The sequence below is a fragment of the Prionailurus bengalensis genome, chromosome C1, assembly GCF_016509475.1.
Source record: "Prionailurus bengalensis isolate Pbe53 chromosome C1, Fcat_Pben_1.1_paternal_pri, whole genome shotgun sequence".
NCBI classification, from domain to species: Eukaryota; Metazoa; Chordata; class Mammalia; order Carnivora; family Felidae; genus Prionailurus; species Prionailurus bengalensis.
In genome coordinates, this window is record NC_057345.1 from 17,941,147 (window position 1) to 18,195,750 (window position 254,604).

A 254,604-nucleotide genomic window follows, 5' to 3' on the forward strand; every position below is an offset into this window, starting at 1 on the left:
ACTGGAGCAGCTTCACGTTGCTGTCACGTGGGTTTCTGCACGGGCCACCCTGGGCCCGTGACTCCGAAGTCCTACTGTGATAGCCAGGCGGAAGTACATTCAGCCAATCAGAGTTAGCAACGGACGGGGCCTGGCCAGGTCATCCAATTAAAGACAGCAAAGTCCCGAGCTGTATTTATCCACCAGTCAGAACTCGGCAACGACCTAATCCCTCGCTGCTGTTCAATCAGAACTTGGCAAGGTTCAGATCGTCCGCTGTTAACTCTATGAGAACTCGGCAATGTCCCGATGCTGGGCAGAGGACTGAATGAGACCGTGGACCGGTGTCAGGCTGGTCAGTCACACGTACAAGAACTGTTGGTTTGACCTCCGCCCCAGCTGAGTTATTATGGTGAATTCAGAGAGCTCTTTAAAAGACTTACATATAGATCAGGGCGCCTGGGTGGTTCAGTTGGTTAAACATCCGACTTTGGCTCAGGTCATGATCTCATGGTTTGTGAGTTTGAGCTCCACGTTGGGCTCTGCGCTGACAGCTCAGAGCCCGGAGCCCGCTTTGGATTCTGTGTCTCCCTCTCTCTCTGCCCCTCCCCTGCTTGCGTTCCGTGTCTCTCTCTCTCAAAAATAAATAAACATTAAAAATAAAAAGACATATACCATACAAAAGAACAAATCATAATCAAATTTAAATCACAATTAATACCATAATCATTTATGTTGTTTATAACAAGTATTATGTGTTTTATTATTTTGTTAACAAAAACTATTTAACTTTTTTTTTTTTTTCAGAGAGAGAGTGCACAAGAGTGGGAGAGAGGCAGAGAGAGAGAGAGAGAGAGAGAGAGGGAAAATCACAAGCAGCTCAGCACAGAGCCCGACACAGGGCTTGATCCCACGACCCTGGGATCAGGGCCTGAGCTGAAATCAAGAGTTGGACGCTCAACCAACTGAGCCATCCAGGCACCCCATCAAAAACTATTTGTAAAGGGCCATGCTCCCCATGAGAAAATTGGACGTGGATGATTTCAAATGACAAAGGCTGGCGATGTCCCTCACGGATGACTTTTGCAGAGGCCCTCGCCAGCCAGGAACTGCCTCTGTCCCACGGGTGGCCTTTCCAGTACCTTCTCAATAAAAATGGCCTTGGCCGCTGGTGAATGAGCTAGCTGCCCACTGCCCACCAGTCAGTCCAGGGGACGCCTGGGTCTCCAGTCCAGAGCGGCACTGCCTCAAGGCCAGTCACCTGGAAGTAGGGGTCGGCCTGTCCAGAGTGGCCACCTCCTTCCCAGAACAGTTGGGGGTGATTCTCAGAGGAGAGGTACGCACAGCATGCTCCTGGCTAATGGACTCAGCATGCTTATCGCTGCCCAGATGAGACCTGGTTAATTACTGACCAGAGAATGGAGGTGACTGAATCCTCGGCCTCTAGACAGTCCAGGGGGTCTCGCAGCCTGGAGGACAGTTGCTTGGCCCCCGCGAAGAGGTGCATTCACCACTCCAGCGAGAGGGAGCTGACTCCATTCTCTGGGGTGTTCAGACCTTGGGGCGGAGGCCCTGGGGAGCCCCCAGGCTGTCTTCTGTGTGGCTAAGACAAGAAGCGGCACCTGCCCGTCTCAGTCGGCTTGATGTGTGATCCAGCTGCAGAGGCAGGGGCATTGAGTGCTTGGACGGCTACCAAAGGGCGGTGTGAGTGGCCGAGCCAAGGCTGTGCTCGCAAGGCTCCCTGGACAAGTCACTCTCCCTCTTTGACCTCAGTCAGATGAAGGTGCTGGAGGCTGTGACCGCCAGGGTCCCTCAGCCTGCTTTTCAGCCCCGCCCCCATTATCTGGCACTCCCCTGTTCCTTCCTCTGCGCCTCCACCAACACCCTCTCCCTCAACCAGACAAGCTCTGCCCTGACCCTGCTCCCTTCCCCCTCTCCCCAAAGCCCTCTCCACGTCCCTCCTCCTGGGCAAATGCGACCTGAGCTGCAAGATCTGACTAAATGCCCTTCTCCTCCCTGAAGCCCCTTCTGACTGCACCAGCCCTTACGAATCTCCCACTCTCTAATGGTTGCCACGTGTGCAACCGGAACCTCTGATCTTCTTCCAGGTTTCTGGAAGAATCACAGCAGCTAATACTAGATAGCACTGCCTATATGCCAGGCACTGGAGTAAACACGGTATGCATGTTAACTCATTGAATCCCCACAATTCTGCTTTTATTCCCAGTTTGCAGATGGGGAAGGTGAGTCCAGAGTGGTTAAAAAAAAAAAACCTGTGCACAGACAGTGTGTGTTGGGGCTGAGATATGAACCCAGGCAGTACTAGTACAGAGCTGTGCTGGGCAACAGGGTAGCCTCCAGCCCCGTGTGGCTACGAGCACTGAAAATACAGCTAGTCTGAACTAAGACGTGCCGTAAGCATTTAGTGCACACCGGGTTCTGAAGCCTCGGGGTGACCCACGGAATGTAAAATGTCACGTTAATATTTTTTGCATCGATTACATGGCGACATACTTTAGATAAAGAAAGTATATCATCGAAATTAATTTATTTCACTTCTTCTTTTTACTTCTTGATGTGGCTGCTTGAACATTTTAAATTATAATATGTAGCTCATATTATATTTCTATTGGACAGTGGTGTTCTAAAATCCACCCTCCTAAACACTGTGCTGAACTGCCTGTCTCTTGGATGAAGGAGGTGGTGATAGTGGGGACAGGAGTGGTGGAGGTGGTGATGTTGACATGTGGGATGGGATGGAGGTGATAATGGGGTGGTGATGGATGAAGCCATCTCACTGATAACATCTACTACTGGATTTTATTTTGTTTTTGTTTTTGTTTTTATTATTTGTTTTTGAGAGAGAGAGAGAGAGAGACAGAGCATGAGCAGGAGAGGGGCAGAGAGAGAGAGAGGGAGACACAGACTCGGAAGGAGGCTCCAGGATCTGAGCTGTCAGCGCAGAGTCCAATGCGGGGCTCGAACCCACGAACCGTGAGATCATGACCTGAACCAAAGTTGGATGCTTAACCGACTGAGCCACCCAGGCGCCCCTACTTTATTTAATTTTTAAAAATGCTTCTTCTCGGGGGGCCTGGGTGGCTCAGTCGGTTAAGCATCGACTCTTGGTTTCAGCTCAGGTCATGATCTCACCATTCATGGGTTCGAGCCCAGTGTTGGAGTCCACGCTGATGGCACGGGATCTGCTCGGGATTCTCGCTCTCCCTCTCTCTCTGCCCCTCCACCACTCATGAACTCGCGTTTGCTCTCTCTCTCTCAAAAAAAAAAAACTTTAAAAAAGCTTATTATTTAAGTATAGTTGACATACAATGTTATATTGGTTCCAGTTGTACAACATAGCGATTCAACAGTTCTACGTATTAGGCCGTGCTGACCACGTTGACGGTGATGTGCAGTTACCCTTGGTTACCATACAGTGTTATGACAACGCTGCCGGCTACATTCCCTCTACTATACTTTCCAGCTTCGTGATTGAATTATTTTACAGCTGGAAGTTTGTACCTCTCAATCCCCTTCTCCTATGTTTCCCGTCCCCTTACAACCCCCTCTCTTCTGGCAACCACCAGTTTGTTCTCTGTGTGTATGAGTCTGTGTCTATTTTTTTGTCTGCTATTTGTTGTGTTTTTTTAGATCGCACATGTAAGTAAAATCGTATGGAATTTCTTTTTTTCTGTCTGACTGATCTCACTTCGCATAGTATTCTCCAGGTCCGTCCAGTTGTCGCAAATGGCAAGATCTCATTCTTTTTTTATGGTTGAATGATATTCCATTGTGTGTGTGTGCGTATGTATGCGTGTGTGTGCATATATATGTGTATGTGTATATATATATATATATATATCACATCTTCTTTATCCATTAGTCTCTTTATTTTTGTTATTTTTTGAGAGAGAGAGTGCGTGAGCAGGGAGAGAGAGAGAGAGAGAGAGAGAGAGAGAGAGAATCTTAAGCAGACTCCACACCCAACATGGAGCTAGACGTGGGCCTTGATCTCACAACCATGAGATCATGACCTGAAATCGAGAGCTGGACACTTAACGTACTGAGCTACCCAGGCGCCCCATCCATTCATCTCTTGAAGGACACTGAGGCTATTTGTATGACTTGGCTGTTGTAAACAATGCTTCACTAAACATAGGGGTGCATATCTCTGTTTGAATTAGTGCTTTTGTTTTCTTTGGGCAAAAATACCCACGAGTGGAATTACTGGATCGTAGGGTATTTCTATGTTTAATTTTTTGAGGGACCTCCATACTGTTTTTCACAGTGGCCGCACCAATTTACATTCCCGGCATCAGCACACAAGGGTTCCCTTTCCTCCACATCCTAACACTTGTTACTTATCTTCTTGCCACCAGCCGTTCTGACGGGTGTTAAGTGATATCTTCTTGTGGTCTTGATTTTCATTTCCATGATGATGAGTGATGTTGAGCATCTTTTCATATGTTTGTTGGCCCTCTATATATCTTCTTTGGGAAAATGTCTCTTCAGGTCCTCTGCCCATTTTTAATCAGATTTTTTGTTTGTTTGTTTGTTTGTTTGTTTGTTTGTTGTTGAGTTATATAGGTTCTTTATATTTTTTGGAGATTAGCTCTTTATAAGCTAAGTTATTTGGAACTATCTCCCCCTGTTTAGTAGGTTGCCTTTTCGTGCTATTGATGATTTCCTTCTCTGTGCAAAAGCTTTTTGTTCTGGTGTAGTCCCGACAATTTATTGTTGCTTTTGTTTCCCTTGCTTGAGAAGACAGATCCATAAAGATGTTAACATCTAATATTTTTTTTTAATTTTTTTTAACATTTATTTATTTTTGAGACAGAGAGAGAGCATGAACAGGGGAGGGTTAGAGAAAGAGGGAGACACAGAATCTGAAACAGGCTCCAGGCTCTGAGCTGTCACCACAGAGCCCGATGTGGGGCTCGAACCCACAGACCGCGAGATCATGACCTGAGCCGAAGTCGGACGCTCAACCGACTGAGCCACCCAGGCGCCCCAACATCTAATATTTTAAAAGAAACATCGGTGTTTCTTCAAAATACATACCCATTGTAAGAGATAATTCAAACAGTACAGAGAAAGTGAAAATCTCCCTCTGTTCTTTTACTTCAGAGATTGCCACTGGTTTAATGGGTTATAGCCTTCCAGACCTTCCGTTAATACAGAAACATGAGGTATAAAAACTTAACGTGAGGCTATAAGCTTACAAATAGATGATTCGATATTTGATAGCATATATAGTGTCCTGTAACCTGTATTTTTTTTTTTTACCTAGCAATTTATTGTATCTATTTTCCTTCATCAGTATGGATAAATTTAAATCATTCTTTTTACCAGCTATGTAATATCTCATTGCATGGCTCCATCAGCGCTATTCAACAAAACCCCCTATGAGTGTCCATTGAGTTGTTTCTAATTTGTACTATTTTAAGCAGTGATGCAATGAACATGTACACTGATCAGTCCTAGAATTTTGTGCTAACCATCCTATGGAGTGATTTGTAAAAACACAGCTGCTTGATTGAGGTGTCTACATGTTTACTATTTTGCCTCAGGTTGCTAACGGACCCCTCAGAAATTACCCTCCTGAACACTGTATATGCAAGTTCCTGCTCCCATCTCAGCTCCATCCACTTTTGCTAGGATGCGTGCAGTAGTCTCTCAGCTGTCTTCCCACATTCACTCTGCTACCCCCAAATTTTCTTCTTATAATAGCCAGGGGCACCTTTTCAAAATACAAGTCGTTCCCCCCCCCCCCCCCACCTCCTCCCCAAAAAACCCTTTGAGGCCACATTGCCCCTCGGGTAGAGACAGAATCCTTCCCCTGCCCTATAGGGCCCCGTGGGATCTGGCCTCTGCCTACCTCGCCAGCTCTTTCTGTGCACATTCTCCCCTCAATTTCTGCAGCCACATCAGTTCTCTTAGAGTCCCCTGCATTCTCTGTTCTTTCTCACCTCAGGACCTTTGCATGAGCTATATATCCTCTACCTGGAATGCCCTTTCCAGCCCTCATCCCACCGATTTAACTCCTGCTTATTTTTCATCTTTCAGCCCAAATGGCACTTCCTCAAGGGACCCTGCCCTGACCTCCCCCCAGACTAGGCTCTCAGAGGACGCTACCCACCCCACAGGGCACCTCTCACTATTGATGAGTGCACATCTCTCTATGTGATTATCCTTCTCCTGGGGGGCAAGGGCTCCTCCCCGTGGCACCCCAGACTCCACACAATGCCTGGCTCTCAGACACTCGGTAAAGCGTTGTAGAATTTTTTTTTTATTTAACACATACTCGGTCATAAAATTCTGACCCGTACAATGTGTTCTTGTGTGACCCTCCCTGTGACCTTGCAAAGGAAGCGGGGCTTGGAGGATCACGATCCTTTCACAGAGGAGGAAATGGAGGAACGCATTGCTTTGTCTAAGATTACTGAGCAGGTAAAGGGCCAGGGTGTAGGATTCGAACCCAACTCTCCCACCGACACTTCTCACACCTGAACTCTTTCTTCCAGGACCCCAACCCTTGCTACTTGTCTTTTTGATAATAGCCATTCTGACGGGTGTAAAGTGATAACTCTATCACTTTATGCACTTTATGCAGAAAATTGCATCTTTACGCAGAAAATTATCATTTTTTTCTTTTGCATCGACTACTAAATCTTCTATCTGGACTTTTATGGTTCAGGCAAAGTTAGAGGTGGACAGAACCTTGCAGGTAAAGGTCAGGTGCCTCGTTTACACCGGACGGAACCAGGGTACAGTCTGCCCCCTGGAAAACACACTCAGTCACCTAGTGAACAAAGGTGCGCTGAGCATCAGCCGTGTGTTGGCCACTGTTCCTAGTTCTGAGGATGCAGCAAGGGAACAAGACAGACTCAGTCCTTGATCTCAAGCTGCTGATATTCTACAGGGGAAAGACAAGAAACACATCTGAGAATTTCAGAATATGATATGTTTTGTCAGGAAAAACAATTTCACCAAAAAAGGGACAGGGAGTGCTTATCCATGGTGGCCGTGGAGGGCATTTCTAAGGGGATGACATTTGAACTAAGACCTGAATGATGGGAAAGAGGGAGCCACGGGAAGTTCTGGGGGTGGGGGCAGAGCATTCCAGAAAGAGGAGACAATGCAGAAGGCCCAGGTGCCTTGTGCACAGCGAGCAAAGGTGAGAATAGGGGCTGGTGTGGAAGGAGAGGTGGGCAGCGACCGGTCCGACAGGATCTTGAGGTCATGGTGAGAAGAGGGGCTTTTAGCCCTGGTGTGATAGGAAGCCGGCTGGAAGGTCTGAGCAGGAGAGTCCTGCAGTCTGATGTACAGTCGTAAAATACCACTCCGACCACCACACGCAGACGGACGGTGGAAGCGTGGCTAGGACGACCGGTTAGAAGTGACTGGTCATGTGGACCAGGCTGCAGGGAGGTGAGAGAGAAGTGGTCAGATGGGGCATATCTTGACCCACAGGAGGTGCTGATGAATAGGAGGGGGGGGCATGAGAGAAACAGCGATCCAGGACGGCTCCTGGGTTTTGGATCTGAGCAACTTTTAATGGGCTGGGGACCCCGGGGGTGAGCCAGGACGGGGGGTGGGGAGTGGCGATCCGAATTAAGTCTGGGGGACATATTAAGTTTGAGATGTTAAGGAGACATACCAGTGGCCCAATGGAGTGGGCAGGTGGATTTATGAATCCAGCCTGGGGTGGGGGGCATCAGTGTAGAAATGGAACCAGGGAGGTCACCTGCCTCCCGTCTCCGGTGCTCTTTCTACCGTCTGTCTCTCTGCCTGCCCCTTTCTTGCTGTCTCAGCTCTCCTCCGGGAGGCAGGTAGCAGAGAGAGGCCTCTGGGGTGATGGAGAGCCCTGCCCTCTGCTTTCCCCGCCTACCCTGGCCCTGTTCCCTTGGCAAACAGCCCCAGGCCTCCTAGGCTGCTGTATTTCAGAAAAGCGTTCCAGTTTGGCAAAGCAAATATAGCCGAGGAGAAAGGCAACACCTTGCAAAATAGCACCAGGCCCCCAAAGGAGATTTTCTTGGTCTCGCCTTTAACTTTCTCAACTGGCCTCAAGCCAAGAATGTGTCCTGTATTTTCTTCCTTGGTCCCTCCCCACCGCCCACCCCCTCCCTGGTGTCTGCAGTTCCCAGAGTGTTAATCTCCCATCACAGGAGTGGGAGACCTCAGAAATGGCCTGGGGGTGCCCAGCTGGCCTGGGCCATCCTCCTCCCTCCCACCAAGCCCTGGGCTTCCAGTGGAAGGGTGGGAAAGAGTGTGGGCTCTGGAGAGGAACCGCCAGGATTGGAAGTCCTAGCGTGGCAGCTGTGTGACCTTAGGCGAGTCACTTCCCTCTCTGTGCCTCAGTCTCCTAGTCTGTAAAATGGGATGATGATAGTACTCCCTGACAGGTTTGTGGTGAGGAGAGGAGTTATTAATGTGTATAAGGCTTAGAAGGGTGCTTGGAAGTAGTAAGTGCCAATGGGTGATATTGATTATTATGATTTCCCTGCGCTTGGTCAAGATAAAGAACACAGGCCCCAGAGGGGCACTGCCTGAGTTCAAGTACCGGCTCCACGACTTACCACTTAACCCCTAGGTGCCCTGGGCTCCTCCTCTCTAGCAGAGGGCTGCCCTCACAAGCTGGTAGGGCTTGTGGACATGCGACAGGCGAAGCACTTACCGGTGCCCGGCACGGGGTCCTGCGTGCTCCGTGGATGCTGACTGGCAGGAAAGCAGCGCCCTTGCTTACCTGGGCTTCCCAAATCCGGCCCGGGCCTCTGACCTCCGCAGCCCAGGCTGAGATTCAACTCACGGGCAGACTCTTCCCGAAATCCCACCGTTACCGCCTCACTTCTTTGCCTTAACACTTTGCCACCATTAAAACACAGCTAGCGCACGAAAGGGTGAGACTTTGGTCTTCTGTCATGCGAAGACCTCAGTGTGAAGATAGTTGTCAGCTATTTTCCTGAGAGGGACGTGGGAAGGGAAACCTGCTCTCCCGTCATGCCTCTCCTCCGGGCTTAGACCCTCAGGCCCTCCCTTTGCCTGCTGAGAGGGGCTCGGGCTCCTCTCCCTGGCCTGCAAGCCCTGCCCAACCCACCTCTCACCATACACGTTCTGCGCGGCCCCGAGGCCAGTCTGGACTTCTTGGCCTTTCTGGCCCCAGTGCCTTTGCTCATTCTAGTCCCGTCACCAAAATCACATCCCTTTCCCCTGTCCCTGCTCACGCTGCTCTTCGCCTCTCTCAGATGGTCTACGTCAGGGTTTCTGAGCCTTGGCACTCCTAACATGGCGGGGGGGGGGGGAGGTTGCAGAATATTTCTTTGTTGTGGAGACGGTCCTGAGCACTGTAGGATGTTTCTCAGCATTGCCAGCTTCTCCTCACTAGAAGCCAGTTGCACCTCTCCAGGTGTGGCATCCCCAAATGTCTCTAGGCGTCACCAGATGTCCCCCGGGGTGTGGTGGGGTTGAGAACCACTGGTGTATAAGCAAGGAGCGGGGACTTGGCTGGGCCTGGGTTGGGTTCCCACCCTGGCTCTGCTCCCGCCGACTGGGGGGCGGGGCGAGAGCTACTTGAGCCTCAGTGTGCCCAGCTGCAGAGTGGGCACAAGAAAGTCTGTCCCACAGATGCCAGGTTATTTACTTATTGTTAACGTTCATTTCTTTATTTTGAGAGAGACGGAGGGAGAGGGCAACACGCGCGGGGGAGGGGCAGAGAGAGAGGGAGGCAGAGATACAAACTGTAGACCAGGGCTCCTGCAGCCTCAGCGCCCTGGTGCTGCCTGGCCCTCCCCTGGCCTAGCGGGCACCATCCACACAGGCCGCGTCCTCGGACGGAATTGTGGCCATGGCTGTGTCGCGGCCTTGACACGGGCAGAGGCCCCGCCTGGCACACCGGGGCCTCGGTGCCCACGTGGCTGGTGCCTCCGCACCTGTCACACTCCGGCTCTGGGGCCGTCGGGGGCGGGGCGCGGGCAGAGGCTCGCCCGACTCCCCACTTACAGCATCCTCCTCCCCCCTCCCCCCGCCCCAGGTACTCTCCGTGCCTTTAGCCCACTTTAATCTCTTCATGGGCTTTATCATGATCGAAACTATGTCCTTTATTTATTTACAACCTTGCCTATCCAGAGTTCTTCCCCAACCAGAATGGTCAGCTTCCTGGGAGAGGGGCCCTGTCCTGCCCACTGCCGCGGCCCCGGGGCCAAAGACAGGCATCCAGTAAGTGCTGGGTGAAGACGTGAGTCCAGCTGTAAAGTGTTGTCCATCTTGGACAGTCCAAACGTCATCTTGCTCCCCAAGTGGAAGCCACATTTCTCTTCTCTGGGCCTCCGAATTATCTGTATCTCTCTCCCTTCGCTGAGTTACTTGGTCCTTTGGCTCTGCTCCTTATGGAACGTAGCCCATTTTCCCAGATCCGCAGTGAGCTCCTGGAGGGAGTTGCTTATCCTCCCTGTTTATTTCTGTATTCCCTGCTTGTTTCTGTAATCTGCACAGAGCATGGGATTCCCTGCTTATTTCTGTATTCCCTGCTTATTTCTGTATTCTGCACAGAGCATGGCACAAAGAACCTCAGCATAAATACGGATAGGGACAGTGGGCACCCAAGGAGGCATGAGGAGGGCGCTGCCGTTTGCTGATTGTTTCAGAAGCTTGGCAGACAAATTTCATCTCCCCTGCTAGAGCAGATTAAAGATGGCTGCAAAGTCTTTGACATTCATCTCACATAAAGGCAGGGCTTAAGTCCCCTTAAACCATGGTGGGCCCATGACTGCTCTGACCAAGAGAACACAGCCGAAGGGATGTCCTTCCAGGTCCGGGGTCGGGCCCTGAGAGACTGGTAGCTTCTCCTCGCTGTCATGAGGAGCCTCGAGCTGCCCCGCGGACAGCGCTCACTGCCTTGGCTGGCGAAATCCGGCACGGAACCCCCGAGATGGTGTGGAGAGGGGACACAGCCTGGCTGAGCCCAGCCTCACAGCTGCCCCCACCAAGCTTCCAGGAGTGCGAGTGACGCTTCGGAGGAGCCCGGCTGCCAGCCGAATCAAGCAACCTCAGTCAGGCCATCTGGAGTCTAATTATTGCCCTGCTGACCTCTGCCTGAGTGCTTGGCCCACAAAAGCGTGAGACGTAATGAAATGTTTGTTTTGAATCACCAGCTTTGTGATAGGTTATCAGGACACATGTCAACTCAGTTGGAGGCAGCTGAACGAGCAGGAGTCTGAAGCTGTGACTGGTGGGGAAGCCTCTGTGATCAATTAGTGATGTCTGCCGGGGATGTGGGAGGGAAGACGCGGCTGCACTTTTCATATTCCCAGAAAATTGTGCCGGATACAGCAGGTCATGGTTTTATTTATTTAGTTCTCACGGGTAGGGCTTATCATTCCCATTTTATAAATGAGAAGACTGAGGAACACAGAGATTACAAAGCTTGCCCACGGTTGCTCAGCTAATGGGGGGCGGAATGGGTTCTGTGGCTCCAAAGCCCCCGCTTTCCCCACTGAACAAGGCGAGAACACAGTCGTTTCCCCACGGGCGAGCCTCCCCTGTGTCCGGATTGATTGCTGACCTGACCTCTTGCCCTGCCTTCCGCCCGCCAACCCTCCAGAGCTCACGACCAGGCCTTCACTCTGGGGCTGGAGACAGCTGGCACTAGGCCAGCCTCACCAGGGCCCCAGAACTGCTGGGTTTCCCCTTCTGTCATGGGAGGCTGGCGCTTAGGTATCGCTCAAGGGTGGAGCCAGGCAGGTTTGTAAAGAGCTTAACAAAATACCCGCTTCACGGCTCCAGGAGCCGGGCAAAGCCAAGCACTCCGTGCGAAGTTCTTAGAGAGCAGTTAGGCCAACCTTTCTCGGGGCGGGGGAGGGGAGGGGGCCGGAAGCCCGGGGTGGGAGACGGAGGACCACGGGCTGCCAGTTCAGGCCCAGCTCCACCCCTTCCTGGAAGTGTGATCTTGAACAAGTGACTTCCCCACTCTGACCCTCAGTTTTTTCTTCTGTCAGGGGAGGAATATTAGACCTCCCTTGGCATGATGATTTTGAAGATAAAAGGATTTAATGTCAGCGAATTCCTAGAACAATGCGTGGCACGCATTGGTGCCTATTAAATGTCCCTTGATGAATGAATGAAATGCTGGAGACCTCTTCACTATGCCGAGGTGCATTGGCAGGTCTGGATCCCACGCTGGCCGGCTCGCTCTCTGTGCTCACCGAGTAGGTGCCTGATATGGATTTGCTGAAAAAAATTCTTCTAAGTCCAGCTGAAGGTAGTCATTTGCAGATACAATAAAAAAAAAAAATTTGTAGAATACATTCCAAAGCGGACAGAATGCATTCAGGTGATGATAATACTTGCGTTCTTCAGACCCCATATCAGGCAGCCTTATCTGTGAACCAGGAAGTAAGCAAATTAAAAAAAAAAAAAAAGGCCTCCGAACACACGGAACAGGCGATATAAAGTTCATGCACCTATACTTACGACTTTTCTCCTGGAAGTACCCTCCGATCCTCACTTTTAACCTAGTCACTCTTGGTTTACAAACAAATCCGACAAGCATTACATGGTGATTTTAAAGCCCACCCCAGATTAGAAGAAGCCCTCGAAGACGGAGAAGAAGTGCGCGGGCAGAAATGATGCCAACGGGAAACTGGGCTTTGTAGCCATGAAGTAGGAATGATAACAAAATTCAGTAAAACCCCGTAATAGCACAAATTCTTGTAAACCAGGATTGGCAACTGGCCCCTGGTCCCCTGGAAGTTTTGACCAGCTAGCTACGCAGGCTGCTCTAACGTTGCAACGCCCAGTCTTGCATTATACGTGATTGGAATCTTTGGGCTCCGCTTCCAATGTTATGGCGGTTTTCTCGAGGCTTCTCAGTAAGCGCTCACTTACTGAGGACTTCATGTATGCCGGGTGTTTTATGTGCACTTGCTCATTTAATCCCCACAACCAGCCCATGAGATGGGTGTTATTACCCCCTTATTAGACAGGAGGGCTCCTCAGCCTTGGCACTGTTTACATTTGGGGACAGATCATTCTTGCGCATTGTAGCGCGCGAACAGTATCCCTGGCTCTTAAACCACTAGATGCCGGGGACACCCCCATCCCCCATGTTGTGACAGCCAAAGATGTCTCTGGCAAGATGTCTGTGCCAAACGCCCCTAGAACTGAATCACCCCCAGCTGAGGATCTCTGTTAGAGGCGTAGAAACTGAGACTCAGAGATGGTGAGGGTTGCCCGAAATCATAAACTCGGGAGCACGGAGCTGGGATTTGCTCCCAAGTCCGTGGGCCACCATAGCGTAAGCTCTGAGCTCCTAAAATGATGTCCAGGTTACCCCACAAAGATTGTTATAAGGCTCAAATGGGATTATATTCTGGAATAAAGGTCACACCTTGCTGTTCTTAAACCATTAGTGATCAAGCTGGGCCCCTTGGGGATGACCTTTGTTCTTGGGGACAAATTCCCCTGAACTGCACCCTTGGCCTCCCTGACCCTTTCCTCTTCTGCCTTTCCCTGAGGGTTTCCTCTAGGTTTCCTCTCCACAAGATGGAGGTAGCAAGGAATGGCCATATGTGGGACTCTTGTCCTCCATTTTTGATGGGCTCCTTGTTTCTTCAAAGAGTGATCTCCTAGGAGGAAACGACACTGTCCCTCCTTGCTCCCAATCTAGGTTTATAGGGTTGACACGTCAGCTGGTTGCCCTGTTGAGGACACAAGTCAAGGACGGCAGTTAGGTTGGATGGAACACAACAACCCCAATGAATTTGGGGGGCACCATGTTGAGAAGGATTCTGAGGTCATATCTGGGCTTAGTGGGGAAGAGGCTTGTGCTGGTTTGTGGGCACAAGCAGTAGGGGTGTCCTGAGCTACTTTCTGTCCCCGCCTTAGGGCTAGAGGGAGCTGGTTCTCCCAGGTAGGTCCTGGACCAGGAAGATGGGCTTTAGAAGACAGGCCTTTGACAAAGGGACCGAGTGTCTGTATTTCCCCCAGGCCTCGCTCCCTGTGATCTGGTTGTGGAGGAGTCTGGGTGTTCTAGGCGGAAGGTTCTCTTGGAGGGTGGAGAGGGCACTCTTTGCACACAGAGGCAGACAGGGAACTGGGCATTTCCTAAGCTCGCTGGATCCAGCACAGAGGGTGGGTGGCCTGTGACACAGAGAACTTAGCTGCCCGATGCCCTCTGTGCTTATGTTCCTCGTGTCCTCCCTGGCCGTAGTGGCATCTTGTTTAAAGGGTCTCGGCTGTGCTGTGGGGAACGAAGGTTAAAACCTCCAAGGCCACACTGGAAGCAGACCACCAAAGCGAGCACTGTGTGTCTCCCCAAGACGGGAGGGATCAGCAAGAGGCCCCCAAAGAGAAGGGGAATCTCGAAGGACAGGACTTGGGGCTGCCCCACTTTGCTGCCCAGCTTCGAGGATGTGGCTTTGGACGACAGATTCCTTATAAAACACCACCCTCCCCAAGGTTAGGGGCCAGTTCAGACCCAGGGATCTGGGAAGAATCTGAGACAATCTCTCAGTATTCAAAAGGACGGCCGCATACACATGTCCCAGCCTTTTGGTGAGCACTTAATTGCTCGTGGGTACGGGGATCACGGGCCCTGGATTTTCACAGCAGCTGCTTTCAAATCATCAGATCTTGTATTCCAGTCTGTGAGATGATAAAAGTCTCAAAACTGTCGAAAGCATGAACCTTTCGTGATGTGAATTCATTCATTCAATAAGTATTTATTGAGCACATCTGTGTGACCGGCATAGTATTAGGCAGAGTGGTGAGCAGAACGGACAAAAATCCCTGCCCTCGTGTAGGTGACGCTCTGGTGAGAGGGACAGACAATGACAAGCAAGAAAGTAAAGCGGAGGACACGTTACACCAGGCTAAGTGTGAAGAAGAAATAAAGTGGGGAAGAATACGGGGGAGGGAGAAGTAAAATTTTAAATAGGATGGCCAAGGGAGATGAGAAGGTGATCGTTGAGTACAATGCTGAAGGAAATGAGGCTGCTAGCCAAGGACAGTCAGGGAAGAACATTCCAGGCTGAGGAAACAGAAAGTGCAAAGGCCCTGAGGTGGGGGTGTGCCTGCCTATTCCCGGGAACATCCAGGAGCTGGACCGGTGAGTGAGGGGGAGAGGGGAAGGAAAGGGGGGCCAAGAGGTGACGGGCCCAGGCCATGTAGGGTCTACAGGGCTTGGTAAAGAATTTGAATTTTCCTTTGCGTCTAGAGGCTATGCCATACACAGTTAACAGTGGTTTTCTCTGCGGCATAGAATTTTAAGTAATTTGTCTTTACTTTTTTGTTGTATGTCTGTGTGTTTGCTTGTTAATACAATGAATATATATTGCTTTTAGAATAAGAAAAAGGCCAAATATCTTTTAAGTTTAAAAAAATGTATGCATTTTTGCTGTTTTGCATTCCCCCACCCTGTAATTTAAGGCAATTCTTTTTTTTTTTTTTAATTTTTTTTAACGTTTATTTATTTTTGAGACAGAGACAGAGCATGAACGGGGGAGGGGCAGAGAGAGGGAGACACAGAATCTGAAACAGGATCCAGGCTCTGAGCCGTCAGCCCAGAGCCTGACGCGGGGCTGGAACTCCCGGACCGCGAGATCGTGACCTGGCTGAAGTCCGACGCTCAACCGACTGCGCCACCCAGGCGCCCCTTAAGGCAATTCTTAAGCACATCACAAAACGAGATTGGATTTGTCTTTTGGAAGATCTTTCCTGTAAGTGAAAAGCACTTGAGATCTTTTATGGAATGAATTGGGTAAAAAAAATCATCGTGTTGAAAACACAAAGTAGAATATGCCGTCTTCCACTCCGATTATTGTAGGTACTCCCACTGTAAGGAGCACTGAGCAGGGTGCAGGATGCTGGTGACAGTGGGATACAGTGGCTAAGGGCATTACTGGAGGGTGACTGCCGGGTGCCATTGCCCCTTCCCACTCTGTCCCCAAGCTAGGTCTCTTAACCACCTGGGCTCAGCTTTCTCATCTATAAAAAGGAAATAATGATGATGCCAATGTGAGTGCGGGAAACAGAAGACATTCCAGGTACGTTGAACAAGAGAGATTTAACACGGGGAATTAGAACCTTACAGAATCACTGGAACCATATGAGCCCCTGGGAACCATATCCAGAACTGACCCCCTAGGGGAGCTACAACTCTGAGGTCACGCTCGAGATATACCCCTAACTGCCAGTCACGGGTCAGGAAGGCAGATTTAGAAGCCACCATCACGGGGCGCCTGGGTGGCTCAGTCAGTTAAGTGTCCGACTTCAGCTCAGGTCATGATCTTGCAGTTCATGAGTTTGAGCCCCACATCGGGCTCTGTGCTGACAGCTCAGAGCCTGGAGCCTGCCTCGGATTCTGTGTCTCTCTCTCTCTCTGTCTCTGTCTCTGTCTGTCTCTCAAAAATAAAAACATTTAAAAAAAAATTTAGAACTCACCATCGCAACTGCCTCTTGGCTACCTGTGTTTAAGGGGTACCGGAATCTGCTGCAGAAAAATGTCATTTCCTCACCTTTGCTGGGCAGCAGAAACAACTAAAAAGAGAAGAAAGGGGTTCTGCCCCTCCTCCGCCTACAAACACCTCATGAGAACATCTAATGGGCAGAATCTAATTCCTAGCCAGAACCCTAGGTGCAAGGGAGTCTGGGAAATGTAGTTTTTCGCTTTCTAACCTTCTCACCAAAGATGAGATAGTCTGAGTCCTCTGGGTGCAGATGTAGGGACAGAATTAAACATGCAAGGATCTTATTAGGGGAAGTGCCCGAGGCGGAGAAAAGGGGAAGGGAGCCCGGGGGGCGAGGCTGGGAGATTGCAAAGCAAGTCTGACTCCAGGTGAGGGAGAGATGGAGAGAAGGTTGGGGGGTAGGAGGGGGAGCATCTAAGAAAGTTTTGGCAAAGCCACCTGAGAATCCTTGAAGCAGAACTGATCAACAAAGGAGTTTCGGGCTCCAGGGACCAAGTCTGTGGTCGCATCCCAGTCTTTCAAGAAGCCGTCCCTTGGGGATGGATTTCAAAGCTCGGCTGCCAGGGGCCTTAGGGCAACAACACCTGCTAGAGAGTAGGCTCTCAGCAGATGTTGGAGCAGCTCGAAGGTCCATAAGCAAGGAGGCCCCTTCTGGGCGTCAAGATCCTCTCCACCCTCTGTGGGAGACCATGCTGGGTGTCCTGGAAACAAGTAATTATAGGATGACGAGGCGGAGAGGGTGTATGTTGGCTGCGTGTCCTTGTCGACAGGGAAGCCTCTCATGACACGGGTTCCGGGCCCCACCCTGGCAGTTGATGGAGCTGGTGGAAGGGGGGGCCTGGACATACATAAATTTATTTATTTATTTATTTTTTAATTTTTTTTCAACGTTTATTTTTGAGACAGAGAGAGACAGAGCATGAACGGGGGAGGGGCAGAGAGAGAGGGAGACACAGAATCCGAAACAGGCTCCAGGCTCTGAGCCATCAGCCCAGAGCCTGACGCGGGGCTCGAACTCACGGACCGCGAGATCGTGACCTGGCTGAAGTCGGAGCTTAACCGACTGCGCCACCCAGGCGCCCCTAGACATACATAAATTTAACAAGAGGCCTGTAGTTCTGAGACCACAGCTGCAGGTGTCGGGGGAAGGAGGGCTTAGGCTGGGTGGAGCCGCGGTGGGGCGGGGGGGGGGGGGGCAGGAAGACTTTGGAGGTCTTGAAGAACGAATAGGAGGTCAAAGCAAAGGAGCGGAGGACATTCTGAGTGCAGGGACCAATGCGTACAAAGGCCGAGTGGCTTCCGCGAAGATCTTGGCGTGGTCAGGTCAAGGATCTTTTTCTTTTCTTTTCTTGAACAGTTACTAGCGGCCGGGCTCAGTGCTAAGGGTTTAACAGGCTTTGCATCACTGAGCCCTCACAGCAACCCTAGGAGATCAGTGTTATTACCACTCCCATTTTGTAGGTGAGGCAACTGAGGCTCAGAGAGGCTGCCTGACTTTCCCCAGGCCACACAGCTATTTTAAGATGAAGTCAAGGTTGGGATCCATTTGTGGCCAGAGCCCTTGCCGTTGATGTTTCTGGGAGAAGAAGCTGAAGGAGCAGGTAGGGGTCTGGGAGGGACACGGGTGCACGTACGGCGTGACGTCTAGGAACACAGGCTGTGGGGTCGTCAGAGGTGGGTTCGGACCTCCTGCTGCTGGCTGTGTGGCTTTCGGCAAGTTAGCCTCTCTGTGCCTTGTTTTCTTCATCTGTAAAATGAGGTAATAATGCCTACCTTATGGTAGGCAGGGAGGTTAAATAAGTTAGGATTCGCAAGGCACCTAGCACCGTGCATAGTTGCAAACTGTTAGTAAATGGTGCAGACTCGTAGAGAGTGGGGAGCTAAGCGTTTTAAGCTGGACTGCAAATACCTCTAGGAGGCCCACTAGGGAGCAGAGCCCTAAATTAAACGAAAATGCCACTCAGACTTTGGGGCACTGGCTGGCAGTGGCCAGGAGGCTGCGGGGCAGCCGCGAATCCCCGAGGCAGCTGGCTTTGTGGTCATTTCAGAAGTCTCGCCACGTGGCCGGTCCCCCAGCGCCTGGTCCGCAGGCAGGGCCTCAAATTACTTTGGAAAAATCTCCGGAGGAGCCTCCTGGGCTGAGGTGAGGGAGAAAGCCATCGCACAGGGCCCGCTGACACAAGGGTGGGGCCGCGACTTTACAGAGACTCAGTTCCCTAAGCGTGAGGACAAACACGGCAATGTGACGTGTACTTATTTCTCGGGTGGTGGAATAATTGGGGATTCTTTCTTGCTCCTGCGTTTTTGCGTGCTTTCCACCCGGAGTATGCCCGGGTTTTCTACTTTTTTGAAAAAACAAAATAAACGTTATTTGAAAGGGAAAACATAGACCCCTCCCCCTGGGGAGGCTGACTCACAACTCCCCCCGCATCCAGTGAGAAGGCCACGTATCCCTCCCCTCCCTCCGTGGGAACAGGCCCTCGACACCCCCCTGCCTTCTCTGCAAGCCCACCATGGCTTGTGTGTTTGTTTAGGGTAGTGGTTCTCAAATTTCTTAGTCTTGGGGTCACTCGACACTCTTAAAAAATCATTGAGAGTTCTTGTAGGTTATATCTGTTGCTAATTTTCACATTAGAAATGAAACCTGAGGGGCGCCTGGGTGGCTCAGTCGGTTAAGCGTCCGACTTCGGCTCAGGTCACGATCTCGCGGTTCGTGGGTTCGAGCCCCGCGTGGGGCTCTGTGCTGACAGCTCCGAGCCTGGAGCCTGCTTCAGATCCTGTGTCTCTCTCTCTCTGTGTCCCTCCCCCGCTCATGCTCTGTCTCTCTTTCTCTCTCTCTCTCAAGAATAAATAAACATTAAAAAAAAAAAAAAGAAAGGAAACCTGAGAAATGTTAGTAATATCCATTTACTAATTCACTACAAGCAGTGATCGTCAGTCGGGGACAATTTTGCTTTCCAGAGGACACCTGGCAATGTCTGGAGACATTTTTCTTCATCCCAACTGGGGGTTAGAGGATGTGACTGGTGACTGGCGGGCAGAGGCCAGCAATGCTGCTAATATCCTTCAACACACAGGCCAGCCCCCACCACAGAGAATTACCTGGTCCAAAACGTCAATAGTGCCAGGGTTAAGAAACCCTGATTTAAAGTAAGGATAAAGAACTCACTACACACTGACATGAAAACATATTTTGATGTTTTATTTATTTTTTAATGTTTATTTATTTTTGAGGGAGAGAGAGAAAGCATGAGCAGGGGAGGGGCAGAGAGAGAGGGAGACACAGGATCCGAAGCAGGCTCCAGGCTCCGAGCTGTTAGCCCAGAGCCCGATGTGGGGCTCGAACCCACGAACCGCGAGATCATGACCTGAACCGAGATCAAGAGTCGGACGCTTAACTGACTGAGCCACCCAGGCGCCCCTTACAGTCCTCTTCAATGCCTGTTTTCTTGTGGCCACCACTGCGTTCAATCTGTTGCGATATCACAAGTCACGTGCTTTCTGGAACAGAGAATGCGTTTTGTTAGAGTACAAGAGTGAAAACGACAAAGAACATCTCAACACTAATTATGATCATTGCTTTGACCTGTGGGCCCCCCAAAGGGTCTCTGGGACCCCAAGGAATCCAGAGACCACCTTTAAAGAATGGCTGCTATTGGAAGACCCTTCCAGAAACTACTTCCAGAAACAACGGTTGTGTTCTGGGTGTGAACACATCTGGCCCTGCTGGCCCCGTGGGAGGGCAGTGGGGGGGGGGGAGGGGGGAGGAATTGGTGAAAAGCCAAATGTGTGTCCACACACACACACACACACACACACACAAGCTCCCTTCTCTTCACCTCTGCTTCTATCACTTGTCAGCCGCTAGAAAAACATGACAATTTCTAAGGACAGATCTCACGTTTCACCTCCGTGAGAAAACAACAGGCCAGACAAGTGGGAATAAAAAGAAAGAGGGGAAAGGGTGGGAGAGGCGGGCTTCCCTGGCTGTTCTGAGAGGGAGGAAGGGGTGCCCCCAGCTGCTTTGGGGTCCCAGCGGCTGGGGGGGGGGTGTGCAGACGGCCCACGCCTTGGTCTTGCCCATGAGCCCGGCCCTGGCAGCCGCAAGCGAGGTGCCCTGCCTTGTCTCTGAGTCACCCACCTGAGTTTCGAAGGGTGAGATAGGCTAATTTTTGGCAAGGAGAGAGGGAGCCCCAGCCTTTGGGGCCCAGGAGGGGTGAGCCAGGGTGTCACCTCTTTTCTCAAAAGGAGCCATGAATCCAGGTCAGGAAGCCTGCCACTCAGGAGGCCCGGCTCCCTGGGTCCCCTCTGGGCCAGCCCTTCAATGTGCCCACGCCCCTGAGGGGGTGGAGAGTTCAGCTGCCACTCTATGGAGGCTGAGGAAACAGGAGCACTGGAGGGCATTTATGGAGCACCTGCTGTGTGCGGCAGGCTCTGAGCTCATTCCTTCTAGTGCGTTTTGCATTTACCCTCACCACAGCCCGCGCGCTGGAAATCGTCATTATTCCCCTTCTATCCACGTGGACAGCAAGGCCCCAGGAAGAAATTACTTATCCGTGGTCCGGGGAGACTGGAGCCGGGATTGGATCTCGGTTTGTCGGGATCCACAGCCCAGACTCACAACGTTTTCTCCTGTAAATTGTTTTGCTGAGAGTCAGGCATTTACGGATGCACCGGGTCACGAGGGCCCACTCTGAGCCCCGTGCTGGGAGGGCCAGATACGGGCAGTGAAACACGCTTCCCGCCTTCCTCCCAGCTCTCTACTTGGTGGGAAGGGGCAGGGGAGGAGAGGGTTGAGCGAGGAAAACAGGTGATGCTACTGGGTTGTGTCCAGTGCTGTGGTGAGGTAAGCAGGGTGCCCGGGAGCCGAGGAGGCCCCTGACTCAGACTGGGGAGAGAGTGGGCAAGGCCGGCTTCCTGGAGGAGGTAACACATAAGCTAGAGACAAGCTGGAGGTCACCACGCAAGGACGAGAAAGAGCACCACAGTGGGGGAATGACACTTTAGTGGCACACCCTCAGCGACCCTGGAGATCTGGGATTTCTACCACCAGCCCCCCACCCTGTTTGTATTCTACTTCTGGGAGAGGATCGGCTGGGGCACTTACGGGGGAACGGCAGCAGTCCCTTCCCCTGTATGGAAGCTGGGGACAGTGGTGGCGGATGGGGACTCAGGGTGGCTCCAGGCCCAGTGGTGTGGGTGGGGAGGGGGCGGGGCAGGAGGTCCAGCTGCTCTTAGAAATAGGTATTTGCTGGGGCGCCTGGGTGGTGCAGTCGGTTAAGCGTCCGACTTCAGCCAGGTCACGATCTCACGGTCCGTGAGTTCGAGCCCCGCGTCGGGCTCTGGGTTGATGGCTCAGAGCCTGGAGCCTGTTTCCGATTCTGTGTCTCCCTCTCTCTCTGCCCCTCCCCCGTTCATGCTCTGTCTCTCTCTGTCCCAAAAAAGTAAATAAACGTTGAAAAAAAAATTTTTTTTAAAAAAAGAAATAGGTATTTGCATGCTGAGTACATTTTTCATGCTGGGCATAAACCTGGGCACCGGCCATAAAGTACCTCACTGGAGTTTTACAATCCTGTGAAATTCGGGGTGAATTTGTTTTATGTGAGAATCCTTTCACTGAAGGCCGTGCACAAATCCACACCCACAAGGTACAAGCCCAATCCTGACAAAGGGGTCTTGTGTGGCTGCGGCCGGCCCAGCAGAAGTGACCATTTCCTTGCTTGGCCTCCTGTGAAATGATTCGTGGTTCGTGAGTTCGAGCCCCAGGTCGGGCTCTGTGCTGACAGCTCAGAGCCTGGAGCCTGCTTCCGATTCTGTGTCTCCCCCTCTCTCTGTCCCTCCCCCCCCCCAAGAATAAATAAACGTTAAAAAAAATTTAATATGACTTTCTATCACACAACCTCCTCGCTGGTACCATCACTATGCACTTTGCAGACGAGGGAATGGGGACTCTGAGGAGTGAAGGCACCAGCTGGGGGGAAATAGTGGGGCTGGAATTGGAGCTCAGACAACTGGTTTCCAAACTCTTGGATCCTCACCCTGCTTCTCTGATGCCAGAAAAATCCGTGAATCTGGGAAGGTCCCCTCCTCCCTATCGCCCGTCTGAGCCTCCCCTAGCCTAACTCTGGATGGCTCTTTCAACCCTTTCTCTCCCACCAGGGGAGCACAGGGAGGGAGAGAGAATAAATCGTCTGGAGTGTGTGTTTAAGGTTTTCCCAAGTGACTCAGGGGCTGGGCCCTGAAAGAAGTCAGCCTGGCATGTCTGGGCAAGCCCCCTGTCCTGGTTCCCCCCCTTTCCCCAAACAAGGCGATGAGTGTGGGGCCACTTGGGGCCGAAAGGGGCTGTAAGGAGGGCGGGGTGACTGTTGCAGGGTTGGAATAAAAAGATCTTAAGACTGATCCCTGGGAGGGAAGTGATTTCTTCAAAATAACTTCAGAATAGGAAGTCCTGATAAACCCAAAGAAAAAAGCGTAAAACCCACGATCCCATCACTCAGGCACAAACACTGTTCGTGTTTGGGTGTGCTTCTTCCCAGTGCTTTGTGTATGCACCTATCTATATACATATTTATATTTCTAATAATAAATGTATTCATAATAACATTTTATTATTGCCAAAACAATGTGTCTTCACTGTAGAACATTTAGAGAGTACAAACGAAAAGAGAAGGAACTAAAGGGGCGCCTGGGTGGCTCAGTCAGTTAAGCGTCCGTCTTCGGCTCAGGTCACGATCTCGCGGTCCGTGAGTTCGAGCCCCGCGTCGGGCTCGGTGCTGACAGCTTGGAGCCTGGAGCCTGCTTCTGAGTCTGTGTCTCCCTCTCTCTCTCTGTCCCTCCCGGGCTCATGCTCTGTTGCTCTCTGCCTCAAAAATAAATACAAATTTTAAAAATTAAAAAAAAAAGGGAAGGAAGTGAAAAATGATGATCTCAGCTAGACTTCCTAGGTTTTTCTCCATTTTCTTGTGAATTGGGTTATAATGAATATATTAATATAAATCATCATGCTACCCCTGCCTGCTAGGGTTTTGGGCATGTAAGCGTTTCTCCAAACAAACAGAAGTTAAAGACAAAACAAAGGAGTGGATTTTAACCTCTTTTACATTTCAGACCTTCTTGAGGATCCGATAAGAGCTACAGACACACAAGAATGCACACGTAAACGCTTTCCTAAAATGTCAGGGGGTCCACAGGCTCCCTGAAGCCCCGGCATAGGAGCCATGGGCCCCAGTCTCCAACTCCTCTGTTCCTGAATTAGCAAGTGAGAAGGGCTTCTTATCCAGGGTCAAGAGGGAAAGTCACACCCAGTGCCCGGCTACCCCCCTCCCCTTTTTCACCTGAATATTTTTTTGGTGGGGGGGGAGTTCAGTTTAGTTGGCAGAGTAGGAAGGGGTTTCTACTGTTAGTATTTCATTCTTTGGGAAAGAAGCGTGTGAAAATAGTTAGTAGGTGTGGGAGGAGGGGGTGCGGAGGTGGGGAGCGGGCACCTGGGTGGCTCAGGTGATTAGGCGTCCTCCTCTTGGCTTCAGCTCAGATCATGATCTCGTGGTTCCTGAGTTCAAACCGCAAGTGGGGCTCTGTGCTGATGGCACAGAATCTGCTTGGGATTCTCTCTCGCAAAATAAATACACAAAAGTGAAAAAAAAAAAAGTTAATAAGCTTCCATTTCCCCTGCCAACGCAGAGAACGTAAACCTTCTCTGAGCCTCTGGGAACATACATATGTGTGTATTTACATGAATATCTTCCCTTGCTTAAAAAAAAGCCCTTATAGGGGCGCCTGGGTGGCGCAGTCGGTTAAGCGTCCGACTTCAGCCAGGTCACGATCTCGCGGTCCGTGAGTTCGAGCCCCGCGTCAGGCTCTGGGCTGATGGCTCAGAGCCTGGAGCCTGTTTCCAATTCTGTGTCTCCCTCTCTCTCTGCCCCTCCCCCATTCATGCTCTGTCTCTCTCTGTCCCAAAAATAAATAAACGTTAAAAAAAAAATTAAAAAAAAAAAAGCCCTTATATATACAGAATAGTCTCTATATCTGAGATTTATGTTTTCTATTAATTGAAACTAAATACAGGGGCACTTGGCTGGCTCAGCCGGTAGAGCACGAGACTGTTGACCTCGGGGTGGTGAGTTTGAGCCCCATGTTGCATATAGAGATTGCTTACAAGCAAAGACACTAAATATGGCTGTCTGGGGCTGGCTTGCTGACTTCCAACCATCGAAAGGGAAAATGCTCAGGAAATCAGGAGGGAAAATGACAATACAAGGAGAAAATCCAAGGGATGCTCGGGCAGCCTTCAAGGAGCGTGCATGGGGAGCCTGCAGCACAGCCCTCCACAATTCACTTCTCATTTGACCTTCTTTCTGACACCCTCTAGGGCGACTTCACTCTTGTTAGTGTTTCATACTTTTTCCTTACGGTGCTGGGTGGTACTTTCTTCAGCCCTTCCCTATAGGTAGACATCCAGGTTGTTTCTGATTTGCTGCAGTGGATAATCATTCTGATGTAATAATCAAGATGATATGTCTTTAACCTCAACCGTGTAAAACTTCTGTGCACATTAGCAAAAGGTGCCCATCCAGGTAGACGCGGGCCAGTAACAAGGTACTGACTTGGCTTGGCAAGTAGAGGGTATACCGATTCCAGCCCCACATGCCCCTCAGCCTGATGTCCTTGTGCAGTGAACAACCTACACATCTATGTATGGTCGTCTCACTTTGCACCTTATTTTTTCCCATGTAAGATGGATCTCTAAAAGTAAGACTGCTCAGATAAAGGGTGGGCATTTTAAAAACTTTTTTAAGTGTTTACTTTTGAGAGAGAGAGAGAGAGAGACAGAGTGTGAGTGGGGAGGGGGAGAGAGAGAGGGAGACACAGAATCCAAAGCAGGCTCCAGGCTCCGAGCTGTCAGTGCAGAGTCAGATGCGGGGCTCAAACTCACGAGCTGTGAGATCATGACCTGAGCTGAAGTCAGAGGCTTAACTGACTGAGCCACCCAGGCACCCCAAAGGGTGTGCATTTTTAACTGTAAAAGATTCTGCCAGATGTGTGTGTGTGTGTGTGTGTGTGTGCGCGCATGTGTGTGTGTGTGTGCATGTATGTATGCTTCCAAAATTGGGATATTTGTTATAACATATTTATATGCTATAACATGTTTATATAAACTATAACATATTTCAGTCCTAACATATTTTGACTGCCTTTCTTGTCACTACCAATTCTATGTTTTCACCTTGATTTTTTATTTTATTTTAAGTTTATTCATTCATTTAGAGAGAGAGAGAGTGGGGGAGGGGCAGAGAGAGAGACAAGGAGAGAGAATCCCAAGCAAGCTCCACACTGTCAATGCAGATTCCCACACGGGGCTCAAACCCACAAACCATGAGGTGATGACCCGAACGAAATCAAGAGTCAGATGCTTAACAGACCGAGCCACCCAGGCACCCCTGCACCCTGATTTTTTAAACAGCTTTTGGGGTATAACTGACATCCAATAAACTCTACATTTTAGCTTTAATTTTTTTTTTTTTTTTGCAACAGAAAAGGCTTATTAGAAAGTTCTCACCCTGGGGTGCCTGGGTGGCTCAGTCGTTTGGGCGTCCAATTCTTGATTTCAGTTCGGGTCGTGGTTCCTGGGAGTTGTGGGATCAATCCCTGCGTTGGGCTCTGTGCTGCGTGTGGAGCCTGCTGAGGATTCTCTCTCTGCCCCTCTCCCCCACTGGCACTCTCTCTCTCTCTCTCTCTCTCTCTCTCTCTCAAACAATAAATAAAGAAAAGAAAAAGAAAATTCTCACCCTGGACTGGTGAAACGTAAATTATACCTACTTAAATAATGTACAACTTCTTACAAATCTCGAGTCATTATGTTGTACACCTGAAATCAATACGTTACCCATCAATTACATCTCAATAAAAAATAGATAAACCCATAAACGGACTCATAAAAAATGTAAAACTTCATACGCTGTGACACATGGTTACACTGTTGAAACCATAACCAAAATCAAGAAGATAAGTACAACCAAAAATAAGTAAACAACAGTCAAAATAAAGAAGATAAAACATATCCGTCACACCCCAAAGCCCCTTCCTATCCCTTTGTGCACACGCCTCGATCCCCAGGCAACCACTGCTTTGCTTTTTTCACTGTAGATTAGTTTATGCTTCCTAGAATTGTAAAAAAAAAAAAGTGGAATTACACATACTGTCTTTTGTCTAACTTCTTTCACTCAGCAAAATTATTTTGAGATTCATCTATCATTTGTATTGCTAAGTAGTGTTTCGTTGTATGGGTGTACCAGGGTTGTGTATCCACTCACCTGCTGGTGTTGTTTTTTATTTCTTTAACATTTATTCATTTTTGAGAGACAGAGACAGAGCACGAGTGGGGGAGCGGCAGAGAGAGAAAGAGATACAGAATCCGAAGCAGGCTCTGGGCTCTGAGCTGTCAGCACAGAGCCCCACACGGCGCTCGAACCCATGAACCCCGAGATCATGACCTGAGTCGAAGCCGGATGCTTAACCGACGGAGCCACCCAGATGCCCCTCCACTCGTCTGTTAATGGACATTTGGATCGTTTCCTGTATGGAGCTATGACAAATAATACTGGTGTGAACATTCACGCGTAAACCTTTGTATGGATCTAGGCTTTCATTTTTCTTGGGTGAAAACCTAAGAGTGAAATGACTAGATAGCATGGCTGGTGTATGTTCAGCTTTTTAAGGACATGACAAACTGTTTTCCAGAGTGGTTGTACTATTTTACATTCCTACCAACAGTGTCCAAGAATTCTATTTGTTCCAAGTATTCATCAACATGATATCGCTGGGCTTTTTCATTTTTATACTTTATGCTGGACATTTTTTCACGTGCTTCCTTTCCATCTGTGCATCTTATTTGGTGAAGTGTCAATTTGAATCTTCTGCCCATTTGTAAATTGTGAAATTCTTATTATTGAGCGTTGAGTGCTTATAAATTCTCACAACATGGGCGCCTGGGTGGCGCAGTCGGTTAAGCGTCCGACTTCAGCCAGGTCACGATCTCGCAGTCCGTGAGTTCGAGCCCCGAGTCAGGCTCCGGGCTGATGGCTCGGAGCCTGGAGCCTGTTTCGGATTCTGTGTCTCCCTCTCTCTCTGCCCCTCCCCCGTTCATGCTCTGTCTCTCTCTGTCCCAAAAATAAATAAACGTTGAAAAAAAAAAAATTCTTACAACAAAAAGTTCCTTATCAGATTTGCAAACATTTTATTGCTTGTATTTTATTTTTTAATATCTTATCATTTTGGGTCTTATTTACTTTTGTTATATTTCCTTTATCCTATTATTCTTAACAATTTAATTTTTGTTGTTATTTGCAAACATTTTATTTACTTTTGTGGCTTGTCTTTTTCACTCTCTTGATGGTGTTTGTTGAAGAGCAGAAGTCTTTAAATTTTTTTTTTTTTCAAAGTTTATTTATTTTTGGGACAGAGAGAGACAGAGCATGAACGGGGGAGGGGCAGAGAGAGAGGGAGACACAGGATCGGAAACAGGCTCCAGGCTCTGAGCCGTCAGCCCAGAGCCTGACGCGGGGCTCGAACTCGCAGACCGCGAGATCGTGACCTGGCTGAAGTCGGATGCTTAACCGACTGCGCCACCCAGGCGCCCCCAGAAGTCTTTAATATTAATGTAATCCAATCAGTTTTTCCTGTATGGAATTTTGGTGCCTAAAATCTAAATCTAAAAATCTAAAAATCTAAATCTAAATCTAATCCAAGATTACAAAAGATTTTTTCTAATGTTTTCTTCAAGAAGGCTTACACTTAAAAAAAAAAATTTAATGTTTATTTTTGAGAGAGAGAGAGACATAGATTGTGAGTGAAGGAAGGGCAGAGAGAGAGGGAGACACAGAATCCGAAGCAGGCTCCAGGCTCCGAGCTGTCAGCACAGAGCATGACACGGGGCTCGAACCCATGAACCTCGAGATCATGACCTGAGCCGAAGTCAGTCGTTTAACCGATTGAACCACCCAGGCACCCCAAGAAGTCTTACAGGTTTAAATTTTACACTTAGGTCTACGATCCAAAGTGAATTAATTTTTTTTGTTTGATCTGTGATTGTGTTTTTAATTATCTTAAGCCTTATCATATAATCTACAAATTTGTGCTGATGATGTATCTCCTCTATTTTAATCCTTCTAACGAGTTGGCAGAAGCGCCGTTACCAATCACACGTACACGGTAATTCTACAACTGTGTTTTTGAATAGCTGTTTAGAAGACAATCCTGAATTACAACTTGTTCTTGGTAAAGAATTCACAAGCCAAGTTTGCTCCTTTACCTTGTCGCCCCGAATTTTAAAAGCATCTGACCTTATAGATTGTCTACAAAACGTGAGAAGTGTTATATCTGTAAGCCACACTAAAATGGCCTTCGTGAGGGGTGCCTGGGTGGCTCAGTCGGCTAAGCGTCTGACTTCGGCTCAGGTCATGACCTCACGGTTCATGGGTTCGAGCCCCGCGTGGGGCTCTGTGCTGACAGCTCAGAGCCTGGAGCCTGCTTCCAGATTCTGGAGCCCCACCCGCCCCGCCTCTTCCCCCTCTTGTGCTCTGTCTCTCAAAAGTAAATAAATGTTAAGAAAATTGTTTTCATGCCTTTCAGGAAGCAAAAGGCAACATTTTGGACGCAGAGAGTTTTCATTAAACTGGCATAGTTAAGGCCAAAAAGAGAAAGTGGACATTGCCAGCCTATCTTCACCCCTTGCCTTTCCCGGGCCAAGGAACATGACTTGAAACACAGCTGAATCTTGCTGTTACTAGGAGATGGTGAAGGGATTCCCTCAGTATTTAAGTACGTTGATATAACCAGTTATATAAATCGAAATATAAAACCGGGTTTAGAAATGGCATTTACCACCTCCGTGAAAAAGCTTCACATCACGAATTGTTTCCAATCGTATCTTCGGAAGGGGAGAAATGACAGCGCTTGCTGAACCAGAATTACTGTCAAAGTTCAGAAAGCTGATCGCACGCATTTAACCACAAGCCAATCTTATCACAATCAGGACCATCCAAAAGAAATGTCCGATCGGCCATTCGTCATCTGAGTTCTGGTGTACGAGATCAATTTAAGTACGGTACACGTAAAAAAAGTCAGGAGACATTTTTGTTTTGTATAAATAAGACCGTGGCCAACCATCACTCCTTAGTAGTTTTTGTGAAACAGGCTGTTAAGCCTGTGCTTTCCCCTGTCTTATTTTTTTTCATGTTTGTTTATTCTGAGAGAGAGAGAGAGAGAGAGAGAACGCACACAGGCGCTAGGACAAGTGGGGGAGGGGCAGAGGGAGAGGGAAAGAGAATCCCAACGCCAGGATGCGATGTGGGGTTCGATCTCATGAACCGTGAGATCATGACCTGAGCCAAAGTCAAGAGTGGGATGCTTAACCTGCTGAGCCTCCCAGGCGCCCCTCCCCTGTCTTCCTAATGCCGGTGAAGATCATTTTTGCTCCAAGGATGTACTTCTTGGGATTCTCCAAATACTCCATCAGTGTCTCCCCTCCCCAGGTGAGGCCTTTGTTCACGTTGACATCCACGGTAGAAAACCCAGGGACCTGACCTGCCTTTCGCCAAACAGACCGTCGAGATTTGGCCCAGTCTCCTGCTTGCTTCTCTTTGCTGCCGTATGGCATCAGGCACGCTTCTGACCAATAACCTTGCCCTTCTCAGCATCATTCGTGTTTAAAACACTCTTTCATGGTACAGGAAACAAAGGTGCCCGCTCGCAAGCCAGATGTCTGCTCTTTCCGACAGGAGTTAAGTTTTACACATACGGGGTGAGGTGTGGATGGAAGTTTTTTGGTTTTCTTTGTGTTTTTGCAAACGGTTATCCACTTGGATGCTGATGTTAATGGTGAAAGGTAACCATTGCCCAGCAAATCTCCTCCCCGCCCTTCCTGAAGACAAGTCCTACCTTAGATGATGTCTTTCCCACAGTGCTGCCTCCACTGAGGGCACTGAGTGAGCCCCTGTTGAATGACGAAATGAATCTGTCCCGCCTCAAGGAATCCCTGAATGTCAGAGCTGGGGCTGATCTCAGATTATCTAGTCCAGATGAGACCCCTTACCCCCATGTTACGGGGAGGAATACTCCAGCTTCGGGACAAGGAGTATTTGCCCAGAGCATAGGTGACAGAACCGCAGCTTAAACTCAGGGCCTCTGATCCTTTGTCCAGCGCACTTCCCAGAATACCACGCTGGCTCCTGTCCCCAAGACTGTTTGCCAGGAGCGACGCCATCTTGTGAAAGCCCCGACTGGGCGAACGTGTGTCAAACCCCTTTGGAAGGGCTACCACGTGCTGAGCGCCTGCCTTGTGCCACGGATTTGCACCCAACATTTCATTTCATGCTCACAGCAGCCTTTGCGAAGTTCATTATGGTCTCCATTCTACAGATCAGGAAACTGAGGCCCAGAGAGCTTAAGTGCTACAGGCTCATGGAGGAGAACGAGCTCTAATTCACGACCGCCAAACTCCAAAGCTTCCTTTTGTCTTAAATATTCCTTCCCTGGCCCCGCTGCCGTCCGAGGGACCCCGCAGATTGGTTCAGAACCCAAACTCGAGCTGGAAGCCTGGTTTGAACCCCACCTGGGACAAGTCAGCTGTCCTTCATGTGCCCGAGTTTCCTCATCTCTAAAACAGGAACCGTGACACTAACAATGCCTGGCTGTGAGATTAAAAGAGCTGACACGTGGACCAGCCCTCAGAACAGTGGCTGAGAGTAGCTAGCCCTCAATGAGTCTTGGTGGTTATCCTTCTGGGTCAGGGAAGCTGGGACAGTCTGACGGGAGCTCCCGCACACCTGCCCGTAGAAGGGCAGGGGGGCCTGTGGGCCGAGCCAAGGTGAGGCTGAGCAGAAATGAGAATGGGCCAAACAGATGCAACCAAGGCAAGAGGCCAGGAGGGTACCCGCCTGGCCCAGGCTCCACAAACAAGGATCAAGCCCTAGTCTGACCCCTTGCTGCTCTGTGGAACGTTCCAAAGGCGAGGAAAAATTACATGCCCAGACGCACTCACACTCACAGGTAGGTTCTCACAGATGGGGTGAGCTCGTGTGCGCACGTGAACTCACAGAACACTCACAACGTAAAGATGGGACTATGTGCTGTGGGGATCCCCTCTCGCCTGTTTTCTGAGAATGACGGAGAAGGTATTTGAAGGGGTTGGTTCAGGCCATCATGAAACTATAGCTTCAGGTTTAGGAGGGATCTCAGAGGCTGTGGTTCACTCTTACTCCCTTCCCTCTTCCCCATTCAGGGGAGACAAGACAGCAGCACTATGGGTAAACGCAGGCTTCAGAGATCACAGTCGTGGGTTGAAATCTGACCTATTCTGGCAGTTTTGCAGATAAGTCATGTGCTTTCTCACTGACCTCTGGGCCTTTGCACATGCTGATGTGGCTGCCTAAGCCCTCTCCCTCAACCTTTCATCAGACCAATGCCTCCTCCTTTCTTGGGACTCAGTTTAGACATCACCTCCTCTGGGAAGCCTTTTCTGACCACTGCCTACCCCCTTTTGCCCTGAGCTAAAGACCTTCAAAACTTTTTGGTTTTCGCCCAGCACATATACGTCATGCTGTCTTCAGACGATCTGTCTGTTGTCCGTCTCCCCCAGTAGACTGCGAGCTACTCAAGTGCAGAGATTATGGCTTCTGTGTTATGTCATTTCAGACAATTCATTTAACTTCCCCAAGCCTCGGTTTCTTTACTGGGGTGTTGTGTGGATTAAGTCGGATAACCAAACAAAATTCATACAAAGTCCATCATTCAGTGCTTGGCACGCAGTAGGTCGTCAAGAGATGGTTTAGATGATGATGATTGATGATGATAATGGCAACTGCATTTGTCAGACTTGCTACAACGAGTAAACTTGAGAAATTTCAGGGGGTTAGAACAATACAAGTTATTCTGCTTTGGGGAATATGCCCCAAAGAATCAAAAGCAGGAACTCTTTAACAGATATTTGTACACCAGCGTTTACAGCAGCGTTATTCACAACAGGCACAAAGCCGAAACAACCCAAACGTCCACCGACAGAAGAATGGATAAGCGTGATGTGGTGCATCCATACGATGGGGTACATGCGGCCTTAAAAAGGGAGGAGGGGCGCCTGGGTGGCTCAGTCGGTTGGGCGGCCGACTTCGGCTCAGGTCATGATCTCGCGGTCCGTGAGTTCGAGCCCCGCATCGGGCTCTGTGCTGACAGCTCGGAGCCTGGAGCCTGTTTCAGATTCTGTGTCTCCCTCTCTCTGGCCCTCCCCCGTTCATGCTCTGTCTCTCTCTGTCTCAAAAATAAATAAACGTTAAAAAAATTTAAAAAAAAAAAAAAAAAAAAAAGGGAGGAAATTCTGACATACGCCACCACATGAATGAACCTTGAAAACATTGTGCTAAGTGAAATAGCCCAGACACAAAAACACAAATGCCATCCGATTCCATTTGCATGAAGTACCCAGAGGAGTCAAATTCTCAGAGACAGAATGTAGCCTGGTGGTTGCAAGACTGGGGGAGCTGGAATGGCCAGTGATTATTTAAAGGGAACAGAGTTTCAGTTTTACAAGATGAAAAGAGTTCTGGGGACACAGGAATGATGGCGGTTGCACAATGGTGTGAGTGTACTTATTGCCACTGAACTGTAGGCTTAAAAATGGTTAAAATGTGGGGCGCCTGGGGGGCTCAGTCGGTTAAGCGTCCGGCTTCGGCTCAGGTCATGATCTCACGCCCCGAGTTCAAGCCCCGCATCATGCTCTGTGCTGACAGCTCAGAGCCTGGAGCCTGCTTCAGAATCCGTGTCTCCCTCTCTCTCTGACCCTCCCCCGTTCATGCTCTGTCTCCCTCTGTCTCAAAAATAAATAAACGTTAAAAAAAAATAAATTAAAATTTTAAAAAAATCTAAAAAAAGGTTAAAATGTGGGGCGCCTGGGGGGCTCGGTCGGTTGAGGGTCTGAATCTTGGTTTCGGCTCAGGTCATGATCTCACGGTTGGCGGGTCTGAGCCCCGCATTGGGCTCCGTGCTGACGGTGAGGAGCCTGCTTGCGTGCTCTCTCGCTCTCTCTCGCTCTTTCCCCAAAACAAATGAACATAAAAAGTAGTTAAAAGGCAAGTTTTGTATTATGCTTATTTTACCTTAATAAAATGTTAAAAAAAATAAAAGTTTTATCTTTATTCCAGTTTTAGCCAGTGAGGGTGCTCCTATTTGGGGGCTCTCCTCCACGCAGTGATTTAGGGATCCAGGCTTCCTCCTCCTTGTGCCTCTGTCATCGTCAGTGTGTGGGTCCCAGTGTCACCCTAGAATGGAGGTTGTAAGCTAACCCTGTGAACCAAACACAGCTAGCAGTCTGCTTTTGTATAGGCTTAAATCTAAGAATGGATTTACATTTCCAAAACACTGTGAAGAAGAAGAAGAGGAGGAGGGGAAGGGAAGAAGAAAAAAGAAGGAAGGAAACCAGGGGAGGGCGGGAAAAGGAGGAAGGAGGAAGAAGAATATGCAACAGAGACTGTATACGGCACGCAAAGCCTAAAATATTTATTATCTGGCCCTTTACCAAAAAAGCCTGCCAACCTTTGGCTTAGACACATTTCCCATTCCAGACAGCTAAGTGGTCCACATGGCTTCCGCCCACATCCTATTGGCTAGAACTGTCACATGGCCTTATCTGGCTGCAAGGGAGTCTGGGATATGTAGTCCAGCTGTGTGCTCAGAAGGAGAAGGAAATGAACTTGGTGTCACCCCCCAGAATCTCTGTTACCATGAAGACGATAGTCATGATGGTGATGAAGAACATTGGGGTTGTCTCTCTAACTGTTCCATCCCTCTCACAGCAGCGAGAATGTAGTCAGGGAAGTTTATCTCAGCCCAAATTAGTTCAAGACATTCCTGGTGACCCCCATCTCCAGTGACTGGTTCAGAAACCCAGGCTTAAGCCAAGCAGAGAACGGCATTCCTCTGGCAACAGTTATTGATTGCTTCCGGGATGGGGAAGTGACCCAAGTTGTCCTAGTCAGACCGAAAGGAAGAATTCTGTTTGGGAAGAGGTTTTCTCTCTTCCCCTAGTTGTGAAAAAGGGAGCGTGTAGCCAGAGGAAGCACAAAATTCAGAAGGCAGTCATCCTGAGGAGACTTAGGCGATGTCAACCTTGTCACCACAGCACAGAGAGAGAGAGAAAGAGAGAGAGAGAGAGAGGATCTGCTACAGAACCAGCCCCTCGTGTTCAGTTACGAGACCCACAAATAACCTACTTGAGGCCATATAGTAAGTGGCAGAGCCAGAATTTGAACTTAGGCAGCGTGATTGCAGAATCCACCCCCAGAACGACCACCCCACACCATCCTTGTGAACAAGCCCTCCTGGAGAACCCTATAGAAACAATAAAAAGGCATTAGAGAGGGGCGCCTGGGTGGCTCAGTTGGTTAGGCATCCGACTTCGGCTCAGGTCACGATCTCACATTTCGTGAGTTCGAGCCCCGCGTGGGGCTCTGTGCGGACAGCTCAGAGCCTGGAGCCTGCTTCGGATTCTGTGTCTCCCTCTCTCTCTCCCCCTCCCCAATGGTGCTCTGTCTGTTTCTGTCTTCCAAAAATAAATAAATGTTCAAAAAATTAAACATGTCCCCTCACAGTGCCTCTTGAAATCTGATGAAAGCCAGCGGTCACCCTCGCCACCAGAAAACTGTACCCTCTCGCTTTTGAAAATTCTGATACAGTTTCAGGGCATCTGTGAACCTCTTGAAACCGTCCCCATCCCAGGTGAAGAACCCCAGACTGACTGATTTAAAAAGAGAATTCAAACTCCAGGGGGCCAGAGAAAGCAACAGTAAACCCCAAAAGAGGAATGATCAAATGGAATTTCAGCCAACCACTTACATACGGTCAGAGGCTGGACTCTTACTGGGATGGGTTCCTGTTGGGAAGTGAGCTCCCCAGGGTCTGGGCCCAAATGAATGTGTCGTCTGTCCATACACTCCTCAGATGTTCGCAGGGCATCTGCTCCGTACTTGGCCTTGTGCTCAATTCTGGTTCAGAGATGAACCAGACACAGGCTGGCCCTTGAGGAGCATACAGGGCAATGGCAGAGATGATTACTTCAGGGTTAGTATTTAAACAAAGGCAATCAGAAAATACAGAGCAAGGCCCAACAATCCTTGCCTTGCTGGGGCTTTAACATATTTCCCTTACTGATGAGAATACGGTGACCGACAACAGCTAGAAGGGGCCTGCCAACCAATGATGAAGCTTGATCTTAACTCGGGAAAGGGCCAGAGTCATACTAGAGGCGTCTCCAGCTCCTAAGATGACTGGGGGATGGTATGGGGAAGAAGGAATTAAGAACCAGCAAGAATTTAAGGATGGAAACCTTTGCGTGTCCCTAGATAATGACCCCTCTTAATTGATTCTTTTTTTTTTTTTTTTTAACGTTTATTGCCCAGAGAGAAAGAGACAGAGCATGAGCGGGGGAGGGGCCGAGAAGGAGGGAGACACAGACTCGAAACAGGCTCCAGGCTCCACGCTGTCTGCACAGAGCCCGACGTAGGGCTCAAACTCACAAACCCTGAGATCATGACCCGAGCCAAGGCCGGACGCTCAACCGACTGAGCCACCCAGGCGCCCCGATACTGACCCCTCTTTGTAACAGGCCAAAGAAGGCAGGGCTCAGCCTCTCTCTTCCTCAACCACTGAAAGGTCCGTCTTACCCCATGAAAGGCCAGCTCTAGATCGAGGCCTGCAGAAAGATCCAGACACATTCAGCAACGGCATCAGAAACCCGGCGGATGTCAGCACAAGAAGGGAAACGCGTCAGGGATTCCCGTGCGCCTGCTCTGTGTCACCTAGGGCCACCCGTGAGCAGGCATGAGGATGAGTAAATGCCTGTGCCCTCTGTCTGCTTCACCGTCTCTCCTTATCATTGGAGCATCGTAGGCCCCCGGGGAACGGGATGGTGTCTGGGAAACTGAAGCAGCCACGGGTTCCAGCGCTGACGTGGTGGCTTCTTTAGTTTTGTGCCGTGCTGATCTGTGAGCATGTGATTTTCCACTTGAGAATTCATAACAACGTTCTCACTTAAACCTTATAACCCCGGGAGGTGGGTGGGGTAAGGTCACAGAGCTAGGACACTGAAGAACAGGAATTTGAAACCGAGTGGACTGACTCGGGGACCTGTGCTTCTAACCGTTATGACCCCCTGCCTCCTGCTGAGGGGGGGGAGAGAGAGAGAGAGAGAGAGAGAGAGAGACCGTCCCGGCACTCGGCGATGGCCAGAGTGGCATCATCCTAGCAGCCATCTGTTCCTTCCTTCCTGCTCCAGAGCTCCAGTGCGACTCCGTGAGGCCCACCCAGAGCACCCTCCCTTCATCCGTTTTGAGTCACAGGTCCTTTCTGCTTTGCATTATGTTTCTGTACGTGTGCTTCTTTCTCCAAGACAGCAGACGCTCTTTGTAGGACATGGGCCTCACGTGCATCGTCTGGATGTTTCCTCCTGGGGCCTAAGCCATGGCAGGCGTCAATAAAGTCCTGTCCAGGCTTCTAATTCAGGAGCGAAGAAAGTAATTTCCCCATCTTGGTCTCACGGCGGGTCATGCTGCCGGGCACACAAATACTGTCCCAGGGCCGTGGACGATGCCACTCGGGCCGGTGCCTCATAAATACGGGCACGAAGGGCAGACTCGAGTCCATCCGAGGAGGAAACGTCCCTGAGGAAGTGGCATGTTAAGGCAGGGATATGAGCCAGCCCGACCTGTGAGCTCCCACAGTCCAGAAGGTTCTAGGAAACGGCTCCTTGTGGGGTGCGTCCGGGGTCAGACCTGTGCACTGGGAAACCCGCAGCCCCGCCTCGGCGGATTGGAGCGGGGAGGCTGTTGGCACGAGGCTCTGCCCAATAGGAGAGCTCCGTGCCGGACGGTAACCCAATCAGAGCCTCCCGTGGCCACGCGGTGCACTCTGGGACCGGAAATTCACGATCCGGATTCTAGGCCTCCATCTTTGTTTCTGGGGGAAGAGGGGCAACCAGGTTGTGGAGAAGGCCCTGGCGTGCCTCGGATCTTCTTTGTTCATCTGGCGGAAGATCTCGGGATCTTCGGTTCCACAGCTGGGATAGAAGAGTTAGCGTTCCGTCTTTGATGTGCTTCCCTAGCCTGCTCTTAACCACAAGGCTGTAGTGCTTCCGTTGAGTGGTCCTGAAACCCATGCTGTCTTGCACAGCCTGCCAGCAGCCAGTATCAGCCATCATCGCTTGAGTAGTTTCCTCCTACCCCACCTCCCAGACTTAGAGGGGTAAAGTGGCTTGCTCAAAATGGCACCATTGAACTATCAGGACCCAGTTTTGAACCCAGCTCTGTGTGATTCCAAGATCTTTTTTTTTTTTTTAAAGTTTATTTGTTTTTTAGTAATCGCTACATCCAATGTGGGGCTCGAACTCATGACCCTAACCAAGAGTCTGCATGCTCTTTTGAGCCAGCAGGTGCCCCTGGTTCCCAGATCTCAGTAATTAGAGTTCCAAGTAAAAGTCAGCTTCTGACTGGAGTCTTGGGTTGTTGGCTGTTTCCTTCACTGCCTAGCAGTGTAGGAAGGGCATGCTGTCTGTGCGCTGAGGGTTTAGCATAGGGCTGAGCACACAGTAGGTCATATATATGTGCTGGCTGGTGAACGCATTTTCTCTCGACTCTGCTTCACCGCTTACTGCCCTGATGAGGTCACTCAGGAGACATCGCCACCCGTGCACGCATCCGTCAATTCGTCAAAAGGAGTGAGGAACAATAAATGATTGGTCAGCCTGTTGTTTCACTGGCAGACCTGTGGTGAGTTTCCCATCCTTCAAGGCTGGCAGCGTGGCACAGCCCATGGGAGAGAGGACTGGCTCAGAGGTCAGACTGGCACAGGCCAAAAAAGCAACACTAAACTAGGGGAACTACATCAGACTAACAAGCTTCTGCACAGCAAAGGAAGCAATCAACAAAATGAAAAGGCAACTTACAGATCGGGAGAAAATATTTGCAGACCAGATCTCTGACAAGGGATTAATATAAAGCATATATAAAGAGCTCATAAACACAGAACAAACTCAGATTTTAAATGGGCAAAGGAATCTAAGTAGACATTGATACAAAGGAGGCATACAGATGGCCAAAAAAATTAAAGGTGCTCAACATCACTGATCGTTGGAGAAAGGCAAATCAAAACCACAGTGAGTTTTGGTTAGGATGGCTATTATCAGAAAGATAAGAATAAGTTTTGCTGAGGATGTAGAGTAAAGAGAAACTTTGTACACTACTGGTGGGAATGTAAACAGGTTCACAGCCATTATGAAAAAACAATATGGAGGTTCCTTCACAAATTAAAAGGGGAACTACCACGTGAGGGTTAGATACACAAAGGAGAGGAAATCAGTACCGTGAAGGGCTGTCTGCCCTCCCATGTTCCTTGCGGCACGATTCACAATCGCCAAGATATGGAAATAACCTAAGCGTGGGTTGGCAGATAAATGAATCAAGTAATTGTCATATATACATATATATATGAATATTAATCAGCCTTTAAGAAGAGGGAAACCTGCCATTTATAACAGCACGGATGAACACGGAGGGCGTTATGCTAAGTGAAATAAGCCAGACACATAAAGAAAAATACTGCATGATCTCGCTCATATGTGGCATCTGAAAAAGCTGAATTCATAGGAGCGGAGAGTAGGACAGCAGTTAGTAGGGGTGGGGAGACGAGGGACATTGAGCGTTGCAGTTAGATAAGACAAGTTCTAGAGATCTCAGGGACAGCAAGGTGATTTATGCTTACTAATACGGTGTTGTATACTGGAAATTTGCTAAGAGTAGATCTCAGGTGCTCTCAGCACACACACCAAAATTACTATGGGAGGAGATGGATACGCTAATCAGGTTGACTGTAGTCGGCGTTTCACTGTGTATATAAACATATCATGCCATAGTACTTACATATACACAATTCTCATTGAAAGAATAAAATCAGACACCCCCCCCCCCAAAAAAAACAGACCAAGTTTCAAATCTTGGGTAATTTACTATCTATAAGACCATGTCTGGTTTCAGTTTCCTCCACTGTATGTAATAATTATCAACCTGACAAGCGCCCAACACGTCAACACGTTAGTTTCCAGATGCTTTCTGTTTGTGTGTTTGCTAACGCATAACCACTCGGGAAATTGATCCAAAAGAGAGATTCATTCCTGTGTCTCCTGACTCTGGATCTCTCCAAATAAATCAATCTCTCCTGTTCTCAATTGCCCCCCCCCCCCTCTCTCTGACACATGCACACGTACACTTTCTTTTTTAGTAAGCCAGACCTGGGTTCAAATCCTGCCCCCGCAACTTTTTTGTTTCCCCATCTTGGGCAAGGACTAACTGATATAACTGTATGTTAGACTCGATCATCGTTACAGCTCGGCTCCGTACTCTTCCTGACTCTGCTACCGGATGCATAACAAATTTATACATTTGTACGCAAGTTCGTACGCAAAGCAAAGCGTGTTGTTCCTCATCCTGGAGACTACCCCAGCCCCAGTAGCACCGGCACAGGCACATTTACTGAGTACCTCCTACGTGTCGGGGACTGTGTGGAAGCCCTCACGCCATCACCCCTCTGCTTCTCACAGAAATCCTGCGACTGGGTCACATCAGCCCCATTTGACAACCGACGGATGTGACCGCTGAGACTCAGAAGGTTGAAGTGATTCGATTAAAGTTACCCAATAAGGAAGAAGCGGCCCCAGTCTCCAACCCAGGTCTGTCTGCTTCTGGAGCTCGTGTTGGCTGACCCGTGTTGTGCCGCCCGGCCCTGCGAGCAGGTGTTCGGTAGCCGCGATGAATGGGTGGTGAGCTGTGCAGGGGAGTCAGGCGGCAGCCCGTGTGGCATGTGACCTGTCACCCGTGCCTACTTATGTCCAGTGGTATCTGAAGAGCCCTTTGTCTAGTCACACCGTCTTTCCTGAGGGCCCTGCAGTCAGGCGGCCTCCACGGGGTGGAGACCACATCCTCTGGCCCAACCTAGACCCCCAGTGGCGGCAGGGGCTTGCCACTGTGCCGGGCGCACGACCTTGTCAGCAGATGGATAGATGGGTTGGGTGACACAGAGGGCCCGTGAGACACGGCCCTTGTTGTGAAACTGCTCTTGGTTCCGGAGCAGGGAAGATTCCTTCCTGCCCACCTCCGGAGGGCTGGGCCGCCCGAGGGCCAAACACCCTCCTAGGAGTTGAGGAGGTTATGGGACGGATACGGGCGTGGTAGGTGGCCGTGAAATTTTCCAGTCCCTTCCCTTCTCCTGGTCCTGTGACTGTCTTCACAGCCAGCCTACCAAATGCTATGCGTTGGAGTTCCCAGCACGCTTTCACATACATGAGCCCATTCTTGGGTCCCTCAGCCATACCTCGCAGGGAGGTGTGGACAGAAGGCAGCTTGGCACGGTGACAGAACCCGGGTTGTCGTCAGATCTGGTTCAGACCCCAGTTCCACCACTCACTAACCTTTGACTTCAGGAACTGTCCTAAACGTCTCTGAATCTGGGCTTCCTCTGTCTATAAAATGGGGATAAGTGTAGTCCCTTCATCACAGGGGGTTGTGAGCATTAGATGACCTACGTCGGATTTGGAAGAACTCAAAAACTGAATTTTTAGAAGTTGCATATTCCCTATATAATTATCCTGTAGTCTGCTGTCCACTGGATAAATGGCTTACCCCAGGTCGCTCAGCTTGTGAGTGGCAGAGCTGGGCTCACTTTGGGACAGTACCAGTAAGTGCTTATTATATGTTCCAGCCAACTGGAATAGGTTGGCAAAAGGGATTCAGGCTGCCCTTCACTTCCCGTGTTCCTATCATGCTTCTTGGGGACAGGAGAGGGCACCGGGCTGGGGAGTAGTGCTCAGAGGCAGCAATGTGGGAGCGGGGCCGGATGGAAGGATATAGGGGGGCTCATGATGCGCCTTATCTTACCTCCTTTCCATCCCCCCCCATCTAAGGTCTCCTCCCTGCCGGTTCTCTACCTGTTGCTGTAACTTTCCAGCCTCTTGGTGATTTCCCAAGATTAACGTGCCACGCCTCAAATAAGCTGTTTGCCTAAATGATAGGATGCTCTTGGGTCATCCAATGAATGAATATTTATGAGGTCTCCACAAGGCAGACAACCCTGTAATCAGAGCTGGAGGGCGGAGGTGGTGGACGAAAAAGATCTGGGCCCGAAGGAGCTTCTGATACAGCAGTAGACCCAGGAAGCCGTACTGGGTGGATGTATTTCTGTCCCCTCCACCTACTTCCTGATGCACGCACACCGGGGTTCTTTTTAAATCCGTGTCAGTTCCTTTGTCAAACTCTGCACACGGTGGGTGGAGTTCGGCCTCTTTTAGTCCCCAAGGGCTGTCTGGCTGGGTGGGTTCAGGGAGCCAAGAGCAGACAGCTATTTAACATTCTCTGGAAGAGGGGCGAATGAATCACGGTTGTCTTGGGTGGTGAGTGCCAGCTGCCCTGTCTCTAATCTGTACCTGAGTGGGAGACTCTCGGAGAAGAGGACAGGGCGGCTTCCGTGTCCCTGCCCTCCGGCCCTGCCCCGAAGGCAGCTGCCTATCTGAAGGGCGGGCAAGATGTCTGGTAGAAGTCAGGATGCTTTTGACCTCATATGGAGCCTAGGGTTGCCTTTGCCCCAGGTTGTCCGCTCTATCGGATTTATGAAATGCGAAGGCCTGTTGGGCCCACTTTCTTTTTCTGCTGCCCTTAAAAAGAAATGAATCTTATTTTATTATTAGAAAGGTAATTAATACATGTCTAAACACTTTGGAAAATGGGGAGTGTCGAAAGAATTTTTTCAAACTGTGTTTAGACCTACCACCCCAAGACAACCGCAAATGTTGGTAGATTTTATTTAAGTCCTTTAAAAAGTCTCTTTGTAGATTTTATTATTATTATTATTATTTTCATTTATTGGAGCATAATTGACACACGACGTTACATTACTTTCAAGCAGACAACACAGTGACTCGACAGGTCTATATGTCATACGATGCTCACCACAAGCATAGCCGCCGTCCGTCACCATCCAATGCTATTCCAGCACCATTGACCATATTCCCCATATTCTTTCATCCAGGTGACTTATTCGCTCTGTAACTGGAAGTCTCCCATCTCCCACCCCCCTTCCCCCGTTTCCCCCCCTTCCCCCCCACCCCCGCCGGCAACCTGTATTTATGGGTCTGTTTCTGCTTTTTGTTTCTTCGTTTTGTTTTTTAGATTCCACATGTAAGGAAAATCATACCGTATTTGTCTCTCTGTCTGACTCGTGTCACTTAGCATCATACCCTCTAGGTCCATCCACGTGTCAAAGGGCAGGATCTCATTCTTTTGTATGGCTGAGTAATATTCCATTGTGTATAGATGCCACATCTTCTTTACCCTTTCATGTATCAGTGGACACTTAGGTTGCTTCTAAGTCGCTTCTAGGTTGTATCTTGGGCTATTATAAATATTGCTGCAATCAACGTGGGGAGCGTATATCTTTTTGAATTAGTGTCTTGTTTTCTTTGGGTAAATACCCAGTAATAGAATTACTGGATCCTGTGGTGTTTCTATTTTTAATTTTTTGAGGCGCCTCCAGACTGTCTTCCACAGTGGTGGCTGCACCCGTTTACATTCCCGCTGTAGTATATCATGTTAAAAATAATTTGCCATCATACTATGTGAAGTAAATAAGTCAACCACAAAAAGCAAATACCATACGATTCCCCTTCTATGAGGTTCCTAATGTAATCAAACTCATAGAAACAGAAAATAGAACAGTGGGATGCCAGGGGCTGGAGGGAGGGGAAACGGGGAGTTGTTCGATGGGCATGGAGTTTCAGTTGTGCAAGATGGAAAAGTCTAGAGATCTGGTGTACAACAATGTGCATACGGTTAACAATACTGCACGGTACACTTAAAATTGGTAGGAGGGTATGGGGCGCCTGGGTGGCTCACTCGGTTAAGCGTCCGACTTTAGCTCAGGTCACGATCTCGCGGTCTGTGAGTTCGAGCCCCGCGTCGGGCTGTGTGCTGACAGCTCAGAGCCTGGAGCCTGCTTCCGATTCTGTGTCTCTGTCTCTCTCTGCCCCTCCCCTGCTCATGCTCTGTCTCTCAAAAATGAAAAAACGGGGGCGCCTGGGTGGCGCAGTCAGTTAAGCGTCCGACTTCAGCCAGGTCACGATCTCGCGGTCCGTGAGTTCGAGCCCCGCATCAGGCTCTGGGCTGATGGCTCAGAGCCTGGAGCTTGTTTCCGATTCTGTGTCTCCCTCTCTCTCTGCCCCTCCCCGTTCATGCTCTGTCTCTCTCTGTCCCCAAAATAAATAAATGTTGAAAAAAAAAATGAAAAAACGTAAAAAAAAATTTTTTTTAATTGTCAAGAGGGTAAATTTATGCCATGTGGTTTGTTTTTTGGTTTTTTGGGGTTTTTTTTTTTTTTTGCCTCAATTAAAAAATATTCTCTTTTTACCTGGTTATTCTGCTGTTCATGCAGTTTTGTATCCTGCCATACTCACTTAACAATATAAAATATTAAAGGAAATCTAAACTCTTCATTACCATTAGTTTTAGTGGCTACATAATATTCACTAAGTAGAGACACCATGCTTTAATATTCCCCTTTTGGACATTTAGGTTGTTACTTTACTGAATAGACAAAGATAACTTGAGTGGTTTATACGTAAAGATTTTTTTTAATTGTTTCAGATTCCCTGGGCTAGCCTTCCTGAAGAGAAGGTGCAGGATCGAAGGATATAAACATTCCAAGGCTTGGGCGCCTGGGTGGCGCAGTCGGTTGAGCGTCCGACTTCAGCCAGGTCACGATCTCGCGGTCCGTGAGTTCGAGCCCCGCGTCAGGCTCTGGGCTGATGGCTCGGAGCCTGGAGCCTGTTTCCGATTCTGTGTCTCCCTTTCTCTCTGCCCCTCCCCTGTTCATGCTCTGTCTCTCTCTGTCCCCAAAATAAATAAAAAACGTTGAAAAAAAAAACATTCCAAGGCTTTTGATAGACGTTGCTAAATTGTTTTCCAGAAGGGTTGTATTAATTTCCACTCCTACTAGCAATGAATGAGGGTGACTGTTTCACCACACCCTCGGCAACACCGAGTGTTATCATTTTCTCAAATCTGGGCTGATTTAGTAGGCAAATATTTACATATTGTTTTAATTTTCATTCCTTTGATGGCTAACGAGAGGGAACATCCTTCCATATGTTTGTGAATCGTCCATTCCTCTCTCTAGCCTTTCCTTTCCTGCGTCCCTTTCGCTTTTGGAGTCTTCTGAGTTTGTCTTAGGAAGTTACCTAAGATCTCCTGGGACTGCACTTCTGATACACCCTGTAACCCCCGACCCGGCATGGCATGCTATGTGCCCCTTCCCTTTCCCAGCCCTGTCCCGCCCTGGAGTGGATGGACTTGCCCACCTCCCGCCCTTCTTCAAGGCCCAGTCAACACTCCGCTTTCAAAAGCTTACCTTGCTAGCTCCCATCTCTGTCTCTGTCCCTTTCCGCCGCTTCTGGCACGACCAGGTATTTCCCCATGAGGTTATGCTTATGTTTCCAGAATCATGCAGGGTAGGTGTCTACTGTCTCACTGTACCTTGCCTGCCCCCGGAGCGTGGGTCCCCCCCCTGCAAGAGCCTGCACCGAAGATGCACAAATAAATGCATGTTGAATGGACGTGGCGGAGACCCACCAGCTCTAAGACTCCCCCACTTTCTCTGGCCTCTGCCTGCGCCACAGCAGACCCACGCTTCCACTGTGGGAAAAGCCCGGTGGTTTGGTGACGGGCGGGCTTGAGTTTGAATCTTGGCTCCTCCGCTGGTTTAAAGAGACTACATCACCTGCATTGGCTGGGTCTCTGTTTTCTCAGAGGGCAAATGGGATCGTGGTTCTCATCTGGTGGTGGGAGGGTTAAATGAGATAATTTGAAACGAGGGTTTTAAACAGTGCTTGGGACAAACTAAACACACACACACACACACACACACACACACACGGAGCTATGACTATCTTCACCCTCAATTCGTGTCTCTCCCCTCCATCAGAAAACTTGATTTTTCTAAGATGCCTTCTGAATTAGTTTCCTTTGCCGCTGTGACAAATGACCACACGCGCAGCGTCTTAACACAACAGAAATGAATCCTCTTACAGTTCTGGCAAGCAGAAGCCCGAAACGGGTTTCACTGGGCCTCAGTCACGATGTCCGCAGGGAGCGAGGGCTCCCTCCAAGGCTCTAAGAGAGAATCTGCATCCTTCCCTTTTCTTGCTTTGGGAGGCTGCTGCTCTCCTGGCGGGTGGCCTCATCCTCCACGTCCAGAACGCACACTGTGACCTCTGCTCTGTGGTCACGTCTCTTCACGCATCTCTGACCTTTCTGCCAATCTTGTCTGAACCCTTGAGAATACCCTGAGGCCATCCAAATTACCTTCCCACCGCAACTTAGTCACAAGTGATGTTGCTCTATATTAACTTAAATTCAGTTCAACGAGCAACTCTGGAGCACCTGTCTTGAGCCAGACAGCGTGTAATATATCACACGATTTCTTGTAATTTGATGTAAAAGTCGTTCTTTGACCTTGGGCAAGTCATTTGACTTTTTCAACCTTAGTTTCCTTCAACGCAAAATGAGGAGGGGGCCACAGGGGGAAAAAAGTGAGAGCTACGAGCAAGCACTTTACAGAGGAGGAAATCCACGCGGGCAAGAAATGTATGGAAAGACGCGTCACCTCATTCATAATCAAGGAAATGCAAATCAAAACAACAATGACGACGTCTGCGTTTGTCTTTGCCTCTCCGAGTAGAGTTCGGCCTTTGAGATGATGTGGGCTCCAGGCTTTCCTCTCTTGGTTGGCCCTACGGACCTTGACCCAGTTGTGTGTTCCAGAAACTCTGCTGGTGGCTTTCTATCAGTCGTGCCCACATGATCTCAGAAAATGCCTGAGAGTTGAGATTGCATATTCATTTAAATTAAATCCTCCGAAATGTATGGAGGGGGTAGAGGGATAAAGTATTGGTAAGAAGATAGAGTCACTCCTGGCCAATCCTGCCTGTTTCCAAGAAAACCTTTGTTGTGAAGACAGGGACCCTGTGCTAACAGAACTGCCTTCTTCCTCTTCTTCTTCTTCTTCTTCTTCAAGATTTTTTTTTTTAAGTTTACCACCAATGGTTGGATCATGATCTGAGCCCAAATCAAGAGTCAGACGCTTAACAGACTGAGCCACCCAGGAGCCCCCGAACCGCCATTTTTATCTGCTCACTCATTTATCTCCATGAGGACGGGGACCTCAACCGTCTCGTTCACTGTATTGCCTGGTACCTAGTAAGTGGTCCAGAAACATTTGTCAAACTGAATGAATGAATTGCATCACTCTGGGTTTGGCTTTCTTATCTGGAAAGCGATAGAGCTGAGTTTAGTGATTGATTAATGGGTTGATTGATCGATACATCCATTCATTCAAAAAAAGTTGATTAAGCTCTTGTATGCCAGTCCCTCGCTAGGTGCCAGATGTATGATGTCGAACAAAACAGGTGACACTTCCCGCCGCCCTGGAGCTTCCATCTAATCACAGAGGCAGACATTCACTAATTTTACGCAATTAATTTTAAAGGTACGGTTGTGATAAATGTCCCCGAGGAAGACACACAGACTTCTATGAGAGCGTTTAATCGAGGGAGGCTAAACTTAAAAACTCCAACCACCGTGTCAGAACTGTTGATCCTCAGACATCTCTCCTTGTTTGATGGCCAACCAGATAGCGGGGCCCAGGGTCAAGAGCTCCAGACCGGCCGTAGCAGCTCATAATTCCGAGGTCACTCTCCAAAAACGCCGTCCCTTTTTCTGCTTTGCACTTTTGCCCAAGCTGTGCTCTCTGGCTGGGGTGCCCACACAGTTATCACCTGCAGTTTCTCTGTGGTACTGTTCTAGATTTGTTGCCTACAAGACGGGGCTCCAAAATCGCTCTCATCACGCATTCCAAAGAAATTCTACGTTTCTGGAAAAACACGCTTGGGCCTTTCTTTGTAAGAGTGCTTAATACCTTCTGCCTTGTGCAGCTGTGCAAATCCCAGTATGTTACTAGCTGTGAAAACTTGAGCAAGCATTTCATTCTGCAGGCCTGAGTTTCCTCGTCTCTGACATGGGGGGGGGAGGGAGATCAAACCTTTCTTGCAGTCTTGTACAAACTAAATGTGAAAATAAACAAGTATTTCGCAGCATCTGGAAAATAGTAAGGGTTAAGCACATGGTCGCTCTCCCCCACTAAGTCCCTTTATGATAGAACTTGATTTTTTTTTTTTTTTAGACAGAGAAGGAGAACATGATCAAGAATGGGGAAGGGGTGGGGTGCCTGGGTGGCTCAGTCAGTTAAGTGTCGGACTTCGGCTCAGGTCATGATCTCACAGTTTGTGGTTCAAGCCCCGCGTCGGGCTCCGTGCTGACAGCTCGGAGCCTGGAGCCTGCTTCGGATTCTGTGTCTCCCTCTCTCTCTGCCCCTCCCCTGCTCATGCTCTGTCTCTCTCTGTCTCAAAAATAAATAAAAACATTTTTTAAAAATTTAAAAAAAAAAAGAATGGAGGAGGGGCAGAGGGAGAGGGAGAGAGAGAATCCTAAGCCAGCTCTCCACTGTCAGTGCAGAGTCCAACTGGAGGCTCGAACTCACGAACCATGAGATCACGACCTGAGCCCAAACCAGGAGTCAGATGCTTAACCGACTGAACCACCCAGATGCTCCGACAGACTTTGATCTTAAGGGAAATGAAATAAGCAAGGATTGCACGTCGACTGCCTGCCAGCATTATGCTACCTACACATATTTCCTTACTCCTCACAACAGCCGGATCAAGTAGGTATTATAATTGCCCCCATCTTACAGATGAGGCTATCGAGGCTCAAGAGAAGGGAAGTGACTTACCCAAGGTCATGCAGCGATAATGGGCAGAGCTGGATCTGAGCCCAGACTATGTGCCTCCAGAGGTCACACTGACCCTGAGTAATTCAGCACAGGTTAGCAGGTCCCCTAGAAGCTACTCTCAAAGTGTATGGCTCTTGTCAGTTTACTTCTGTTTCCCTTATGAGCCTGTAAATTCCTGGAAGCAGGGTCTGTGTCTTACTCCTCTTTGTATCTCTGATACTCCCAACGCGTGCCTTGGAAACAGACATTTCCTGACGGACGAGCAGACGAGTGGATGGATGAGTGGCTAGACGGACCGACGGGTGGACAGATGGACAGGTGGATGAACCAATGAGCGGATGAACAAAAGAGTCCCCAGATGAAGGGCTTGCACCCCAAACATTCCTCTTGAATAGCTCCCTGCCCCCTCCCCCAGGGACAGCCCGGCTCAGAGCAGAAGACGGAGGGAGACAAGTGGGGGAAAAAATACACCCCACGTGACCACCAAGCCTCTTTCAAAGTGTCATCATGGTGGATACGACAGATTCCAGCCTCAATAGTCATGCCGGCCTGTTGGATGCCTCCACGGTGAGCAGACTTCCCAGATACCCATTAAGCATGGGACTAGAGCCTGATTCACGCTTCAGCCTTTCCTCCCCCTTTCCCTCCACCGGCACTCACTGTCCCACCCCAATTCTTGGCCATAAGGAGAGAGCCCCCCCCCCCCAACATCAGATTCTGTTACCAGAGCCACCAAAGCCCCGGAGAGGGAGAGAGGCCCTGAGGCTGGCTTTGGGCCAGGAAGTGGGTCAAAGGCCACCGCCTCATTATCAAAATAGTAGCGAACCCGTCATCACCGCACTGAGCTGATAACATCTCTGCCTCCCCACGGTAGATGGATATCATAGATATCCCGGGAGGAAGGGAGGGGACAGGGTGGCATGAATATCTCCAGCCTACGCTCACTTGGGAGGGATGAAGGAGATGATGCATTCAAAGCACTTCACGGGGATGTGGCCCATAGTATGCGCTCAATAAATGGAAGCCACGATCGTTCGTGCTACCGATAATCGTTAAAGATAATTCACTGCCATTGAGGAAGCACTTCGCTCTGGCTACCTCTGGAATGGTAGCCCATGGTTTTGATCTCGCGGCCATGGCACACCCCATGGGAAATGCCGTGTTTATTTGCAGGCATTTCGGCTGCGGTCCTCGAGTGTTCAGGCGTGAAGTCAGGGGCGCCAGCGAGTTTCTTCAAGCCACTTACACTTCCAGAGCCTCTGTTTCCCAAACGTAAAACGCCCTACCTGTGGATGAGTAAATGAGGGCTGGCATCCCTAAGCTTGGTGTCGAACGAGAATCCTGAGAATAAGGACACAAGTCCAAATCCCTGTATTTCCAGCAAACAACTCGGGCAGGTCTGACGCAGCGGACCCCAAAACTGCTTCGGGGAACATGGAGTTAAGATTTGTATACAAGGAGGGGCGCCTGGGTGGCTCAACCTTCGGCTCGGGTCATGATCTCATGGTTCGTGGGTTCGAGGCCCACGTCGGGCTCTGTGCTGACAGCTCGGAGCCTGGAACCTGCTTCGGATTCTGTGTCTCCCTCTGTCTGCCCCTCCCCTGCTCACACTCTGTCTCTCTCTCTCTCTCTCTCAGAAATAAAATAAACATTAAAAAAAAAGATTTGTAAACAAGCTTAGCAGTTCTTGGCAGTCGTAAGTGCTCGGTAAAGAACTTGCTGTTACCAGCGGCCTCTGAGCTGTCCCAGAGCTCTCCACTCCCCACCTCTTACATCTATCGACTTCCTTCAGAATTAAGTCTGAGCCCCTCCAGTGCTCGGCCACGTCTCCTGCTGCAACGCTGGTGCGGGCCACCTACGTTCCTGCGATTGGTTTTCTCTCTTCCACACGTGGATCCCCAGAGTCTAGTCCCCACCAAGCAGCCACGCGGATCCTGTTTCTCCAACAGTTAAATCGGATCATGACACTGAAAGCAAAATGCAAACTGCTCCCCGTGATCTGTAAGATCTGGCTCCTGCCTGTCTCTCCAAATAGAGCTTGATCTTTCACTCCGTGGCCAGCCACACTAGCCTCCTTTGCTGTTCCTAAAACAGACCAAACTTGTTTCCACCCCAGGACCTTTGCACCTGCTGTTTCCTCTACCTGGATCTAGTCCAAGGGTGGCCTGTGCTCATCACGAAGGCCCCAGTTCAAGGGTTACCGCCTCAAAGAAGGCTTTTATGACCCCTCTCAAATGTTGCCCCCCGACATATTGCATTGTGTTTTTCATAGCACGATCAGAAGTGAACGTTTTATTTTCGGCCTGAAAACTCCACTGAGGGGGAGACTTTGTCTCTTTTGTTCATTTCTGTATGTTCAGTGTCTAGAGAAAGTACCTAGAAAATATCTGTGGATACCATAAATATTTTGCTGAAAGAACGAAGTTATTATTACTGTTTGGTGAGCATATTAACATGTCTGTGGTAGGCGAAGGCAAAAGAGGGGTTTCAAAACAGAATGACATCTCCCTTTTCTAAAATTTTATTTCAAAACACACACACACACACACACACACACACACACACACCTAAATGAATATATACACATCTATAAGGGATTTATCAATTTTTTGTAAGCTTATTTATTAATTTATTTAATTTTAAGTAATCTCTACACCCAATGTGGGGCTCGAAATCATGACCCCGGGATCAGGAGTCGTGTGCTCTTTCAACTGAGCCAGCCAAGGGCCCCATGGGATACATCAAAATGTTGAGTTTTTTGTTTACAGTCAAACGCTTTTATTTTAAAATTAGAAATAACCTACAAGACACTTTCTATTTCGAAAAAAAAAATGTTAAAAACGTTTTTTAGGGGTGCCTGGGTAGCTCAGTCCATTAAGTGTCCAACTCTTGATTTCAGTTCAGGTCATAATCCCACGGTTGGTTCGTGAATTTGACCTCCGCGTCGGGCTCTGGCCTGCTTGGGATTCTCTTTCTCTATCCCTTTCTCTCTGCCCTTTCTGCTCTCTCAAAATAAATAAATGAACTTTAGGGGTGCCTGGGTGGCTCAGTCGGCTAAGCGTCCAACTTCCGCTCAGGTCATGATCTCACGGTACATGGGTTTGAGCCCCGCGTCGGGCTCTGTGCTGGCGGCTCAGAGCCTGGAGCCTGCTTCGGATTCTGTGTCTCCCTCTCTCTCTGCCCCTCTCCTGCTCATGCTCTGTCTCTCTCTCTCTCGGCCAAAAAATATTTACTTATAATAAATATTTATTTATTTTTGATAGAGAGAGAGCTAGCTGGGGAGGGGCAGAGGGGGAGAGAGAGAGAGAGAGAGAGAGAAAGAATCTTAAGCAGGCTGCACGCTCAGCATGGAGCTGGATGTGGGGTTCCATCCCATGATCCTGAGATCGTGACTTGAGCCGAAATCAAGAGTCAGACGCTTAACCGAATGAGCCACCCAGGCGCCCCAGTTCTAGTGACTTAAGACAATAATGGATGCACAGTGCTCCACAGGGCACATCCTTGGTGCTTAGTAAACTTTAGGCATCATCATCACCTCTGTGGTGCTAACAAAAGGGTAGGAAGAGTAGAGGTTCTCCGGGGTCATTGCGTCCAGATTCTGGGGCAAGTTTTCCCAATCTCAGTCTCCTCATCTGAGAAATGGAATCATAATAGTACCAAATGGGAGAAAGTATGTAACGCAATGTAGGGCACACTGCCCTACGGTTAAGCCCTCAGTGCTACACTCTCGAACGCCTGTTTACCGAGTGCCCGCTCGGTCCTGAGCACCTGTCCCCTGGGGGCAGGCGTTGGGCTGATTCTGTATCTGCGGGTCCTGATAAACCACCTGATCCCTGACTGTCAACGCTACTGTCCCCAGGAAAGCCAGCCGGGCGGGTGGAACGGCATCTGGCTCGGGGCTCGGGAATGAGCACATCTTGATGATCCCGCGTTTGGCAGACAAGTTTAGAAAGCCGAGGCCCACCTTCAGGGCAGGGCCTGGCCTACGGCCCAGAGGAAGCCCTCGGTCTTGCCGGCGCCCTGAGCGTTCCCTGCTCTGGGCCTCCACAGGGCTTTCTTCGTGCGGTGATGGCGCAGATAACTGCTTCTGGGCGGCACGTTAGCCGCCGAAGGGCTGCCCCCGACTTAGCAGCTGGGGAGGCTCTGCTGGGCTGAGCCAGCCGCTGCCTCACAGCCCTGGACACCCCCCACCCTGCCCTGGCCAGCCCCCACGACGCCAGTGCGCTGGCCCAGAAGGCCTGGGGAGAGAGGAACCAGAGCCACGGTGGGGCTGGGAAGCCCCAGATCCCCTGAGGTCTCCAGGCTAAGAGTTTCAAGTTTGTCTGTTCCTCACAGCAACTCTTCCAGGCAGGGATTATTAGCTCCGCTTTGTAGATCAGAAACCAGCTCCCGAGAGGTTGATAATGGGTGGCCCGAGGGTCCCCAGCCCAGCTCAACCCCTTCTGGCTGCCCAGCGTGAGCCCCCCGCAGGTGTGGCCAGAAGGCGACGAGTAACAGTGCTGAAGCCGCTGTTTGACGTCACTCAGCATTTAGCGAGCCCGGACTGTGATGGACTATGTGATGTGCGCGATGCGCATGCGTTGTCTCACTCGGTCCCAACCTCACGCCCTATTATTAGGCCTCTTGCAGACGAGCAAAACGGAGACCCGTGAAGTTTATTTGCCCAGAGCGCACAGCTGGTAAGCGGCAGAATCAGAGTCTGGACCCAAATTTCTCTGTCCCCCAAGCCAAGATCTTTCCTTTCCATTTCACACGCTCCTCTGTGTGGCATAGACCCCGGGAAAACGAGTTTCAGCGTCAGGGATGGTGGCGGCACTGGTTGAGGATGGGAGAGAGGGGTTCGGGGAAGAGGGGAAGAATGAAGGCCAGAGGAAGCAAGACAAATGGAGGAATCACTACCCTGTGTTGATTAAGGCAGGTTGGTAACATTGCAAGCCTTTTTAAAACTCTTTAAAGTACAGGGGCGCCTGGGCGGCTCAGTCAGTTAAGCATCTGACTTCCGCTCGGGTTGTGAGTTCGAGCCCCTGCATCAGGCTCTGTGCTGAGAGCTCGGCGCCTGGAGCCTGCTTCCCTCTGCCCCTGCCCCGCTTGTGGGCGCGCTCTCTCTTTCAAAGATAAATTAACATGACAAAAAAATTAAACGAAAACTCATTAAAGTGTAATATACCTGTAGTCAGAAAAAAGTAATAGACAAAGTGTACGAATCGTGAAGTTTCACACACCGAGCATTGCCATCAGCACCTCACTGAGGAAGCAGGACCTCTCTAGCGACCCCCTCGCGCCCCCTGCGCTGACCACTGTCCTGACTCCTCATCAGTGGGTCACGTCTGTTTTGTTTTGAATGAAATCACGCGCATTCTTCCGTGTCTGGTTTCTTTCGTGCAGCATCATGTTTGTGTCTAGCAACTGTATTCTTCAACATTTTCTTTGGAACATTTTCAAACATACGGCAAAGTTGAAAGACTTTTCCCAGGAACTCCCACAAATCTACCACCCAGGCCCTACTGTGAACATTTTATTACACTTGCTTTCCTTTCATATCAAGCCATCTCTCTATCCATTCATTACTATGTCTATTTTATTACGCATTTCAAAGTAAATTGCAGACATCGGTCCACTTCCCCTAAGTACGTCAGCTTGCATGTTATTAAGGGGTTTAATATTTGTTCACGTTGTCTGGTGCAAAATTCAGATACGACAGAATGCACACGTCTTAAGCACACGGTAAATTGTGATAAACGCGCGCACACGGGTCACCCCAAACCCTGTCGGGTTATAGAACATTCCCGTCACCCCCAAAACTTCCCTCGTGCCCGCTCCCAGTCAGTACTCCCTCACCCCGTGCCCGTGGGCGACTACTGCCCTGATCTTTTTCTTTTTTTTTTTTTAATTTTTTTTTTTCAACGTTTATTTATTTTGGGGACAGAGAGAGACAGAGCATGAACGGGGGAGGGGCAGAGAGAGAGAGGGAGACACAGAATCGGAAACAGGCTCCAGGCTCTGAGCCATCAGCCCAGAGCCCGACGCGGGGCTCGAACTCCCGGACCGCGAGATCGTGACCTGGCTGAAGTCGGACGCTTCACCGACTGCGCCACCCAGGCGCCCCTGCCCTGATATTTTTCTACGCTATATTAGTTTTGCCTGTTCTAGAACTTCACATAAATGGAATCATGCAACATTATACCCGTCTGTGTAAGGCGTCTTTCTCTCGGTGTAATGTTTTCGAGATTTATCCAGGTTGTTATACCTACTGGTAATTTGTTCTTTCTATACCACAGTTTATTTAACCCTTCTCCTAGTGATGGCCACCAGGGCTCCTTCTTCCGGAAAAGATGCTGTAAACACCCTTCTATAAGCCACTTTGTGCAAATATGCTTTTAATACTCTCGAGTAAGAGTACTGATAATACCTGCACTAAGGCGTGGAAGTCTCAAGTATTGGGTCACAGGGTAGGTATATGTTTTGTGTTACAGAAAACTGACGGGCTCTTTGCCAAAGTGGGTTTTATCAATTCATATTATCACCAACGATGAATGAGAGACCCAGTTCCTTCACAGCCTCGTCAACATTTGGTGTTGCCGTCTCTTCACTGCTTCTGGCAGGTACTTTGCATTTCCATGAAAAGGCATCCCTCCCTTCAGGTGGATACAGCTCCTTGCCCAGGCTCACAGCCTAGCAAGCAGAGTACACGCTCTCTTGTGCAGACCACAACCTGCCCAACTGTACACGGCAACCCTGCTTCAGGTCTTCCCGTCCAATGAGAACAATGAATAAGAGCCAACCGTTGGAGCGCCATCTTTATTTTAAAGAAAAATAGCATTCACAGTGATTGAGATTGGCCTCTGCAGTCAGTCCGGCTGGACTCACACCTCGGCCTCACCACACACCAGCCGGCTGATGATAGACAGATTACTTAACGTTTATAACTCGTTCTCTCTAACCTACTCACAGGGTTGTTGTGAAGATTAATGAGATGAGACACACGAGATGCTTAGCACAGGGCACCTGGGTGGTTCAGTCGGTTAAGCATCCGACTCTTGATTTCGGTTCAGGTCATGATCTCACGGTTGGTGAGTTCAAGCCCGCATCAGGCTCCGTGCTAATGGTACAGAACCCGCTTGGGATTCTCTCTCTCTCCCTCTCTCTGCCCTTCCCCTGCTTGTGTGCACTCTCTCTCTCAAAATAAATTTAAAAATTTGGGGGGGGGGTGTGGAATTTTCAATTAGCAACAATCGTGCCTCAGATAAACCTCATTGGCTACGACACTGCCACTGTGCAAAGCTTAAATTTAAAAATTAAGAAGAAAATATGCTCAGCACAGTGCCTGGCACCCAGGAAACACTAGCAAATGTTAGTTCTTTTGTTATTTTTATGTCCGATCAGAAAAGCTACGTCTGTGCTTATTGCAGAAAAGTTAGAAAGTAAGTAAAAGTAGAAAGAAGCTTGAAGTCATCACGACCTCGCCAGCAGCCAAAGATAACCAATATTAATACTTGGTGCATTTTTTTCTAGCACTTCTTCTATAGAATCTTTATTTATTTATTTATTTATTTATTTATTTATTTTCAACGTTTATTTATTTATTTTTGGGACAGAGAGAGACAGAGCATGAACGGGGGAGGGGCAGAGAGAGAGGGAGACACAGAATCGGAAACAGGCTCCAGGCTCCGAGCCATCAGCCCAGAGCCCGACGCGGGGCTCGAACTCACGGACCGCGAGATCGTGACCCGGCTGAAGTCGGACGCTTAACCGACTGCGCCACCCAGGCGCCCCTACAGAATCTTTTTCAACGCACAGTTGGCATCATACTCTATCCGCAGCGTCATATCCTCTTTCCTAGAATTGACTCTTCGTCATTAGCGCCTTCCCCCGTCCTCGCGGATTCTTCGAAGATTCTGCTCTGAAAGGCCGAGTGACGCTCCAGCAACAGTCGTGCCACATCTGGAACGTGTATCCACGTGCAAGGAGATGCAACAGTGGGTTCAGGAGCAACCACCCTTAGACAACAGCCTTCGTGTCCTTGACCACGTGTGGTGTTGCCTTAGGATGGTTTTAAAGCCGTCGGTAAACGTGGCCGGATTGGAGCCACGATGCAAAAACACCCTTTTGCCTATGTCCAAACATAGCAGGATGAGACGGTAAAAAGTTGCCAAGAAAGCAAGTGAGACAAGCCACGAATGCGAAAGAGAGCAAGCAAAAGCCCCTCCCTGGTCCCCTCTTCATCCCGCTGGTAAACAGCAGTCACTTTGATGTACATGCTTCTGGCCCTTTCTTCCATATGTACCTAACCACAGACATACTGATCCAGGGCTAGGCAGGGGTCCTGGAGCCTGCCCAAAGCTGGGTCCGGTCCTGACTGCCATGCGTGACCGCGTGGGACCCCGGGCAACTTACCTAGCCTTGCCACGTGCCCCGTTTTAGAAGGTCTCGGGCAGTTGTTTCTGCAGTGAGTTTTCTAATGTCTCCAGCACCTCCCCCCCCCCCCCCCCATCCTCCGTCAACCTCCGAACGGATACGGAAGATTGGGTGAAAGCCCATTCCTGAAGCCGGGTGGGGGTCCCCTTTGCCCTTTGGACCAGACATTCCTGCTGAGCCGCTTCTCGAAGGCCCCTGGACCACTGGCAAGGTTGGCACCCCTGATGCTTGAAGCAGGGAGACGTGGGCTCACCTGGGCAGAGGGGGGATTGCACAAGTTGCCTACACGGATGCCTCCCGCCTGGCTCCTCCATGCTCACCCAGGTGGGTGTGGCTACGTGGGGACAGGTGGGACCTCGGCCTCACTTACCACTTGGGGGCCCCAATCATGGTCATCCTGTCCCCGTCAGGGAGCATGGAGAATGCCATCTAACGCTTTCTCAAAAGTGACATCGCCTTCTCCAGCCCAGGGTGTTGTCAAGCTATGGCTGTGACCACGGGACAGGAGGGCATCTCACAGAACATTTAAAGAAATGTGGAACAGGCCGCAGTGAGTGAGCCCCGCCCCACTTAGGCCTTCCCCAGGAATTGTCAGGTGCGCCTTCTGTGTACACCGCCCCCCGCCCCCCTCACCCACCCCCTGCTTCTGTCTGTCACCTCTTGGAGCTGACCTCATTCAATCGCGTGGGGAAAATCAACTGTGTGATTAACGAAAATTGCAAGACACGCTCGGCTTTACCTGGAAACTCTCCAGAGAGCTGCTTCCTCCAGGAGCAGGGAACTGGGCCACATGTTCACTTTATTTACTTCCCTACACATATCTGGCCCACTTTGCACGGTGATTCATTTCAGGAGAGGTGGATCAGATAGGGCAGCACCCAACGCGGAACCCGGCTGGGAACGGATGCTTGAGTCCCAGAATTGCCTTCCCGGTAACCTCGGAAGCGGGCTCTCCTCTTTCCCACTCCCACTCGCCCTCTCTCCTACCTGACGAGGCTCCTCGCCAGAAATCCTGAGCCTTTTGCACATTTTGCCACAGGAAAAGGGGACTGGCCTTTCGGAGGGGCGGGTGACTCAGGTGGAGTCCCCAGGGAGACCCCGCGGGCTCGGAGTGCCACTGTGGAGCCCTAGCAGGTTGAGGACCTCCTGAGGACCCGGTTTCCTCGTCTGCAAAATAAGATGCTTCCTCTTGGGGTGCTACCAGTTTCAGCGAAATCACATTGTGGGTAAGCTTGCCTCTGGGCCTTCACACACGCTGTTCCTTCTTCCGGAGACACGGTTCTTGTCACTCCACCCCAGTCCCAGCCCCTCCGCCTGAGGGACACCAACTTTTGGGCATAGTTCACACGTTATTTCTTCACCCCCAGTCTAGCCTGCGCCCAGAAATACACAGTCTTTTGTGCTCTTCTTTCCGCCTCAGCTTAAGTACCTCTGGACTCTTTTTAACACCTGCCTCCTCGGCCCGGACGGGGAGCTTCACAGGGCAAGGCTGGGTCTGCGTGGCTCGACCCCCCCCCCCCCCCGTCCCCGGCTCCTCACACAGGTCTGACCCATCTCTGGCCCTCAGGAAACACCAACGTCCCTTTCAGAATCAGGAGGCGGCCGGCGGCTCTAAAGCCTCCCATGCCTACGTGGGAGGCCCTTAGACTTGGCATCTTGCAGATCAAGGCCGGGCCAAGGCCAAGGGGACTGTGGCAGAAGCCGTGACGTTCGCTGGGGTGCCTTGCAGCCCTGGGCCCGTGGCCGAGCTCCCCCTAGAACTCGGGGTTCAGTCAGTTCCCTGATTGTGCGGTCAGATTAGGGGCGGGCAGGCCCGGGCAGGCCTCCTCTGAAGCACAGGCCGCTGGGACGGGCAAACCCAGGGCCTCGCCCACGCTGCCCTGCACGCTGAGCGCACGCAGGCTGCTACACGCCCGGCGAGACGCGGCGGGCTGCTCGCCCCACACAGTCACAGCCTGTCTCCATTTTGAGGGCAAGGGAAGCCCCTGAGGTACAGTGTGGCCCCTTGAGCCCCCCACGCCAAAGACACACCGGGTAGACACGCACGCTGACAGATGCCCCTGTGCGCCCACCCTCCACTCAGAGAAAACTGGGGGGGCCGGGCCCAGCCCTCTGCTGTGGGTTTTCACGGGCCCAAACAGTCCTGGGTTTACGAGCTGAGGAGGGTGGTAATCCTGATAAGCATGGCCCCGTGCCACAGGAAGCTGCTCGTCTATGTGCCCTGGGGAGCTACATTGAGTGTGAGAATCATGCCAACGGTAGCCGCCACCGAGGCTGGCTTTTGTCAAAGGCTCGCCGTGTGCCAGGCACTGCGTTAGGCCCTTGGGACACAGCGAGGAGATGAGCCAGACCTCAGAAGTTCTGCCCTCTTGCAGCTGATGGCTGGAGAGGACAGACGATAAATGGGGTAAATGGCGTGGCTTCCAGCGGGTTGGAAGGCGGCCGGTGCTGTGGAAGGTGAAGAAAATAGGAAAGAAGTGTGGAGCTGGGCGGGGGATCTCTGAGCTGCTGCACGGCGGTGATCAGGAAAGGCCTCCCGGAGAAGGAGTCCGGGGATCATCTCCCGTCACTTTGTTAACAAGCTCTTGGAGTCATTACACTCTCCATCCCCATTTTATGGATGAAGGAACTGAGGCTCCGAGGGTCTCCCTGATATCCAGGCGCTAACCTGCCGTGAGACCCTGTCCCCTTGCCCCCTTGCGTGGTGGCCCCAGCCTGCCAGGCCCCTGCGGGACCCTGGGCTGTGCTCAGAACCCCACCTGCTGGGTTGGCCCAAAGAGAGCAGCTGCTGAGTGTCCCAGGGCCCGGCACTCCTGCCCGGCAGACCTGTTTGGGCTGGACAGCCCAGCCCCTGAAAAAGTTCTTTTGTGTTTTCTCAAAGGGCCTCACAGAGGGTTAAACGCCCTCACATTAGTGCTAATTTGGGGCTGACTGTCCTATTCAGCCAGTGACAAAGCCAGGTGTTTGCACAAGGGCCTGAGGAATGGGACCACACGCACTGCCAGGGGCACCGCTCTGTGCCCTCCGCCCCCTGCCCTCCCAGACACCTGTTTCTGTCCCAGTAAGTAACCGGAGCTCTGTTTCTGGCTCTGCCCCACATCTGCACCAGCCTTCGCCCAGCTCTCCCAGTGGAAGAGACCTCTGGGAAGGACTGGGAGCCCCACCTACAAAAGGGCCCAGGGACCTTGATTTGGCTGCAACCCCCTCATTGGCACGAACAAAAATGTTTGTAATAGGGGCGCCTGGGTGGCTCAGTCGGTTAAGCGGCCGACTTCGGCTCAGGTCATGATCTCGCGGTCCGTGAGTTCGAGCCCCGCGTCGGGTTCTGTGCCGACAGCTCAGAGCCTGGAGCCTGTTTCCGATTCTGTGTCTCCCTCTCTCTCTGCCCCTCCCCCGTTCATGCTCTGTCTCTCTCTGTCTCAAAAATAAATAAACGTTAAAAAAAAATTAAAAAAAATGTTTGTAATAATGAAAAATGAAGACACCGTAAATGACCATCTAAGGGAGAAATAGCTTAATAAATGAGAGAATACACCACAGATATTTAGAACGAGTGAGGCAGGTCTGTAGGGACCAAATCACAGAAAGTAGCACACAGCCTGCTGTTATATGAGAAAGGGAAATTGCACAATTAAATAGACAGTAGTCTCCCATGTAGGTTAATTGAAAAACAACCCAAAAGAGGGACACATGTCTTTGGATATGGTTGTAAACATATATATGAATCTGATTTAAGGATTTAGAAATCAGTTCACTTTGGTCAGAAAAATCATAAAACATTAAAAATTTTTTTTTAATTTTTTAACGTTTATTTTTGAGAGAGAGTAGGGGAGGGGCAGAGAGAGAGAGGGAGACCCAGAATCGGAAGCAGTCTCCAGGCTCCGAGCCGCCTGCACAGAGCCTGACGCGGGGCTCGAACTCACGAACTGTGAGATCGTGACCGGAGCCGAAGTCAAGACGCTCAACCGACCGAGCCACCCAGGCGCCCCTGAAATGTTTTTTTTTTTTTTTTAAGAGTCTGGAAACAAAACATCAAACTATGAACGGGGAGGGGTATGGATAGGGAAATAAAAGTGGACTTTCAATGTTTCATTGCATTTTCTTCTGAATTGTTAAAAAGTTTTTAAAGAATGAGACTACACGTATACATATGTATTTCTGTATGTATATGTCTCTCGGGGGCGGGGGGCTGGGGAGGGAAGCACGTTCAACAAAGAACTCCCATTTTGTTATATACAGTGGCTTCTCATCATTTGTGATAGTTCTGTTCTGAAGTCCCTACTGCTCCCAGGGGAAATACAGGCGAACATTCTTGCAAGCCTCTGATCACGTTTCATCAACTGATCAATCTGTAACCTTGTTTGGCATGTTTCTGTTTAAATGCACCTTATTTAATATAACTGCTGATTTATTCACATTGACCTCACAGCCTCTCTCTCCCTCTCTCTCTCTCTCCGCCCCTCCCCCACCCACGCATGTGCGCACCCTCTTTCTCTCTCAAAATAAATAAATAAAACTCAACAAAACAAACCAAACCCGAAACAAGAAGGTGGAGCGTCACCTTGTTTATCGTCAACTGGGAATGTGTGCGTTGGGGAGTTCGTATCCCACCCAACCCCCCCACCCCCCCTACTGGATGCGTGTCCAAAAACGACCACAAAGGTGCCTCGGGTGCTGACTTGGGGGTTGCGAATAAATCTTGGCAAGCTGGCTACTCCACACACACAGACTCTGCGAATAATGAGGGTCGACTGTCCGTTCTTCAGCCTTCTTCCCACCGCAAGCTCCGGGTACCCGTGTCAGGCCGCTGGGGGGGCTGCGTGACCTTGGCTATGTCAGTATCTGAGCTCGGTGTTCTCTCTGTACCAACGCGGTGCCTGACAACTTTTTGGTAGGTCTTCAAAATTCGAAAGACGACCACCGTTGTTACCGCCACCCCACGCCCCTGCGTCTGTGCCCTGCGGGGAGGGGGACGTTCACCTGAGGTTTGGAGAAGTTTGTCTGCCTCAGAGCACCGGGCTCACATCCTTGGCACGCACGCTCTTTGTCCCAACCTTCCCCTCCCTGGCTGTCCCGCCGAACCCAGACGACCATCTGAATGTCGAAAGTTGCAGTCACCTCCGGTGCGGCGGTGTGGCCCTGGGGCTCCGCTCGCTCCTTGGGATTCCCCCGAGACGCTCAGCCCAGGTCCCACTGGGTGATGGCTTAACGGTCCAGATACTCGGGCCCCGGGGCCAGAAGAGCCGCTCACCCTGGGCAGTCAGTACTCCCCGGGCTCAGCACGGGGCCCGGCAGAGATGGGCCTGTGATCGCCGAGCCGGGCAGAGACCGGCGCCCTGTGAACGCCGAGTGGAAGAAATAGGGACCGGGAGTGAACAGAACTTCCCACCACAAAACCCTCCCAGCACGAGCAGAAGGCAGTGAGCCCGTGGAGAATAGATCCAAAGTAGTGCTTGTCATCAGCGTGTGCTTCATAAGTGGTATCCAATGTTACTGATATTTTTGGCTCAATCTAGCGTTATCTCAAATCCTAAATGGCCCCCGATACATTTTGCACTCTAATAAAACTACGAATAAAAGGCCTGGGAGCAGAGCGGGGATTGCAATTTTTCATTTGAAGATTAAAACCGAGCCTGGGTGGCTCCGTGGGTTAGGCGTCAGGCTCGCCCTTTCAGCTCAGGTCACCATCTCACCGCTGATGAGATCGGGCCCCGCTTCTGGCTCTGCGCTGACCTCGTGGAGCCTGCTTGGGATTCTCTCTCTCCCTCTCTCCCTGCCCCTACCCCGTCCCCCCCCCAAAAAAATAAATAAATAAACATTCAAAAAGATTTATACAGGGGCGTCCGGGTGGCTCAGTTGGTTGAGCATCCGACTTCAGTTCAGGTCATGATCTTGCAGTTCATGAGTTTGAGCCCCACATACGGAAGCCTGCTTCAGATTCTGTGTCTCCCTCTCTCTCCCCCCCCCCCCCAAAAATAAATAAACGTTAGAAAATTTTAAAAAAGATTTATCCAAAAAAAAGAAACTTTTAATATTGAAGAGATTAAACACAGTAATGGGGAAAAAAGAAGGAAGCGGTGAACAGTTAGCGACCCTTATGTACTTGCGAAGAGGGACAGGAAAGGAGGAAGCAGAATGCCTGACAACTGAGTAACCAAACAATCCAGTGAAATGACACCTGAATCGGACGGAGACATCGGAGCCCTCCTCCTCTGACCACAGCTGGAAAGGGCAAGCAGTGAAATGAGCCAGGGGATATGTAACAGGCACTTGCACGACAGGTGCGATTTCGATGCGATCGGTTCTGTGCTGTGTCTTTTGAGTGTGTGAACCAATTTAAGCTCCACACCAGTCCTAGAAGTATTACTGACCCCATCTTACAGAGGAGCAGACTGAGGCTCCAAAGAAGCAAAGCAGATTGCCCAAGGTCACAGGGCCGGTTAGCAGGGCGATTGAACTTGAATCCACACGGCTGGCTCTAGACCCTGCCCTCCTAGCCACTACGGGCCACTGTCCCTCTGGGCTGTGGTTGTTCTTGTCCCTCAGAGGCACCTTCCAGGTGGTGGACATCCCATAGGGTGATGATAACACGAGGCTTGTCGGGACCACGCCCAGATTCTGCCGCCCAGATCACTGGGTCCGGACTCCCCTTGCTTGCCTCTTTCCCATTTCTGTGCCGCCTGTTCCAACAGACCTTTCCAGTCTTATCTCCTTCCCCTTCTTCCCCTTTCCACCGACTCGACTCCGACTCGGTGCCCCAGCCCAGCCCAGCTGCTCCCTGTTCTCCAGTCACACCCCGTGCATTCCTGTCTCCAGGCCTTTCCCGTTGCTGTTCCTTCCTCAGCCCAGAATGTGTTCTCCCACCCCTGTCCACTGGACTCCTCCCCACGTCCCAAGTCAAACTTTGGGGCCACCTTGCTCGCGAAGCCCTCCCTGGCTGTCCTGGGTGGAATGTGTCACACCTTGCCAGCCTCTCGATCGGCCCCAAAGCCTGTCTCCCACGGCCACAGCCCACCCTAAGAAATTCTCATTGACCGGCAGCCTGGGCCGCACGTTCGCACCCCTTCCCACCACAGATGTGGGGGTGCCGGAGAGCAGGGAGCTTTGCATAGCTCATGTCTCTGCAAAAGCCTCACCCGGCATTTGGCATGGTGAACAGAAGTATTTCCGGCCCTGCAGGTGCAATGAATATCTTGACGGCAAAAGTAGTGACAGTTTCAAAGTCATCTGTTCTATGGATCCGTGCTCTGTGATTTATCTGCCCCATGAGTCTCTGGGTGCCGTGAGGTCGTGTTGTCAGCCATTAGGCTGATGATAGCACGATGGTGTTCCCAACTCTTCAGTTCCAGGGCTCCTTGGGGCTCCCTCAACGTACACCATTTTTCATCACACCTTTACCACGCTGTTCCCTCCATCGGGAATGCTTTTCCCCGCCACAGTTGCTCAGAGAATCCAATCCTTGCAAACTGGGTTTACATGTCCCCTCCTCGGAGAAGCCTCGCCTGACCACTCAGCCCTCTCTTTTGTCCCCAGAGCTAACCATTTCTTTTGAGTTCCCGACACACTTCACACCTACCTGGGTGGCGGGTAAGCTTGCTGTGCACTACAGTCGATCTGGCTGTATGTCTGTCCCCTGATGGCTTTTTAAGGCCAGGGACATGTCATATCATCTCTGTGTCCTCAGGATCAAAGATAGTAATGTTCAAGCGTTTTTAGGTGTGGACCTCTCTCTCCAAAAGAAAATCTATGAGCATCTTGATATAAAACAGGTTCAAGGAAAACAGTGCCTGGGACCCTCCCTTGGAGCCCCTGAGCTTCTACAAAAGTCTGAAAGCCCCTGACTCAGCACCATGCTGGGAACAAGGTCACTGCTCAACAGATACTTTTTAAATGACTTGAAGAGCAAACCCCTTCGTGACCCAAGGAATGAATTCCTTGGAGGAGAATTTTGGACACCTTGATTGCAAGGAGGGGTGCACCACGCCTTTGGGTCAGGAGACAGGGGTTCAAGTCTGAGCCCGATTGCTGTCTGGCTGGCAGGGACCTCATCTCCCTGGACCTCATTTTTCTCATCCATAAAATGAGAATGGTAACACCTCAGCAGGGCTCTGGGTTTGTGATTATTCCCAGGGGCAGGACTGTCTAACCACCCCTTCCCCTGCCCATCATTCATGTCCACTGAAGTCCGGATGGTGGGCCAGTCTGGTATAAAGATGGGAGCATGGGCTTTGGCACTAGATCCCGGCTCTGACATCGGCTAGCACGGTGAGCCTCCGTTTGTGCATCTGCCAAATGGGGATAAAAATAGTAGCTCAGAGGGTAGCAGTAAGCACGTGGCCAGGTCCAGAATGTTCTACCCTCAGGCCTGAGGCCTCACTTTCTAGCCCTGCGACCTTGAGCAGGTTAGGTTACTTAACCTCTTGGAACCTCAGTTTCCCCATCTATACAAAGGGGCCCATAGTAATTGCTACATGGGAGCAACTGATACCACCCCCCATGGGGCTGTTGTCAGGATTAAATTAATTTATATCTAAAATGTGCTTAGCCCATGGGGCGCCTGGGTGGCTCAGTCGTTTGAGCGTCCGACTTCGGCTCAGGTCATGATCTCGCGGTCCATGAGTTCAAGCCCCACGTCGCGCTCTGTGCTGACAGCTCAGAGCCTGGAGCCTGTTTTGGATTCTGTGTCGCCCTCTCTCTGACCCTCCCCTGTTCATGCTCTGTCTCTCCCTGTCTCAAAAATAAATAAAACGTTAAAAAAAATTTTTTTTTAATAAATAAATAAATAAATAAATAAATAAAATGTGCTTAGCCCAGAGCCTGGTACGTGATAAGAGTTCGCTTGACAAGAGCTGATATTTAATATGAATTCAGTTCGAATTCAGCATGTTGCATATGAGCTTTGGGGGAAAACACACACACACAAAACCCAAAAAACAGAAGATGGGCAGAAACTCCAGGGCTTTGGATCTCCCTCTGTAACCTCCTGTGAAAGGGACAGAGGCAGCTTCTCTGGTAGGGTGGGGGTGCCCCACGGTGTGCTTCGGGGCGTGTCCTGCTGCCTGACTCAGAGAAAAGCACCCCCTCCCATCTGTCCCCCACCCGTCTCCCGCGGCACCCTGCGCCTGCCCATCCGTGTGGTGATCAGACCTGACCCTGGAGAGCTGCAAAGATCCTATCACTGCCCCAGGGCTAGGGGTGGCAGGAGCGGTTATAATTACGGGTTTCATCGAAATTGTGGCTATGATGAGCCCCGCTTTCCACGGCTCCTCTAAGAGCTCTGCCTGGGCCCTCCCCAACCCCTCCCACCTGGGTGCTACCAGAAGCCGGCACTCCCAGCCCAGGGAGCTAAGCACTGTATTCGAAGTATCTCATTTAATGCTCACAAAAGCTATTGTCTCTCCCCCTCCCCCCACCCCGTTTTACAGATGAGGAAACTGAGGCTCAGGGAGGCAAAGCGATTCGCCCCAAAGCAAGTGGCCAAGACAGGCTCCAAGGTGCTTCTGGCTCATGGCCCGTGATCTTAACCTCCACCCCAGCCTGCATCTGGAACAGTGCCAAAATCTGCTTGTAATCGTACAGTTTGGAAACTGGGCTCTAGAACCCAGCTGCCCTGGGTTTGAGTCTAGGCTGTGACGTTGTGTGATCCTGGGCGGTCACACCGCCTCTCTGAGCCTGGATTCCCCCCCGCTACCCCCCCCACCCCATCCCCCAGCTTGGATGTGAGAACTATGTGAGAAAACATAGGTATCTGGAAATGCCTGGAATAGAGAAGGGTCCGGTCAGGGTCAGATACCCTTCCTTCGCTGTTGTTAGTGCTAAGGTTTATTGATGAAGAGTCTGCATAGATACAGTCATCAGGGTGTGAAGAAACCTCTTGGTATTAGACGTGCCACATGTGACATCCCCAATTTTCTCCAGATTCTGAGTCATGAAAATGTGGATTGAGTCACGGGGTTTCCATTTTGCTTATATTAAGCCATCAAATTGTGGGATCTTTAACAGAATCTTTGGTGGAAAGCAAATGAAACAGATTCCTCCCCCGCCCCCCCATTTGCTGTGTGAGTGGACCCCAGTCAGTCAACGTCTCTGATCCCAGAGTGTCTCCCTCTAGCTGAATGTGTTGATCCTTTGCCTGGAGGCTTGTAGCAACCATGGTGCAGAGCCTGGAGCTCTGGGAGGGAAAGGGGTTTTAGAAGCCCTAGGTTGGGGCACCTGGGTGGCTCAGTCGGTTGAGCGTCCGACTTCAGCTCAGGTCACTATCTCGCGGTCTGTGAGTTTGAGCCCCGCATCGGGCTCTGGGCTGATGGCTCGGAGCCTGGAGCCTGTTTCCGATTCTGTGTCTCCCTCTCTCTCTGCCCCTCCCCTGTTCATGCTCTGTCTCTATCTGTCCCCAAAATAAATAAACGTTAAAAAAAAAAATTTTTTTTTTAAAAGAAGAAGCCCTAGGTAGTCCTGTCCCTTGTTTCCTGTTTCCTGTCCCTTGTTTCCTGTGATAAATGACTGAGAGACAAAGATGCCCAATAGGGAAAGGGAGGGGGTGTCATTTCCTGCTCTGGGAGCACCTCTCTAAGACACAGCTTGGAGTTCTAACCATCTCCGGTGACCCACTTCACTCTGTGGCCCAGAGCAAGTATCACTCTGGCTTTCAGTGACTGTGCCGTGATCACTTGTCTCAGACTTACTCACGTCTCCCGGCGAGGCAGGAAGGAAACACCGTGCCTGGCATTAGGCAATCCCGAGGACCGGGCAGGATTTCATTAACCCCAGAAATGAACCTTGGGTTCCCATCTGCCAGGTCCCACCCGCGCCGAGGCTGGGGCTTTATCCTAATTTACGAGCTTCTCCATTTTGCCTGTTATTATGTCCCTCTTATTCATGAGCAGGCTTAGGACATTCAGGATTTCCTTAATTAGCGTTTCCTCCTTCCTGAGCATTCTGTCTTAGGATCTTTATAGGTCATTTACGACCTCGCAAAGTTTGACATTGTCCCAGGCAACTCTGGTTTCTTCGCTGGGAAGGACAAGGGACAGGTTGAGAGAAATGGGCGGCTCATCTCAGTGGGCAGGTGGGAGCCGCTTCAGCTCAGGTCAAGGGCAGCCTCTTAATCGCCAAAGGCCGTAAGCTCACCACGTCCGGTCACTGGAGAACAGACACCATGCAGACAACCGGCCCGGAGCGGAGGTTTTGTACGTACGCTCTTTGAAAATCCAGAGGGCCAGAAACTGGTCTCCAAAGACAGCAAGTTCCTATCACCTTCCCCACTTTTTTTTTTTTTTTTTTTTTTTTGAGCTTCTGGGTTTTTTTTTTTTTTTTTCCGAGCTTCTAGTTCTGCGAGGTGCTTTCTCCCGAGGCCCTTTGCCCCCAGCCTCAAGCTCTCTCGGGCTGAGGTGGGCAGGGGAAGGGCCGGAGGTGAGATACAGTCCCAGTCGACACAAGCACCTTTCTATTCGTTCTGCCGTGTTGGACACACGGGCACGCTTAATAAAACAGGTGGCTGATCCGAAGTGCTGATTCGGCCACGCCCCCTCCCTTTCATCTTGGGCTGTGAGTGTTTTAACAGCCACGCTTAACAAGAAGAAATGGAATTTATCTCCTTAATAAGCCACCCTGAAGTCACTGGGCTTAATCATGTTCATCTCCCAGGAGGCTGCAGGGATCATTGCTGGTTTTAGTAATAATTCACCTAGTGTGCTGCACAACGATCCATATGGTCATTTAAAACAACAGCAACAAACTCGGGGCGCCTGGGTGGCTCAGTCGGTGAAGCGCCAGGCTTCGGCTCAGGTCGGGATCTCACAGTTCGCGGGTTTGAGCCCCGCGTCGGGCTCTGCGCTGACAGCTCGGAGCCTGGAGCCTGCCTCGGATTCTGTGGCTCCCTCTCTCTCTCTGCCCCTCTCCCCCCTCAAAAATAAATAAACGTTTGCGGCGCCTGGGTGGTGCAGTCGGTTAAGCGTCCGACTTCAGCCAGGTCACGATCTCGCGGTCCGTGAGTTCGAGCCCCGCGTCAGGCTCTGGGCTGATGGCTCGGAGCCTGGAGCCTGTTTCCGATTCTGTGTCTCCCTCTCTCTGCCCCTCCCCCGTTCATGCTCTGTCTCTCTCTGTCCCAAAAATAAATAAACGTTGAAAATAAATAAATAAATAAATAAACATTAAACGACAACAACACAGAAACCCCATTGATACGGGTCTTTTGAAAAAAGCAAGTTTATAAAACATAGCACCTTGTGTGCAATTGCAGTTTTGTTGGGGAACGTCCACTTGTGGACGGGAGAATAGTTTGGAAGGTTTAAAATATCAGCACTGGATGGTGAGGTAACGTGGTTTTTGAATTTTCGGGTATTTACTGCCTCTCGAGATTTTGATAAATTCCTTCCACAAACATACATTATACTCGAGAGTCAAGAAAAAAGTAACCCCCAGGATATTCCTCAAACTTGAGCTTGGCTCAAACAGTCTCGGGGACTCAGACCAAAAGAAAAATCTAGATGTCGTAACTAATTTCGGCTTTTATATCCCCTTCCTCAATTCAGGCCCACCTCCCCGCAAGGCCCAGGAGTTGAAGCTAGGGAGAAATGATCACTCGTCATTTGTGTTCGACTCAGCAGCACATTTTTCCCCCTCGTTCTGGCTTCTTCCCACAGTGAGAGCTGTCACAGAGGCACGCAGGGGTGGGAGCGGCTGTCTTTCCACAACCCTCAAATGTTTGGTTTCTCCCAGCCTGTGCTTTATCCTGAAGGCCGGGGGTTAGAACTACCGTTCACTTCTCTGAGGGAGGGGTGTTGAGAGGAATTTGCCGGTTCAACCTGGGTTGAGGCAACCAGACCTCGAGTGTGGAACCAGCCTCTTTCTCGCAGCCTTTCGGGGGGCAGTGTTCTCGGCAGAAGCCGGGACGGGCAAGGCCTCAGATAGGGGCTTCGGGTACTAACTCCTTTCAGCTTCCTTGAGAACAGCCTGATTCCCTCCCCGCCTGAAGTTAAGCCTGGAAAGTTCCATCCCCCTGATTGGAGGAAGAAGAGGGGTTTACAAAAACGCCCTGGAAGATGAGGAGGAGGGCAATAGGCCGTTTGGGAGTCAAACGACATTTGTGGCTGATGAAGGCTGATTCTGAACCCCAGGTGGTAGTTTCCCGTGGGACGGGGAGAAACGGCGAGTGGGCTGACTGCTGGGGCCTGCTCCTGCGATGGCTGTGCCTAGGCCTCCCTTCTGCCAGGCGTGGCTGGCGAGGAGCGCCTTCCCAGTGGCCCGGGCCTCCCTTGGGCCCGCTGCCCCGCAGCTGCCATTTCAGATGTGAGGCTGCAAGCTTCTGAGGGGGGGCCACCTCCCGGGAGATTACGCACCCCTGCGGGAAGGCTCCAGTGAGGAGGAAGGCCGGGCGAGAGGGGGTACCCAAATGAGTATCAGGTCCACGGTGGGCACTCAGTAAATGAATGAACCCCGGGAAACAGTGGCTAAGAATGTGGCCACCGGAGCTGGTGGATCTGGGTTCACACCGCGGTGCCGCCTTTAAGAGCTGTGTGTCCGACAGCAAAGGAGAACCGAATGCCCACTGCCTAGGACTTTTGAGGGGGATTAGCAGAGCACTGGGGCCTGCTAGTGCCACCGAGGACCTGGCTTTTAGACTTCATTTAATTTAATTAAACTTATATTTAAATCTGGAAACTGACTCAGCGTAAAATATTTTCCTATGAAGGACCACTTTGTTGTTTGGGTAGGACTGCATCACACTTTTCATGTATTTTTCTCTAACTAGCTGCTTTATTAAGATATAATTGACATACCATTAAATTCTCCATTTGAAAGTATACAACTCAGTGGCTGTTAGTGTATTCACAAGGTTAGGCGACCGTCACCACTAAATGCAGAACACTTCATCACCCCAGAAAGAAAGCTCATACCTGTTAGCAATCTCTCCACGTTCTCCCCTGCCCCCAGCCCCTGGCAACCATAATGTACCTTCTGTCTCTAGGAGTTTGCCCATTCCGGACATAGGGTATAAATGGAGTCATTTAATATATGTTCTTTTGATCCTGGCTTCTTTCACCGAGCATAGTTTCTCAAGGTTTCCTTCATCTTGCATTTACTCCTTTTTATGGCTGAATAATATGTAATATTCCTTTGAAAGTGTATGCCACCATTTGCGTATCTATTCATCAGTTCACAGATATTTGGGTTGTTTCCATGTTTTGGCTACGAGCCCCTGGAAACATAGCATTCAAATTGAGATGTGTGCTAAGTGTAAAGTCAATTCCAGATTTCAAAGACTTGTACAAGAAAAGAATATAAAATGCCTTGTTAACACTTTATTTGTATTGGCTGTATGTTGAAATCACACTTTTTTTTTTTTACATGTGTTGGATTAAATAAAACATATCCTTACAAAAAACTAGCCTGAAAACAAGACCGGGAAGGCGTGAGCCGCTGGGGGGTTGGGGGGTGGGGGTGGGCAGGGGCAGGGGTAGTTCAGGGCCTGAAATGCAGAACAGGTTGACTCAGCAGCCAGAGCAGACACTTTTGGTCACCCTTCCTTGGCACTGAGGGCAGCTGCAGGGAGGAAAATCCAGGCAGGAGTTGGGAGCAGACCCGCACGTAGAATTATGGACAAAAGGAGTAATTGCAGTGGCCGGTGACAACAGTGGCTTCTCCTGGCACCTGGCCTGGGTCGGGGCTGCAGAGATGCTCACACCCCCATAAGCTCCCCGGCTCCTCCCAATGGGAGAGGCCTCCTTACCCCTGGGCACCGGGCATCTGGCTCCTGAGTGGCCATCAGGAGCCTGGAGCCCCGGCTCTGCTCTGTCACCATCCTGCTGTATGTCCTTGGGCAAGTCCCTTCCACTCTGGGCCTTGTCAGGCGAGGGGATTGGCTTAGGGGATCTGGAGCGTTCTCCAGCTTTACTATTTAATATAACAATTTTAATATTAATATTTCCTATTCTAAATGAAAAAGTCCTGAGTCAAACAGATGGGAGATCAATCCCGGCTTTCTCCTTACGGGCTGTGTCACGTCTCTGCCCCATGTTTCTCCATCTATAAAATGGGGTAAATAATAAATAGTTACCTCACAGGGTCACCGTGTAGCTTAAATCAGATAATCATTGCTGAGGCTGAGTGCTTAACTAGGTACCAAGTACAGTCCTAAGTGCTTTGCACAGATGAGCATATTTAATCTTCCCACCAAACCCTCCAAGGCAGGTCTCATCAGTTCCTTTGCCAAGGGCACATAGTGACAGTGTTTCAGAGCAAGGGTTTTAAAGCCAGGACTTCCAGAGTTCTTTATGTCTCATGCTAACCCAGTGCCAGCACCCATCATAAACCCTCAGTAAGTGTTGGAAGGGAGAGGGAGGCAGAACCCCATGGTTGTTGATATACCTCGATGGAGACACTATTAAGCTCCCCACCAAACAGATAGGGACACCAGGCCCAAAAGGATGAAGTGATGTGTCCTGGGCCACCGCCAAAATGGTGACAGTGCGAAACCCAAGTATCCTGGCTCAGAGCTCCCTCCAGTCTTTGAAACAGGAGTGGATCTCATGCAAATCTGCTGGCAGATGAGTGGCCCCAACCCAGGCTGATCTCAGAACTTATCACTTGGCTGATTAACATCTGAATATCGGCGCGGTGCTTCTGGAAATGCCTTTGTCTTCCTCTGTGTAGAGTCCCTGAACTCATCTAGGTCGAATCCTTAGTTGCTAGGTCTCACATTTAATAAGAATTGTCTGCCCAGGGCACTTAAAAAGTCACTCTTGGCTTGAGACTCAGTTCGGATATTTCTTGAGTGTTTACTGTGGGTAGAACATGTATTAGGTGCCGGAGCTACAGGGAGATGAAGGGACTACCTCCCTGCCCTGCCCTCCGGGAGTTCCCAGTTGAATCAGACAGATAAAAGAAATTCCCTTGCTCAAGAATAATTGCTGAAAGATGGGCAAAAATGATAAAGGCCAGTGTTGGTGATGGTGTGGAGAAGGAATCACTCTTGTTCCCTGCTGGTGGGAAAGGAACTTGGTACCACCTTTCCGGAGAACAGTCGGTCACAGGGACTAAATGTCATAAAATTGTGCCTGCCCTTGAGATCCTCCAATCCTACCTCTTGAAACTGGCCCCAGGGAAATAGTTGTGGCTGGGCACAAAGATTTAGCTGTAGTTATGTTAATACAGCATTGATTATACTAACCTCAAACTGGATGTAACTCAAATGTCCCTCAGTGGGTGCCTGGTCAATGAGGCCAGGTCTTCCATACAAAGGTCTTCATAGAACATTTCATGCTGGAAAGAGGTTCACGTTGTTGCCTAATGGGAGAGAAACAGCAGGTAACAACAGTATCCGTGGAGTGATATCTTTTTTTTTTTTTTTTTGGTCAGGATACATATTTGCCACGATGAGAGCTAACATTTATTGAGTCAATTACAGGGATTATGTCAATCCTACAACATAGATCATTTCTTTAAAAAAAAAAACCTTCTAAATAAACTTTTTCATATCATAGATGCGGTCTTTATTTTCATTTTACAACTGGGGAAATGAGGTTCAGACAGTTTAGGAGACCAGGCCACCTGTGTATAGCTGGGATTAGAATCCAGCTCAGAGAGCCTGTGCATTTAACCTGGGGGCTGTGGCCTTCCTGTAGGCAGAGAAAAAGGTAGGGAAGAGCCACAGTAGTTCTCTTTGGATGAAAAATTTTCAGTTATTTATTTATTAAATGTATTGTGACTTAATTTAGTCTTCATTATATTTATCTGCATTTTCATTGTTTTTTTTTTTTTTTTCTCTCAATGAGCACGGTTATTTTTACTTCAGATAATACTAGCCTATTGACCCTACAAATCAAAAAGATCAAAAGCTTGAACTGTCAACAGGGTTTTTTCCCTGCCATGCCTTCCAACTGCCAGAGGGCTGTTTCAGGCTAAGGAGCAGGCACACCAAGGTCCAAACTCCTGCAAAGAGAGGAACCTCATCCCCAGCCAGCCCCCCTCACGCAGGATCCCAAAGGGCTAGGTTCCAGCCGAAGGGGTTCAGTCTACCCACCAGCCCCTGACCTCCAAGGCCTGGACCTCACCTGCAGTTCAAAGGTGGGCACTCTGGTCACGGTGGCCCCATTCCTCTTGATGTAAGGCTTCCAGCCACCTCATTTCAGAATGAACCAGGCAAGGAGAATCCCAAAGCAGGTGGCAAGGATTCTTAAGAAAACCAAGATTCATGTTTTTCCCAAATCAGTTAGCGATCCCCTAGTCACCACCCACCAACGGGTTAGTTCTTTTTACTCCCTGTGCTGGCTGGCTGCTGTAATAACTGTTCATGATTAAAACTGTCACAACGGCTCTTAGACGGCCATATCTTAGGTTTCCACCCTCTGAGGAAAGGGAGACGTTGAGAGCAAGCCAAAGAACTGTTGGGGGGGGGGGGGCGGGGAGGAGTGGGAGCGTGGGCGGAGGAGGAGGGCAGGGAGTTGTAACCATACCGAAAATAGCAAAACGGTAATAATAAACTTAACCAGCATTTACTGAGAACTTAGACATGCTGTGAGGTTTACATGCATGATCTCATTGAACCCTCCCTTAAAACACCAAGAGGTAGATCAGGCACTGTTACTACATGACCTCAAAGGTGGGAGAACCCAGGCGGAGTGATATTAAATAACTTGCCGGAGGTCATATCACGCAGCTGATAAATGATGCAGTTAGGATCCTAAACCCAAGACCTCCTCTTGCTAAGTAGCAGCTTCCTGGAGCTGTGGGAGCCCCAAACAGTCTTTACACCTCTCAGTGCACGCATGCGTGCGCACGCGTGCGGGCATGCACTTTGCAGTTTCAGGGAAACTGCTGCTTTCAAGTCTCTTGGCCAGAAAGAGCTCACATTTCTTCTGGATTTATGTGAGGCCAGTTTGGAAATAGGCCAGCTCGACGACTCTGAGATCAGGCACCCGGGTTTGTATCCTATTGCCAACACTACATGTTTCTGTGACCTTGGGCCTCAGTATCTCAGTGTAAAATGAAGATTGGTAATAATACATACACGCATGTACACAATCACATGCTGACCATAAGGTTTGGAAATATACTATTATTTTGCCTGGATTATAATGTAGCATAGCTAAACCGTTCACATTTGTTATTCTTTGTTATTCGTATTTGCCTGTTTTCAGACTTAATGGCTACTATGTATTTATCTCATGGGGGTTATATGTATGCGCCTGTGTATATGTACACACACAGATATAGATGTTTAAACACATGCATATATATTGAAATATGTGTGCAAGGAACTTAGCATACAGCCTGACATACAGCAGGGGCTTAATACGTGATGGCTCCTGTTATTTTTATTTTCAGAAATCTGGCCTCAACTGAATCTCACCAATGTTGATTCAGTGCTTGCTATGGGAGGGCCCTGGGGGGAAGCTCACCCCCAGTGGGGTAGGCAGACATCCTCATGAAGAATTCTCATGGGAGTCTACATAAGTGATGTGCTACCTATATGGACACAGTGCTTCGAGAAAACAATAGACAAAGGAGTGCATGATTGCCAGGGAGACTTAAGTGGTAAGATTTTTATTTTTAGGTTAAATGCGCAATACAGATAGGTGCACAGGTCTTAAATGTACAATTTGGTGAATTTTAATGGAAGTATACACTCGTGTAACCACCACCAGAATCAAGATGGAGAATATTTCTATTCTGCCCCCCCACCAAGCCCTTTTGTGCCCCTTCCAGTCACAAAGGCAACCACAGTTCTGTTTTTTCTACAGTAGCTTTGCCTGTTCTTGACCTTCATATAAATGGAATCATCTACAGTGTCCTCTTTTTAGGTCTGGCTTCTTCCATTTAACATGGGTGGCAGGTTCTAAGTTGAGCTTCAAAGCATTGCTAGGACTGAATAAGTAACAGTGGGGGCCAAGGAGGTAGCTTGAGAAAAGGTAAAAAGGGAGAAAGGTTAACATAGTATGCTTGGGGAATGGTAAGTGTGGCTAGAACAAGGGTTGGGTTCCCAATGGGGAATAGTGAGAAAGGGATGGAAAGGTAGGTTGGAGTTTTGTTTTGCAGGGTTTTAAATGCCAGGTCGAACAAAGTATGTGGACTTTATCCTGAAGGCAGTGGAGAGCCACCTAGGATTCCTGAACAGAAGATGAAATGTGGGTTTTGAGAAGAAACATAGATATCTATCTCCATAGCAGATAGCATAAAATGGAGTAGAAAGAGTCTGGGGCCAGGGGATGAGTCGTTGGATCGTTCATTCATGCATGCATGCATGCATGCATGCACATATGCGGGCCATTCATTCAGTCTCCCAACTTTTTGACCAGATAGACTGTTCATTCATTCACTCAAAAAGAATGTATCTGTGACTGGGGTCTGGTTTGACCATTCTCCATTACATTGCATCCCTGGCTTTGGTCCTTGGACTAGAAAACAAATAAAAATTTGATAAACCCTGTCTGTTGTTGTTTCAAATTCCACTCTCCCTTCTTCCACATTCTAGAAAATCCTTAATCTATTCTGGGCATCATCATCAAGTCTTAAGAAAATCGTCATCCCCATCAAGTATATTTTTCTTGAAGACCCTATTGGGCAGGCATCCCCTTATTTTGTGAGATTAGCCCCAAGAAACAGGAAAGGCTTAAATCAATGAAAGCAAGATTAACTGCTTTTGGTGGAAGGCTGGCATTAGAATTTCCCAAAGTGGGTTCTGCACTGGGCCACTGGTTCTATAGTTGTTGCAGGTATTTGGTAGGGATAGGGAAGATGATTACGTGGCCACCTCAGTTTGGGAAACCCTGGGTTGAAAAAGCAAACAAAACAGCTTTCCTGAGGTGCCTGGATGTCTCAGTTGATTAAATATCCAACTTCGGCTCAGGTCATGATCTCACGGTCTTTGAGTTCGAGCCCCACATCAGGCTCTGTGCTGACAGCTCAGGGCCTGGAGCCTGCTTCCGATTCTGTGTCTCCCTCTCTCTCTGCCCCTCCGCTGCTCATGCTCATGCTCTGTCTCTGTCTCTGTCTCAAAAAATGAATAAAACATTAAAAAAAAAAACAGATTTCCTAACTGTTGGACTTTTAGAGACTTGACTGTGCATTGCTAATTTTTAAGGGGGTCTGGTGAGCAGCTCTACCCGAATGGTTTGATCCCAGAACCTTTTCTTGGGCATTCTTGTATTGTCCAAAAACACATCTATGGGATTTCCTGACTTGACTTTAGAGAATTCAAAAGCAATTGAGATCCAGGAGAGGCATGGAGCAAACTGCCCAGGACAGTAAAGCCAGAGAGAGGAGAGCCAGGAGCTGTGAAGAAGAGGGTGCTACTTCCTCAGGAAGGGTGGGGTGGGGTGGGGGAAGGGAGTGGGCTTGAGCCTCACAAGGAAGTGGGAAGAAGAAAGAAGCTTCCCAGCTGGAAGAGGAAGTGGCTCAGGCTGGACTGGGGCCCGAAGAGGATAGGCATCATGCAGAATTCTATGGAAATGTTCTCTTCAAGACTGACTGCATCTGGATGCTGTTGCAGGACAGAAGGAAGAGGAGGAAAGAGTCCAAGGTTCCTGGCCACCGACTGGAACACAGGGTCCCCCATCACAATCTCTAGGGCTCTACCCACACCCACGGACAGAGGCCTGTGAAGCTGAGCTCCTCCCCTTCCTGTCCTGGCTCAGACACTGTCACAGGCCCTGGGCTGCAGCTGCCCCTGCTGTCAGGGGACCAGAGGATGATCAGGTGGCGCTTCCAGAAAACAGAGTCTGAGATTTCGTGAAAGATGGGCAGATCTATGTCTCATCACCACCTAGGTGGTGGCTTCAGGCAAGTTTGCACACGAAATTATGGCTGCCGCTGATGTTCTGGGGTAATTCTGGCCCCGGGTTCAAGTCCCAGCTCCACACCCTCCTTGAACAAATCACTTTACTTCTCTGGGCCTCAGTTTGCCCACCTGGAAAATGAAAAGCCTATTTTTTCCTAACAGTAAAATATTTTTTAAAAAAATAATAACATAATAGGTATAAAATATTTAGCACGCGTTGGGCACTAAGGGCTTTGTAAAAAGTGTGTCTGTTCCTTACCACCAATAAATTCCTCCAAAGCCCATTGTCTCTGCAAAGGGAAATTTGTGGCGTGTTAAAATGGTTAAGTGATGTTTTACTGTAGGGGGTAAAAACTGGTAGAACTAGTTGAAACCAATTGTTTTTTATTTTCTGTAAACCCCACCCATCTCATCCCCCTGGGGTCAAACAGGGCATAAGAATAACTCAGTGGGGCTCTGCTCTAATGGACACTCCTGCGGGGAAGGACTCTCATTCCCAGGGATGCTAGACGCCTCCTCTATCCCCAGCATTTGTCCCCTGCTGGGGGTGACTCAGACTGCTTGACAGGCGAGGGGTTGGGGGTGGGGGAGAAAGAAAGAAAAAGAAAAAGAAAAGAAAAAAGAAAACGTTCCATTTCCCTGGCGGGGCCTGTTTTATAACAGATCACTACATCCCCAGGCTCCAGGGGAAACATCCCTCCCTTACCATAAACTAATCCGTCCTGAGGAAGTGAAGACCGACTCCTGCCTGAGGCGTCCGTAAGAGCAAAATCCTGGGGTGTGATGTTTGAGGCTGGCCAGGTCATTGTGATGCAGGTTTTGCTTTCTGACCCCACACCTTCCCTGGGGCCTTGCTGGGGCCTTGCTGTGGCTCCTGAAAGCCTCGTGGGGTCTTGCAAACAGTTCTTGGGGTTGGGAAGGTTTAGCCTAGAGGCTGCTTGGATGCGGGGTACATAGGTGGGGGATCAGCTTTTGAAGATGGCACCAGGTCGCTGGTGTTTGTGAAACGTGATCCTGGCAGATAAGACATCTGGCACTAACGCTTTCTTCCGTTCTGTTTTCTCTCGGGGGCACCTTCAAAATCACAGATCACAAATCTTACCTAAAAGGAACCTGAATGACCTTCAAACCCAAACCTCTCATTTCACGGTTGAAGGGACTGGTTCAGAGAAGAGAGTTAACTTGCCTAAGGTCAACACAGCCAAGGAGAAGCAGAACTGGAACTCAAACCTTGACCTCCTGCCTCTTGGTCCTGTGCTCTCTCCCCCACTGGGTAACAACAGTACTGGTAGCAGCCGTGTTAAGTGCTTCACATGCATTTCATCCTCACAACCGTCTATGAAGTAGATACTGCTACTGCTGCCATTTTACAGACGGAAGAAACAGACCCGGACAAACAAGCTCAGGGTCACGGCCAACAAAACGCAGAACCAGGATTTGAACTCAGGTCTGGCTAGAAACCTGGAGCTCATGATCATTAACACTAAACTTAACTCTCAATACTCCAAACTACCTCCTGGGCTGCGGGGAGCCTGGAGAGTGGACCAGGGTGAAGCAAAAGGCTCCCAAACGTGTCACATCCAGGTGAGGCTAAGTATAAGCTGTCACTTATCCAAGGGTGACCGAATGAAATACTGTGGGACCCTATATTGGGTCATCAATCACTTCAGAGGCCACTAATAGTTTTGAAATATGGCCACACAGCCAAAGCCACTAGCTAGAGAGTCAGGTCCCTGTCACCTGCCTACGGAGACTCTTCTCCTCCTGGAGGTGTCCTCAGGGCCCTTTAATGGGTAATACTGGGGGGTGTCTGCTCATGACTGAGGAGGGTGTGAATGACAGAGCTCGTTGTGAAAGGGGAGGGGGCTGAGGCTGAAGCATCTCTCCAGGGACAGTTGTCAAGGCATGACTCAGATTTCGAAAGAGCCTGGGCAGAGAGAACACTCATGCTCACTTCCCCTCTGAGGATGAGGAATCTGGTGACTAACCTCCATCACCAGGCACATCTGCCCTGGGCTGCGTGCCCTGGTGGCTGGAGCCGAAGAAGAGACAAGACAAGGAACTCACTGTTTCACTGGGAGGCAAGATAAGCCATCTGTAATGACAGCAACAACAGCTGACATTACCAGGACTTAGAACACAAGAGTGGTGCTAAATGCTTTGCGTGTGTTCAATCATTTAAAACCCTACAAGGTAGGAGTTATGCCTACTTTGAAGATGAAGAAACGGAGGCTCCGAGAGATCAAAGAACTTGCCTAAGGTCCCACGGGTGGTAAACGGTAGAGCCAAGGTTTGAACTCAAGAAGGTTGGCTCCACAATCTATGATCTCAACTAGATGGTGCCCTACCGTGTGTTCATGTGTGTGCACGTGCATGTGTGCGGGGCAGACGCTCTGCAGTAGAATCCTGCGTCCCCTGGAGGGGGAGATTAGCACACTCTCACGGAGTCCCCCAACACGGGAGAACCTGACAATTCCAGCAGGAAACCGATTTTGCAGAAAGCCAGTTGTAGACAGAGGAAGGAGGCAAGGTTTTCCAGAGTAGAGGGGTTTGGTGAAGGTTCCCCCACCAAGCTTCCTGGTGGGCAGAAACATACCTTATTTGTTCCTCCCCCCGGCCCGTGGCACAAACGCTTGGCCAAAGCAGGTCCTCACTAAGCTTACTGAATAACTGCTTGCTGAGGCAACATCGGCTGGTGGTTCAAGGGCTTGAGCTTTAGAGCCAAATGTCCCAGGTTCGAATCCTAGCATGGTCACTCTAGGGCTGTAGGACACCATCAAGTTCCCTGGCCTTTCCACGCCTCAGTTTCCTTACCTAGAAGATAAGAGGTGGTGATTGTATCTAAACCTTTGGGCAGTTGTAAGGATTGAGTGAAACCGGTCAGGGAACGTGTTCATCACAGTCTGGCATATAGTTAAGTGCTCAAAAAATAAGAGCTACCATTATAATTTTTAATGATTCAATGAATCTTCACAGTTGTTTAAATGAATAATGCCCATATACAGACAGCAGGTCCTGAAGTGGAGGAGATTCCAGAACATCTGGAAAATGGAAGGTAGAGGTGATAAATAAATAAACCCAGCCCGGGAGGGAAAGCTGACCACAGCGTGACATGTGCCCAGGTAGTGCGGGCAGCCTGTCCAGAGCACAGGCTGAAACGGTGAGTAGGGGCCGGTGGAAGTAGTGAACTGAGGAGGACTTCTGAGCAGCTGCCCTCCTGAGGGAAGAGCCGGAAAGGCCCGATCTCGGTAAGAGACAGGGTTCGTAAGCACCTCCAGGCCACAAGAGGCCCCAGAAGCTCTTCCCCTTCTTCCTCCTCGCCGCTTGACCACCTGCCACCAAACTGAGGGCCCTAAAAATCTCCCAGCAGACCAGTCATGGATTCAGAAAAACCCGATGCTGAATGTCTGGGGTCCAAGGTCGAGTACTGAACCTGTGACCACATGGCCTCTGCCTTCCTGAGAAGGCGCGGGGCCCAGAAGGCCCATGCATGTCCCTCCCTCCCCACTTCTCCAGTGAGATCAGATCTAAATAAACACCAGGGGCAGGCTCTGAAGGCATACTGTAAAGAAATAGCAACAACGGACCTTACGGGTTCATTATGCCTACTTGGAACCTCTCTGAGCCTGGAGCAGGCCCCGCCCCACCTAGCCCTACCTCTCTCTCATCTAGGGACACTCCACTAACCCCAGACACTCACTCCTGTTCAGCACTGACACACCAGGACTCTGTGTCCAAGCCAGGTCTTGGACATTTTCCTTGTAGTTCCTCAAGGAAACCCTCATCTGAACCCGCAAGCCTCCAGTTGGATCCCTGCAGACAGATGAGAAGGGGAAATACATTTTTAGCTTTGTTGGCCATGGTGGCAGTGGGATTAATAGGTGTTTTTTTAGCGAGGCTCCCTTTTATTTGGAAGTGGGCAGTAACTTTTTTCTTTTTTAAGTTTCTTTGAGAGAGTGTGCAGGAGTGGGGGTGGGGCAGAGAGAGAGGATCCCAAGCAGGCTCTGTGCTGCCAGCAAGGAGCCCAACCTGGGGCTCGAACCCCAGCGATCCGTGAGATCATGACCGGAGCCAAAATCGGGAGTCAGACGCTTAACCGACTGAGCCACCCAGGCGCCCTGGCAGTACCTTGTTTAATGGTGGCCCTTTTTTTTTTTTAATTTAAAAAAAAATTTTTTTTTCAACGTTTATTTATTTTGGGGACAGAGAGAGACAGAGCATGAACGGGGGAGGGGCAGAGAGAGAGGGAGACACAGAATCGGAAACAGGCTCCAGGCTCCGAGCCATCAGCCCAGAGCCCGACGCGGGGCTCGAACTCACAGACCGCGAGATCGTGACCTGGCTGAAGTCGGACGCTTAACCGACTGCGCCACCCAGGCGCCCCAATGGTGGCCCTTTTAACATGCAGACTGATGATGGCAATGGGGATGGGTCGCTAAGGCCAGAGAACAGGTTCCTAGAAAGAGTGGGCCTCCGGGGCTGAGCCAGGAGGGTTCTGTTCTTTCCAGAGGGCCCTCTCCTCCTAGGATGGAGGCTGCCTTCCCTGGCTGCCTTTTGCTCTGGCCAGTTCCTGGCAACAGAGAGAGACTTTCCAAAGAGTCCTCTGGCTGCTTCTTCCTTCCCCGCTCAGGGACAAGCCTTCTCTGATTTGCTACTTTTTTAAAACCACAGTTTCCTTTTTCCTTCCTTTCTTTTTTTTTTTTTTTTAATGTTTTATTTTATTTGTGAGACAGAGAAGACAGAGTATGAGCAGGGGAGGGGCAGAGAGAGAGGGAGACACAGAATCTGAAACAGGCTCCAGGCTCTGAGCTGTCAGCACAGAGCTCGACACGGGGCTCAAACTCACAAACCGCGAGATCATGACCTGAGCCGCGGTCGGACGCTTAACCGAATGAGCTACCCAGGCCCCGCCACCCCCCGCCCCGCCTTTTTTTTTTTTTATTAGCAGAAGAAATACTGTCCATAAGTAAGCCGAAAGAATAAAATATAAATGACCCCTGATCCATTATCCATGATACTCTCTGGTGTGTATCTTTCCTGTTCTTTTTCTATTCATATAAATGGGTTTTTAAAACAGGAAGTGACTAATTTACTAAAAGTAGAATTTGAGGCTCAGAAGTAGAAAACAGACCCAGCTTCTAGACTCAGAAGCTTCCAGTAAGTTGGTGCATGAATGGGCCTCCCTCTTCTCCTTTGTAAAAGGGTAACAGCAGCTACCTCATAGGGTTGTCATGAGCATTAAATGAGATAGAACACTGAGCCCAGTGCCTTGCCTACAGTAAGGACTCTAACAATTGTGCTGTAAACTCAGTAAATAACTTTACAGGCCTCCTTTCAAACTGGCTCAGTGTGCAACTACATTCGGGTATCTTATTCGTCACTGAGCTTCTGTTGAAGGGTATGTATATTAACTCTAATTTTTCAGGATTATAAACGGTGCTCTGATGCATAACCTTGCAGATAACTCTTTGCACCACAGAGATTACTTCGCTTAGACTAAATTCTTATGAGTGAAACTGCTAGATCCAAAATGAGCTAAAATCTAAAGCCCACGTTTGGACTGATTCACATTCCCTCCAGCAAGGAGAGAGCCTGTTCCCTCACCCTTAACAACACTGGGGTTTGGCATTTTCTTTCATCTTTATCACTTGGTAAGTGAAACAAACAAACAAACAAACAAACAAACAAACAAACAACACTTGCCTGCTTGTTTTCCAGGTATTCAAACCTTCTCTTGGCTTTTTTAAAGGGACGCTTTGAGGACAGTTTTAGACCCCATAATGATTCTTCCCGTCCAAAGCACTGCCAGGAAGGAACACAGGTGGTGTTAGCAGCAGAACTGTGATAAAAACCTCGAGTACAGAACCGAAGAGGGTCTGGATGCTGCCCACCCCTCACCCCTCACAGGCACAACTTGCAGCTTCTTCCATGCTTTCAAATGAGGGCTGTATTCTCTGTGTAGGGCGTGTGGCCCGTTTCTCCACTAAAGTCCAGGGATGGGGTAGAAAAGAATTTTACGATGAAATGTTTACAGAGCTTCAGGCACATGTCCAGGATAGCACTTTGGGGACCCATCAGGCTCCATAATGGTATCCAGGATGATGCTTTATCCAAAACCTGAGGTTCCAATCCAAACTCCTTTCTTAAGTAGGGATGTTTTCTCCGAACATCAAGTTCAAATGGGGCCAAAAATCCAACCCCCCCCCCTTCACTACCTCCATCCTGATAAAGCCAGAGAGAAGCCAGAGATAAAGCATAGGAAACATATTCTAAACTGAAAAGAGCTTCACACATCGGGCTGTTAACAGAGGCTGAGTGCTGAGTGCTTGCTGTGAATTAAGCCGTGTACTGAGGCCAGAAATAGGTGGTGGCCAAGAACCCTAAGCTACATGCTCACCTATAGCCCCGCCTATCTTTTATTAGGTACCTACTATTAGCCACTGGCTTTCCATTGAGATCTTATTTAATTTAATCTTCAAATCAACCCCACTGAGGGATGATGGGGAAACTGAAACTTCCAGAAATGAGTCACTGGTCCAAAGGTATATGCTAATAAGAGGAAGTGTAGCGACTAGAAATTTGGAAGTCTTCCTTGGGGGTTGGAGATAGAAGGCAGCAGCCGGTTTTCCCAGGATGTCAATTAGCTTCTGTACATTGTACATGTTCATCCATTTTTCATTTGTTCAACACATTTATTGAACACTTATGTTGAGACCTGGGACAGGCGCCACAAAAGATTTATTTTTCTTTGTGTGGTTTCTGCACTGCAGGATCTTATAAATCCTTCCTACCTTACAAATCCTATCAACCAACCTATCTCTTTTTCTTCCTTTCTTCTCTCCTTCCCTTTTTCCTTCCACCACCCATTCATCCATCCAAGGCTTTATTCCAAGCACTCAGGATGCTGAAAGGACTGCTTCCAAGGCTTTAGGGTCAGGCAGACATTGGTCTGATTCCGTCACTAGTCAGACAGCCAGGTGACCCTAGAGGAGTTCCCTCACCTCTCAGAGCTGTTCCTCTTCTGCAAAGTGGGGATAATTATGACAACTACTTCACAGAACTCCGGGGAATGACATGACCTGCACATAAAGCACCTAGAACTGTGCCTGGCACGTTACAGGGACAATGGCACGTACTAAGGACAGTATCTCCTTTAACTTGCAGAGCAATCATTTCACCGAGGAGGAAACTCAGGTAACAAGGAAGTAAAGTGGCTTGTCCAAGGTCTTAGGCAGTTGACTCCAGAGTCGGTACCCTGTGGTAACTTGGCCAGTGCTCCAGGAGTCAAGTCCGTCTGGAGTGGATTATGTGACCCCATTTGACAGGCAGGAATGGGATAAAGCATCTAAAGCAAGTAGCACAGGGTGAGTGCTCAATTAATGATCATTTTAATGAAGTCAAGGTTAGAACTGATTCCTGAGCTCCCTGCTTCGAACCTGCAAGTTGGGCAGCCCCCATTTTCCATGCACACACTTCACAGGGAGGCTCCAAGCAAGGACTCCACATCTTTACTATCTTTATCTCCGCCTTTGCTCCAGGAAGAATGGGGGCAGAAGGACCACTTAGTTAATGGGCATTAAAACTGGGGTTTGGGGGTGCCTGAGTGGCAGCTAAGCATCTGATTCTTGATTTCAGCTCAGGTCATGATTTCACAGTTTGTGAGTTTGAGCCCCACGTCAGGCTCTGCGTTGCCTTGCTTGGGATTCTTGCTCTCTCCCTCTCTCTCTGTTTCTCTCCTGCTTGTACTCTCTCTCTCACTCTTTCAAAATAAATAAATAAACAGCAGCAACAACAACAAAAAACCCCTGGGGTTTTGCAGGGGTACCTGGCTGGCTCAGTCAGTAGGGTGTGTGGCCGTTGGTCTTGGGGTCATGAGTTTAAATCCCACATTGAGCACAGAGATTACTTAAAAAAAGAAAAATATTTATAAACAACAACAACAACAACCGGAGTTTGGTATAGTATTTCTAATTAAAAAGCAATGCAAGATCAGTGCAGAAACCTGGTAGGGAAGAGAAGATAGGGAAAAAATTAAAGTTCTGTCATTTTAGCACTCACAGAGAAGTATTGTTGACATTTGGGAATTTGTCCTTTCAATATTTTTATGTAGGTCAACAGATTTTCATTAAGTCTTGGATGCCCAGGAAGTCTTGATGTGTTAGAAAAAAAGGACTGTTCGCAGGGCCATCGTGTCCAACAGCGCAAGTCTTGTACCCTAAGATGGCACTGTGCTTGTGCAGTCCACAACCTCTGCAGACAAACAAAACAGCCCCTGCTCTTAGCATGTACTTAGCTCCATGGTCCTAACCTTTACCCCTCCCCAACACGTAAAAAGTGTCACACTCTTTCAGAGGTAAATCTGGAAAGGAGAAGGAGGGATTTCCAGAAGTAATCTAGAAAAGGAAACCTGGGTGATCTCGCATGCAACGCCTCCCTTTCCGTGATTCATTAATCTGGTCTCAGAGGCTCCGAGAGAAGAAATTTACCCAGCTGTAGAGCTAGGAAGTGGCCAGCGGCCAGGCAGAACTTGAACCCAGGGCAATCCCTAACTTAATCTAGTTCTACAAGAATGGAGGCAGAAAGATGTGGGTTCAGATTTCAGCTTTTACTTATCAGCTTTTCACTTTTGAGAACTCACTTAACTCCTCTCAGTTTCTTCACCTGTAAAATGAGGCAGCAGCTTCCCCATGAGGTTTACATGAGAATTAAATGAGAAAAAAAGGCTATCCTAACAGTTACTGAGTGCTCTGGGCCAGGCATTGCAGAATGCACTTCACGTGCATTATCTCATTGAATCCTCACAATGACCCTATTTCACAGGTGAGGAAACTGAGGCTCAAAAAGCTCAAGTCATTTGCCCAACATCACGTGGTTGGGCTGGGATTTGAACCCAGATCTGTCAGTCTCAGAGCAATACTGTTAGCTAACATAGGTAACTCTTAGCACAGGGCTTCCAACATACAAACGTGAAATAAACAGCAGGCACCATTATTTGCTTACACTGTTGTGAAAATAATTACTATGTCACATGTGACTGGTTGGTCTCTGTTTTCAACTTCTCGGCCAAGAAACCAAGAATTGGGCCAATCCATAGAGGAGGACAGATGCCAGCCCAGCTTAGCCCTGGGGCATGCCCAGGCTACACAGGAGGAGGAAAGGGGTGTGGGCAAAGCTTGGGTAGTGTCTCTCTCAAACCTTGGCATCTGTGATTCGTTTAATGAAGGGCTAGAACAGCCCACACCTCACAACTGGGAGGCATAGCTCTGCTGAGGGGTCTGGTAACCTTGTAAACTGGCTCATGGTGCCTGCGCCTACCTACCCTAGACCATTAGTCTATGGTCTCCATCCCACCCAGGGTGCCTTCCCATGTTGGGAGACATAGAACCCCTCTGCCCCATGATCTGGGCCTCTGCTGATCTCTGCAGATGGGTGTGTGTGATTAAAGAGGCAAAATCCAGAAGTAGAGAGAGAGGACCCATTTTAAAAAGTCCAGCGAGCACAGACACGCCGCCCGGAATCCCAGCCTCCATCTGAGCCCAGCCAACATGAGTCACCTCCACAGCCCTTTACCTGTGAGTTGCAACACAGCTGACAGAAACTCCCAGCCTTCCAGGAGGCGGCAGACCAGTGTGCCATCCCTTGGGCCGCAGTGAGCTTTGCAGTCACAGCTGGCACCAAATGGCTCTCCTGCCACCAATAACATCTGCAAAGTGGTTGGACACCGGCTCTGTTCTTGGATCAAATCCCAGCTCCAGCTCCACACTTCTAAGCTCTGCAGCTTGAGTAACTTACTCAGTCACTTGTACTTCAGTTTCCTCATCTCTAAAACAAGGACAATGAAAGCGCCCCTCTCACAGGGTCCCTATGAGGATTAAGCGAGACGATGCACGTAACGGCGGAGCACGATGTCTGATATGTGGTATACCGAGCACCTACCGTCCGCCAGACCCGTAGTAGGCACTGGAGGTTCAAAAGCGAACAGGCCAGACAAGGTCTTTACTCTAATGGAGTTCACATTCCAAAAAGGGGGGGGGGGGGGGATGAACAATAAACAATTAGAAAAATATAAAAAGGTTGTTAGAGCTTTGCAGAGAGCCAAATAAAGTGGTGTGATATAGTGACTGAATGTGACTTTAACAAGGGCAGCTGGGGGGCCTGGGGGGCTCAGTTGGTTGAGTGTCCGACTTTGGCGCAGGTCATGATCTTGCAGTTCGTGAGTTAGAGCCCCGCAAGGGGTTCTGTGCTGACAGTTCAGAGCCTGGAACCTGCTTCAGATTCTGTCTCCCTCTCTCTCTGCCCCTCCCCTGCCCGTGCTCTTTGTCTGTCTCAAAAATAAATGTTAAAAAAATTAAAAAACAAAAAACAACCCCCCCCCCCAATAACCCAGAAAAAACAAGGGCAACTGGGAAGGCCCACTCTGAGCTGATGACTTTATTAGCAACCACTATTACTATTTACTGTTATTCGTCAGGGTCCCCTTGGCTGCCACCAACACAGCCTCCAGTGAGAAACCAACCTCTGACATTTCTCAAACCCAGTACCCTTTCTCCACACGCCTGACCTCACCCTGAGAAGGCTCCTTCAGATTCTGACTTTACCCTGAAAACCTCCATCATATTGGCAGGAGGAGCTGAAACCACACCCTTCCCTGAGAGAGAAAGGAGTGGGCCAAGGCGAGGCTCCCAGGAAGACAGAGCAAAGAGATAATTTGCTAAAAGGGAAGAGGGGATGGGCAGAGAACAGAAAGAGAGAGGGAAAAAACAGATACCGAGATCTGTAGCTTAGATTTAATTTCAAATTAATCCTGGTGGAAGCTCTAAAAACAGCTCTAGCATTCTCCTAATTGTGTCTGTGGATCTTTCGGGTTTACCAACCTTGTTCCTCACAGAGCCAGCTCATGGCAATTATTCCACAATTACTTAGTCTGAGGAGTATCTGATTTCTCCTGTGTTTCCAATGAGGAAGAAAGCGCTTATTAGGCTCTGTGAAATGACCAGCTAGCTAAGGCTTCAGAGGTGGTGGACTTCAACTTTTCCATCCCCTTCTGTGCTGGCCAAAGGTATCTGGTTTGCTCATCTCTCATTCAGATCTGTATCACACCAAATAAAAGGCTGCTTCCCACCCTATCTCCACCACCACCCCCCCCCCCCACCACATGCACACACACTCCAATTGTAGACTCCTCAAGAACAGTGACCCTGTCTTCTTGGCCTCCGTCTCCTCAGAACCCAGAGTAAGGCCTGGCACACAACAGGTGCTCAGGAAATCATCTGTTGAATTGCGGCCACTGACTTCAGCTCTAAGGGACAGCCAGACTTGGAGATGACTGAAGATTCAGATCTGGGCTCTGACACTCAACTAGCTTTACCCCTGGGCAAGTCAATTTACCTCTCCCGCCTCCATTTCCTCACCTGTTAAGTGTGTTGGGAAGGAAGGGGGTGCTGTAATAATATCAGCCACGGTGGGTTACTGTGAGAATCAAAAGAACTCACTTGAATAACTGTAAGATTATTCAAAAATAACATACTGTTATCTTAAGGGGAAAGCTCTGAAAAACAAAGGGAATTTACACACAGGACTCCCCCCCCCCCCATACGGTGGGGGTGGGGCGGGGAGATCGGCTCTCTGAGAATTCCCCAGTGACTGAAGTATTTGATGCTGGGTAGAGGAAGGGGCAAAGGAATTGAGGGGATGTTCCCAAGTATCCAGGATACTAACTAGAAACAGAAATCGACCTTTGGCCAAGTATCTGTCTCTGTACTTTTCCTCTATCTTCTCTCCAACATTTTTTTCCCCTCCCTCTCTCCTCCCTCTTCTCCACCTCCCACCCCCTCACCTAGGAAGGAATTGGCCAGCTCCACCCAGCCGGCCCCCCTTGGCTCCGCCCCCAACGCGGCAGGCCAAGAGTTAACAGCTGCACCTGTTGAGGCATACCTGCTGTCGCCGGCACCTGTACCCATAGCCAATCAGCACCAGCGCTGCCGGGAACCTACCTGTCAGCAAAATCCCGACACTCAAACCTCAACATAAATCAAACACTTCCCTGGGCAGGGAATGTCTGTGTCAGGCAAGAATTAGAGACAAGCGGTCAGCAGAGCCTCAGTGCTGGTGCCCGTCTTCATCTTTGAGCTTGGGAGCCTGGGAGCAAGAAGATGTCGAATGAACTTGAGTGAGTAAACATTGGTGGATGCCTGGCGCTCTCTGAGCATGGAGGCTCCGTGGGGTTTCCAGAAGGGGGAAGCGCAGGGAGGCCGGCGCCAGGATTCACAGAGCAATTTGTAAGGGTAAATGAATGGGCTGACGATCTCACTTTGACGTGTTGAGGCAAGCCCCATCTCAAGCTAGAGTTGAGTGTTTCCCTGGGAAAATAGGTTTTTTTTCTCTCTCTCTCCATGCTGAGCAGTTTCGAGCCAGGTAGGGAAACACAGAGGACTGAAACCGCGAAGGCTGTCGGCACCACTTTCTAATACTCTTAAAGGGACTCAGAAATCAGCTCCAATCCCAACTAGGCTATCTTCTTGCCAAAAGGAACTTCTTTGAGGTAGTTCTAAGAGCAGTCTTAGGCGGAGAGCTGGATTTCTCTAAAGGGGCTTGTTTGTTGGGTTGGAACAGTCCCAAGTGGGAAGGTTACAGAGTGGTGTTTAAACATATGGGCTCTGTAGTCAGCCTGACCTAGGTTCAAATCCAGACTCTGCTCCTTATGGGGTATGTGATCTTGGACAAGTCATTCAACTCACCTGAGCCTCATTTACTTCATCCAGAAAATGGGCACAAGAATGTTTTGTAGGGTTCCTGACAGAGTTGTGTGTGATAAAAACTGTAAAATGCTAAGCACAGAGCTCGGGTCTGAAGATGCTTTAACAAAATGTAGTTGATTTTATTCAGAGGCAGTTCTAAGTCTGAAGAAGCTGAGATGTGGTTTTCAGTGAGGTCATCTCCATTGCCTGGCAGGATGCAGTGCCTTCCTGCCCATATGAGTGAGATTCAGACTCCCCACTGGCTGATGCCGATGTTCACCATGGACCCCCTGCTTAGGGTCTAGACCTCAGAGAAGGTGGCTTGGAGCTGGGATTCTGGGCTGCTTTAGTTTGGGTTCAGGGAATTGGCAGATGCCAGGCTTCTAAAACACAGACTCTCCTTGCTTTGCTCAGAGGTGAGTGGGCAGAGACAAGGGCGGAACCATCTTTTTTTCTAGCTACTCCTCAATAAATTGTTTTAAGAACATGAGACCTGCGGGGGGCAATTGGTGGGTCCTAATTGCAGACAGCGTTCCAGGACACCCGCTAGCTCTTGAGTTCTCCTGGATTAGCCAACTATGTCCATAGTACACTGACTGGGCATCAGATTTCGCTTAACAAACTCCCTGGGGTTGACGATGTGTTGACAACTGGAATAAAAGCAGGGGCACTGGAGGCAACACCTGGGTTCAAATACCAGCTGTCGCTAATGAGCTGTGTGACCTTGCACAAGTCACTTCACCTACCTGAGTCTCTGTTTCCTCACTTGTAAATTGTGGGTGCCATAGTGGAGTTGTTGGAAGACCCAACTACTTTGGAAAAGTGATTGGTTTAAAGCCTGATAAGGAGCAAACTAACAATACCCTTGTTACTTCACAGAGAAATAACCGATGAGTATTTATGAGCCTCTTGCTTTTTATTTTTCCACACTCCTAAAACAAAAATCTTATGTCTTGTAGATCTGCTGGTTAACACTGCAGAGGCTGCAGACAAAATCTGCTCATTAGTACCCTTTTGGGGGGGTGGGGGGAGGGGTTGGTAAGTGTCCTGAAGCTGGGATACTTGAACAAAAAGGTTTCCTGATTTTCTCCTTCTTAATGATTTGGGTTTGAAGTCTGATCAGCTGACAGTGGACACTTCTCTGATCCGGTTGGGGGAGGGGGAGGGGAACCTGTGCCCGCAGAGTAATTGCAGACAGACTCGGAAGCCACCATCTGAGATTACAAGGACAGAGCCTCAGTGCCCTGGGGCTGGGCTACACTTACGGATAAGGGGGGGGGGGGGGGGGGGGGGGGGGGGGGGGGGGGGGGGTGGGGGGGGGGGTGGGGGGGGGGGTTGGGGGGGGGTGGGGGTGGGGGGTGGGGGGGGGGGGGGGGGGGGGGGGGGGGGGGGGGGGGGGGGGGGCCGGGGAAGGGTATCAAGTGCTTGGCTTGCAACTTTTGAGTAGCTGCTGCTGGTGCTGCTGTGACCACAGGCTTGGCTGCCGAATTCCCCCCCGCGCCCCCCCAAAAGTGCCGAATTAGGAGGGCTGGTTCTAGCGTCCATCTTGAGCTCCGACAGTGTGATGAACTCTTGCCAGGCCTTGGTGTGCTGGGAAAAGCCGGGCTCGTGTAGGACTAAATGCTGCCACTTGGCAACCGCAGGATCCTGGTGAAATTTGTTTCTCCCCTCCGACCCTCTGTGTCCTCCGCGGTCTAACATGGGCTGTGCACACCCACCTGGCCGGGGAAACAATGCGCTCCGGCATGCGGGCCACCCAGCCCGCGGCAGGCCTCGGGTGGAAGGCGGCACTTCGAACGCCGGGTCCTGGGGTGCATGGCGGCGCGTAGTTAGAACCCCGCTCGAGGCAGCTTGCGGGTGGAGCACTCCGGCCTTTCATGTGGTCGGGCCCAGCGCCTGCCGGGTGCGTCTGCCAGCCTCGGGGCCAACGCAGGCCGCCTCGGGTGCCGCCAGTGGGCGCCGTCTGCTGCCCCCGGGCTAGAGCCGCCGCAAGGGATCCTGGGGCTGCGCGAGGCGCAGGAAGTCGCGGCCTGGCGCGCTCCTCTCGCGGGACGCAGTGGGCGCCTGCGCGCAGCCCGCCGTGGCTTTCTGGGGGGGGCGGTCCGCTTACAGCCTGGGGTCTTATCCCGGTTGCTGTGGGTCCTTCGGGCCCCTTTGGAGCTACAAGTAGAGTGCTGCCCCGGGGCCTAGTGTGTGCCTGGCGCACCTGCCCTGGCTCGCCCCGCCCAGGAGGAAATGAAGCCTTAGGAGACTAAGTGATCAGCACATAGTAGGTCTAATCGAATGGAGGAGAGAGAGTGAAGTGAGCGAGGCGCACCAGGATTCCCTCCTCCAGCCTTGCACGGTCTTCGGACTGAGAGCCCACCTGCCGCCTAGAATTTTCTCCCTCCCGAAAGCCTTGGAGAGACGGGACTGCCCGTGGGAGGGGGACAGGGGACGTCCCAGTGGGTGACCACAGGCCTCTGTCGCCGCTCCATCTGATCTCCAGGAGCGCCAGGCTCCAGACTGCCTGGAGCGCTGAAAGAGTTAACCAGGAACGCCTCCCCACTGCGGTTTTGTGGTCGAAACCATGATTGCCAGGAGCAAATTTTTGTCGTGCACAAGGTGTGTTATTAAAAGTCGGAGTTACGCTGCTGGTGAATGAAAAGTTAAGAGCCCTCATTAAGCTCGGCCTGTAAAACAGGCGGACTGAGGCTGAGACAACCCTAACGGCGGCGGCTCCGGGTGCGGGACGCTCCTGAGGCTCCTGCTACTGCACTGGCTGCCCAGGCACAGCGAGGGCCCGGGGTCAGGTGCCTGGAGCCAAAGGGGGCGTCGGGGGTCCACCCAGAGGAAGCGGAGCCGGAGGAAGGGCCACAGGGCCGACACAGAAATAGCATACTGGAAGCTTTCCCTTTGGTGAAAACAAAAGCAACAGCCAAGCATTGACCCGAGGGCCGACTCCACAGCAGACACGGTGCCCGGTGCTTGGTAAATACATGATCTCCTTTAACTCTCCCAACAATCCAGTGAGGATGGGAGCATAAGTGCGGTGTTGCTCAAAGACGAGTCTGAGGCTTGCCCCAGGCTTGCTCGAGATCTCAAGGAAATCTTCACCGGGTCTCAACCGAGGGGCTAGAAGGATGTTCCACACCAATGTGTCACCCTGCTTCCTATCTGCACAGATATTGAAAAAAGAGGCGGAGATACGCCAACCTGTTAATAGTGGTTATCTCTGGAGGAATGCAGGTGAATTCTAGTCTCTGCTTCCAATTTTCTCTGTGTTTTACATTTTGTATATTGTGGTTTTACATACCTATGTTACTTTTGAAATGGGGAAGGTGAGGAGAGAGAGCCATTATTTTGCAGAGAGAGAATTATTGGTTCGCCTAAAACTGATGTTCTCGAAGTGTGGTTCCTGGACCAGCATCATCATCTTCACCACCTGGGAACTTGTTAGAAATGCAAATTCTCAGCCTCACCCTAGACCTACTGAATCAGAAATTCTGGGGGTGGGGTTCAGCAATATGTGTTTTAACAGGCCCTCCAGGCGATTCTGATGCATGTTCAAGTTTAAGAACCATTGGCCTAGAAGACCTGGCAGAGGATTGGGAGACAAGAGGTTCCCAGATCCTCTTCTGACCTGCCACGTAGTTGCTGGGTCAGCAAGATGAGAGCTCGTGGCTATGGGGGTCACGCTTGTGTTTGAGCCCAGCTCTGCCATGTAGGGACCAGGTGACTTTTGGTTGAGCTCCTTAACCTTTCTAGGTGTCAGTGCTGTATGTGTAAATTAGTGATAATACGCCTCCCCCCCCCCCCACACACACACACACAGGTCAAGTATGAGAATGAAAAGGCACAGGGCCTGATGCTTTTATTTTTTATTTTTATTTTTTTTTCAACGTTTATTTATTTTGGGGACAGAGAGAGACAGAGCATGAACGGGGGAGGGGCAGAGAGAGAGGGAGACACAGAATCGGAAACAGACTCCAGGCTCTGAGCCATCAGCCCAGAGCCCGACGCGGGGCTCGAACTCACGGACCGCGAGATCGTGACCTGGCTGAAGTCGGACACTTAACCGACTGCGCCACCCAGGCGCCCCTTGATGCTTTTAAATAACAGTTCCTTTTCCTTCCCGTGTTGCCCTTCCCCTCTTGGGAGCTCAGCATTTGCAACATGGAGCAAATAATCCTGGCTTCCTTTCATCTTCTAAAAAAGTCAGAACTGACCTAGTGGATGTCCTGAAGGGAAATTATCTCACCAATATTTGGTGTTATTTCACTGGTGGGTGGAGCACCCGGGCAGCAAGAATTGGAAACTTTTGAGGGCAGGGACAGCGTGGTGTTTACCTTTGTGTCCTAGTACCCAGCACAGGGCTTATTATAGGGTAACTCTCAGTGAATGTTTATTGGATGAATCAGTGCGTGAATGAATGAAGGGATGTGGCACCCTGGGTTTAGAGGTGGATTTCAATTTCTTTCACATCTCAATTGAAAGAGGGAACAAGGGGTGCCTGGGTGGCTCAGTTGGATGGGAGTCTGACTTGATTTTGGCTTAGGTCATGATCCCGGGGTTGTGGGATCAAGCCCTATGTTGGGCTCTGCACTGAGCCTGGAGCCTGCTTAAGATTCTCTCTCTCTCTCTCTCTCTCTCTCTCCCTCCCTCCCTCCCTCCCTCCCTCCCTCCACCCCCCCCCCCCCCCCGCTTTTCCCTGCTCACACACTCATTCACTCACTCCCTAAAATTAAAAAAAAAGTGGGGGGGGGACAAGAAAATTGGACAGGAAATGAGAAGAACATAGCACGAAAGAAAAATTCCCATAGAGGGCAGAATTTTTCAAAGAGGAGAAAGCGAGTTTCTGTTATAATTAGAAAATGGCACATAATTAATTTGCGTGCAACCAGAAGCTCTGGCTGGAGCCTGACCGCCCTCAGCTTGCCCACCTGAAGCCAGATGATGAAGCTGGCAATGCCTGCCCCTCTTATCTGGGAATCTCCAAGCTTTAAGTCTCCTGTTGCTGCTAGGAGGAGGTGTCCCATTTACAGGTGGGTGAAGGTGAGGCTGTGAGTTGTCGTGCAATTTGATGGGGGCTGCCCTACAAAGTGAGTAATAATAATGATAATAGTTCACATTATTATGTGCCGGCACTCTGCTGATTACCTGCATTATCTCATTGCATTTTCCAACAGTAATACCTCATAAAGCTGCAAAGATGAAATAAAACAATGACTAGAAATTGTTGGGCCGGCACCTGGTGCTTGTTAAGCCCTCGAGTGAACAGTAGCTATCATAATAATTCTGTGAGGTTAGTACTCTCGTCTTTCCCTCTTTTTACAGGTAAGAAAATTGAGGCACAGAGAGGTCAAGTTGCATTAAGTCACACAGCTAGTAACTAGCAGAGCTGAAACGGGAACCAGGTTTGCCAAACTACTGGGGCCCACCCCGTAGTCATGAGCTCACACTACCTCGTTCAAAGTGGCGTCACGATAGAGCCATGCGCTAGGCTCCCTCTTTTTTCCATTGAGGCCCCCAAAGAGCCCCCAGCATGTGACCAGGCACATTTCACAACCTGTGCGTCCAGAACCCCAGAGTGCTCCCGTCATGCCCAGGGGAACACTGTGCATGGGACTGACTGATAAATGATTCCTCGGTGAGCGGTTGTGGCAAGGCCTCCCTGTGGGTAATTAGTGAGTGTGATTGATCACTGCTGAGGAGGCTGGGTGGCTCACGACAGGGTTTGCAGGTTACTGGGTGTATCTGGGTGTCCACACCCAGCTCAGGTGGCCCCTGGAACTCTTCCTCCTTGGGCTGGAGGGCAGTGGGACCCAGCTCACTGGATCTATCCTGTGCCAGGCAGGGGCTTGAGGCTACCCCCGTGGTGGTGAGTTTTCTTCTCCCTTCTGCAAAACTGAGTAAGAGTCCTTCCTTTTACATCTCTGAATTATTGAAATGCCTTTGAGGTGGGGCAATGATTCAACTTAGTACTAGCTGGGAAGCTAAAAGACTCCACTCTCAACCCTGCTCTGTGCTGAGTGTCCTTTGGCAAAGTCACACTTTGTCTAAGAGACTAGAGTTTGAAAGTCCCTTTGCACCCTGAATTGAACCCCAAAGTCCTCAAGTAATGGCTCAGACACATTTACTTAGTATCATTGGGAGGTTCAAGTGGTTCTCAGCCCGAAGGCAGTGGGCACTCGGAGCCCAAAAGGACTTGGGAGGAAACCCACTTCATCATCCTGGGCTTCCTCCAGCCCGGTGCCCAGAAAGATCCAGGGTAGAGTCAGGAGGCTAAGAGTATGGCTGGGGGTGGAACAGCTGGTGCCACACCCCTCCCATGCTGTGGGCCCACAGTGAGCTGCTGGGGCAAGGCCCCACCCACATGAGAACCCCTGCTTGGGCAGTTTGCACATCCCCACAGGCTCGGGACAGGGGCTTCAGGAAGTGAAGCTTATCAGGTAGACGCCCGAACTCCTCTCTCTTGATCTTCTATCCAACCCTCTCCCAAGTGGAGGAGAAGGCTGGACCAGGGAGGCTCTGAGGAGGCAGCCTTGTGAAGGTTCTTGACGTTAGAAACCAGAGACCTCTGTTCTAAGCTTTATGCCGTGAGATACTAGCTGGGTGGCCTTAGGCACGCCAGTGGCCCTCTCTGTGGCTCAACTTTTCCTGCTATCACACGGGGGATAGTCATACGTTCCCTCCCTACTTTACAGGGGCGTTGCAGGATCAGAGGTGATGACAAATGTATGAGAAGCATGTTGAAAAATATAACACGCTATGCAAATGAGAGGGATTATCAAATCTCTGACTTGAGTTTCCTCCTGAGTGGGCTGGCCTTCCTTGAAACAAGGCAACTTATGCAAAAAACCTGGCACACAGTAGGTGGACAAGCTCTGGGAGCGGTCCCAGGCTTATGCCTTTGATCTTGTGTCTCTTCTCCTCTGTTCTGGAAGATCCAAAATCCTCCCCACCTATCTCACTGCTCCCTCTTCCCTCCAGTACTCCTCTTAACAACATCCGGTTACTCCCCAGACTTTAGGCAGGTCAGGCTCCTCCTGCTTCCTTCCCTTCATCGCCGTCTTCGCCTAATGTTAGGTGTTTGTTTTTGTGGTTTTGTCTGTCTTCCTGCCACTGAAATGCAACCTGCATGATGGCAGGGATGACCTCGTTGTCTTGTTTGCCTAGGACAAGGCCTGGCACATAGTAGTTACTTGACAAATATTTGTTAAGATCAGAGATGGAGGGTTGCCACCCATGATATGCCACCCATATTTATTGGGTTTTTCCTCTCTTCTGTGTCCCTTCTTGGAAACTAATTGTCGGTGGAGAAGTGACTAGTTGTGGAGTTAGATCCCAGGAGGGCTGGCTTTGTAACTCACTTGACCAGTCCCCTGGAACAGGTCACCTAACATCTGTGTTGTCTATTTCCTGGTCTGTAAAGTAAAGATAATAACACACCATGTATGTTGGGAGGCCCCATGAGATAATGAATGTGAAAGTCAAGGCGAGGGGTTATTACACTGTCTCTTTTGTTTTTGACACAGAACCTTGTTCACAGGAGGCTTAGGGAGGATGTTAATTTAAGAACCTCAGGCAGAGTCTCCCCTTTACTCTCATTTGGGGGGCCATGATGATGGTGATGATGATGGCTATTATTTACTGAGTGATTATTCTCTGGCAGGCTCTAGGCTAAGCACACTTCTTACGTTAATGCGTTTAATTCTCCTAACAGCCCATGAGATTAGCCCCACTCGAAAGTAGCCATCCCTGGTGACTCCCTCACATGACTGTTTTAATTTTCTTCACAGCACTTATCACTGACTAAAATTAACTCATTTACTCCTTGTTTGTGGTCTGTCCTCCCCAATTAAGCTGTAAGTTCCATGGGAGCAGAGCCTTATCTGTCTTGTTCTTGGCTGATTCACCAAGGCCTAGAGAGTCCCTGACTGGGTGCACAGAAGACATTCAGGAGACCCATCTAACAGATGAGGAAATAGGCTCAGAGAGGCTAATGCCTTACCCAAGGACACACAGTTGACTTGGGTCTGTCAGGTTATGACTCTGGTGCTATTTCTTTCCATGGTGCTGCTCAGGGTTCTTCTATGCCCTGGTAGAGATCTGACATCAAGAAGGCTGCCCAAGGCCAAGTCCTCTGGCCATTCTGTCCTCCCCCATTCTCCTTCCTCCTTCTTGTAGCCGAGGAGCTCTGCCTTGGGCCAACAGAGAGCTGGTGGAAGCCCTTGAGAAGGTGACCGCACAGGATGAGAGTCACCTTGTCTCCCCTCCTTATTCTGGCTCTGTCACCCTTAAGTAAGGCTCACTACTTGGAACTCTTCACGTCTCTCACCCACTGGGCCCTTGATCCTCAATTCCAGTGTTAAGTGAAGGATACCAGAAGTTCTTGGATTTCAGGATTTGGCACATAAGTCAATGCCAATCTTATCCATAGTCAAGACTTTCTGGAAGCCAAGTGCTTAGTCTGGGAACATGAAATTGATTGGTAGCATGAGCAGGCATGGGGACGAAGACACTAGGGCTCCCAGCTCCTGGCCAGAAACTTCCAGTCATCTTGCTTTCTTACTCAGTTCCTCCTTCCTTGTGTGGGTGGAAAATCCTTTTCTGTATGTATGTCAGTGGACCATTTGTTCAATGTATTGCAGAGGAGGGGAATTTCCAGAATAAGAAAGGTATCCCGAAAGGAGACGAGCATGGGGTACAGAACATCTTAGAGTCCAGAAGGTCCGAGTTCAGGTCAAGCTTCTACCACCTACCAGCTGAGGGACCTTGAGCAGGTAATATTACCTGTTTGAGTCTCCATTTCCCCAGTACCTGTCTCTCAGGACTATTGCACAGAGTCGATGAGACAGTGCAGAAAACCAGCACGTGTCTGCCTGTGGTAAATGCTTAAGGTGTGACAGCCACCGTGTAGCAAGGCCTCAGAGGGTGGGGTCCCAGCAGGGTGGACTGGAGACCCTCGTAGGCCAGAAAGGCCTCCTGGAATAACGACAAACACTGACCTTTTCTTCCTGATGGGACTTTATCACTGTCTTCTAAACTTGGATTTTTAAAGACGGTAAGATAACTGATAGCTCATCGCAGCTGGTAATGGCCATTCCGCCAGAGTCAGCGAACGGGCTCCAGGCCCAGCTCTGCCACTGGCTTGCAGGGTGACCGTGTCTTGTATCACTTTGCAACGTCGATGTCTGGCTCCAAAGCTGGGTCCGGAGCGCAAGAATGGCTCTCGTGGATTAAGCACTTGCTATGTGCCAGTCTCAGTTCTAATCATTCTTTGTGTGGCAATGCACTCAATCCTCATACTCCTATGTGGTGGGTGCTTTTATGAGACCCCTCTTAGAAATGAGGGACAGTGCAAAGCACTGGGGGTCCCAACTGATGTGGAGGGAGGGCACCCACCAGGCCTTTCCCTGCTTCTCCCCCCCCCCCCCGTCCTTTTAGTGTGGGAGTTTCCTTTAGCCTGGGGCTGGGAGGGGCCGGGGCCAGCGACCTGGGATTGCTCTGTAAATTCTTCTAACCCCCCGGCCCAGGAGGCAGCTAGGAGGGGCCTACTTCTCACTTCGTCTTAATGCCCTTGATTTATTGTAACAGAAACTCGGGGTGTGCCTCCCTTTCCGCACCCCTAGCGCAGGAAGGTTTCTGTCATTTCTCTTTCCTGTGTGACAGCTCTCTCCCCCTCCCTCTCAGAGCCCTATGTCCCGCACCCTGGGGCCCAGTGTGATGGGAGACACTGTGCCCTGGATGAAGCCCCCTCCCCCTCCGCCCCGAGAGCTGCCGCCCACTGCCTGCCTGGGTGTGGTCTGGCTGCTGTTCCCACTCCGTGTCTGGGAATGCAGGCTTGAGCTGCAGGGTGGCTAGAGGGCACTTCCTGCAGCATGATGGTGAGGTCCTTGCCCACCCACTAGCCTCCCGCAGTGTCCCAGCCTAGCTGCTCCCATCTCTCACCTGCCACTCTCCACACACTCATTGCTCTAAAGTGAACAGACCGGAACTTTCCCACCTCTATGCCTTTGCTCACCGGTACGAGCACGTTTTACAACCATGATTCTCAAAAGGTGGTCCCCAGACTACAGGCATCAGAATCACCAGGGAACTTGTTAGAAATGCAAACCCCCAGCTACCCCAGACTTACTGAATCAGAAACGCCAGGGGTGGAGCCCAGAATTCTGTGTTTTAAAAATAAGCCTTCCGGGTCATTCGGATGCAGCTAAAGTTTGAGAACAGCATCCTGTATTACAGCATCATCCTGCTTGAGCTTGATTGCCCTCAGGGCCCCTCACTAACAGGAGTTTGAGCAATTCCCTTAGCTTCTCTGAGCTTCAGTTTCCTCATCTCTAAAATAGGGACACTAATAGTGCCTGCCTTGCGGGGTTCTTACGAGAATTAAGTAAGAGAATCCATGGAGAGTGCTTAGCACAGCATCTGAAACATGGTCCATGCTCAATAAAGATTAGATAATAATTTTAATAATCTACATCATTATTCTGTGTCATGTCCCTATCCCTATGGCCTCCCTTGGCTCTTCTGTGTGATCTATTCCCCAGTGCTGAGTATTCCCCCTGCTAAAATGTCCTGCTTCCTCCAAAAAGCCTCTCATGATCTCTTTCCTTTGAGCCCCTGTGGCTCGTCTCTTGGGCCACATGCCTTGTACGTGTCTGAGTTCTCAGCCCTTCCGGGTTCCGGCTCCTCCGCGTGCCCTCCAGCTTTCGCCTCTGGTTCCTGGCTCTGAGTGGCTGCTCGTGCCCTCTGCAATCCGTGTTGGTCTGAAAGGCCACTTCCCAAGACCAGGTTCTGCCCACAGGCTTCCCCGCCCTGGCTCTCTCTGTTCCTCGCCACGCTCCCTAACTTGCAACAATCGCCAGCCTTCCGTGGCCTTCGCAGTCTGGAGAGGAACTTATTTGGAAGAACTTGTGCTGGGCCATCCGGAAATTTTGTTCTTCACAGCTTGTCGTTGTTTCCTATCCTTCTAATGCTAAATACCCCTTGAATAAGGATCTACCATGGAAACATTGTACCGAATCCTGTCTGAAGCTTTGCAAGGTTGGGATTATGGTCTTTGCGCTGCGGATGAGGGAACTGAGGCCCGAGGTCTACGGCTTTCATATGGCAACATTTGATATCGACTGAAAGCATCTAGCGCCCGAGGGCAAGTACGTTCTAGTCCCCCAAGCTGCCCGGTGGTGGCAGAAGAAACGGTTCCAGGTTTTTAAGACTCTGAAATCCCTGGGCATTGGCCTGAGGCTGGCCATCCATGGACCTTCTTCTGGGACAGCCTAAATTTAACATTCCTTACTCAACTTCTAGTTTCAGGTCCGTACGACTGCTAAAGAATGACCCAGTCAACTTCCAGAAGTTCCCCTACACTAGTGAGGACGAGGCCTGGAAGACCTACCTGGAAAACCCCTTGACGGCCGCCACGAAGGCCATGATGAGGGTCAATGGCGACGACGACAGTGTGGCGGCCTTGAGCTTCCTCTACGACTACTACATGGTGCGTTCACCCCTCTGGGCATGTCCCCCCATGTCCCCCCGACTGAATGTATGCCTTCGCTTTCAGGCCTCACGGCCCGGCAGGCCTCCCCCAGCCCCTCGCTGTATTTTTTCTCTCCTCTGGGTCTTTGCACATGCTGTTCCCTCTGCCTGGCCCCCTCCCCTTTCCCCCTGACCAAACCCCACTCTTAACTCTGGATCTCAGCTTCAAGGTCACCTCATTCATTCATTGCGAATGGGGAAGGTTTTCTTGGGTCTCCCATTCTGTGCCTCTTGGTTCCCTCATTATTACCATCATTACCCTTGACTCTGTCTTTAGAAACTTATTATTTATGCATTTATTTCTTCATCTCCCCCATGACTGAGCTCTCGAGGGCAGGAGCCACGTGGTGATCATTACTCGGTCCTCAGCACCCCACACTACTGGCCACACACTCAGTGCTCCGTGTGTGCCGATGGAATGGATCAATGTGTACCAATGGCACACACACGCCCTGACACCTGCCATCTTCCTTCTGCCCCTGCCCTTGGGTCACCCCGGTTGCCCTGTCCCCCCCACCCACCTATCCCAACCTTACCACCTGGAACATGCCTTCTGCTCTTGAACCATTTTCTTTTCTTCCCAAGGCCACTTTCACTTGGCAGCTGTCCTGCCACATCACCTCTCGCTCTCCCGAGTGTCTGACTGTCCTTCCTGCCGTTGCTGCCGTTCTGTGTGATTCAACACCTCCTGACGGACGGCCTGTATTGTTCTCTGATTGTTTCCGGGGACCTTGGCCTTGACACTCTGGTAGACTCTCCGCTCCTGAGAATTAGGCCCTCCCATATCTGACACGCGGGCTTGAAGTAGTCAGCAGTAACAAATACATAACACAGTGACCTAGCTACCCCTTCCAGTGCCTGTGCCAGACATTGCTAATGGATCACAGCCTGCATTCTCACTGGGGGTACGTGGGGCTGAAGAATCTTTTTCAGTGCAGGGCTCCAAGCGGCCCCTACCCATCTGTCTGAATTGTCACCTGACAGCAAACTTTCTTACCTTCCCTAGGCTGGGTGACTGCTCTAAGAGACTCTCCCAGATTTGAGACTAGGAAACAGAAACAGCCAATTATTGAGATAACTGGCTTTGAACTTGAAGATTTAAAGCTACTTTGTAAATAAGCCCTCAAATTTACTGACCCAAGAAATACTTTATCTACCTTACCCCAAGGGGGAAGGCAAACTCTCTGTGTAAACTCACGGGCCAAGGATGGAACGTGTGGCCCCAGATTCGAGAAGGCCCCCAATTTTCTCTCTGGCTTTCCTTCTCCCCTTGGAGTGGTATGGTTACCCTAGCTTACTTCCTCCCCAGCAGACCAATAGCATCCTGATAGCATTTGGCACAGGCCGACTGGAGACACAGTGGGAGCTAAGAATCCTAGGCCTGGATTGAAACCCGGCCTGGGATTTACGGCTCGAGGTTGGGCCATAAAGTAAAATCCAGCACCATCTCCCCAGGCAAAGGACCGTTCCCCAGGGCCAGAACGGTGAGGAGCCGCCAGTGACCCCTATGGTGGTTTTAGTGAAATACTGTGTCCTGATGAGGCACACCTGCCCTTCCTCCCCATTTCAGGGCACTCTGGGTTCAGAACAGCTCCGTGGATCATGAGGACAGGGTCTCATGATGTGAAGAGAGCACTGAGTTGGGATTTGAGACCTGGTCTGGTCACAGACTGGCAATGTGGTTTTGGGCAATATAGTTCTAAAGGTGACAGCTTATCCTTTCTTACTGAATGCCAGGTACCTTCCTTCATCCTGTCCCCTGGGGTGTGAGTAGGAGCCCAGGCATTGGAGTCACTAGGCTGGGTTGGAGCCCTGGTTATGGCTTTATTAGCCAGAAGTCGAAATGACCTAGATGTTCTAAGATACAACGATATTATAATTATAATCATTAAAATAACATTTATATAGTGTCCTCCATATGCTAGGTGCTGTTCTAAACATACATGGGGTTGAGGTTGCTATTATTATCCTTGTCTTACAGAGGAGGTACAGAGAGGTTAAGAGACTTGCCCAAGGTCACACAGCCACTATATGGCCTATCTAGGAATTGAATCCAAGAAATCTGGATCCAGAGTCCATGCTCCTAACCACTAAGACAAAAGAGCCTCTCTGGGCCTCAGTTTCTTCATTCCTATAATGGAGATAACATTAGTAGCTGTCACAGAGTGGTTGTAGGGACTAAATTAGAGATCACATAGAAGGCCCTTCATACAGGGCCCCGTGCACAAGAAGCACTCTACTGAAAAACCACAATGAAAGGGCTCCTGCTGGCTCAATCAGAGCATGTACCTCTTGATCTTGGGGTTGTGAGTTCGAGCCCCATGTTGGGTGTAGAGATTACTTAAAAGTAAAGTCTTAAGGGGCGCCTGGGTGGCTCAGCCAATTAAGTGTCTAACTCTTGATTTCGGCTCAGGTCATGATCTCACAGTTTGTGACTTCGAATCCTACGTCGCGCTCTGCGCTGACAGCATGGAGCCTGCTTGGGATTCTCTGCCTCCTCCTCTCTCTCTCTCTCTGCCCCTCCCCAACTTGCTCTCTCTCAAAAATGAACATTTATAAATAAAGAATAAGGAAATAAATAAATCAGATCTTTTTTAAAAAGTAAGCATTAAAAAAATAATAAAAATGAAAAATAAAAGTAAGCATTATTTTTATTAAGAAATCTCCACAATACCCTTGAAGTAGGCATTATAATCCGCCACTCGCCATATGAAGAAACAGTCTCAGAAAGGCGCGGTCATTTATCTAGAGTCAGACAGCCCTTTTAAGTGGTCGAGTTAGAACTTAATCCGGATCTGCCTGACTCCAAATTCCATGATGCCTAACTGCTAATCTTGGGGTACTTCTCCAGCTGGGGGCTCAGACTAAATGATGGCCTGCCAACTCTAAGGACTGGGTGGCAGGTGCCCACTGGGTGCCACTTGGGTGGCAGGTGACCAAGGGAGCTCCCCTGTCTGGCCAAGTCTGCTGGTGGGGGGGTGGGGGTTGGTCTTAACATAAATGTATAAATCCCTCTTTCCTCTCCTCTCAGGGCCCCAAGGAGAAGCGGATACTGTCCTCCAGCACTGGGGGCCGGAATGACCAAGGAAAGAGGTGAGGCACGCCCAAATACCACCTCTGCCCCTTTGCCCACCCTTACCTCCACCTCTGGGCTTATCCATTGGGCACAGAGGGCTCAGGGCTTAGGACCCATGGGACTCTTAGGGGCCCATGAAAGTGTTAGAATTTATTGTCAAATCAGAAGAAAACAATGATTGTAATCCAACCTGGATTATATTTATCTTTATACCAATGCAATTGTAAAAGGTATTTTAAAATATTTTTCATGGAAGAAGGAGCCTGTGAAGGCAAAAGAGACTAGGGCCCACCAAGTCATAGAGACCCTGCTTGAAAACACACACACACACACACACACACACACACACACACACACACAGCTTACTGAAAACAAACTTCAAAGCCATCCTCTAGGAGAAGCCCTGAAGGCAGATTTTCTGTCCTAGCTCCAAACCCCTCCTGCCGGCAGCCTCCCGGGAAGGGAGACCTGGCCTGGGGCGGGAGGGGGGGAGGTGGTTCAGGTACTTCTTTCCTCTGGCTCTCTTGGGCCTCTGCCTGGCATTAGTGCCTTGGGGCACCGATGTTCCTCTCCCTGTGGAAGGCAGCCCAGGCCGTGCTCGTGGTTAGATGGGCACTAAGAGGGACCCTGCCCTTTCTCTACTCTGCCCCAGCCCCCCTCTCCCACCACACCCCCCACTGCTCTGCCCCACGTAGGGCCTCTGCTGGGAAACCTTCCGGGCTTCTGTCTGCCTTCCAGAAAATCCAAACTGCTAAGGCAGGCATTACCACTCATGCAGCTGGCTCAGGGCCCCTCCATGCTAGAAACAATAGGGTTTAGTGTGTGGGACTTTTTTGAAAACTAATTTTTCTTTTAATGTTGTTAGCTTTTCAGATTACAAAAGTAACACCTGTTATAAAATATTCAAGTTCTATAGAAATGTATAAAGTAGAAAGTAAAAGTTTCCTGTATTCCGACTCCCCTCCCCCCCCCTTAACAGTTTGGGGTATATCCTTCTAGACCTTTTTCTGAACATATATTAACTGTACTCACAAATGTACGCCACCACCCCCTACACACACACACACACACACACACACACACACACACACACACTGTATTGATGACTGAATACAGGTGTTTTAAAGTGGAGACATTGGACTCTGGATAAGAAATAAATAAAATTTCAGTTTTTAAAATTACCAAGGACAGTAAAAGATAAAGCAGATGTTTTCCCTTCAGCCCTGAGCTGGTACTTTGTTCCGTTCTTAACACCCTCCTCCCCGCTCATCCCTGTGACAAACGGGCCTGGTACTGTGCCCTGAGTCACGCGTGTCGGGAAGGTCCGACGTGACGCTGTGTTAAAGAAGGTCGGTGCTCACCCTCCAGTCCGGCCAAGGATCCCCCTGCCCCTGGAGAGAAGAGGGGCACTCACTCTGCCCTCCTCTCTCCCCAGGTACTACCATGGCACGGACTATGAGATGGACCTCGCTCCCCTTGAAAGTCCCACGCATCTCATGAAATTCCTGACCGAGAATGTGTCTGGAGCCCCAGAGTACCCAGATGTGCTCAAGAAGAATAACCTGATGAGCTTGGAGGGGGCCGTGCCCACTCCGGGCAAGGCAGCTCCCCTCCCCGCAGGCCCTGGGAAGCTGGAAGCTGGCTCTGTGGACAGCTACCTGCTGCCCACCAGTGATGTGTATGATAACAGCTCCCTCAGCTCCTTGTTTGAGAGCATTCACGGGGTGCCACCCACACAGCGCTGGCAGCCTGACAGCACCTTCAAAGATGACCCACAGGAGGTGAGGGCCCACCCCCATACCCCTCACAGCATCCCTGGATATGTGCATGCATGTGCAGAAGGGGAGAAGACAGTGAGGAGATCAGAGGTTTGGAATCCATGGGGTGAAAAGTCCTAGAGCAGAGGCAGGTTTGCCATGTACTGTTGTTCCAGTTGTGCACTAAACAACCTGCACAGCTGTATGGAGCAGGCCCGGGATGAGGCCCCAGCAGCCTGAATGTGGCCATTTATTCTCTCTGAATTGTGTTTCTCTGCAGTCACTGCTCTTCCCAGATATCCTGAAAACGTCCCCAGAACCCCCGTGTCCAGAAGACTATCCCAGCCCCAAGAGGTAACTCAGCTGCTCTGGAACTTTGGCCACTTGGGCAGTAGGCCGGGGGCTACAGACAGAGCCTCATACTGTCCCCAGAGTAGCCATCATCAATGAATGAGAAGAGGAGAGTGAAGGCACATGAAAGGAAAGAGACTGACTTCTCCATTTGTTTCCTGGGCTGGCAAGGGGCTCAGAGCCCTGTTTAAAACACTGAGGTTCTGAGGCACCTGGGTGGCTCATTCGGTCAGGCTGCCTGACTTCGGCTCAGGTCATGATCTCATGGTTCGTGGGTTCAAGCCCCACATCGGCTCTCTGTCGTTAGCACAGAGCCTGCTTTGGATCCTCTGTCCCCCACCCCCCCACACACACATCTGCCCTTCCCCCGCTTGTCTGCCCTTCCCCTGCTTGTGCACACACGGGCTCGCTCTCTCTCTCTCTCTCTCAAATAAATATTAAAAACAAAAACAAAACAAAAAAACTAAGATTCTGTTGCCCTTAGTCTCCCCTATGGTTTTGTCACCCCTCAGGGGTCTCTCTGGTTTCCATTATTTGTTATTCAGCAGGATTGTGGCTCAAGGAAACCACTAAATAGAAACTCCAGGGACGCCTGGCTGTCGTAAAGCATGCAACTCTTGACCTCAGGGTTGTAAGTTCGAGCCATATATTGGGTGTAGAGATTACTTAAAAATAAAAATAATTTTAAAAATCTTGAAGAAAGGGAGGGAGAGAGAGAGGGAGAAAGAAAGGAAGGAAGAAAAGAAAGAAAAGAAAGAAAGAAAGAGGAAGGAAGGAAGGAAGGAAGGAAGGAAGGAAGGAAGGAAAAAGGAAGGAAAGAAACCAAAAGTGTGGAAACTGAGGCCCAGGGAGGTTGAGTGATTTACTAGGTCACACAGCAAATCCATAGCACAGCCTCAGGCTCCCTGCCCCACTGCCCTCTGGGATACTCCTGCCTGGGAGCTCAGCCTTACTGTCCTCACCCTCTCTTCCCTGCAGTGACTTTGAGTACACCCTGGGCTCCCCCAAAGCCATCCACATCAAGTCAGGGGAGTCGCCTATGGCCTACCTCAACAAAGGCCAGTTCTATCCCATCACCCTGCGGACCCCAGCAGGCGGCAAAGGCCTTGCCTTGTCCTCCAACAAAGTCAAGGTATGTTGCCCCTGGAGCAGCTTGGGAAAGGGGTAGGATGGTTGGGCCAGCCCTGCCTGACAAGGACCCTAGGATAACTGTCCATTGCCATAGAGTGGGGGAAACTGAGGCAGAAGGGCAGGGGTACCGGACCAAGGCTCTGGGAAGGGTCAGGGGATGCCTGGGCCTCTCCAGGAGGCTGGGAGTCACTGTGGCTGCTTGTGCCTGCAGAGTGTGGTGATGGTGGTCTTTGACAACGAGAAAGTCCCGGTGGAGCAGCTACGCTTCTGGAAGCACTGGCATTCCCGGCAACCCACTGCCAAGCAGCGTGTCATCGATGTGGGTGAGAGCCCACTCAAGCCTCCTCTCTTCATCTCCCTCCCTTCTCTCTCCCCCCTACAATTTCTCTGTCACACACACACACACACACATACACACACCCCAATCAGGTCTTGAAGTGCCCTTTTCCCCAGCCCTCTGTGATCTCTGCAGGACTTCCTTCTGACCCCAGCCGCCTGGCTGGCCCCTGTCTCCAGGTCATAACTATGGGGTTTGCAGGGATTTGCATCTGTTGGCTGCAGGCTGTGGCCTTTTACTGTGTTGCTTTGGGATAAACAGTGCCCTAGAGACCCCAACAGTGTTGGATAAATAGACCCCTGGCCTGCTTGTCCCCACGGGGGGCTTAGCCAATTGAGACACAAATGCATAAGACAAGAGAGCAGGCAGCTGGTGACTGGGAAGGTTTGAAGGGCGGTGCGAGAGACCTCTGCTCTGGGAGCTGGGACCTCGGCTCTGTCAGCAGCTAGGGGGCCCGGGGAAGGGGCACGAGGTGCCGCCTCATCCCTGCCCCAGGCCCTGGGATGGGACACGTAGGAGGCACAGCCCATCCTCGGGCCTCCAGGTTCTGGCTCCACACTCTTCTGACCGTGTGACCTGTGTCACCTCCCCTTTCCGAGCCTCAGTTTCTTCAGCGGTCAAATGGAATAAGGCCAGCCGCCCTGCCTGCCTACGTGCTGTTTCTTCTGCCTGGGAGCACGTGTACCGGAGAACATGATATACACAGGGGTGATTCTGTGACTTAACTGAGAGGCTACATAGCAAGTGGGTAGGAGCCTGTGTTCAGGGGCCAAAGCTGGGCTCCATTCTTGCTGTGCCTTTTTTTTTTTTTTTTTAGCTGTGTGACCCTGGTCAAGTGACCCGACTTCTCCGAGCTTCATTTTTTTGCGTGTGTAAACTGCGTATACATAGCATCATTGTGAGGATTAACAGAGGGCTCGCCACATTGACGTGTTCGACAAACGGGGTGGTGGTTCTACTGTTTGTTCGATATTCCTACCACCATCACTGCCCTTATCACTACTACTAGTATTTTATCTGGGAGCTCTCCTCAATCACAGTCCCAGTGAGAACGCTAACCCCCACCCCAAAATCATGAGGGCCCTGACCTAGTTGGCAGAGTTAGGGATTCTCTGTGGGGTGTGGGCAGATCTGCTTCCCAGGTTGGACCTCAGTTTTTGCCTCTGCAACTCAGGGCACAGCAGTCAGTCCTTCCTTCCCCCTGCTCACCTGCCCCTGCCCCCCCCCCACCCCAATTGAGGGATGGTTCTTGGGGAAGACAGTACAAACACCTCCCCACCACGTCCCCAAACCCCTTTCCTCCTGACTCTCCCGGTCTCCTGTGGTTTCAGCCGACTGCAAAGAAAACTTCAACACCGTGCAGCACATCGAGGAGGTGGCCTATAATGCATTGTCCTTCGTGTGGAACGTCAACGAGGAGGCCAAGGTCAGGGTGTGGCTGTGATGGGGCTGGTCACTCACAAGTCCCCAGGTGGGCACCTGGGATTGTGGCAGCCGCTCTGATGAGGGCGCCGACGGAGGAGGCAGGGCACCCAGCACTGGCTCTAAAGCCAGAGGGCTAGGCCTACCTCCAGCTCCGTGAGCTCGGACCGGCGCCTCGGCCATCAAACTGGGGTGCAGTTGTAGCACCCACTGAGAGGTTGACGGGGAGGATCCCGGGAGATTAGTGGAAGTGGAGCACAGTCCGACACCCAAGCGGTGGCTGCCGTTACGAATCCCATCCACCCGCGCACCAGATGGGAGAACTGAGCCTCGTGCAAGGTCACACGGCAAGCCACCGAGGACACCAGCTTCCCTGACTTGCAGGCCGTCAGTGTGGCAGGAGAAACGCTTTGGAGTCCGGTAGATGAGGCTGAGATCCGTTACGTGGCTTCCCGCGTCCGTCAGGAGGGAAAGGAGTCCACCTCCTGGGGCCGGGGTGGGGATTTTTTCCATGGGACCGTGCGTGTCTAAGAGATGGGCCCGGCGCCAGACCCACTGGAGAGGCCTGAAAATGGAGCCGCTGGTGACTCTTTCATACCAGCCATTTGGTGCCTAAGGCCAACTTTCCGGGTGCTTCCGGGCCTCTCTGTGCCCTGGTTTTCTGTTTGGAGAGCCGGCACCGTGGACAGGGCACTAGTCTGACATTCAGGGACTGGGTCCCTTTGCCTCCTTGGGCCAGGCCTGCCCTCTCATTCCACGGTTGAGTCCAGCCCTGGCAAAAACTTTTCGGGCCTAGACAAGCGGGGGAGCTGGGTCCTGTCTCCCGGCTTGCCTCATGGAGCGGTCCAGGCCGCCAGGAGGAAACGGAGCTGAAGGGGCTCCGAAAACACAAAAGGAGGCACAAACGTGAGGGATTATTATTATTCAAACAGATGCCAGGGGCCAGAGGAGGGACTGGGGCCTCCAGTTCGGGGAGGCGGGGAAAGAGTTTCGTAGGAAGGGAGAGGAGGGTTTCGGTTGGGATTTTCTCACAGCCTCTTAAGCCCCCAGGCTTGGGTCTCTCTCGGGTGGGAGCTGGGTGGGAGCTGCATTAGGGCTGAGTTGGCTGAGGGGGAGGTATGTCAGGCATGCGCCCGCCCGGGGGCCTGGCCCCCCACAGCCGAGGAAAGAAGGGGATCTGCTCAGGCACCGCACCCCACCCCTACCTGTGCAGGTCAGGACCGTTTCCGAGGGAAATGTCCCAGAGAACAGCGGCCAGTCTGGAGTGGGGTCTGGCCCTGGCGCCCCACGGAGGAGTCGGTCAGGCAGACAGTCGTCAGGCGAGCGTGGCAGGGAGTGCCCAGCTGAGACTCACCCCAGACTGCCGTCAGAGTTGGGCGGAGGCTTTGGGCTGAGACCCCAGCCGTCCCACTCCCCATGACAGGCCACTGTGTGCCAGGCCCACTAGGTGCTCCGTGCACCCCCTGTGTCCCCTGGGGAAAGCTGGCACGCTGCCCTGGGCACAAGTCTGTCCATCTGTAAAAGAGGTGGTGACAGGCGCCTTCCAGGGGCGCCGTTTCCCAGGCTCGATATGCAGGGCGGTTGTGGGACGGCAGGGCTGGCCGCCGGCGCAGGCCGTTTATCCAGCTCCCCTGTGTGTCCCCAGGTGTTCATCGGTGTCAACTGCCTCAGCACAGACTTCTCCTCGCAGAAGGGGGTGAAGGGCGTCCCCCTGAACCTGCAGATCGACACCTACGACTGTGGCTCGGGCGCTGAGCGCCTGGTGCACCGCGCCGTCTGCCAGATCAAGATCTTCTGTGACAAGGTGGCTGGGGTGGACGGGCCCTCTGCTGGGCCCCGGCAGGGAGGAGGGCCAGCCCCCACCCTCGCGTCCTCCCCAGCCGCGTGGGGTGTGTCGGTCTGTCTCTGCTTCTTGCTCTCCAAACACCTCTCTCCTCTGTGTGCTCGTCCCTGTCTGCCTTGGCCCCTGTGCGCATTTTCCCCGGTCTCTCTGCGCTTCTGTCTCTTTCTGAAGATCTCTTTCTAGACCTCAGCATCTCTCCGTGTCTCTTTCTGTGTCTGTCTCTCTCATGTTTCTCTTTCTTCTTCGCATCCCTCTCTGACTCCGCTTCCCTCGTCTCTGTTTCTCTCTCTGTTCCTCTCTCTCCACATCTGTTTCTCTCTTGTGGCCTGTACCGGCCTCAGACAAGGCTGGGCTGGGCCGCGTAGGCTGGGAGCTGGCGCTTTCCCATCTCCCGGTCTCACTTTGGAAAGAAGGCAGCACTGGATGGCTGGTCCAGATTTCAGATGCAAAGCAGCCGGCCCCTCCCAAGGCCCTGGGTGACCCCCTTTGCCCTCTTCCCGGCAGGGAGCAGAAAGGAAAATGCGGGATGACGAACGAAAGCAGTTCCGGAGGAAGGTCAAGTGCCCCGACTCCAGCAACAGTGGTCAGTGGGGATGAGTCAGGGGCTGGGCTGGCCCGGGGTGAAGGGGAGAAGGAGACTGGAGGGCAGAGGCTTGGGACGTGAAGAGAGGGGCCTCGGACGCAGTGCCTTCCTTTTCCCAGCAGGTATGAAGGGCTGCCTGCTGTCTGGCTTCAGGGGCAATGAGACCACCTACTTGCGGCCTGAGGCTGACCTGGAGACCCCACCGGTGCTGTTCATCCCTAATGTGCACTTCTCCAGCCTGCAGCGTCCCGGAGGGGTGAGGCTCTTGGGCCAGAGAGGGTCTCGGCCCCTGGGTGGGGTCTGATCAGCGCAGGCCAGTGAGGAGAAACCTACCACTCAGCCACTACAGACCAATTTAGATCTTTATAGGCCCCAATGTATATATATTTTTGAGTTAATGAATTTATTTTGAGAGAGAAAGTGAGTGGGGGAGGGGCAGACAGAGAGGGAAAGAGACAGAGTCCCAAGCTGATGCAGGGCTTGAACTCTCGAACCGTGAGATCGTGACCTGAGCCGAGATCGAGAATCAGACTCTTAACCGACTGAAGCACCCAGGCGTGTTCCCCCCCCCGCCACCGACCCCCGACTTTTTTTGGTAACATCAGATGCAAATACTTGTATTGAATCCCAGGGGATTAAAAACATGGCCATACATCCATGTGTAACGTTAGTGAAACTTTTCTACTGGGGAGAAGAAGGTTAACGAAGAAACGGATTTCATAACCACCAAAGCGTTCACGCCTGGGGCACACACGGAGGGTCCGAATTTCTGAGCCCCAAATTAGATTGCAGCTGACTCAGAGCTGTGTGGATCACGATGGCCGCGGCGATGCCCGCGAGCGCTCGCTGTGCGCCAGGTGCCGCTGTCAGCACGGTCCACGCGCCGGCTGCCTTAACCTTCACCACCTCCGCGGGAGATCGATACCGCGACCCTCCCTGGGCTTGTGGGCTGGACGCTGAGGCGGAGACCAAAACCACGCGGTACATGGCAGAGCCAGAGTGTGGACGCAGGCACCTCGGCTTTAGAAGCCACGCCCGGGAACTCTAGCTGTACCACCTCTCAGGCCAGTGAGCCATCCTTTGAGGGAGACACTGCTGTCCTCTCCACTTTCCAGATAAGGCCACACCATAGCTCAGTGGCAGAATCGAGACTCCAGAGCCTCTCTAGTAGCTTGCTTCCATATTAAACAGTCTGACTGTTTCCTGCCATTGAGGTCCCTCCGTGTAGGTGGGACTGTTTGCGGAAGCAGCCCTTGCCCTCCAGGATGCGTTCAGTGCCTTGACCTCGAACGGTAAGAGATTCTGGAGCTGAAAGAGCAGGCAGTTCTTTTTTTTCTTTTTTAAGTTGATTTTACTTATTTTGAGAGCGTGAGAGAGAATAGGAGCAGGGGTCAGAGAGAGGGAGAGAGAGAGAATTCCCCGCATGGAACTCAACACGGGGCTCGAAGCCACGAACCGTGAGATCGTGACCTGAGCCGAAACCAACAGCCAGCTGCTTAACCGACTAAGCCGCCCAGGTGCCCCGAGAGCAGCCAGTTTGGACGCGGCCCGTGGTCCACACTTAAAGGCCTCCTGCGTCCACCATCCTCCCTTCACTGCCCCGCCCCGGAAGCGCTCTGTGGCCCCACAGTCAGGTGGCCGCATCACCCTAGTGTCTCTCCCCAGCCAGAGGCCCCGAGTTGGGAGATGACCGCTCTCGGGATTGAAGGCCCGGTGGCCAGGCTGACGGCTGCTCTGTGGGGAAGAGGGAGGCACCCTCGCACCTAGGAGCCTGGGGGCCGCTCAGTCCCGACTCTGCCTCCTGCTGGGTGCGTTCCTTCCGGAGGCACTCACCAGGCCCGGTGCCTCACCTCACGAAACCGGTGATGACTGCCGCAGACAGTCTCTGGAACCCTCCGGAGAGTGCCCTTCCCCCCACCCCCTTTTCCCCTGTGCCTCAGCTTCCACTGCCCTGCATGATGGTGTGCAGTCCCGACCCTTCTGGGCGAGCTGGGGCTCAGGTGGGGCTCATGGAGTTGGCCGCGTTCCTTTAGCACCTCCAGGCTCAGTCCCCGACCCTTCCACTTGGGCTGGATGTTCCCTTTCCGTTCAAGATCTCAGCTCACCTAGGAGGACTAAATCTGAGCAGAATGGGCTGGAAAGCCATCACAACCGCATTCCCCACCTCACCCCCCCAAGGATTGTGCCCCCTCCCCCCAGAAGGCCACCAGCAGCAGAAGGCCCCTCTCATCTTCCTGCCTGCATGTGATGGGGAATGTCTTCTCTCTTCGTTGCAGGCAGTGCCCTCGGCAGGTCAGAGCAGCTCCAACAGGTAAGGGCCTCACCACCCCCCCCCCCCCCCCGCCGCTGCCTGGCCCCCTGCTGCTTGTGCTGCCCCCCAAGCCAGGGCCTGGGCACAGAGGAAGCAGCCATGGGACTCTGCTCCCAACCCCCAAGCTACATTCACGCTCCTTTCTCACTGAAACTGCCTGCGTTTTTATGGGTTTGTTTTATGTGAAAAGCTGGCGAATCTCTGGCGAGACACCTGCTTGTAAAAAGGGAAAGAAAAGGCCTCTGAGATGGTAGCACAGATTTGGAGAGTTAGGAGGGGCCACAGTGCTGGAGGACCAACTGAGGGGTCCACACACACACACCCTCCCTGACTCGAGCAGGGAGGGAGGCGCCCCGAAGGGCCCCATCCTCCCCTGTGTCAGCCTAGAGATCTGTCCGAGGGGAAAAATGGCCTCGTGGGCTTGAGGCAGGGATGGGGGGGCCATGTGAGAGGAAAAGCACACGTAAGAAAGCACCTTAGTGTCGATATCAGTCTCTTCCCCCATAGACAAGGGGTACTTTTCCTCTGGTGCTTTCACACCGAACCACAGTGCCAGCCAGCCAGGCGAGCAGGGGCTATTGCCCGGCTTTATGGATGAGGAAATGGAGACTCAGAGAAGTGAAGTGACGTGGCCAGGCTCACACAGCTCTTAAGCAGCAGAGGTGGGCTGGAACCTAAGCCTGTCTTCCTCCAAATCTCACAACGCTTCCCCCTCTCCCCGCCTCACATCCGAGTGGATTCTCCCGAAAAAGAACAACACGCTGATGATGAAACGAGAGTCCATATTTACTGGGACCCCACTGTGTGTCACATGCTGTTCTGAAAGCAGTTTGCGTGACGTCCTTCAGCCTCACAACTTTATGAAGTATTCTTGTCCTTACCTAATTGTCACCCCATTTGATAGAAGGGGACACTGAGGGACTAAGAGACTCATCCCGAGTCACCCAGCTAGTGAGTGGGATTCGAACCCAGGCAGTCCCACCTCCAGAACCTGCTGCTTTCGCCGCCGTCCTCCTGCGCTGTGCCTGCCCTCATGGGGTTTTCTGCACATCTGGGGCCCCTTCCAACTCTGGGGTCCCCCGGGTTCCTCACGAGCCCCTCCCTGTCACCCCCCAGGCTGCCTCTGAAGCGCTCCTGCTCACCCTTCGCTGAGGAGTTTGAGTCTCTGCCCTCCAAAAAGGCCAAGGAAGACGATCTTCAGAGAGGTACCCTCACCCCCGGCCCATCTGTTCTCTGAGCCCACCGCGTGGCCCCCAGCCCCCCACGGGGCCTTCCCCAAAGCCTCGAACGCCAATCCTGGCCCGGCAGCCGGGGCGGCACCCACCCAGCAGAGAGGGCGCAAGGAGCTCTTTGGAGCTGGATTTGGGCCACGACTTGAGGGTGGAGTGGGGATAAGGGTGACACGCAGGGTGCTTGGAGAGTTGACAGTGGAGCCGGAGGTCTTCTGCCTCCACTGGCCTCGTGGGCATGTCCCTTGTTGGGCATCCCACAGCAGCTGGGCCGAGGCAACACGTCCATTATGTTGGTCAACACCCCCCCTTCTCTTCTGGGGGTGGGAACAGCATTGGGTTTCCATACCTGGCTTTCTGGCTCTTGACAGCCTAAATCTGTAACTTCCTGGGAGAGGGGGATGTGCCCAAACCTCGGGGGGCTATAGCTGATCATCGGGAAGAAACCAGCCAGCAGCCAAGATCAAAAGCTTCTGGTAACCTTGCATGGAGCCTCGTACCGCACTTGGTGTTTAAAATGTCATGTCATTAATTCCCCAACACCCCTGTGGAATAGGGGGTGGAGCCACCTCCATTTCCCATTTGGATAAAGTGAGGCTCAGTGATGTCACAATATCTTCTTCAAGGTCACCTGGCTGGCAGGTGATAGAGCAGGGATTCCAACCTGCCCAGATCAGCACAGTCTGACGGGGGGCCCGCAGAGCCCGTGGGATTTCCCATCTGGGTACAGACCCTCAGCGAGGCTTTGCCTTTCCTGCAGAATTCAATCGAATGCCCGAAATGATACTTTTGAAGACTCCCCCATCCCATGAGGTATTCCCCGGCTCATTGACCCTCTCCTCACCACTAAAGCCACCCCTTTGCCTCTCAGTTCTGTTGTATGTGCGGAGGGAGACCGAGGAGGTGTTTGACGCCCTCATGTTGAAGACGCCAGACCTGAAGGGGCTGAGGAATGCGGTAAGAGGCCCTGGCTGGACCCCACTCTGAGTTCCTGTCCCCACTCTTCACTACACAGTTCTGATTTCCCACAGGAAGCCTCTGAGAAGGAATATGCCGGAACCCCGGCTTTCTGATGGTCCACCTGTCCCACCCCATTTCAGGGGGGCCTGCGGGCCTGGCTGGTGGGGGCGTGCCTCTGTGATGTTATCTCGAAGCCAGAACCCTGGCCCCACCCTGGGAGGCACACACACCATAAATCCTCCCTAATCTGATGGCTGCTGTCTGACAGGCCAGAGCTTTTTGTTGGCTTTGCAAACCTGTTTCTGTTTTAATGGGAATGAAACCCAAAAAGGCCAGGCCCCAGAGACTCTCTTTTTTCTTTTCCAGGGGGCCTCCTTCCTCTCGCCTGTGGTTGGCTGGGGGGCACTGGCGGGGGCAGCCAAAGGTGGTGTCTGGGCAAGGAGACCTTCCCCAACCCCCCAGATTGCCAGAGCGGGCAAAAGAGCCTTGAACAAAACCCACAGCAGCTTTGTGCCTCAGCTTAAAACCGAGCAAACACAAGCCTCCACCAGGGCCGGCTGTGCTTAAAGGTCCAACCACAGAGTAAAGCCAGACAGGTCCAAGATGCCAGGCCGGGGGGGGGTGGGGTGGGGCAGGGGAATGAATCTAATAACAGCACCAGCTTCCTTTTACTGAAGACCCACTATGTGCCGGGCATCGTGTCAAGCAAGCTGCGTTTGCTAGCTCACCATATTCTCTTAACCCTGAAAAGTGGGTACTATCATTATGTCTTCATTTCCCACAAGGAAACGGCCTTCCAGTGGTCGGGCGACTTGCCGAAGTGACAGAGCTACCATCCAGCCCAAGCTCTCTCCACTCGGCTGTCCCCTCCTGGTCACTTCACATACCGTCCACCCTGCTTGGTGGGCACCAGCCCCAGAAGTTGGGCTCACAAAAGGCCACTAACGTCACTTGAATATTGACTCAGAATCTTTGGGCCGGACAGTACCTAAAAGGGTCCCCATCTGGTGTTTGAGCTCTCTCCCCAGGCGGGTACCCGCTCTTGACTCGTGTCCTTCCAGGAATGGGGAGCTCACCGCCACACAGGGCAGCCTACGCCGTCTTTGTACAATTTATGGTTAGAAAATACCTAAGTCCTTTCGAGTGAATGGAGATCTTCCTCCTGGAAGCTTCTAACCATATAGCCATTAAAACAAATAGCCTAAGAACTTTTCTGGACTGGAGGGATCTCCGGCAGGGCGGAGAATAACTGAGGAGCCAAACCTGACCCTCTTCCTAAAAGGCCCAGAGAGAACGTCAGTCTGAAGCCCTTGGTCTGAGGCTCACCGCAGCCAGTAACGCCAGACTGCAGAGTAACCTCTGCCCGAGCCTCTCACCAGGGCACAGGCCCCGCGCTGGGCCCTTCGTGTAATCTTCTCGGTCCCTGCGCAGGACCACGCTGTGTGTTTACCCCGTTATTGTGCCCGTTTTGCAAACGAGGAAGCCGAGGCTGGTGACCCGCTCAGAGTCTGCCCTCCGGGTGGTGGAGCTGGGGCCAGACCAGACCCATCTGGCCCGGAGGAAACTTCCGGTGGTGTGGGAGAAGCGGGCTGGCTCTCACGGCTCACACTCACGGGCCTCGGAGCTGCAGGTTCTTCGTCTGCAGAAGGAGCACCCGTGATTTGGGTTGTGACGGTTGGGATGGGGCAGGAGGACCAGGGATCCAGCTGGGCCTTGGTTGAGCCCAGCATCCTCCCCCATCCAATGGGGTTAGTAATTCCTGCCTAGAAGGGGGCAATATTTCGATAATCCCCCTCGCGACAGGGTGGGAGCGTCCCCACCACTCCCCTTCTAAAAGGACAACAGTGAGCATTTATGGAGGCCTTCCACCGCCAGGAACCAACCCAGGTGTCTTACACGGGCCAGATCGGTCACGTGAGCACCCCTGTGAGGTAGGCTTCGACCGGCTTCCCCAGCTAGTTTGCCCAAAGGCGGCAGCTGGTGAGTGGAACCCGCTGGAACAGTGTGGTTCTGACTACAGGCGAAGGTTGGGGACCTGGTGGCTGCTCTTTGGGGTATTTTACAGCCACTAAACATGCAGTTTTTCAGGAGCTTGTTGTGATGTGGGAAGGCTTATAACATACAGTGTTAACTAAAAAAACAGTTCTATAAAGCTGTGTGGAACATAAAAGATCTGTACACGTGGCCAAAAGATGGGAAAGGGCACACCCAGATGTCAGTAGCGTTTATCGCTGAGAAACAGGATTAGGGACTATTGAAATTGTCCTCTCTGGATTTTTCCACAGTATGGATGTATGTTACATTCATAATCAGGAAATAAAAAGTCCTAGTATAAAAGGCTGGAATGGATCCAGTCTGGGCAGCAGACAACACATCCCCTACTGTTTTCTTCCAGATCTCTGAGAAGTATGGGTTCCCTGAAGAGAACATTTACAAAGTCTACAAGAAATGTAAGCGGGGGTAAGTGCTCATAACAGCTCTCCCTCCCCCTTCCCCCTGTGCTGCCCCTTTCCCTCTATTTTACTTTTTTTATTCTAATTTTTAATATTTATTTATTTTTGAGAGAGAGAATTCACGTGAGCAGGGGAGGGGCAGACAGAAAGTGGGGAGAGAATCCCAAGCAGGCTCTGCACTATGAGCGCAGACCCTGACTCAAGGCTCAAACCCACGAACTGTGAAATCATGACCTGAGCCGAAACCCAGAGTCAGATGCTCAACCGACTGAGCCACCCAGGCGCCCCTTCCCCTTTCCCTCTAAAAGTGTTGGCTCTGGGAGCTCCCAGCAGGTGTGCTCTGCCTGGCCCATGCCAAGCAGCATTTGTACTTGGCTTCGTGGAAAGGATGAGGGGTGTGGGGTCGGGTGGAAAGCCCCCAGTCAGGCAAGGCCACCTGCAGAGATCGGACATTGAACACCACCAGGAAGGAAAGGAGTGGCAGACTGATGGAAGGGTCTTTGTGGAGACCACAGGTGGAGGGGCAGCGCAGGTTCAAAGATCAGAAGACCCAGGTCCAAGTTCCGAGGCCACTGGATGGCCAAGTGATTTGATTATAACAATGATGATAGTGACCACCATTCACTTGACTACGTGCCAGATACTGGGCTACGAGTAGCTCACTTAACTCTCACAGCCACACTATGAAGTAGACACCCATTACCCATGCTTCACAGATGGGGAAATTGAGGCTTGGAGGTGATAAGGAATATCCAGGAGCAGGAGCAGCAGAGTAACGGCGTGGAGGCAGAAGGGCCCAGCAATGTGGCCACAGGCCGAGTCAGGGGGCCCCAGAAGGGCAAAGCTGCTGATGAGTCTGGAAAGGGGGTAGTGATTGATGTGGTTTTGAGGGAGCCCCCCCGGGCATGCTCCCCAGGCCTCCCGCTCAGGTCTGGATGAGGCAGCAGAGAACAAAGCTTTACCTTGCAGAGGGTCCAGCGGTGCAGGACCTTCCATATGTTCCTGGGGATTAGTGCTAAACACCACAGCACCCTTTGCTATCTGCCCGGGAGATCCCTTGGCAAGGGGAGACGGAGGGCCGTGTGGTGACTGCCTTCCCAGGTTTGGGTCCCGTGGTCAGAGCCAGTGAGCTGGACCTTCACAGCCCTTGTGAACTGAGTCCCTGCACCTGCCCAGCGGGGGCCTCGGGTTAGTGAGGAATTGTCAGCGCCATTCCCTGCCCAGAGGACCCACTCCCCGCCCTCTGCCCACAGCTCAGACCCCATCCTCTTGCTCTAGATGGTGTAGCTCCAGCCACACTTACTAGCGGCCCCCGGAAGGTGCTTGGGCATCGCCCCGTGGCTACTGGCTACGGGCTTTCCTTTTTAGAAGGCTTTGCAAAGCCAGGCAGGTTTTGTTCCCAGGCTGAGGCCCCGTCCAGTCAGGCCCGGGGGTTGGCCTCTAGCCCTCCCTCCTCTTTGGTTCCCAGCAGCCTCCCCCAGAAGGGCAGGGGGTGGGGGAGGGGTGTGCGGTCCTGCAGCCCCCGGAGAAGGATCCGTTGGGTTTTGGTTGTATGAGCGCCTAGGGTTTTTTGTGGGCTTTTTTCCTCCAAGTTTCGGTTTCAGATTGGGGCTCACATGTTCTCTGGGACGGAATCCACCTCCTAGCAGAGGGCAGGCCCTGCTTTGCCCAGACAAGCCCAGCCCTACTTCCCCTTGGTGCCAGTGCCCACGCCCCCCAGCTGCAGCGGCAGCTGGGCCACCAGCCTCCCTGACGGATGCCACTGCGGGCTGCGCTGAGGGGCTAGGAAACGTGTCGGTGTGATTTGGGGGTGGGGGTACACACGCAAGGATGCCCCAGCCCCCGGGGTAGATGATAGCGCCCCCGTGTGGAGCACGTCCTATGTGCCAGGTGCTCGCTAAATGAGTCCCAGGCATAGTTCGGTGTGATTATCTGTAATTCTACAGATGAGGAGACCGAGGTTCAGAGTAGTTAGTAACCAGCAGAAGGAATCCCGGCCTGTCTCCAGCCTGTGCATGCGCCCATTTTTTACCTCGCCTCCTGCTTGTTCCTCTAACTGCTAAGTGATGTGCAAACAGAGTCTGTGGCCAGGTCTTGTACTTGCCTAACCCCGTAGCCCAGGGCATCACTCAGCGGCCCTTCGGAAGCACCCTACACCCCCCACGCTCGCAATCATGAAAACTTCAGATCTAGCATCCTCTGAGATGCTTAAATGAGAAGAGTCCACAAAAACGCTTTGGGGAGAGGAGAGGCCGGGCCCATTTTCCACCGCCCTCAGCGTCAGACTCACCTCCTCTGAGGAAGAGAGAAAATTCTTTTTTTTTTTTTTTTTTTTTAATTTTTTTTTCAACGTTTATTTATTTTGGGACAGAGAGAGACACAGCATGAACGGGGAAGGGGCAGAGAGAGAGGGAGACACAGAATCGGAAACAGGTTCCAGGCTCTGAGCCATCAGCCCAGAGCCCGACGCGGGGCTCGAACTCACAGACCGCGAGATCGTGACCTGGCTGAAGCCGGACGCTTAACCGACTGCGCCACCCAGGCGCCCCAAGAGAGAAAATTCTAATCGATGGCCTAGTTTCTTTGCACAGAACCCTCCTGAGAGTCCCCTGGACAAAGGTGGATACAATCAGCTTTACAAGCACCACTGAGTGATTGAAAGATTAACAAATACATTGTTTTCCCGGCAGCTGGCCAAGCGTTTCAGGGGAACCAGGACAGAAGACAGCTACTAGCTGGCAAGTGACAAGAGGCCCACATTCTGGGACAGTGGTTCCCAACAAGCCCTGCCCCTAGGGCCCGGTTGTCACTGACCTCTGAAGGGAAGGGGTCTGAGGGCTTGTCTGGGATCCCTTGTGTGTAGGTGTGCACTCGGGGCCCGCGGGGAGCCCGACAGGGGAGTGGGAGGGAGGCAGCCTTCAAGTTCATGCACGTAAGGCACAAAGGGCCTGGCATCTAGAAGCCCCCAGTAAATACCACTATCCGAATCACACACCCGGCTGCCAGCAAAGCGCTCACCCCTCTGGCCCGGGCCCGGCCTCCTCCGGTCTGTTCCCAGCCTGCAGCCCCCGGACGAGGATCCCTCTGTGAAAGGAACGGCTGACAGGACCTAAGGAAGTGGGGCGCCGTAATGAGACACTGACAGTCAGCACCCCGCCCTGGGCAGCCTGCGCCCAGACCTCCTTGCTGGAAGCAGCAGCGTCTGCAGAGACGGCCCGACACAGGCCATAGGCTTAGGCTCGCTGCTTCTGTAAGGTCTCCATCCTCCAGACCCGGGGACGATGGGGACAAGGCTACCGCCTCCCCGGAGCTTCCCCTGGAAAGCCAACAGCTACTTGCCGGAAGCAGGGAGCAGTAACGTGAGATCCTCAGCCCCCCGACTCCCGCCCCACTTGAAATAACCTTGCGGCCATCTAAACTCTTTCCCAGCCCTGGATTTTGCCTTCCTTACATATGCCACTTCCTAACTTACATTCATAGGATTTTTGTTTTTCTTTCTAAAAAACCGGTACAGCAGAAAGAAACCGAAGTCTGGATTCAAGTCCAGTTCTGCCATCTATTAACTGTGTGACCCCTGTGCTTCTTTGAGCCTCAGCTTCCCCATCTACCCACTGGAGTGATAGGGTTACAAAGAGTCATTTTCTCGGGCCCTACTAGATTCTGAATTCCTGGAGGGCAGGCTCTAGGATGTCTGTGTGGCCCTTGTTCTTGCTGGGCGCAGGGCCCTGCACATGGAACGGCCTTGGCAAACGCTAGTGGGGTGGATGGATGAGTGGCTGCAGACACTCAACTCCGTTACAAAGGGAAGCTGGTGTGGTCAGGTCAGGTCACATCTTGCTGGGCTCTTCATCGGGGAGGCAGCAGCCAGAGGGGTGTCCTCTGGCTAACACCGTGGCCTTGACCCTCTGCGGAGGCCCGCGGCGTGGAGGCTTGGTCCCGCTCAGGTTGGCCCAGGTCCCTGCCTGGAGGGTGTGGGGAGAGAGGACGGAGCCCCTCAAGTCTCTTGTACCATCTGTGAGACTGCAGCTTCGTGGGGGTGGAACTCGTGTGGCACCTGCCTCTGGCTCAGGCGGGCACATCTGAGTGACACAGTGCAGCCTCCCCCTGAACCCAAACCACACTGGTCCACCCACCACACCTCTTGTGCTTGAACTCTCGCTTTGTGCCCGAGTGCTCGGTCCGGCCTGGTGACCAAGGAACACCGCATCTTCCACACATCTCACGTCAGCCGCTCGAAGTGTCCACACTCGTGTGTATTAGGAGAGGCGGTCTGGCGCAGCGGTGGCCGTGGTTGGAGGTGTGGCTCGGCCACTTGGGGATCGTGGCCTCCGCCGTAACGGGGGACAGTGAATACCCGTCTCTGTTGTTCTGACGGTCAGAGGGAAAGTCCAGGAGGTGCCCGAAATGTTGGCACCCAAGAGGTGGTAACCGTTACTGTCGTCCTTGTCGCCCAGCAGCCCTGAAACAAGGGGCCTGCCACATTCTAGACACATCTGCTCTTCTCTTCCAGAATCTTGGTCAACATGGACAACAACATCATCCAGCACTACAGCAACCACGTCGCCTTCCTGCTGGACATGGGGGAGCTTGATGGCAAGATTCAGATCATCCTGAAGGAGCTGTGAGGCCCAAGCATCCACACCCTCAGACCCCGTGGGGTGGCTCCAGGCAAGGAGCCCCCTGGGGAGTGGCCCATGCCGCACACAACCTCTCCTCATGCCCCAGTGCTGTTACTTGAATGCCCTCCCTGAGAAAAACACATCACAGACCCGCAGATGTCAAGGTCAGGAAGGGACCCGGGAGGTGTCCTGACCTGAACCCCATCTCATGCTTGAATCTACCCTGGACTTCCTGCCAGCCCCCGCCCAGCCAGAACACGTTCCCATAGCCTGTCTCCTTCTCGGAAGACCCTGCTTTCAGTCCATCTCCTGGTTGGCCGTTCGGATGGTGCCAGTGGACCCTCTTTCCCAAAGCTGACTCGACTCCTGTCCGGCCTGCATTCTTGGTTCTTCCATCAACTTCAGACTGAGGATCCCTTACCCTTTGGTCAATTAACTTGAAAACTCTTTTGATTTTCAATGCAAACAACTTTTAAATGTTACCATGGTGGAAACACTCTCTTTCTCCTGGATTTCCTTGATACAAGTTGTAAATAATAGAGCTGATTCATTGGAGTGGCTGCTGTATAAAATAACTTCCATGCCTGTTCACTGATGTACACATTTCTTATTTACAATTTTCATTTATGTTATATATATATATAAGTATATATTGTATATATATGCAACATTTTATATTTTTCATGGATGCATTTTTATCATTTCAAAAAATGTGTATTTCACATTCTTGGACTATTTTTTTTAGCTGTTATTCAATTATGCATTTTGTATACTCACGTGGTATTTAGTAATAAAATTCTACCTATGTATTACTTCAAACGCTACACTTGTTCCTTCTGTGGAAGTCTTCCCGGAAGAGAGGGCGAAAGCGGATTGGGCCCGCCTCCTCCTCTGTCCTGAGGGTGCTTTACCTGGGCTCGAAGGCTGGTGGCGAGGGCTGGGCACGGGCGAAGCAGAGGTGCCCCCGGGAAGGCAGTGGGATCCTGATGTCGAGATCTGTGTCTCACGCCGCCCCACAGGTTGAAGGTCAAGACCCTAGGACCACTGACTGGAGATGAAGAAGTCCCGGGAAGGACCTCACCCCGGGCGGAGCCCCAGGCTGGGAGCCACGTGACCGTGACCGGAGTTCTCTGCCAGCTCCGCCCCCACGCTCTGGGCCTCACCATTCTCCCCGCAGCTGACTCAGCAGCTCACAAAAGCTGATGCTCCCTTCTCTTCCCAGCTTCGCGGTCAGTGACATCATGCTGGGACGTTGCGGGGGGAGCATTTACACCACAGACATTGACAAATCAAGGCCTTTATTCCCTTTAGGGAACAGACGACAAACCTGCCCTTCCTTCCTCCTTCGCCCGCTTCCTAGCGCACGACCACCTCTGGGCCTCAGTTTCTTTGGCTCTGAAATGAGGGGCGTGGGTCTACGCCGGTCATCTGTAACTATCATCTGTAGAGCCCCAGAGCTCACCGCTGGGTCTCAGAGGCCACCTCGAGGTGGGGGAGGGGAGAGCGGCAGCTTCTGAGGACCCTCCAGACTTCAGACCCGCTTTTCCCCTTTTACACGTAAGGGTTTCCCATAAACTTCTGTCTGAACAAAACTTTTTAAAAGGTCTGTAAACCGCAGATGCCTCCAACTCTCAGCTCTGACAGCCAGAGCCTGTGGTCCTAATTCCCACGACCCTGCCTGGAGTCCTCACCAGGACTAGGGTCCGGCCGGTGAGCCAAAGAGCTCAGTAATCAAGAGAAATCAACACAATGTGTTGCCTTTTTTTTTTTTTTTTTTTTTTAATAAAGGCAAAAAAAAAAAAATCCACGGTGAACAAGATATCAAAATGTCAAAGCCAGGATCAGCATCACTGTTGTTTCCTTTGGCCTCAGCCACCAATATGGCCTGCACGGCACTGCTCAGGGGACCCTGTGGGCATCCGGAGATGCCGTGTCCACTCCCAGCCTCGCCGCTGCTCTGACACCTCCCGAGAAGTGATAGCAGGATGACGTGTGAGGACGGAAGGACAGAGTGTGTGCGGAGTGCCGGCACATCCGCGCGCGCCAGAGGTGCTCAGCATCTACTCATGTCCTTCCTTCAGAGCTTCCTGCCGGCTCCCCGCCCCCCTCCCAGAAGCAGGCTGGGAAGCAGGCAGGTGGTGCTTCTCGACCTTGGTTTGCACCCTGGAATCACCTGGGCAGCTTTTATCCCTCTCCCCACCGGCCAGACCCCACCCTGGAGCACTTAAATCAGAATTTCTGGGGGTGGGCCCAGACCTCAGAACTCGTTAAAGCACCACTCCACCCACCCCCATGATTACAATGTGCAGTCAAGGTCCAGAACCACCGCTCTAGAGAGGCCATAATTATACAGGCCTTGAACTTGAAGCCTTTGTCATCCGGCAGTGTCTGGCCGAATTAGCACCCACAAGGAATCAGTACCCGTGCATAGCCTGCTGCGACGTTCGGGAAGGGAGCCGGGCAGCTCCATACCCGCACGTGGCCAGCAGCCACCAGGGCTCAGTTCTCCTCAGCAAAGCCACCACGTGATGAGACCAGGGCCGTTGGTGCCTAGAAAGGCCGTGGGGACCTCAAAGAGAGCCCTGCAGGGCTTGAGGAAATTCAGCCCTGCCCTCAGAGAAGTCAGGGGGCAAGGGCAGCCCCTGAGCCTGACAGCTGCCATTCTAGGACTATCTCTTGCTCCAAAGAGTAAAAGGGGGGGGGGGGGCGCCTGGTGGCTCAGTCGGTTAAGTGTCCGACTTCAGCTCAGGTCACGATCTCGCGGTCCGTGAGTTCGAGCCCCGCGTCGGGCTCTGGGCTGATGGCTCAGAGCCTGGAGCCTGCTTCCGATTCTGTGTCTCCCTTTCTCCCCCTTCCCCGTTCATGCTCTGTCTCTCTCTGTCTCAAAAATAAATAAACGTTAAAAAAAATTAAAAAAAAAAGTAAAAGGGGGAAAAGGAGTGAAGGAAAGTCCTTTGCAAACAGGAGTCACTTTGGAAAGGTGGCTGTCAGCCGGTGGGGAGGGCATCCCCTGCCTGGTAGCTCTCCCCTAGATGGCAAGTTGCCAGTGATGGGGGGAAAGGGAATGAATGAATAAGTGACGGAATGAGAAGAAAGGAGGGAGGGAGGGCGCAGGGAGGGAGGAGGGAAAATAGCCGAACAGCGGACGGGCCAACAAATGGCCAGAGTTAAGCAATTAAGTGTATTTACGAGACCGTCGCTACCCTAAGTGTGGTCCACGGGCCAGCAACATCGGCATTGCCCGACAGCTTGTTAGAAATGTTTACACCTAGGGGCGCCTGGGTGGCTCAGTCGGTTAAGCGTCCGACTTCGGCTCAGGTCATGATCTCGCGGTTTGTGAGTTCGAGCCCCGCGTCGGGCTCTGTGCTGACAGCTCAGAGCCTGGAGCCTGTTTCAGATTCTGTGTCTCCCTCTCTCTGACCCTCCCCCATTCATGCTCTGTCTCTCTCTGTCTCAAAAATAAATAAAAACGTTAAAAAAAAAATTAAAAAAAAAAAAAAAGAAATGTTTACACCTAAAACGAATACAGTGTGATAAGGTCAATTATATCTCAATTAAAAAAAAAAAAAGAAAATGAAATGCAGGCTCTCAGGCCCCACCCCAGACAGAATCTGCCCTTTAACGAGATATCCAAATGATACGCGTGCCCACTAAAATTTGGAAAATACTTTATTCAGCTATCAGTGTATCCTAGCCTGAACTACACACATCATAATCACGCTGAGAACTTTTTTTAAGATTTTAAGTAATCCCTACGCACAACGTGGGGCTCGAACATGCAACCCTGAGATCAAGAGTTGCACGCTCTACCGACTGAGCCGGCCAGGTGCCCCTACTAAGAACTTGAATAAAGATACCAATGCTCAGGGGGCGCCTGGGTGGCTCAGTCGGTTGAGCCTCTGACTTCGGCTCAGGTGACGATCTTGCAGTCGATGAATTCGAGCCCCGCGTCGGGCTCTGTGCCGACAGCCTAGAGCCTGAAGCCTGCTTCAGATTCTGTGTCTCCCTCTCTCTCTGCCCCTCCCCCGCTTGTTCGCACACTCTCTCTCTCTCTCACTCTCTCTCAAAAATTATACATAAACATTAAAACAGAAAAAAAAGATACCAATGCCCAGGCCCAGACCCTACCTCAGATCAGTTAAATCAGAGCTCTGAGGGTTGGGGCCTGGGCAAGGCTGTGTAACAGCTCCCAAGTGATCATAACAGCCAGGGTTTGAGAATCCCTGGGCTGGATGGAGCTGTGAGCAGCAAACGACACCTTTAGAGAGACTAGACATGGTCAGGACAGACCCTCTGAGCTCAGGGCCTCACCTCCAATCGTGTCTTCGACAGAACACAGATTCAGACTGGCCACGAGCAGCCCTGCCACTCTTTTTCCCAGAGTCCCCTCTTCCCTGACCCCACTTGGAGGGGTCTCCTCTGGAGAGGCAGTATTCACCTGCCGGTGCTCGGCCCAGCTGCCCAGAGGGAGGAGAGGCCTGTCTTGTTTTCCCATACGTGTCCCCACGGAGACCCCCGGGGCCACAGAGACCAGACCCCAAGGCCGGCTGCTTCTAGCCCAACGGTCTGCTAAAAACCAAGGCGCGGGGATCTGGCCCCGTTGTCAAGAGTCTGGGGTCAAAGAAAGGTACAACTTTGAAAGGGTCTTCCAGAACTTCTAGCACCCAAGTGGACAACTGACGGCCTGCAGAAGTCTCCTTTAGTCCCGGCAAGCAATTGGAAGTTGCAGTGTGGTTGTGCGCGTCTCAAATCAGGAGATCTGGCATTTTAAATATTCCCCAGACTGTGTCGAAAGTGGGCCGGTCTGGTACCAGTGATCTGGAGCCGTGTCGGACGCCCCTTCAGCCCAGCAGCCTCGGCTCCCACACCCCATCCCTGCCCCTCACTGTTTTGCCCCATGTGCCGCCTGCCCGGCCCCCGCAAGTGTCGACCTTGAGCCCCGGAGTTCGAACCTGACTCTTTACCTTCGAGAAGGAGCTCCGCACCTGACAGGATGGGAGCACGGGGCGTCCCGCCTCGAGGTCCCGGTGGCATCGCTCTTAACGAGGTGCCCCAGGCCACCTCCCGCCCGTCCCGACGCAGCGGGCACTTGAGGGAATCTGAGGTTCACAAAAAGGCCAGCTTTGGCGAGACGCAAGAAGTCGGTTTAATTGGATATGGTATTCCATCCTTCTCCCTCCCTCTTCCTCACCCACCCCTCCCCACAGGGGGGGCCAGTCAGCGGCCATTCTGACGGGAAGGCCACTCACCCTCTGGTCACAGAGCAAAGTCAGGGGAGGGGCCCCGGGAGTGAGGGGTCTGGACTCCGTGGGGAGCGGGGAGGGGGCTGCATCAGTGCCTTCCGCTTGCAGAAGTGAACGACAACATCAATATTTGGGAAAGGAGGGGATGTGTGGTTTCTTCTATTCCCCCTCGGTTCTTTGGGAATCTCTCCCTCTTGCCGGGGGAAACGGACGTGGCAGGCCAGAAAAGATTCATCAAAGGCTGTGTCAAACTTGAGCAGGAGGCCTGGGAGGAGACGGAGGCCAGGCCCGGGGATAGGAAAGTCCCAGTAAAAGAAAGAACCCGCAGGCACCAAGCGGTGCCTCCCTGCCCCCTTGCCCCCTCAGAATGCTGTTTCCAGGGCTCTGGCTCCAGCAGCGACCTGCCCACGTGTGCTGTTGAATGCCGGGCCACTCGACGGATGTGGTGGCCTTCTCCTGAAGGTGGGTACCGAGCACAAGTGACCACGGTGACTGGGGCCATGCTCTTCCTGAAGGTGAGGTGCATAGGCTTAGCTGGGGGCCCGGGCCCAGGCAACCCCCTTGAGTCTGTCACAAGCACCTCTGGGCCTTCCCGGCTCCCGGAAGTCAAGGGTGAAGGATGGGAGTTGTGCCCGGGCCGCAGTCCTGTGCGGTCCACCCAGCAGGTGCAGTCTGGACCTCGAGCCCTGGCCCAGCGTCAGGCTTCTAGATGGGGAATCTGCCAATGGCAGCCTTCTCCCTCGAGCCTGAGCTTCAGGAACCTCTTACATCTGCGGGGAGGACTGCACGTCCCAGCACGGGCAGGTGCATGGCAGGTAACCAAGGAGAGCTCTGTCCACCCCTCATTTCTGCTCAGGGAACCACTGGAGTCAGTGGAGGCGGGTGTCCAATCTCCAGGAGGCAGTTCAAGACAAGGACAAACGCAGCCTCCCAGCTCCACGCCAGCCACGGGGGACGGGGGGCAGGGGCAGATCTGCCCTCCAAGTCGTCTGTCACACACGAGATGGGCATTCTCTGAATGAACGTCCTGGGGAGCCTGGGTGAGGCGGCTGGTGGCCAGGGTTCTCCCCGAGCTTGTGTGGGGTCCCTACAGCACTGGGATCCATTTGTTGTCCTCGTTGTAGAGAAAGGACTGTTTTCCAGGGAATTCTGGCTTGTACGTGGCTGTGAGGGGAGAGAGAGAAAAAGACGGTATTAAGAGGGAAGAGGCCGGGTGCCCAAGCCCCTGGCATTCTACATCAGAGCGGGCGATGTCGGGGCACCCCTGCCCTGGTCCCTGCAACTTACAAGTGGGGAGGCAGAGAGGGGAAGGGATTGGCCCAGCCGAGGCAGGACTTGAACCCCGGCTTCCAGCCTTTAACTCCCTAACAGGAGAACATTTACAAAAGAGTTTTCGATCAGATTTGATTAAAAAAAAAAAAAAAAAAAAAAAAAAGGAGTAAAATAATACTCTTAAAGAAGCAAGGTGTCAGCTTGATAGGGTATTGTTTTTCTTTAGTCCAGAAATTTCCAGAAGGGCGCCTGGCTGGCTCAGTTGGTACAGCATGTGACTCTTGATCTCAGGGTTGTGAGTTCAAGCCCCACACTGGGTGTGGAGCCTAGTTTTAAAAAGGAAAGAAAAAGAAATTTCCAGAAAAGTGAAAGCCTTGACAACTGCAAGCACTTTCCGTAGGAGACCAGCTGCCAGGACCACACAGGGGTGACTGAAAACTCTCATACTGATGCCGATTCGGCCGACGAGGGTCCAAGCAGATCCGCACCCACGGGAGGCCAAGCAGGCATGTGGCTCACTCCCAGGCCAGTCCTCCGGGAAACCCACCTAGATGCAGGTGGTCACAGCAGCAGGAAGTGGCCTGCACCTGTGTGCCAGGTGCCCCACACCATGTGCAGCAGACACTCAGAAAAAGCTCCTAGATGCCTGGACCAAACAGGGTCAGACAAGGCTCCTCACCGGTCCCCAGGCCTTCTGGAGCCCGCTGCTTGATTGGAGCGTGAGTACATTTGCCCCACCCTGCTGGGTCCTGCCTGCACTGACCAGGTGACCCCAAGGTCAAACCGCTGCAGTCTTCTTGACTTGGTTATCGTTCCATTTCCAAGGCTGGAGCCATAAGGATGACTCTCCCTGTCCCGTCCACCTTACGATTTACTCACCGGTATGTTTGGAGGGGAAGGTGTCTCCCCTACCAGACTGACACCTCCGGGGGTAGCACCAGGCTAAGTCACCGTTGTCCCCCAGGGGAGGAGCGTCATCAGCGCTCCCTGGACGACTGATTTGGACAGACCTAGCAGCCACCCCGGCTCTGCCTTCCTCCTCCCCCACCGCCTGCCCACCAGCACACGCTGTCTAGTCCCCAGCGCCACCAGCTCCGGCCAATGTCAGGGAGGGGCAAAGAGCTAAGGGGCTGCGAGAGAGCTACAAAGAGGTCAGGGAGTCTAGAGACCACGCGCTGGAACAGGTCCCTCAGGCTATTAGCTCTCACGAAGGTCCCAGAGGCGACAGGGTCCCACGGCTTCAGCCATCTGCAAAGAGGGCTCGGAACCCGACAGCTCACGGGAGCTGCTCCAGGGAACAGTCCCCGGCTTGTTTCACGACAACAGGGCACAGGGGGGAAACGGCGTGGCGCTCTGCCCTGCCGCTCTCTCACTGTGGCTCAGTGCACAACGTGCTCTCCAGGTCTTCCCCAGCTACAAGGTGACTCTGCCAGATCAGCCCAGTGATTTAAGTACTTTCAAGAATGGTGAAATTGTCGACCCATCTGACAAAGTGCTATGGCCCCTTTCTCCAAAATAATAATAATAATGACAATAATAATAATGTCTTCATGCTCCAAATCTGCAGGCAGTCTCAGGGTCACAGACCCCTCTGGGGGTCCGGATCCCATCTCCAAGCCTCTCGGACATTCACGGTCATTGGTTGTGAACCCCTGGACGGGACTAACTCCAAGAGTCCTTTCACCTCAAAGAAAATCCTTTCATATTCCAAAAGCGCAGGCCTAAAAGTCTTCCGGATCGACTCTAACCTCTGTAACCTTCTTGGCAAACATCCCATAAATCAGTGACATTTGATGGCCCAGGAATGACAAACACTTCCAGATTTGGTTTTTACAATCATTTAAAACAATCCTCTGACCTGGGCCGGGCAGGCCTGGCTGGGACGGGGCTGCTGTCCACCGGCGGGTGTTGGACGCAAACGACGCGCTGGAGGTGAAGTGTCTGGGGGGCCCCTCGTAGTCCACGATCTCGTACTGACCGGGGCCTGGAAGAGGCGGCTTCGGGGGCAGGGGCGAAGGCTGGGCAGAGAAGTTCAGGAGGGGGTTTCTCCTTCAAAAAGAGACAAAATGTGAAGACGGTGCTCAGGCAGTCTGCTGGGGCAACGGTTGTTTTTAGACGTGGCCAAGACCTGCCCAGCACCGAGTCGTCGGGGCGGCTGGGCAGGGCCGTGGCTCCACTGCCGGGGAGCCGGGGGCCCCCGGGCCTCAGTGTTCTCTTCTGCGCAGTGGCGGTTCTCACAGCACTTTCCTCATAGGCTTACCGCCAGGGTTCAGTGGGATGAGGCGTCTGTAACACAGAAGGTGGGGCAGCGCCCAGCACAGCGAGAGCGCGGCACGCGGTGTTGCAGATGATGTCGCTGAACTAACTAGAGAGGGCAGACATGTGCCAATTCTGATCACCCGGCGGCGCCCGGCTGGGGCTCCGTGTAGAGAACTCTGGCCTCGCGTGGGCTCTAAGGAAAGAGCATGGGTGATCCATTTGTGATACCTGCCATGGCCAGGAAGTGGGACGAGGCATCCTGAGTTCCGAGGATTTGCCATCCCAAGACTAGTAGATCTCAAGAGACCATTCCAGCACGGACATGCCGAATCCTACTAAGTGTCTTCCTGGCAAGGCAGGACGTGGGAGTGGCAATCAAGAGACCTCTGCACAACACTTACCTTTTGCTGACACCTTTGGAAGCAAGGGCATTTTTTAAAAAAAGGTTTTTTTTTAATGTTTGTTCTTGAGAGAGACACCCACACACAGAGCGTGAGTGGGGGAGGGTCAGAGAGAGAGAAAGAGGGAGACGCAGAAATCAAAGCAGGCTCCAGGCTCTGAGCTGTCAGCACAGAGCCCGACGCGGGGCTCGAACTCACAAGTTGCGAGATCATGACCTGAGCCGAAGTCGGACGCTTGACCGACTGAGCCACCCAGGCGCCCTGGAAGCAAGGACATTTTAATTTTTTTTTTCAACGTTTTTATTTATTTTTGGGACAGAGAGAGACAGAGCATGAACGGGGGAGGGGCAGAGAGAGAGAGGGAGACACAGAATCGGAAACAGGCTCCAGGCTCCGAGCCATCAGCCCAGAGCCCGACGCGGGGCTCGAACTCACGGACCGCGAGATCGTGACCTGAGCTGAAGTCGGACGCTTAACCGACTGCGCCACCCAGGCGCCCCTTGGACATTTTAAAACTTGGAGAGCTAGAGGGGACCTAGAGATGTCTTATCCACCCTCCTTATTATGCTAAAGAAACTGGCACTCAGAGAGAGAAAGTATGTCACCCAAAGTCACCGAGCAAATGAGCGGTAACAACAACACCAGAACTTGAGTCTCCGGGGTCTGGCAATTTGGGGAAGGCGTCATGGCAGAGGGGACTTTTTGAGTTTTAGAGTCACGCAGACCTGCGCCTGAATTCCTGTCATCCCGCTTACTGGCTGTGGGACCTCAGACAAGCCCCTGGACCTCTCTCTGCCTGCAGGAGGGAGAAATCGCACCCTCTCTTTATAAGGGAGGTCAAGAATGGAGGAAAGGTATGGAAGGACCGAGCAGAGCCCACAGTAAGTGCTCAATAAAAGTGGCCACTGTTATGATGATGCTCCTGGAAGCCACTGCCTCCTGCTTGGTCTTAGAGGACGAACCAGCCTCAGGAAAGAGACACCAGGGTCCCCCCCCCCGCCCCCCACAGAGTCACCTGAGGCAGGCCAGCCGGCCAGGGGAGGCCCCTGAAAGTCATGGTAAATCTGCCGGAGGCTCACATCTAATAATGGAGGAACAGCTGGCGTGGATGCTTATATTTAGAACAAAGGTGCCCACAGAAAAAGGAGAGAAAACATTGCCTCTTTCTTCGCCTCCAGCTGACATGGGCGAACTGGTTATAGTGTGTGATCAACCACTTCTCCCCTCGGAGATAAAAGCTGGGTTCTCCTTGTTCTGGCTTCTGTCGCCCCTTCAAAGCACCCCCAGAAATTGGGTGAGTGTGTCACTGGCATCCCTGAGAGACAGGCTGGATTCCTCACCGCCGCAGCTGGAACAAGCCAACCATTGCATGAGGTCACCCCATCGGTCTGGCTCACGCCCTCGCCCCGATCTTCGAGAAGGCCGTGAGGTGTGTACGTTCCTAACCAGGAACAGCCTGTAGGAGGCTGGGCCCGTGTCTCATCAGGATTCTTGGCCAGAGGGGTTAGAGCGGTCCCGTGCCCTCCACTCCGTCAGCGTGCCCAGGAGAGGCTCAGCTGTGACAGCTCAGCTGCCCGGACCTTTAAAGAGTGCCAGGGGCACCGGGGTGGCTCAGTCGGTTAAGTGTCCGACTCTTGGTTTCACCTCTGGTCATGATCTCACAGTTCGTGGGTTCGAGCCCCGCCTCGGGCTCTGTGCTGGCAGCATGGAGCCCACTTGGTTTTCTCTCTGTCTCCCTCTCTCTCTCTGCCCCTCCCATACTCTCTCTCTCTCTCTCCCTCTGTCTCAAAATACATCAATAAACTTAAAAAATAAATAAACAGTGCCAGCCACGTGTGCAGCTCTGTGCCAGGCACTCTGTGCTAAGACACAGACCCTGAATGCTCCCAAGGGCTTGACAATTCACGGCTAGCGACAGTCGTGACTGGTGACAACTTAAGGAAGTACAGGCTTTGCACCCAAACTTGGGTTTGAATCTGCACTTCCCCACTCACCAGCTGTGTGTCCTTAGAGACGTCTCCTAGCCTCCCTGAGGCTCGGTTTCTTCATCTGTAAAGTGGGGGATAATAATACCTTCCATCCAGGATTGTTATGAAGTTTAACTGGTGCTTTCTTTACTTGTATTAGTATGTGGTTTTTTTTTAAGCATGAAATGTTAGAATAGAGGTAAAAACACTGCACTGAGAGAGAGAGAGATTCCCACTAAGTGAACCCAGAAATCTACCCTAGAAGAGATAACCTTTGCCCTGAAAAGTAAACAGGGAATTCTTCAGGTAGAAGAGGTGGGGGAGGGGGCATTTCTAGCAGAGGAAACAGGAGGGGCAAAGGCACGGACAAGGCACGAGCTGTGGCTGCACGTGGCAGGAATTGGGACAGGGAGGCAGAGGCCGAGCCTCCCAGACTGCCTTCAGCCCTCAACGCACCCAGGACTTCTAGGCTGTTCACCTGCTTCTGGCCATCCACCCTCAGAGACCCTGAGAGAAGCCGAAGGAAAAACTCCTAATCCAGCCTAATCCCTTAGGCCCCTTGCTCCCATTTGACCTTCCAGAAACACCCAGCACAGATTCAGTCTTCAGCCACTCCACGCCTTGGCCCGTGCTATTCCTTCTGCCAGGAGCACCTACTGTCCCTGCAAACTCTGATCATTCTTCCCTTCTCACGTCCGTCTGGGAAACTTCTGTGGCCACTGCCTTCCCCTTCCCCCTCCCCCACCTCTCTTCCTGTGGCTCCACAGAGGAGCATGGGATCTGGAGGCAGCCCGACCTGCATGCCACTCCCTGCCCCACCAGCTTCATCTGTATTCTACGTGACAGTAGTTGGTGCCCTGCAGGGGCGCCGGGATGGCACTAAGGGACATCCGTCAACGCTCTTAGCTCGGTGTGGCTGAGCCCTCGCGATGTTCTAGCCATTCTTCTTTTCTCCGCACAGAACGTGCTGGGTTTCCTACGCTCCTTATGTGCCCAGCTCTTTATGGCAGGGGACTGCGTGTGACTCGTCTCTGAGGCCCCCTCCCTACTCCCAGGACATTTGCTGAACTGTAGGGAAAACAGACAGGTTGCACCAAGTAGGGGAGCCCAGACATCTGAGCCCCACCTGACAGTTTTGCTGCTCCCTCCACGGCGAGGTGGGGCTGGGCAGATCACAAAGGTCCGGCTGGATCAAACCCAGGCCAGCCCTCAGTGCATTGTGACCGGAGCTTTTATGAGCCTCATTGCTCAGTTATAAAAGCCAACTGGGTCCTGCCCCGTAGAAAGAAAACATCTATCAAAGGCTCTGAGTTGGCCACAACTGGATTAAGTATGTTTGCAGCTTCCAATGTGAGCTGTTTGCAAATCGCCCGAGAATAATGAATGTCGCAGAGGACTCAGCAGGTCACTGGGGGAAGGCATCCGAGACCCCTCGGGACACTCCCAGGCACCGGCACGATTCACTCTGCCTCGGGGATTCCCAGGGTCGGGGAGGGATAAAGGGGCAATTTTTTCTCATCATTAAAGGGCAGCTGGTTGCCTCTGGGGTGGAATGCACTCTCTGTTTAACAGGGTAGAGGGTGACAGATTACAGCCGCTTGGGAAGAAGCATCCCATATCTAATTGAAAATCCCAGGGGAACGTTAGGTGGGTCATCGTAATTACCCAGATTGGAGCGGGGCCAACAGGGTTTGATTCTTCAGCTCTGGCTGTGGCAGGACAGCGTGTCTGTGCAAAACCAGTGGCTTAAAAATTCCAGGAAGTAGATCAAGGGTTAGGAAGATGTCAGTGGGCGTTTCCCCTTGTTGCTGACGACAGCACCCGGGAGGGACCGTTTTGATCTCCAAAATAGCCCTTCTCCTGACTCACCCTGATTCACTGAGCCATCACTGTGACACTTCTCTTCTCTCCTAAAGACCCCCCTGGGAGCTGATAAATGCCCTTAGCTTTGAGTCGGCAAGGTGGCCGCGGCAAAGAGACACCTGTGCCCTGTTCTTCAGTTAGGGAGCCCAGAAACGGTCATCCTAACACCCTGCCAGCCCTTAGCACAGCATCCGCCCTCCGAGGGCCACCCAAGAAGCACCAGGTGAGCGCAGAGGACCCGCTCACAGACCTCAATAAAAACGCAAGTTACATGTATGGAAAGCTTACCGTGTGCCAGACCCAGTGAGTTCTGTGAGTTATTTTAGCCTTGCAAGCACATTATGAAGTGTTCGTTTCACGATCTGCAGGGTTGAATTTGAATTCCTGGGAGTGAGGTGACCCCCTCCCCGCCCCCAGGCCCCCAGAGCTGGCAAGTCGGGAGGCTCGGCGCTGGCCTGACTTGGAGCCTGTGCTTTCCACCAGGCCACATTGCCTCCGCAGCCCATTCTCAGCTCTGCAGGCCGGGCCAGGGGAGTGGAGACAAGACAGGCCCATGCCTGGCCCCCTGCCGGCCTCCCGACCATTCCCAGGACATCACCCAACCCTCCCCTCCCTGGGCTTCACTTTTGTTGGTGGGGAACACGGGACTAACAACTGTAGGGATAAGTAACATCTCCCGATTCTGCGTCCTCAAGAAAGCAGAGCCGAAAGATTATTTTTGCAGGCTAGGACCCTCCCCTCCAGATCGGGAGCCAAGTGTTCGCAATCGCAGACAAATAAGGACAGGCCTCACATCACGTCACATGGGTGTGACGCCTGTGTTTGCCCAAAAGAAACATGCGAGGTTTCTCAGTTGCCCCACGCAGCCCCGGAGAGCTAAATGTGCTCAGGCTTAGCGCGGATAAAGTCCCAACGAAGTCACATAGAGATGGGGAGGAAGCAACGCAGACCTTCTCAGGGCCCTGAGGATCCCAGCAGGTGGCCCCCAGCTCCTGTCCCTCTCTTCCCTCCAGGGACACAGGAGAGGAAACAGAACACCAGTTTGAGAGACGGGAGTCTGGATTCTCCCTCCATACCACGACATCCAGCTGTATCTTTTCCTTATATTAACCCATTTCTTCATTATTCAACATAAGCAGTTGGATGTTTATTTAGGCTAACCCAAAGCACACTTGATGTTTTTTCTTTTTGTGTTTTAAATACAATTACAGATCGTCAGCTTCATCCTTTCCACGTCAATTAAAAATTTATATATTTTGGGGGCGCCTGGGTGGCCCAGGTGGTCAAGCATCCAACTTCGGCTCAGGTCATGATCTCGTGGTTCATGAGTTCGAGCCCTGCCTCGTGCTCTGTGCTGACAGCTCAGAGCCTGGAGCCGCTTCGGATTCTGTGTCTCCCTCTCTAGCTCTCTGCCCCTCCCCCACTTGCACACTCTCTCTCTCTCTCTCTCCCTCTCTCTCTCTCTCTCAAAAATAAACAAACATTGGGGCGCCTAGGTGGCGCAGTCAGTTAAGCGTCCGACTTCAGCCAGGTCACGATCTTGCGGTCCGTGAGTTCGAGCCCCGCGTCAGGCTCTGGGCTGATGGCTCAGAGCCTGGAGCCCGTTTCCGATTCTGTGTCTCCCTCTCTCTCTGCCCCTCCCCCGTTCATGCTCTGTCTCTCTCTGTCCCAAAAATAAATAAACGTTGAAAAAAAAATTAAAAAAAATAAAAATAAAAAAAATAAACAAACATTAAAAAATTTCATTTTTTAATGTTTATATATTTTGGGCCTCCTTTGGGAGTCCAGGCTGGTTCTACGTTCACTGCCCCCAATATGCTCTCCTGAATGCCATGGTGAGCAAACACAGGGTCGTGGAGTGTTGGAAACGAAGAGACTTCCCCCCTTTTCCCACATAATGAAACGAAGGCCGAGGGAGGTGCCAAGAGCCACCTAGACCATAGGGGCTGTTAACCAAATGTCCTGCCCAGGGCACCATCCACTCACCAGGGTGAACCCAAGTGGGGGGTCTATCTACTCACCAGGGTGAGCCCAAGTTTAAGAGACACTGGGTTTAGTAGGGTTTTGGGGTGTTGTTGTTGTTGTTTTTGTTTTACGTCGGGACATCTCAGAGCCTTTAATCAGGCCATGCACACAGTGATGCTCCCAGAGGTACAGGGCTCATATGCAGGGCTTCCTAGACTTATTAACCAAAGATCTGTCACTCGCAAAGCCCCACAGAGAGCCAGTGATTCCCCAGACACCCCCAGACACACCAGCACCGCCGCACTGCACCTGCTGGAAAGACTGCTCTCGGGATCTGTGTGGCCACACAACCTTGGGGCCATATGCTCCAGCATTCTGCTACCCCTCCTCTGCCTTGCTCTGGAGTTGTTCCCAGGTGAGCCTAGCTAAAGGCGTGTACAGTGCCCTGTTCACCCGAGCACCCCCACGGCCTCCGGCACAGACCCAGAAACCTACAGGGCCTGTTGACTAACAGACGCAAATGCCGTGAGATGGGAATTATCCCGAACCGCTCGTTCAAACTTCAGCAAAGGCCACACGGCACTTCTCTGGGGCAAGCGGTTCAACGCTGAGTATTCTCCACTCTCCTTCTCACCATTTCCTCAAAGAAGCTTCCAGATTCGAGCTAGGAGCCTGAGCGGCTCGCGCCAGGCAACAGCCGTCCCCTGTACGCTCATATGCCTGTGGGATACGGAACAGCAGCAGCTCTAACGATAACATTTCTCGTCTAGCCCTCACAGAAGCCCTACGAGACGAGACTCTTATCCCCGCTTCATAACAGGGAGACAGGCTTGGAGAGAAGAAAGGGACAGAGCCGTGACTCACGCCCAGGTCTGCTGACTCCGAAGCCTGTCCTCTTACCCACTCTCTTCGTCGGGACAGTAAGGGAAGGTGTGCAGGGGTGCCCTGAGCCAGCCCGGAGGCGGTAAGTCCCTGGTGTTCAGAGAGAGCGTGTTCCTGGAGACTATCCTGCCCCGGTTTTGAGCCCTGGAGCCTGTGAAGGGTCAACCTGCAGAACCCAAGAACCGAAGGGCAGAAGGGACTTCTCCAGTGGATTCCATCTGAGGTCTGGATCCCTCCTCCAGATCCTAAGTCTGGCACGGAAGGTTCATCTCCTGCTCCTCTCCCCCCACCCCATCTCCTTGTCCTGGACTGATGGTCAGAGTATATGCCCAATGTTGTCAGTCTCCCGGGTTGCCTGGACGTCTGACCCACTGTGGGTATGAGCCTGACCTCCTGCCTGACCTCTTTGGAGGGGTCTTCTGCAGGCCAGCCCGCCCAGTGGCCAATCCTGCCTGCAGAGGACTATACCCGGGTGAGGCCTCAGATGGCGACAGGCAGACTGACCTGGCAGTTAGTTCCAGAAGTTCTAGAACCATCTGAGGAATAAGTAAGCCCTGTGAGCCTTCGAACCTGTTAGGTGAAAGTAATATTAAATGCACCAGATATTAAACATGTTAACACAAATCCTGGTCTTCACTTTTTAAATTTGTGTGAATATTGTCACCTTTTGCACCTGCTACATGCCAAACATATATTATAAAATCTGAAAGCAACACTATGAGGCATGGACTGTCCCCACTTTGCTTCACAGACGAGGCCTTGGAGGTTCAGAGGGCTTAGTACCATGGCCAAGGTCACACAGCATGAAAACAGCACAGCTGAAGTTCAAATCCAGCAGGTCTGACCAACTCCAAAGTCCGGACTTCCAGCTTATCAGTGCAAAACTCGAACGGCCCCGTGCTGCTGTGTATCCTGCTACCCCAGTAGAGATTTTACGTTATAAAAGTAGAATCGTGTCGGGGCGCCTGGGTGGCTCAGTTGGATGAGCGTCCGACTTCGGCTCAGGTCATGATCTCGTGGTTTGTGAGTTCGAGCCCCGCGTCAGGCTCTGTGCTGACAGCTCAGAGCCTGGAGCCTGCTTCCAATTCTGTGTATCCCCCTCTCTCTCTCTCTGCCCCTCTCCCGCTCGTACTTTGTCTCTCTCTCTCTCTCAAAAATAAATAAGCATCAACAATTTTTAAAAAAATATATAGAATAACGTCAGCACCAGGATAAACACAACATCATGAGGAATGCGGAAAGATCCAGACAGTCCTGAGCCTGATTCCTAGCGGCATTTCAAGTTAGCTGTGTGGACTTAGGCACCTCCTTAGCTGCCCTGAAGCCTACCTATGAAGTAAGAATAATAATTCTTGCAACCGGGGTACTACGATGGTTGAATAGGATGCTAAGTTCCTGGTGCATAGTAGTTGCTCAATAAATATCATGCATTCAGCAAGTATTTCCTGAGCACCTACTATGTCACAAGGGCCCCTGGAGAGTGAGTGACCTGGCGCCATGTTCTGCCAAGCAGTGACACCCCTTCCTTTTCTGCTCATGTTGGGTCCTTTCCCAGAACCGCCTTTCAAAAGAAAGATCAGAATAATCAGGACTCACGGGAAAAGAGCCTTTTTCAGAATTTTGATGTGGTCATTGGGGTTGTAATAAGCAGGTCCCGGGCCCGTTGATGTCAGTTTTAATCCACGTCCAGTTTTTGATTTAAAACAAGACGTCAATACCTTTGGCGACTGCTTCACGAGGGATTCGTTGATATTATAATGCCCTAAGAAGAAAGACATTTTAAAACAGAGTAAGGAACTCGTCCCAAATAAATAAAAAGCAGTACCTTACACCTAAAAATACATTTAATGACTATAAGGTGGGATCACTCCAAGATGGTCAAATGGGAGGGCTGCCTGAAAAATAATACCCTTTATTTTTTATTTTTTTAAAATGTTTTCATTTATTTTTGAGACAGAGAGAGACAGAGCTTGAGCGGGGGAGGGGCAGAGAGAGGAAGACACAGAGTCTGAAGCAGGCTCCAGGCTCCGAGCTGTCAGCACAGAGCCGGACGCGGGGCTCGAACTCACAGAGTGTGAGATCGTGACCTGAGCTGAAGTCGGATGCTTAACCTACTGAGCCACCCAGGCGCCCCAAAAAATAATACCCTTTGGAGAACATGGGCCATGTGCATCACATACTTAGCTCATTGAATCCTCACAGAAGCCCAGCTACATGGGTAATTGTCACCTCCATTCCAAGAAGGAGGAAATGAAGACTCAGAGATAGTGAATAATTTGCCCCCCACATTTCATCTCACTAGGAAGTAGGCCCAGTTTCCTCCGCTATAAGGTAAGAATAATTCTTCCAACCACAGTAATATTTTAGTTCCAGGCGTATAGTCGTTGTTTAGTAACTATTATGCAATCAACAAATATTTATTGAGCACCTACTACGTGGGCCCAGGGCCACCTGTCTCCAAAGTCCGTGCTTTCCCACTATGCCCTGCTTCAAGAGAGAATAAAATTAACTTGCTTCAAGGAGGAAGACAATGACCCGGGCTGGGGGGAAGTAAAGGCAGTCTCCCCTAAATTGTCAGAAGCCCTGCCGGTGGGTGCAGGTGTTTTTCAAATGCAAAGCAGCGGTGCAGAGCGAAAGCCTTGAGGACATCTGGACCCACTACTCAGAAATTAAGGGAATTATTCAACATGCAGGAAAAGCTCTAAGCGTAGAGACTCACGTAACAGCAGTAACTGCAGTGTGAGAAGGGCTAAGTGGCCTGAATGTCCAAGGCCAGGGGTACTGTCGTGGGAACAGCAGCCCGACCCGGTGGAATGGAGACCAGAAGCCACACGGCAATGTTTTGGAAAAATAAAGGTGAGTGAAAAAAAAGCAAAATAATGCCTAAAATTTCCCATACTATGATGATGTCTAGGTACAAATGGATACATCTGAATAAAAATAGGTGGGGGACACCTGGGTGGCTCAGTCAGTCGAGTGTCGTGTTGTGTCGGAATTCAACTCTGGATCTCACGGTTCATGAGTTCGAGCCCTGCATTGGGCTCGCTGCCGTAAGCAAGGAGCCTGCTTCAGGGATCCTCTCTCTCTGCCTCTCCCCTGCTCTCTCTCTCTCAAAAATAAATAAACCTTAAAAGAAATAGATGGGAACCCAGAAAAGTGGAAGCGATTACATTAGTGTAATTAGTAGTTACAGTTACACTATGGGCGGGAAAAATATTTCAAATTTTCTTTAAAAAAAATTTTTTTTTTCAACGTTTATTTATTTTTGGGACAGAGAGAGACAGAGCATGAACAGGGGAGGGTCAGAGAGAGAGGGAGACACAGAATCGGAAACAGGCTCCGGGCTCTGAGCTGTCAGCACGGAGCCCGACGCGGGGCTCGAACTCACGGACCGCGAGATCATGACCTGGGCTGAAGTCAGACACTCAACCGACTGAGCCACCCAGGCGCCCCAAAAATGTACTTTTCCATTGCAAAAGTACTGAAAACAATATGGTACGTATTAGAAAGATTTTACTTAAATGATAATACCCAGTGGTGGCAAAGGTGAGGAAAAACAGTTACCTCACAGCAGCAGGAGGAAACTAATCCCTCTGCTGAAGAACAATTTGGCCACCAATGTATATAAAAAAAAACACCTTAACTATTCTACATGCTTCTGATTTAGCAATTCCGCTTTAAGTAATTAATATAAGGAAATACTCTTGGTTTTACACAAGCTGTGAGCTGCAAGGATGTTTGCTGCCTCTCTGCTTATATTGGTGATCGGTTTTAAAACAACCTAAATTTCCAGTAAGAGGCCATTTGTTCCTTAACTTATGGTACTGCCATGGGATGGAATACCAAACAGCCATTTCAAAAAATGATATTCTTAGAAGGGTTTTTAATAGTGTGAAAAGATGTTCCCAATATATGCTAAAGTTTTAAAAAAGTTGCTTCAGATTCTGTCTCACTGTCTCTGGCCCTCCCCTGTTCTCTCTCTCTCTCTCTCTCAAAATAAACATTAGGGGCGCCTGGGTGGCTCCGTCAGTTGAGCATCCGGCTTCGGCTCAGGTCGTGATCTCACGGTTCGTGAGTTCGAGCCCCTCATCGGGCTCTGTGCTGACTGCTCAGAGCCTGGAGCCTGTTTCAGATTCTGTGTCTCCCCCTCTCTCTGCCCCTCCCCCATTCATGCTCTGTCTCTATCTCAAAAATAAGTAAACGTTAAAAAAAAAATTTTTTTAAAGAAAAATAAACATTAAAAAAATTTTTTTAAAAAGCAGGGGAGCACCTGGGTGTTCAGTCGGTTAAGCGCCTGGCTTCTGCTCAGGTCATGATCTCATGGTTTGTGAGTTTGTGGGTGTCAGCCCTGTGCTGACAGCTCAGAGCCTGGAGCCTGCTTCACATTCTGTGTCTCCTTCTCTATCTGCCCTGCCCAACTTGAACTTGCTCTCTCTCTCTCTCTCTCTCTCTCAAAAAATAAACATTAAAAGTTGAACCATCGGGGCGCCTGAGTGGCTCAGTGGGTTGAGCGTCCAACTTCAACTCAGGTCATGATCTCACAGTTTGTGAGTTCAAGCCCTGTGTCGGGCTCTATGCTAAGAGCTCAGAGCCTGAAGCCTGCTTCAGATTCTGTGCATGTCTCTCTCTGCCCCTGCCCCTCTAATGCTCTGTCTCTGTCTCTCTCTCAAGAATAAACAAACATTTTTTAAAAAATTTTTTTAACATTTATTTATTATTGAGAGACAGAGACAGAGCATGAACATGGGAGGGGCAGAGAGAGAGGGAGACACAGAATCTGAAGGCGGCTCCAGGCTCCGAGCTGTCAGCACGGAGCCCGACGCGGGGCTCGAACACACAAACTTCGAGATCATGACCCGAGCTGAAGTCGGATGCTTAACCGACTGAGCCACCCAGGCGCCCCAAGAATAAACAAACATTAAAAAAAAAATGTTTTTAAGTAAATGTCCAGTTTGCAGCCTTTATAATATTGGGATACATCTCTCGTATTAGGTTTATTTTTCTCTCATTCATGTGTAAATATGTATACATTTGTGTATATGTTGTATAAAATATGCTTTCCCCTCCCACAGAAAGGTTAAAGCAACGCTTGATTATCAAATGCTGAAAAGCAGAAGCAAGACAAAACAGGCGCCCGTGATCTTACGGCCCAGAGAGAACCCAGTATAAGCTCTGGTGCATTTCCTTGGGGTCTCTTCCGGAGTGTGCTTGGAAAACTACTTGCTGCTGAGCCCACTGTGCAGATTCGATTCTGCAACCCCCGTTCCTCAAGTGACACTTTAACACAGGTGTTTCCCTTAACTGTAAGAAGCTTCTTCTATTTTGAGGAAAAAGAGAGAGCAGGACATTCCTGATGAGCTTGGCAGATGTAAACTTTAGAAAACCCAAGCAGCAAACGTGTGGAGGTGAGCATTTGGCTCAGAATTGAAGGCGGGCGGGTCCTGGCCCTCCGCCCCTGAGGTAGGGGCCCTCAGAGCTGCTGGGACAGGGGCCGGCCGGGGTCGGGCTGCCAGTCACAGCTCCGCATCTGTTTTCCCCCAGCGGGGGGGAAGAAGAAACAACCAGAGTTATTTCTGAGAGGTCAGGGCTGACTGTTTCTCCCAGGAGGGCAGCTCCCCCCAGCAGGTTTCTGAGGCAGCAGGCGTCAATCCGGATAGGCCTGGATTCAGATCACCGACGGGCCCCTGGGCCTGCTTTCGAGGTGTCATTTTTTGTCTATAAAACGGGGGGTCGATGATCGCAGTGGCTCACACCTTCTGAGCACGTGACGGCATGCTGGCCGAACACCCCGTGGCATCTGGACATCATTGGCTGACAAATGGAGAACCTGTGGCACCCGGTAGGAGCTTCACAGACATTGGTGCCCACCTCTCCCTCTCCTGCTGGGTTGTGGGCTCATGCGGCTGGCTGAGAAGGTGCCCACCTGGGGGGCGGGGGGGGGGGCGCGATTCGCTGGCAGGGCCTCTGGCCAAACTCCAGGGCTGCCGGCTTTGTTCTGTATAAACAAACAAGGTGGGGCTTTGCCTGTGATGATGCAAGGCCCGGGAGCTTTAGCGGGGCTTAGCCTCCTAATTAGGGCTGGTTTTGTTATTCAGCTTCGGACTGATCTTCTCAGCTTTAATCTGGATTTGGTGAAATCTGAAGTGTGCTGCAACTTTATCCACACCCCCCTCCTCCCTGTTCCTCCCCTCAGCTCTGGGGCTCACGGCTCCCTCGGGGCGGGGCGGTGGGGGGGGGGGCATCTTCAGGACCCAGCGGGCAGGTGACAAGGGCTCCCGGAATACCAGTGGCAGCATCACCAGACCTCTCTCTGGAAACCTCTGGCTGAGGCTGGAAGCGGGGCGCAGGTCTGAGCGAACAGACCTCTCCCAGCCCAGGGAGGAAGACGCCTGCAGGCCCCCTCTTGGGGCAGTTCCAGAAGTCACGAGGGGCTCACAGGGGCAGCAGCCTCCTCAGTCAGACACCTCTGGACGTAGGCCTGCCATGTGTGAGCTGCGTGACACCAAGCAGGTCACTTCCACTCTCGGAGCCCCCTCTCCTCACCTGAAATGCGGGCCCACGAGGAAGACAGGTGTGTGAGGGCTGCACAGAAAATACTTAGCACCGAGTAGGTGCTCAGTAAACGGAGCTACTGTCCATCGGTCAGTGACTAGTTGATGAAGTCAGCTCTGGGCTCAGGAGGAAAGGAAGGATCTGGACACTCAGTGCATTGAGGGCCCCGTTGGCCCGGGATAGCACCTGGGGCGTGTGAGCGTGCACACTTCTGAGGCGAGAAGCCGCTTCCCCAGCTGGCTGCCCAGGGAAGCCGGCCCGGTCCTGAAAGGGGAGGCCAGCGAAGCTGCTCTGGGGGTCGTTTCCGGAGCAGCCCTTCTCCCCGGAAGGGGGAGACCCCGCCTTCTCCCCAGCCTTCTCCTTTTTGTTCAACACCTGCTCAACATCCCCTTTCCCCCAAAGCCTAACTCCTTCCGAAGAGACTACCCCCGGAGCAGTGGTGCCCTGCGGAGCAGATCTGGTCCATTAACCCTTAGGTCAAGGCCAGTGCAAGGTGGCTGCTTACCTGGGGCAGGTCCTGTGTCAGTGATAGTGAAAAATCCTCTCTGGGTTTTGGACATAAACCCGGCTCGGGCACAGACGTTGTTTCTTTGCTTGCAGCAAGAGACAGAGGCCTGGGGACAGGGGAGAAAACAAGCATGGTGTGCCCAATGCCTTCCCTTTCTTTCTCTTTGTCATCAAGCCCAGACAAGGGGCACACTGGGGTAAAAAAAAAAAAAAAAAAGAAAGAAAAAGAAAAAAAATCTGATTTAAGCCTGTCCTCACAAAATGAACTGACGTGAATGGAAAAGGTCCCGGTGCCTTTTCCTGTCGCCTCAGCTAGAGCGGTCCGCGAGTTTGTGACCACCCTCAGATGTCTGGTCACCCAACATGGCGCAGAGGACCGTGCCCGGAAGAGAACCCGAAGACCTGGCTGCCAGGCCCGCGTCTGCCCCACACGGGGCATGATTCTGCACGAGGTGTTCAATTTCTCTGAACTTGGGTTTTCTCACCTGTAAAGCAGACCCGATAATCCCTGCTCTACTCGATGGAGTTTATGCCGGTGACAGGCTTCGTCTATAGGACGGGGATTTTTCTGTAAGTCTGCGACACCACACATGCATGTTATTTTCATAATTTTTTCTATGCCTTTCGTTCCTTTCAATACACTTAGTCCTACATATCTCCACCCTGATTCCGTACTGTTCAAACAGCCCTTCTATAAACGCAGGATTTGGGGCACACCAGGGCGTCATGTAATTTAAGATTACGATCAGATTTACAACGCTCCGTTGTCCTGACTTTTCTGGACCGACCAGAAATCAAGCATTTTGACTGATCCATGCAATATACAGTGTGCACAGCACTCTAAAAATAACGGGGGGGGGGGGGGGAAGAACACTGAGATCATTCTTCTGTGATACGTGAATCATAAATATTTTAAATGCCAATTGGCAGTCAGTCCCCTGTATTCATTAGATAAAGGTGCAATAAAAATCGGATATGCCATGACCGGGCCTATTTACTGAACAAGTGAAACTATGTGCTGGGGCCCCGATGGTTTGATTTTCCGAGATACTCCTTTGTCAAAAAAATGTTTCGCGAGAAATGCAGATGGCATTTCGATTTTGTGTTTACAAAGGCGGAGGAATTTAGCTTTTCCCGGGGTCCTAATGGCTAGAATGCATGCAGGGAGGACAAACAAAAACATCGGGTGGAGAGGCTAATTACTGGACAGAGGGCCAGGAGCCAGGCTGCCTGGAGAGGAAGTAATCACACGGTACCACGAAAAAGGAGCCGAATAGAGAGGTGGGGGGATCGTGGTAAGCAGAGGGGAAGAGAGGCCCCGACAGACCTCACTGCACCGTGTGGCTAACAGGATTAGTGCATTTCTGCTTCTTGCCAGTTGACTCAACCATTGTTCTCCGGGTCTGAAAAAAGCCTCCTGTAGACAAAACACGATCTCGGCCTTATTCCTCACCCAGACAGAAAAACAACTGAAAAAGGGAGCATTTTTGTCTACCCTGAGTGTGTGTCACTGGAAGATTTCACCATGAGACGAGGAAAACAGTCCCCTCCACTAGCACGTTGGGGGAAAAAGAAAAAATGAAACAGGTTATTGTATTACCAGGGGGGAAAAAAAAATCCAAGATACGGTGGAGTAGAAAATGCACGTGTAGGGGCGCCTGGGTGGCGCCGTCGGTTAAGCGTCCGACTTCAGCCAGGTCACGATCTCGCGGTCCGGGAGTTCGAGCCCCGCGTCGGGCTCTGGGCTGATGGCTCAGAGCCTGGAGCCTGTTTCCGATTCTGTGTCTCCCTCTCTCTCTCTGCCCCTCCCCCGTTCATGCTCTGTCTCTCTCTGTCCCAAAAATAAATAAAAACGTTGAAAAAAAAATGTATAATAAAAAAAAAAAAAAAGAAAATGCACGTGTACTGTGGATAACGTAATCCTAATGCTGGAAGTAGGGATGGGGGAGGAAGAGAATATGAACGAAACTGCACCTGTTTTGAATGGCGGTTTGCTTCAGACAGCGAAATCACGAGAGATTTCTACTTTCCTAGCTCAAGCATTTCCATAATGCTCGAATATGTTTTAGGAGGAGCATGGATGCTTTTCACAGTCACATTAAAACCATGATCAACAAAAAAACATGCACTTGAAATGGATCCATTGGCAGAAGGTCCGAGCTCTGTCTTGGGAAGCGGTCTTTTCTACTAGATGAGCGGCTATACGCTACTGGGGGTAATTCCTTCAATGTCATAAACACTTATCGCCAAGTGCTTGGCATGCCAGGCCCTGCACGGGGCACCGGAGATGTGAAGTGAAGGAGCACCCAGTGGGCTGGGGAGGCAGGTGTGTGAAACACTAAGTACCTGTGTCAGGAATGGCAAAGGCATTTTGCGGTGGCCAAGAACCTTTATTACCACTTTCTTGGACCGGGCCTTGACCTCTCTCCTGTTAGTATAAGAGCCTTCTAACTGGTTTTTCAAAAGCCACTCCTCACCCACACCACGGTCCCTTCTCCATACGGCTGCTGGAGGGAGCTTTTTAAAAAAGTACATCAGATGATGTCATCTCACACCCCCTCACCGCCCCCCCTCCAAAGAGTTCCCACAGAGAATAAAATTAAAGATCCCTCCCAGGGTCTTTAGGGTCCTGAGTGAACTGGCCCCTGCCTATCTGTCTGGCTTCCCCTTCTCCCCTCTCCTAGCTAATGCTACTCTAGCCACCTTCTGGTAGTTCCCAGAGCTAAGCTGCTTGCTGTCCCAGGACCTTTGCACATGCTGTTCCCTCAACTCTGCCTCTCCCTTCGGTCCTCGGGTCAGCCTCAGAGCCTTCCCTGACCACCCAATCGAACCCAATCTGAAGTACATGATACTGCTAACCCCTTATATTCTCTACATATTCTCTCCCTCAGGCTCTGTTTGTCTTATTTTGCTTCCCTGTTTCCTAGTTTTGTCTCGAGTTCCCCCACCAGAATCTGAGCTGGATCACTGGTCTGGCACGGAGGAGCCATAGAACCCATGAAGGGAGACCCAGCAGGGCTGGACCATGCTGGCTGATCACCCTCCAGCTGTATACCTCAGTCCTCTCCCTGTGCTCAGTGATGTGCCAATGGTCCCTTCGAGTGGGGTGACTTTGGGCAAATCCCTTCCCCTCTCCGAGCACCAGCTTCCTCTTCTGTGAATTGAAGATAACCCACTTCATGGATTCTTGTGAATATTAAATAAGAATGAATCCATAATGCTTAGAATGGCACATGGGCCTTGAAAAGGATTTCATCATCATCATCATCATCATCATCATCATCATCATCATTTTCAGGCTCTGATTAACCCAAGGGAAGACTGTCCAGAGCTATACCACCCAACTGGGTAGCCACTGGCTATCAGCACCAAAAACATGGCTGGTCTGGATTAAGATGTGCTGAAAATATAAAATACACACTGAATTATAAAGACTTAGATGGAAAGAATGTAAAACATTAATTATTTTTACTTATAACTATATGTAATTATAATAAAATTTATAATCAGGGATGCCTGAGTGGCTCAGTCAGTTAAGCGTCCGACTTCGGCTCAGGTCATGATCGCACGGTCCGTGAGTTCGAGCCCCGCGTCGGGCTCTGTGCTGACGGCTCAGAGCCTGGAGCCTGTTTCCGATTCTGTGTCTCCCTCTCTCTCTGCCCCTCCCCCGCTCATGCTCTGTCTCTCTCTGTCTCAAAAATAAATAAACATTAAAAAATTTTTTTTAATATTTATAAAAAGTAAAAATAAAACTTAAAATCAATAATTTTATATTGATTTGATGTTGAAATAATGTTTTGAATATACTGAGTTAAATAGAATATGCTATTAAAATTTTTTCGCCTATGCCTTTTTACTTTTCAATGCGGCTACTGGGAAAATTTAAATGGTGTATGTGGCTCCCATTATATTTCTACTGAACAGTGCTGGCCTCACAGGCATATATTGCTTTGAGCACATTACAATTGATTTGACCACTCACAGAAGGTGGGCAGGGGCCTTGTAGTCAGAAAAACAAATATTACTTGAAAGTGTTATAAAAGAAAAAGGAGGGGCGCCTGGGTGGCTCAGTCGGTTAAGCATCGGGCTCTCGACTTCCGCTGAGGTCATGATCTCACCATTTGTGAGACGGAGCCCCTTGGTCAGGCTCTGTGCTGACAGTGGAGAGGAATTCTCTCTCCCTCTCTTTCTGCCCCTCCCTTGCTCTCACTCTCTCTCTCTCTCTCTCTCTCTCAAAATAAATAAATATTTAAAAAAGGACATTAAAGATGAAGTATTCTAAGACCAAAACATTTTGCAGCATGGCATAGTGATATTAATACCTTACGTACAATTCACGTCTTATGTTTTCACACTTGCTGTCTCATTTGCTTTTTATAATAACCCCATAGGGCAAGTATAATTGATTCCATTTTACAGCTGAGGCTCAAGAAGTGACGTGACTTCCCCAGAGACAGTTCTGCTGATCTCCATGTATAGTGGAACCCTGTGCGCCCAGGGCTGTGCCAAGCACTCAGCATCCATGACCTAATTTAACATCTGCATTAATACTACGAAGTGGACATGTGTCCCCATTTTACAGATCAACAAACTGAGTCCCGAAAGCTGAAGGGACTTGCCCAGAGCCACACAGAAAGTGGCAGAGGGGACATTGGAACCTGGCTCCATCTCTGAACCATTAATCATACCGTTCTGCCTCCGTGACTACATAGTGGGGTGTTATTGTTAAAAAAAAAAAAAACCAATTTCTGATACGGAAATATCAGGTGGAAAATAAGGTGGTAAATACCTATTGTCACAGATAAGAAAACTGCCCCAGAAAGATTCTAGGGCAGGAGTGATGACCGTGTTTTCCAGGGACTGGTCTTCCCACTGCTCCGCCCTGACCTCCAGGGTTGCTCACATCTTTCTCCAGGTTCTGCAAATTCTCTCTAAAGGCCTTGCCCAGCCTCATGTACCCACTGGGCAGTCAACAAATACTAACTGATTTACTAATTGCATTAAAATGATATTTCCCAAAGCGTCGTCCCCCGAAGCGTCGTTCCCCCCCCCTCTTCATTTATTTTAGTAAAGCATTCATTCGATACATATTTAACAAGCATACCCAACATCTTACATTGTAATGGTTTGGTGCAGGAGTTTCAGATTTGAGGGCTTTCGCAAAACTTGGCAACTGAAACATGCTGGAACAGGAATTACTGAAGTCTTTCTTCGAAACAAAATGTGATGGGATAGTGTACGCGTTAGCTGCAGGGTATTTAGAAATGATGGTGTCCAGTCGGGCACGCTGTAAGGGGAAAGCCAAAGGCATCAGCAGTCTTACATAATCTGGGGGCCCCAAAGGACAGACGTCAAGGGGATGATGCCCAGCACTACGTCCAAAAGCAGTTTGTAAAAGCTGAAACTCTAGCCGGTAACAACGATAAACTGACCTCGGGCTTTGAGGATTTGCTCTTGGAGGATGCGAGTTCTGGCCTGTTTTAACTTCTGTAAACTAACTCAAGTTATTCATCTTATATTTGGGACTTGGCAAAAATAATGTTGCCATAAATGCATTGCCACCCAATCCCATTTGAGGCCACTTATACTTGACTCATCAGCTGTTGGGTAATTTATATGATGGGAAGCTTTCGACTTTCTTCCTCCAGCCAAGGCTTTCCTTCTGAGTAAAACCCCACGTCTTACTTCTAAGATTAAGTAATCTGAATTGCTCAAATAACAAGTTTGCTTCTAATGTCTTAAAGGCACAAGGGTCCATGGGGCTTGCTGTCCACCTGTGCCTCCGATCCCTCACCTAATGGCTGATTTCAAAAAAACCCTACAATATTTTTCTGTTTCAGTAGAACTGATCCTACGCCTTCCGGGAAGCCACAATAAACTATTTTCAGTTAAAAAAAAAACCACAAAAACAAACAGAATCAATGTTTGCCAAATGAAAAGGGGCAAAAGCCATAGAAACTAGGTGATAACATCACTTTACCCTAGGATGCTATGGCAAGTATTGGAGCCTGATAAAACAAACGAAAAAATTCTCATTATTGTATGGTTAAAAGCTTGAGAACACTGCTCTGGGTTTTCCTCAGCGGGATAGGGGTCACTACCTATACAAGCATAGCGAGTGGGTGAGGCTGTGGGAAGGCACGAACCCCCACCCCCACCAACTTCTCGCCCTTGCTCGGTTGCAGTGGGTCCCAACATTCAGTCTATGGACCACCGATGGTACGTGGGTGTATGTGCTCCCAGGGGCAAGAATGTTCTTGTCCAGAGTCCCAGCTGTTCAGAGTCGAGCCTGGGTTCAAGTCCCAAGTCGGCCTCCCCCTGTATCCGGATTCACTGATGTTCCCAGAAGGAAGGTCACCCCAGCCCTGTATGCACTTTGCCTTTGAGTTTTGGGCAATAGTTAACTGAGTACTTTCCACGGGTTGTTGCATTTAATCCTCATGAAAAACCTGGGGAGTGGTTATTGTGATTATCCCGAATTTACAGATGAGGAGACTGGACTTTCTCCATCAGATGAGGAGTGGAACCAACATTATCACCCAGGCAGTCCGCCCCTACTATATGGTATGGATTAGATACCTCATTCCTTTTTTTTTTAATGTTTATTTATTTTTTTAATTTTTATTATTATTTTTTAATGTTTATTTATTTTTGAGACAGAGAGAGACAGAGCATGAACGGGAGAGGGGCAGAGAGAGAGGGAGACACGGAATCGGAAGCAGGCTCCAGGCTCTGAGCGGTCAGCCCAGAGCCCGACACGGGGCCCGAACTCACGGACCGCGAGATCGTGACCTGAGCTGAAGTCAGAGGCTTAACCGACTGAGCCACCCAGGTGCCCCAATGTTTATTTATTTTTGAGAAACAGCAAGTGGGGGAGGGGCAGAGAGAGAGGGAGACAGAGGATCCAAAGTGGACTCTGCGCTGACAGCAAGTCCTACGTGGGGCTCGAGCTCACAAACCGTGAGGTCACGACCTGCACCAAAGTCAGACGCTCAACCGACAGAGGCACCCAGGCACCCCTAGATGTCTCATTTTAAAGAGGAATGGGTCAGGGGCGCCTGGGTGGTGCAGTCGGTTAAGCGTCCGACTTCAGCCAGGTCACGATCTCGCGGTCCGGGAGTTCGGGCCCCGCGTCGGGCTCTGGGCTGATGGCTCAGAGCCTGGAGCCTGTTTCCGATTCTGTGTCTCCCTCTCTCTCTCTGCCCCTCCCCCGTTCATGCTCTGTCTCTCTCTGTCTCTCTCTGTCCCCAAAATAAATAAACGTTGAAAAAACAAATAAATAAAAATAAAAAAAATAAAGAGGAATGGGTCAAAAGGAATAAAGCAATACACGTTTGCATTTACAAGCTGGCCAGCCGATAAATGACTGTGGAAGGTTCTAGTTCAAGAAGAATCGCTATGCTCTCTCTCCTCTGCCCACTAGGCTAGGCACATCTTTCCTCTTTCCTCTTCACTCCTGCAGGAAGAGGGTGGGAAGGTGAAACCCTCCCTGGTGGTACTGTCTGTAGCCTTTCCATCCTGAGTCACTCAACAGATTAGGCAAGAGCGTTTTTCTAAAGCACTATTTCCCAAAGTGTTTCTTGGCATGCGAGGTGCATAAGGTAAGTGAGTGTTGGCGGTCGCAGCAGCAGGGGGAGAGTCCCAGAGCCAAATAAACTTGAGAGGGTCTCACAGCATCTTCCCATTTTGAAGATTCATAATACCCGCCGCCATATTAAGTGCCCTGAGAAGTCCTACAATAAAGAAGCCTAACTATATTTAACTAGGCCTTCCAGAACCACTCTTGCCACCATGCAAATACAGAAAGGCCATGGAAGTCTCCTCCCACCAGACTGACTGCTGTGTCATGAATAATTCTGGAACAAAGATTTAGAATATGCCAATGAAGCTCTTTAAATTACTTGGACTTAGAGCACAGGCCCCCTCCAAAGGTTGGGTGTAGTGGTTCCAACAACCATCAGGAAGTTTCTAGAATGTATAGATCCACAGAGTGTTTTGGTCAACCTCACCTGCAATCCCGCTCCTCCTGGCCAGACCCGGGTCAGTCAGGCAGATCTTTCTCTGACAAGGGCTGCTTTTAATTCCTTCAGAGTCTTCAGATCCGGAAGAGGAGGAGGTAACTAACAGATGTGAAAGTTACCAAGTGGGGGGCAGAGGCAGGAAATTCGCATCCGCGCATAAAGCTAGGTGAGATGTGGGATCTCCTAATAGATCTCCCCCAGCCACTGCCCGCTGCTTCCAGGAACCCAAATGTCTATAAAAAGAAATTCCCGTATCCATCAAATTGGGGAGGGGAAGCCGGCACCACTCAACGGCCTGCGTTCTTTTTGGGTTTGGTCTGAATGTTTTAAAGACCCGACAGGCGTGATTCGATTCTGTAACACTCCGACCTTCCCTTGGGCCTCTTCTCCTCCAGACGGCCCAGCCTCGTCGTTTGGAAAGTTACCGCACGCAAAGCCTAGTCGGGAGGAATTGACTGGCCACGAACGTCTCAGAGAAAACCTAGGTGTTGCAGGAGCTATTGTTTGTGACTCAGGTGGTAACACTCATGATATTTAGCCTGTTTACAATGCTCCCAGTTTCAAAGAGTATTTTGCTCATTGCAATTTGCCCAGAGCCTCCGGGGAGTCTCCACTTTTATGAGGCAACTGGGACACAGAAGGGTGACGTGCTTGAGGCCACGTCGAGCATCCACAGCTGAGTCAGGATCAGGTCTTCAGTCTTGTCTCCGGTGCCAGAGCCTCGTGAGGTGGCATTTCTGTTGCAGATTACTTTCAGGTCTCTTTGTTTGCAGGGCGTGGTTCCTCTGTAAGCTCACTGGGGGCATGTGTGACTTCAAGGGCTTTGCTGATGGGGAGCTAGCTCCAAAGTCAACTCGCTCCTTGAATACTCACCTCTGCCAAACTCAAATTCCAGTAAGTGGCTGCATTCAGTGTGTCTTAAATGGACCCTTTGTGTGGTGTTTTCTTTGTTTTTTTTTTTTTTTTTTAAATCCATTCCAGTGTCAGGCATTATAATACATCTTTGCAAGAGTTAATTAAAAAATTTTTTTTTTAATGTTTATTTTTGAGAGAGAGAGAGAGAGGTGGGGAGAGACAGAGCACAAGCAGGGGAGGGGCAGAGAGAGAGGGAGACACAGAACTCGAAGCAGGCTGCAGGCTCTGAGCTGTCAGCACAGAGCCCGACACGGGGCTCAAACCCGCGAACCACGAGATGGTGACCTGAGCTGAAGTCGGATGCTCAACCGACTGGGCCACCCAAGTGCTCCTTGAGGTATTTTAATGTTTAAAGGGACAGATGGCATACATGTTTTGTTGATGCAAGTTTGGGTTTGCTTTTTTTTTCACTTTCCTACCTCAGCCGGTCTTACCCTAGTTTGGCCCTTTTCCCTTGCTATGTCTATTCTTCTTGCCAATTTACAAAGATTCGAATAAAGAACAAGAAAATCCTGCCCAAGTCTGTTCAGGGACATTGGCCCTTCATAGAGCTCCTTGATTCTTAGAGCCATCCACCAACATAAAGAACCTTATTTCACAAAGAAGGGAAATAGGGAGGGGAGGACGATCCCTGCATTTCAGGCCTGCTGCCTGCTTTCTTTCTGCCCCCGTCAGATTTCTCAATATCTTGAATAATCCAATGAGACCAAGCGGTGTAAAACCTCATATTAGAGTGAGATCTTTTCCCCGGAACCTAAAAATCTCAGGAAAACATCTGCTTAGTCCACTCCGTGATGACAGAATTGATGGTGGATGATCAGGTCCTGAATCTCCCTCTGGCCTCTCTTCCCACTCTGGCAACGTCTAGCAGGGGAGGGGAATTACTTAAAGACACAGGCTCTAATTTACTTGCGTGACACGTGAGGTGGCAGTTATGCTCCTAATTAGAACCACGGCATTTGGAGAGAAGGGACCAGATGACCAACACGTGTTTATGCAAGGAGCAAAGGAAATGACTGATCCCGCTAGTGGCCTCACTCAAGGAGGGGGTTCTCACCATAGAGGGAAAAGTGCACGTCCCTTTCTTAGACAGCGAGACACTGTTGAACACCGGAGATTGGTGAATGACATCGTAGAAGCCAGGACCCGGGATATTATCCTGAAAGGGAGAGAACGTGGTGTCACTGGGATCCACTCATTTCCACTGTGCTCTTCTGTGAGCTTTACATCCATTACATCCACGCTAAGCCTCAGTGTAACCCTCCAGGATGGCACCACCACTTTCCCGGTGACGGCTCGGCTCTATCATTTCCTAGCCTGCCCAGTCACTGTCTCAGTGACCAAGCGCTGGGGTTGGAATTCCAGCCCAGGTCTGGGACCCCCAAAGCCCTGACTCTCCCTCCACCATGCTGCCCTGCATTCCAGAAGAAGGCTATTGTTTTGTCATGGCATTAGAGAAGTGAGCACAAGATGGGATGCTAAGTATAGCTGATGCGTGAGTCAGCGTGTGCTGATTGGGTCCGCCAAACCCAAGGTGAGGGCCCGATGACCGCTGTCATGTTAACCGCACCCACCTGACTCAGCTTCCTCCTCAGCCTTTCAGAGGAGAAAGCAGGGAGCGTTTCTGTTTACAGAGCAAAACGAAACAAAAACAACCTTCCTCCCAAACAAGTCCCTTTCTAATTCTCAAACAAAAGGGGGCAGGCTCACGAGGCTCAAATGCTAAACGAGGGAGGTATGAGAGAGAGGAATAAACAAACGCTTGATTTCTAAGCTCATTTCTGCTTTTGCAGCTAATTGGACTTTCGGCTCATTTCCCAGGCAAGTTACCAGGGGGAAGTAGATGCTGACGGAAGTTGGCCAAGCAAGTGGCATGAAATGAAAAGGATGTTCCGTTGACTTGAGAGTTTACCGGGTGCCTACTCGATGCCACAAGCTTTTCAAAGGTTGCTTCATTTAATCCTCTGACAAGGAAGGGGCTACTGTCCCCATGGAGACACCGAGGCACGTGGGGATGCATTTATCCAACACCCCACTGCTACTAACGGCCGTACCTGAATTCACTGCTAAGGGCATGATGAAGGCAAACCCTTTGCAGTGGGGGTGTTAGCGGGCCCATTTTAAGGAAAGGAAGGCCCAGAGGCACTGGGTCCACATTTAGTAAATGGTGAAGCCCAGATTTAAATCCGGGCAGCCGGACTGCAGACTCGCTCTCCCCAACCTCTGTCACCCAGGCTCGTTGTCTCCACAATCCCTACCACTCTCCTCGGGGCAGAAAGAAAGCTTAAGGGGCCACCAGGGCTTTCCAGGACTTTCCAGTCTGGCCTGAGCAGTGTGTGATTAAGGTTTAATATTTGGGATAGGGCCATCAGTCAGTGAGATTAATAGGTTCTTCTGTGCTGAATTTTAAACGCAGGGAATCCTTTGAGCCTCGCTTAAAGCAGGTGGGTGAAGGGACACTGATTCCCACTTTGTAGGTGTTGGTGATCTTGGGTGCAGAGTGCGGGCTGATCACCAGGGAGAATGGGGCAGGCCATGAGACGTGCAGCAGAATCAGGTGCACCAGCGCCCTAGGCCGAGTCCTGCACGTGGGAGAAGATTCGAGGAGCTACCGAAAACAAGGAAGAGATTTTTCTAGGGGGCTGTTTGTAGGGCTAGCATTTAATTATTGAGTGGCCACTCGCTGTGTGCCAGGCACTGTTCTGAGTACTTTATTTTTTTTTTAAGTGTATGAGAGAGAGAGAGAGAGAGAGACAGCAAGTGGGGGGAGAGAGAGAATCCTAAGCAGACTCTACACCATGGAGTCCAACAAGGGGATCAATCTCAAGACTGTGACATCATGACCTGAGCAGAAATCAAGAGTCAGACGCTTAACCAACTGAGCCACCCAGGCGCCCCTGAGTACTTTATGATTTTTTTTTAAGTAGGCTCCACCGAGCGTGGAGCCCAACGCAGGGTTTGAACTCACGACCCTGAGATCGAGACTCGGATGCTTAACCGCCTGAGTCACCCAGTTACCCGCAGTAACTCATTTAATCCCCATTTTAAAGACAGAAGGACAGGACCAAAAGAGATAAGGCCCAAGGTTACACGGCTAGTAACTGTCAGAGCCCGAATTTGAACCCAGGGGGTCTTAGTACAAAGTCAACTCTTTTTTTATAGATTGAGGGATAACTGACACATAACATTCTATTAGTTTCATGTATACGGTGTAATGATTCAATATTTTTATACATTGGACAGTGATCACCCAGTAAGTCCAATAAACACCTGTCACTATACAGTTACAGGATTTTTTTCCTGTGATCAGAGCTTTTAAGATCTACTCTCTTAGCAACTTCCCAATATGCAATACAGTGTTATTAACGGTAGCTGCCATGTGTATGATACGTCCCCGTGACTTTTTTATTTTGTGATTGGAATTTTGTGCCTTTTCATTCCCTTCACCCATTTTGCCCATCTCCACCAAACATACAGAATCCACTACTCTTTTTTTTTTTTAATTTTTTTAACGTTTATTTATTTTTGAGACAGAAGGAGACAGAGTGCGAGTGGGGGAGGGGCAGAGAGAGAGGGAGACACAGAATCGGAAACAGGCTCCAGGCTCTGAGCCGTCAGCACAGAGCCCGGCGCGGGGCTCGAACCCACGGACCGTGAGATCATGACCTGAGCCGAAGTCGGACACTCGACCGACTGAGCCACCCAGGTGCCCCCAGAATCCACTACTCTTAAGCATTAAACCAAACTAATGTTCAAATGAGAAGGTGTAGGATAGAAGAAAAACAAAAATCCCCCTGAGTTTTGAATCTCAAATTCCCGTCTCGGTGCTGCTACACGTACCAAGTGACTTTTAGCAAGTCGCCCCTCTGGGCCTCAGTTTCCTTATTTGCAAATCAGAGACATGGGGCCACATGCCTTTCTTTGGGTGCCTCTTAGCTTGGAGAGTCCCTAAGTCCAGGGAGAGCTGAAGCAGGACATGTACTCGCGACTCTTCCAGGTTTAAACAGTGAACGAGGAAGACGCACCCCCCTCGCCCCTAGTTTACCGCTACGCTCGACGCCCGCCATCAGTTTCCCACCAATTTTCTGGGCACCTACGTGTCTGAGGAGCTAGAGTTGCCCAATAAAAGCTACTCCGTCCCACCCTGCCCAGGTGAGTTTGAATTTCAGATAACGACAAACGATCTTAGTGTAAGTACGTCCCCCGCAGTTTGGGGGGACATAGGGATACTGAAATAGTTGTTCGCCATTGATCTGAAATTCTACATTAACTAGAAATCCTGCGTTTTTCTTTGCTCGATCTGGCAACCCCACTGGACCTAGCTCATGCTTTCATCCTGCTGTGTTGCAAACTGGTTGGAGGCCAGGCCAAATATGAAGAGGGCTGTCACCTCTTAGCCTGGAGGGACAGAGTGCTGCCTGTTTGCTCTGAAGGAATGTCTGAGAAGAGCTGTCCAGGCAGCAGTCTGCTGGAGCTGGCCCGTGGCAGCTCCAGAGGGGGACTGTTAGAATGTCGGAGGTTTTGCTAGTGGCCCCGGGTGGGGGTATTTACACCACAGAAATTGGCAAATGCTATCAATCGGAACTTCCCCCTTTCGCGGAGGGGACAGCTGGTCTACCAGCCCACCGCTACCTTCACATGACTCCCAGCTAGGTGTCTAAGCTCCGCGGAGGGAAACGTCCAAATGCAGAGCCTTCAGGCCCTCTCCGGCGACTGCTAGAAGTGGTGAATGGCTCTCTGGGCGGGCAATAAAAAGTCAGACCTTTCACCTCTGGGATGACAGTTCACATGACTACCCTTTCGTGGCTTCGGTGAGTCGAGGCCTCTCAGAGCGGATCCCAGAAATAAGAATCCAGACTGCAACTGGGGTGAACTTAGCCGCCTTGGTTTCTTGGCCAAGACCACCCCCAGAGGGCAAAGATAAGCAAAGCAAAAATGGGTGTGGGGAGGGAGAAGGGAAGAGAACTATCGATCTCAGCCCTACCAGCTGCCTATCGAGCACTGAGAGAACTATGCGGATGTCATACCTGTGGTCTCCCCGGCCTGCCCCAAAGTGTGAGGATTAAATGAGTCAATACACGCGGAGGGGTGAGAGCCGGTGCGTGGCCACCCTCGTTTCTACCTCCACATTGCCCACGCCAGCCGCAATGGAGCCGAACCTGCCCGTGGAGGTTAAAGACCTGGAGAGTGGGATTAAGCAAGAGAGGACTGGCTCATGTGCTCCCATCCCTCCACCCAACACACACCTGGGTGACGTTTGGCTGAAACGCACTTTGAGAGCCCTTCTGAAGGATTAAAGTCCCGGAAGGCAGCCTGTGCAGGTGCCAAGGGTGGGACAAAGATCTCCACTCGCTTGACCCTGGGATAGGGTAGGGAGGTCATGAGGAGCAGGGCACAGAGCTCCTCACCCCAGACATGTCCATGGGTTATAGGAAGCTTGGAGTCCCACAGCCACGCAGCCTGAGCTTTCGAGTCCTGATTTCATAAATTCTGTCCGATTAATACTTTCAAATCAACGGTTTGTCAAACTGCTTCTTGGCCTACAAAACATAGTCTCTGTTGGATCATTGGCTAAAGGCCACACAAGAGGAATGAACACTGCTGAGGGGTCTGCTGAGGGGCTTAAAAGGATCTAGTGGGGAGGGGGGGGCGCCTGGGTGGCTCAGTCAGTTGAGCCTCCGACTCGGTCATGGTTTCAGCTCAGGTCATGATCTCGCGGTTCGTGAGTTCGAGCCCCGCACCGAACTTGGGATTCTCTCTCTCCCTCTTTTTCTGTCCCTCCCTTGCTCCTGCTCTCTCCCTCTTAAACAAACTTAAAAAAAAAAAAAAGTATCTAACAGGAGGAGGACGTGCCTGAGGTAGAACCAGAATCCTGTGTTGTGGTTAAGCCCCCGACAAAATCACACAGGGATGTTAGGCTCCTGGGTAAACAATTTTTCCCCACAAATGCCTCTGGTCTTCAGATCTCAGGACAATATGTCCAACGACCCTGCTGACTTCATCGAAGCGAGAAAGCTTTTAGTCGGGTTGATGTGGCCGGAGTGAAGAGGACAGCACCGCCTGGACGGCGGGAGAGTCGGCCTCTGTCCCCGGGGCGCGGCACCGGCCCTCAGGCCCCTCATCTGTGGGGGCGTCAGGATCTGTGGTTTTCTGGCCACATGTCAGGCGTCCACAGGGAGCCAGGGAAGCTGGCAGCAGCTTGGAGGAGCAGTCTGCCCGCACCTGGCCCACCAGTGGGCTTCAGGACGAGACACTGTCACAGGAAGGGCTGTTCTGCTGAGCCCGGGGTTCAAGGTCACGGGAGCTCTTTCTGGTTCAAACTGTCTCTGACTCTGAGATTTGCCCCTTGCTCCTTTTTGCCCTCTCTCCCTCCCTCCCCCTCCCCCACCCCACACACATATGTTTCTGTCTGGCACCAAAGTTTCCACACCTCTGATCACAGCTGCAAAGGGAGAGAGGCCGCGAGCGTACTTCATGCAAGAAAACACTGTTTTGTTCAGAATGGGGGAGGATGGCAGAATGAAGGGACCCTGGAAGCTCTGGGGGAGCAACCAGGAAAGGGGATGAGGTCTCTTGAGGAGATTATTTATCTTTGCATGGGGGGGGGGGGGGAGGGCATGGCAGGAGGGGCAGAGAGAGAATCCCAAGCAGGCTCCGTGCTCCGTGTGGAGCCTGACACGGGGCTCGAACTCACTACCGTGAGATCACCACCTGAGCTGAAATCAAGAGTTGGATGTTGGGGCGCCTGGGTGGTTCAGTCGGTTAAGCGGCCGGCTTCGGCTTAGGTCATGATCTCGCAGTCTGTGGGTTCAAGTCCCGCGTCGGGCTCTGTGCTGACAGCTCAGAGCCTGGAGGCTGCTTCAGATTCTGTCTCTGACTCTCTCTCTCTCTCTCTCTCTCTCTCTCTCTCTCTGCCCCTGCCCCACTTGCACTGTTTCTGTCTCTCAAAAGATAAATAAACGTGAAAAAAATTAAAAGAAAAAATAAGAAAACTACTGTGGACCAGGGCCTGTGCTCAGGTGAAAGGAAGGATACAGCACGATCTGTTAGCAGGTCACACGCTCTAGGAATGGGATGGAGGGGCCGCAGCAAAACAGTGCAAAATGGACAGGGGGTGTTCCGTGACTCAGCGAGGGATGCATAGACTGGAGTTGGGCTCATTCATTCCAGGCACTTTTGAGGGGTGTTGGGGTCAGGAAAGGACAGCGATGACCCCAGGAGTTTCCGGACAGGTGAAGGTGAGACGGGCACACCCCCTACCATCAAGTGAAGCAGAAGGTGGACAGGGGCACAGGAGTGGCTGTCCAGAGCTCAGAGGAGGGTGTCCCTGCTTCCATCCCGGGGTGACATGGGAAGCATCGTCTGGGAACCAGGAGCTGCCACCTGCATGCATCCTTGCCCCGCCTGACCCTGGCCGTGCAAGTTACTCAACTTTCTTTGTGTCTCAGGGTCATTATCTGAAAAGCAGAGATAACGATGAGACTCAGCTCACAGGGTGATTATGGGAACTAAATGGGTAAATAAATGCACAAGTCTTCGAGGGGTGCCTGGCATGCGGTCAGTGCCAGCCAAGCGTTTGTTATGTCCGGGAACATATAATGCAGACCCCGCGGGGAGGCGTGCCGCCGACCCTACTGTGGTTCAGACATGCAGCCAAGTGCACACTTGGGGTAATTATCCCCTTGAACACGGTGGCCCCTGCGAACTGAACTCCCTTTCGTTTCAATATCCCTGACATGTGGGGCGCCTGGGTGGCTCGGCCGCTTGAGCGTCTGACTCTTGATTTCGGCCCAGGTCACGATCCCGGGGTTGTGGGATGGAGCCCTGTGTGGGGCTCTGCACTGAGTGTGGAGCCTGGTTGACCTCCTCTTTCTCTCTCTTTGCCCCTCTCCCCAGGTTGCTCACTCACTCTCTTTCTAATTGAATGAAGGAATGAATGAAGGAATGAATGAATAAATAAATAAATAAATAAATAACTCGACATGTAAAACATCCCTGATCCAGTGCCTCATCAAGTTAATCAACGAAATGATATTAGCTTTCTACAATTTCACACAAATTAAATACAGGCCTGCTTACCAACTGGGACAGTGGATTTACTGTCAGGCTCTCTATCAAATTAACATGTATGTTTAAATTGAGCCCTTCTAGAGGATACAGTATACGCATGCTACTGGCATTCATTGATTAGAGCCTGGAAGGGATAAGCTGGCTTTAGAATCATGGGCCTCGCTATTATAACGTCCTTGCTTTTTCTTTTTTTAATTTTTTAATGCTTATTTATTTCTGACAGAGAGAGACAGAGCATGAGCGGGGGAGGGGCAGAGAGAGAGGGAGACACAGAATGCGAAGCAGGCTCCAGGCTCCGAGCTGTCAGCACAGAGCCCGGCGCGGGGCTCGAACTCGCGGACCGCGAGATCGTGACCTGAGCCGAAGTCGGACGCTCCACCGACTGGGCCACCCGGGCGCCCCACATCCTTGCTTTTAAGATGATGCAAAGATATTATTAGCGTTACACAGCCTGGAAGGCAGTGACCACCGTCCAGAGGGAAATAGAGACAGAAACAGGGAGGTGGAGGAAGAAAATGTGCATCAGCCTCCTGGGCTACGTTCTGCCCCAGATTAGGCATGTCTCTTCATGCACACGGAGTCACCAGCACATTTGTAAATAATCGTAAAAATGTGCAGGGAAGCAGACTTCATTTCTAGCAGCCTAAATTGCCAGTCCCGACACCAAGCCCCGTGAAGGATTGATTACAGGGCATATGAGCTGGGCAGTGTTTCCCCACAAAGTTAGACGGACAAGGTGAGTGCACATTTCACAAGGCACCGATTCTCTGTGTCAAAGACGTGCTAAATGGGTCACAGAACTGATGTGAGGATACAACCAAGTTATGAGATCAGGCTCAGGGTACGGATGATTCATGTCCTAAGAAGGGTGGTGAACATCAGAGTTTTAAAATCTGTTTTTAATTGGTATTGCCTCACGAAATTATTGGGTGATGTTACACAAGATCTTTCACTTCTCAATGTCCATTTCCCTCGAGAGAAATGAGAATAATGAGCATGGAACAAGAAAAGTTTTTGTCCAGTTTTTATAGCTTGAAGAAGCTAAAAGATTATATCGTCCAAATTGTTTGTGTTTCAGATGAGGAAACCGAAGCCCAGAGAAGTCAAGTGACTTGTCTAAAGGCACACAGCCTCTTAACAGGGCAGAACACAGGGAACCTGATTTACGGATCCCATCCGTGCTCTTGCCACAGAATTGCGTACTTTTTTACAGACGGCCTTCAAATACCTAGATGAAAGTTCCCACGTTGTCAAACCAATGTGACTACATCTGAAAAGTGTGAATCAAATTTCTGAGCGATTTCTTTCCGTATCTGATGCTGCTTACAGCTTTGGCTGGTTGCCCCCTTGGTTCCTTGAGCAGGAACGTTTCTGAAAAGTAGTAGTTTGAATGCTAACTCGAAATGCCGGCCTCTTCAGTTTCGGGAAGCGAGTCTGGAGAACCGGATCACATAGAAGGGCGCCTACATTCATTGCCTGACACCCTTCCCTACCTTGTGCTGGGGCTGTTCTGGCGAAGGCCTTTTCAGAAACATACCTGCTGACTTTCATAAATCGAATGCATGGCTCTGGAGGCCACAAAAGGTGTGGTAGTGTGTGGAAACAACATGAGGCTTTGGAGTGAGCTAGACCTGGGTTTGAGGTCTAATTCTTTCCAGGTTGATTCAGCAAATATTTATGTAGGGCCTCTTATGTGCCGAGCCCTGTGCTGAATGACCTTGGGTGGGTCATTTAACTCCCCTAAGCCTCGATTTCCTCTCCTGTTAAATTAAGACAATGAACCCTTCCTTTTAGCATTGTTCTGAGGATTAGGGACATGGTCTAAAAATGATTTCACACCTCGAAGGGACCAGTAAGATGGCGGCTGCTACTATTTTTATTGGCGGCTGGACTGCAAGTATTCTAGAGATGGGCAACATATGATTACTGTCTTGACAAACAGGACCCCAAACAGAAGGTACAGAGACCGGTGGACAGTTAAAACACAGACACAGAAACTAGAGGGAGAAGAGAGAAGAGTCCTGAGCAAATATCTTCTTTATCATCTCTGAGGTAAACCTTCAAGTACTTAAAAAATGTGCGTGTAGGTGTGCACGCACACGCGAGCCTATACACACACCCTATATTCTTTATTATTTGCTTTCTTAGAATCCTAAAATGTTAGAAGTGAAAGGAATTTAAACGTCCTCTCATTCAGCGTTCTTGTTTACAAAGGAGGAACAGGCTGAGGGGCAAAGGGGCCCCCCACGTGGCCAAAGGTAACTGAGATGTTGACTCCTTCAAAAGAACATTATTCTACAGATCTTGGTTAAAAGAGTAAAAAGGAATGAAGATTTTAAAGACTAAGGAGGTCTGTGAGGTGCTTCGGCCCCCTGCTGGTGAGAGAGGAGACCGTCAGACCCTTGAACCTTTGGCCAATGCAATCCCAAGCTACTTGAGGACCCACGAGGAGCCCGGGGAGCCATGCAGAATCTTCCAGGTCAACGAGGAAAAGAGACACAAATATGTGGAGAAACGGGGCGGGAGGGGATACAGCAACAGAAACAACACACTGTTAAAGGGAGTTTGAAAAAGGGGGGGGGGCCTTTATCACAAAGGTGGTTTTAAGTTTATTCGACCCTTTTATTTTTCCTTTTATGTTATTTGAAGAAAGGTTTGTTATTTCCTCTCCTGTCATAAAGAGTGAACGGGACCAGAGGGAGAGAAAAGGATTTTTACCTTTTACTTCATCTACCTGGGATTCTTGAATTTTATACTTTTATAATAAATTTTAAAATACATTTCTTCTTGGGAACGCAAGCTGGTGCAGCCACTCTGGGAGAGAGTATGGAGGTTCCTCAAAAAACTAAAAATAGAACTACCCTACGACCCAGCAATTGCACTACTAGGCATTTATCCACGGGACACGGGTGTGCTGTTTCGAAGGGACACATGCACCCCCGTGTTTATAGCAGCTCTATCCACAATAGCCAAAGTATGGAAAGAGCCCAAACGTCCATCGATGGATGAATGGATAAAGAAGATGTGGGATATATATACAATGGAGTATTACTCGGCAATCAAAAAGAATGAAATCTTGCCATTCGCAACTACGTGGCTGGAACTGGGGGGCATTATGCCAAGTGAAATTAGTCAGAGAAAGACAAAAATCATATGGCTTCACTCATCTGAGGACTTTAAGAGACAAAACAGATGAACATAAGGGAAGGGAAACAAAAATAATGTAAAAACAGGGAGGGGGACAAAACAGAAGAGACTTTTAAATATAGAGAACAAACAGAGGGTTGCTGGAGGGGTTGTGGGAGGGGGGATGGGCTAAATGGCGAAGGGGCACTAAGGAATCTACTCCTGAAATCATTGTTGCACTATGTGCTAACTAATTTGGATGTAAATAAAAATAAATAAATAAATAAAACAAGTTAAAAAAATAAATAAATAATGAAAATAAAATAAAATACATTTCTTCTTTAAAAAAATGTTTGGGGTACAATATGGCACCATGAGTCCAGACGCCATCGTTCTCCCTGAAGCTAATAACTTCCCAACTCATTCTTCACCTTCCCGCACACTGGGAGAGAAGGCTATTGGCTCCTTGGGTGACACTGCCCTCTATTGGTCATAGGGACAACTGCACCAGCCTGGCTCACACACACCCGTCCCGAGGCTCAAACCCAGATTAAATGCAGAGTTTCTAAGACGATGTTATTACCTTTTTATAATAAAATCTTTTGGCTTGACTATTGAATCCCTTTTTTTCTGATTCTGGAATTGTTGAAGTCTGGTTCTTAAAAGGAATGGAGGAGGATTGTGCTGGATGTGCAGCAGTAAAACCTGAACAACAAAAGCGAAGTAAAAATTAGCACGAAGAATTGACAAAGGCAGAAAACGAAGAGCATTTTAAAGTGTTATTTTATTTTCAATATTTTCACTTTTATTTTGGGGGGGGGCTACAGAGAGAGAGCATGCGAGCAAGGGATAGAGGGAGGGAGAGGGTCTCGAGCAGGCTCCATGCTCAGCAAGGAGCCTGATGCTGGGCTCGATCCCATGACCCTGGGATCATGGATGACCTGAGCCTAAATCAAGAATGGGACGCTCAACTGACTGAGCCACCCAGGCGCCCCGAGATTTTATTTTCTTTCTTTATTTTTTAAATGTTTATTTTTGAGAGACAGCACAAGCAGGGGAGGGACGGGCGGGGTGTGGGGGGACAGAGGATGTGAAGTAGGCTCTGTGCCTACCAGCAGCAAGCCTGGTGCGGGGCTCGAACTCACGAACCGTGAGATCATGACCTGAGCTGAAGTTGGAGGCTCAACCCTCTGAGCCGTCCCGGTGCCCAACACCCCCCCCCACCCCAAGATTTTATTTTTAGGTAATCTCCACACTCAGTGTGGGGCTCCGACTCACAACCCTGAGATCAACAGTCTCATCCTCCAACTGAGCCAGCCAGGCACTCCTTAAAGTTTTATTTTATTTTATTTTTTAATTTTTTTTAACATTTATTTATTTTTGAGACAGAGAGAGACAGAGCATGAACGGGGGAGGGTCAGAGAGAGAGGGAGACACAGAATCTGAAACAGGCTCCAGGCTCTGAGCGGTCAGCACAGAGCCCGACGTGGGGCTCGAACCCACGGACCGCGAGATCATGACCTGAGCCGAAGTCGGACGCTTAACCGACTGAGCCACCCAGGCGCCCCCTTAAAGTTTTATCTTAAATGGAATAGGAGAGAAACTTGCCTTTTGATAGGAGGTAAACATGAAACTTTTTTTTTTAAATATTCTCTTTACTTTTTTTCCCTCTTGGTAATCTGGCATTTCCCCACCCCGGGGCAACTAAACTAGTGAGATTTGGTCACATCGCTGAAGCATCATTTATAGAAAATCAACCTAAAATTGTGGATGTCCGGGTTGTGACATACAAATGATACACAAATTCCCCGCTCTCCTCCGCCCGGCCCCACATGTGGGAGAATGTCTCACATGAGAGACAACTGTTAAGGCTCCACGAGGGGCATCTCTCTGCACGGCAGACCAATTCCAAACTCCAACCTGTGAGGGTGAGAGAATCTGACTCCGTTTTCGATGTGGGGCTGACTGCTCACAGCTTGTAAGCCTCAGCCCCCGGCTTCCCCTTCTGAGCCACATTGGGTAAACTGAGGAGAAGGCCTGGAGGCTCTCCCCTTTGGTGCCGGCCAGAAGTTCAAACCATACCAACCCTTGCCCTCACTCCAGCCCTACCAACTAACCACAACAAAACCCCAAACGTGTCTCTCTCCTCTGGTTCTCTCGAGCAGTTTTGGGGCCAGATTAGGAAGCCGACCCTGCTCTCCCCAGAAAACCTCACGATGTGAGGAATACCCCTCTTCGTGTCCCCTTGGTGCGGCATCACCAATCTTGACTTTCAAGCCAAATTTTGGATGGGGGTCCACCCTGACTCTGCAGGATGCGCACAACATATCTCAACATCCAAGTCCGAACCCTCATAGAGGAAATGTGTGCCAGAGTCGGAAAAGGCCAGGAGACGAAGGGAGGAGGGATGCGTTGAGAGTGGGGGTGCGGTTGCCCAGGAGCCAGCTTTAAGGCCCGTTTCTTAGTCTCCAAATTTCCGAAAACACAAAACTGCTTTTCAGACTCAGACACCCAATGCCAACAGGGACCCCTCAGGAGGTGCTGTGACAGATGAGGAAACTGAGGCTTAGACAGATGAAGTCACTCGCCCTTACGTGAAACACCCGGCTGGGGTTTGAACACAGTTGGTCTAATGAGCCGAGGCTCTTAAGGTCCAAGCTGCACCGCCTCGTTCTGAGTCTGGCCCATAGTCAGCTCCCCACACACCAGTGGGTGGAATAATGGGGGGCGATCTAGCCCAATGTGCTCGGCTTGAGGGTGAAGCAAGCAAGAGAAGCCGAAGAAATGTTTGGTTAGAAAACATTTGAGAGAGAAATCTACAATGTATTTATTGTTTTCTTCCCTTCTCTGCCCACCCCCATTTAGCAGGTGGACGGCTATGTAATTTTCTTTTAGCGAACTTAGACAGCATCAGGAAACAGCAGACGCAAGGCTTCCTAGCTTTTGTTTCTAAAAGTCCATGGAGCGATTTAAAGAGTTTGCAGAGAAGGCAGCAAAGAAAGGGGGATTCTTTTCTTGTCTTTTCTCTTTCTTTCTTTCTTTTTTTTAAGGTAAAAGGAAGGACATTTCCCCCAGGGGAAGGAAAAAAACCTTCCTGACTAAAAAAAAGATCACTTTCAGGGCGCCCGGGTGGCTCAGTCGGTTAACTGTTGACTTTGGATTTTGGCTCAGGTCATGATCTCACGGTTCATGGGATCAAGCTCCGCCTCAGGCTCTGCACTGACACCATGGAGCCTGCTTGGGATTCTCTCTCCCTCTCTCTGCCCCTCCCCGCCCCCTCAAAATAAATAAACAAACATTAAAAAATAAAATAAAAGATCGCTTTCACTTCTGGCTGTGGTAGAACCTCCTGCATGAAAACAACCCTCTTGAGAAGAACCAGAAAAATAAGATTTTTATTTATTTTATTTTTATTTATTTATTTTTGAGCGCGTGCGCGCGCACGCGCGCGCGAGAGAGAGAGAGAGAGAGAGAGAGAGGGAGGAAGAACAAATGGGGGAAGGGCAGAGAGAAGGGGGGGACAGAGGATTTGAAGCAGGTTCCACGGGGACAGCACAGAGCCTGAGGTGGGGCTCGAACCCACAAACCGCGAAATCGTGATGTGAGCCAAAGGCAGCTGCTTAACTGACTGAGCCGTCCAGGTGCCCCGAAAAATAAAGTTTTTAAAAAAACACTCTGGATAATTTGACCTTCCATTTCCAACCAAGATGGGGCTGGCTTTGCCCTCTGAGCTAGGGAAACAAAAGTTAAACATGGACAAAATATATCAAACGATGGTTTTCAAGACACTGGACGCGAAGCAACAAAGGATGGGGCTGCCCCGAGAAATGGGAAGCAAATGAGAGAGCAGTGGGATTGCCCCCAGCTTACTGCCTGGAGAACTTTCCAGGCAACAGCACAGGATGGAGGAATCCAGGGAGAGCCTGGCTGCCTTCTTGAGTTGAGGAAATGAATCCGAAAGCCCAGAAAGACCAGGTGGCTAGAGCTGCCAGAGCAGAGAATCCAAGAAGAGAGCTCCCCAGATAAAGAACTCTGGAGCCCCGCACTGGGTTTCCCCTCGGGTAGCTTTCTGAGTATTCCTCAGGATACACATGCGAGAAAACTACCCAAGGCTGGGGAAAGAATCAGCCAAAAGATGAATACTTGAACAGCAGTACAGGAATAGCTTACACCAAACCAGGAAGACCCTCCTGTTCCCACGCATCAGAGGGAAAACCTTTATAATACGGAGGACATAGAGTATGCAGAGTTTTGCCTCCGAAATAGAGCAAAATTACCCCTAGACTTAAGGCCGCTCGGGTCCCAGCTAACACTCAACAGCAAGACTCGAAAAACTCCAACTGTTTCCAAGTAATTTAACTGTATCCCAGAACAAAGCATAAGAATTTACAGGACTGGAAAAGGATCCAGCACCCAACAGGTACAATGAAAAATATATAGTGTTCAGTTAAGAATTAATAGGCATGTAAAGAAAAAAAAAATGCAATTCATCATGAGAAGATATACAATCAATCAAAACCAAAATTTAATTTATAAAAACAGGCAGCAGATCAGATTTGGCCAAGGGCCAAAGTTTGCCAACCTTGCTCTAAAGCAGCCATTAAGAAAACACAGTAGGGGCGCCTGGGTGGCTCGGTCGGTTAAGCGTCCGACTTCGGCTCAGGTCATGATCTCACGGTCCGTGAGTTCGAGCCCCACGTCGGGCTCTGTGCTGACTGCTCAGAGCCTGGAGCCTGTTTCAGATTCTGTGTCTCCCTCTCTCTCTGCCCTTCCCCTGTTCACACTCTGTCTCAAAAATAAATGTTAAAAAAAAAAATTAAAAAAAAAAAAAAAGAAAACACGGTAAAGAGTTATTCCTTTTTTTTTTTAAGATTTTATTTTTGGGGCGCCTGGGTGGCGCAGTCGGTTAAGCGTCCGACTTCAGCCAGGCCACGATCTCGTGGTCCATGAGTTCGAGCCCCGCGTCAGGCTCTGGGCTGATGGCTCGGAGCCTGGAGCCTGTTTCCAATTCTGTGTCTCCCTCTCTCTCTGCCCCTCCCCCGTTCATGCTCTGTCTCTCTCTGTCCCAAAAATAAATAAACGTTGAAAAAAAATTTAAAAAAAAAAAAAAGATTTTATTTTTATTAAAAAAAATTTTTTTTAATGTTTATTTATTTTTGAGAAAGAGAGAGACAGAGCATGAGCAGGGGAGGAGCAGAGAGAGGGAGACACAGAATCCGAAGCAGGCTCCAGGCTCGGAGCTGTCCGCACAGAGCCCGGTGTGGGGCTCAAACTCACAAACTGCGAGATCATGACCTGAGCCAAAGCCAGAGGCTTAACTGACTGAGCCACCCAGGTGCCCATAAGATTTTGTTTTTAAAGTAATCTCTACTCCAATTTTAAGGCTCAAACTCAAAACCCAGAGGTCAAGAGTCATATGCTCCACCAACTGAGCCAGCCAGGTGCCCCAAGAGTTACTCCTAATAAGCCAACAAAGGAGATAAAATAGAAACAAAAATATACTCAATGCAGAAGATGACAGAAAAAGTAAATAAGGCATAGATACGACAAATAGCAAGCAAATCGCAAGATGGTAAACTTAAACCCACACACCAATGTTCACATTAAATTTCAATAGTCTAAATAGTCCAATCAAAAGACAGAGCTGCTCAACTTGGATAAGAAAGACCTAACTATATGCTGCCTGCAAGAAATATACTTTAACGGTAATCCCAGAAATAGGTTAAAAATAAAAGAATGGGAAAAGATACACTATGCTAACATTAAAAACAATGCTAGATATTAGTATCAGACAAAGCAGATTTCAGAGAAAAAATATTCCCTGCAATAAAGAGGGTCATTTCGTAACCATATAGAGGTCAATTCCTGAAGAGAACATTACAAGCCTAAATACCGATATATCTGATAACAAGAAACTCAAAATACACGAAGCAAAAGCTCATAGTACTGTAAGAAGAAATAGAATATTCCACAATTACAGTTAGATTTAAAAGTTCCTCCCTCTGTACCCCAATGTTTATAGAAGCACTTTCAACAATAGCCAAATTATGGAAAGAGCCTAAATGTCCATCAACTGATGAGTGGATAAAGAAGTTGTGGTTTATATACACAATGGAGTACTAGGTGGCAATGAGAAAGAACGAAACATGGCCCTTTGTAGCAACGTGGATGGAACTGGAGAGTGTGATGCTAAGTGAAATAAGCCATACAGAGAAAGACAGATACCATATGGTTTCACTCTTATGTGGATCCTGAGAAACTTAACACAAGACCATGGGGGAGGGGAAGGGGGAAAAAAAAAGTTAGAGAGGCAAACCATAAGAGATTCTTAAAAACTGACAATAAACTGAAGGTTGATGGGGGGTGGGAGGGAGGGGAAAGTGGGGGATGGGCATTGAGGGCACATGTTGGGATGAGCACTGGGTGTTGTATGGAAACCAATTTGACAATAAATTTCATACGTAAAAAAAAAAGTTCCTCCCTCACTAATTTAAACAAGTGGATAGAATATCATTAAAGATATGAGACTTGGGGGCATCTGGCAGGGTCAGTTGGTAGAGCATGGGACTCTTGATCTTGGGGTTGTGAGTTCAAGCTGCATGTCGGATATAGATATTACTTAAAAATAAAATCTTAAATATATATACATATTATATATTATATTTATATATATTATATATTATATGTATTTATATATTATATATAAATATATATCTATATGTTATATATTATGTATATTTATATATATTATATATTTATATATTATATATTTATATGGATTATATAATTATATAGATTATATATTTATATATATAATAAATATATATCTATATATGTTTATATAATATATATTATATAAATATATAAATAATATATAATATATATAAATATATATGACGTGAATAATACTATTACCTAACTTGACCTAACTAACATTTATAGAACACTGCAATTCTATATAATCTATCCCAGAAAATTGAAGAGGAAAAGACATTTCCCAATCTATTCTAGGTGGTCAGCATCACCCTAATATCAAAATGAGACAGTGTCATGGTGGGGTGGGAGGGGAACCACTACAAATCAATAATCCTCATAAACCTACACACAGAAATTGTTAGAAAATTTGGGGGCCCCTGGGTGGCTCAGTCGATGAAGTGTCTGACTTCAGCTCAGGTCATGGTCTCACAACTAGTGAGTTCAAGCTCCGTGTCAGGCCTGGAGCCTGCTTAGGATTCTGTGTCTCCCTCTCTCTGCCCCTCCGCCACTCATGCTCTGTCTCTCTCTCTCTCTCTCTCTGTCAAAAATAAATAAACATTAAAAAAAAATTTTTTAAGAAAATTTTTAGTAAATTAAATCCAACAGTATATAAACAAAGACAATACATCATGACCAAGTGGAGTTTATCTCAGTAATGTAAAGATAGGTTAACATTTGAAAGTCACTGTCATTCACCATACTGACCAACTAAAGAGAAAAACCATATGATCATCTCAGTAGATGTGGAACAGAATCATAGAGTATGTATTCTTTTTTGCCTGTCTTCTTTCATTTAGCATAATTAGTTTGAGATTCATCCATGTTGTTGAAATATCAATGGCTCATTGATTTTATTGCTGAGTAGCATTTCATTATATAGAAATGTGACAATTATTAATACCTTGCAGATGGAAATTTGAGGTGCTGACAGTTTGGGAGTACTACACATAAACTCTTCTCTCCATTCCACTACAAGTCCTCATACAAATGAAAGAGTGGGCATACATTATCATTTCTCTTGGGTAAATACTCAGGAGTGGAATGGCTGGATAAGATGTTGAACTTTCAAAGAAACTGCCAGGGGCAGTTGGGTGGCCCAGTTGGTTGAGCCTCTGACCTCGGCTCAGGTTATGACCTCACAGTTTGGGAGTTCGAGCCCCATATCCAGCTCGCTGCTGTCAGTCCAGAGCCTCTGTCCCTCCCCCACCCCCCGCCCCTCCCCTGTTCATGCTCTCTCTCTCTCAAAAATAAATAAACATTAAAAATAATAAAAATAAACTGCCGAACTCTTTCCCAAAGTTGTGCTTTCGTAAGTCTCCACTATTAATGTATGAGAGTGATTGTGCCTTCACGTCCTCACCAACAATGGGCAATCTTTTTCATTTCTGCCATCCTGTGGGATGTGTAGTATCTCACTGTGGTCTTCATTTGCATATTTGTAATGACTAATGATGCTGAGCATCTCTTTATATGCTATTTGCCATCTGCGTATCTTTTTTTGGTGGTTATCTGTTGAGTACATAGAGAAAGCATGTCATAAAATCTAGCATCCTTTTAGGATAAAAAAAAAAACAAAAAAAAAAACAACGTAGCCAACTAGGCCTAGAAGCAAATTTCCTTAATCGGATAAAAGCTATCTATCACAAAAGCCTATAGTAAACGTGATACTGAATAATGAAATATTAAAAGCTTTCTCCTGAGACAGACAATGAAGCCAGGCGACTGCTGTCATAGTTCTCTTCAACACTGTCCTGAAGGACTCTCATCAGCATAAGAGCCAAGAGAAATAAATAGATATGGATCAGAAAGGAAGAAATAAACATGTCATTATCTACAGATGACTAGATTATATGTGGGAAAATTTGAGAAGAATCTATAGATAACCTATAAGGGGTAATCACTGAATTCAGTAAGGTCACTAGAATCAAGGTCAATATACAAAAGTCAATTTGTTTTATTTCTACACCAGGATACAATTAGAAAATGAAATCAAAATATTACCATTTATAATAGTATAAATATCAAATGCCTAAGGGAAACCAAAGCAAAAATGAACTACTGGGATCTCATCAAAATAAAAAGCTGCACAGCGAAGGAAACAATCAGCAAAATTAAAAGGCAACCGATGGAATGGGAGAAGACATTTGCAAAAGACATATCAGATAAAGGGTTACTATCCAAAATCTATAAAGAACTTACCAAACTCAACACCCAAAAAAACAAAATAATCCAGTGAAGAAACGGGCCAAAGACATGAGTAGACACCTCTCCAAAGTAGACATCCAGATGGCCAACCGACACATGAAAAAATGCTCAACATCACTCATCATCAGGGGAATACAAATCAAAACCACAATGAGATACCACCTCACACCTGTCAGAATGATAACATGAACAACTCAGGCAACAACAGATGTTGACGAGGATGCGGAGAAAGAGGGTCTCTTTCGCATTGTTGGTGGGAATGCAAACTGGTGCAGCCACTCTGGAAAACAGTCTGGAGGTTCCTCAAAACACTAAAAATAGAACTACCCTACGACCCAGCAATTGCACTATTAGGCATTTATCCACGGGATACAGGTATGGTGTTTTGAAGGGGCGCATGCAACCCCATGTTTATAGCAGCACTATCAACAATAGCCAAAGTATGGAAAGAGCCCAAATGTTCATCCATGGATGAATGGATAAAGAAGATGTGGGATATATATATACAATGGAATACTACTCGGCAATCAAAAAGAATGAAATCTTGCCATTCGCAACTACGTGGATGGAACTAGAGGGTATTATGCTAAGCAAAATTAGTCAGAGACAGACAAATATCATAGAACTTCACTCATATGAGGACTTTAAGACACAGAACAGATGAACATAGGGAAGGGAGGCAAAAATAATATAAACAGGAAGGGAGACAAAACATAAGAGACTCTTAAATATGGAGAACAAACAAAAGGTTACTGGAAGGGGTGTGGGGGGGTGATGGGCTAAATGGGTAAGGAGCATTAAGGAATCTACTCCTGAAATCACTGTTGCACTATATGCTAACTTAGATGTAAATTATAAAATAAATTAAATAAAAATTTAAAAAAATATCAAATGCCTAGAAGGCATAAAGGAGATACACATGACCTCTATACAGAGAGCCGTGAAACGCTTTAAGATTTTATTTTTAAGTAATATCCACACCCAATGTGGGGCTCAAACTCACAGCCTCACATTCAAGAGTCTCATGCTCTACCAGCTGAGCCAGCCAGGTGCCCCTCTGTAAAACATTTTTGAAAAAAATTTAAGAAGACCTAAAAGAAATGCACATGGATGGGAGAAATCAACATTATAGACATGTAAGTTATCCCTAAATTGATTGCTAGAATCAATGCAATCCAAACCAAAATGGCACTAAGGATTTTTATTCTTAGGACATTAATGAGTTGATTCTAAAATTAATATGGAAATGCAATGGGGCCAAGAGTCACCAAGATAAAATACAAGGTTGAAAGATTTATACTACTACATTAAAGACTTATTATAGGGCCCCCTAGGTGGCTCAGTCGTCTAACCATCTGACTTTTGATTTTGGCTCAGGTCATGATCTCACGGTTTGTGGGAAGGAACCCCACGTGAGGCTCTGTGCATAGAGTCTGCTTGAGATCCAACCCCCCGCCCCTCTCCCACTCAGGCTCCTTCTCTCTCTCTCTTTCTCTCTCTCTTAAAATAAAAAAACATTTAGGAAAAAAGACTTGTGTGGGTGCCTGGGCGGCTCAGTCAGTTAAGCTCAGGTCATGATCTCGCAGTCTGTGAGTTCAAGCCCTGCATCAAACTCTGTGCTAAAAGCTCAGAGCCTGGAGCCTGCTTTGGAGTCTGTGTCTCCCCCTCTCTCTCTTCCCCTCCCCTGCTCATGCTCTCTCAAAAAATGAATAAATATTAAAAAAAATTTTAAGAATATATATAAAAAAAAGATGTTATAAAGTTACAATAATTAAGACTGTGTTGAGTAATTGACCAGAATAAAGAATCTAGAAGTAGACCTGCATAGACATGGACACCTGATTTATAGCAAAGATAGAGCAGCAGAGTAGTAGAAAAAGAATGGCCTTTCTTTTTTTTTTTAAGTGTATTTATTCATTTTTGAGAGAGAGAGAGAGAGAGAGAGAGAGAGAGAGAGAGAGAGCGTGCACCCGTGCACAAGCAGGGAAGGAGCAGAGAAAAGAGGGAGAGAATCCCAAGCAGGCTCCGCAGTGCCAGCACAGAGCCAGAGATGGGACTCAAACTCATGAACCGTGAGAGCATAACCTGAGCCGAAATCAAGAGTCAGAGGCTCAACTGACTGAGCAACCCAGGTACCCCGGGAATGGCCTTTCAATAAATGGTCCTGGTTCACTTGGATATGGATATTGAAAACACCAAATTTGTACATCCACCTCATACCATACACAAAAACAATTCCACTGAATTGTAGGTCTAGACACGAAAAGTAAAATCATACAATTTCTAGAAGAAATTATTTGGGGCTAGGCAAAGATTTCTCAAGTAGGACAGATTATACACAGTAACTAAAAAGGAAAGGATTGATAAATTGGGCTATATTAAAATTAAGAGCGGAAAGGAAAATCACAGACAGAAAGGTATTTACTCCACCTGTAGGTGACAAATCGACTCATTTCTAGAATGGTTTAAAGACCTCTTAAAAATAAAAAGAATCCAGGGGCTCCTGGGTGGCTCAGTCGGTTGAGCATCTGACCTTGGCTCATAGTTCATGGGTTTGAGCACCGCATCAGGCTCTGTGTTGACAGCTTGGAGCCTGGAGCCCGTTTGGGATTCTGTGTTTCCCTCTCTCTCTGCTCCTCCCTCACTCCTGCTCTGTCTGTTGGTCTCTCTCCCAAAAATAAATAAACATTAAAAAAAAAATTTTTTTAAGAAGAAAACTCCAATAGAAAACAAATGGGCAAAAAACTTGAACACTCTTCCAAAAAGAATATTCTAAAGGTCAACCAACGTATGAAAAATTGCTCAATTTCATCAATCAAAGGGCAACGCAAATTAAAACCACTCTGTGTGAAAGATGTTGGCGATGACGTAGAGCAATTGGAATTCTCATACGTTGCTTGTAAAGAAGAAAAACTGGCAAAACCGCTCTGGAAAAATGTCGATATTGACTAAGCTGATCATCAACACATCTTAGGACCCAGCAATTCTACTCCGAGGTAGAGACAACATATATACACATATGTCCCCAAAACATGTACAAGCATAGTTTAAGAATCTTATATTCATAGTAGCCCCAAACTGGAAACGACCCAAATGTCCTTCAATGGTAGAATGGATAAATAAATTGTGGTGTATTCCAACCACGAAAAACTTTATAACAACGAAAATGAACTCATCACTGACACAGGAAACATGGAGTTCAATCCCTCAAACATGAGTGAGAAACGCCTGAGAGCAAAAAGTTCACGCCGTATGATTCCAATTTATATAAAGTGCAAAAACAGGCTAAAGTAGTTAATGCCATTAGAAGTCAGGATAGCTGTAATGTTTACTTTTGCGGAGATGGGGGAAGGGACAAGATGGGACGTTTGGGTTACTTGTTGTGATTTCATGTCTTAGCCTGAAGAGCGATTCCGTAGGCGGTGTTTTCATTATGAACATCCATTAAGCTGTATAACTATGACTGGTGTACTTTTTCTGAATATGTATTATGCTTCGATTTAAAGAAGTATTGAAGAAAAAGAGAGCACAAAGTCAAAGGATGGGAGGAAGAAAGAGAGGTCTGGCTGGGGTGGGAGAGCATCAGGGACTCTAGAAGCCCACCAGGGAGATGGAAATACCCAAACAACCCAGCAGAAGGGGGGCTTGCATTAATTTTAGGAATATAGAAAGTAAGATCTCTTTATACATCTAAATGCGAGGACTGAGATTCTTACCAGATACATGGAAATAACAAGTGTGTTGAATAGACTTCCTCCTCCTTCCCCCCTCATCCTTTCTTTTCATAGTTTCTTCCCAGTCACCACATTAGAAAGCAGTGAGGAACCACCAACGTAATCTATCTGATGTCCCTTAAGCCTTGAGGGTATGACCCAGGATTTACTATATTCCTCTAGAATGTGTTCTTATGTGCCAAAAAGAACACATGTCAAGAGCTCTCTTGCCCCTCAAAGACACCTGTAATTAAATTCACAAGACCTTTCTGTACTTTGTTGGCCTTGCTGGAATGTTTTTTGCCAGGGTGTTGGTCTTTGTGTGTTGAGTCATCCATCTTAGCAAAGTTCTGCGACACGTTCCATTCGTTTGATGAAAAACTCTTCTACGTGTTCTTCTAAGCACCTGAAACAGCAAAATACAGCATGTGTAGGGATCATTTCACCTTCTTGTTAACCATGTTGATTGGGTTCTGGTCTATCTGCAGAAGACACTGGCGAATCTTGTGGGCAGAGGCTGAGATTTACCAAGTTCGAGGACCCTAACTCCCAAGCACATCGCACTGCCTGTAACAGGAACTCCGAACGTGTTCACTGTTGACGTTGCTTACAGAGCTACCGATGGCTTGAACTTTACAAATTTATCCACGCTCAGGTAATTGACATCCAATCTAATTCATCAGTTCTAAGTGTACAGTTCAAAGTTTTGGCAAAGGTTTACAATTGTGTCAAATACATCACAATGAAGACATAAGTATACCCATCATCCCCAAATGTTTCCCGTGTTTCTTTGCCATCAGTTCCCTCCCAACCCTGCATCTGGCAACCACTGCTCTGCTCTCTGTCACAAGAGTTGCCTTTTCTAGAATGTCATATATATGTAATCATGACTATCTTTTTTCACATAGCACAATGCTTTTAAGATTCTTCCAGTTGTTGCCTGTACCAGTAAGTTGTTCCAATTGCTACACATTCTGACCACGGTCATCACGAATCAAATACTTGAGAAGAAACTTCTTCCTATTTCTTTTTTTCTTTAATTTTTTTTAATGTTTATTTTGAGAGAGAGAGAGATAGAGCACAAGCGGGTGAGGGACAGAGAGAGAGGGAGACACAGAATCTGAAGCAGGCCCCAGGCTCTGAACTGTCAGCACAGAGCCCGGCGTGGGGCTCAAACTCACGAACCGGGCGATCATGACCTGAGCTGAAGTCGGACGCTCAACCGACGGAGCCACCCAGGCGCTCCCCTTCTTCCTGTTTCCGAACTTTACCTGTGCAGGTCCCCCCTCCTCTGTGGTATTCTACCCTATAAATTCCAGCCTCTCCGGTCTTCCTAAACTCTGATTTCTATCTCCCCAATCCAGAAAGCTGGGCTTTTTTGAGGGTACCCTCCTCCCCCCCCACTAAACTGTGGCCCGGAAACTGCCCCCAGCACTAACCTTGGGCAATTGCAGGGCTCACCTTATTTCCCTTCTCTCAGGAATTGCCACACTAAGCTACCTCTTGTCTTACGTCTAAAACCAGTTGCCTCATGTCTGTCTGTATTTTAGTTGTTAACAGCAGGAGCAGGACTCAATTTCCATTGCAGTTCATCTTTCGTGGACAGACTTCACTTCTATTTTGCTCATCTTTTTTTCCCCCAAAGAACTTAGACCATTTCCGAACAAATGGAGGACTGAATGAATGATGGCGTGCTCAACCAGTCCTTTTCACCTTCAGTATTTGTTACCCACTTGTCTCTTAGCAGCAATTCTCAATCTTTTTTGGTTGATAAGCTACACTGAAACTTTAATCTTTAATAGAGCTATTGGCAGTGCACTCCAAGAAATTAAGAGATTCAAGGCAACAGAAATCAATCATGCTCACAGCAAAACCACCTACTCCAGTATAAAAATGTCTTCTAGGATCTATACAAGCAGCCACCATTCACTCACCACCCCAGAGTGCTGTGTTGTCTTAGTCCTTCTATCATCTATTTCCCTAGCCACAAGAAAACTCTTATTTTTAAAATGCACTAATGGGAGGGGCGCCTGGATGACTCAGTTGGTTAAGTGTCCAACTTCGGCTCAGGTCATGATCTCGTAATTTGTGAGTGTGAGCCCTACACTGGGCTCTGTGCTGACAGCTGGGGGCCTGGAGCCTACTTCGGATTCTGTGTCTCCCTCTCTCTCTGCCCCTCCCCTGCTCGCGCTCTGTCCCTCTCTCCCAAAAATAAATATTTAAAAAAGATTTTTAAATAAAATAAAAATGCACTAATGGGGTGAGCACAGCATGATGGGATCCCTGTGGGATCCCTGTGTTGTACATCTGAAACTAATGAAACATCGTGTGTCAACTACACTCAAATATAAAGGTTAATTAAGAAATAAATAAATGATAAAAAATAAAAATGCACTAATGTATAGAATTACAGGTGTTTAGAAAAAGAATTAAGCTTCCTATTATAATGGTGATATGGGCACCTTATCAAATTTTTGAAATATATAAAAAATTAAAGTGACTTTCTAAAACAATCCATAAAGTCACCTAAAGTCAACACTGGCAATAATGCTTTCGAGCCTTGTCGCTGCATACCTGCGAAGCCAGGATGAGAGCAGGTGCAGCCCAGGTCTGAACGGAGCACTGTCCGGATGTACCTTACTGGTGCACGTCCCTGTATAACTGTTCATGACAGGATGTCATGGGCCTAGAATCTCAAAAAAGAGTAATGAAGATATACCACCTTCCTAATCGGTGGTACGTGTTTAAGCAAGTCCCAGGTGAGCACCAGCACAGTAATCGAGAGTATCCAGTCCTGGGTTCAAGGTTGTACTCTGCCGCTTACTAGTTCTGATTCTAGACAAGCCACTTAATCTTTTGAGCCCACTGCCCCCTCCGTAAAGTGAGAATGATAATGGTACTTTCCTCTCAACGTGCTCGTGGATTAAATACAATGATCCACGTGATGAAAGAGATGATGCTGCCAGGCCTATGGCAGGCTTTTATTAATACTAGGTTTTGACCTATGCACAGGGATAATATATTAACAGCTTAAAATAAGAACTATCACTTATTGAGCCCTTACAGTCCTAAATACCTTGAATGGAATACTTCATGCTGTCCTTACAATAATCCAGTGAGGTATTATCCTCATTTTATAGATAAGAAAACAGCAGTTTAGAGAGAGGGGTTAGGTGACTTACTCAAGGTCACACCAGAGTAAGAGGTGGAATCGGGCTTTGAACCTAGAAAGTCTGACTTCTGCTCACTCTTAACCACTACAGCAACCTCTAAGGCAGAACGCACTGAATGCGAACCTGCTAAATTTTGACATTTAGCAGCCCTGAGTGGGTATGGTTGGATTTTTTAAAACGAGGATACTACAAATAGTTTTCAAAAGCAAACATTTGAGACCGTTGCCCTTTCGCAGAATGCTGGGCTCTCCCAGGACTCAGTCTGAGAATTCCCGAGGCAGTTCACCGTTAGGTAGTTCTAATTACTAGAAAGCTCCTGCCTGTGTCAAAGCTGATGCCTTTTTCTCCCCCTTCACTCACCCTCATTCCGCACCTTGGAATCAGCCTGGAATCAATCCCACTCTCTTTTCACGTCGGTGATTTTCAAACTGCAGGGCACAGCCTGCAGTTTTCTTGTGAGCTTTTCGTTTGTCACGTGCATGTGTGAGTGCTGGATGGCAACATAGAAGGCATTTCTAGCATGGATCACATTCCAAAAGTTGGAAAGCCACTGTTCTTTGGGACTCTTCTTCAAGTATTTGAAGGCAGTTGCCATGTCCCACCACCTAAAGGCATTGGACCTTTTCAGCCTCTGCAATACCTCCTTGTAGTGTGGGGATTCCTCCCTTCCCTCTTCTGGGTATTGTCTTCCGGCCCGGTCACCAGATTCGTCTGGGTCTCTCCTCAAAGTTTCTTAGGGACGTCTTCCTTAATCACTCTCTCCTACAGAATACCACCCCTCTCTCTCCAGCCCGACACTGCCTTATGTTTCTCAATGTACTTTTCACCACCAAGCATCATATTTTATATGTGTTTCTTTGTTTATGGTCTTCCCCAATAGAACGTTCATCACTGAATCCCCAGTGTGTTTCCTAGCACATAGTAGTTGCTCGATAATATTTGCGGAATGAATGGATACTAGGGGTAGACATATTCTAGCCATAGTCGATATAGATGTATTCATAATACAACTCTTTCCTTTCGGAGCCACATTCTATAAGGTTTTAACTCACCTGACTATAAATACAGGCATATCTTCACTCAACTACACGTTAGAGGAAAAAAAAAAAAACCCTTTATCATTTGTTATAGTATTATCACATATTTTATACATCTATACATGCATATTAATGTGTGGTATATACTAAATCATATATACTGTTACTGTATGTGGAACTTTATAGTATTTGAGTGATCAGTTTTGACTATATGAGATTTTTACCGATTCAGTCATATATAATGCTAAAGGTGCATCTTGAAAGTATTTTACACTTTTCAAAGCCCTCTGGGGGAAATAATCCATTTACTATTTTTTCATGAACCGAGAAGGCATGTCAGAGAGCAGGAAGGAGCTTTAGCAGCCGGCTAGTGACTGACAAATTCCAATCTCACCCTTTCACTTTACAGGTGGATAAACTGAGGCCCAAAGGAAGGGAGACTTCGCTGAGGGACACCCAAGTTGCTGGGGAGGACCTGGAGTTAGAACTCAGCTCTTTGTCGTCCACCCACTGCCCAGCACGGAGCCCCCAACCGTTTGTACACTCCCAGAGGCAGAGGCAGGGGGCCAGAGGCCCACGCCCTTCATAGGACCTCCGTGGGGGAGGGCAGGCCGTGGTTATCATCACCGCTTTAGCTGGGGGCACACCATCAGGAGGGAGCACCCCCGACCTTGGCTTTTTCTCGCCCTGGGGCACCACCCAGCTCCGCAGAAGAATTCCGCACGCACCCAGAAGGCCGGGGATCTCAGTGGTGTCCCATGGGGTGCGCCAGGTCCTCCTCCCCACCACCCCGCGACCCGTTCCCGGACAAGAACTGCCTCCTACCTCGTCGGGTTCCCCGGGGCTGACTCTGGCCTGCGCAGCCTCCCCGTCGCTATGGCAACCAACCGCCTAACATTCTAGAGTCCTTCCTCAGCCCGCCTCCTGAGTAACTAGCCAATGGTTTCCTCTGTTTCTTTAAGGTGAAAAGTTGTTGGCCAATCGCCAGAGGCTTTTCAAAAAAAAAAAAAAAAACCCCGCAGGGAGTTTGCCAGAATTTTAAGGGTTCAGGTTAATTAAGTCAGGATGGGTTGGGAAATTTAATAGGGGATTATCTAAGTGATCCCTCAAATGTCTTGTGATAGACCAAGAGCCTTAGAATTTTATCTACCCAGAAATCTTAGTTAAAAGAATAAACCTAAGACAACATTCCTCCAAGCCCTCTGTATAAAAGAAAAAAGATTGCTATGGACAACGATCCAATGGCAGACAGACATATAGTGTTCCTTGAGCCCCTCTTTACAAGCTTCAGAACAGTCCCTGTGATCTTGTCACTCGCCAGCTCAGAACCCTCAATGGCCCCCCCTTAAATTTAGGATGAAATCCAAAGGTTTTATTAAGCCGTCCCTGGCCGGGTCCTCTGATTGCGGCTCCTACCACCCACGCCCCAGAAAAATCTTGCTCGAGTCACGCTTTCCTATGGGCAGTTCCTACGAAATGCCAACCTCGTTCTGCTCTCGGGTGTTCCCTCTGAGTCTCTCTGCCTCCAGATCTGAACCAAATCTGGCTACTTTCTCCTCCTTGGGGGTCTCTGACCAAATGCCATTTCTTCATCTGTAAAATGGGCATGAGCTCCACGTCCCTCTCAGGGGGTTGTTGCGAGGATCTGAAATGAGATGCATGTATGAAGAAGTGTAAGCTCCATGCACGTGTTGATTACATTTATTGCCTACTGTACTTATGGTTGTACATTACAAGTGCTAGGCTCGCTGGAGGACCTTAAGCATTGCGGAGCTGCGGACGCGCTGGGAGCGTCGGTATATAGCTCAGCCAACAGGTGTTAGGGGAGGGCCCGCAAAGGAAGATGTATATGGCCCCCAGGACTAAGGAAGGCTTTGGGGGTAGCCGGGTCTCGAGGGATGTGAAGGATTTGAATAGATGGTGAGAGCATAAAGTGCAGCAACAGCAGGAGCAAAGCCCAGGAGGCAGCGCTCCTGGCAGGCTGACCACCTGTCGGGCAGGGGGAGGTGAGCAGTCACCTGAGCTCTCCGGAGAGCGAGAGCGGGGTTTGTTCCAACGTTCTTGGTGCGGCCGCTAGAGGGGACCCCCTCCAGGTGAGCACGAAGCTGGAGGAGGGTGCCGCCTCCCCAAGTCTCTCCCCCTACGCTTCAAGCAAGCTTTGCGGCACAGCCAATAGCCGGGGGCTGTCCCGCCCATCCCTTCCTCGCAGCCACTCGCCTGCACGAAGTCGCCGCCAGCCTCTGACTGGCAGGCGTCCTGGCAAATCACATCGTGGCCTTTGAAAGCAAAACACTGCAGCACCCTGGCCGCTCTTGAGTTGGGGAAGGAATTAAGGAGGCTGTGCCTCCGGGTTGCGCGAAGAGTCCAAGTCATTTCTCAGAAACCTCCGATAGGTGGTCCTTAGAGAAAACGCCGCCGGTGAGTAGTGATTAAGCCTGAGAGAGGGGGGGACTTGAAATCAGCCTTTGTTTTTTTCAGGAAAGGGAATGCATTTGGAATCATCTAACGCCCCCTAGTACAAATACCCTTCCTTCTTGCTGTCATCAGCCTTGCAGGTCTGGGTCTCGCTGCCTCGGAATGCTTTTTTCCCCCATTTTTGCAGGGGGCATGGTTTGCCTTAATATAGATGATGGCAGCCTTTACCAAATCAGGAAGTGAAATGCGGTAACTTTGCCAAAATTATCCCTCTACACGCCGGCTCGGGCTTCCTGGCAGTAGCAGATGGTGGAGTTAGCAGGTGGAATGAGGGGAGGTATTCTTGATGTATACTGGCTGCTGGAAGTTGTAGTTTCCAGCTCAATGGGAGGGCAATGAAGAGTGTAACCCTTTAGTGAGCCAAAGCCCAGGAAAGGGAAAGGGCTTGGCGTAACTGGCACTCAACCAGCCGGAAGGCGAATCGTCAGGTGGTGGGAACGAGCGTATTTTATTTATTTTTTTCAGATAAAGCCAAATCCTAATGCAAACTCTACTCTTAGCAGCCATGAACTATGGTCCTGTCATCTGTCTGACCTGCTCTGTGGGTTGGTGAAATAATTCATTGAGATAAGGGGGGGGGGGGGGGGGGGAATGGAAGCAAGCACCTAGAATTATATTTCCTTTCTTGAGGCAGTGACCCTGTGCTCACTGCTGGCTGTGACGGCCTCAAAATTAAGGGGTGGCTGGGAACAGAGAGTTGGCCACTTGCCTCTTGGGCATATGTTAGTCCTGGAAAAGTGCTTTGAAGGCGGAAAAGGGGAATCATCCAGGCAAAGAATGTGCGCCTTACAAGGGAGGGCAACTGGCAAAGAGTTCCTCCAGAGCTTTTATTTTCTTTTTTGAATGTTTATTTATTTATGAGAGAGAGCATGTGAGCAGGGGAGGGGCAGAGAGAGAGGGAGACAGAATCCCAAGCAGGCTCCGGACTGTCAGTGCAGAGCCAGGTTCAGGGCTGGAACCCTCGAACTGTGAGATCATGACCTGAGCCAAAATCAAGTCAGATGCTTAACCTATTGAGCTACTCAAGCAGCACCTCCCCCCCCCCCCCCATCCGAGGCCTTTAGTCTAGACTCCTCCCGAGCTGAGGGAGAGTTTCCTGTCTTTGCAGGTGATGCCTCAGAGGCCTGAGCGTTTCTGAGGCAGAGAGAAGAGCTGCTTTTTAAAAGCGAATTAAATGACAGTCACAACACCACCACAAACAAAAACAAACACAGAAACCCACCTGAACAAAGTAGCTGGTCCAAAGAAGGTTAGGAGGCCTAGGTTTCCATCACCCCATTGGCATGTCCCCAAGGCCTGTTTGCTTTCTCTGACATCCTGTGGGAGGGGCTGGAGTTGTATCTCTGGAGTTGTGGTTGTATCTCTGCAGCCGTTGTATCTCTGGAGTTGTGGTTGATGAGGCCTGAGTAAGCCATTCCATTCTTGATTGCAGACTGCATCAGGTGCTTAACAGGCCTGCCTTTAGCCAGTCAGGAGGTATAGATGGAGGTCACCATGCCAGGCCCTGGGCCGGATCTTGGCAAGGGATGAACAGGGGATTCAGCAAACGCCTTCCCAGAGTTTGTGCCCCAGTGCCTCTCCGGCTCCAGCTTGCAAGCCTCTAAGGGTCTCTCGGAGGTCTGTCCCTGGGCCACTCTTCCTTCCTAAGGCTACTATATTCAAAACATTAAAACACATAAATTTAACCCAATAATGCTTTTCACCCACACATGAAAGTATCGTGAAGAATAATGATGCTTTTCACAAGATTGCAAATACTTTACAGTCAGGGAGGTTTGATTATGGGATGTGAGTTATAAAATTGATGAGTGTACCCTGTACGTATTGTATATATATGGCATGTATATGTATGTAATTAAGGTATTGACTATATACTGAATGTGTAACCTCATCTGGAGATAGCAACAAGGATTTAATTTTGAGGCCCTTCAACAAAGTGAGACCTGGGCTAACTGGTCTTCGTGGCTGCCCCTGTGCCAAGCCCTGTGTCTCCTAGTTGCTGGACGCAGTGTTAGCCCTGTGACATATGACTCCTACCAGGAACCAGCATTCCTGGGGAGAAGGCTAGATAACAGAAGGAACTGGAAGTCACAGGACAAAGGGCAACTTTGTCCTCAAACCTGAAGCCTTGAGGCATAGCAGAGGCTGTGTCTGTTTGGCATATAGTAAGCCCTCAATAAATGTAGCATGAATGCATGAAAGAAAGGAATATTTGTGGGTAAATTAAATAATTAAACTGATAAGAATAAAATTAATAATAGCTGCCATCCATTGGCCATTTGTTATGCATAGCATTTTACATGCATTATCTCATCAAATTCTCGCAACAGCCCTCTGGGGGTAGAAATGTTATTATCTGATTATCTGTATTTTCCAGCAGAGAAAACTGCCTGGAAAGTTAAATGACTTGGGGGCGCCTGGGTGGCGCAGTCGGTTAAGCGTCTGACTTCAGCCAGGTCACGATCTCGCGGTCCGGGAGTTCGAGCCCCGCGTCGGGCTCTGGGCTGATGGCTCAGAGCCTGGAGCCTGTTTCCGATTCTGTGACTCCCTCTCTCTGCCCCTCCCTCGTTCATGCTCTGTCTCTCTCTGTCCCAAAAATAAATAAACGTTGAAAAAAAAAATTTAAAAAAAAAAAAGTTAAATGACTTGGCCAAGGCAAACAGGTAGCATATAACAGATCAAAAGCTATTTATAACATTTTTTTAAATTGAAATGCGCATGTCGGATGCATACAAATTTGTATGATTGATTTTTTTCTTTCTTTTCTACTATAAGAAGACTTCAAAGAACCCTTAGCGTTGTGGTAAGGTATTTTTGGCCAGGCCTTCCAGAACCCTAGGAGCATACTTCATCTTTCTTCTCCGTTTGGTAGAAAAGCTTGACACGCATTGAAAATAGCAGTCCGATAAAGTCAATTGGAATTACTGTCATTGACGATCTTACTTGAAGCCACATTATTACCCCCACTTTACAGATGAGGCACCTGAGTCTCCCAGAGGTGGTATGATCCGGTCACACAGGTCTTCTCCCAGGGTCCAGTGTTACCTCACCTGTGCTAGGCTGACTTTCGGGTAGCAGCCCAGTTCTTCCACCATTCGTGAAGATAGCTTTACTTCTTGTTCTTTCATTCCGATATCGAACACAGGTGGTTCCTTTATTATGACAGCAGGATATGTTTTGGAGGCCTGGAGAGGCAGACAAGACAATCTTCTACTTCTCATGTAGGGGAGCCTATGGAAAAGGTAGGATTTCAGTTAGGATATGACGGGAAGAAGGAAGCCGGGGGGGGGGGGGGGCAAAAAGGCGATTAGAAAAAAAATTTTTTTAACTGTTTAATTATTTTTTTTAATATTTATTTTTGAGAGGGAAAGAGAGAGCGAGCACAAGTGGGGTCGGGGCAGAGAAAGAGGGGGACAGAGTATCCAAAGTGGGTTGTGCACTGACAACAGAGAGCCCCATGTGGAGCTCAAGCTCTTAAACTGTGAGATCATGACCTGAGCCGAAGTCGGATACATAACCCACTGAGCCACCCAGATGCCCCTAATTATTTTTGAGAGAGAGAGAGAGAGAGAGAAAGAGAGAGAGAGAGAGAGAGAGAGAGAATCCCAAGCTCCATGACTGACATCCCAAGCATCCACTGACTCCATGCTGTCAGTGCAGAGCCTAACGTGGGGCTCAATCCCATGAACCTTGAGATCCCGACCTGAGCCGAAGTCAAGAGTCAAACACTTGGGGAGCCTGGGTGGCTCAGTTGGCAAAGCGCCTGACTTCTGCTCAGGTCGTGATCTCATGGTCGGTGAGTTCGAGCCCCGCGTCGGGCTCTCGGCTGACAGCTCAGCGCCTGGGCCTCCTTTGGATTCTGTGTCTCCCTCTCTCTCTCTGCTCCTCCCCTACTCACACTCTGTCTCTCTCTCAAAAATAAACATTAAAAAAAAATATTCTAAAAGAGTCAGATGCTTAACCAACTGAGCCACCAGGTGCCCTGAGGAAAGGTAATTTTTAAGGGCCAGGGAAAAAGGTTTTGAGGTAGATGAGCCATGTCTTTATTATTATTTATTTATTTTTATTATTTTTTTAATGTTTGTTTATTTTTTTAATTTTTTTTTACCTTTTATTTATTTTTGAGAGAGAGAGAGAGAGACAGAGAGACAGAGCACAAGTGGGGGAGGGGCAGAGAGAGGGAGACACAGAATCTGAAGCAGGCTCCAGGCTCCCAGCTGTCAGCACAGAGCCTGATGCGGGACTTGAACCCAGGAACCGTGAGATCATGACCTGAGCTGAAGTCGGACGCTCAATGGACTGAGCCACCCAGGCGCCCCTTTAATGTTTATTTTTGAGAGAGAGAGAGACAGAGTGTGAGCAGGGGAGGCACAGAGAGAGAGGGAGACACAGAATCTGAAACAGTCTCCAGGCTCCAAGCTGTCAGCACAGAGCCCGGCCAGGGGCTGGAACTCACAAACCGTGAGACCCTGACCTGAGCTGAAGTCACCTCCTTAATCCGCTGAGCCACCCAGGCATCCTGAGCCATGTCTTTATTAGGGGAGGCCAAAGGCATGATATAATTTTGTAAATGACTTCACTTCTCATGACGGCTTGCGTTTTGTCCTCAAAGTATATCTCCCCTTGGGTGATCAAGCTGGGCTCACTGTACTTGCATTGTTCATGTTCCTCCCCACCACCCTAGGGCGCCGCCAGGATAAGGAATCCCACCCTCGCCTGCCTGCTTGGGAGAGACAGAACCTGGCACTTCTCGGGGTGAAGGTGAGGGAGAGGCTGTAAATCAGCCAGAAGAGCCTCGAAGTCCTCCAACGGCCCCGTGAAAGGAGGTGACCCCCCGCCAGGAGAGATGGTCTCCGGGTTCGGCCCCGCCTAGCGGCAGCTCCAGCTTCCCAGGGAATGTTCCACTAGCGCCATGGACCGAGCCCGCGGTGCGGCCCTGCAGCTGCGCCCGCTCGCGCCCACAAGCAGCGCAGACCCCGGCGGCAGCGAGGCTTCCTTCTCCTACAAGGCAAGAGCTTTCTGTCTGGTTTTGAAATGCGGTGTTTTTCTAACCCGAGAGTAACACAGCATAGCCCTGGCTAACACGTATTTCCGGGGTCTGCGTGCCTGTTAGCGGCAAAAACAGGCACAAATGTAGGAGAACGGGTAATCCAGAAGAAAGAAACACTCATTGAAGTACATAAAGACAGGGGGTTAGAGAAAAACATAAAAAGAGAAAGAGAAATATTTTTTAAAAATTTTTAAGGTTTACTTATTTTTGAGAGAGAGAGACAGAGCACGAGTGGGGGAGGGGCAGAGAGAGAGGAAGACCTAGAATCCGAAGCAGGCTCCAGGCTCCGAGCTGTCAGCACAGAGCCGGACGCGGGGCTCGAACTCACAGACCGTGAGATCGTGACCTGAGCCGAAGTCAGGCGCTTCACGGACTGAGCCACCCAGGCGCCCCGAGAAATATTTTTAAAGGGAGGTATTCCCACTTAGAAGATTTGTTTGTTTGTTTTAAATCACCTACTCTATTACTCATAGATAAGCCTTGTTCATATTTCTCCTTCCTGTCTTTTTTTGGTGTTACGCTTTTGGGATCAGACTGCACAGAAAGTTTCGTATCTTGGTTGTTTCACGTAGCCCTATTTGTGGGTTATTTCCCCGTGTCATTGAGTCGTGATTTAACGCATACTTTTTGAACGGATTGCCCAGTAATCTGTTGAGCTGCTCTATCAAAACTTTCTGGACACATCCCCTACTGTTAGATGTTCAGGTTGTTTCTACTGCGGGGTGAGTGTAAACAGGGCTGCAGTGAGCATCCCAGAGTGCTGCTTGCGTCCCTGCTGTCTCTAAGAATTGGCTAGCCCTGGGAGAGGTGTTCTCTGCCCGGTGAGTGAGGCCACAAATGCCAGAGCATCAAGAACAGAGAACACAAGAAAATACAGTTAATGCAGTTGGCTGTGATGAATGTGTGCCAAACAGATACAGAATCTAAGAAAACACAGAACACTCCCCCAGGTGAGATTTCTAATAAGTTTCCGTTTCAATGACAAATTATCTCTGTTACTTATTGTAGAAGTACCTTCCGGGTGCCGGAGCAAAGGTAAATCAATCATGGTGACTCTACCAACAAGCTTAGGAGTTGAGTTGAGATGGGAGACAGGCACACGCACAGTTATGAGCGAACTGAAGTTCAGGGGGGATCAAGGGAAAGAAGACGCGTCCTCGAATCCCTAATCTGCTCCTTCCCAGCTAAGTGCCCTTGGACATATGGCTTAGCCCCTCAGAGCTTCTTTTATGAGTAGAATGGTGGTAGTGATCCCTCCCTCCATCCCTCCTCCCTCCAGCCATGTGGATCAATGAAAAAGCACCTAGCCCACGCAGGAGGCATGCGGGAGGTGCTTGACTCACGAGTGCCTGAGGTTTACAAAGAGGAACAGAGGCAGGTGCCCAAAGCGGAGGAGCGTGTAGTTAATTGTGCCTAGGGAGAGAGGAAGTTGCTTCCTTCCACCTTGATTTGGTTAAGGCTATTTGGGTTGCAGGGAATAAAAACCCATTTCAGAGGCGCTGAGACAAAAGGGAAAACTATTATAATAAGACTACTATAATAAGGTAGCTCCTGCCACCAGAGGTTAAGAAGGGCAAGAAGGAGATTAGAACAAATTGGAACTCCTCCCCCGCCTTTGACAGAGGGAAGACCCGATTGGCCAGTTTGGGTCAGGTGTCTACCCTGGTCCAATCTGTGGTGGGCAGGTGGGTGGAGTCTCACACAGCAGACAGGTTTCTGGGGCTCCCTCCTTGTACGCGGCTCTCAGAGAAAAGCGGTTATGTGGGCTGGGCAGGCTGCCTCCAAATCATCTCTTATATTTGGGGCAAGGAAAACGTTAAGAGGGCCCAAGTGCAACTTTATCAATGAGATGAAGTTAGGAGCACGCCGTTTGAATTGCAGCGCTGCTCTCTGCCCTGGTTGTTGGGGCAGGGGGGGAAGGGGGGGTCTGTGAAAGGGAGCCCAAGAGGCCGGCTGCCCAGAAGGCAGCATCGCAAGGGGTTGCCGGCACTGGAGGCTTGGCCTCAGCCTGGAAGAGTCAGGCCTCAGTTTCTTGTGTTTAGCGAATAGGCTTTCAGCTGAGCACCTGCTCTCCCTGCCTGTGTGGGGTGGGCGGGGCTGTATAAACCATTGAGCTCTCTCTTCCCTGAAGGAGTTTGCAGTCTGGGAGGGAGGTGGGGGAAGCTATGTTTATCAGTGCCTTAGCCTTCAGGACATTTTTGATACAAAAGTAGAGCTAGGAGGGGTGTTACCAGCATGGCCTTTAGACTCAGAGAGACCTGTCTTCAAGGCCCAGCTCTCTCACTGTCTGTCATTGGAACTTGGGGGAAAGGCATGCAACTTCTGCGCAGGTCAGTTTTAAATCCACCCTACATGGCGGTTGCGACCAAGACCTGAACTTACAGATGTAGGAAACTGAAGCTGCCTGCATCCACCCCTGTCTCTACTGATAGAAATCCTACGTGTTCTTCCAGCTCCAGCTCAGGTATCACCTTTGGCAGTTTTCCTGGCAGGAAAATATAGGTCCTTTATTACACTTCCATAGCCCGTTCCAGTTCCTGTAGTCATCATCACGATCATAGCAGCAGCTAACTTGTGTTGACTGTTTACTATATGACAGGGACTGTGCTAATCCTTACAGGGCCCCTCAAGGTAGGTATTATTATAATCCCCTTTTACATATTAGGAAACTGGCACAGAGCGGTTAATTAACTTGCCCAAGGACACACAGTCAGTAGGTAGTAAAGCTGGGATTCGAATTGAGTGTGTGCGTGCATTGCCAAGGCCCTTGCTTTTATCCATGGCTCCCTGCTGCCTGCATTGGGCCCACCACTCTGCCAGGCCCCTTCTCTCCCTGACACTGGTTAGTAAGTATTGAAATGGCAATCCTGGGGAAGATAATGCCTCCCCTGCTGGAGAAGGTAAGCATCAGGGAGCTGGCCTGAAGCCAGGTTACAGAAGTAGCAGAGCCTGGATAGCCAGGCAGCTGCCTCTCTTGTATTTGAATATGAGTAACCCTCAGAGCAAGCCAGAATGCAATTCATACTGAATTGTTGGCAGTTTTAAGCCCAAGGGATTGTGGGAGGTGAGTTTAAATAGCAAGTAATGACTGGTCTTGTCACCGTGATATTTAAATAGAGGCTCTTGTTGGCAGATGTAAAGCAGATGTTAGAACGGGAGATCTGAGTTGAGGTTTCACTCGGCAAGGTTTCCTACCTCTGGGACCTTTGGCTGCTTTTCTGGAAACCGTTTTACTTTTTTTCCAGAGTCATAGCTGGCGCCAAAAAGGTCTTAGAGCTATTGCTAAGAATAGTGATAATAAAAATAAAAATGATAAAAAATAATGATAGTAACAAGCTAGAATTGTTTTAGTACTTTTTTATGTGCCAGGTGATGTTTCAACATGTACGTTATTTCATGTAACATGACATTCCCAACATGTATGTTATTTCATGTAACATGACAATCCCATGAGGGTTTACAATCCTCCATTTTTCAGAGGGGAAGCCAAAGCTCAGAGAGTTAAGGTAATTCCCCTGAAGTCATACAGCAGTAAGTGGCACAGGCAGGACCCCAGCCCAGGACTTCTGGTCTTCAAAATCCACACAGGGAAGCTGAAGCAGAGAGAGAAGTGACCTTGATTTTGCTGCCCCACCCTTGACATTGAGGTCTGTTGAAGCCACGCCAAGAAAGCAGCTGAGTTTGAAACCTTGCTGCCTGCTTGTAGTGTGGCCCTCACCCTCCTTCCCTCTCCAGCAGCCCTTCCCATTCAGAGGCTGCACTGTGAGTACAGGGACCAAAAGTCCTGGCTTGTGCCTCACGGCCACATATATTAATAGAGCCCCCTTTCGTTTTCAAAGCGTCCCAGTTGGGTCGACCTGTGTCCTCAATATAAGGTTCCTGATAGTTGGGAGGCCTCACTACTTCCTCACCTGTATATATGGGACCAAAGTGCTGGGGACACCTGTTAAGGTCCGGCTCTGCCACTTGCTCACTCTGACTTTGGCCATGTCTTGGTCTTTCTCGGGCAGTTGAAATTCTCCACTGGCAGGAGCCCCCATGGAGGTATTTGCCTCCAAATGAGGCTGGTCCTTGCCTCTTTCCTCCCTTCTCTTCCACCTCAGTGGACTCTGCCCAATGAAGTCGAGAGCCAGTTGGGAGCCAATTAGGTGTTGCCTCAGCGGCATCGTCCCCATCTGACATCGCGGGCGGAGGAACTCAGGATCCAAAGATGTGGCAGGTGAAGATGCTGGCCTGAGGCCACCACCAGCCAGTTCTCCCAACCTGCCCCTCAGTGGGGCAGGAATCTGTTTTAGTCTTGAGACAGAGTCACGGAGTCCAAGGTCAAATTCCTGTTCTGGGTTAGCCATCCACGTGGACTTGTTGAACACTTCCCCCTTTAAATAACTTCTGTGAACACACCTGGTGTGGTTCCTCTGCAAAAAGAGGAAGTCGGTGAAGCCACCCAGGCCCCACCCCTCGTTCCCTCCCTACCAGCAGACCCAGACACCCCCATTTTGCAGTTTTCCAGCTCTGAGGTTTGGAGGCGGAGCTTAACGTCAGGAGTTCTGCCGGTTGTCACCTCGACTCTGAATCGCCTCTCGCCACACACTTGAGGGCTGCTAATAGGTGTACGTTCAAACTGTGTAACCCCTGGGCCGGTGGCATCGCCTTTGCCTGACTTTCAATGCTCACAAAATTGAATCAAGCACCACTTCACAAGGGCTTGGGGCATAATTAACGTTGATGAAGCCCTTTGAAATGCCTGGATGAAAGGGCATTTAATTATATTGCGCTGTTACTAACCAGGTCTGTCTGTAGCCAGTTATTATGCGTGGAGATTGATATACTTGTGGAAATGGCTTTTAAAAGAAACCCCAGCTGCCTGTGTCACTGGTGGGAATGTAGCACTCCCGAGGCAGGGTTGTCTTTTTTTCCTAATTTACCTGGGCCGCCTTTGAAGGGCACCTCAGAGAACACAGTGGGAGACAGCCCGGAGGAATAGTGACCGTCGGGAGACTGGAAGTCAGACCTGGAGCGACACAGAGCCTCCCGTCCCCACCTCTGCCAAGTTGTTACATTTCTTTGGGCCTTACTTTGTTCACGTGTAAAGTCCTTCCTACCCGTGTGCCGAACCTAGGACTCCTGACAGTACACACTTCGTAGGTGGGTTATGGCCCAAAGGCAACGCATGAAGGGCTTCCTTTGGGGTCTTCAGACTTGACCCTCTAAAGAAACACCTTGTGTTTCCTCATTCATTCCTTTGGTTGACATCTAAGACATAAAACTTGTGTCACAAGTTTATATTTGCAAAGTATGTCGTTTCTAGCACATTTTAACACGAGTATTTTTTTTATAGCCCCTGAGATATAAAGCCCACGTGATATCTACCATCAGCCTTCGGAACAAACTCCTTTTTATTTTATTTTTTTATTTTGAGAGAGAGAGAGAGTGCACACGCACACGAGTGGGGGAGAGGGAGAGAGGGGAGAGAGAGAGGGAGAGGGATAGGGAGGGAGGGAGGGAATCTTAAGCAGGCTCCACGCTCGGTGTGGGGCCTGACAGACTCCATCCCCTGACCCTGGGATCGTGACCTGAGCCAAAACCAAGAGTCAGGCACTCAACCAACTGAGCACCCCCAGGAGCCCCTGAAAAAGCTCTTCCTTAGCAGTCGGAAATTTTTACGTCATTCCTGTTTGTCCCTAACTTTGTATTTTCCCGACCTTTCCCCCACAGAATTTTGTCCCCAAACAGTGTCTGTGTTTTAACACTTAAAAATTATATGGACACATGGGGCGCCTGGGTGGCGCAGTCGGTTAAGTGTCCGACTTCGGCCAGGTCACGATCTCGCGGTCCATGATTTCGAGCCCCTCGTCGGGCTCTGGGCTGATGGCTCAGAGGCTGGAGCCTGTTTCCGATTCTGTGTCTCCCTCTCTCTCTGCCCCTCCCCCATTCATGCTCTGTCTCTCTCTGTCCCAAAAATAAATAAACATTGAAAAAAAAATTTTTTTTTTAATTATATGGACACATATCCTACTTGTGTACAAGAAAGGATGTAAAATAGGCGATCGAATTTCACTTTGTTAATATTTCCTTTGGCATAATATTTGTGAAATAACAAAAATTCAACCAAGTAAATTTTGTAGATCTAATTGGCTTTATTAATTGATTCATGAATCAGGCAGCATCACATCCAGCAAGTAGAGGGGAGCTCCAAAGGGCTACAGAAAGGGAAGGGGTTTTAAAAGCAAGACAAGAAAGTTATAAACAGAAAAAAGGACTATTTCAGGTGAGATGACCTTTGGGGACAAACGGGTCTTATTAGGTGGATTATGTCATCTTCCTTTGGGGGATGGAGAGAGTCCATGTGACAGAGTACTTTATTGGTGTTGACCAGAAGCTTTCTGACTGACCAGTTAAGACTACATTTCTGGGGGAGGTTAGAACTTCAGTTAGGGGAGGTATTAAGCCTCAGTTTGGTGAGTTGGCCTAAGTGAGGCCATTTTGGGCCTCTGGCTTTCTTTTTAACATGTTCAGAAATAACTGATTCAACCCAGAAGCTTTTTATTGATACAATTGAATAAAAGCAATTGATTAATGTAATATAAAGTTTTATAATTATCAAGCATAAAATAACATATGAAGAATGAATATCTGGGGGTACCTGGGTGGCTCAGTCAGTTAAGCGTCCGACTTCAGCTCAGGTCATAAATTCACAGACCATGAGTTTGAGCCCTGCATCAGGCTCTGTGCTGACAGCTCAGAGCCTGGAGCCTGCTTTAATTTCTGTGTTTCCCTCTCTCTCTGCCCCTCCTGCCCCTCACTTTCTCTCTCTCTTTTGCTCGCTCTCATAAATAAATAAACAATTCAAAAAAATTAAAAAAAATTTTTTTTAAATGAATATCCGAATGAGAATGGGACTTTGTTTTTAATATTCAAGACAAATATTACTGATGGCTAGAATGGGACAGATTTTCGCATCAGTTCTGTTGCAGGTTTGGGGTTTTATAGCTAGAGGTGCTGAGAACGTGTTCACAGAAGTACCTGGAATGGAAGGAATGTTGTTATGGCAGCATCCCTAAATTCTTTCAATTCCTTCTAAGTTTCGTGCTAAAAATCACATAGTGATAAACTATTTTTATTGACTTATCAGCTAACAATATGAGGAGAGCCTCTTTCAGCCTCATTCAAAACAAAGTACTATATACATTTCATTTACCACAGTATTTATTTGTTTGGCTTTCACACTGTAGGTTCCCTCTCCTTGTAGATTCTTTGGCTGGTCTAATAATTAAATTGACATAAGATAGATTCCACAAGAGAAAAATTTAATGTCATACATATGGAGGCCCCCAAGAAGTAACCAAAGCTGGTAACTTTCATACCTTTTAGACAATAAATTTGTGAAGAATTGATAAGACAAAAGGGGTTGGGCTTTGGGTAGTAAATTAGTGAAGTAGTAGCAAGTTTTGTTTATACAGGCTTCTTGGCCTTAAATTTCCTATCTCTGGTGATAAGAATGTCTTTCTTCCTTCTGGTACATACTGGAAAGGTACCTTTCACATGGAGACTTATTTCCCACTTTCAGGGGGACAAATGGGGCCTCAGAGTATCCTTCTTGTACTGGCTGTTTCTTAAGTAACCTTAATTCAAAATAATCAGTATGCCAAAGTGACATATTTTGGGGTGACCTATTTTGTTCCTCCTCAATAAGTTCTGTGACATTGACCAAAAAGGCATTATCAATTATGCTGATAAGTTTTCACTTAGAGGCACATTGGGTTAACCTGATATATCCAGAAAGGGTTGGGGAAATTGAAATCTTGTTGATTTTACTACATCTTTGCCTATACAGTATTTCAATACAGGTATTTTAAATTATAGTATGTGATACAAATATTTACTATTTACTAAATACTAAATTTACTATTATATGTACTATAATATTTGTACATATAATTGCAATTATAAATGCCTTATCACATGCTTGAATATGGCAATTATAATCCCTAACACAATCACTAAGAAAATAACTCAAAAATAGTCAAAGAAATTATAAGGGAATTAAAATGGTACACTAAGAAATATATCTCTTTAACACAAAAGAAGGCAGTAATGGAGAAACTGAGGAACAAAAGAAAAGAGACATGACATATAGAAAACAAAACAGTAGAAATCCTTCTTTATTGGTAATTACATTAAATGTAAATGAATTAAACTCTCCAATTAAAGGGGACAGATTGGCAGAATAGATTTTTTAAAAAACACAATCCAAGTATATGCTATTTACAAGATACTCACTTTAGATTCAAAGACAAAAAAAGATTGAAAATAAAAAAGTGGGAGAAGATAGTCCATGCAAACAATAACCAAAAGAGAGCTGAACTAGCTAAACTATCATCAGACAAAATAGACTTTAAGATGAAAATTATTACGAGTGACAAAGAAGAACATTACATAATGGTAAAAGAGTCAATCTATCAAGAAGATATAGCAATAATAAAATATATACACCAAAATACATGAAGCAAAAATTGACAGAATGGAAAGAAGAAACAGGTAGTCCAGCAGTTATCATTGGATACTTCAGGACCTCACTAGCAGTACCTCACTGTCAAGAAAATGGAAGATTTGGGGGCGCCTGGGTGGCTCAGTCGGTTGTACGAACGACTTCAGCTCAAGTCACGATCTCGCAGTCCATGAGTTCGAGCCCCGCATCGGGCTCTGTGCTGACAGCTCAGAGCCTGGAGCCTGTTTCAGATTCTGTGTCTCCCTCTCTCTGACCCTCCTCCGTTCATGCTCTGTCTCTCTCTGTCTCAAAAATAAATAAACGTTAAAAAAATTTTTTTTTAATAATAAAAAAATAATAATAAAATAAAATAAAAAAAGAAAATGGAAGACTTGAACAACAACCAACTAGACTCAACATCTATAGAACATCTCACTCAGTTGTAACAAAATATCCATTATTCTCAAGTGCATATGGAACATATGGCATAGAGCATATATTCTCTGGGATAGAGCATATATTAAGCCATAGAACAAATGTCAATAAATGTAAAAGACTGAAATCATATAAAGTATGTTCTCTGATCACAATGGAATAAAGTGAGAAATCAATAGCAAAAGGAAATTCATAACAATAAAGTAGGAAGTTCACATACGTGGAATTTAAACAACACATTCCTAAGTAACCAGTGAGTTAGTGAAGACATTACAGGGGAAATTAGAAAATACCTTGAGGGGCCCCTGGGTGACTCAGTCAGTTAAGCATCCAGCTTCGATTCAAGTCATGATCTCGCGGTTCATGAGTTCGAGCCCCGCATCAGGCTCTGTGCTGACAGCTCAGAGCTTGGAGCCTGCTTCAGAGTCTGTGTCTCCCTCTCCCTCTGCCCATCCCCTGCTCGTGCTCTGTCTCTCTCTCAAAAATAAATAAACATTTTTTTTTAATTTTAAATAAAAAAATACCTTGAGGCAATCTCATCCTAAAGTTCAGATGCAGACATGAGGAACCCCAACTAGCCAAAACAGTCTTGGAAAAAGAAGAACAAAGTTGGAGGATTTCAACTTCTTGATTTCAAAACTTACTACAAAGCTACAGCAATCAAAACCATGTGATAGTGACCGAAGGATACACTCACATATCGATACAGAGTCCAAATATAAACCGACACATCTATGGCCAACATACTTTCGACAAGGGTGCTAAGACTACTTCTGTGAGGAATGAATAGTGTTTTAAACAAATGAGACAGAGACAACTGGATATCCACATGTGAAAGAATGAAGTTGGATTCCTTCTTCCCATGATATACAAAAAATAACTCGAAATGGATCAAACACCTAAATGTAAGAGCTAGGACTGTAAACCCCTTAGAAACATAGGTATGGGCACACATTGGAGACATTGAAAATTTGGTTCTAGACAACCTACAACAAAGTAAATATTGCAGTAAAGTGAGTCAAATGAATTTTTTGTTTCCTAGTGCATATAAAATTATGTTTACACTATACTTTAGTCTATTAAACGTGCAGTAGCGTTATGTCTAAAAAGCAATGCCGTGCCTTAATTTTAAAAGACTTTCTTTATTGCTTAAAAATGCTAATCATCATCTGAGCTTCAAGTCAGAATCTTTTTGCTGGTGGAGGCTCTTGCCTCCATATTGATGGCTGCTGACCGATCAGGGTGGTGGGTGTTGAAGGCTGGGGTGGCTGGGGCAATTTCTTAAAATAAGACAGTAGTGACATTTGCTGCTCTGATGGACTCTTTCTTTCACAGACAATTCCTCTATAGCCTGTGACGCTGTTTGATAGCATTATACCCACAGTAGGACTTCTTTCAAAATTGGGGTCACTTCTCTCAGACCCTGCTGCTGCTTTATCAACTCAGTGTATGTAATATTGCAAATCCTTTGTTGTCATTTCAATAATCTTCACAGCATCTTCACCAGGAGTAGATTCTCCATCCACCATTCTCTTACTTTCTTTGCTTGTCTATGGGAGACAACTCCTCATGCATTCAAGTGTATCATGAGATCACAACAATTCCCGCACATCTTCAGGCTCCCCTTCTAGTTCTCCTTCACTTGCTGTTGCCACCACATCCACAGTGACTTCGTCCATTGAAGTCTTGAACCCCTCACAGTCATCCATGATTGTGGGAATCGACTTCTTCCAAACTCCTGTTGATGTTGATATTCTGATCTCTTTGTATGAATCGCAAATATTCTTAACAGCATCTAGAATGGTGAATCCTTTCCTGAAGGTTTTCAGTTTACTTTGCCCAGATCCATCAGAGAAATCACTCTCTCTGGCAGCTCTAGCCTTAGGAAATGTATTTCTTGGGGGCGTCTGGGTGGCTTAGTTGGTTAAGCATCCAACTTCGGCTTGGATCGTGATCTTGTGGTTCACAAGTTCAAGCCCCGCATCAGGCTCTGTGCTGACAGCTTGGAGCCCGGATTGGATTCTGTGTCTCCCTTTCTTTCTGCCCCTTCCCCACTTGTTCATTCTCTCTCTCTCTCTCTCTCTCTCTCTCTCTCTCTCAAAAATAAACAAATGTCAAAAATTTTTTTGAAAGAAAGAAATGTATTTCTTAGAAAATAAGACTTGAAAGTTGAAATTACTCTTTGATCCATGGGCTGAAGTCGGACTTGTCACCGACTGAACCACCCAGGCGCCCCATCATCAACTTTTAAAAAAGAAAAATAACAGAAAAAGAAAAAGAAAAAAGGAAAAGAAAAATCCAGGATGTGGAGAAATTGGAGTCCTCAGCCGGTGGGAATGTAAACAGGTGCAGCCACTATGGAAAACAGTTTGACCATTCGCCCAAAAGTTAAAATAGTCACCATAGATACCCAAGAGACTCGAAAATATATGTTGGTACAAAAACTTGTACAAGGATGTTAGTTATCTGTAATACAAAGTGGCGATAACTCAGATGTGACTGGTGATTGGATAAACAAAATGTGTTATATCCACGTAGTAGAATATTATTTGACCATCAAGGGGAATGAAGTATTGGTACGTGTTATAACATATGAACCTTGAAACATTATGCTCGATGAAAGAAACCAGACACAAAAGACCACATACGGTAGGATTCCATTTATATGAAATGTCCAGAATAGGACAGGTCCAGAAACAGGAAGTAGATTAGTGGTTGCCGGGGGCTGGGGTGACGGGGAACGGAGAGGGACTGCTGATGGGTTTGGGGTTTCTTTTGGGGGGAGACGGTGGAAATGCTTGGGATTTAGAGAGTCGCATGGTTGTACAACACTGATGAAAAGTGGACATTTCCAATATTGTGTTGCAACTGTAGAAATCAGATGTGCACCCCTCCCCCGTTTGCTGTCGTTGCTTGCTGTGGTTTGTTAGTGCTTGTTCGTTTTCGTGATTTTTCTAAATTCTTTTCATAAAGTCCATGTGACCGCTGTTGTATGCAGCCTGATGAAGTCTGTTCCTGTTGGGTGGTCACCTTGTGTTTTGACAGTTTCCTTAACCACGTAGATCCAAAAAAGGAAAAAAAGAGGAAAAAAAAAAAAACCCTCCCCCAATTCTCCCAGTCTAAGCACATTGGCTGTGTGTCGGGCCTTCCGATGCTTGGCCAGGCCATTTATACCCCTGTGCCTTAGCCCTTGCTCCCTGCTTGCATCCAGCCTGCAGGCCAGCCAGAGGTGAAGGCTAGTGTTTAATCAGGCCTTTTTGGAGCATGCATCCAGCCCTGGCTACATGCATGGCCTTTTTGATTCCCCGGTATACATGGAGACTTTAGAAAGCCCTTATCCTCTGTGTGTCTCCTTTCCCAGACTCTTCCTGCCAGGCTTTTCTTTCTGTCTGTTGCCCCTCCTGAGTGCTGTCCCTTGCCCCAAGCTGTTACACAGCCATTACTTGTACCTTTAAAGGCTTTAAAGTCAGACAGAACAAAGACAAGCCCTGTGCCAACCCTTCAGGGATCACCAGACAGGTCAGAATCCACAACCACAGTTTTTAAAAAAAAATAAGGTCCATGTATCACTCTCTCTGTGTCTTCATGGCTGTCACAGATCTGGGGTGTAAGGGATGGGAGGCAGGCAATTTAAAATGCCACAGGGCTCTCTTACCATAAAGTAACAGCTTCTCTCTTCACCATACCTTCCTCTGATCGTTACATGTTTTTGGCTAGACCCCAGGGTTGTATAAACAAAGTGATTCTGATAGGTTCTGTCAGCTCATTAGCTGTTTTTCTGGAGAGATGGGTCCCGGGAATTCTCTATTCCACCATTTCCAATGGTGTCACTCATAACATTGTGAATAGACCAAAAACCACTGTGTGGGGTACTTTTAAAAGGTCAAAATGGTGAATTTTATGATTTGTGAATTTTACCTCAATACAAAAGGTAATGATGGGGTACATAAAGATATGCTAGGTCTATAGAATGGCCTTAAAGAGCATCTCAAGTCAGGCATTACAATGGGAAGACATTAGCTGGGCAAAGAAAGGGGGTGGGGAAATCAAGCAGGAGAATCATACACACTCAAGTCGGATGAAAGGTGAAAGCTACCTGTTAGTGAATATCTGGGATAGAGTCAGATCTTGAGTCCCAGACAGAAACTGCTGGATCGTTCATCAACCTTGGTTCACTAAGGAAGTGTATCAGTTAGCTACTACCTAGTAACAAACCACCTGGAAACCTAAATTTACAAACCACAACCACTGAATCCTGAATCTGAACAGGATCCAAAAGAGTTGAAGTCAGGATGTAAAAGAGATAATAGGACTTGAGTATTGATTACAGTACTATCCACAATAGTCAAGGTGTGGAAATAACCTAAATGTCCACTGAAGATGAATGAAGAAAGAAAACGTGATGTATCCATACAATGGAATATTGTGAATATTATGCAGCCTTGAGAAAGAAAAACATCTTTCTGAAAAAGGAAAACAGTCTGTGTCAACAGAGATGAAACTTGAGGACAAAATGCAAAGTTAAATAAGTCCTATGGGCTACATGTTTGTCATCCTCCCATCCCCACCCCCATCCCCCCTGCCAAAATTTATATGTTAAAGCCCCAATCCCCAATATGATGTTTTGGAGGTGAGACCTTTGGGAGATAATGAGGTCATGAATGTGGAGACCTCGTGAATGGGATTAGTGCCCCTGTAAGAAGAGACACAGAAGGATCATTTCTCTCTCTCTCTCTCTCTCTCTGTCTCTCTGACATGTGAGGATATAGTAAGAAGGTATCCATCTGCAAACCAGGAAGAGACCTCTAAGCAGGAACAGAATCAACCAAAATCTTGATCTTGGACTTGCTAGCCTTTAGAACTGTGAAAAATATTGTTGAAGCTACCCAGTCTGTGGTATTTGTTAGAGCAGCTAACACTCACTGAGACAGTAAGCCAATCACAGACCGACAAATACTACATGATTCCACCTAGATGAGCTGTAGACAGAGTCAAACTCGCAGAATCAGAGAGTAGAGCGGTGGTTGTGGGTTTGGCGGGGAGGGGAAATGGGAGTTGCTAATCAACAGGCATAAAGTGTCAATTATGGAAGATGAATAAATTCCAGAGATCTCTGTGCCTATATTTAACAGTACTGCATTATACACTTAAATTGTTCTTAAGAGGGCAAATTTGGGCTACAGTATCATCTGGAGTGCTGGACCGGGGCTGGAGAATCCAAAATGGCATCACTCGTGTCTGGAGCCTCAGCCGGGGTGGCTGACTCAGCTGGCAGTTGGCCGAAATGGCTGGGCCTTTCTCTTCTCTTGCTGTTGACTGGGCCCACTCATATATCTATTTGGTCTTCCACATGACCCCTGTCCCTCCTTATGGATAGGCTGGACTTCTTTATAGGTGGTTGAATTCCCTCTGTACAAAAGTAGAAGGTATAAGGCCTGAGCCCAGAAGTCCCAGAGCCTCATTTCCACCTCATTCACAAGGCCTACCCAGATTCGAATGGTGGGGAGAAAAGTTCCCACCTCTTGAGGGCATACAGAGACGAGAGAGATGTTTGGCAGGCATCATTCCACTTTTATTTACCAGAAATGGTAACCCCAACTCGGACAGTATAATTGTGAAAGTGTCATGGTAAAAGTCCTGCCTCTCCACTAGGCCTCCACTGACACCACCCAGTAGGAGAAGGGGACTTCACTGCTGCCAGCTGGGGCTAGAAGTCCACGCTCCCCGTGTGGGCTCTTCTCACTCTGTGGGGTGGGGAGGTGCCTCATCACTGGACCCCAGATCCCTCCTGGGCCTTCTCTGATAATCCCAGCATGAGGGTTAAGGTGCCTTGTTATAACTGTGAAAGGTTGGAAATCTAGGCTCCCTCCTTGGCCTATGCTGGTGTTGGGGATTGGGGCGGGGGGGGCGGGGGGGAGCTATTTTTTTTTTCCTGTGATATTTGGAATACAGCAGTTGTCTAAAAGTTTTCTGTCTTGGGGCGCCTGGGTGGCTCAGTTGGTTAGGCATCCGACTTCAGCTTGGGTCATGATCTCACAGTTCATGGGTTCAAGCCCCACATCGGGCTCTGTGTTGACGGCTCAGAGCCCAGAGCCTGCTTTGGATTCTGTGTCTCCCTCTCTCTCTCTGCCCTTCCCCCACTCGCGCTCTGCCTCTCTCTCTCTCTCTCTCAAAAATAGATAAACATTAAAAAAAATTTTTTTTTAATAAAAACAATAAAAGTTTTCTGTCTTGCTTGACTGCTCATTTTCTGGTCTTTTGGCTAGAGAGCACGGGCTTTTCTTAGAGCTTTTTTGTCTATACCCGTTATGATTCCCAGGTTGCCCGTTTCTTCAGCTTCGAGTCTGAGCGATGTGAGGTGAGGAGAAAACCCAGGGAACCCACTGCCGTGTCGTTCCTCGGGCCCCCAGCTCCCCAGCCTGTCTGCCTTCTCCTCTCCACCTTTCAGAGTTGTCTCATGTTTGCTTTGTATACAACATCCAGGGTTTCCTGTTGTACACAGCAGGAAGCATAGGAAAAAGTGAGTCCGCTCCATCTTGCTGGAAGCAGAAGTTCTGTCATTTGCTTTTTAAACTGGAAGGAATAACAGAATTTATTGTATGTAAATGGCATTGGAATATTTAAGACGTATGTTTGTTATATTCTTAAGTGCAGTTTATTAGACTTACAAGCATTTCTTAGTTCCTTGGTAAGATTTTATGTAAAAGAAACTAAATTTGTGAATCTGTTTTTTTTATAGCAAATATAATTTTTTTAAGTTTATTTGTTTTGAGAGAGAGAGAGAGAGAGAATGAGCACAGCAGGGGCAGAAAGAGAAGAGGACAGAGGATCTGAAGCAGGCTCTGTGCCGACAACAGAGAGCCCAGCACGGGGCTCAGACTCACGAACCAGGAGATCATGACTCAAGCCAAAGTCTGATATTTAACCAACTGAGCCACCCAGGCATCCCTAGCAAATATAATTGGGAAAAAAAAAAAAATCAATGTAATACAGATAGGCGGTTTTTTTTTTTTGTTTTTGTTTTTGTTTTTGTTTTTTTGTCTGCAAAAGCCATCCTTCGAAGAAATGAACACTCAGGTTTACTAGGAGTTGGACTCATTATAAACACGTACCCGAACTGCATCCCATAAAGCATAGACTCAGGCTCTGTGGGGCAAACAATAGAAACCAACTCCAGCAAAAAAGACTGTGGGGCTGCTCCCAGAATGGAAGGAAGGGCTAGAGAAGGAGGTCTGGGGAAGTCCCAGGCACCAGGATGGCCCCTGGGGCCTGACTTGCCCAGGCCTGGCCTTGGGCAGCAGTGAGCCCAGCCTTCTTTCAAGCCTCCATGCTTCTCTGTTCAAGATTTATACCCCAGAGAGAGGTTCTGACCTGCCTGGTTGGCTCAAGCTTGAGTCTAGGCCCATCTTTGTCCAGGGAGGACAGAGCACTTGGAATAACAGTCCCAATGAGACTTTGCAAGGGGGAGAGGGGGCAAGAGGGAGCCTTCCACAGCAAAATCAGGGTGCTGTTACCAGACCAAAAGGAACGGGATTAAAATGGCAGGTGGATGAGCATCAGAGATGTCTGCAGACTACGAGTTCTAGAGCCAAGTAGGTTTGGGACACCTGGGATGGCCGAGGAGGAACTGCCCGTGAGGCCCTCCGACCTGCCAGTGCACTGTGGCCTCCAAGCAGTGCACCCAGGATCCAGTGTTTCCCAAACTTACTTAACTATGTGGTGTTTTTTGCCTCAGAATCCCATTGACATCTCTAGGAACCCAGTTAGGGAAACCCTGGCCTGGTTGATCTCCAGTGACCCTTTTAGCTCTGAGATCTTGGGATCCCACAGGAAGGACATGGTTTCTGCTTAAGTCTGTTTAAGAAGAGACAGACAGCAGGGGCACATGGGTGGCTCAGTCTGTTGAGCGTCCGACTTTGGCTCAGGTCATGATCTTGCAGTCCATGAGTTCTAGCCCCACGTCGGCCTCTGTGCTGACAGCTCGGAGCCTGGAGCCTGCTTCGGATTCTGTGTCTCCCTCTCTCTCTGCCCCTCCCCCACTCATGCTCTGTCTCTCTCTCTCTCTGTCAAAAATAAATAAACATTTAAAAAAAAAAGAGAGAGAGAGAGAGAGACAGCAAAAACACATCAACAGAGATGGAGAAGGACCAAGGAAGTGCAGCTCAAGCAGTGAGAGCCTTCTGGGGAAGAAGTGGAAGCCAGCTCCCTTGGGTCCATGAGATGCCCTCAATGACCTTCTATTAAGGAGTTGTTTTCTAAAGTGAAATGGACGAAAGTCAGGTTCCTGTCTGGCCTGCTCATTCACTTGGTTTCTGTTGGCAGTCTGGCTTAGGTGACCAGAGGCTTAGGTGGGGGCTGGAAGGATCCTTAGAGGTTATCTGGGCTGGCGTTTACATTTTCCAGACGGGGACACACAAGCCTGATGAGGGGAAGGGACTCCCCCAAGGCCATGCAGTGACGAGGCAGCAGAGCTATAACCAGAACCCAGGTCTCCTGGCTCCCAGCTCAGCATCTTGCCTTTATTTTGCAATGCTGCACCTTGCTGGGGACAAAGTCAAGGACAGGCCATGGTGGTTTCTGTCAGTGAAAACACCCCCTCCCTCCTCCCATCCTCTTCCACAACCACCTTCTTAGCTGTCTAGGCCCTCAGCATTCCAGGAAAGAGGGGAGGAGAGAGGGACAGAGGCTTGACTTCCTGCCTTACTAAAACTTGCTAATTAGATCTTCCAGATGAATTGCAAGACCGTGTTTGTCTCGTTCACCACTGATTTCCTAGGGCCCACCCAAGCCTTAAGGACCCGGCATATTTCACAGGGAGGTGGGCTTGGTGGGAGGAACCTCTTGAGCTTAGGGGGAGTCGGAAAAGGCCCATCCTGGGAGGGAGGATGCATATTTGGCTAAGATAGAACATTTCTTGGTGTTTAGTGGTGAAATAACCCCGGAGGGTGTGTTGGCAACATAGTATAGTGTGGTTTAAATGCTGAGGCAAGTACCCTTTGACCCAGCAGTCCCCCTTCTAAGAATTTATCCCAAGGAGGTAATCCTCATAAATGCACAAAAATGCATGTACTAGGATATTCAGTTAGAGCAGTGTTTTCAAAAAAGGAAACAGCCTCAATACCCAATAATGGAGAAGCAATGATAAAAAATACGGTACATCGAAATGACGAGTTATTTGATATTTATTAAAAATGATGAATTAAATATGCTTGACAGGGGAATGTGTTTATAATATCTTAAGTAAAAATGGGTTATAAAGAGATTATAGTCTTATTTTTATCAAATGAACTAACATTGTCATTCATATCTGAATTATGGACGGAAAAAAGTTTACAAGAACAAAATGTTTGCAGGAGTTATCTCTGGGTTTTAGAATTACAGGTGGCTTTTCTATTATGTTGTAATTGTTACTGTTCCTGTCATTTATTTGTATTTCCTAACTGTTCTACAATGAATATATATTTGGTAGTTATCTTTTAAGGTTAAAAGAAAATGCCATGCCAAGAAATCTGAACCTTATTCTTTTTTTTTTTTTAATTTTTTTTTCAACGTTTATTTAATTTTGGGACAGAGAGAGACAGAGCATGAACGGGGGAGGGGCAGAGAGAGAGGGAGACACAGAATCGGAAACAGGCTCCAGGCTCTGAGCCATCAGCCCAGAGCCCGACGCGGGGCTCGAACTCACGGACCGCAAGATCGTGACCTGGCTGAAGTCGGACGCTTAACCGACTGCGCCACCCAGGCGCCCCTGAACCTTATTCTTAAGGTGATAGAAATTAAATGTTTATAAATGAAATGATTAAAAATTAAGCACATTAGCCAGTTTAAAGAGTCTCACTGAGGGGCGCCTGGGTGGCTCAGTCGGTTAAGTGTTCGACTTCGACTTTGGCTCAGGCCCGATCTCATGGTTCGTGGGTTCGAGCTCCGCGTCAGGCTCTGTGCTGACAGCTCAGAGCCTGGACCCCACCTCAGATTCTGTGTCTCCCTCTCTCTCTGAACCTCCCCCACTCACACTCTTTGTGTGTCTCTCTGTCAAAAATAAATATTAAAAACTTAAAAAAAAAGAGTCTCATTGAGACCCCTCTGGCAACATGACGAATCCACTGATAAAATGGCAAATTGTATTCCTGCCTTTGTTTCTCTTGTAAATTCTGATTTCTGATGTTGCTTTCCTGCACAAGACTGCGGGGAGTCGACCCATTAAGGGAATAGCAGAGCAGATTCAGGCCTTACCAGGTCTTTATGACCGGTGGACCAAGGACGTTGCTTTCTGGAAGTATCCGGCTCAGGGCAATGTTTTGTAAACCAGCAAAGCAGCCGCGTTGACCATGAGTAGTTAAACTCCAATAGAAGGTCAGGGGTGTGTGGCAGATGTTTTCCTGGTTTGGTTTGGGAACAGCAAACAGTGGGACCTCAGATGTGCCCTGGGGCCCTTTAGCTTCGACCCAGCTCACATCTGCTCCTGTGAATTTTCCTTACAGGAAAACCTGATCGGCGCCCTTTTGGCAATTTTCGGGCACCTTGTGGTCAGCATCGCGCTTAACCTGCAGGTAAGTGTCAGTCACCAGCACCGTCTACAGTGGAGACACAGCTCTGATCAGCCGGGGCGTCTGGTGTGGACCCCGCTGCCTCCTCACCGTGGGACGCTGTCTACTCCATTCCTGGGCTGGGCCTACAATATCTTGTGGGTTGTTCCAGAATCTTCTTCGCCCCCATGTCATCCCCCCCATCACCCCTCCGCTCTGATGACAGCACTCACCGTTACTTAGAATCCCTGGGGGCCCTGGAGCAGCTGCTCTGGAAGCCGGCCCCCTTGGCCCATCCGAGCTGGCAAGCAGCTACCTGCTCCCAAGCCCTGCCTCGGAGATTGCTTTGGGGACACCCGTGGACAGGATACGTCCCACAGCACACGGGCTGGCTCTGCTCTCCCAGTGCTTGCTCAGCTTCTAGCTGCGGTGAACCCGGAGCAGGGACATGAACACACATGGGCACCGGGGTGCATCTCGACTCCCACACACACGCGTGTGCGGGAGTGTTTCTGTGTGTTTTTGGTCTCGTAGCCACTTGTTTGGTTCAGGCTCTTCTTTCTGCAGACCGGCATCCCTGCCTCCACATCTGCTTCTCTGGAGCCCGCCTCACGGTCCCTCCTGAGGAGCCCCGTGGTCCTCTAAGTCTGCCTGGCTCTCTTCAGTCACCACCCCACTTTCTCTGCCCCGAGTCTGCACTTCCAGAACAAAGGCTGCTGGCCATACTTGGGCCAAGTATCCACCCAAGGGAAGGCAGCGTCCACGGATACCCCCGGGGCTGCCCCAGCGCGTCTACAGAAAGGAGTGAGAGCCAAGCAGGCACCCCGAGGTGCCCATGAGGAGTCCTGGGCATTGCAGTTAGAGGGAGACACTCAGGCCAAGGCCGGGCTAACATGGGGGTCCTAGACCACGGCTCCCACTCCAGACTGTGACGTGCATTAGAAATGCACCTTTCCAGGCCTCCCCCACACCTCCCCTGAGGTCGAGATGTTTATATTTTCAGAACTTCCCCGGGAGTTTTTGAGGCTTTCCAGCCAGTTTGAGAACTTCTGTCTTAGAGTGACAGTCGGGTATTGAGAGCCCTACTGCTTGCCTCCCCTCTGAACAAGGACTCCAGCACCTGACAAACCTTCCTAAATGAAAAGGTGGGGGCGGGGGGGGGGAGGGCGGGGTTAGACTTAGGATACATACATCGCAGCATCTTTCCCCAAACATCTGGGCAAGTCACATTCTTTCTCGGATTTCTAGAAGTACTGCCACATCCGCCTGGCAGGCTCCAAGGATCCCCGGGCTTACTTCAAGACCAAAACATGGTGGCTGGGCCTGTTCCTGATGCTGCTGGGCGAGCTGGGTGTGTTCGCCTCCTATGCCTTCGCTCCGCTGTCACTGATCGTGCCCCTCAGCGCCGTCTCCGTGATTGGTAAGCCCGGGCTCCCTGCACCACTCCCCTGGGACCCACCTGCCTGCGCCTGCACCTTCCTAGTGAAACCAAACACCGTTTTGCTTGGCCACATAGCTAACACTTACAAAGGGCTTCATACACACCGGTCCTGCATTTAGCACTTTACAGATACTAATCCTTCTAATCCTCCTTTTTGAGGTACTGTCATTATCCCCATTTTATAGAAACGGGGGCACTGAGCGGTGAAGTTCCTTCCTCCAAATCACAACAGCTAGTGAGTGGCGGGCCTGGGGTATAGATAGACGGGGGGCTGTCTGGCTCCCCAGTCTGCTTAAAAATGATTCAGAAAGTGTACCAGAATTGCCTTTTATTTCCACTGAAGAAGGAAGAGAGAAACTTGGACCCTTTCATCAAGATAATCCAAGCTTTTATAGGGTTCAGGTGTCTCGCACCTCTAAAAACTGCACATTCAACTTATTCTCTGATCTTTTTACATCAACTGATACCATCGTTAAAACATTGTTCACTTTCTCGGGGCGCCTGGGTGGCTCAGTCGGTTAAGCGTCCGACTCTTGATCTCGGCTCAGGTCATGATCTCATGGTTCATGAGTTTGAGGCCTGCATCGGGCTCTGTTCTGACAACGTGGAGCCTGCTTGGGATTCTGTCTCCCTCTCCCTCTCTCTCCCTCCCTCCCCCACTCACTCACTCTCTCCCTCAAAATAAATAAAAAAATATATTGTTCATTTTCCCACATGCCATTTTTCTGTCATTTTTGTAATCACTGAGCCAGGGTTTCAGAACATTTGAACCAATGAATAGATAAAAGAAAGAGACACTCAAGCCAAGCCCACGAGACACTTGAGGTGTTCACACATGCTCTCTTCCTTTCTCACACAGTATTGTCCTGAAATATAATCTGGGGGCGGCTGGGTGGCTCAGTCAGTTAAGCATCTGACTCTTGATTTCGGCTCAGGTCATGATCTCATGGTTGGTGAGATTGATCCCTGGTGGTGCTCTGAATTGACATCATGGAGCCTGTGTAGGATTCTCTCTCTCCCTCTTTCTCTGCCCCTCTTCTGCTCACATGCTCTCTCTCCCTCCCTCCCTCCCTCCCTCCCTCCCTCTCTCTCCCTCCCTCCCTTTCCCTCTTTCTCTCTCTCTCAAAATAAATAAATAAGCATTTAAAAAATAAAATATAATCTGAATGCCTTTAGTTGTGGCAGAGGTCACCCCAGTCCTTGCCTTTCCTTGTCGTCTCATCTGGCCCACTTTCTATGTTTATTTTATTACACAGCCCCTACGGGTATGGACGTTTGTCTTCTGCCCGTTGCTGATCTGAAAAGGACTTCAGAACCTTTACTCGGAATGAGACATAGGTGACCAAGGGCTTTCAATATTTGCCTTTGAATTTTAATAATTTAGTAATTCAGTAATCAAATTCTTAACAATAAGAATCTGAATTGTAATGATGGGTTCTCAGGTATCAGCCACTAGAAAGTAAGGGGCTCTCAGAGCTTCTTAAGTCACCCAGTAAAAAATAATATTAAAAATAAATAAGCATTAAAATAATAACTACAGTTTCTTGGGCACCTATTACTTAACAGTCACTATTCCGGGCACTTTAACAGTAATAATCGCGCAGTTATTGAGCATTTACTGTGTAACAAATTATCTACATGTATTATCTCATTTAATTGCCCTGATAACTCAGAGAAGTAGGTATTTTCATTGGTATGCTGATGAAGCAACATTCAGAGAGAGAAAATGAGAGAAGGAAAAGGAGGATGTGGAAGTTGGGGGAAGGAATTCCAATTTATATGGAGCAAACACCCCCAGCATGGCTGATTTCACAGCCCACCATGCCTGAAACCACAGTGGCTTCCTGCATATTTAACAAGCAGCGAGCTGGTGTGAGCTGCATCCAGACTGAGACTCCCATGTAGTGACTTACCCACGGGCACACAGCCAGAAGAGGCAGCGCTGAGAATGGCCACCCAGGTCTGTTCACGGTGAATGCCAGCCCCACCCTCCCAAGCAGTAACCTGCAAGTTGGAGAGGGAGAGAGAAGAACCAGGGGAAAGTGTCAGAGGTTGTCATGGCAGTGGAAGGAGCGGGAGCCCTGGCCTCCGACGGCCCTTCCCAGCTGCACGGTCCCGAGTGGGTCCTTCACCTCTCGTAGCCTCAGCGTCCCGTTTTTCAGATGGGAATAATAGCACCCACCTCGGAGGGTAGATGTGCCAGAAACGACTTGTGCAAATCACCTGTCACACTGCAGGTACTCAACACCAGCGCTCCTGGGCCTGTGGGAAATCCTCAGGAAGGCTCAGAGAGGAGCCTCCCTTGCCGAGACGGAATAACAGAGGAACCAGAAGGACTGAGTTTTGGGGAGGGGAGCATGAGGGAGAGGTACCCAGGGAGTACCAAGTTCCAAGGCAAACGAGTCAACCCCGGGGCCTGGGCAAAGGGACTCCGTTGGGCTGATGGCAACCTCAATTTTCTTTTCCCCAATTTTTCTTTTCCCTAAGCTTTTACTTATTTTTTTTTTTATAGCTAGCGCCATCATAGGAATCATATTCATCAAAGAAAAATGGAAACCTAAAGACTTCCTGAGTAAGTTCACTGATTTGAGTCCCCGTTCTTAATGTTACACTTGTGCCGTCTGTTCGTTATAAAGCCAGCTCACCCCAATTTAGAGATCATCTGTCTCCTGCTCCCTTCTCTGCTTCTATATTCTACCCTCATCAGGCTCCTGAGAGCTGGGTTTTTTTAATCAGTGGTTCCCAAATCTGGCTGCACAACAAAATCATCTGCGAGACTTTTTAAGAAGGGCTCTCATTCATTCTACTCAATCTATATTTACTGAGCATCTATTGTTGGGATTTTAGGAGGCCTGATAAAAGGCACCCTCTTTCCCTAAATGAGTTCTAAAGCAATGGGAAACAAACATGGAGGTCAAAGACAAGAGGTCACAAGTTATGCTTTATTGCTTCTACAAACTAGATTAGAGCGTGCAGCCAAATGAACTTGCTCACGTGGCCAAGTTTGGGAACAGCTGTTCCGAATCGTTGGTGCCGGATGAGAGCCAGACAGGGCCAGAAGGCTTGAAAAAGAAAAGAATCTGACACTGCTCAGCAAACATACGATGCCAAGAGTCTTTTGCTCGGAGTGATTTGTGGCAGAGTCCCGATGACAGAGGAAGGGTGCAGGGGTAGCTGGACTGGTTCCGAGACCAGTGTAGAGTTTTATGTCCCTTCCAGGCTCACTCTAGGTGGTCCTGGTATAAGAGACACGCTAGTCCAGGCAGTGCCCTGTGTAAATTGGAAAAAGATGGCCCCTCTGGACATCTGTAGGTCTATGGGTACATGACCTATGGGTACATGGTGAGCAGAGCATGGGCTAGATTTTAGCCCTCATCACCTCTTCAGCTAGGTGCTCTTAGGCAGTGAGCAATTTATACAACTGTACATGGCTGTCCTGCATAAAGTTCCGTTAAATTCAGCAAACATTCACCCAATGCTAGACCTGTGCTGTTCACCACAGGCATGGAGCTAAGTAAGACCTTTCCCTGCCTGAAGAAAACTTAAGACAATAGGCTTGTATATCTTAGCACAGAACTCATTATTGAATTTAACCGTGGCTCATTCATTCATTGAACAAATGACCAACTGGTTTTTGAGCACCTTATGAGGCCTAGAATGAAAATTAAAGACATGTGATGCGGTATCACATTTTTTGGGGAGACAATGGAATGAAATACATAGTTAGTTCCATCCCACAAAAATCCAGAGGCCTGTGGTAACCAGGCATAGGTCAGAACTCACAGCCCTTTTCAAAGTTTGCCTGGGTCTGGGCTGGACTTCCAGGGGTTTTTCACAAAATCCCCAGGGTGCAACTGGAGTGTGACAGGACCCAGGGGAAGAGGCAGGACACTCCCCACCCCTCTGACGGCCTCTGACAGGTCTGTGGAATAGAATATTGACAGTATTTGGACCGATCTCTTGGGATTACGTTAACCAGCCAACGGGAAAGGATAAGGTCATTTTTAAAAGGTACATGGTAGGCTCTGCAGGTTTGCTTGTGAGGTTTTGTTATGTTTCGTTTTTTATGTTGCCCATAAAGTGATCCGAGCTTTCAAATGTTCCCCCCTGTAACATGCCCATTAAAACCACGGTGCATTATCAGAATGGCTACCAGGAAGGAAAAAAAAGAGGCAGTCTTACTCTAATGCTCTCCCAGTGGGAGTGGCAATTGGCGCGACCAGTTTGGGAGACCGTTTGACAGTAACTACTGGGCTGACCGTCCGTGTGTCCCCTGACCTGGGAATCGGCACTCCTCGCTTTACACCCAACAAGAAATACGGACGATATGTTTTCCAAATGACGCGCTCACGGATGTCCCTGGCTGGTTATTTGTTATCACCCGACAACTGGAGAGCCCTCAAACACCCATCAGCCACAGAATGGATACACCGTACAGCCCTACACCCCACACCAGGATACAGATGAATCTCAAGAGCTCCCAAACCTTCATGTTGCACGAACCCAAACACGAGGAAACGTAGCGTGTGAGCCCGCGTAGATAGAGTACAAAACCAGGCAAACTGTGGGCACCTGTTAGAAGTCAAAGTTTTCTCCCGGGGCCGCGGTCTAGTGATTCAAAGGAGACACAAGGGAGGGTGTTGGGGTCCTGCTAACGTTCCCTTTCTTGATCGGGGTGCTGGTTACGTGGGTGTGTTCACTTTGTGAGAATTCATCGGGCACTTTTTCGTATACATGCCCCACCTCACTAAAATGTTTTCAACATTACATGTTTTTTTTTTTTTTTTTAAATAACAGTAAGGAAGGGGTGCCTGGGTGGCTCAGTCGGTTCAGTGTCCAACTTCAGCTCAGGTCATGATCTCGCGGTCCGTGAGTTCGAGCCCCGCGTCGGGCTCTGTGCGGACAGCTCAGAGCCCGGACCCTGTTCCAGATTCTGTGGCTCCCTCTCTCTCTGACCCTCCCCCGTTCATGCTCTGTCTCTCTCTGTCTCAAAAATAAATAAACATTAAAAAAAAATTTTTTTTTAATAACAATAAGGAAGATAAGAAAAACCAAAAACAACAACAACGACAGCAGGTACCAGAAGCACATGCTGGCCTGAGGCCCAACCTGCAGCCAGCCCTGTGACAGCCTCCCTTTCTCTGCAGGGCGCTACGTCTTGTCCTTTGTTGGCTGCGGTTTGGCCATCGTGGGCACCTACTTGCTGGTGACATTCGCACCCAACAGTCACGAGAAGATGACAGGCGAGAACATCACCAGGCACCTCGTGAGCTGGCCTTTTCTCTTGTACATGGTAAGAGAAGCCATTGTGCCTTCCACCCAAGATGGCAGGAGGGAGCATCAAGTCCTAGACCCTGAACACCTGAATATCCAACAACAGGGGATTCAAGTGAATCATGACGTATTTCACAGCACCAAAGAGGGTGCTTGTGGCAAGGATGTACTCCATGGGAAATGCCTTTTTCACTCATATCCTGGGTAATGTCTAAATCTGCACATATAATAGGATCATTTTAGTTTTTAGAGCTAGTGTAGGTGTGTGTGTACAATGTATATGTGAAGGACTAGACGGAGAAACAGAAACTCTATCTATAATTGTCTCCGAGAGCTGGAATTATGATGGAGTGTTCACTTCACCTGTGTCTTTATGCATCATCCAAAATTTCTCCAGTGATCATTTAAGACTTTTAAGGTAAGAAAAACACTTAACATTTTAAACAGTCATAGAAATGTTACCTATTTATTTTTTCCCAGTATCACACAGCTGCTAGAAGCTAATAGAAACTCCAGAGACACTGGAAACTGTCTCTTAAACCCCTAGCCCCGATTACGTCCCACGTTAGGTCTACAAATAAACTGAGGAAGCATGTAAGGTATTTAATAAGCTGCCGGTATATATTCCTGTTCTATGCCAGGCAGGCACTGAGCTAAACACTTTCTTGCGTATCATCTCAAATTCTCCCAGAACCCTATAAGGTTTTTCTCCCCATTTTATGGAGGAGAAAACTGAAGCGTCGGGAGGTTAGCTGACTGCTCAGAGTCCCACGAGGGCAGAGCTGGATTCGAAGTCGGGCCTGCCTGGCTTCACGGACCACCTTCCTTCGCCACGGCCCGCTGATGAAGGTGTTGACTGTTTTTCCTCTGACACAAGCAGCCTGGGACTGCTCTCCAGGCCTGAAACGTCCTTTTTCCTTAGTTTGCTCCCAAGGCAGAGGATAGATGTCCCCCAGATTGGGACTGTCTCATCTCCCTACCGTCAGCCAGCCCCAGCGTGTAGTTGGTGGGCGTGGAGACTGCCACTTCTCCACACCCTGTCTCTGGCAGGACAGAGCCAAAGAACACCCCTCTTTGAGAAAAGCTTAACCCCAGAACACAGTTTTCTCTTAGGGAGTCCTGGGCTTGAATCTGTCATGCGCTGTGGGACCTTGGCCAGGTCACCTAACCGGAAGCTCTGCCTCCTTCTGTGTAAGCTTGGTGGGAGTCACTGGCCCGGGGCTGGTGGTTGGGGGACGTGAGGTGGTGCGGCAATCACCCAGCCCTTGGCAGATGCCCAGTGACCTACTCTGTTTGTCTCCTTGTGTCTCCAAGGCATTGCCGCTGTAACCGAACTCAAGGGGTCGCTGCTTGGGGTGCATCCAATTGAACACAACCCGAGGAAGTGTTGAAAGCAAAGACCTTTTATTACTTGTCACAAGTAAGGAGACAGGGAGATAGCTCTCAAAGCACTGTCTCCCCGTGGGGTTAGGGCAGGAAGCTTTTATGCAGTGTGCTGGAGGGCAAGGGCAGGGAGCTGGGCACATTAAGGAACCGATGCATTTTCTGTTTCTTGGGCACTTTGGTTCAGCTGCACATGCTTATCAGCATGTCGACGTGCTAGCCCTTACATTGTATATTCACAAAAAATGGCAGAAAACCCCACCCGTAGGAGATCTTAGCATTAGAATGAGTGAAAGGTAATGTTAGGGCAGCTCATAGGGCTTCTGTGCAGGCCCCGATCTCCAGCGTGGCTCGAACTGGCTCACTCAAGGGGTGTCTCTCTAGTGGGGTACCTGGCCTTGACCTCTCCTTGACGGGAGCTATTTATTTCCCTGCCTTTGCCCCTGCCCCCTCTCCCTCCCGCTGATAGATTGCAGTCCCCTGACGTGAGTACGTCTCTGTTGCGACCTAACACTGCCAGCTAGAGAGATGTGGCCCGATTCGGTCAACATTCACGGAGTATCTGCTGTGTGCCAGACACGGTGCACCTGAGACAGACGGCAGGTGCACTTGTGAGCAGAGCATGATACACAGAGTTGATAGAGTTGTCCAGTCGCTGTGTGGTACGCCTGACACTAACGTGACGTGGTGTGTCAACTATACTTCGGTAAAAAAAAGAAAGGAAGAGAGGAGACATGCTCCCGGGACTCAAGGTCACGTACGCAGCAGCACCAAGCCTATGCCAGCACGCATTTAAGCCTCGTGAAGAGTGGCTAGAAAACCGGGCCCCCTGAGAGCACGCACGATGGTTAGCAATGTTGATGAGCAACTGCATCTGCTTGATGGTGTATGTTGCGGCAATTAAAGATAATTATGACAACTTCAGAAAATACGAGAGTTGTTTTTGGTAACTAAAAACAGCCCAGGACAAAACTGCGCGGACTGTGATGACAAGTAGATAAAATATGTATTCACTGCAACAAAGGCAGGAAGAAACAGGAAAATGAAAACAGCTGGGGTTTTTTTTTTTTTTTTATGGTCTCCAATTTTGAGGAATTTAAAAATTTTTCGAAATGCCCGTTAATGTTTCTGCGTTGCTTTTTACGAGTGCCTTCTACACCCTAGGCCCTGGGCCTCTCGCATCCGGGCAGCGTAGCCCAGTGGGAAAGTGCACGGGCCCTGGAGCCAGACTGCCCAGGTTCGGGTCCCGGCTCTGCCATTTCATTAGCTAGCACTGTGACAGTGCCTACTTCACAGAATTATTGTGCTGATTTAACGACCTTAGTCTAGACACAGTGTTTACAAGGTGCCTGGCGCCTTTATGAGTTCGTTACGCGTTAGCGACGATTATGGCCTTACAAAGTAAGAATCGTAATCCCTATTTCACAGATGAGGTAATCGAGGCTTAGAGATGTTAAGTGACTTGCCCATGGCCACACAACCATTTTAATTTTTTTTTTTCAACGTTTATTTATTTTTCGGACAGAGAGAGACAGAGCATGAATGGGGGGAGGGGCAGAGAGAGAGGGAGACACAGAATCGGAAACAGGCTCCAGGCTCCGAGCCATCAGCCCAGAGCCCGACGCGGGGCTCGAACTCCCGGACCGCGAGATCGTGACCTGGCTGAAGTCGGACGCTTAACCGACTGCGCCACCCAGGCGCCCCAACACACAACCATTTTAGAAGCAGATCCAATTTCAAACTTGGGCCTCGCTGACTCCAAATGTCCTTTCTCTCGACCCCACCAAGCCGCGCACATTGAAGGCTTGGTTAGGGGACAGGGGCACGTATACTTAAGCCAAAGGTTCTGCTTCAACCAAAGAGCTCTTCTCCTCAGTGAACAGTGTCTCCCTCTTTTTTCTTTTTCACTTATTTTTTAAAACTTTTTTTTATGTTTCTTTATTTTTGAGAAAGAGACAGAGTGCGAGACAGGGAGGGGCAGAGAGAGGGGGGAGGCACAGAATCTGAAGCAGGCTCTAGGCTCCGAGCTGTCCGCCCAGAGCCTGATGCGGGGCTCGAACGTACAAACTGTGAGATCATGACCTGAGTCGAAGTCGGTTGCTTAACCAACTGAGCCACCCAGGCGCCCCTAGTGTCTCCCTCTTTGACCCCCCTTCAGTTTTAATGGGGTTACCCACGGAGCAGTGAGGTGGGGAGAAACCTCAGCCTGATGAATCCCGGCCATGTAAGACAGGGCGTGTGTGAGGCCAGCGCACCCCCCTCAAAGCCCTGAGCAAACTCATCAGTGTTACCCAGAGGGTAGAGATTCACTCAGAGTTTACTCAGAGCCCCTCCCGTTTCCAGGGGAGAGTTTGGGAGATGCTGGGTGCTTCAACTCCCTGTCAACTCTGAAGGACTTGAATCCTTCCGTGACTTTCAACTCCGTGACTTTAGTGACACCAGCAGCATCGACTCCAGCCCAGCCCAGCAGGGCCTCCCAGGCTTGCCCACACCCACGGCCACCACTGACCTCCCCGCCTGCTGACTTCCACAGCTTGTCGAGATCATTCTGTTCTGCTTGCTGCTGTACTTGTACAAGGAGAAGAACGCCAACAACATCGTCGTGATTCTTCTCCTCGTGGCCTTACTCGGTGAGTGGGGGTCTGGGTGGTTGAGTTTTGCCACCATCGGGCAGCACCACAAGGTCCCTGCCGAGTGGAGGTGGCTTCCGTCAGTTCTGTCACTCTGCTGACTGCGTTCAGTGTCCTTGCTCCAACACCAAGAGTCCCCTAAGTGCCAGGAACGGTGCCGGAGAGGGAGCCACAGCGGTGGACAAGACAGACAAACCCCTGCCCTAGGGAGGCCTCCATTCCAGAGGGAGGAAGTGTTAATAAACAAGCAGACAAACGCGTAGATCCTGGAGAAGTTTGGGCCGTGGTGATTACAGTGAAGAAGAGGACAGCAGGGTAAGGGCGAGGGGGGGTAAGAGTTTATTCCAGAGAAGTCAGCGGTGGGGCAGGCTCCAACAACTGCCTCCTTAAGGCTTCATGGAAGCCTGTCGGGCTGGGAAGGAGTGCTGGATTCAAAAGCAGGAATCGATTTTGCTCTGTCACCTGTTTTTCCTTTCCTTTGGGAGGGATGGGCGCAATGTGGGAAATGGCCCCCGAATCAGACTGGGGCCAGGCCTGATCCCACATAGAGTGTGATATACTAATCGGGCTGTGAGATGTGCCCGGACTTCCAGGGGAAGGAGAAGGGGGAGGGGGGGGGGCCTCCTGCTACCCCCTGGGGCCTCTGTAGCCTGGAGCAGGTGACTCCCTCCTGTTGAAGCCGCGCTGTCCTCTAAAAATAGGCCTGGGAGAACACCCAAATCTCAGGGGGGGTGAGCAGGGGTAAATGAGACGGGCACAAGGGCCCAAGACGTGTTGCCGCCCTTCTGTCCTTCCCACACCGAGCCTCCACACCAGTCACAGGCCGTCAGCCGCACAGATAGGGGCCACAGGGGCCAAGGTTGCAGCATTTTGATTTTTTAAAAACACCTTTATTGAGATATAATTTACCCACCATAACATTCACCTGTTTGAAGTATACAATATAAACGGAATCCTCTAATAATGGGGCTTTTTGTGACTGGCGTCTTTCACTGAGCATATTTTAGAGGTTTGTCCGTGCAGTAACTTATAGTGGCGGTCCCTTCCTTGGTGATCTTGTTTGCAAAGCAGTTTGGAAGGTCAGGGTCCCTCTGATGAGCAGAAAGGCCAGAAGGCCCTAAGGCACATTGGCTGCTCTCCCCGTGTCCCCTTCTCACCAGCAGGGACACCCTCACAAAAGTGCCTGTCTTCACTGGCTGCTGCTGTTTGACAGCCGTCATCTAGGTAGCCGAGGGGCCCAGAAGCCGCTGTGTGTGGTGGGTTGTTAGCAAGAGGGAAAAGGAGCAGAAGCCAAGAAAAATGGGAAAGCAGAGCACCTCAGCCAGAATAAAGGGCTTCATTTGTACCCATACTTGGCAGTGGTTTCTTTTCACTCCTCCTCCGGCGGGGGGATCGGACAGTTTAGGCTGAGTAGTCATTTCTGCACCACTGGATAAAGCAGTGGTCTCCACAGTGAGGTGAGCAATGATCTCTCCTGCAGCTGTTTTATAATGTAAATACCATAGGGGCGCCTGGGTGGCTCAGTCGGTTAAGCGTCCGACTTCAGCCAGGTCACGATCTCGCGGTCCGGGAGTTCGAGCCCCGCGTCGGGCTCTGGGCTGATGGCTCAGAGCCTGGAGCCTGTTTCCGATTCTGTGTCTCCCTCTCTCTCTGCCCCTCCCTCGTTCATGCTCTGTCTCTCTCTGTCCCAAAAATAAATAAACGTTGAAAAAAAAAAATTTTATAATGTAAATACCATAGAAGCACAGTGGTACATGGGTATCACTTTAAAATACACAAACATGTATTATCGGAAAAGTATGTGCAGGCACATAGGGGTAGGATTCCAAAACATCCAGGGACCTCTAACAAAATGGTTTTTTTGTCTTTTTTTTTTTTTAATACAAGTGAATAAGCATTAAAAAAAAAAAATAGAGCCCCTTGCACACCATGTTTTTTTTCCCTGTGATTGCCATGAGAATGATACTCAAAAGAAGTTCATTTATCCATTCAAAGGTCGTCTTGACCTCCTACCGCGTTCCAGGCACAACGCTGCCACTCGCGTTCAGAGACTTAGACTCCGTGCCCTTTCTTGCTGGAGTCTGGAAATGACATTTGGAGACGTCTGTTGGTATTTTGCTTTCTTCTCTTCTTGGACGTAGCAGCACAGATAGGGCAGCTCATGGAAGGGGCGTAAGGGAGCCGAGGCAAACGGCTTCTTCTCGCCACGTCGGTCACTGGGTTGGCTCTGCCAGCGCTCTGTATTTTTCATCAAGTCCTTTGGGGTCATAAACTGACTTTCAGGGGGCGACTCCCTGCATCTGTCCCTCCTGTTCACCTTCTGCAGGCTCAATGACGGTGGTGACGGTGAAGGCCGTGGCTGGCATGCTGGTCCTGTCCATCCAGGGGAACCTGCAGCTCGACTACCCCATCTTCTACGTGATGTTCGTGTGCATGGTGGCCACCGCTGTCTACCAAGCCGCGTGAGTCGCAGACCCTTTTCCTGCCGGGCCTCTGCACGCAGGTCTCTACCGGGCGCTGGGCCCGATCTGCTTTGCTTCGGAAGCTGTGGGGAAGGCAGAGCGATCGCACCACACAGCCTGCAGCCAAGGTTAGGCAGCCGCTGTGGGGGGAGAGGGGTCGCTGATTGGCCGAGCTGTCACGTGGTGGGGCGGGGCTCTGTGCCCCCGGAAAGACGAAGCCCGGAAGGGACGTTGTTTTTCCCGCCGCCTCAAAATGGGAGAAATGTGTGATCACCGGCAGCCTCGCCTCGCGTCTCCTCCCAGGCAGGCGTCTGCTTCGTGGACTCTTGAAGCTGTGCGGCCCCCAGGAGCCACCTGTTAGGTGGAAAACGGAAAGTTGCCATTTCTTGCCGCCAAGAAATCTTCCCCGTAGAGCGAGGTGATCGTTTCTCTCTCGGAAGCGGTGGTCGTAAGGGTAGGCCTGGGCCTTGTCCACGTCTGAGACCCGGTGCTCGGCAGAGGGCCCCCGACGGCCTGGGACCGGATTGAGTGTTGGGCCCTAGAGCCTCTCCCCTCCAGGCCTTTCCCGCAGCTTCCCTGGGATCAGATTCCTTGTCCGCAGTGAGAACAACAACACCCCCGACCTAAGAGAATCGCATAAAGCGCTCAGTACCGTCCCCAGAGTAATGTCCACAACATCTCAGCCTCTTTTATGATTATGATGACTCTTATTATGGCGATTATTTTTTAAATGTTTATTTATTTATTTTGAGAGAGAGGGAGAGAGCGAACGAGCAGGGGAGGGACAGAGAGAGAGAGAGAGAGAGAGAGAGAGAATCCCAAGCAGGCTCTACGCCGTCAGCGCAGAGCCCAAAGTGGGGCTCGAACCCAGGGAACTATGAGATCATGACCTGAGCGCAAACCAAGAGTCAGATGCTTAACCCACTGAGCCACCCAGGCACCCCTATTATGTGGATTATTACTGGCTTTAGTCCTACTACAGAGATTTTGGTCATCACCCCTGAGCCGACCCAGCGCCAGGCTCTGTGCTGAGCACCCCACGGTTCCAGAGATGAATCCGATGCCCACTCCCCCTTCTCACTCACCCAGTCAGCACACGCCCACCGAGGGCCCGCTGTGTGCCCGGCCAGTCTGCACACACAGGCCTGAGCAATAGTCGCTGTCCCCAGGACACTCACAGCCCTGGGGTAGGGGGAAGGGCAGCCACACTAACGGAAGAGAACAACTGAGTGGGATGTATGTCATGGTGTAGGCAACTAGGTAGTAATAACTAAATGCTATGCGGAGAACGGACAAAGAATATATTCCGAGATGAGGGAGTGTTCATCCTAGATGGAGAGATTAGGAATGATTCTAATTTCTCTCTCTCTCTTTCCCGTACTTACTGCAGCGAGCACATTATTTTTGCATTAAGAAGAAAATTTGTTTTAAAAAAATAATTTACAGGAGCACCTGAGTAACTCAGCCAGTTGAGCGGCCGACTTCGGCTCAGGTCATGATCTCGTGGCTTATGGATTCGAGCCCCATGTCGGGCTCTGTGCTGACGGCTCAGAGCCTGGAACCTGCTGCTGATTCTGTCTCCCTCTCTCTCTGCCCCTCCCCCCACTTGTTCACTGTCTCCCCCCCCCAAATATAAACATTAAAAAAGTTTTTTTTTTTTAATAATTACAGCAATAGGCAGAATGTGCTAAGTGCTGTAAGTTTCTTGGACTATATACAAGGACAGAAGTGGCTCTTTTTAGTGGGGTGGGGATGCTGGCGACAGTGACGGGAGGAGCGTGAGAAGGGCGTTTCGGGTGACGAGGACCCTGTGGCCAGAGAGGTATGAGACCGGGAAGGCATGGCCCACGTGGGGAACAGGATTGTCCAGGGGACAAATGGGAACAAAATCGTGGACCCCGGACCGAGAGAGGCACAGGGGTGGCATCTTTGTAAACCCAAGGGATGTTCCTTCATGCACCATCTTCATTTTTCAAACCGAGCCTGCTGTCATCAGCTCTCACCTCAGCCTTCCTGACATGCCCACTGACCACAGTGCTCTTGTGTTTAAGGTTTTTAAGTCAAGCCTCACAGATGTACGACTCCTCTTTGATTGCCAGCGTGGGCTACATTCTGTCCACTACCATTGCTATCACAGCAGGTAAGGGTGGCGATCGCTAGATTCCTGTCTCCCACCTGCGCAGCAGGGACATTAGCCCAGTGTGGAGGGACGGGGCTCTGCCTCTCTCAAAAGGCCAGTTCTGCAGACTTGTTCTACCTCTCAGAGTCGTGTATGACGTCATAGAGAAAGTGCAGGGTTTCGGGCCAGAGGGACCCGGCTTTGCACCCTAGCACAGACACAGAGCCGTGTGACCCTAGGAAAGTCACTTAACCTCTCTGAGCCCCAGTTCCACATTCATAAAATGGGAATAACACTCACGTCCTAGAATTGAAACCCACACAAAGATGTACTTTGTACGACTGGCACAAAGTTTCTCCAGCGATTTTTGCCATCATCTGCTAGCTCCACTAAGTGATCACAGATTTCTTCTCTCTAATTTTTAGAGATTATGTCCGGATGAAGCATCTGTAATGTAATAGGTGCTGAGTAAGCCGTCATCAGTTTGGCAGGCCCCCTTTCTTCCTCTCCACCCCTACTTTTTCTTCTGAGGTGGCTTCGGAGGCTGCAAGCATACCAGAGTGTGTTTGTTTTTAAGGGTCGATGAAGATGAAAATCTCCGAGGTAATAAGGCCAATAAGAACAGTGTGCCTCCCTTTGAGGAAGGCCCGGCCGTAAAGCCAGATGTTTTGCACTGCCCTTTAGGCAAGCGTGCCAAATCCACCTCTGTGGTGGGAACAAGGTAGGCACAGGTCCTGGCAGAGCCTGTGCTGAGAGCAGGACCCGGGATCCCGGGAGGCGTTGACCCAGAGCAGCCAAAAAGTGAGCCCGCTGCACAGACTTAAGTCATGATCCAGAACTTGGGTCCAGTCAGGGTTGAAAGGAAGAGCCAACAGCATGATCAGAAGCTGGGCAGGAATCCGGGGCTCAGGGACACAACATGAAGCCCCGGGAGGTAGATTGAGTCCAGACAGACGCAGGCTGCAAGGCGGGTGAGGGCAGCCAGGCCCATGTGGCTCCCGGTGCAGGAGCGGGCCTGCAGGCCTGCCATCTGCTGGCCACGCCAGGTTAGAGAGCTCTGACAGCTTAACACCAAGCCTTGCCTTTCCCTCTTAGGAAAGACGGGGGAAGGGAGTATATAAAAACTGACAAAGAAAGTCTGTAGTTTCGTTTATAGTGTGTTTAATTGGGGGAGGCTGGGTGCAGGGTCCGTGAGAACTCTATAGAAAACAAGATGGAGATAAGAGGGGTGTAGGAGAAAGAGAAGACAGTCTCTCTCCTCCCCCCCCTCCCCCCCCCGCCCCGAAATGGCTTTTATTCCACTCTTCTGACATCTACCCTGCTGGTCATGATGTTTCTGATCACTTTGGTTTCCTACAGGGAAGAGAGTTTAGCCAAATGCTAGACAGACTGGCAAGAAGGTGATTTGAAAACAGCTCACCCATATTTCCTATTTTCTGCTGTTCCAGGCGCAGTATTTTACCTGGACTTCATCGGGGAGGATGCGCTGCACATCTGTATGTTTGCACTGGGGTGAGTTACGTCCTGCTGTCTGGCCTGGGGCATTGCCTGGGGCCAGAGAACTCCAGGCAGGTTGCCTCTCTGGCCCCACTATTGCTTCTGCCTCTCAGGCAATCCTTTAGATCCCAGGGAGCAGCCAGGATTTGGAGCTTTGTCCTCCAGAGGGTGAGGCTTTTCCTCCCAAAGGGCTTTATCTCCCTCCCCCTTCTTCTCTTGTGGGCTCTAATCTCCTTGTCATTTTGGAAAGATCCCATTTTGACACATGAAAAGACTCTCAGCCTCACCCCAGATCACAACAACGCATTTTTTTAAAGTTTAGTTTTTGAGAGGAGGGGGAGGGGAGGAAACGGGGGGGGAGGGGAGGAGAGAGAGGGAGAGAGAGAGAGAATCCCAAGCAGGCTCCACTCAGTGCAGAGCCTGACACTGAGCTCGATCCCACAACCATGAGATCGTGACCTGAGCCTCTGTCAAAACTCAGATGCTTAACTGACTGAGCCACCCAGGTCCCCCCCAGAAATGCATTTTGAAGCCAAATGAGATGCCATCATTTTGCAAAAAGTAACGGGATTAATAAGCCATGTTGGCAAGAGGAGAGGACGAGGAGGCCAGCTCTCTGCCACACCGAGAGGATGTTTAATGCCAGAGGACAATTTGGCAATGTCAATAAAAATTGTAAGTGAGCGATGTTCGGTGCAACATTCCATTTCTAATCACTTATCTTGGAAAAATCATTGAAATGGGACGCAAAGACACATGTATGAGGCTGTTTTTTAGTTAAAAAGTTAATTGTACAAGCAAAAAATTGGAAGTAGCCTAAATACCCAGCAATAGAATACAGGCTAAATAGATTGTGGTATGTCCATATAATAAAGTACCATGCTGCCATTTTGAAAAATTGAGGTCAGTCTATAGGTACTGACATAGAACCATGTCTAGGATATATTTAATGGAAAAAAATACATTTTTTAAAAATGTATAGTCTACCCTATGATCTAGCAACTCCACATCTAGATATATACCCAAAACAAGTAAGTACACATTGACAAAATGACTTGTACCTGAATATTTATAGTAGCTTTATTCATCATATGTCCAAATGGATACAACCCAAATGTCTATACACAGGAGAGTAGAAAGCAAATGATATAGTATATTAAGACAGTGGGTTCAATATAACAAAACCAATGAACTACTAATATATACAATAAGGTGAATGAACCTTAAAAACATTTATCAAGTAGGGGCACTTAGGTGGCTCAGTCAGTTGAGCATCTGACTCTTGATTTTGGCTCAGGTCATGATCCAAGGGTCGTGGGATCAAGTCTCACTTCGAGTTCCATGCTGAGCATGAAGTGAAACCTACTTATCCTCTCTCTCTCTTTCTCTCTCTCTCTCTCTCTCTCTCTCTTCCTCCCTCCCTCCCTCCCTCCCTCCCTCCCTCTCCCTCTCTCCCTCTCCCTCTCTCCCTCCCACCCCACCCCACCCCACCCCCTGCCTCTGCCCTGCTCACACACTCTCTCTCTAAAATTAATCTAAAAAGCAGGGCGCCCAGGTAGCTTAGTCAGTTGAGCATCTGACTTTGGCTCAGGTCATGATCTCACAGTTTCTGGGCTCTAGCCCTGCGTCAGGCTCTGTGCTGACAGCTCAGAGCCTGGAGCCTGCTTCGTACTCTGTTTCCCTCTCTCTCTGCCCCTCCCTCTTGTGCTCTGTCTCTCCTTCTCTCAAAAACAAACAAACAATAAATAAATAAATAATGAAAAGTTTATTAAGTGGAAGAAACTAGACAGAGTATATACATGCTGTATGATTTCACTTATAAGAAGTTCAAGAACAGGCAAATCAAGTTTTGGGTGATAGTGGAGGTCAGAACAGTGGCTTCCTCTGGGCCAGGGTTAGCATGGATTGGAAGTGGCGTGAGGAAACTTTCTGGGGTGGAGGGGATGCAAATGTCTCCTCTGTGGACCTGTGTGGCGATCACACAAGTGTCCACACGGACCAGATTCATCGAGCGCTACATTTAGGGTTTGTGCATTTTACCGCATGTAAATCACACCTCAGATTTTAGAAAGCGTGTTTATTTATCTAAACTCTAGGGAAAAAGGAAAAGACTCTAGAAGAATGTACACCTGCGGGGGGAGGGGGGTGGGATTAGGGGGAGATCAGGGGCTTTTTCACTTTTTCTTTCTCTCCTATACTGATTGAATTTAGGCCACAAAGAATTTTTTTGATTTAAACAAAATATTTTGGGGGGCACCTGAGTGGCTCAGTCGGCTAAGCGTCCGAACTTCAGCTCAGGTCATGATCTCTCAGTTTGTGGGTTTGAGCCCCGCATCGGGCTCTGTGCTGACAGTTCAGAGCCTGGAGCCTGCTTTGGATTCTATGTCTCCCTCTCTCTCTGCCTCTCCCCCATTCATCTCTCTCTCTCTCTCTCTCTCTCTCTCTCTCTCTCTGTCTCAAAAATAAATAAACATTAAAAAATATTTTTTAAGGGGAGGTTCTGAAGACACAGGCCAAATGGAAGGGAAGACATTTTGCCCAGGAAGAGTCTAATTTATCCTGATTAACGCAGTGCCGAGCGGAAGGGTGTGTGAGGCCGTCGTTTATCTCCAGTCTGCTCCCCGCCCATCTCAGGACCCCCCTGCCTCCCCTGGGCTGTTCAGCAGCAAACCCCCTCCCTGTGGCCTGTGACCCTCTTTTCCCCCTCACCTGGGCTTGAAAGTAGCCCTCCCAACCTCACTCTGGCCTTTTTTCTCTCCCTCCCTTGCCCCTGTTCTCAGGTGCCTCATTGCATTCTTGGGTGTCTTCTTAATCACCCGTAACAGGAAGAAGGCCATTCCATTTGAGCCCTATATTTCCATGGATGCCATGCCAGGTAACGTTAAAACCCCATGTGTCCAGCTGCCAGCCCATCCATATAGAATGGCTGCTACTTCCTGTTTAAAAAGAGACGGCTCTCTGCTGGGTTTGGTACAGGGAAGGTGTGCTGTGCCGTTATGGTGTGACTGTCTCTCTCTCTCTCTCTCTCTCTCTCTCTCTCTCTCTCTCTCTCTCTTTTTTTTAAATCTCACTGTGCCAGATAGGAGGCAATGGTTGAGGCACCTCAGTTGGTTTTGAGCCCATCTCGCCAGTTCCCGTGTGTATTTTGGGATCTCTTAAAGACAATCCTGATTCACACTGGATAGAATTATGATCTGTCCATCAGGCTTTGTACCTGTGAAAGGAAAACTCCACTCATCCAGAGAGGGGAAAGAATATAGGATGAATGAAATTTAAATACTATAACCTCACTCCTTAGATTCCACGAGGGAGTGGATTGTTCTGGAAAGCCTAGTTTCCCAGGGAGCTGGGGGTTCACACTGAGCAGCACAGGCTCAGATGTGTTTCGTCCTTGACAGTCACAAATGCGTGAATCAGCAGAGCACTGCACAGAAGGGAGCCGTGAGGGCTGCGGAGAACTGGGGCGTGCCGCCCAGCCTCTCCAGGGACCCAGATGAGAAAAGTGAAGACACTGGGCCAGCCCCATCCAGGTTCGCCCACCTAAGTTCTGTGGGTTGCCGGTGACCACCTGCTTTCACTTTTTAGCTCAAAATTAATTTTTATTTTAGATACAACGGCGGAACTCTCTCCAGATCGTAATCCCCACCCTGCGTTAAGACAGCCTAATGAAGGGGCACCTGAGTGGCTCAGTCGGTTAAGCGTCCGACTCTTGATCTTGGCTCAGGTCGTGATCTCACGGTTCATAGGATCAAGCCCCAAGTTGGGTTCTGTGCTGACAGCTCGGAGCCTGTGTGAGACTCTCTCTCTCCCCTGGCTCGCACGCTCTCTCTATCTCTCAAAATAAATAAGCATTAAAAAAAAAAAAAAAAAACTTCTTAAAAAGCCTAATGAACAAACTATAACCACACTGAAGGCATCCGGTAGTCCTTAATAAAGGATGCTGGGATACAGCTGTGTTCTCAGGGCTGACTGAGGTGCCCCTGCTTTAAATGGCCCTATGGTTTGTGTGTCTTCTTTTATATTATTTCCTCACCTTGCTCTCAAGCTGTCGTCTGTCATCCGTGCTGTTACCAGCCTGCCTGTGTACAGCAACTCCAGGTCCAACTTCTCATTTGACCCAACGTGCTCGAATTGTATATAAAATTAAGATAAACAAGCTCTGAGTTGGGGCCTTACGGTTTCTCCTAGGAGTTAAGTGCATGAGCTTTAGTGCATGGACTTCGAGAACATCTAATCTGGCTGCTCAGATGCCTTTTTTGCTTACTTCCTTGTTTCTCGGCTGTGTCCCGGATAGATGAGGGCGCTGGATAGCTGAATTCCAGATAGGTGAGGTGTCAACTCTGTGTGTGTGCAAGTATGTGTATGTACATGTGTGTTTGTGTGTTCACAAACTGTGTATGTGTATATATCTATATGAGTACTTGTATATGCATATATACAGATGTATTTTCCAGTGGAAAATAGAAGGTAACCTAAGGTAATCTTAGATATCAACATTCTGTGGTCTGTTTGTGGATGTGGCTCTGGGCTTCCTCTTTGTACCTTGTGACGGGTGGGAAGTCAGAGGTTGATGAAAGGAGACCCTGCCCTGTTGCCGTGGCGCATCAGACACTTCCGAGTGGACGTGTCCCGTGCCACGTGGGCTTGGAATTCTGGTGCCCTGGATTCCGATCCCAGCTCTATGTCCACCCGCTCTGTGACCTTGGGCATGTCCTTGGACAGGCCAAGGCCTCTGACCTTGTAAATTGGGATTCCTTCTCTCAGGGTAGTGGGATAATATGTGAAAGGCTCCCTTGCACGGTGTCTGCGACTTGGTAGATGCCTGGTTCAGTTTGGTTTCACTTCCCTTTTGCTTTAAAAAAAAAAAAATCTTTGAAAATTTCAAACACGTGTTCAACCTGATGCCAGGTAGAACACGAAAAATAAAAAAAATTTAAAAAAAAAGGAGGGGGACGCTGGCTGGCTCAGTTGGTGGAGCACAGCATTCTTGATCTCAGGGTCATGAGTTCAAGCCCCACATGGGGTGTAAGAATTACTTAAATTTTAAAAACTTTCAAAATAAATTAGTTAATTCATTAAATTAAAAAATAATAATAAAACTGTTTAAAACCAGTGCCTTTCCTACTACCTGTATTCCCTGGTCAGCATTAGAGCCTTGCATTTGGCCTACCTAGATTGACCTTCACAACCGACCAGTACCTCCAGTTCAAGAGGCATTCAGTTTCTAAAAAAAAGGAAAAAGCAGGGGCACCTGGGTGGCTCCGTCGGTTAAGCACCCGACTTCAGCTTAGGTCATGATCTCACAGTTCGTGGGTTCCCCACATCGGGCTCCGTGCTGACAGCCTGGAGCCTGCCTCAGATTCTGTGTCTCCCTCTCTCTCTCTCTCTCCCCTTCCCTCTGTCTCTCAAAAATGAAAAAACGTTAAAAGAAAAAAAAATTTCTTTTTTTAAAGGAAAAAGCAGCCCGATAGCTGGGAGCTGCCTTGGCAGCCACTGCTGGACCTTAGCACTCCCTGCCTGAAAATAAACAATTTCACAGCACATCAACATCAGACAAGGTCCCTCCAAATGGGTAGATCAAGATACAGACAGGACCACTCCACTGTCATGTATGAACACAGACAAAACACGCACATTGTCCCATCCACAGAGGACTGACCATCCACCTAACACAAGTGACTGCTGCCTCCTTACCAATCACAACATTAGTCTCAGTACAGTCTTCTCCCCATCTAGATAAGAATTATTCAGATCCCCAAGTACAGAATTAGTTCCACTTCCCAACAGTATCGAATCCAGAGCAAAGCCCTGCTTCCTGAAAACTCCTCCCCCAAATCACCTAACTCAAATCCAAATCCTGGAAGTCTTTTCTTTTTTTTTTTTTTTTTTTTAAATTTTTTTTTTCCCACGTTTTTTGTTTATTTTTGGGACAGAGAGAGACAGAGCATGAACAGGGGAGGGGCAGAGAGAGAGGGAGACACAGAATCGGAAACAGGCTCCAGGCTCCGAGCCATCAGCCCAGAGCCCGACGCGGGGCTCGAACTCACGGACCGCGAGATCGTGACCTGGCTGAAGTCGGACGCTTAACCGACTGCGCCACCCAGGCGCCCCTCCTGGAAGTCTTTTCTAACACCGTCTGACTGAGAGGTCTCACAGTCCCCCCACGGTGCACATCGCCCTCAGTTTCCATAAATCAGTTAACCCATAATTGTTAGACTGTGGGTGTGGTCCTGCTGCTTAAGAACTTTGAAAACATCCAACAGCTAAGCCGTGCCCCGTAAGCGCACCCTTTTCCCGAAGGAACAGGCTCCCCCCTCAGCTTTTGTAACTTCACCCCTTGGAATCTGTGTCCTCATCCGGATAATGAGGCTCGGATTGGGGGGCGGGGGGGGGGGGTATTAAGTGGAAGTGGGCAGGGCGGCCCCACGGCATTCCTGTTAAGAGTGTGGGCTTCAGCACTCAGACCACCCGAGTTTAAAAAAATTTTTTTTTCCAACGTTTATTTATTTTTGGGACAGAGAGAGACAGAGCATGAACAGGGGAGGGGCAGAGAGAGAGGGAGACACAGAATCAGAAACAGGCTCCAGGCTCCGAGCCATCAGCCCAGAGCCTGACGCGGGGCTCGAACTCACGGACCGCGAGATCGTGACCTGGCTGAAGTCGGACGCTTAACCGACTGCGCCACCCAGGCGCCCCAGACCACCCGAGTTTAAACTCTAACGCTGCCACTTGCCGGCTTTGGGACCTCAAGCGAGTTCTATAACCTCTAACCGCCTCGTTCTCTTCCTCATCTGTAGTTGTGAGGATCAGATGAGATCAAGCTTTTTTTCTGCCAGGAGCTCAACACTCAGTACCCGTTAGCTGTCCTCATGCTCCCTGTGGTTACCATTGTGATGTAGAGCGCTTAGCCCAGAGCCTGGGCGCAGTCGGGAGTCTGGCACCTGCTGTTGTTGCCTTCAGAGTTTCCTGGAGGACACTTTGAGTTCAGTTTCCTACGACAGCCTAGCGGCAAGAGAATTTGAAGTCTCAGTTCCCAGGCCAGGAAGAGAGTTGCCCTCCAAGGTCAGGTCCTGCCTGGATGGGGAAAGTGTAGAACAAGGCTAACGGAATTCAGGAGTAAAGTCCCTGTTCTCAGCTGTAAGAAGAAATCCAACATGGGTATGTGCCCAGGAGCGGTAGGCAGAATGGCACCTGCCCTCCATGCGGATCAGGGATGTTAAATGTTAAAGGTCAAACTCGCCTTCTGAGTGTCCTGATGCGTCTGGCACCGCCGCGTGTCCATGACACGAAAGTTACCCTCCCTCTTCTCCCAGGGGGATAATGAAATGTGCTGGATCCTGATTTCATTCCGCAGGAAAGTATTGGCATCTACCACGCTCGAAGCACGGTGCTGGTTCTGCTCCCCCTGGGGCCCAAACACGCGTTCCCACCTCGTGCTAGGCCAACCCACGGTCTCTCTTGACAATGGCCGGTCTGTGTGCATTATTTCCTGAAGATTCGTCCCCGGTTGCTTAGCAACCGTAATATTTCTAGCACATATTTCTGGATGTTCTTTTTTCGATCGAAAGCATTCAGGAAATTGGCAATGCACGTGATCAGCGCCCCCAGCACTATAATTAGCCTGCGATGGGGTGGAGGAAGACGCAGTCTCCTGTGCCCCACCCCCACCCCTTACCACGTAATGATGTGGAGAAAATGGATTTCATTTCAGGTATGCAAAACATGCATGACAAGGGAATGACGGTTCAGCCCGACCTCAAAGCTTCTTTTTCCTATGGGGCCCTGGAAAACAACGACAACATTTCTGAGATCTGCGCTCCTGCCACGCTTCCGGTCATGCAAGAAGAACACAGCTCCGGGGCTGCCCCCGGGGTTCCCTACCGAGTCCTGGAACACACCAAGAAGGAATGAGCCCACCTCGGTCCCTTTATAACTGCTCAAGCCCTGCCGATAGTGATTCAACCCTGAATTCTGAAGTTTGCCTTTCGAGTCTTTTTTTTTTTTTCAGCCGAGAACTCTCCGGAAGGGGATCTGGAAGAGCCTTTGTCTCTGGCAAAGAATATATTATCTTGGCTTGGAGATTCCGGATGTCCAGGGTGGTGGTGGGGTGGGGGAGGATGAAAGCAGTATTCCGGGGTGGGTGGGGCGAGTGCGGGATTCAGACCCCGCCCCGTTCCGCCCCCACCCCCCCCACCCCCGGTCCCCCAGGTTGGGAGAGCCCCCATCACCCTCGAGGATGGTAACTGAACATCGTAACTGAACATCCCCCTTCGGTGACCGCAAGCTGCCACATTCCTCGCAGCTGAAACAAGACAGATCCTGCCCTCTCCTTTCCACATCGAGGGAGAGGCTGGGGATCCCTGAATCCAGTCTTCCCCTTGCCTGATCCTCCCCATCTCGCTCGCGATTCCGTATTTTCACGTAACGTTTGCGTTATCTTCACGTGGCATAGCGGGCCAGCCCCGGGACCCTTCTGTCATTCACCTGCAGAAAACGCACGTGTGCCCCTTCCGGTTGTCTGTGCCTTTCTAGCGAAAACGTGCTTGATGTGTTCATATTCCACCCGCGCTTGAAAGCTAATTTGTTTTTGGTTCTGTGAACTGTATGATTGCCTTTTTTTTTTTAACCCCCCCCCCCCCAAAAGGAACGGAGAAGTTAAGAGAAGGAGGGAAATATCGTTCAGGAGCATCGGTAATGATACGTTAGCCTGAAAAGGAAGAAACATCCCTTCCCATCTTACAAAATGCGGTCGCATCACTTACAAAAGGATAGACAGAAAATCTGGCTCTTTTATTATGGGTATTTTCCTGCACACCAATGCCCTCTGGGAGGCCTGGGGGCTCTATTTCAGAGACAGCCTCCATCATTCCCCCTCCATCCTCTCCTTTATAGATCAACCAACCAGACTTGAATTATTAGTTAATTAACTTGGAGCTGATAGAGACGCTGGGTCCTCCTTTCATACGGTCCCACATATGTCTGGAAAAGCGAGCGTTCTCGGTAAGGGTTGCTGCTTTCTTTCAGGCTACTCACGTGATTGTCTTCCCCTAGACTGACTATACTTTTGAGAACGGCAAGAGTTTGCAAATCTTAGCATAAGGATCCCCTAAGGAGTTTATTTAAAATGCAGATTCCTACACCCCAAGCGCGGATATTCTAAGTGGGAATGGCCCAGAAACGGAGTCTGCGTTCTTAATTGGCAGTACAGGTCATTCTGATGCGTGTAATCCAAGAATCCCACACCTCAAAAGCCTAATAATTGCGAGACACGGTCGGCTACAACCCCCGGGGGGCTGACACACTCCTGCCTGGAAAGTCGGAATTAGCATTCCTTGTTTCCCGTCTAGGGTTCACTTGGCAGGTCAAATAATTCCCATAGGATCTGTGGCATTCATCCATCCTGTGATAACTACTTAGAACTACACTTGATGTTTCCCTAGGCAGTCTTTAACTAATAGGCAAGATAACAGTGTTAATAGACCAGTGTTGATAGATCATTAACCTTTATGGATTGTGCTTAATACCGATTTAGTACCTTGACTTCAAAACCCGGCATCTGTCGCCTGTGATAACCACTTCTGTATTGTGTCTTAACCACTTCTGTATTGCGTCTTCCATGCCTAACAAGGCAGCAGACGGTGACCTTTTTTCTTTAGGATACGTGTCCACTCAGTTCAACAATATTTGTGAGGCATTACCTGTGTGTTAATAAGCGTTTGGATGGTGAAGGCTACAAAGAATGACCATGGTTCCTGCCTCCCCAGACCAGCAGAGGAAGACACATACCCAGGAAACCGTGGCAGGGCAGGCCTGGAGAGGCGCACCTTGCAACAGTGGGCCACGGAAAAGGACAGTTTGAGGGAGGGGGCGCTGCCAAAGGTCAGACCCCAAGCCTGGAACAGGGTACTCAGAATTGAAGGTGATTTGGGGGTGCCGGGTTGGCTCAGTAGAGCGCGCAACTCTTGATCTCAGGGTTGTGAGTTCGAGCCACATGTGTGCTGTAGAGTGTACTTAGAATAAAAATTAAAATTTCTGAAACTATTCAGTTTCAATTCATTTTATTTATTTTTTTAAGTTTATATTTGACAGAGAGAGAGAGAGACAGAGAGAGACAGAGCATGAGTGGGGGAGGGGCAGAGAGAGAGGGAGACACAGAATCGGAAACAGGCTCCAGGCTCTGAGCTGTCAGCACAGAGCCTGACGCGGGGCTCGAACCCACGGACCGTGAGATCATGACCTGAGCCAAAGTCGGATGCTCAACCGACTGAGCCACCCAGGCGTCCCATCAATTAATTTTAAAAATAAAAAGAATTGGAGATGTTTGGGGCCTCACTCATTGATGGGGGCAAATCTTACTAAGGTTTGAGCAAAGCATAGAAGTTAGGGCTGACCAGCAACACCCGCCCCCTCCACACACACACCCCCCAGGTAGAGGGGCCAGCGTTTGCAAAGGCACAGTGATAGGGAGTGGGTGTTGACAAAGAAAGGAGAGGCAGAGAAGGTGGTGGGAGATGAACCTGGAAAGATAACCAGTGGAGGGGCGCCTGGGTGGCTCAGTCGGTTAAGCATCCGGCTTCAGCTCAGGTCGTGATCTCGCGGTCTGTGGGTTCGAGCCCCACGTCGGGCTCTGTGCTGACGGCTCAGAGCCTGGAGCCTGCTTCCTATTCTGTGTCTCCCTCTCTCTCTCTGACCCTCCCCCGTTCATGCCCTGTCTCTCTCTGTCTCAAAAAATAAATAAAAGTTAAAAAAAAAAAAAAAGATAACCAGTGGAGGCCAAATCATGGAGGCCTTGAATACCTGACAGAAGAGACCAAGGTGCATCTTAGTGGGCATGGGAGCCATTGATGATCCATGAGGAAGAGAACGGCAGGATCAACGCTGATTGGAAAGGAGGACTTATGCAGAGTGTAAGAGAAAGAATCTGAAGGGATAATAAAAGTCACTTTTCAAGGTCAAGCTGCAAAGCCTGCAAGAACAAAACACAAAAGGAAATTAAGATCTGGTTTTGCTGCTATTCAGATTTTCCAAGTGATTTTTCTGAGGTGGGCAGGGATGAGGTGGGGGAGCAGAGCGGATAAATGGAAGGTGAGCAGGGAAGCCATTTATTTTTTTTTTAACGTTTATTTATTTTTGAGACAGAGAGAGACAGAGCATGAACGGGGAAGGGGCAGAGAGAGAGGGAGACACAGAATCAGAAGCAGGCTCCAGGCTCTGAGCCATCAGCCCAGAGCCCGACGCCGGGCTCGAACTCACGGACCTTGAGATCGTGACCTGAGCTGAAGTCGGATGCCCAACCCACTGAGCCACCCAGGCGCCCTGCAGGGAAGCCATTTAAATATGTGAAACCCAGGTGATCATTTTGATGTATTATGTGCTCCCAACCTTACTCTGCCCCTTCCCTGTTTGGGTTATGGGCCTTTTAGTCCCAATCCAGGCAAGAATGAGATGAGTGGGTAAAAGTGCATTATAGTTTCCGGTCAGCTGACGGTCATGGTTTCAGTGCCACTCAGGCATTGCCCCCGGGGCCTGGGGGCCTCCCCTGCCTTCAGGTTGGGGGTGATGGCATAGCTGAGCTCCAGGAAGGCTGAGCAGAGAGTACGTGGCAGCTTCCTGAGGGGAAACCAGGGGCAGGTAGGTACCTGGGTATTCTGGAAGAACAGCTGATGTGGATCCAGAGTTCTGAATCTGCCTTGGACTATCTTCTCCCAGCTTTTCTCCCCAAGTGTCAATGAGCTGTTAGCTGGTGACACTTGCTGTTGCGGGACGGGGGTGGGGGGCAAGCAGACATCAACTTTCCGCTCACGTATTCCCGATTCTTTATTTTTTTCTCTCGGCTCTGACATCCCCCAAGCCCTCTTGAATGCTCCAAGCAACGTTAAGTCTCCCACCTCTCTCTCCTTCCTAGCGGCCAGTGCCTACACCAGGGTCACCAGACCTGGGTTTAAACTGTCCATTGGGGGCGCCTGGGTGGCGCAGTCGGTTAAGCGTCCGACTTCAGCCAGGTCACGATCTCGTGGTCCGGGAGTTCGAGCCCCGCGTCGGGCTCTGAGCTGATGGCTCGGAGCCTGGAGCCTGTTTCCGATTCTGTGTCTCCCTCTCTCTCTGCCCCTCGCCCGTTCATGCTCTGTATCTCTCTGTCCCAAAAATAAATAAACGTTGAAAAAAAATTTTTTTTAAAAAGTAAATAAATAAAAAAAATAAAAAATAAACTGTCCGTTGTTCTCTGGTCTTCTCTCCACTCCACTCTGCCCCCCTCTTCTCAAGGCTGGGACTCTGGGTTCTCTAACCAGACAGCTCAAACCCAGGTAGGTGCCCGTGGGCTTTGTCGAGAGCTCAGCCCCTCCCCGCACCCCTCCCTTGAAGCGATGATGCCGGGTCACCGGGGTTCCTGCACCGTGGAGCCGATTGCTGGGTAGGAAGGGAGGACTGATATGTCCATTGCCTTCCTGGTGGAAACCAGCCACCTCGATGGTACTGTGCACACAAGACAGCCATCAGGGTGGTTCGTGTTGGAGCAACTCCACCCTGCACGCGTATGAACTCCAAATCTGGTCCAGCAGTGGCCGGTAGGCAAAAAAATACACTGCGTGCTTCTCTGAGAAGCTGTGTAAGTGAAGTCGCCTTAGAATATATTCTGCGTGGGGGCGCCTGGGTGGCGCAGTCGGTTAAGCGTCTGACTTCAGCCAGGTCACGATCTCACGGTCCGTGAGTTCGAGCCCCGCGTCGGGCTCTGGGCTGATGGCTCAGAGCCTGGAGCCTGTTTCCGATTCTGTGTCTCCCTCTCTCTCTGCCCCTCGCCCGTTCATGCTCTGTATCTCTCTGTCCCAAAAATAAATAAACGTTGAAAAAAAAATTAAAAAAAGAATATATTCTGCATGGATGCTTATATTTCGTGAACTTCATGACTGATACGACATGTCGTATGTCTCAAAAAAATAGGTGTGTTAGCTGCAAATAACATTACGAAGTGGTGTTTCGTTAAAAAAAAAAAAAACCCACGTGGTACCTGTTGAGTTTGAGTCTTATGTTTGGCTAGTGCTTTCTAAAGTTATCTAGAACGGTGCTGCGCCATAGAACTTTCTGCAAGGGTGGGATTGTTCTATGTCTGTGCCGCGAGGTACAGCAGCCACTAACCAGATGTGGCTATTGAGCCCTTTAAATGTGGCAAGTGCAACCTAGGAACAAGGTTTTTAATTTTATTTAAACTTAATTAAAGTTAAATACCCACATATAGCTAAGAGTATGGCTGCTGTAGTAACAGTACAGTTCTAGAAAGGCCCGTGATGGCAGTTAAGGCTGAATTAAGCACCCCCCCGCCTTTTTTTTTTTTTTCCTGCAGTGGTTAAGAGTATAGACTCTGTGGCCAACTGCTTAGGTTTGATTCCTAGCTCCCCACTTAGTAGCTGTGTGGCATCGACAAGTTACTTAAACTCTCTGAGCCCCTATCTGTGAAACAGGCACAGTAACAGTATCCACCTGAAGATTCTTACGAGGATCAGATAAGCTCATAGTTATAAAGTCTGGCAACTATGTCCAGCATTCCATCAGGATGTTATATTGAAGCAATGGGGAAGCCCTGAGCGCAGAAGCTTCTGTCCCCAAGGAGTTGGGGCCCATGAACCTCCCTTTACGGATGTGTTTGCCCACTTCCCCTGTATCCTTGGGATTTTATGGAGGCTACCTGCGTAGGCCTGAGCAATGAGTAACTCTGTTTCCAACCCCTCTCTCCTCTCCAGGGGAGGGAGGGTAGGGCTGAGAATTCTTATCTTCCATTCAGGCTGACCAGCCCCCATCCAGGACCCCCGCCAGTGTTGCCTCATTAGCATAAAAGGTGCTCCTGGGGCCCCTGGGTGGGCAGTCCATTAAGGGTCCGTCCTCGGCTCAAGTCATGATCTCACAGTTTTCAGATTTGAGCCCTGTATCGGGCTCTGTGCTGACAGCTCGGAGCCTGGAACCTGCTTCGGATCCTCTGTCTTTCTCACTCTCTGCCCTTCCCCCGCTCATGCTGTCTCTTGGTGTCTCAAAAATAAACATTAGGGGCGCCTGGGTGGCTCAGTTGGTTGAGCGTCGGACTTCAGCTCAGGTCACGATCTCGCGGTCCCTGAGTTCGAGCCCTGCATCGGCTCTGGGCTGATGGCTCAGAGCCTGGAGCCTGCTTCCGATTCTGTGTCTCCCTCTCTCTCTGCCCCTCCGCCGTTCATGATCTGTCTCTCTCTGTCTCAAAAATAAATAAATGTTAAAAAAAAATTTTTTTTAATAAAAATAAACATTAAAAAAGAAGAAGAAGAAGAAGAAAAGAAGCTCCTAGTGCTCTTATCACTCACAAATTTACAAGGTTTAGGAGCCCTGAGTCAGAGACAAGGTCAAAGACAAATATTAGAGCCAGAGATATTCTCCATGTTCTTACCACTGAGGAGACTACAAGGGTTTTAGGAGCTCTGTGCCAGGGACAAGGTGCAGAGACCAATATGTATATTTTCTTTGATCAAATAGTGCCCTCGTTAAACAAGCTCCCTCGCCCCTTCTGTTCAAGTGAGGATACAGCGAGAAAGACTACGAACCAGGAACGGGTTCTCACCAGACTGAATCTGCGGGCACCTTGGTCTTGGAAGTCCCGGCCTCCAGCCCTGCGAGAAATAAATGCTTGTTTGTTTAAGCCACCCAGTCTACGGATGTTTTAGTTATAGGAGCCTGGATGCGCTAAGAGACCAGTGCGATGAGAGAAAGTTCTCACGGCAGGGCAAACGGTGCCTGCTGCCTTCTCACGTTGACACTGGAATGTGAATCTTCACCGTTGCTCCCTAGAAACGTTCGTGCACTTATTCGTCAGGATTGTTTTGTAAGTTAAAGAACAGCAACAGCAACAATTCACAAAGCCCACCTTTGACTCTCCAAAAGCCTGTTTGTCATGAAAACAACAGCCCCAGAAATAACATCTTTGCAGATGTCAGTCACACTCTGATCCTTGTAAGCATCCCAGACGGATTCAGGAAATTAGATAGCTGTCGTATAATGTCTTTTACTTTTCCCAAAATGTCATCTTCTACCAAAACGTTCAAGTCACAGACATTTATTCCTCTTCACATGAATGACGTTGAGTATCTTAGCACGTGTTTATACGCATTTGTGTATCCTTTTCTGCCAACTGTCCAGTCTTTGCCCACATTCTCTGGCCTTATTGGTCTCATTGATTTGAACGTGCTATTTGTATTTTGCATCAATTAACCCTTTCTCTGTGATGTGAATTTCAAGTATTCCCCAGTGTATTTGCTTTTTGATTAGCTTATGTGGCTTTTTTTTTTTTTTGCTATGAGAAAATCTTTTTGTTTTGTGTGTTTTGTTTTACATATAATCCAATTATTTCTATCAAATATATTTAAAAAAAATTTTTTTTAACGTTTATTTATTTTTGAGACAGAGAGAGACAGAGCATGAATGGGGGAGGGGCAGAGAGAGAGGGAGACACAGAATCAGAAGCAGGCTCCAGGCTCCGAGCCATCAGCCCAGATATCAAATATATTTTTATACGTAAGTATTTTATAAACATAATGGAGTTGAGATGACATTTCTATAATACGCTAACTTTCTAAATTTTCTGGACTCTCTGCTCTCCCCCACTGATATGTCTGCCTATTCATTCACCATTAACATACTGTTTAAATTATCTTTATTTTTTTATTTTTTTAAAAAAATTTTAATGTTAATTCATTTTTGAAAGACAGAGAGAGACAGAGCACAAGCAGGGGTGGGGTGGAGAGAGAGGGGGACACAGAATCTGAAACAGACTCCAAGCTCCAAGCTGTCAGCACAGAGCCCGACACGGGGCTCAAACTCACAGACTGTGAGACCATGACCTGAGCTGAAGTCGGACACTTAACAGACTGAGCCACCCAGGCGCCCCTATACTATCATTTCAATAAACAGGACATTAATATCCAAATAGTACACAGGCAAAATCTCACCATAAAGGCTAGTCCTTTAAGCTGAATAATTTAGTGTTATGAAAAATGTAGGACAGTGTTATTATTTGCCTCATCTTGCCACAGACCCATAAGAAGACACCGGCATTCGGGAACCAAACTTGGCTTGATATGACTCAAACGTGGTGTTTCACATGTCAGGAGAGGGGGGCCCCACAGAGGGGTCCATTGGCTAGTTACCTGCGGACCCAGGACTAGAACCCAGGTCTTGGGATCTCCAGTCTTTTCCTCCCCCACTGCACCAAGTCCTGCCACAGCCTATGTTCCACATCCACCACTAGCTTCTGAGCTCTTCCTCCTGTGTCATTTCCCTCCCTTCTCACAACAGCTCTGCAAGGAGGCTGCTCTGTCCTCGTTTTATAAGCACAGAAACTGAGGCTCAAAGAAGTTCAGTAATTTACTCAGGGCCACTTGGTGTGTAAGTTACAGAGCCTGGATTCAAACCCAGATACAACTGACTCCAAAGTTTCTCTCTCTCTCTATGTATGTACACATATACATGTGTGTATAGATATATGTATATACACATATATATACATATATATACACATATATGTGTGTATATACATATACATATGTATATGTGTATATATGTACATATATGTATATATGTGTATATGTATATGTGTATATATGTACATGTATGTATGTATGTATGTGTATATATATGTACATATATAACTTTTAAAGTTTATTTTTTAGTAATCTCTACACCCAACAAACTCACAACCCTGAGATCAAGAGTCACATGCCCCTCTGACTAAACCAGCCAGGTGCCCCCTCTATATATTTCAAATCCAGTCTTTTTTTTTTTTTAACCTTTATTTATTTTTGAGACAGAGCATGAATGGGGGGGGGGGGTGCAGAGAGAGAAGGAGACGCAGAATCGGAAGCAGGCTCCAGGCTCCGAGCCGTCAGCCCAGAGCCCGATGTGGGGCTCGAACTCACAGACCGCGAGATCATGACCTGGCTGAAGTCGGACGCTTAACCGACTGCGCCACCCAGGCGCCCCATTAAATCCAGTCTTTGATATGTCAGTAGACAAGAATTCTTTTACTTTTAAATTCTTTATTCATTTTTTTAGCACAGAATGTAACTTTCTCTGAGTCTGGAGTAGCCTAAGAGCGTAAGTTGTTTTTTTTTTTTTAAGTTTTTATTTATTTATTTATTTAGAAAGAGAGAGAGAGAACAAGCATGAGTGGAGGAGGGGCAGAGAGGGAGGGGCAGAGAGAATCCCAAGCAGGCTCTGCACGGTCGGTCGGGGTGGAGCCGGAAAGCGGGGCTCGAACTCACGGTTTCATGAGATCATGACCTGAGCCAAAATCAGGAGTCAGACGCTTAGGCGACTGAGCCTCCCAGGCGCCCTACTTAGAACATAATTTCTTAGGCAGCTATTGAGTCAATCGGGGTCCCGTCAGGAGACAGAAACCATACCAGTTACTGGAACAGAAAATGTAATATAAGGAATTGGTAACTAGGTAGAAAGCTGTTTACTGGGCAACTGAAAGGGTAGGAGAGAATGCTGAAGTCTCATAGAGACAGCGGCGGTAAGAAGCAGCCCCACCCGAGGGCTGGGGGAAGACAGGGAAGAAGCTGGATGTGGGGGGAGAGCTTAGGAATTCCCTGAGCCTGCACTGATGGGTTAACAAGGCAGACAGAATTAGAAAGACTTAGGATGCTCACACCCCAGTCTGGCTAAACAAGATTAGGTAAATAGGTATAGAGAGAGAGAGGCAAAGGCCCCAGTCCCCAATATAAAACAAAGGCAGAAGAGGTAAACAAGATTAGGTATTCAGGGTGGAAACACCCCCAATTTAGTACAATAGCAGAGAGCTGCTTTCACAGGAAGGAAGAACCAAATTAGGTAAACAGGGCTGCAAGGTGAAGTTGCCCAAAGCAGAGCCAATTAGCAAAAGGAAGGTTGTTTGACCCTTGTGGACCCTGAGGTAGCACGCTCTTTCTTGTCCCCTAGACTAGTTCAGGTTAACAGAGGTGGTGCCTCAAGTCCTCTGTAAACAACCTTCTGCCTGGGTGCCAGGATTTTGTTTTGTATTAACCCAAACCCCTGAGCCCGCATATTTTCAAAATGCCCTTTCCCTCACACCCGTGAGTTAATGTTCACAGCTTCACTGTCTCTTTGTGCACGTCCATGGCCATGTTTGTAAGCCTTCTGATCCTAATAAACACTGAGCAAGGACCCTTAATCGGGGCTCTTGAGCTCTCCTGGACATTAGCCATCTCTTGCGTTTTAATCCTGCATCCTGCTTTCTTGCTGGACAAGAAAGAACTCCAGACCCGAGTCTACGACAGGTGGAATTATTAAAACTTGGATATTATACCTAAAGGAGGGGCCCTGGGGAGCTGAAACTCGGAGATGCTACAGCTAAAGCTGGTGCTGTGTCTCTGAGTTGGAGGAGAGGCCTCACGGGATTGGGACCCAACCTATGAGGGTCTGTATGAGCCCTGGAGCCCACTGAGGAAGAAGACAGACTCCCTGAGCTTCAGTGGGAGAGGAAGAGTTCCTGGGTGGCTCAGTCTGTTAAGCATCTGCCTCTTGGTTTCAGCTCAGGTCATGATCTCATGGTTCATGGGTTTGAGCCCCGTTTCAGGCTCCATGCTGACAGCACGGAGCCTGCTGGGGATTCTCTCTCTCCCTCTCTCTCTCTTAAAATAAATGAATAATGTAAAAAAAAAAAAAAACAGGTGAAAGAGGGGAAAAAAGGTATTTCATCATGCCAAGAAGATACATTAAAAGTTCCTGTCCAACATGGAGACTAAGCAGCCACACTCACCTCCAATATGGAGCCTAAGCAGCCACACTCACCTCTTCTCAGTGCCAGGGCTTAGTCAGTAGGTACCAAGAACAAGGGTGCTCTGGGCAGCCAAAAGACAGATTCATTGGAAAACTATAATAGACTCTAGAGACGCAGAGCAGCATTTGCCCCAGATGGAGCCCTCACAGTGGAATGTCTGGCGGTGGGGGCCCAATGGGAAGGATGCTGGGGCAGGGAGGGGGACAGGATGGAGCTAAAGAAACATGGCCCTCCACGAGGACAGGGAGGCAGGATCGGGAAAGGCATCTCAGCCCCTGGTGTGAAGTCCTGCTTGCTTTTGCCTACAGCACAAGGCGGCCTGCGGGCCCCTCACTTCCACACCTGAAGGGGAAGCCACAGACAGCCCAGCTCACCTCCTCAGAGACAAAAATCACCCCTCACACTCACGGGACAGGAAGCCTTTGGGGAAACAGACTCACACAAGTGCAAAGGAAAATCCGCACTTGCTCAAAGAGCAGGGAAAAGTACCATTCAGGGGACAATTTTTTGCCATTTTTCTTTCGTGCAATACCCATCTTAAATGCAAATAGAAGAGCCCTTCCCTTGTATGGGAACCACGGGTATTATACAATTTGTATTTCGTAGCTTGTACACAGATACGTACTTTGTTCTATCAAGGCGCTGGAAACCCTGCACAAAACTAACTCAACTGTTTGTATTTCACTGATTGATACACACACGTGCTCTGTGTCTTCATGAATGGGATCAGGGTCCTTACACGAGGTCAGAGAGCCGGCTCGCTCTCTCCCCACCATGTGAGGGGACAGAAGGAGGTGGCCATAACCAGAAAGAGGGCCTTCATCAGAACCCCACCATGCCGGCTTCATGATCTGGGGCTTCTGGCCCCCAGAACTAAGAAATCAATGTCTGTTGTCGATAAGCCACACGGTTTATGGTCTTTTATTATAGCAACCAGAACAGATGAAGACAGCAAGTCATGAGGCTATTTTTCTCTCCGCTCCAAACCTGCCCTTCTAGGGGATCGCCGTGGGAGGCTGCAAACCACCTCTCTGCTGGGCTAGCTGCTTCCTGGGAGCAGGAGGGTCGTGCTCACGAAGGGGGTCGTGAGGCTGCAGGAGGAAGGGGCTCGCCCCTTCCTGTCGACTTCCTGTTCCTGTGCCCATCTTCTGGAGGCACTTCCTCCCCTCAGTGAAGCATCAGCTGGGTCTAGTTTACAGCTCTTTCTGACTCTCACTCGATCAGCTCCATGGCCCCCACCCCTCAGCGATATCTGCACACCCTCCTGGAGGCCTGGGGGTGTGGTTTATCCACGGGACCCCCCCCTCCTACCTTTTTTTAAAACAGCTTTACTGACATAAATCACATCCCATACAATGCACTCTCTAAAATATATGATTCGGGGTGCCTGGGCGGCTCAGTCAAACATCTGACTCATGGTTTCGGCTCAGGTCACTATCTCAGGGGTCGTGAGTTCGAGTCCCCGCATCGGGCTCTGCGCTGACAGCACGGAGCCTGCTTGGGATTCTCCCTCTCCCTCTCCCTCTCTCTCTCTCTCCCCGTTCTTCCCCCTCTCGCTCTCCTTCCCTCACTCAAAATAAATAAGTAAACTTAAATGAAATAACTTACGTAATGCAACAGTTTTTCGTCTATCTACAAATACGTGTAACCGTCACCACAGTCCACTCTAGAACATTTTCACCCCCTCAAAAAGAAACACCGAAAAGAAGATAGCAAGCGTTGGCGAGGGTGTGGAGACCTTGGAACCTTGGTGCGCTGGCAGTGGGGATATAAAATGGCACAGCCACGCTGGCAAACGGTATGGTGATTTCTCAAAAGATTAAAAATAGATAACCCCGCATTCCGGAAATGCCACTTCTGGCCACAGACACAAAAGAACTGAAAGCAGGGCCTCAGATACTTATACACCCGTGTTCAGAGCAGCGTTCTTCGTGATGGCCAAAAGATGGGAGCAACTCAAGCGCCCATCAGCGGATGCACACGAGGATTCGTCAGCCTTAAAGGGAAGGAAATATTGACACATGCTAGGACACGGCTGAACCTTGAGGTCAGTATGCTAAGTGCATAGGCCAGACACAAGAGGACAAATACTGTGTGATTCCATTTATGTAAGGAGTCGCCAACCCACTCTCTGTTTCTATGGATTTCCCGATCCTGGACTTCCACATGAACGGAATCATGTAATATGTGGGCTTACATGCCTGGCTTCTTCCATCCAGCATGTTTTCACGGTTCATTCCAAGTTCTAGCCCATGTCGGCATTTCTTTGCTTTTTATGGCTGAACAACCTCTTATCTTGTTAAGTTTTCATCATTACAACCTCTTACCTTGGTCCCCCTCACCCTTGGAATGGTCACCGCTTTCCACAGTTGTTAACGCCATGATCCCTTAAAGTTATTTCTGCCTGTTGAGTTTGAGAGCCCCTAGTCTGATAACCTCATGTCAGTAACAATTCTTTCCATTAAACTCTTTCGGTTCAAATCACTGTTGTGATTTCTGTTCCCCGATCAAACCCTGACTGATATTCAAGAAAAATTAAAATAATTTGAATCCCTGGTCCATGCAGGCAGCTGTCTGTTTTCCATGTTCCATTGTTCTCTTTATGTGCGTGCACCCCCCCCCCATACTTCCTTCCCTAATTATGGTCATCTAGCTCGTATCCTCCTCAACCCATCTGCAGCTCAAGTGAATCAGGAAATAATGTCTCCGCCTAACAAAGTCAAGGATCAAAACACTTAGAGAGCCGCTCCTTCCTGTGTGGAGTGACATCTCGGCTCTTGAAGGCTCTTGAACAGATTTGCAGTGAATTCAGGAGCCTCTGGGTCTGCAGGCAAATGGAACTGATTCTTTGCAATTCAAAGCAACACGGCAAGATGGAACCTTGTGAGGCATCCAGACTTCAGAGCGCACTGAGAGACGAATTTCCATACCCAAACCTCAAAACCATCCACATGTTCTTTTGTTTGTTTATTTTAAGTAGGCTCCACAGGGAGCACGGTGCTTGAACTCACCACCCTGCTGAGATCAAGAGTCCCGGATGCAGCCAGGCACCCCTCACGTTTGTTTGTTTGTTTGTTTGTTTGTTTAAGACATGTTTCTCTTTACAAAAATGTAATCATTATCAATTGCCTCCATTTCTGTTAGGATTTTATAGTTCCCCAGCTTTCAAGAAACCGTTCGTTTTGAACTCAAAACCACCTTAGGAGGGAGGTACCACTGTAATTTTCATTTAGCTGAAGAGGAACGAGGCTTAAAGCATGTGAGATGTTCTCAAGGTTCAACAACTGGTCAGTAGCACAACCAGGATGGGAGCCTACAGTTTTCTGAAGACTTTTTTTTTTTAAGTTTATTTGTTTATTTTTGAGAGAGAAAGAGTGAGCAGGAGAGAGGCAGAGAGAGAGAGAGAGAGAGAGAGGGAGAGAGAGAATCCCAAGCAGGCTCCACACTGTCAATGCAGAGCCTGACGTGGGGCTCGATCTCACGAACCAAGAGATCATGACCTGAGCCGAAATCAAGAGTCAGAGGCTTAACCGACAGAGCCACCCAGGTGCCCCATTTTTTTGAAGACTTTTAAGTAAAGTGCCTGTAGCCCTGAGAATGTCTCTCTCATACACTGCTGAAGTTTGAGGGTAGGAAGGGGGAGACAGGAAGGAGGTAGTATAAATTAATAAAACTTTTCTGGAAAATATTTGAAAATATGTGTACCCTGACTTTGCCTTCCAGATAATAAAACTACAATGATCAAAATAGTTTCTATTAACAGCTAGATCAATAAAACAGAAGAAATAACCAGAAATATATATCTACTGTGTTTTTTATATATGCCAAATTGTATGTATACAAAGCAGTGGGTTAAATAGATTCTTTTTTTTTTTTTCAACGTTTATTTATTTTTGGGACAGAGAGAGACAGAGCACGAACAGGGGAGGAGCAGAGAGAGAGGGAGACACAGAATCCGAAACAGGCTCCAGGCTCTGAGCCGTCAGCCCAGAGCCCGACGCGGGGCTCGAACTCATAAACCGCGAGATCGTGACCTGGCTGAAGTTGGACGCTTAACCGACTGCACCACCCAGGCGCCCCGTATATATTTATACTAAAATAAATTTCACTCGAACTAAAGTGATAAATACAAAAAATACAAAATCAAAAAAATAGTGAGGGTCACTATTAACCAGGGGAAAGAAAACGAAGAAATTAGGAAGCAAACTATAGATACATTTACCTTAAAAATTGTTTTTAATGTTTTATTTATTTTTGACAGAGCACAAGCTGGGAGAGGGGCAGAGAGAGAGGGACAGGGGATCTGAAACAAGCTCTGTGCCGACAGCAGCAGGCCTGACATGAGGTTCAAACTCACAAACCATGAGATCATGACCTGAGCCCAAGTCAGATGCTCAACTGACTGAGCCATCCAGGTGCCTCTACCTTTAAACAAAAATTTTAGGGGTGCCTGGGTGGCTCAGTCAGTTGAGAATCCGACTCTTGGTTTCGGCTCAGGTCGTGATCTCACGGTTTGTGGTTCGAGCCCCACGTCGAACTTGGGATCCTCTCTCTCCCTCTCCTTCTATCCCCTCCCCTCGTGCTCGCTCTCTCAAAAGAAATAAATTAATTTAAAAAAATTTTAAGGGGCGCCTGGGTGGCGCAGTCGGTTAAGCGTCCGACTTCAGCCAGGTCACGATCTCGCGGTCCGTGAGTTCGAGCCCCGCGTCGGGCTCTGGGCTGATGGCTCAGAGCCTGGAGCCTGTTTCCAATTCTGTGTCTCCTTCTCTCTCTGCCCCTCCCCCGTTCATGCTCTGTCTCTCTCTGTCCCCCAAAAAATAAATAAACGTTGAAAAAAAAATTTTTAAACATCTATTAAAAAAAGAAAAAATTCAAAAGGGAAAACAAACTAAGAAAATTTTCAAAAAGTACAGTAATCACACGATTACTATCCACAGTGTATAATGTGTTCTTACAATCAGTCGGACAATGTTGATAGCTCATAAATACACGTGAAAAAATGTTCATCCTCTCCGGTAATCGAGATGTCATGGGGTTGTTTCTGCCTACGAAACAGGAAAGGCTTTTATTTATTTATTTATTTTTTTAATTAAAAAAAATTTTTTTTTGACATTTATTTATTTTTGAGACAGAGAGAGACAGAGCATGAATGGGGGAGGGTCAGAGAGAGGGAAACACAGAATCTGAAACAGGCTCCAGGCTCCGAGCTGTCAGCACAGAGCCCGACGCGGGGTTTGAACTCACGGACCGCGAGATCATGACCTGAGCCGAAGTCGGCCGCCCAACCGACTGAGCCACCCAGGTGCCCCCAGGAAAGGCTTTTAAAGTAAATACAATACCCAATATTATTAAGGATGTGGTAAGGTGTACATTGAGGATGTGGGATTGTATGATGTGTACAACTGTTCTGAAATTCATTTTGTCAACTTCCAAGAAGAGTTTTAAAAACGTATAAAGGTACCTGTTGTTTAGTTAATTATAGAAGACAAAATTCTAAAGAAACCTTGATTCTAACAATGGATGATTAGATGAATAACAATACAAACAATGCAATATTATGTAGCCATCAAAAAATATATTTTTATAAATAGTATTTTAAAACACAAAGAGTGGGGTGCCGGGGTGGCTCAGTAGGTTCAGTGTCTGAATCTTGATTTTGGCTCAGGTCATAATCCCAGGGTCATGGGATCGAGCCCCAAGTTGGGCTCCCCACTGAGCATGGAGCCTGCTTAAGATTCTCTCTCTCTCTCTCTCTCTCCCTCTGCACCTCTTCCCTGCTTGCATGCTCTCTCTCTCTAAAATAATAATAATAATAATAATAATAATTTAACAACACAAGGAAACACTTGCAATATAACGTGAAGCTAAATAAATGGGAGATCTGAATTGAATGAGTCCAGTAATATACTTAATCTTACCAAAAAGCCTGGAAAGAAATACACCAAATAGACCAATTCAAATATTGAATTGTGGCTATCTCTAGACCGTGAGGTTGTAAATGATTTGAATTTTCTTATTTATCCTTTGTTTCCAAATGATCTGCACAGGGAAAGACTAATTTTTATAATGAGACCATGAAAACCATCAACAATGCACGTCGCTACATCTCCCAACCAATGCTGAAGGTGATGCCAGTAAGAAGCTTCACTCCTCCAACGAGCTATTGGATCACGTTGCAACTCTCCTGTTGGGGGAATGACTGATGTTCCAGGAGTAGGAGACAAATGAGGATGTCACCAGGGAGGCAGGTTAAATTAAAGGCTCTGCAGTCAAAGGCACCTGCGAGACAAATCCCACGGGAGATCTGGAGTGTGCAGATTAGGAATTTAAATATCTGGTAAGCCCAAATGCACATTAATAAGCCTGAGGGGTAGGAGGGAAGGGGCGGGGGGAGAGATTGAGGGAGAGGGAGAGAGAGACCAATTGAATTGGCAGTCAGGCTTCTATCTTCGGCCTTCTTCCTTTCTCGTTACATGCTCTCCCGTGAGGTGACCTCTCTCACAATCAGAAACAGCTCTGTTTCCTCCCTCCCTTTCTCTTTTCCACATGTATTGAGCACTGTGTATCAAAACCAGATATCGTTATAGGAGCTGAGGATTCATCGGTGAACAGTCTAGACTGTGGGAGGATTTACTAGGCATATCAGTGGGGATTAGGTTTGGCTGCAAGAGACACCTAACAATGTAAAATAATAATATTTGTCTCTCAAGTAAAGGCAGGCTAGATACAGGCAACCCAGGGCGGGCAGCTCCAGTCTCACAAGGGATTCAGGCCCCTCATCCTTTTGATCCATCGTTCCAGCGTTCAATCTTCAGGGTTACCTCCTGGTCCATAATGGCTGCTGGAGCTCCAGCCATCACATTCACACCTCGGGCTAGAAGAAAGAGAAACTGTAGAAGGGCAAAAGGGTACTTCTCCCAGCTGAGGAAGCTTCTTTTTGCTCATATCTCATTGGGCAAAATTAAGTCATACGTGGCTGCAAGGGAGGCAAAATATTGCTGCCTTGGATAAAATTTACTTGTAAACCAGCTACTGTGTACTGAACATCTGTAACGTGTCTGGCACTTTATAAAACAACCCTACAAGGCGGGTATCATTGATGCCATTTAACACATGAGAAAAGTAAGGTTCAGTAGGTTTAAAGAGTTTGCTCAACAGTCACACAATGGTGGCTAATGGTGGAGCTGACCTCCTAAATCCCATGCTCTTTCCACTGTATTTTGTTGCCTTCCCATCAGCAAATAAAAAAAATAAAATGAGAAGAAAGTTCCTCAGTCTTGTCATTATCTGTATTTAAAGACAGGCCACTGGGGCACCTGGGTGGCTCCATCGGTTAAGCGTCCGAAAAAAAGGACAGGCCACTTTTTTTTTTTTTCTATTTAAAAGGCATTGGAGATGCCTGGGTGGCTCAGTTTGTTAAGCATCTGACTTCGGCTCAGGTCATGATCTCACAGCTTGTGGGTTTGAGCCCCACGTCAGGCTCCTTGCTGACAGCTCAGAGCCTGGAGCTTGCTTTGGATTCTGTGTCTCCTTCTCTCTCTGCCCCTCCACCGCTTATACTCTGTCTGTCTCTCTCTTAAAAATAAATAAACATTAAAAAGGTAAAAAAAAAATAATAAAATGCATTGATGCTATCTATGCAGTCAATGGAAAGAGCTGAAGTAGATCTGTATAAAAGCAGGGACTTGGTCTGTTTTGTTCACTGCTATTTTCTCAATATCTAGAACAGTGCTTGGCAAATGGCAGACATCCAAAAATATGTGTTGAATGTATAATGTGAAAACATTCCCATGAACCCTGAATGTGCTCCTATGCCCCTTTCCACTCAATCCTACCCCTCAGAAGCAGTCACTATTCTGATGTGAATCACCATAGATTAGTTTTGACTTCTCTTGGACTTCATATGAATGGGATAACGTCTACAACTCTTCAGTGTCTGGTTTCTTTAACTCCACATTTTTTTTTTTTTTTGGAGACGAAATCGCCTGTCTGGAAATTCTCCCGAAAGGCAGGAGATGAGCTGCTGAGGCTTTCTAGCATCATCTGACAGGTTCTACTTGAGTTTTCCAGGACAGCAAAATGCTTATCAGCCTTGGCACAGCTTTCAGTGGATTGAGCCACACGAGATCGATTTCTCTTTCCCTTGTTTTTCTCTGCCTGTAACTCAAACCTCAGGAGGAGGGAGTGTTAGAAACGTGAAACCGTATAAAATTCATTCA

At 49.3% G+C, this 254,604-nt stretch overlaps 3 protein-coding genes, 1 long non-coding RNA gene and 1 pseudogene across 9 annotated transcripts; 2 read left to right on the forward strand and 3 right to left on the reverse strand.

Annotated features, from left to right (window-relative positions):
* Nucleotides 1–55,538: 55,538 nt before the first annotated feature.
* LOC122482195 lies at nucleotides 55,539–55,648 on the reverse strand (annotated as a pseudogene).
* Nucleotides 55,649–71,060: 15,412 nt separating this feature from the next.
* LOC122482097 lies at nucleotides 71,061–74,147 on the reverse strand. Its single transcript, XR_006296988.1, has 3 exons — nucleotides 73,832–74,147; nucleotides 72,949–73,064; nucleotides 71,061–71,804 (listed from the first exon to the last, which is right to left on the reverse strand). It is a non-coding gene; the product is annotated as an uncharacterized LOC122482097 (long non-coding RNA).
* A 15,300-nt stretch (nucleotides 74,148–89,447) lies between these two features.
* On the forward strand, nucleotides 89,448–124,704 carry GRHL3 (grainyhead like transcription factor 3). Of its 2 annotated transcripts, none has more exons than XM_043578593.1 (16): nucleotides 89,448–89,725; nucleotides 101,586–101,772; nucleotides 104,845–104,906; nucleotides 106,325–106,670; nucleotides 106,927–107,000; nucleotides 107,976–108,129; nucleotides 108,340–108,451; nucleotides 109,797–109,891; nucleotides 111,533–111,691; nucleotides 112,235–112,313; nucleotides 112,436–112,569; nucleotides 114,590–114,624; nucleotides 115,741–115,829; nucleotides 116,725–116,810; nucleotides 119,209–119,273; nucleotides 123,777–124,704. In XM_043578593.1, the coding sequence occupies exons 1-16, from the start codon at nucleotides 89,709–89,711 to the stop codon at nucleotides 123,889–123,891; spliced, it is 1,809 nt and encodes a 602-aa protein (XP_043434528.1). In that variant the 5' UTR covers nucleotides 89,448–89,708; the 3' UTR covers nucleotides 123,892–124,704. The 2 variants fall into 2 exon arrangements, with proteins under 2 accessions (XP_043434528.1, XP_043434527.1); XM_043578592.1 differs by having other exon boundaries at nucleotides 89,468–89,725; nucleotides 112,433–112,569.
* Nucleotides 124,705–129,007: 4,303 nt separating this feature from the next.
* Nucleotides 129,008–184,696, reverse strand: STPG1 (sperm tail PG-rich repeat containing 1). Of its 4 annotated transcripts, none has more exons than XM_043578595.1 (9): nucleotides 184,638–184,696; nucleotides 179,868–180,008; nucleotides 167,512–167,633; nucleotides 156,790–156,891; nucleotides 151,913–152,083; nucleotides 146,795–146,903; nucleotides 141,334–141,499; nucleotides 132,259–132,449; nucleotides 129,008–130,292 (listed from the first exon to the last, which is right to left on the reverse strand). In XM_043578595.1, the coding sequence occupies exons 2-9, from the start codon at nucleotides 179,938–179,940 to the stop codon at nucleotides 130,216–130,218; spliced, it is 1,011 nt and encodes a 336-aa protein (XP_043434530.1). In that variant the 5' UTR covers nucleotides 179,941–180,008; nucleotides 184,638–184,696; the 3' UTR covers nucleotides 129,008–130,215. The 4 variants fall into 4 exon arrangements, with proteins under 4 accessions (XP_043434530.1, XP_043434529.1, XP_043434532.1 ...); XM_043578594.1 differs by lacking the exon at nucleotides 184,638–184,696 and adding an exon at nucleotides 182,177–182,307; XM_043578597.1 differs by lacking the exons at nucleotides 151,913–152,083; nucleotides 184,638–184,696 and adding an exon at nucleotides 182,177–182,309.
* A 1,382-nt stretch (nucleotides 184,697–186,078) lies between these two features.
* NIPAL3 (NIPA like domain containing 3) lies at nucleotides 186,079–237,633 on the forward strand. Of its 2 annotated transcripts, XM_043578600.1 has the most exons (13): nucleotides 186,099–186,230; nucleotides 190,972–191,295; nucleotides 210,742–210,810; nucleotides 212,035–212,206; nucleotides 214,740–214,799; nucleotides 217,375–217,520; nucleotides 221,418–221,514; nucleotides 223,841–223,976; nucleotides 226,028–226,116; nucleotides 227,544–227,607; nucleotides 230,373–230,467; nucleotides 231,887–231,918; nucleotides 235,304–235,415. In XM_043578600.1, the coding sequence occupies exons 2-12, from the start codon at nucleotides 191,200–191,202 to the stop codon at nucleotides 231,901–231,903; spliced, it is 1,041 nt and encodes a 346-aa protein (XP_043434535.1). In that variant the 5' UTR covers nucleotides 186,099–186,230; nucleotides 190,972–191,199; the 3' UTR covers nucleotides 231,904–231,918; nucleotides 235,304–235,415. The 2 variants fall into 2 exon arrangements, with proteins under 2 accessions (XP_043434534.1, XP_043434535.1); XM_043578599.1 differs by lacking the exon at nucleotides 231,887–231,918 and having other exon boundaries at nucleotides 186,079–186,230; nucleotides 235,304–237,633.
* Nucleotides 237,634–254,604: the final 16,971 nt, after the last annotated feature.

What these genes read in the sequence shown, in the direction of transcription:
- GRHL3 (XM_043578592.1), top strand. An exon ending in CGGAATGACCAAGGAAAGAG is followed by an intron (nt 104,907 to 106,324) that starts GTGAGGCACGCC and finishes CTCTCTCCCCAG; the next exon opens with GTACTACCATGGCACGGACT. An exon ending in TCAAAGATGACCCACAGGAG is followed by an intron (nt 106,671 to 106,926) that starts GTGAGGGCCCAC and finishes GTTTCTCTGCAG; the next exon opens with TCACTGCTCTTCCCAGATAT.
- STPG1 (XM_043578595.1), bottom strand. Translation starts at nt 179,940, where the DNA reads ATGGATGACTCAACACACAAAGACCAACACCCTGGCAAAAAACATTCC. An exon ending in GGCCAACAAAGTACAGAAAG is followed by an intron (nt 167,634 to 179,867) that starts GTCTTGTGAATT and finishes TTTGTTGTTCAG; the next exon opens with GTTTTACTGCTGCACATCCA. An exon ending in CTGCACCAAACCATTACAAT is followed by an intron (nt 146,904 to 151,912) that starts GTAAGATGTTGG and finishes CCCTGTCCCCAG; the next exon opens with GCCTCTGTCTCTTGCTGCAA.
- NIPAL3 (XM_043578599.1), top strand. Translation starts at nt 191,200, where the DNA reads ATGGACCGAGCCCGCGGTGCGGCCCTGCAGCTGCGCCCGCTCGCGCCC. An exon ending in CAGCGCCGTCTCCGTGATTG is followed by an intron (nt 212,207 to 214,739) that starts GTAAGCCCGGGC and finishes TTTTTTTTATAG; the next exon opens with CTAGCGCCATCATAGGAATC. An exon ending in ACCGCTGTCTACCAAGCCGC is followed by an intron (nt 223,977 to 226,027) that starts GTGAGTCGCAGA and finishes CTTGTGTTTAAG; the next exon opens with GTTTTTAAGTCAAGCCTCAC.